This window comes from Schistocerca serialis, chromosome 3 (genome assembly GCF_023864345.2).
Source record: "Schistocerca serialis cubense isolate TAMUIC-IGC-003099 chromosome 3, iqSchSeri2.2, whole genome shotgun sequence".
NCBI lineage: Eukaryota > Metazoa > Arthropoda > Insecta > Orthoptera > Acrididae > Schistocerca > Schistocerca serialis.
Window position 1 is genome coordinate 147,363,413 of NC_064640.1, and position 288,358 is coordinate 147,651,770.

A 288,358-nucleotide genomic window follows, 5' to 3' on the forward strand; every position below is an offset into this window, starting at 1 on the left:
ATGAAGACGCCGTTATCAACACGTCATTCATTTTAAACGAGGTCATGTAATAGGTCTACGAGAAGCTGGATGTTCCTTCTACGATACTGCGTAAAGAGTTGGCAGGAATGTACGCACCGTACGTGATTGCTGGCACCGGGAATCTGTGGTAGCAGGAAGACCGGGCTTCAGACGGCCACGTGGTAATACCGAGAGGGAAGACCATGGTGTTCGGCGTGTGGCTCTGGCGCATCGTACTGCAACTCCAGCAGCAATCCGAGCAGCAGTCGGCACCACAGTGACACAATCAACTGTTACGAATCGGTTACTTCAAGTAAAACTCTGAGCCAGATGCCCTGTTGCTTGCATTCCACTAACCCCAAATGATCGCCATTTACTACTCCACTGGTGTGAAGCGAGAGGTCATTGGACGGCAAAGTGGAGGTCGGTTCCGGTACCTGTACAACACAATGCACGCACGCACGTTTGCATGCTTGCATTCAACATTGTGGCGGTTACACTGATTATTAATGTACCAGCATTTCACATTTGCAATAGCTTACCTCACGATAAAATAAGAGAAATTAGGGCTCGCACAGAAAAATTTAAATGCTCGTTTGTCCCGCGTGCCATTCGAGAGTGGAACGGTAGAGAGACAGCTTAAAGGTGGTTCATTGACCCTCTGCCAGGCACTTTATTGTGAATAGCAGAGAATCACGTAGATGTAGATGTACATTGACCTGTGATCTTGCAATGTTAATCACTTAAATAGCTTACCTAGATAAATGTATTTCCGAAATTTCATCAGTCTATACCAATTACTTTTTGACGTTTCTATTTTTTTCGTTAGTATATCTGTTTCACATAACATCATACAAATGGGCGAGATCAATAGGCTCAATATTTAGCAAGCAGCAGCAATCGAAACAGCACCTGTCAACCTACCTTGTCTGCTCCCTAAACCTGATATCGCCAAAGAAATTACACTTAATACTAATCTTTTGTGATTGCAGCTCAACATGTAGTTTCCAAAACTCCAGAATATATATGGACAGTGAGGTGAAATCACGACACACAAAAAGACGTCAGCCATGCAGTGTGGCACCATATTATGCAAATTATATGAATACGCGATGTCTGCTCTTTCGGAAATTTCCGAAAGAACAGACACCACACATTCATATAACTGATTCGCCTAGATGTTCAACGAACCCACCGTCTTCAGTGCAGATGCTCAGTTATTTCTGACCTCCTGCGGGAATCTTCAGAGAAGCTAGCGTGGAGGACACGGACAGGGACTACAGGTAGGTGTCGCGGGGTGGGAGAGGGGTGCCAAGGTAGTCCACGCACTCGCGATAAACTGTGTCCAGGTGGCGCAGTGGTTCACGCAACTACCTACACTACTGGCCATTGAAATTGCTACACCAATAAGAAATGCAGATGATAAACGGGTATTCATTGGACAAACATATTATACTAGAACTGACATGTGATTACAAAATGGCTCTGAGCACTATGGGACTTAACATCTGAGGTCATCAGTTCCCTAGAACATAGAACTACCTAAACCTAACGAACCAAAGGACATCACACATACCCATGCCCGAGGCAGATTTCGAACCTGTGACCGTAACGGTCGCGCGGTTCCAGACTGATGCGCCTAGAACCGCTCGGCCACACCAGCCGGCATTGTGATTACATTTGCACGCAATTTGGGTGCATAGATCCTGAGACATCAGTACCCAGGACAACAACCTCTGGCCGTAATAACGGCCTTGATACACTTGAGCATTGAGTCAAACAGATCTTGGATAGCGTGTACAGGTACAGCTGCCCATGCAGCTTCAACTCGATACCACAGTTCATCAAGAGTAGTCACTGGCGTATTGTGACGAGCCAGTTACTCGGCCACCATTGACCAGACGCGTTCAATTGGTGAGAGATCTGGAGAATGTGCTGGCAAGGCAGCAGTCGAACATTTTCTGTATCCAGAAAGGCCCGTACAAGACCTGCAACATTCGGGCATGCATTATCCTGCTGAAATGTAGGGTTTCGCAGGGATCGAATGGAGGGTAAAGCCACGAGTCGTAACACATCTGAAATGTAACGCACACTGTTCAAAGTGCCGTCAATGCGAACAAGAGGGGACCGAGACGTGTAACCAATGGCACCCATACCATCACGCCGGGTGATACGCCAGTATGGCGATGCCGAATACACGCTTCCAATGTGCGTTCACTGCGAAGTCGCCAAACACGGATGCGACCATCATTATGCTGTAAACAGAACCTGGATTCATCCGAAAAAATGACGTTTTGCCATTCGTGCACCCAGGTTCGTCGTTGAGTACACCATCGTGCTGCAAACGTCGTCGAACTGTTCGTGCTGATGGTTGTCTTACAAACGTCCCATCTGTTGACTCAGGGATCGAGACGTGGTTGCACGATCCGTTACAGCCATGCGGAAAAGATGTCTGTCATCTCGACTGCCACTGATACGAGGCCGTTGGGACCAAGCACGGCGTTCTGTACTACTCTCCTGAACCCACCGATTCCATATTCTGCTAACAGTCATTGGATCTCGACCAACGCGAGCAGCAATGTCGCGATACGACAAACCGCAATCGCGATAGACTACAATCCAACCTTTACCAAAGTCGGAAACGTGATGGTACGCATTTCTCCTCCTTACATGAGGCATCACAACAACGTTTCTCCAGGCAACGCCGGTCAACTGCTGTTTGTGTATGAGAAAGCAGTTGGAAACTTTCCTCATGTCCACACGTTGTAGGTGTCGCCACCGGCGCCAACCTTGTATGAATGCTCTGAAAAGCTAATCATTTGCTTATCACAGCATGTTCTTCCAGTCAGTTAAATTTCGCGTCTGTAGCACGTCATTTTCGTGGTGCAGCAATTTTAATGGCCAGTAGTGTAGTAAGCAGGAGGTCCTGGCTTCGAATCTCGGTCTAACATACATTTTCACTCGTCGCTGCTGATTCCGCTTTATGTCCCGATACAGCTGACTTTACTAGTCCCTTCCCTCCCCTTTCCTTTACTCCTCCTTCACTTTCAATTTACATTTATCATATTATTCATCACTAACAAGGGATGATGTGGTTTTGAGCGAAGTAATCCCGCAAGACATAGGTTGAAAATCACGTTTATTGTTAATAACACAAGTAAATGATTTACAAACCCACATGGGTCCTCAAAACAAAAGGTACAAAATTCAAATTCACGACTTTCCCAGTCCACAACTTTGAACAAGGAAACAACTATTTCATAGTTTAGGATATGGTGAGAAGTTTGAGTTTAGAGTACGATGAACTGGAACTATAATAAAGGCAATATACTGAGTTTCCATTCAATCAAGTTTGAGCAACCTACGAGTTGCAATTTTACCACGCTTACGCATACTGTTGACTCCCTCATCGCGAAGTAATCGTGACCAAACATTGCCGAAATAACTTAACCACATTGTGTAAGCGTCACCACGGCAAATAACTGAAATGGTGTCACCCAATTCTTTCATAATTGTAGAGTGTCCGCACCAGCACAGATCACAACAAGGCAAAGACAGTCTCCTTCTCAAGGCGGATCACAGAACAGCATCCTTCCAAACACGACACGAGGTACTAGAAGAACGGCTTCCAGCCCGCAGGGGCATCCATTGGTCAAAACAAACTGATTCACCAAAGATACGAAGCCACTTGCAGCAAACATGCAAAGTGATCGCTCACAGTGCTCATATCGATTAATCGAAACTGAGAATAGCACAAACGCGTCAACTATTGCAAAGGTAAATATCGCGGTCTACTAAAAGCCAAATACATAGGGAAAAATTAAAGTGCCGAATAAAAAGGCAACTCTCTATCATCTCATCAAATTTCCATCCCTCCTAACCCAGACTGAACACCTTTGCACATCCTAGAGAGTATACAAAGCCGGCCGGTGTGGCCGAGCGGTTCTAGGCGCTTCAGTCGGGAACCGCGCGACCGCTACGGTCGCAGGTTCGAATCCTGGCTCGGGCATGGATGTGTGTGATGTCCTTAGGTTAGTTAGGTTTAAGTACTTCTAAGTTCTAGGGGACTGATGACCTCAGATGTTAAGTCCCATAGTGCTCAGAGCCATTTTTGAAGTACACAAAGTAGACTCCATTAACCGTACTTTTTCCACTCTGATCACCAAACTCGGTATGCTGCCGTGCCTATAGCAACACATCTCACAGTCCCTACACCTACACGAGCTCCAAACCTATCTCAACGCAACTTCCATCGACCCCCTCTCCCAGACAATGAGATCCGCTCCGATATATACGAGGGTTGGAACTTTAATAGTGGCAACTATTTATTTACAGCTCGTACAAAATAGATACGTGTTTCAAAGTTTTACTGACGTTCAAAGTAGTCACCAGCATTGTGTATAACCCGTTGCCAGCGATGTGGAAGTCGTAGGATACTCTTAGCAGTGCCAGTTGTGCCGACAGTTCGAGCGGCGCGGCCTATTGCCAGACGAATTGATAGCAGTGCTGAAGTGAATGCCGTGAAGTGTTTCCTTCAGTTTAGAAATCGAGTTGAACTTACGAGGGCTTAAGTCACGGGAGTGCAGTAGGTGGTATAGCACTTTGCAGTCCCATCAGTCAAAGAAATCTGTAACAGTTTGCATTGTACGTGCTTGAGCATTGTCCTGCAAAATGATGGTCAAGTCCTGCAGAAAGTGTCATCAGTTCTGTCCCTATGCTGTTCATTTTGGAACACAGCCTACGACCAGCTTAGAGACAGAAGTGATGGGGCTACTAAGTGCTATACCACCTACTGCACTCCCCTGACTTAAGCCCTCGTAAGGTCAACTCTATTTCTAGCAACAGACCGCGCCGCTCGAATTGTCAACACAACTAGCACTGCTAAGAGTATCTTACGACTTCCACATCGCTGGCAACAGGTTATACACAATGCTGGTGACTACTTTGAAGGTCAAATTCAAATGGCTTTGAGCACTATGGGACTTAACTTCAGAGGTCATCAGTCCCCTAGAACTTAGAACTACTTAAACCTAACTAACCTAAGGACATCACACACATCCATGCCCGAGGCAGGATTCGAACCTGCGACGGTAGCGGTCGCGCGGCTCCGGACTGTAGCGCCTAGAACCGCTCGGCCACTCCGGCCGGCCCTTGAAGGTCAGTAAAACCTTGAAACACGTATTAATTTTGTACGATATGTAAATGAATAGTTGTCACTACTAAATTTTTTCCAGCCCTCGTGTAAGTACTCCCAACTATAACTTTTCCACCACCTATTCCACTCTATATTAGAGCTCCCTCCTCCCACATCCATCTTTCTCCTTCGTTTTTGCTATTGGTAATACGGTCCTGCCTACGCACAAAACTCCTCCTCACTTTCTGTCTTCCCACTACCCATCCCAACACCTATATTAATCTCCATCAATACTACCCAACAGACCTCTTGATTCATAATCACACCCTTCAGCCCTAGAGAACACATTTCTCCTCCCCAAATCCAAATCCCCCCCCCCCCCCCCCCCCTCGTGCAAGATCTTCAACATTTTAATTTTAGAGAAAGTGCAGTGTTCTTTTCCGAAACAATTCACTGTTTCAGCAACGTGCCTTAAACATATACAGCTTTTGTCTTTATCATTTAGTCCGTCGATTTTGATCTAAACAACAACGATAATAAACATATTTAATGTTATGTAAAAGCTAAGAATATTTATCGTTTTATACATTTTAAAAACACTTGTTAAATTTTTACGTCTTGTTCATATTTGTTTCTTTATTTATATTTTTAAAGCTTTGGTTGAAGAGTGGAATATAGTGCTGCTGCCAACTCACTCCTTGTCCTTGAGCATTTGGAGTGATATGGGATCCCTGATACGTCTAGATACGATTCTGACAGGTAACAAGCACGTAAGCACCCGGTCTGGTCACCTGTATCCATTCATGTCCACTGTACATTGCGACGGACTTGGAGAATTCCAGCAGGACAGTACAACACCCCACACGTCCAGAATTGCTACAGTTTGGTTCCAGGAACGCTCTTCTGAGTTAGAAACTTCCACTAGACACCAAACTCCCCAGACATTAACATTATTGAGCATATCTGGGATGCCTTGCAACGAGCTGTTCGAAACGATCTCCAACCCCTCGTAATCTTACGGATTTATGGACAGCCCTGCAGGATTCATGGTGTGAATTCTCTCCAGCACTACTTCATACATTAGTCGAGTCCATGCCACGTTGCGTTGCCGCACTTCTACGTGATCGCGGGTTCCTACACGATATTAGACAGGTGTTCCAGTTTCTTTGGCACTTCAGCGTAGGAGACCTGATGATCCAAAGATGCATACGTTTAAATTCCTAAAACCACGCTGCGTGTCCAGCAAATGTAAATTTCACTTAATTGTAAAACGCCACTTTCAGTGTCACTGGTATTTTGGCAATACACTGCAACGGTCGCATTATCATCTACACTCCTGGAAATGGAAAAAAGAACACATTGACACCGGTGTGTCAGACCCACCATACTTGCTCCGGACACTGCGAGAGGGCTGTACAAGCAATGATCACACGCACGGCACAGCGGACACACCAGGAACCGCGGTGTTGGCCGTCGAATGGCGCTAGCTGCGCAGCATTTGTTCACCGCCGCCGTCAGTGTCAGCCAGTTTGCCGTGGCATACGGAGCTCCATCGCAGTCTTTAACACTGGTAGCATGCCGCGACAGCGTGGACGTGAACCGTATGTGCAGTTGACGGACTTTGAGCGAGGGCGTATAGTGGGCATGCGGGAGACCAGGTGGACGTACCGCCGAATTGCTCAACACGTGGGGCGTGAGGTCTCCACAGTACATCGATGTTGTCGCCAGTGGTCGGCGGAAGGTGCACGTGCCCGTCGACCTGGGACCGGACCGCAGCGACGCACGGATGCACGCCAAGACCGTAGGATCCTACGCAGTGCCGTAGGGGACCGCACCGCCACTTCCCAGCAAATTAGGGACACTGTTGCTCCTGGGGTATCGGCGAGGACCATTCGCAACCGTCTCCATGAAGCTGGGCTACGGTCCCGCACACCGTTAGGCCGTCTTCCGCTCACGCCCCAACATCGTGCAGCCCGCCTCCAGTGGTGTCGCGACAGACGTGAATGGAGGGGCGAATGGAGACGTGTCGTCTTCAGCGATGAGAGTCGCTTCTGCCTTGGTGCCAATGATGGTCGTATGCGTGTTTGGCGCCGTGCAGGTGAGCGCCACAATCAGGACTGCATACGACCGAGGCACACAGGGCCAACACCCGGCATCATGGTGTGGGGAGCGATCTCCTACACTGGCCGTACACCACTGGTGATCGTCGAGGGGACACTGAATAGTGCACGGTACATCCAAACCGTCATCGAACCCATCGTTCTACCATTCCTAGACCGGCAAGGGAACTTGCTGTTCCAACAGGACAATGCACGTCCGCATGTATCCCGTGCCACCCAACGTGCTCTAGAAGGTGTAAGTCAACTACCCTGGCCAGCAAGATCTCCGGATCTGTCCCCCATTGAGCCTGTTTGGGACTGGATGAAGCGTCGTCTCACGTGGTCTGCACGTCCAGCACGAACGCTGGTCCAACTGAGGCGCCAGGTGGAAATGGCATGGCAAGCCGTTCCACAGGACTACATCCAGCATCTGTACGATCGTCTCCATGGGAGAATAGCAGCCTGCATTGCTGCGAAAGGTGGATATACACTGTACTAGTGCCGACATTGTGCATGCTCTGTTGCCTGTGTCTATGTGCCTGTGGTTCTGTCAGTGTGATCACGTGATGTATCTGACCCCAGGAATGTGTCAATAAAGTTTCCCCTTCCTGGGACAATGAATTCACGGTGTTCTTATTTCAATTTCCAGGAGTGTATTAACTGTAAGTACTACGAGTGCTGAATCATTGCTGTCTCCATCTTGCAGATGTGAGTGTCGAAATTCTGGCGTTGCATAGTATAGTAACTATTCTGTGGTTACCTTTCCGATTACTGGAAATGCTATCTGTAGTGGTAGAGATGAGACGTTAGACACTGTACGTCAAATTTTTGATGAAGTATCAGGTTCAGATAAGCTAGAACAACGAAATTTCAGTGCAGTTTGGAACTTTATCTCTGACTGACGAAGTGAACTTGATCCGAAACTGAGTCGATTCATTGTAAGTACACCAACAATGAATAATTTGGAGACAATTTTGTTCTTGTTACAATTATAATTTATTAGGTGGTCAAGTTCATATCTGTGCATTTGAATCAAAGAAGTTGGTGTTATACAAAGCAGCTACGTGATTTTTCATTATGAGACAGATAAAAATTGGTAGTTACATAGTTTTCCTGTGAAATTCCAAACGGTTTCCATAATTTCATTATTGCATAATGCAAGCTATTTTCTCTTATGGATCACAATGATGTCAGTAGTAGAACCTACCACCTAGGAGTATACGTCTACAGCGTAAACAAACTGATCTGAGTGGAGGTCCATCAGCTGGTGGGTGTATGTCAGGAGCGACGCCAGCCTGCAGATACACGAAGCTACTACTAAAACGGTAGCAACAGCGCTGCGGCGAGCGCGCCATACCGGTCACCACTCAAAAAAGTAATGAGACAAATTAGACTTCTGTTTCTTAAACAACCCCATTTTTGGAATCAGATGTTGCAAAGTTCACTGTAGAAATCTCAGTGCTGCTGAAGAAGTAATAGCAACATCGTCAACAGGTCTCCCCGTTTTACAACTGATACACATGGCTGATTTTTCAGCTGAAGTACGGCATGGGATGAGTCAGCCATGGTTTTTCCTGTTTTGAATGCAGCGACAGTTTTCCGATATTCTGTTTCAGATTAAGAATTTCTAATACCTGTTTCATTTCCTCTCTTCATATAGGCCTATATACAGGCTGTGTCTCCTAAGACATTTTAGGTGCATCTTCTGTAGTGCTGCGGTACATATCTACAAATTCGTTTTTGCTTTGCGCAGTCGGAATTGGCTCAAACGAATAGTACCCACCACCAAAATCATACGACTGTAGCAGTGACGGACAAGGGGACCGCGCCTACTCGTCATCATCTATTGCGTCCAAATTTATGGTATACACAGGGTTCGGCCAGGAATGAAAGTGACAGATGCGGGAGCCATTTACGTTAGCGTAGCTCCCAGGCAGCAGTTGGCGAAGTGGAAAGGGTACAGAACAGTAACCCGAAGGTCGAATGGAGTTCAAATGGCTCTGAGAACTATGGGACTTAACATCTATGGTCATCAGTCCCCTAGAACTTAGAGCTACTTAAACCTAACTAACCTAAGGACATCACACAAAACCTAGCCATCACGAGGCAGAGAAAATCCCTGACCCCGCGGGGAATCGAACCCGGGAACCCGGGGGCGGGAAGCGAGAACACTACCGCACGACCGCGAGCTGCGGACGATGAACTCGAAGGTCGTGGAATCGAGTCCTATGGCGGAAATTCTTTAATTTTCAATTTTTACGTAACTTACACTGCATGTAAACTTAGATGATGCTCAGTATATTGGTTTTGATGTGTGAAACCCTATGTGTCTCCTCCCATCACCCCTCCCCTCCAGATGCCCACCAGTAGCGCAGTCCTGCTACGTCAGATTTTATCGCCAGCTAAAGAATTTGATCAAAAAGCTTCAAAACTGCACTTATCTCGTCGACGGAGAAAAATAAATCAAATCTCGTGAAGACTTGAGCAAAATACATTCCAATGCCCATCAGCAGCTATTTTCGACAATATTTAGCGAAATGACGGGTTACGCTTGGTTTTCTGCCAAACTGTGGGATGAGAGGGAACCTTTTATAAATTTAAACCAAATATTTGTTTACAGAAATTTGAAAGCAACCATTTAATTTTAAAAATGCAGCATTTATGCCGGAAGCAAGATAACGAGAAAATTACTGTTTCCCCTATTTTTACCATGAACATTACTCCAGCATGTGCAAATAATGAACCGTAAATCAACAAAAGTATCTAATTTTGTATACGAAATTTCAAATAACTGTCGTAACACCAGAGAAAATATGCCTGACGACTCTTAGGAGAGACACTCAGTAAGTATATATTGCCCCTCAAAACAAGTGACACATCCACAAGGGAATGAGAAACAAATTGAAACTTAGCGGGCTGGGACGGCATGTAATGCTATTTCAGTCATTATAAAATCGAGTTGAATTTACAAAGAACTTGGCGGCATGAGTCCACTTATCGGTATGATGTTGCACACCGTCTGACTAGCAGCCATTCCTCGCCAGGTGGCCCTGCTATCGCCTGGAGGGGTTTATATCGATAGTCGGTCGGTGGTCATACCGTTCTGGCCGATCAGTGTCTATCCTGATTGTTACGTCTTTACTCGAATAACATGGGTTTCGTATCTTATAGTTACAACAGACAATAACATAGCATTCTTAGGTTTTCGTGTGACATATGTAGTATGAAACGTCCCCTTTTGATCATTTATACATGACTGTGCTTAACCTGACACACAATATTTTTAGCGCAACGCAATCTGACTTTCAAAATTCCCTACAAAAGAATGGCCCTGACTAACATTAAACTATACCTTTCACAAATCACTTACCTCACAAAAATCTTCGCTGCTCAAGCTACTGCAATACAGCGAGTGCCACTACTGCCAGCTAAATAAAAGATTCAAACTACGGAAGGCACTAACTACTGATAGGGATAGTTAGCAAATGATATTAATAGAGAACAAACAATGTATTTACCTTGATATCATCATATATAAATATAGCAGTTCAAGACAAATTTCAAAACTCCGCCATCTCTCTCCCCACATCCACCACTGCTGGCGGCTCACCTCCAACTGCGCAATGCTACGCGCTGTTCACAGCCAGCTGCCTAACACTACAATGGCGAGTATTACAACAATGCAAAGCAGCCACAGACTGCACACAGCACAGCCAGTGATTTTCATATTGAGCGCTACGTAACGTTGCCAATAAGAAAACATAAACAGCCTACTTACATAGAGAAAACATAAACAGCCTACTTACAGTAGTTCCACACAATAATGTATAGCAACTCAGTTGCGTATTGTAGAAGAGAGGCATTTTTATGTTTATTTTATAATTCTGAATGATTCTGCCAGAAATAGATGGAACGAAGGTTTCATCTAAATAAATAAAGATATGTTTACGAAACAGTATCGAAGATGATAAGTAGCGAGAACATATGCTTAGTAGCACACATCGAGTAGCGTTAAAAACGTATAAATGAAAGTTACGGGATCAAGTGCAACTATTTTTGCTATACGCTTGTACCTCAAGCTGCATTTGATCCGTGGGTAACGTTACAGAATTTAGTGAGGCACACATGAGAATGTACCTGTATATTTTGCTTTGTGGAATCCAAGCTGCCACATGCGCAGGCGGCGGCTGCCCCGGGGTCTGCACGGCCACACCACCTCACTTTCGTCGAGCCGCCTTCGCGCGGCACTGCCAGCCACGTCGTTGTTTCTGGGCCCAAAACTGGCTTTTGCACTTCCCCTGCGAGGGGCAGGCCCTCGTTTCTGGGGGCGAGGCGCCAGCAAAGAAGCACGCAGGCACATATACACAGCAGTCGTAACTCACTGGGTTGAGGCTAAGCCATTTTGGCGGAAGCGCTCTCTCTCTCTCTCTCTCTCTCTCACACACACACACACACACACACACACACACACACACACACACTCCCTCTCCCTATATCTCTCTCAAGATTAGTGCCCGTAAGCCTATCCACACGGAGAGAGCAGAGCAAACCACTGTCAGTCTTTATTTTTGCTGGTCTTACGCCGTATCTTCAGAGGATACAGAATTTAGACTAGATTTGACATTTAATACTATAGGGTGACCGGATGCCTTTCCTGTTGCCCCCGCCCTCTAGCGCAAGCGAGAGAATTTGAGTTCTGCCCTCTGTCTGTGCCTAGTGTTATCCCATGTGAAAGTGTGAAAACGTACTAGAAATGTTTGCGAATCGTGTAACTGAGGCGGTAAGTGGTACCAGACCGGTATTCACTTAGTCGTATGTGGGAATTGCCTAAGAATGACACCGAGCCTACCGACACGCAGGATATCGTCGTTAAAGCCTCTGGGCTGAATCGCTTAGGGGCCGATAAATCTCTCTGAATCTCGGAAGATGAGTGCTAATGTTCGTGGTTGTGCGGGCAGACAGTAAGTCTGTGTCAGCAGAATACGTAATTTGCCCGAGATTGCAATTCATTGTCGCTCACACTGATCTCTAGTGGACAAGCAGGTGTAACAAAACATATCTCTGTATTTGTGTAGGTATCTTTTGTCAAATGTCTTTCCTAAATGGCATCTGCAATTCCCGGTTTCCATTCCTTCCTAGATCTCCATGTCCAAACTGTCTGTGATATTCTGTTACCATCCATAGGTCTTATATGGGCGAACAATTCTAGTTATTTCATTTCTCTCCACTACAGAACGATTTGTTTGCAACAACTTTTCGATACAACATTTCCATACGTGGAGTTTTTCTTTCATTTCCTTGGTCAGTATCTACACTCCTCCCTAAAATGGCAGAGTGCTTTCCACAAAATTACTGTATAGCCTCTTCTTTGGCCCTTTGGAGGTACTGTAATTCCATAATGCTTTATTTTCTTGCTCATTTATTGGTTTTGTTTTCCTTATTTTATTCTATACGTCTTTATCATCCCTTCCATCTGCTGTCAGTATGCTGCTGAAGTACTTACATGTGAACATATTTCTAAAAATTCCATTCTCGGATTTTACGCCGTGCCCTTCCGCTTTTATGACGGTATCCTAGACTTCTGAAACAATTACGACTGTACCCCACTCTTCGTATTCCACCACTAACCTACTAAACATGTAACTTACGTCTTCTCCATGCCCACCTATAATCACTTGCTATTTCGCAATTAACAGACCATATCGACCCTCTTTTTGTAGTTCTAGACGCATTCGGGAGGAAGACGGTTAAAACCCGCGTCTGGCCATCCAGGTTTAGGCTTTCCGTGATTTCCCTAAACAGCTTCAGGCAGATGCCGGTATGGTTCCTTTGAAAGGGCACGCTCGATTTCCTTCCCCATTCTTCCCTAATCCTAGCTCGTGCGAGTCCGTCTCTAATGACCTCGTTGTCGACGGAACGTTAAACGCTAATCTCTTCCCCCTCCTCGTAGATGCAGACTTCTGCATATTCACCTCCAGTTCTCAGCGGTGTTGCAATATCTGTGTGTCATTCTCTTGTTAACTTTAAATTTTTCCTACAGTCGATTATCTATTCTGACTTTACTTTTATTACCTTATAAAGCTGTTTTTATTACATTAATATAAACTGTAGAAACTTCCTGTGTCTTCCATTGCTTCTCATAAATTTCTAATCGGCACACTGCCATAAGAATGGTTGTCTACTCTCTTTCAAGCTCGAACTGATAGCACCAGATTTTATCCCCTGTACTGACGCTTTTCGTTTGAGGCGTTTTCTTAAAAAAATGGCTCCGAGCACTACGGGACTTAACATCTGAGGTCATCAGTCCCCTAGAACTCAGAACTACTTAAACCTAACTAACCTAAGGACATCACACAACACCCAGTCATCACGTTACCAGATAGGACTGACTGAGTACATCGAAAAAGTTCAAAGAAAGGCAGCACGTTTTGTATAATCGCGAAATACGGAGAGAGTGTCACAGAAATGATACAGGATTTGGGATGGACATAATTAAAATAAAGGCGTTTTTCGTTGCGACGGAATCTTCTCACGAAATTCCAATCTGCAACTTTCTCCTCCGAATGCGAAAATATTTTGTTGACACCGACTTACATAGGGAGGAACGATCACCAAGATAAAATAAGGGAAATCAGAGCTCGTACGAAAAGATATGGGTGTTCATTCTTCCCGCTCGCTATACGAGATTGGAATAATAGAGAATTGTGAAGGTGGTTCGATGAACCCTCTGCCAGGCACTTAAATGTGATTTGCAGAATATCCATGTATATGTAGATGTAGATATTACTGCCACAAGGTAAATACTCCAGCTAGAATGGCTAAAACTGAATGAAAGTGCTATTAAAATAATGTGACTTGCCTGTTCTACTACCCATCAGGTTCATTTATCTGTCAATATCTGCATTTGTATACAATATATGTACGAAGGAAGCTAAAGAAACAATACTCTGTAACAGACAGCAGATTCACAACACTCATAAACCTAGTATTATTTGGCAAAAAATTAAATGTCTGCTTGATACAATATATGCAGCACTTGCAGTATATTTCCCAAAATATACACTTTAGTGACAAAAGTCGGGGGATAGCAATATGTACATATACAGATGGCGGTAGTACCGCATACACAATATATAAAAGGGCAGTACATTGGCGGAGCTGCCATTTGTACTCAGGTGATTCGTGCGAAAAGGTTTCTGACGTAATTAAGTCCACACAACGGCAATTAACAGACTTTGAATGCGGAATAGTAGGTGTAGCTACAGGGGACATTCCATTTCGGAAACCGTTAGGGAATTCAATATTTCGAGATCCACAGTGTAAAGAGTTTACCGTAAATACCAAATTTCAGGGATTACCTCTTACCACAGACAAACGCAGTGGCCGACGGCCTTCACTTAACGACCGACAGCAGCGGCGCTCGTGTAGAGTTGTCAGTGCTAACGGACAAGCAATACTGCGTGAAACAAGCACAGAAATCAATGTGCGACGTAAGACGAACGTATCCGTTAGGACAGTGTGGCGAAATTTGGCGTTAATGGACTACGGCAGCAGGCGACCGACGCGAGTGCCTTTTCTAACAGCACGACACGACTGCAGCGCCTCTCTTGGAATCGGCCATACCGGTTGAATCCTAGACGACTGTAAAACCTTGACCTAGTCAGATGCGTTCCGACTTCAGTTGGTAGGAGCCGATGGTATGGTTCGATTGTGGGGCAGACGTCACGCAACCATGGACCCAAGCTGTCAACAAAGCACTGTGAAAGCTGGGGTCTCCATAATGATGTGGACTGTTTATATGGAATGGACTGGGTCGTCTTGTTCAATGGAACCGATCGTTGACTGGAAATAGTTACGTTCGGTTGCTTGGAGTCTATTTGCAGCGATTCCCAAACATGTCATCGGGCCACAGTTGTTCGCGATTGGTTTGAAGAACATTCCGCACAATTCGAGCGAATAATTTAGCCACCAACATCGCCCGAGATGAATCCCATTGAACATGAATGGGAACTCGTGCACAAAATCCTGCACTGCCAGCACTTTCGCAATTGTGGACGGCTATAGAGGGAGCATGGCTCAATATTTCCACAGGGGACTTCCAAGGAATTGCTGAGTCCATGCCACGTCTAACTGCAGCATTATGCGGGACAAAAGGAGGTCCGATACGAAATCAGGAGAAATAGCATGAAATTACAACGAAATGAATACCCTAAGCTGCATACAGGCGTTGATATATGTCAACGGGGACAGTTGAATGTGTGCCCCGACCAGGACTCGAACCCGGGATCTCCTGCTTACATGGCAGACGCTCTATCCATTTTTTTTTTCGTTGTTGATCGTTGTGTTTGGTCGTTGCGAATGTCACATGACATCCGTTCAAGTTCGTTTGTTGATCCTTCCACTCAGTTTTTTTTTTATTACAGAGGCCAACCAGCTCTCTGAACGAACACGTTGAGCTACATCCATCTGAGCCAGCGAGGACATAGAGGGTAGTGCGACTGCAGGGCTTCTCTGGCACGCCTCCCGTGAGACCCACATTCGCAACTTATTGTCCGCACTATATTCATAGTGGCCCTGCCCATCATACTCACTACTCTGGGCTTTACCGCTGATTCCCGTAAGAGTTGGGGCACTGTTTGTACATCCGCACGGAAGAAGATGGTCAAATGGCCGGTGAGCCTTAACTATGTATGTATTAAGATGATATCTGTTCTTTCGGACATTATTCATATAAATATAGCATCACTTTTGTTCTAAGCTGCTGTTTTGCTGTATGTTCTGCTCTTATCCGTCACCGGAGAGCAAGTGCAGAGGATCAATAAATCAAAACACAGTGGAATGGTACAGTATATTCACTTGAAAAGGGCAACTTGTGGAAATTCTATATCATTTCCTGTGTATCCACTCTGCAATATCAAAGACGAGTTACTCACGTTACACAGATTTATATCGTGACCTGTTCCTTCCTTAAGTATTTCACTGAAATTTTACATTTGGACTGCGATGATGAATAAAGAAGAATGTACGACAGCACAGAAATTTCTGTTTTGGGAAGTACTGCATGTATTAACACGTATCGTTACAAGCAAATGTTTTGCTGTTTGACATATAACACATCATTTAAGATTATTGTGAATCTACTTATGGTAACTGTCTGTTATGCGGAGTCGTTTCTTATATTAGTTTGCAAGAACCCCCCACTCGTACTAAACCTCCAGAAATGTCTCAGTTTAGCCGGTGAGTCAGCAGATGGTGGTCTAAAGGGGGTGAAGTATAACTCTCCACGCTTTCCCACGAGAGTTTTGCGAAAATTAAGCCAGTGCGTCCTTGAACTGACTTAACCGCCGCATAGGTACTCTTGCTACCAGTTATGTGGATATACTCTCTTAGTTCTATGTCCCCTTGCAGAGCCGTAGCAGCGCCGTCGGATTCTGAAGCTGCAATGTTACTGTCTATGTTTTACGTAATGAAGCGGGAAGAAGATTTTTGTGCAAATAATTTTACACTGGATGCCATTATAGTGGTTTTATTTAAGAAACACCGTTTGTTCACATTGATTATAAGCTACTGTTAACGATACCAAGAGCATGGTCTATCTCATGACTAGATTGAAAATCATACTATCGACGATTACCGACTATGGCGCAGTGTCTGTAACTTGAGTGTCCAGTCAGTGTAGTTCGTATAGGATCGTTCATCTTCGGTTATGCCAAAGTTATTCATATTTTTATTAATATCAACGTTTCCTGGTATTGTAAAATTACTGAAACATTATGGCCCGTGGACTACTCCTAATGTCTGACTGGCAAAAGGCAGCTTTTGGTTGCAAATATTTATTAATAACAAATACTTTATTGGCACCAAAATAAATGTGCTAGCCAGAGTGGGAACCAACTGCGCACTCCTCACTCCTTACGTACTGCAGCGCTGATATTTTCACTTCACTTATGTGAAACAACAGAACAGGAAATAAAGCAAAATTCGCTTTTATCTGCAAATAAGGGGTACCTTACATATCCCCTTCGGTAATATCTTTTACAAACTGTGATTTTCTGGTTCACACTAATTCGGAATTTTGGAAACGCTAGAAATGCGGTATCTCAGTTCTTAGGAGCAGACTTTACACCATAGGTCATTTTATTTTATGCCAGTCGCTTTACATATTCTTTTCCTCTTCAAATACAATTTTATTAAACTTCCTCGCAGATTAAAACTTTGTCCCGGACCGAGACTCTCACTCGGGACCTTTGTCTTTCGCGGGCAAGTGCTCTACCATATGAGCTACCCAAACACGACTCACGACCCGTCCTCACAGCTTCAATTCGCCTCGCCTCTACCTTCCAAACTGCGAACCTTGCAGAACTAGTACTCCCGGAAGAAAGAGCTTCTGTGAAGTATGGATGGTAGGAAACAAGGTAGTGGGAGAATTGAAACTGTGACGAGGGATCGTGAGTCGTGCTTGGTAACTCAGATGGTAGAGCATCTGCCCGCGAAGGCAAAAGTCCCGAGTTCGAGTCTCGGTCCGGCACACAGTTTTAATGTGCCAGGAAGTTTCATGTCAGAGCACACTCCGCTGCAGAGTACAAATCTCATTCTGGAGACAATTTTATTAGTTTGACAGACATCTTAAAATGCAAAATCTACTGGTTTATGAAATCTTATTGCATTTTGCACCTACTGAAACAGTTTTCCTAGCTTCTGAGTACTAGTATTTGCATAATCTTTGAGTTTTGACCACCATGCTCTCCTGAATTTTAACTACCAGAATTCTTCCAAAATATCACATTAACATATATCAAAATAACATATTATAGAAAACATTTCAAGTGTATTCACGAAGACAAATATACATTAGGGTTTGGAACATTTATCAATCGTGTAAAATTTGTTTAGCAAATATCATAACAGAACAATTTGTTTAACTTTAACAGAAATCTAGAAAAATTATTTCAGACTTTTCGCTCACTTTTTCAAGCAGCTAGTTGTCTGTTCCACAGGAATCTATTGCAGCTTAATTTTCCAAAATTCTCCTAAATGCGCAAGATATACAAAATACACAACACATTTCATAAAAACACACAGGACACTTTTAGGCTTCTATGATGTTTCACTGATCACCACTGAAATTTACAGAGCACTTTCGACTCAAGGTCGTTCTTTGATCAATCATTGCAGTGACACACTTATTTGGCGAGAAGCACTAGTATTCTCCGACCGAAATTGTTGGTCCTAGGCGACGTGTCTCCATTGCTTGACGATTGCAGCATATGCCAACAGCGTCTCTGGTTGATGACTGGTCATCAAGCTTGGTTAATAGCGCACTTCATCTGGCTAGGTGTGCTCAGGGTTACCCGTATTCCCATCATCAAGACATCAAGTATGGATACATGAAACAAAGACACGTATTTTAGAACCAACGTAAGAATAATAAATTACATTTCGTAAACACTGGATTGTTTCTTCTAACTATTTCTACTGGTTCTGCCCAAGATGCCAAGATTCTAAACTTTTATCTACTACTTTCATGACAGTGTATGCCTTTCAAATCATTATTATGTACTAAACAATTCTCAAGTTACGTAACAGTCTATTAATTTCGTTATTTCTTGAAAAATTATCTTCTTTTAATTACTTTATTCCTTCCTTAATTCATTCTATAATAACAACTATCAACTCTTAGTATTAAATTAATTAGGTTTATAATGTTGGTTTCTCTACACTTCATAAAGGGTCACTATGTTTACTAATGTCGCAGTTGTGAAGTGTGTGTGCTTACGTCACGCCAGCCACGTCATACAACCACCTGGCTCGGCTATTTCAACCGCCAGCTGCGCTCTGCATATATCATTAGCCTCTCACTGCCTGTGCAGTCCCTTTAATGGCCTTGCTGACGTCACAATACAGCAGCACACCACGTCTTCTCGAGGTTCATTCAACCCATGCCTTTTGTTTACAAACACAGAAACTTGACATACGTTAGTTCAAAATACTTAGAACTACTTCCTCTCTCAGCCGGCCGCAGTGGCCAAGCGGTTCTAGGCGCTACAGTCTGGAACCGCGCGACCGCTACGGTCGCAGGTTCCAATCCTGCCTCGGACATGGATGTGTGTGATGTCCTTAGGTTAGTTAGGTTTAAGTAGTTCTAAGTTCTAGGGGACTGATGACCTCAGAAGTTAAGTCCCATAGTGTTCAGAGCCATTTGAACCATTTTTTATTTCATCTCTCAGCAATTTAATAGAACTATCTACAATGCATTTCATGGTCATGTCTGTGTCTTTCACAACGTACATTATCTATTATCTTACTAGAGAGATATTTTGTCTTGTAACAGATACTCAGGCACGTCAGAGACTGGAAGCTTCTCTTTAATTACCGCAGATCTCTTAACATTGATTACATTGTATATGCCCTTACCATGTGGCACTTGGATGTGCTACTGCCACTACATAGGGGTATGGCACTCTGATAACCAATTCAAATTTCGAAAAATATCTTTATGTCATTTAGTATCACTGAACCAACCTTACACTGATTCTGATTTCCTTTTCTTTGTGGAATACCTTCCTCTTGGCTACTTCCCACTGAGAACCATCTCTCATTATTATTTAGGTAGTACCTGTCCTGCACTTTCCTCTTGGGACTAACCATGTTACCAAATTTAATTTCTCTGTAAGTACCATTTACCAATAGGGTCATATTACTCTTTCCTAAATACATAATTGTTGTGTGGTCCACCAACAAATCTGTCCCTGTAATCAATCCAATATGAAGATTTGGGATCATCATAGCACTAACCTCCAATAAAATTCCGTGGACATTTACCTGTTTTCTGACTTTTTCCCCCTGTTGCGCCTGTTACTGTCACTCCTTGTAGTGGCAATAATGGTACCTCTCTTCTACCTCTAATTTGGTCATAGAGCCTCTCTGCTACAGCACATAACTCGCTACCTGTACGAATAACATCAGTTGCTTTAATTTCAATAATTTCCACATCTACAACTGGTTGGTATTTCTCTTTACTATCTATTTCATCTTCTTCAAAAAAAAAATTCTCTAATATCCGCAGGACTTTCCCTTATCAGCCTCTTCATAGTCAATGGTCCTTCACTTAGCTGAGTTTGTGTTCGGACCTCACACAAACTCGTTTCTAGTTTTCCCTTTCCTGGTCTCCCCTTTTCCTGGTTTTCTTTCCATCCTGTCATCATGACATCTCGTTTTATTCTTGATATCGCCTGTTAATGTGATTATTATTAACTCCTCAGTTCCAACTTCCTCTACCACATCTGTTGAACCCTTTGCCATGCCTCTTGTCATCTCTCCCATTTCAATTTCTGTTATGTTCCCTCTTCTCATTATAGTTTCTCTTTTGTTCCCTCCAATTACTCCCCTCCAGCCATTACTGGATGTTTCCTCCTTTGAAATAGCATCCAGCTGGTCTAAAGATTGTAAAACATATTCTGCTTTCTTATTAGATATCCCCATTAATTTGTCCCGAACACTCACAGGTAGTTTGACCAATACTACAGCCATAATGTCTTCCTCACTAAGTGGGTTATTTAAATATTAGTTCTTATAGCAGAAACTTTGAAAATAATCTTTATAGCTATCATACCCACTGCCTAAGAAATTTCTCCCCTGGAAGATAGTGTCTCTAACATTGCATTGAATACTGTTAGACCAGTACATGTCTAAGAATTTTTTAATAAATTCATCATACTTTTGACATGATTCGCTACCGTTCTTTCCCCATGAACGAGTATCTCCATTCTGCTTGTAACACATCCTATTTTCCTCCTCTCGTCCCACTTTTCTGGTAACAGACCTGGGAATTGTTTCACAAAAGATTTTGGATGTAGTTTCTCTTTTGCCGAAAAATTATCTTAAATAGGAACTTTCAAATAGTGGCTTCTATTTGTATAGTTTCAAGTATTGTTACAGCAATAATACCTTTTAATTTTGATTCTAATTTCTTTTCAACCCTTTCAGCAAAGACATCAGTGCCTCTGTTAGTAAAATCTGAATACTAGCTACATTTGTGAAAATCTTTTTAGTATTTTTTTCTATTAAAGGTGTTCTATTAGATACAGTCGTCTCTGTCCCAGTTGCTTTTTTTTATTTACATTGGAGCTCGACGAAATACATTTTTCAGTCTCCTTACCAAAACTGTGATCTAAAATTTTAACGTTCTGTTGTAATTCTTTAATAAATTTGCTGTGATTTACTATGGCTACTTTCCCAGTAGCGACTCTTTTCTAAATTTTGAACCACTGCCCGCTGTTCCTCAATTATATCCACAATTTTTTTCATCTACCACTTTGAAATTGTGGTTGGTATCCGTAAATTACATATCGAACCTATCAGCTGCTTTCTTGATAATTTCTTTCATAATTTTTATCAACTGTTATTTATTGTCTGTACCACTTTCCTCTATTCTCTTATTAGCTGCTCCAGGGTTTTAGTTATTTTCGTCTAGTTTCTTGTTAGTTTCCCTGGCAGTTTCTTCCGTTTTGTGGTTAGTCGTTTCCAGTTTTTGGTTTGATTGATTAGTTTCCCTAGCACTGTCCTCTAGATTGCTCATAATAGCTAAAACATGGCTTGCATATTAAATTCTGAACAATTTTGTTAGATTCAGTATCTGTAGTCATACTTTCGTTAACCACTGTCTGAGTGTCTGACTCAGCAGTATTTTCTGTGGCATCTAAAGCATTTAATGCGACTTCCTGTCCCCCGTTACCTACAACATCATTCATGCTGCCTACAGGACCTTCTTTTGGTTTTGCAAGCGGAAATACATTATGCGTCTGTGACAAGTCAGATGTCTCCTGAGCCATATTCTCGCTAATATTTGGTTCGCTCATTTTACTTTTAGTTGTCGTGACACTTCTAAGTACAATTAACTGGATAGAATACTACTCTATCACTTTAACTAACTCTGAAAATTTTCCCCTGCCTCGCCGAACGTCGAACTCCGGACCTCAGTTACAGCACCTCTCTGCTGCCGTGCTGCGCTGAGTTGCTTTCCACGCGATGCCGCCTCGCCGCGTTGTGCCCTCCGGTTACGCGACGTGCCTAGCCACGTTGGACGTCACTGCCTTCTTTCTCCTGCTACGATGTCTTCCCGGTTATCGTTCGCTTTTCTTCGCTCGCGAAATGTGCGCACTCCAGTGACGCGAACTGCATTTTTCGCTATGCGAAACTTATCACTTTACGTGATACACTTCTCGCATTAATTGACTCAGGCAGTTTTGATGTTACACATTGCAATAAATTTTTACAGTTATTACTCATTTCCCGCTTCTCTTCTCGTCGAGTTTTTCATCAAAATTGCCCTTCCTATTTCGCCAACAAATTGGCAGTAAACAGTTATTCCCGTCACAAGTTATTTCTCTGCAGTCTTAGTTCGCTCAGAAGGTACCAAGTACTAGATGCATCCACAGCAACCTATTCAACCTACGACGACATGCAAGAAGCATCCACTGTAACCTTATCCAAATTTGCGAGAAATCCATCTCCCCATAAGGGATGCCAAATGCAAGGACCACCCAATCGTACTAAACCTCCAAAAATGTCGCAGTCTAGCCGGTGAGTCCATTGATGGTGGTATGATGGGCATACCAGTATAACTGGCCACGCTTTCCCGACAAATAATTAAGCCAGAAGTCCTTGAACTAACTTAGTGAGTCCCTACTCCCTATCTTTTTCCGTAATGAAGCGGGAAGAAGTTTTTTGTGCAAATAATTTTTACACAAGATGTTATGTTGTGTTTATTTATTTAGCCATCGCGAGAGCGTTACAAATCTCATAGACAGTTTGAATTGGGATACACTTGCAGATAGACGCCGCGCTAAACGGAAGGGGCTGCTCACTAAATTCCGAAATCCGATCTTCACCGATGATGTAGAGCATATATTATTACCACCAACTTTCATATCGCGCAATGATCACCATTGAAAGATAAGGGAAATTAGAGCTGGTCGAGCGGTTCTAGGCGCTTCAGTCTGGAACCGCGCGACCGCTACGGTCGCAGATTCGAATCCTGCCTCGGGGATGGTTGTGTGTAATGTCCTTAGGTTAGGTAGGTTTAAGTAGTTCTAAGTTCTAGGGGACTGATGACCTCAGGTGTTAAGTCCCATAGTGCTCAGAGCCATTTGTTAGTGCTCACAGCTCCTTTTTTTTTTTTTTTTGGTTTTAGGGCGCAAAGCTGCTATGGTCATTAGCGCCCGGTCAGTGACTTAGGAAACAGTAAAAAACCGAAATTGAAAACCAGCAGCAATGGGAACGAAAGTCATAAAATTGGAGAAACTAACAGCAGAAGGAAGGCTTAAAAATCCACTACAGAAAGGGGTTGGTTGTCCCCAACAAAAGCTTCAAATGACTGACGTCATTTCACTGGCACTAATAAACTGGAGAACGCGGTCGGCTGAGCGCGTGTCATCTGCTAAAATCGACGATATATCAGGCGATAGCTGTAGACGGGAGCCTAACGGATTAAAATAGGGGCACTCAAAAGCTGAGAGCAGTGGGGACATAGTGGGGGAGGATCGCCGCTTAAAAGATGTCGATGGCTAAAAAGACAGTGCCCTATCCGGAGTCTAGTTAAAATTACCTCCTCCCGACGACGCGTTCGGGAGGAAGAGGTCCAAGCACAAAGAAGAGCTTTCACATCCCGCAATTTATTATGGGGAAGTGTCGACCAATGCGCGTGCCATAAATGAATAACACGACGACATAAAACGCTCCGTAGATCGGCGAAGGGAATCGATTGAATAGCTGGCCGAAGAAGAGAGACTGCAGCCTTGGCTGCAATATCGGCCGCCTCATTTCCACAGATACCAACGTGTCCCGGGAGCCAGAGGAACGCCACTGAGACGCCCCCCAGGTGGAGCAAGCGCAGACAGTCCAGAATCCGGTGGAGCAGAAGGTGCACAGGATAAAGAGCTTGGAGACTGAGGAGAGAGCTGAGAGAATCTGAGCAGATAACGTACTGTATCCGCTGATGGCGGCGGATGTAGTGGACAGCCTGGAGAACAGCGTAAAGCTCCGCAGTATAAACCGAACACTGGTCGGGAAGCCGAAAGTGATTTGGGGTGTCGCCAACAATATAGGCACTCCCTACACCTAACGATGTTGTCGAGCCGACGGTGTAAATAAATGTGGCGTCCGCCATTTGTGCACATAGAGCAGCAAATGCCCGACGATAAACAAGTGAAGGGGTACCATCCTTGGGAAATCGACAAAGGTCACGGAGCAGGCAGATCCGGGGACGGAGCCAAGGCGGTGCTGTACCCCAAGTTGTCAAGAAGGTTTTAGGAAAGCGGAAGGAAAGAGAATGGAGCAGTTGACGGAAGCGGACTCCCAGTGGTAGTAGGGAGGAGGGGCGGCCTGCATACCCTGCATCAAAGGAGGCGTCGGAAAAAAGGTCATGGGCTGGATTAGCAGGCATGGAAGACAGATGGCTAGCATAACGACTCAGAAGGACTGCTCGCCGGTTGGACAGCGGAGGTTCAGCAGTCTCAGCATAAAGGCTTTCCACAGGGCTAGTGTAAAAAGCTCCAGACACTAAACGTAATCCACGGTGGTGGATAGAGTCGAGACGCCGAAGAATAGACGGCCGAGCAGAGAAGTAGACTATGCTTCCACAGTCCAATTTCGAGCGCACTAAGGCGCGATGGAGGCGGAGAAGGACCACTCGGTCCGCTCCCCAGGAGGTACCATTCAGGACACGGAGGGTGTTAAGGGATCGCAGACAGCGAGCCGAAAGATAGGAAACGTGGGAGGACCAGCACAGTTTTCTGTCAAACATAAGACCCAAGAATTTAGCGATGTCTGAAAATGGAAGGTTGACAGGACCTAGATGTAAGGAGGGCGGAGGAAACTCCTTACGTCGCCAAAAATTAACACAAACGGTCTTACTGGGAGAGAAACGGAAGCCGGTTTCGATGCTCCAAGAGTGGAGGCGATCGAGACATCCTTGAAGACGTCGTTCAAGAAGGCTGGTCCATTGAAAGCTGTAGTAGATCGCAAAATCGTCCACAAAGAGGGAGCCCGAGACATCAGGAAGGTGACAATCCATAATTGGATTGATGGCAATGGCAAACAGTACAACACTCAGCACGGAGCCCTGGGGTACCCCGTTTTCTTGGGAGAAAGTACGGGAGAGAGTAGTGTTCACCCGCACCATAAATGTGCGCTCTGCCATAATTCGCGAAGAAAAAGGGGTAGCCGACCTCGAAAGCCCCACGAGAACAGTGTGCGGAGGATGCCTGTCCTCCAACAGGTATCGTATGCTCTCTCCAGATCAAAAAATATTGCTACTGTTTGGCGTTTCCGGAGAAAATTGTTCATGATATAAGTGGAGAGAGCAACAAGATGGTCAACTGCAGAACGATGCTTTCGGAATCCGCATTGGGCAGGTGTTAAAAGACTGCGGGATTCCAGCCACCACGCTAAACGGTAATTCACCATACGCTCCAAAACCTTACAGACACTACTCGTGAGAGAAATGGGGCGATAGCTAGAGGGGAGATGTTTGTCCTTTCCAGGTTTCGGAACAGGAACGACGATAGCTTCCCGCCATCGTCTGGGAAAAGTACTGTCGGTCCAAATTCGATTATAAAGGCGAAGGAGGTAACGCAGACTATGGGTTGTTAAATGCAGCAACATTTGGACGTGGATACCATCCGGTCCTGGGGCGGAGGAGCAAGAAGAAGAGAGTGCATGTTGGAGTTCCTGCATGGAGAAAACAGTATTGTAGCTTTCGCGATTTTGAGAGGAGAAAGCAAGAGGTCGCACTTCCGCTGCACGTTTCTTCGGGAGAAACGCTGGCAGGTAATTTGAAGAGCTCGAAATGTCAGCAAAGTGCTGACCCAACGAGTTAGAAATTGCGACGGGGTCCACTAATGTATCATACGCGACAGTGAGCCCAGAGACTGGGGAGAAACTAGGCGCGCCTGAGAACCGTCGAAGCCGACTACATAGGATGGTCAGGAGCAGCTCCTGCCATCAGCGATCGGTCGGTTGATTGGCCACCAGCAGTGCGCCTTGGCGACACAGAAGACGGCCGAGGGCGATTTCCGCCAGGTGGTGCTGTATATGGGACACGCCTTGGCGAAGAAGGAGAGGAACTGGGTTTCTTTGTAGCGTTCTTGGAAGTATGATGTTTAGATGAAGGAGGAACCGATGGTTGGGAAGTTGCAGTACGTAAAAACTCTTCACGAGTATGCTCTTTTTTCGAAGTCTTGGTGTCTGACTTTTGGGCTCGAGATTTAGCAGAACCCGACGAAGGGTGAGCCATAGAGTGGGCAGGCGAAAGTGGCGAGGTCGAACGGGCGATCTTTGCGCTGGCCGATCTGACGACCGTGGCACTAAAGGTGAGGTCGCAAGTGCGCGTGGCCGCCCCCTTTGTTGGCCGAGGAGAAACAAGGACAGTGCTGTATTTTCCTGTCTGAGGCACGGTGGCCTGTCGACTGGCGAATAATTTTCGAGCAGCAAAGGTCGACACCTTTTCCTTCACTCTTATTTCCTGGATGAGCTTTTCGTCCTTAAAAACGGGGCAATCTCGAGAGGAATCAGCGTGGTCACCCATACAGTTGATGCAGCGAGGGGATGGAGGTGGACAAGCACCCTCATGGGCATCCTTGCCACATGTAACACATTTGGCCGGATTGGAACAGGACTGGCTGGTGTGATTGAACCGCTGACACCGATAGCAACGCGTAGGGTTTGGGACGTAAGGGCAAACGGAAATTATCTCATAGCCGGCTTTGATTTTCGATAGGAGTTGAACTTTGTCAAATGTCAAGAAGACAGTGCGGGTTGGAATGATGTTCGTGTCAACCCTTTTCATAACTCTATGAACAGCCGTTACGCCCTAGTCAGACAGGTAGGGCTGAATTTCTTCGTCAGACAATCCATCGCGGGAGCGTGTATAAACGACTCAACCTGGACAGGGAAGGTGTGGAGCAGAGAAGTATGCAGCAATTTTTGTGCCTGGAGGGCACTGACTGTTTCTAACAATAGGGTGCCATTCCGTAATCTGGAACAAGACTTTACAGGACCTGCAATTGCATCGACATCTTTCTGAATAATGAAAGGGTTGACCGTGGAGAAGTCGTGACCTTCATCAGACCGAGAAACAACAAGGAACTGTGGCAACGATGGAAGAACTGTCTGTGGCTGAGACTCAGTGAACTTACGCTTGTAAGCAGACATAGTGGAAGGTGAGGACACCATTGCGGAAGAATCCCCCATGATTACCGGCGTCTCCGATGGCGCGCTCCTCCCTTGTGGGGGCCCTCTCTGAGGGCACTCCCGCCTTAGGTGATTCTTCACACCTCAGGTCACACCTCCCGACAAACGGACGGAGGGATCAATCGGCACTTTCGGAAGGTATCAGCTCGGGTAATCACCCCTCCCTGGGCCTGGCCGTTACCAGGGGGTACGTACGTGTCCTACCTGTCTACCCGGGACGGGGAATTACGCATTACCCCGTCACCGGCTACGCATGGAAATGCGTGGGTCGGCCTTCAGACACGAACAGGGAGGAAAAAAAAGAGAAAGGGAAAGGAAAGAAGAGGGGTCTCAAACGCCGCAGCGGAGAAAAGGGCAAAAAGAAGAGGGAAGGAAAAGAGAAGGACAGAGGAAGGACGAAGACTTGCAAGTGTAGAAAGCAAGGAATTTGTAACAGTTTCGAGCGTCCGTCTCCGGACGTAGGCACAAACCATACTCCCAGAGGGAGAGAAAGGGAAGGAAAGAGCCAGAGGTGAAAGGGGGGGGGGCGAAGATGGGGGACAGGGAAGGATGCGGAAAGGGAAGGTATGCAGCCCGGAAAGGAAGGAGGGCCACATTAGCTCGAGGTCCCGTGCTCGCTACGCACGTGTCCACAAAAGAGTTGTGGACCCCCTGGGTGGCACACAGCTCCTGTCCCGTGCTCTTAGGTCTGAAGCCGAGAACGCATGTAGTCTTGTCTGTGATGCGTGTGATAATGTATTGTATCATGACTGTGCGTGAGTGTTGCCTCCTGCAACACTGCTCGTGCCATCTCCCCACCTCTTCCACCAGAAGTCTGTATGATACGACGTTGCACCAGTTTTTCTACTCATGAGCATCGTCGTCATAGCCGACTGGGATACCACACTGATACTTATACATCCATACGAATAATTATTTAATACGTTATTATAAATGTGTAATAACTTTTAATGCAGATATAATGATAAACATGGTGTACGTAGATCATAGCTCATACAGGAAATCCAGTAGCAGGAGACAGTAGATCAGTCAAATAGCTTCTAGTAAAAACAATAGAAAGCTCCATCTGATTCATGCCACACTTGACGTAAATCCAAGACACTAAATCAGCGGATTCGCATACCTTTTAAAACAGGGTCTCAATATTTCCTGGGCATTATTTTATTAATTATTTTATCATTAAGTCGTAAGTAACTTTATCAGTAACAATTTTTCTTCTAGTTGCAGTAGGTTCAACACTTACTTACGATACTGTAAATTCTCTGCATTGAGTGCTGGTAATTGAGCATATGCTATTACGTTAATACTGTGTCCAAAAGCGAGTATGACCTACTATAGAAAAGTGGGATCAACACGGAAGCCGACCGTTGTGGCCGAGCGGTTCTAGACGCTTCAGTCCGGTACCGCGCTGCTGCTATGGTCGCAGGTTCGAATCCTGCCTCGGGAATGGATGTGTATGATGTTCTTAGGTTAGCTAGGCTCAATGGCTCTGAGCACTATGGGACTTAACATCTGTGGTCGTCAGTCCCCTAAAACTTAGAACTACTTAAACCGAACTAACCTAAGGACATCACACATATCCATGCCCGAGGCAGGATTCGAACCTGCGACCGTAGCAGTCGCGCGGTTCCGGACTGAGCGCCTAGAACCGCTAGACCACCGCGGCTGGCGGTTAGCTAGGTTTAGTAGTTCTAAGTCCAGGGGACTGGTGACCTCAGATGTTAATTCCCATAGTGCCCAGAGCCATATGAACCATTTGAACCATCAACGCGGAAAGTAGCAATCACATACAAATTATAAATACAAATATTTGCACTAACATCACATTCAGTAACGTTCACAGTCTGTAATAAAATTGTTCGTATGTGTCTGGCTGCATATACGAGTGTATTCGTGAGCACTGATAGTAAGAACCATGAGAAGTTTCATAATTTATCTGGCTTATAATTGAAATATAAAAGATACGCGATGCAGCCTACAGTCCAAACTTAAATCTACGTCACTGTGGGCACTACGGCCATACATTTGTTGAACGAAAACGACATTTTCCCCTCTTCTTAGTTGTTAGTTACACAACTAATTTAACTAATTTCGTTTTAATAGATGTTTTCGAGTGATTAGCCAGGGAAAGTTGCCGTAGACAGGGAAGTGTCAGTCAACTCTAACGTTATGCTACAGTTCGTGATGGCTTATAAACTGTGGTGAGCCGACTGTTTGTAAACAATATGAACAGTAGCATTTCTACTAAAACTTGCAAAACCATCATGAATGGTAGTAAACCGCGTGAGTCCGTTACCATTTCCTTTTGTAAAGTATCTTACTTTGAGTGAACATTCAAAATGACTTCCTAAGCCGAAACTGAACTAAGATAATGTCGTTGTACATATTACAGCATAAGTGGAAACAAGTCACCTTCATCCACTAAACTTAAATTTGGCGGCAAAGGTCAACGTTCAGTCACGGTGATTCGATACCATCAATCAAGCTCTCATGCGACGTATGCTCAAACCAACGCTGTCTCTGCTGTCAGAATGACGTGCTTTATCATGTGATTGTGATGTCACACCATGCAGTACGCACATAAAACATGCAGCTGTCAAACTCAGCTCTCAAAGTCTCTCCCGTGAGACATCTTCTACTGCACCAGCTAAACAATGATCCGCTTCAATCGTACAACTCCACGAATCATAGTACTGATATCAACGACATGACGAATGATAGCATTGATCTCAGCATCTATGTGCGCACACGGCCACAAAATTTCAGTTAAATACTATTTTATAGGCAATGACAAAAAAACTATTTCCACTGAACATCGAACCAGGGAATAGATGCACAAAAGCCTTATCTTTGTTTTATTTAAATTCTTGCTACTTCCAGGGTGATGAAAAGCGGTGGGAGCATCGACTGGTAATCACTTAACGAAGGAAAATAAATTTTTTATTCTCTTCTTTATTCTCGTTCTTTCCACATTCAACCGTCTTTATAGTCTTTAAATTAACATGAGATCAATTACAGAGGCAATGAATTCCACGTTCAGCCGCCACACAAAGATTCAGGAATCTATCTACCTTCGCAGTCTCTGCTGTCCTCTGATAGAGAGCGAGACAAAACTTTTTTCCTTGCATCGACAAGCCCGAATAAACTACAACTGATCAGCAGAGCCGATCTTGCACTTACACATTAAACTAGCGCTAAGTGTTTTGACCGAAGTGGAACAACATGCGTTAACTCATTTTCCCAGCGAATAAAATAAAAAACAAACACTTTTATTTAAGTCACTGTACATGCAGTTAATCACAATACTGTAGTTAGTGAATCATTTTTTGTTGTGTCCTCACAACGAATAGTTAATTAATCACTGATAGAATAAGTCAACTAGAAAGTTTATAACAGATTAAATCTAGAAAGTTCCTCGTGGAGAGACTAAGTTCAGTTATAAGTTTACTGTCCAATAGCAGCTGAGAGCAATTAAGCAATAATCGCTAGTGAAAGCGATGGCTTCACACTTTTAGATGGTTTGTTTGCTTTCGGAACATACTGGAGCTGAGAGTATCTGGGACTGCTCTGAAACTGGCACTGGCTGATTAGGTGCAGTGCGGCTGCTTAGACACTCGTTGAGTGGAAGGTTACTTGTACCGTTCCCAGGTGAGCTTGTGACAGACCTAGAGAAATAGCACCGTGACTGTAGCACCACGGGCAGCAACGCGAGCCGGCCGCTGTGGCCGAGCTGTTCGAGGCGCTTCAGGCCGGAACCGCGCTGCTGCTACGGTCGCAGGTTCGAATCCTGCCTCGGGCATGGATGTGTGTGATGTCCTTAGGTTTAAGTAGTTCTAAGTCTAGGGGACTGATGACCTCAGATATTAAGTCCCATAGTGCCGTCTATGTACGGAATTCGCTCCGCAAATATGCAGCTCCCACATGCAGCTTCGCATTGTGGAATACACCTCTGTGGCGGTGGAAATCGGACACGGCGTCGTGATATTTATGGCCGTCTACAGACAACTAAATGACCCTCTCCCAGAAGAAGACGCTGTCAGTCTCATCCGGCAAGGAGAAAAAAAAATGGCTCTGAGCACTATGGGACTTAACATCTGTGGTCATCAGTCCCCCGGCAAGGAGAGAAGCATATTATTGCTGGCGACTTCAATGCTAAACACGTGACGTGGAATTTCTTTAAGACACATTGCAGTGGTCATAACCCTCGACAGGTAGCTGACCGCTTCTGAGCCGCGGTCTGCAACCGCTTCCGAGCCCCGGTCTGCACGCCTAACGAACCCACGAGCTGTCCAAAGAATGGTAGCCAGCCAGACGTTCTGGACCTCTGAATAACCAAGGGCTTCCTGGGAGTCGTCACAGCTGAAGCCGTGCATGTACTCTCCTTGTAGTGACTTGGCAAGACAGCCAAGTCACTCGGAGGTAGCCGAAAGGCACGCGTTAAGCTCACGCAGACTGGCGTGAGGTCTGGAACATTACAAGGAAATGAGAACTTAGAAAAACGGACGCAGTTGCTGTAATATTTAACTTTAATCCACAATTGGTGTACATCTCTCTTGACTGTACATGCTTCACCATATAAATATCAAATGCTATGGCGCCTTGCTAGGTCGTAGCAAATGACGTAGCTGAAGGCTATGCTAACTATCGTCTCGGCAAATAAGAGCGAAGTTGTCAGTGTCGCATCGCTAGCAAAGTCTGCTGTACAACTGGGGCGAGTGCTAGGACGTCTCACTAGACCTGCCGTGTGGTGACGCTCGGTCTGCAATCACTGACAGCGGCGACACGCGGGTCCGACGTATACTAACGGACCGCGGCCGATTTAAAGGCTACCACCTAGCAAGTGTGGTGTCTGGCGGTGACACCACACTCCTCAGATCACATCCCGGCCGCTTTCTGTGCCGAGTGGCAGCTTATCCCCACCACCATCCCCTTTAGCACTGTCAAGACTCATTAATACGACAATCGTCACAGACTACATAGTACTCTTACAACACATCCGTTATCAGCCAACGCTGGTGTTGATGAGACCCCTACCTACATCACAAGATCCGTCTCAGGAATGATTAGTATATCCACGCCTCAGTCACCCACGATGGATGCAGTCCGCAATCCTGAAGAACTCACGCAAGGGATTCTTCTTCTTGTACTAGGAAAGAACAGTTTGATTGAAGAGTGGCGTCTCACGAAACAACGTGACGTTAAGATGCGGATCAATCTTCTCCAGCGGCGCATTAAGGTAGCCCTCATCGAATATCGTAATAAACGGTGGGCAGACAAGCTGGCATCGATTCCACCGATCACTGGCACCTGGGACCTAGTCTGAACTTTCACGAAGAGACGTTCCAAGATACCTCCATGAGTGACTCCAAACGGGCAAGCCTACACACCATATGACAAAGCTTACATGATCGCCGATACGTTCAAGCGCAACTTTACGCCTGTAGATACCATAAATAAGGTCAGTATCCAGATGGTTGAAAACAGGCTTCAGGTCTGTCTCGCAGCAGGTCCTGAGGGGACAGTAGTGACGCTACCAATGAAGAAGAACTCCGGCGAACACTTCGATGTATTCCCCGCTGGAAGGCGCCCGGAATCGACCTCTTCACTGCTCCAATGCTTCGAGAATTACCACCGACAGCCATTGTGCAAGCCGCCTGCTTGTTCAATGCTGTCATGACCCAGAAGAAGTATTCTGAGATTTGGAAGAAAGCAGTCGTCGTTGCGGTGCTAAAAGCGGGAAAGAATCATGCGGAACCAACCACCTAGCGGCCTATCAACTCTTAGCAAAGCATCTGAGAGAGTTCGACTGCCCCGACTAACTGCACACCTCACTATTGTAGCAGCATTGCCAAATGAACAATTTTGGTTTCGTGAAGGCTTGTCGAGCCACTTGGTCCATCCGTTTGCTCGTTATCTGGAGGATAGGACCTTCGTTGTGCGAGTTGGAGATGCTACTTCCGCGAGTCGCTGTGTCCTTGCAGAAGTCCCTTAAGACTTCATGTTGGGCCCTGCCCTGTACAGTGTTTATATTGCAGATTTACCTGACTCACCTCGAGCTAAAAGACATATCTACGCTGATAACACTGCCCTGATCTGTCGCCAGCAAAGTCCGGTAGTAGTTTATCGCCGTCTCCAAGTTGCCTGCCGTGATATCGAGGGATGAGTTTCTAACTGTAGAATTCAGTTTAATGCTGCTAAGAGCCAGGTACTACTACTTACGAAACGAAGGTGTGTGGTAGTGGACAACATAACGTTATGCGACGCCCTCATTCCTTCGACACCGAAAGCCAGATACCTGGAAGTCACCCCTGACCGGCAGTAGACCTGGGAGCATCATCTCGATAACAGCTGGAAGAAGGCGTCAACTGTGCTCGGAGCTCTTTATCCCCTGCTGAATCAACGATCCACATTGTCGGTGCAGTGCGGCCTTCGAATATACAGAGCGTCCATCCGGACTGTCATAGACTATGCCTGCTTAGTGTGGGGGACAGCTGCCAACACATATATAGCGGAATTGCAGTGCCTCCAGACTGAGGGACTTCGGCGCATGTTTCACGTACCACATAATTTCCAAGCTTCTTACCTTCAAGAAGTAGCGAAGGAACCAAATGTACTCGTACGATTTCAGCACACACGCAGCGAAGCTATATCAGAAGACACAATCATACGAAGATCAGGGCGGCATAATCACGCAGGTGACCGTTTTAAGCAGCTCGTGGCCCTCCTTGATAGGCAATAGGCCGAAGTGAGTTTATTATTACTATATTACAATTAATATCTCTTTAAGGCAGCCGTGAAGAAAACCAATATTCCTAGAAGTCCTTACTACTTTCCATCATAGATCAGACACGGGAGACATACCTTTGGGTAACATCCTGCACTCAAATAAAGCACCGTGTTCAGAAGAAGCTTTCGAGCCAGAGCTGTCATTTGTAACTCAGGTGATTCCTGTGAAAAGGTTACTGACACTATTATGGCCACACGACGAGAATTAATAGTCCGTGTACGCGGAATGAGTTGGAGTTAAACACTTGAGACATTCCATTGCGGAAATCGTTAGATAATTCAATACTCCGAGATCCACAGTGTCAAGAGTGTGCCGAGACTACCAAATTTCAGACATTACTTCTCACAAGGACAAATGCAGTGGCCGACGGCCTTCACCTAACGACCGACGGTAAAGGAATTGGCTGGAAATGGTTATATTTGGCTGCTTGGAGACCACCTACAGCCATTCATGGACTTCATGTTCCCAGACATGTCAGCGGGCCACAGTAGTTCGCGATTGGTTTGAAGAACATTCTGGACAGTTTGAGTGAATGATTTGACCACCCACATAGCTCGACATGAGTCTTATCGTACATGCATGGGAGTTCATGCTCGAACTCCTACACCGGCAACACTTTCGCAATTATGGACGGTTATAGAGGGAGCTTGCTTCAGTATTTCTACAATGACTTGTTGAATCCATGCCACTTCCAGCAGCAGCACAACGCCGGGCAAAAGGAGTCCGACACGATATTAATAGGTATGTCATCTCAGTGTACCTCAGACACGCCTGTTACGTCGGAAGACGGTGACTGACAAATTTGTCATCCGGAATGTAGTCGGGAGGATAATGTAATTCACATGCGGTAACTGGTTGTGTGTTCTCAAATCGCAGTGCTTGTCTGAAAACTTCCTCGGTGCTTCGCAGTGCAAAATTTTAGTATAAAGACTGCAAAAACTCTACCGCTGTAGGAGATGGATACAATTTCTCACCAAGCTAAAAACATAATACACAATACTGAATTTCCACCTTTTGGTGACGCTTTCTTTTTGTCTGTGTCTGCTTCCTGGTATAGAATTATGGGAATATGGTTCTCTCCTGAGAAAACACAATTTTCCCTGTTTAACTTCCAAACAGGTTTCAGTGAAGTCTCATCGTTTCAAGTGGGTTCATTCATTGTCTGTCAAATAAGATGTCGGAAAGTTTTGTATGACAATGCATATAGTTTTGAGATTATCATACCTACACTTATAAAATTATTAACGAAAAAATATATTATGAAGTATACGTAGCTGTCAGATATTTGCAGTAAATCTGATATCTCCCTCCAGTTTGTCATTTGGTATTGTTAGGTCTAAAATGAAACTATTCCTTTTTTGCATTACTAATCTTAGATTATTTAAGAAGATGGTACCTGTATAAGATGAAATAAACAGGTGGTCGAAAGTTTCAGAGGGAGCATTAGGCAACATTTGACAAGCACAAGGGAAAGGAATACAGTAGAAGAGATATGGGTAATTTTGTGAGAGGAGATAGTGATGGCAACAGAGAGTCAAATAGATAAGGAGACAAGACTTGGTAGACATCCCTGGATAACAGGGGAGATATTAAATATAACTGATGTTACGAGAAAATATAAAAATGCAGGAAAAATGAGTTTGACAGGAAGCACAAAATGACAGTAGGAACGACTGGAGAACAAATTTAAGGATTTAGAATCATATAACTAGGGAAAGATAGATGCCTACCACATACAGGAAAATTAAAGAGGCCTTTGTGGAAAAGAGGCAGTTGTATGAATATCAAGAGCTCAGATGGACAACCAATCCTAAGCAAAGAATGGAGAGCTGGAAGGTGGAAGGAGTATGTAGAGGGCTATAGAAGGGAGATGAACTTGAAGGCAGTATTGTAGAAATGAAATAGCCATAACAGTTTATAAATCGTAATTTTCGCGTGTAAATGTTTTGCCTACGTTAAATTGTATATAGTTGCAGGTGACAAACTGTAAAGAAAAGCAGTCACTGTAAAAACGTAATACAGCAGGAAAACCACATCATGTGGTAAGAGGGTATGAATACACAATTTTACGTGCTCTTCAGAAACCTGTAATTACGATTTAGAAACTAATATTTATATGCATTTAAACAGTAAAGAACGTTCCTTACGTTTAACAGCCATAATAATAAAAGACTCACTGATGATGCTGCAACTGCAGTGAAACATGTCTGGGACAAAAAAACAAAATTGTGTTTTGCGCTATAAACATTTGTTACTGCTAAAGCAAACACAGACAAAAGAGCTTCAACATCAAGATGGTTACTGGGAAACATGTTATATCATTAATGATTACAATGCCTGGCAAAACAACGCCTTCCAAGGGGTTTTTCTGATGCACTACTGTTTATCGAGGCAGTGTCCGTATTCTCCACGTATTCTGTGGCAAGATTCACCAGGCAAAATTTCTCCCTGCACTGCCTAATAGTTCATCGACTACTTAGAACAATATATTGCACTAACGTCAGTACGTAGTCGTAAAATACCCACGATTACTCATCGTATTCAGTCTAATGTATAACTACTTATTTATCACTTGTGTAACGTGTTTCGGACTTTCGTGGTGTTTTACGCAATAAAAGAGGTACGGGATCTGCTTAAAAGCCTGAGACACTTACCAGGTTGGGTCAATAGATGCTGACTATAGTTAGTGGGAGAACTATGTCGTCATTCTTCGGTAGAACCCTATATTGCTGTGAAGATGAGAAGCCAGGCCTGTGTTTACATATTTATATTTCCAAACTAATGTCGGACGAACACTCACACTTACATGTGCCTCCAATTCTTGTGTTATTTCATGTTGGTCCAGACTAGCTCGCATTATGTTTACGAGTTGATCACGTGATCATAATATCTCTTTTGATTACGACTCCTAAATGTTTAGAACACACATAATGCACGAACAACCGTATGGTGCCTGCTCGAGGATACTTTGTGCCACTCGCAAAAAATAGTTTGATAGAAACCACTCTTTGTACTTCCGACGTGCCGTAATTTTCTTATCATCGCGGTCATTGCGTCAATTTGTCGTTGGCAGTGGTAATGTTGTTGTGTTGTCAGCTAAAAATGCCTGTTTTCTCAATTTCCTAAGTAGCGCTTTCGCGAAATGAACGTCGCCTTCTCTCCACGGATCCTGGTTTGAGATCACATGCTGATCAAACCTACCGGTAGCAAACCTAGTATTGCGTGATTTATTTATAGAAAGGCTTCTACAATGTTGGCCATTAGTGCGTAAACTGTGTGTTACTGGATTTTCACAGTTCCGTGTCGTGTCAGAAGTAGGTGGCGGCGTCGGTTGAGCCTCCTGCAGCTCGTTGCACGTAATGGTTCGGTTCAGTGCGTCTTTGGGATATTATTGAGAATTGACAAAATTGTTCCGAGACTAAGATTATCGACAGATGGTGTGTGAAACTTGTTGCTCTCTACGGCCGCATTTAACGTATAGCGGCAAGACTGGAGAAGGCGTCTGCGGACTCGGTGACTTGGTAAGTAGAAATAGTTTATTTTGACTGCACTGTAGTCATTGCTCAGTCTCATTTGGATGGCGGGGACATGCATATACTTAGGATTTCTATGTATTTATTTACGAGTCTAAGAGTGATTCACACACTAATAACGCATGGTTTATTTTTTTTAAATATTGTGTTGTGGTAGATTATTGTCTTCTTACTCTCTTTCATTCCGTCTGGAAGCGTTGGCTGACCAAGAGTAATGTTACCCATGCAGTTTCTCTACTATCAAAAGCAGGAATATTGGGGGAGATTGTTTCTTTTACACCCAGAAAGAAAGGGGGAGGGGATGGGAGTGCTTGCAGATTATCTGCAGAGCTGTCCACATATTTTTGCTTGTGCACCAGGACCCCTTCGTCAGTATCTATGTCGGTAGGAGGGCCCTCCCTGAGTTCTGCTTTCTTAGTTATTTTTACCAGTGTCTTTTCCCCCAGTAACTTGGTCAGTTGCGTTAGCGACTACTAACATACATTGTTAAAAGATTACAAATTCCTGGGGGAGATGGGCTGGGGCAGTGTGTTCGCTGTCTGTTGTGGCCAAGACTCTAAACATCAGTGGTTGAAATGTTGCATATCTTACTGGCAGCTCACTTTTATCGTTTGATCCGCATTCATACAAGCAGTTCCTGCTAACCTATGTGTGTATTTGTAGCAGTGCAGTATTAGTTATACATACTGTATTTACATGCGTCTTGGGAATCGGTAAATATCGAAATTTTTATTATAATGTCATAAATTTAGTTTATATTTACTGAGATTTTGCCATAACGTCGTTACTTTCACCAACAGAAGCACGCATACACTATGACGTCACACACACACACACACACACACACACACACACACACACACACACACACACACACACACTAGTAATGTAGAGATGACAGAACGAGAGTTCATTTTGTTTATCTATCACACTGTGTTATTTGTTTGACATTCAAAGTCTTTGCAAGAGAGTATTTGTTGTTACATATTATGTAATTGGTTTATAAATCTTTGTAACAATGTATTTGTTGTTCAGAATTGTGCCAAATAAGAGCACATATTCTTTTACATTTACATACCTGTATAGACCATGGAAAATATAGAAAAATGAGGTCAATATGCAAAAATGTTTAAATTGTGGAAAATATGAAAAAAGGTGAAATGGTATAATAGAGAAAAACGTGTAAAATCTTAAAATTTTGGAAATTATGAAAATATGTAAAATGTGAAAAAAATAGAAAATGTCTGCCTGAGGATGGTGGTTGGTCTCTGCTGGCACGTCTAATGACGCAATTCCCGTGACTTTAATAATATTAAACTTAATTTGTTATTAACAAATGCCCACACACTGGTCCTTTTCCTAGACCTTGAAGGATGTAACTTCTTTAATTACAGCAATAACAAAGATAATTTATAACAAATACCCACAACCTTATCCTCTCCCTAGACTAAAAATCACAAAACTTATGCAATTATGATAATAATAAAGATAATTTATAACAAATACCAACACCCTTATCCCAAAGTGACTTGATGGTCCTCTTGCTATGGAGAACCCCAAAAAAGTGCTCTAGTAACAAAAGGGGTAGGGAGGTGGGAGCTTTAATCTCATTGGTTCAGTGGGAGGGTGTGGAGGAAGGATATGTGGGCAGGATGTGAAATGTGATGCTCAAGGTCAAGGATATTTAGAACCGGCAATGTATGAGGTGTGTGGGCTGGCCTGGGGCAGAGAGGGGTGACCTTGAATTTAAGTCATGCAGCTGCCACACATTCAACTTGATGGCCACTCTCAGTGTCAAGTGTAACCTGACACTGGAAATCCTTACCAAGTGGTTGGGCAGGTAGCAGTGGAGGGGGTGACCTTGATTATAACTTGTAAAATTGCTTAATGTGACCCTGGAAGCTACACAAACAGGTAAAAACTATTATAACTGGATTGTGGTTTGAACTCCCACTGAATAACTGTAAATATATGAACACCATTGCAGAGCCCTTCCATCCTTTGACGCTTGATACCTTCCCGGACCGAGATGACATCTTCTAGCAGGATAACTTTGTCTGCCAGAATACAGGAATCGTGCTAATCTGGTTTGAGCAGCATGACAGTGAACTCACGTTGATGTCTTGACCACTAAATACGTCTGTTCTGAGTGCAATGTAATACGTCTGTGAAGCTACCAGGCGCCAGTTCCATGACCAAAAACCACTCGCCTGTATCTAATGGCAATGTGTAATCTGGTGCCACATACTTCCAGAAACCTACCAAGCACTTGTCGAATCCATGTCACGTAGAATCGCTGCTGCATTGCGTTCCAGAGGTGGACCAATAAGCTACTAAGCAGGTGGTAATAAGGTTTGGCTCATGGGTATAAGTTACATTGACTTGGCACTGTGAAATGTTTATGTGATTATGTCGAAAGGAAATAAAGGAAGAACATTTTTAGCTCCTATTGATTTACGAACGCTCTTTCCCTAATTTTTCTTAGTTAAACAACTTCACACACACAAATTTAACAATTATATTTTAAAGTTGCAGGAAATTAATATTAGAATCATTAGTATTTGTAGCACAGAAGTAAAGAGAATTTTGTATTCCATATAAAACTGATTGTTTTGATCACAAATGTATCTATGATATTGCGTTGAGAAAATAAACATTTTTATTGACTCCTCATGGTTAGAGTTCAGTCACCTACAATTTTTAAAGGTCATCATTTTCACCGTCGACTGTAGAAATTATTTCTTTCGCTGTTGGAATTTCGGCGTTTAGGCCATTTTCAAGTGGTACTGCAAAAGATTTTGCTACAGCACAAGTCAGACTTTAAAATCCTCTGACATGTATATACATGTCATCGTCAAAAATAGATCCATTCACTATAGAAATACAGTAACACCACACGAATGTGAAGCTTTATACGTCGCAAAACGATGTAAGTTACATGAGATGATACAACTGATGACACCATGTACATAAACCGTTAAAAATCGATGGGTTCGCACACTATTTACATGTAAACCAACGCCGTTGGCGCGATGCGAACATACCATTATTCCCGAACCACAGTCGGATGTGATTTCGTAAACGGAAGCGCCATGCATCTCTGGAAACCTCTAGAGTGTATGTGTCACAAAGAATCGATGTTTTCTTTGGTGTACAAGGTAGTAGTTCTATAATCTTAAAGTTTCTCACCATAATGTGTGTGGTATTCTGTTTGAGAGAAACTTGCAGGGTGAATGTATGTCAGGATGTGGAAGTATATCTCCTACATTCGAATATTAACAGCGTTGCATTCCACACGACTAAGATGTCAGAAAGCACGCAGCTCTAACGTTATGGTGTGTTAGAGTGCAGAGCCGTGTAGCTATAGGGATGTGTTTATGTTCCAAAATTCTATTATAATTCCTCTCTTACATTTTCGTATGGGGTTGTTTTGGGCTGTTAAGATCCTAGCAGCATGTCTCTGAATTCAATGTCTGTTATCATACTTTATTGGTATGGACTTGAAACACTGGAACAAAACTCGAGCCGGACGGTATGGCCTGCGGTTCTAGGTGCTTCAGTCTGGAACCGGGTGACCGCTGCGGTCGCAGGTTCGAATCCTGCCTCGGTCATGGATGTATGTGATGTCCTTAGGTTAGTTAGGTTTAAGTAGTTCTAAGTTCTAGGGGACTGATGACCACAGATGTTAAGTCCCATAGTTCTCAGAGCCATTTGAACCATTTGAACAATACTCCAAAAATGGTAGCATAAGTATTCTGTATGTGATTTACATGAAAATGTTTCAGACTCCTTCCGTCTGGAGCTCCATCACGTATAAACAACATTTTTCTCCTTAACTGTCTGTTGTATTACCACAGCACTCTCAAGTGTTACAATCTCATAGCTACTACACACCTGTAAGGAGTGCACTTGTTCATAAGTAATAACAGCACAGTACTCAAGCATCTAGAGAGATCGTGTATGTTATCTCTTTGAGGTGTTTACTTGGATGGATACCACGAGTAAGACTGGTATGGAATACTCTTCACTGCAGAGCTTGAGAAATGCTTTCGCAATGTGTTGATGGGCTTTGACATAGTTGTTGTCCTGTTATAAAATTAGGATACGGAGGTCTGCCGCATTCTAACCTGATAACTTGGCACACGTCTGTTCCATATTCGTATCATGGAGTGTGCTTCTGATTAAGACGGCATAGGCGCTGGAGATAGCCGAACACCGTCTACTTCGATATCAAATTTCGATCATACTAAGGCAGACCTTCGGCGAAAATCAGTGTTAGTTAAATAATAAAATCTCCATCCATCAAAAAGTCTGTAGACGGTGAGATAGCGCTGGATGAGAATCTAAGGTTATGACCTGGGGACCATCGAAATCATCTGATCTGAATGCATCTGGAACGCTGTTGGATGTCGGGTCGAGCCCTGTAATTTACGGGAGCTGTGTCTAAGCTTACGACGTCAGATACCACAGACCTCTATAGAACTACCTCGTCTACATGCCCCCATCACATCCGATATACTCCGCAACCTTGACATTACTATAGATTAAGCTACCGTCTATCTTCGGTCGCAAACCTGCCACCCATGTCATCAAACTTGGCTATTAGAAACAGTGAGTAAAGGTAAATCAAGGACAGCACACCTGAATCTCAATGCATTCAGTGTATTAAGTAGGACAACAGCGAGACTTTCCAGTCCGTAGCACAGCACTTCCTGGGAAACTTTTTGTCTGTGATGCTATGGCTGGGAGCTAATTTTCGCAGAACGAAAGTTACGACACTGAAATGAGAATACAGTGCGCTTTACACCTGTGTTCATCTTCCTTATGATGACGACGAGCTCAATATAAAAGGTCTAAGCGTAACTTATTAAGCAGATCCTAGTTCTGATTCTAAATCGGTTACATGAGGGTGAGAGGACCTGCCGGATCAATGCATACGTTTACTTGACAGTTGCTGCGCGCGCGCGCGCGCGCGCGCGCGTGTGTGTGTGTGTGTGTGTGTGTGTGTGTGTGTGAGAGAGAGAGAGAGAGAGAGATTGTGGTGACCTAATGTCACCACAGTCATCATAGGATCATAACAGCTCCTCCACGATGCGATAGTCAAGACATCGCCGTATGTTCACCTTCCTTCCTTATGATGAGCATAAGCTCAATGTAATAAAAAAAGGAAGAGTCTACACGGAATGATAGACACGGCACTGGAACGTGAATTTGGTGTAATGTCGTTTGATTAACATTCGTGCTGATGTGTTAACCATCGATTTCGACTGATCTGAATGCATGTGGGAGTTGTCTTTGAACATGCAGTGGCAGATATCATCGTAAACCTATAAGAATCCATTGTGGGTTGTTTGGTTTGCCGGTAATCATAAGGTTGCATATCGTAATACACTACTTCTACATCCACATAGATACTCCGCAAGCCACCGTACGGTGCGTGGCGGAGGGTACCTGGACGACTACTACTACTACTACTACTACTATTAGTTATTTCCTTCCCTGTTCCATTCGCAAATAGAGCGAGGAAGAAAGACTAACTATATGCCTACGTATGAGCCCTAATTTCTCTTACCTTATCTTCGTGGTCCTCACGCGCTATGTACGGGGGTGAGTCAAATGAAAACATTAAATTTGTAATAACAAATCGTAATTTCACGCCGTTATCCTGTAAGTTGGTAAGCGTGCTACAAAAAGCGCGCAGAATGGCCTGTAGGTGGCAGCATAGTGCTGATGCACACATACCGTCGCAGTATCAGTATAAAGATGGCTGCCCCACTTCCGACTTGCACCAGGGAAGAACAGCGTTCAGAACGGTGATGCATGTTTGTCACAGCAGCAAGTCTACGAATGGAGTAGGAAGTTCGCAAACGGTGTGACTTCAGTGGAAGATGCTCCTCGTCCATGTCAGGCACAACGAGTTGTGACTCCACAGAACATTGCAGCAGTTGAAGCCATAGTGAAGGAAAACCGCCGACTGACACTGATTGTCATTGGAGCATGTTTGCAGATTAGTTATGGGTCAGCACACCACATTGTGCATGATGTGTTCCAGTTTCACAAAGTGTCTGCAAGATGGGTGCCAAGGCGGCTGACACCTGAAATGAGAGAACGACGTGTTGATGCTTGTGAAGAATTTCTTCGGCACTTTGAACGACAAGGTGATGGCTTCCTTGCAGGAATCATTACTGGGGACGAAACTTGGGTTCACTTCCACCAACCGGAAACGAAGAGAGCGAGCAAGGAATGGCGTCATTCCTCATCACCAAAACCAAAGAAATTTCGAACAGAACCATCAGCAGGGAAGGTTATACTGACTCTTTTGGGACGAGAAAGGCGTCATTTTGGAGCATTACATGCCTAGAGGGACCACTGTCACGAGTGCATCATACACAGATCTCCTAAAAAATCATCTGCCGCCTGCAATCAAATCAAAGCGACGTGGATTGCTGTCAGCAGGTATCCTTTTGCAACATGACAATGCAAGGCCCCACTCTGCCTGTATAACTGACCTACATTTTGAGTGTCTTCCTCATCCACCATACTCACCAGACCTTGCCCCAAGCGATTTCCATATGTTTGGACCACTCAAAGACGCAATGGGAGGAAAGAAGTTCCGTTCTGATGAAAAGGTACGCCACGTGGTGCACGAGTGGTTGCACGGGCTAACAAAAGAAATTTTTTCTAAAGGAATTTATGCACTTTGTAAGCGCTGGAGGACTTGCATTGAGCGTGGGGGAGATTATGTTGAAAAGTGATACAGCTTTGTACCACTTCTGCACAATAAATAATATTTTAAAAAATATTTAAGGTTTTCATTTGACTCACCATCGTATGTTGGCGGCAGTAGAATCATGTGGCAGCTTCAAATGCCGGTTTCCTAAATTTTCTCAGTAGTGTTTCTCGAAAATAACGTCGTCTTCCCTCAAGTGGCATTTGAGATCCCTAATCATCTCCGTAACATTTATGAGTTGTGCGAACTTACCGATAACGAATCTAGCAGCCCGCCTTTGAATTGTTTCGATGTCTTCCTTCAGTCCCACCTGGTACGGATCCCAAACACTCGAGCTCTAGAATAGGTCGCACCAGCGTCCTATATGCGGTCTCCTATACGGGTGAACCACTCCTTCCTTAAATTCTCCCAATAATCCCAAGTCGACCATTCGCCTTCCCTATCACAGTTCTCACATGCTAGTTCCATTTCATATCGCTTTGCAACGTTACGTCCAGACATTTAAACGACTTGACTGTGTAATACCTTATCCCAACATCACAGGTTTGTTCTTTCTACACATCTGCATTAACTTATATTTTTCCATATTTATAGCTAGCTTCCATTCATCACACCGTCTAGAAAATTTAATTTGTCTAAGTCGTCTTGCATTTTTCTACTGTCACTCAACTTCGACATCTTACCGTACACCACAGCATCATCAGTGACCAACAGCAGATTACTGCCCACCCTGTCCACCAAATCATTTATGTATACAGAGAACAACATCGGTCCTATCACACTTCCATGGGGCACTCTTGACGCTACCCTTGTCTCTGATGAATACTCGCCATCGAGGACAACATACTGGGTTCTGTTACTTAAGATGTCTTCGTTTCGAGCTTATTCCATATGCTTGTACCTTCGTTAATAGCCTGCAATGGGGCACCATGTCAAATGTCTTCCGAAAATCTAAAAATATGGAATCTGCCTTTTCCCCTTCGTCCACAGTTCGCAGTATACCACGAGAGAAAAGGGCAAGCTGAGTTTCGCAAGAGCGATGCTTTCTAAAACCATAGACCTCTGTGTCATGAACATCCACTACACTGACTAGCAAAAGTCTTCAAATACTAGTGTGCTGTTGACGGACTCGCACCCACGTTCATCAGAAATGATTTAGAATTCTTGTGGAAGCGTTTGATGTCTATTCCTGCCGTTTATGTAGATTGTAATGTGGTACATTTGCAGTCCAGTATACAGAATTGTGTTCTGTCTTCCATCAGGATGGATGCCTGTGGTACATATACTTACAGTCAGTTCGGAGATAAATCGAATCGTTAAGTTTCATAGCTACATCGATTATGAATCAGTATCAGGAACAGGGGAGATTCTACTGCGGAGATTGCACACATTTCTCTAACCATGTCCTTGACAGTTGTGTGTGAAAGGGAGGGAGAGAAAGATATTAGGGTTATTCTTTCATGTATACTGAGCGTAGGATATTTGCAGTCCAGATCAAAGAGACTACTCTGTCATGTCTAGAACTATTTACAGCACTTTTAAGCACAAGACTCTCAAGCCACTTCTACTAAGTTACAAGGCGACTGAAGACTGAAGTTTTGTGTGTGTGTGTGTGTGTGTGTGTGTGTGTGTGTGTGTGTGTGTGGGCGCGCGCTCAAGACCACTGCATTACTGCTCTATGGATTTTTACTTTTACATAAGAACCTTAGGACTGTTGGGTGGTGTTAAATCATCAGCAACCCATTTGCACAAGGAACGTAGTACCATAATAAATCCTCTAGATGTGTTGAGATTGTGTATCTACCATACTACGCACATGACGAAACATCTGAATGGAAGACTTAGATTTACAGCGAGGGGTGGTTTCTTGGAAAGTGACATGTTCTCTAAAGAGTTTCATTTTCCGACTTTATCCTCTGAATGTGAAAAAAGTTTTTTGATGGCCAGCTACATTTGGAGAAATGACCATCAAAAGAATATCAGGGCTTGTATGGAGAGATTTAAGTGTTCATTTCTTTCTTGCGCGCTGTTCGAGTGGGGAATGGTCGTGAACTAGTGTGAAAATAGTTCGATGATCCTTCTGCCTGACAATTGTGAATTGCGGAGTAGTCATGCAGATGTAAATTAATAGATCTTGGGAAATAGCATGTTTTCCTTAATTTTGGGTGCTAAATTCAGTAATTTCAGTGTTATATTCTCCGTTTATTAGATTAAATTCAGTTTTGTGGGAAGAATATTCGGTTTAAAAAAGCTTAAGGTCACATCTTGAGACTGAGTTTTCACATCTTTAGATATAAATTGCTCTGTCTTCGAGTATATTCTGGCAGTTTCATAGGGCTACCGACATGCCCCCTTCTACATTTTAAGTTCTCAGAGCATCCCTTAACTTTCATATGGACGTATTGGCCTGTTGTGATCACTTAAAATGCAATGCTAGCTTGGATATTAGATTGAGGTCATAAGAAATGGTAGATTACACATACAAAATCCTGTGACCGAGTGACCAATACTATAGCTTTCCGAGCTACAGTGTGTTGCTTTCTAGCAGAAATAATGTCTGATGGTACTGTCTGTGCATTTGAATCAAGTCTTTCTGGGCGGTTTGGTAGATGTGGTTAATTCAACCACACGCATGCCAATTGCAGAGGCGTGGCCGTATAGAAGGAGAGGCTGTGTATATGAGGACACGACAGCTCCTGCCAGCTTGCTACGGCACAGTGTGGTCCTGTCTACACGTGAATCGTAACTTTCTCTGTGAGAACCTCAGATGCTGTTAGATGTTTTCAGGCAGCTAACTAGTATGTTCTATCTCTCCTAAATGGCGTTGTATGTTAGCAGTTCTGCTACAATATATTTTTGATGGTCAGTAAAAGCCCGGACACTGAGGTATTGTAACTAGAGCAGAATGAGGACTGTGCGAGGGAATTGGGTGTTTTATATAGCCAGTTCTGGTGTTTGGTGCCATTTAAATGCTTGGCAGTTCGCAACTCCTTCCGAGAAGACAAGGTCAGCTTTTGCGACTCTGGACAAACTGAGGAATGCCTCTGAACCACCCTCAAAGCACTCTCGTGTGTGTGCAGACAGGAAGCGCTACAGCTACAAATCCACTGACAGAATGTTTCATTCTGGGGAATACGCTTAACGATTTGCAGGTGGTTTTTGTGTGAAGACAGGAAACACTTCGTTCTTTGTCAGTGTTTCAGGCAGTCAGTGGCACATGTCCTTCCAGGAATCACATCGTTTGTTGTCAGTGAAACTTAGAGTTTCATGCGGTTGGCGATTGATGTCGCAAGAGCATTATAAGCTACCTGTGCAAGGCCCTTGAGAGTTACAGGCTGCAGTTACAAAGATCAACAACGCAGGCTATTGGGGTGGCCCAGAGGACAGTGCAGCACAAATCAAGCTGCTGAAAGCATGCACCTCCAGAGGATTACAGCACTCAGCGTGGTCCACAGCGTGCTGTCGGAGTGGCACAGGGTGAGGTACAACCAGCTGCCACTAGATGGCTTGAGTGTGACATCCAACAATAGTTCACCTAACCACCACGTGGCACACACGCATCCGTTCCGAGGCAGCACCTGCACCATTAGGCTATTGGCACCAGCAGCAACTGGACCGGTGGGCTATATGCTCTGCTCCCTCGTCTCCCACACAAGTTACAAACGTTCTGCAATTTGTATATTTATTTCAGTAGTGTAATTATTTTTTTCGAAACTTTGTCTTGTTGTCGTGGGTCTATTAGTTTTTCGAAGTATAGAGAGTTTTACGAAATTTTGATACATTATGTGGTGTCACCGCCGGACACCACACTTGCTAGGTGGTAGCCTTTAAATCGGCCGCGGTCCGTTAGTATACGTCGGACCCGCGTGTCGCCACTATCAGTGATTGGAGACCGAGCGCAGGTCTAGTCTAGAGAGACTCCCTAGCACTCGCCCCAGTTGTACAGCCGACTTTGCTAGCGATGGTTCACTGTCTACGTACGCTCTCCTTTGCCGAGACGACAGTTTAGCATAGCCTTCAGCTACGTCCTTTGCTACGACCTATCAAGGCGCCATATTCTTCAAGAATGTATTCTGAACAGATGATATTGTTAATCATGTACCGTCAAGAGCGACGTTCATCATTAATGGATTAAAGTTAAGTATCAAACTAATTTCGTCCGCTTTCTGAATTCTAATTCTTTGTCATGTTCCAGACCTCACGTCAGTATAGTTCTTCCCTCCTCACGCCAGCCTGCGTGAGCTAAAACGTGTGCATTTCGGCCTCCTCTATTAACACGGTGTTGGCTCTTCTGCCAACACAACACGTTTACCGCAAAATTTTCCAACACCTGCATTATGGTGTTATTGGAGCTTTATATGATTTGTGGGTGAAGTTTGGAATTGTCTAGGTGAGATTTTTTACGATGGATAGCTGTATTGGGGAACCATTTTTTTGAAGTATTTCAAGATCTTTCCAATATGTTTAGCACTGGGTATTGGACCTTTATATGATATAGATGCTTATGATTGTTTTAGCTGATCTAGTTGGGTTACTACTGATCTACAGTAGGACTTAGCAGTGTAATTACATAATTAGGGCATGTAATTGTTGCCTGACAGGACGTCTTCTGACAGGGTAATATTTGCGCCTTCCAGAAATAAACCCTACATCCATCCACACCAACAGCTCAGCACAGACTGAGCTTTTCCTGCCAGTTCCCAGGCTGGAAAGGGGAGGGGAGAGGGAAGTGGTGGGGGAATGGGAGGGGAGGGGAGGGGAAATTTTCCAGAGGGGAGGGGATGATAAGTTAATTAATCAGTCTAATTAATTGGTCAGTCAGTTTGATATGAGAAGTGTCCTCATTCTCTCTCTGCCCCACAACTTGCAGTATGTGTTCCTAGCCACTGAGGCTCCTCACTACAGATAGTGCATAGTCCCGTGACACATGGTTCCCTCTTATGGTGAGCTGTTTCTGTAACATACGTTGCTCATAGTAAAGAGATATTTGTGTGCTACATTTTAATTGATTTCATTTTAGACCCAGATAAGAGAGCTATGTATAGTTTACCAAATTTTAAATTTTACACATGACTGACCTGCTCTCTAAATTGTTAGAGGTATCTGCATTGAAACTCACAGTCCTTACTGGGACTGTAACCACACATTTTATGTGGATGAAGTTATCAATTCGGGTTGGTTAATGCAAGACTGGAAGCTTTACTAAAGTTTAATCTTGTGGATTTCTTTTTGTTGTAGTCATGTTAACCAGATTTATGCTTAACATATTATGTAATAATGCCAGTAGGAGTCAGTCTTGGCAAACTATTGTTCTTCTTCTATGTCGATGACATTTCGTCGACATTGTCCTCTTGCAGATACCATTTCTATGCCGATGACCCCGAACTCTACTTACCTGACGATATCAATACTGCAGTAGTTGAAATTAATGACAACCAGTCCTAAGTGGGCCTGACCTTAAATGCAAACAAGTTCCAATTAATTCTATTAACCCTTCAGAAGTTACTATACTTTCCTATCTTTCAATTATGCTTTTTTTTTAATATCACTCACTAACGTCATCTCGTATTTCGTGTCTCTCGTGTTTTGTGTTTGTGTTATCCACTTCTTCATTACGTATATTCTGTCACTGCCTCACATTATTTTATCTCTCCCTCTTGCATCCTTTTCCTCATGTACATTGCTGCCACAGACCACAGTCCAAAATTACCTAGCTACGGCTGGGTGCTAAAAAGTAATACCTCCAATTTCATTTTATGTGAAAACTCTTGAAGCTTGTTAAATAAAACGAAACATATATTTTTATTTTTCATGTGTACATATTTATTTCTCAACATAGCAACCCTGGCGATGAACACATTTCTCCCAACGAGAGGCCAGTCTTTTGACATCATTACTGTAGAAAGTTTGACTTTGTCGACGCGACCACAACCTCGCCTCTGCCTACAGAGCTTCATCACTATGAAGGTGAAGAGTTGGCTGCGTAAATTTGCAGCCGCAGAACTGGTTAACACCGCCAAAGAAGTAACTTTAACAGCTATCCACTGCAGTGGACAAGTGAACCACAACGCTTTGTTTTGGAGACAGATGAAAATCGGATGGGGCTAAGTACGAACTGCATGGAGGATGACATTGAACCCACGGCGTCGGATTGTTGCATATTTCGCAGCGCTCGTGTGTGGTCTGGTGTTATCTTGTTGAAGAAGAGGGTGCTCCACATGTGGAAAAACTCTTCAGACTCGTGCTTACAGTTTTTTTTTTTTTATTTAGAGGGATTTCATCACCTTGTTTCTCATGCACCGACACATTCACATTACACTCCGCCGTGTTACATGCTACAATTCGGAGCCCTTTAGCGATACAGGGTTGCTTCTTGCGTCAGCTGAGTAGGAAAGTCGACCAAGTAATATGCGTGACATGTAATACCTCTATCTACACTCCTGGAAATTGAAATAAGAACACCGTGAATTCATTGTCCCAGGAAGGGGAAACTTTATTGACACATTCCTGGGGTCAGATACATCACATGATCACACTGACAGAACCACAGGCACATAGACACAGGCAACAGAGCATGCACAATGTCGGCACTAGTACAGTGTATATCCACCTTTCGCAGCAATGCAGGCTGCTATTCTCCCATGGAGACGATCGTAGAGATGCTGGATGTAGTCCTGTGGAACGGCTTGCCATGCCATTTCCACCTGGCGCCTCAGTTGGACCAGCGTTCGTGCTGGACGTGCAGACCGCGTCAGACGACGCTTCATCCAGTCCCAAACATGCTCAATGGGGGACAGATCCGGAGATCTTGCTGGCCAGGGTAGTTGACTTACACCTTCTAGAGCACGTTGGGTGGCACGGGATACATGCGGACGTGCATTGTCCTGTTGGAACAGCAAGTTCCCTTGCCGGTCTAGGAATGGTAGAACGATGGGTTCGATGACGGTTTGCATGTACCGTGCACTATTCAGTGTCCCCTCGACGATCACCAGTGGTGTACGGCCAGTGTAGGAGATCGCTCCCCACACCATGATGCCGGGTGTTGGCCCTGTGTGCCTCGGTCGTATGCAGTCCTGATTGTGGCGCTCACCTGCACGGCGCCAAACACGCATACGACCATCATTGGCACCAAGGCAGAAGTGACTCTCATCGCTGAAGACGACACGTCTCCATTCGTCCCTCCATTCACGCCTGTCGCGACACCACTGGAGGCGGGCTGCACGATGTTGGGGCGTGAGCGGAAGACGGCCTAACGTTGTGCGGGACCGTAGCCCAGCTTCATGCAGACGGTTGCGAATGGTCCTAGCCGATACCCCAGGAGCAACAGTGTCCCTAATTTGCTGGGAAGTGGCGGTGCGGTCCCCTACGGCACTGCGTAGGATCCTACGGTCTTGGCGTGCATCCGTGCGTCGCTGCGGTCCGGTCCCAGGTCGACGGGCACGTGCACCTTCCGCCGACCACTGGCGACAACATCGATGTACTGTGGAGACCTCACGCCCCACGTGTTGAGCAATTCGGCGGTACGTCCACCCGGCCTCCCGCATGCCCACTATACGCCCTCGCTCAAAGTCCGTTAACTGCACATACGGTTCACGTCCACGCTGTCGCGGCATGCTACCAGTGTTAAAGACTGCGATGGAGCTCCGTATGCCACGGCAAACTGGCTGAAACTGACGGCGGCGGTGCACAAATGCTGCGCAGCTAGCGCCATTCGACGGCCAACACCGCGGTTCCTGGTGTGTCCCCTGTGCCGTGCGTGTGATCATTGCTTGTACAGCCCTCTCGCAGTGTCCGGAGCAAGTATGGTGGGTCTGACACACCGGTGTCAATGTGTTCTTTTTTCCATTTCCAAGAGTGTATAATGAGAACAGAATTAAAAAAATCGTAGGCTTTGCATTTCAGCGCGCCCTAGTATGCATAAGTTATTCTTAAGTTATCTCCATTCTAGCTCTTCAGAACCAGATATAAAGTGGGGTGGTTGTATTCTATACCTATTGCTGTTTTTAATATTTATGTCATTACCAAGTGTAAATGTTGGATTCTGTTCTAAATGTAAGACCTGTTGTAACCAATGTGTCGCAATGAATGCAATGATCAAATATGGAAAACGCCTGGTTAGACGTACAGTAAGAAAGGGCATAAGGCCGTTAGATTACCAAGAACCAAACAGGAAGGACTTCGAAAGTTCCTACAGGACCAAACTGCTGAGGTTATCGGTTTCTAGGCTTACACACTACTTACGCTGAGGACAACACACATACTCATTCCCGAGAGAGCACTCGAACCTCAGACGGGGGAGAGCTGCACGCACCCTGGCAAGGCGCCCAAGACCGCGCGGCTACCACGCACGGCAAGGACTTTGAAACTTAAGCCCGTACTTAGTAATAGTTCAACGTAGTCTTTAGAGGACTGTTTTAATGCTCTTGATTCCTGTCAGTACATAGATAACAGTTCATTCTTTTAGAAACTACAGTGTATTGTGGGGGAGAGCTCGAAAGCTGGACTCAATAACTGCAGTTGTTGACATCAAAGTCACATCAAACGTCGCCTCTGTGATGTTATCGGTAAAGTCAAATTCACTTACCTGAGCTTCAGAGAATTGCGGTCGCCTTCGTTTTAGAGTTAAGTGGCTGGGTAGACTAGTTGGGTGGAATTTTCTGATTGTCTGTTGTTAACCAGGTAAACTTAGCTGCTGAGCTGGATCTGTCAGAAACAGTAAATTTCGAGATTTTTCGTGTTATTCATCACTGACTGTACTTAACTCATCTTTGGGACTTCCATTTGTTATTGAGAATCAAAGTTTTGTCATCAATTAAATGGGGTCATCACGTACGTGCTATGCTAACAGAGACGATACCTTAAGGAACTCTGAGCCACAAAAGAGAGATCAGATAGACAATTTGAAACATATAAGTTTTAGTTGCTTCATTTTTTCGAAATTATCCACATTTTTTATTGTTGACAAACTTGTATTAAAACTGGAATGTTTAGTACCACATACAATTTACTTAATTATGTATGACTAATTTGAATCAAGTACACTATATGGAGAGTTTTAGTCTGTTTTGTAGTCACCGTCGACGACTAGAAAATCCTGTTACGTCATACTAGTGCGCCGTACTTTATCTGGGTATACTACGGTTTATTTTTTATTAGTCTGGTTCCTTGGTACCGTGAAAGAACGAGTAAGTACACAGTCCACTCACATTAATGTGACCACCGCCTATGTTCGACGTCAGCGTGCAATAGCCACTCATAGTCGGGCGTGTAAGGGGGACGCGGAGAACAATGCAGTCGTTGTAATGGAGAAACTGAGCGATTTATCTGACGTCCAAAAGAGCGTGGACATTGCCTTTCGAGACAAGAGTGGAAGCAGTTCCGAAATCGCTAAGTTTGTAAAATGTTCGAGTGCCGCCGTGGTTAAAGTATACTGTTCATCGCAAAATGGGGCTATCCAAAATTCGCGCCGAGGCAACCGTGGTGCACCACGGGCCATAGGTGCCAGGGGGTGAACGACGGCTGCGGATATGTGAACGGGCGAACAGACGTGCAGCTGTTGAGCAGCTGACCTCCCACACGAACCAAGGGGCTACCAACCGTGTGTCGTCAACGACAGTTCAGCGAATGTTTCTGCTTATGGGTCTCCGCAGCAGGCGCCTGTTTCATGCACCCATGCTGACTGCTGTTCATCAGAAACTAAGGCTGAAATTTGCACGCCAATACAGAAACTGGAAGTTTCTTATAACTCACGTTTTACGCTCTATCGGACAGATGACCGTTGGCGTGTACGGTCCTACAATAATCGTCAGAAGGGTCCATGTTGGAGGAGGGAGCGGTATGGTCTGAGGAATGTTTTTATGGCACTGCCTGGGTGATCTCGTCGTTCTCGAAGGCCCAATGGGTCAACACAAGTACTCATCTATCCTTGGGGACGATGTCCATCCCTACATGCTGTCTGTTTTTCCTCAGCACGATGGTATCTACCAGCAAGGCAATGCAATGTGTTACGTAGCTCGCAGTGTACGTCCGTGCTTCTAAGAGTACCAGGGCGAGTTTACCGTACTCCCCCGGCAGCCAAATTCCCCGGATTCAAGCCCAATCGAGAATCTGTGGGACCACATCCATCGGGCTGCTCGCGCTAGGGATCCTCTATCGAGAGACCTAGCGCAGCTGGCCGTGACACTGGAATCTGTGTGACTCCACATCAGTGTCGATACCTTCCAGAAAATCAATGACTCTCTTTCTGCATGTAAGCTCTGCAGAAGGTGGTTATTCAAGCCGACAGGTGGTCACATTAATGTGATTTGGCCTTGTGCGTAGTTTACAGGACGCTGACTAGAAAATTTATAAATAAAGAATTAATAAACACGAAAAAACAGATTATATGAATAAATAACACCTCACAGAGAAAAGTTCTTATCTACCCTGAGGCTCTTCTGCCCAGAATAGAGGGAGTTTCCCACTAGGAGACCTTCCAACGTGGACTGAATACATAGGATTTATCAATCAGTTTTTATTTCAGTTGTGGCAGAAGCCTGTTGACAATGAATTTTATTGAATACAGTATCTCTTTCTATATAATTTTTAAGGAATCATTTTCTAAGCTTTGGTATAGAGATTTTCCTTCTAGTATTCACTGTATGGACTAAACATTCTCAGCAACAAACCCAATGATGAAATATCTGTACCTGCATGGCAGAGTTAGAATTTAGAAACACCTAAGCAATGGCCTACAAGAAGTTCACGAACTGGCAGCGCAAATCAGTCTGGCCCTCCGTTTATGGGCTAGGAGTATTCTTGGTGAGTGTGCAGAGTTACTCCAAGATACGAAACCATAAGAGACAACGGAGTGAAAATAAGCAAATTAGAGACGTCCTCGTGTTTGATTGTAAGTGACAGTGGAGGTTATTGTTATAGCAATGGCAGCAACATTCAGTTTATGTACAGTATCTCGAACGTGATACTTCCATGAAAGCCTTACATATACCCGCACTCGTAGGAACTTATAACGGTCAGCTTCACACACTGTTACACCACCTTCGGACGACAAAATTTCACTTGTACAAGAACTCTGTGTCTGAAACTATATGGATTCCGTTTTGTTTCAGTTAAGTGTTAATCTGTTCTCTGAAGCCACACGCCAATGGCACCGACTACCCTGTTAGCTACATCATTTTATGGCGTTGAAAATATACAGGACACACTTCCCAGATACGAAGGAAGATCATTTATATACATCAAGAAAAGCTGTGGACCCAGAACAGATCCCTATGGCACCCTCCCCCCCTCCCTCTCTCTCTCTCTCTCTCTCTCTCTCTCACACACACACACACACACACACACACACACACATTTTAAGTGATTCATACAGATTAAAACCGCTTCCCTGGTTGTCCACATCCTTCTGCTTTCTATTTACCAGATATGAAATGAACCATTGTTGCGCTTTTTCCCTAATTCCATAACGTTCCGGCATATGCAGAAGTATTGTATGATGCGCATAACCCACCCCACAGCAGTGGACAGGTGTTGAGTCGCTTCTTTGGCAGTTTTAATCAGTCCTCTGGTTGCAAATGCACGCAGGGCACAGCACCAATAGGAATTATCCAGTAGAGTGGACTGCGTGCATTTGCAACCTCAGGACTGATTAAAACAGCCAGAGAAGTGACATTTACCGCTGTTCACCGCAGTGGAAAATCGCACCACAAACAAAGAAAGTACTCACTATCCTCAAACTGTTGTTTAGCTCACACACAAAAGAATAAAGAGCATTTTCCGTGGATACTCCCTTCCTGAAGCAACAGGAAACTGCATTTTCTGAGGTGAACCATTATTCTCCTATATATTGCTTCCTCAAACACTTTTAGAAACATTGGTAACAAAGATACTGACCCATATATGTCTACGTTATCTCTTTGAGCTTATTTATAAAGTGCTGTCGGTAACGAGTATTTCAATCTGCCAGGAAACTGATCACGCCCGAAAGACACATTGCACAGGACACTGAGTAGAGAAAAAATGTATGGTGCACCGTATTTCATAACGCTACTTGAAATTTCATCATACACTTAAGAATACTTACTTTTAACGATGTAAAAGTTCATTCAATTTCATCTTAGGTTGTTTCTTGTAGCTACTTGTGATGTAGTTTTCTCTCAACACCAGCTTTTACGAGTTCTACCTGTTTACCTGTATCAATAAAATTTTGATTTAAATTGTCGACTATTGAAAAGAAGTACTTATTGAATATTTTGCATAAAATGGCTCAGAAACAGTTTCATTGTCACACAAGAGAGGTGTAAGATGTCGAACAGCCACATTCTGCCGGGATACCTCTTACAAATTGACCACATAGTTTTAATTTTGTTCCGAGAGGTTTCGGCTTTCTTGGTATAGTGCATTTTTTAGCCGGTCTGATCACATTCCTCAGTACTTTGCAACATTGTCTGCAGTAAAATCCTGTCACGGGTCTCTGATTGGCCTTCATATGATACAGTTCCCGTTTCCTCCTACGTGATATTCTAATGCCATTAGTAATCCAAATCTGTTGTTTACCAGTAATAGTAATGTAAATGTGCCTGCATTTTAATAGGAAAGAGCTACTATAGAAAGTTACAAAAACGTGAAGAAATTTGTTGTACTCGTCGTTCAAGTGCTCTGTATTGTAGCGCTCTAGGCAAGATAGTCCTTTGAGACTGACTGTAAATGAAAGCATTGCAAGTGGACTCGTATTTATAAATCTTTTTTTTTACTAGTTTGGGGTTGAGTGTGCCTTCCTTTCAATATTATCATCTGTGCGTCATGGTCTGACAGGCCGTGACTAATTTTTCCCACAATGTGTCCATCAAGTATAGATCAATCTGTGAAGATATTTTCTATGATATTGCTCCTGTTTCCCTGACTCTAGTTGGAAAGTATGCTATCTCTAGAAGATTATGAGATACAGTTATTCCATTAAGTTTATTTCATCTGGAGAATCAGTCAGAAAGTATATATTGAAATCGCCACACAAAATCAATCTCACGTCTTTCTTAAGAACAGAGTCTAGCACAGCGTCACGTCTGAGGAGAACATTTTAGTCTGAACTGAGGGATCTGAAGAGGCATGTAATAATTACATCTCCCTCAGATGTATGCCTGCAACAGCCAGTGGCAGCTTCGTATGTAGATATATTTTCCGGAGTAAGTTTCTTCCTGATAGATTCAAATTGTGTGCCAGACGAGGACTGTGACTTGCCTTTGGCAGGCAAGTTCTCTACCGGGTGAGCTATCAAAGCACGACTCACGACCCGCATTCAGTTTTATTTCCGCCAGTAATTCCGCAGAGGTTCTCCTGTACGCAGTAGTTTGGAATGTTGGACATGAGGTACCGGCAGAAGTAAAGCTGTAAGGACAGGTAGTGAGTCGTGCTTGGATAGTTCAGCCGGTAGGGCACTGGCTCGTGAAAAGAAAATGTCCCAATTGGAGTCCTGGTCGGCACACAGTTTTAATATGGCAGGACGTTTCGGATCAGTACACACTCCGCTGCAGAGAGAAAATTCATTCTGCCGGGGTAAGAATATATGAAAGCTGTTCTCTTGTATGTCTGCGATTATGTGTAACCGTGAAGACTTACACTATAATGTAAAATCATGTCAAAGTACTGTGTAAGCTATTTCAAGATATTTTCATAAACGTAATGCTAGGCTATCTGTAACAGCAAATGAAAAATCAAGGTAGTGCTGAGAATTTCTTCTTTCACTGCTTACATTAAGTCTGTTCTGAAACTTCTTTCGTAACAGAGTACTGTGTGAAGGTAGTGAAAACTTAATTTTTTAGTATGTGTCAGTGCATATCCAATTACGACTATCACTGCAAGTTCGAATAAATCATAAAATATGGCGTCAGCAGTACGTGACAACGTAATGATGTATGAAAATAAGACATTGCTTTCAGCACGTATATACCCAACACAAGAACTGGAATCAAGAGTTTCTCTAAATATCAAAGCAGCTAAAAATTGATTGGTTCAAATGGCTCTGAGCACTATGGGACTTAACATCTGAGGTCATCAGTCCCCTAGAACTTAGAACTACTTAAACCTAACTAACCTAAGGCCATCACAGACATCCATGCCCGAGGCACGATTCGAACCTGCGACCGTAGCAGTCGCACGGTTCCGGACTACAACGCCTAGAACCGCATGGCCACCGCGGCCGGCAAAGCAGCTAAAATTTATTTGTTTCGAATTCCAATCAAGGTGACACATACGCAGATACGCGCGAACGAAATAATAACCGACAAACCTGGAGACACGGTTCTCAAATAAGTAAACAAGTAGAAAATATTACTTCGTATTAAAACTGATAGGGGTGTGATACGGCACATTTACATAACTCAAATTCGCTCTAAAATAGTATGCCAATGCACTCCATGGCCGGCCGAAGTGCCCGATCGGTTCTAGGCGCTTCAGTCTGGAACCGCGCGACCGCTACGGTCTCAGGTTCGAATCCTGCCTCGGGCATGGATGTGTGTGATGTCCTTAGGTTAGTTAGGTTAAAGTAGTTCAAAGTTCTTGGGGACTGATGATCTCAGAAGTTAAGTCTCATAGTGCTCAGAGCCATTTGAACCATTTGCACTCCATGTAGAGAGACGGCTACTTAGGCCGAATGACGAAGGAAAACTCGAGCGCAGCCTGTGACCCCAGCCGGGCCCTGGTGGGGGCGACCCGACCCACGGCGGCAACTTCTGTATTACTATACAAGAAGGGAGAGTTCGTCACATCGAAACCTGGATACCTTCTGCTGCGGCGTGCGGAATCTCGCTCGTTAGTCCACCAGGGAGAGATATTACACTCCTTTCGAAAGACCTGGAGGACACGTCTTCCCACTGAGGAGGAGGTGGAACTAATGGCCAGAACACTTGCAACGTCATTAATGCTGAATGCGGGCCCGCCAGAAGCAGCGTTCACACTTGAATAGCACCAGGAGGTCACACTTGTTACAGACCAGCAAGCGCAAGATATTGTCAGAACAATAATGAAAGTGGCGACGCTTTTCATGAGCCAACAACACTATAGTTTCCCTCTTCACGTGGCAGTTAGGTTAAACTGAACCTATGACTCAACACCAGTATCAAATTGCCGCAGTTGTTGCACAAGTGTTGAGAGCGTCTAAAGTGAAGTTATTTCTGTCACACAAGGTAAAATCATGTACTGGAAAAGGTATGAGCAACGCGACGCTACTAGAGTTTGTGTGAACCTTGGCGAAAGCGCTACTGCAACTATTGAAAAGTTACACACAGGTCATAGAGAACAATCCCTTTCTAGCGCACAAGTATTTAGATGACACAGGACCTTCTTAGCAGGCCAAGAAGATGTGGAACACGAAGGTTTGGTGGGAAGACCATCAAACTCAAGAAGACACGAATAAGTTGTGGAAGACGAAGCATTGGTGAAAGGCCATTAAACTCAAGAACCGATGGCACTGTGGAAAGAGTGAGTATCTTTTATGGTCAGAGATAACAAGAATGACCACTAGTGAGTAAATTTTGTACAATGTTAAGATACGACTAGGCCAAACGTAAAGTGTGCACAAAGATAGTTGAAAATACTTCACACCTGAGCAGAAGAACAATCGGAAGGATGTTTATCTTGATCTTCTGGATCTGCGTCACATGGAGCCAGAATACTGCAGTGGCACTGTCACAGGTGACGAGTCACGGGCTTTCCAGTAGCATGTCGAGACAAAACGCCAAAGTCGGTAGTTGCACACTTCAAACTTTCCCCTTCGCAAGCAAGTAGGAACGAGCAATTTGATGCTCACTTTCTTTTCAGTTGGTGAATCCACCACAAACATCTTGTGTCTCCAGGACATTTGTCAATTAAACTTTTTATCGGGAATCCCTTTAAAGACTCAGGAAAAGGGTGGTAGGCATGTCAGTAGGAACTGAACATACATGGATCATGAATCTCGAGACAATGCTACCTGTCACCTGAGTCTCCATTAATGAATTTTTGGCAGTAACTAGCATTCCTGTGACTCTCCATCGCCCTATTCGACTGGTCTCAGTCCTTATGATATTTTCCACTTCCCTGGTTTCCCTGCTTCAAAAATCACTTCAAATATCGTCCATTCTACATCTACATCTACATGGATACTCTGCAAATCACATTTAAGTGCCTGGCAGAGGGTTCATCGAACCACCTTCACAATTCTCTATTATTCCAATCTCGTATAGCGCGCAAAAAGAATGAACACCTATATCTTTCCGTACGAATTCTGATTTCCCTTCTTTTATCTTGGTGATCGTTCCTCCCTTTGCAGGTCGGTGTCAACAAAATATTTTCGCCTTCTGAGGAGACAGTTGGTGATTGGAATTTCGTGAGAAGATTCCGTCGCAACGAAAAACGCCTTTCTTTTAATGGTGTCCAGCACAAATCCTGTATCATTTCTCTGACACTCTCTCCGAAATTTTGTGATAATATAAAATGTGCTGCCCTTCTTTGAACTTTTTCGATGTACTCCGTCAGTCCTATCTGGTAAGGATCCCACACCGCGCAGCAGTATTCTAAAAGAGGACGGACAAGCGTAGTTTAGGCAGTCTCCTTAGTAAATCTGTTACATTTTCTAAGTGTCCTTTGTTGCTTTGAATAATATTTTGAAGAGCATAACTAACGACCTTAAAAGTTATTCCACGAAAAAGCTTCCATATTTGCGAATTTGCGGCAGAGAATGGAAACAACGCTTCCGTCGTCGTGTGACTGCCTAAGCGAACTGCTCAAGGAAACAACTCTGATTTGTAAACGTATTGAAGTTTATGAAGATAAGAATAAATCTATCTTTGGTAAGTGAATTTCTATTTTGGTTTGAACCAGTCACGTTCCACCTATACATAGTTGGCATCATCAGTGGTTTTCATTTTTCTGTTCTTTGCTCGTGCACATTGGTATTTCTGTAGGCACTAAATGCACACAGTACACTTTTCCATCTTATAATACGTCACATTTATTCATATCACTACACACAAATTTTCCTGATGCATACTTGACATCGTCTTGCTTACTTGCTATCAAATGAGCAAAGCTGTGAGCTATGTGCAACAGGAAAGGTTATGTGTAGTGTAACGACGAATAGGTGGAACATGTTTGGCTAGAAGCAAAATAAACATTAAGTTCACAAAGGCGGATTTGTTCTTATCTACATGACAAACATAACTGAAGCAGCAGCTGAGGAATAATGGCTGCAAATATTAACAATAACAAAATTCATGTTTACGAAGAAGTCCGGTCTCATTGCTTTTCTGAAGCAGCAAATAGCACACACAAGATATACTTTCTATTAAGCATACCATGTCTTGTAAACCTCCTGACCAGAATAGGATTTCAAACCGTCTTCTCAAAAGTACACATAAAGGAATAAAATACGTAACACATCATTTATTCCACCCTCCTCTGCCATCACTACTCTATACGTGGTGTAACCGGTATAAGTGCAGATATTTCTATTGGCGATTGAGGACGGTGTATGGAACAACATTACATCAGTATTTACGTCATTTGCAGACTAATAATTATAGACATTACAAGTAGTATGTTTTTAGGGTGGTTAGTGCCTCCAAGAACACATGGCATCATAGCGACGATTGTTAATAAATCTGTCAAGAAGGCCAGGAGATTGTTTATGCTATAAAAGCAGATAATCAGTTGTTAGCGTCCTACTTACACAACGAATGGACATAATTTAGCTCCAGTTGTCTTGTGACAGCCAGAGCGACAGCACCAGCAGCAGCGAGTACTGTTTGTATAAAGCGTTTATTTTGCATTTTGTTTACGACCTTCCACTAAGGAAGGGGTTCTATTTGTGTTTATCTGCTCTGCATAGTAACTAACAGTTCTTGATAAAACTTTACGTAGTTTTCGTGTTAGATTTCTTAGTGTTTTCTTGATCGTTTAGAACAGAAAGCGCCCTAAAACCGTCTTTTGTTTGTTTCGCGGCCGTTAGCCACTAGTCACTTGAATCAGCAGTTGTCTTGTGACAGCCAGAGCGACAGCACCAGCAGCAGCGAGTACTGTTTGTATAAAGCGTTTATTTTGCATTTTGTTTACGACCTTCCACTAAGGAAGGGGTTCTATTTGTGTTTATCTGCTCTGCATAGTAACTAACAGTTCTTGATAAAACTTTACGTAGTTTTCGTGTTAGATTTCTTAGTGTTTTCTTGATCGTTTAGAACAGAAAGCGCCCTAAAACCGTCTTTTGTTTGTTTCGCGGCCGTTAGCCACTAGTCACTTGAATCAGCAGTTGTCTTGTGACAGCCAGAGCGACAGCACCAGCAGCAGCGAGTACTGTTTGTATAAAGCGTTTTTGTACTTATTTGCTGCGCTTAGCTTTTAAATAGTTTTTCTGGGAAAACCTAGCGTAGTTTTCGCGTCTCGTATTTCAGTGAGTGTTTCTTGATTATCAGAGTAGCTCATCAGAAGATTATCTTGGGAATTTGTCACCGTATAGAGTAGGGTAAACATAGTCATGTGTAGGGGCTGTGGTTGTTGTGAGCGGACGCAAGGAGAATTGGCCACTCTTCGGGGGCAGGTGGAGGCTTTGTCTGTTAGGCTCATCGAGCTCGAGGCGCAGGCGTCGGCTCGTAGTGGCGTTGGGGCAACTGTGGTGAGACCTATGCCTACTTCGGTGGCCTTGGAATCACATGGAACCCCTGATGTCGCTGCATCTTCCGGCAGTGAGCATCTTACCGGTCAGCCATCACTCCAGGGTGAATGGCGGACAGTGGTGGGCTCGCGCGTGCCTGGCCGAAAGGCGAAGGTGGGATCTGGCCGCGTGGCAGCTGCCTTACCCCTTTCCAACAGGTACGGGGTGCTTCCTAGTGGTGATGACATCGTTTCCGAGCCACCACAGGGTGCCTCGCCTGTTGGGCCAGTGGCCGATTCTCCGGCAAGGTCCCGACAGTCACAGAGGGCGGGCCTATTAGTTATAGGGAGCTCCAACGTTAGGCGGGTTATGGAGCCCCTCAGGAAAATAGCGGGTAGGTCGGGGAAGAATGCGAGTGTGCACTCGGTGTGCTTGCCGGGGGGTCTCGTCCGTAATGTGGAGGAGGCCCTTCCGGCAGCTATTGAACGCACTGGGTGTGACCGGCTGCAGATAGTAGCACATGTCGGAACGAATGACGCCTGCCGCTTGGGTTCTGAGGCCATCCTTGGTTCCTTCCGGCGGCTGGCTGATTTGGTGAAGACAACCAGCATCGCACGCGGAGTGCAAGCTGAGCTTAATATCTGCAGCATAGTGCCCAGAGTCGATCGCGGTCCTCTGGTTTGGAGCCGTGTGGAGGGTCTAAACCAGAGGCTCAGACGACTCTGCGACTATAATGGTTGCAAATTCATCGGCCTCCGTTATTCGGTGGAGAACTGTAGGGCCCCCCTAGACAGGTCAGGCGTGCACTACACACCGGAAGCAGCTACTAGGGTAGCAGAGTACGTGTGGCGTGCACACGGGGTTTTTTTAGGTTAGAGGGACCCCCCCTTGGGCGAAACGATAAAATACCTGACGGCTTACCAGAGAGGACATTATCATCGTTGATAAAGAATGTCCGTCCTCAGAGACCAAAAACAGGAAAAGTTAACGTAATATTGGTAAACTGCAGGAGTATCCAGGGCAAGGTTCCTGAATTAGTATCTCTTATTGAAGGAAATAGTGCGCATATAGTATTAGGAACGGAAAGTTGGTTAAAACCGGAAGTGAACAGTAACGAAATCCTAGACACAGAATGGAATATATACCGCAAGGATAGGATAAACGCCAATGGTGGAGGAGTATTTATAGCAGTAAAGAATTCAATAATATCCAGTGAAGTTATTAGCGAATGCGAATGTGAAATAATCTGGGTTAAGTATCAAAGGTGGGTCAGATATGATAGTCGGATGCTTCTATAGACCACCTGCATCAGCAACCGTAGTAGTTGAGCGCCTCAGAGAGAACCTGCAGAACGTCGTGAAGAAGTTTCGTGATCATACTATTGTAATAGGGGGAGACTTCAATCTACCAGGTATAGAATGGGATAGTCACACAATCAGAACTGGAGCCAGGGACAGAGACTCTTGTGACATTATCCTGACTGCCTTGTCCGAGAATTACTTCGAGCAGATAGTTAGAGAACCAACTCGTGAAGCTAACGTTTTAGACCTCATAGCAACAAATAGACCGGAACTTTTCGACTCCGTGAATGTAGAAGAGGGTATCAGTGATCATAAGTCAGTGGTTGCATCAATGACTACAAGTGTAATAAGAAATGCCAAGAAAGGAAGGAAAATATATTTGCTTAACAAGAGTGATAGGGCACAAATCGCAGAATATCTGAGTGACCACCATCAAACGTTCATTTCTGAGGAAGAGGATGTGGAACAAAAATGGAAAAAATTCAGAAACATCGTCCAGTACGCCTTAGATAAGTTCGTACCGACTAAGGTCCAAAGCGAGGGGAAAGATCCACCGTGGTATAACAATCATGTACGAAAGGTACTACGGAAACAAAGAAAGCTTCATCATAGGTTTAAGAGTAGTCGAATCATAGCTGATAAGGAAAAGCTGAACGAAGCGAAAAAGAGCGTAAAGAGAGCAATGAGAGAAGCATTCAACGAATTCGAACATAAAACATTGGCAAACAATCTAAACAAGAACCCTAAAAAGTTTTGGTCATATGTAAAATCGGTAAGCGGATCTAAATCCCCTATTCAGTCACTCGTTGACCACGATGGAACCGAAACAGAGGACGACCGAAGAAAGGCAGAAATACTGAATTCAGTGTTCCGAAACTGTTTCACTGCGGAAAATCGTAACACGGTCCCTGACTTCAGCCGTCGCACGGACGCCAAAATGGAAAATATTGAAATAAACGATATCGGAATTGAAAAACAACTGCTATCACTTAGTAGCGGAAAAGCATCCGGACCAGACGAGATACCCTTAAGATTCTACAGTGATTATGCTAAAGAACTTGCCCCCTTTCTATCAGCAATTTATCGTAGATCGCTGGAAGAACGTAAAGTACCTAGCGACTGGAAGAAAGCGCAGGTCGTTCCCATTTTCAAGAAGGGTCATAAATCAGATGCGAATAATTATAGACCTATTTCGCTTACGTCAATCTGTTGTAGAATAATGGAACATGTTTTGTGTTCTCGTATTATGACGTTCTTAGATAATACAAATCTCCTTCATCATAACCAACATGGATTCCGCAAACAGAGATCATGTGAAACTCAGCTCGCCCTATTTGCCCAAGAAATTCACAGTGCCGTAGACACTGGCGAGCAGATTGATGCCGTATTCCTGGACTTCAGGAAGGCATTTGATACGGTTCCGCACTTACGTTTAGTGAAAAAAATACGAGCTTACGGAATATCGGACCAGGTTTGTGATTGGATTCAGGATTTCCTAGAAGAAAGAACACAACATGTCATTCTTAACGGTTCAAAATCTGCAGATGTAGAGGTAATTTCGGGAGTACCGCAGGGAAGCGTGATAGGACCTTTATTGTTTACAATATACATAAATGACTTAGTTGACAACATCGGTAGCTCCGTGAGGCTATTTGCAGATGACACGGTTGTCTACAAGAAAGTAGCAACATCAGAAGACTCGTACGTACTCCAGGAGGACCTGCAGAGGATTAATGCATGGTGCGACAGCTGGCAGCTTTCCCTAAACGTAGATAAATGTAATATAATGCGCATACATAGGGGCAGAAATCCATTCCAGTACGATTATGCCATAGGTGGTAAATCATTGGAAGCGGTAACGACCGTAAAATACTTAGGAGTTACTATCCGGAGCGATCTGAAGTGGAATGATCACATAAAACAAATAGTGGGAAAAGCAGGCGCCAGGTTGAGATTCATAGGAAGAATTCTAAGAAAATGTGACTCATCGACGAAAGAAGTAGCTTACAAAACGCTTGTTCGTCCGATTCTTGAGTATTGCTCATCAGTATGGGACCCTTACCAGGTTGGATTAATAGAAGAGATAGACATGATCCAGCGAAAAGCAGCGCGATTCGTCATGGGGACATTTAGTCAGCGCGAGAGCGTTACGGAGATGCTGAACAAGCTCCAGTGGCGGACACTTCAAGAAAGGCGTTACGCAATACGGAGAGGTTTATTATCGAAATTACGAGAGAGCACATTCCGGGAAGAGATGGGCAACATATTACTACCGCCCACATATATCTCGCGTAATGATCACAACGAAAAGATCCGAGAAATTAGAGCAAATACGGAGACTTACAAGCAGTCGTTCTTTCCACGCACAATTCGTGAATGGAACAGGGAAGGGGGGATCAGATAGTGGTACAATAAGTACCCTCCGCCACACACCGTAAGGTGGCTCGCGGAGTATAGATGTAGATGTAGACATAGGGGCATTATGTACAAAGTTGAAATGAGTGCAAATCTCTGGAGACGTATGTGCCAACTAAGTGGATTAAGGATTGAAAGGACCCCGTGATTAAATAATCAAATTTGGGAGGTGCTGAGGGAACAGAGATTGTTGCACTCTCGGTTCCCCCACCCACCCACAAAAAAAAAGTGTGTGCAACTGTTGACAGGCAAAAGTTAGTAGTAATTCGTGCGTCCATAAGAGCATTGCGTGAAGCATAAAACAACTTCCGCCGTCATACTTTAGCGGGAGATCTTGCAGAGGAACCGAAAACATTCTGTCTATACGTAAAATTACCAAGAGGATCAAAGGCTGCTACCAGTCACTCGACGACCCGTCTAGGACGGCAGTAGAAGACAGCGAAATAAAAGCTGAAGTTTTAAATTTCATGTTTAAGAAATCATTCACACAAGAGGAGAGTACAAACATGCCGTCGTTTGATTGTCGTACAGAGACTCCCGCTTAGATAAATTAGAAAGTGGCATCCGTGGCCCAGAGAAGCAAATGAAAGAGTTGAAAACACTTCGGTTTTACAGAGAGTACTCTGCGCCTTTGGCCCCTTAGTTAGACGGAAAACTCCCAAGCGAATGGAAAAAACCGCATGCGTTCCTACATAAAAGAAAGATACAACTGGTCCGCAGAATTACAGACCAATGTCCTTAACACTGGCTTGCTGCAGAATTCTTGAACATTTCGAGTTAGAATACAATAAATTTCCTTGAGGCGAAAAAGATTCCCCCACAAATCAGCACGGATTTAGAAAGCATCGCTCGCGAGAAACTCAGCTTCCCTTTTCTCACACGATATCCTACACACCATGGATGGAGGGCAAAAGGCAGATTCGATATTCCTAGATTTCAAGAAAACGTTTGACACGATGTCGCACTGCAGATTGTTGGCGAAGGTCCGAACATACGGTTTAGGTTCCAGATACGTGAATCGCACGAAGATTTCCAGTGCGTGGTCGTCGACGGCGATTGTTCGTCAGAGACGAGAGTATCGTCAGGAGTGACCCAGGGAAGTCTGATAGGACCGCTTTCATTCTCTACAGGGTCTCTCCCCTAAGGGTAGTCAGGTGCAATTTCTCTGGTGCTTTGACATATATTTGCAATTTAGTTCTGCAACGTGCAGCTGGAGTCGGCCCAAACGAATCCAGATCATCATGTCTCACGAACGATGTCCAGTGTCGACGGAAAACGTCGGTTTCTTTCCCAGTGCAAACCAAATGATTTTCAAAGCGAAATTTTACGTGACCATCCGATAGAGTGGTCCCAAATTACTCTAATGCGTTACTCATTTTATCGATATGTATTAACAGGTACAATGAAACACGAAAAATAATCAGTACTGCAGTAGCGACTGAGCAGCGCTTCTGCATGGCGGCAGCTGCCAGGGCGATGCTGTCGGTGCTGGAGTACTGGATATTCTTCGTGTTTTACTGTCCCTATTAGCATACAACGATAAAAATAATATCGCACTACACTGTTTTGGGAACGCTCTGTGGAATAGGCATTTAAAATTTCACTTTAAAAATAATTTTGTTTGTAACGAAAAACAAAGCGGTGCTTTCCATCGATGCTGGCCGTCGCATGAGATACGTCACGAGCACTATTTGTGTAAGCTGTCTCTAGCTACAGGCTGCGAAAGCGAAATTGCAAATATCTGCCGAAAAAAACAGAAAATGCGGCTCTCTTAATAGAGACACCTGACGGACAAGGTGAGCAGCAATTTACGGCTGTTTGCCGATGATCCTCTGAAGTACGTGAACGTGCCGTCGTTGAGTGACTATAGGAATATATAAGATGACTTAGACAAAATTTCGGGATGAAGTGATGAATGGTAGCCTGCTTTAAGTATAGAAAAACGTAAGTTAATGAGGATGAATAGGAAAAGCAGTCCTATAAAGTTCGAATACAGTATTGGTAGGGTGCAGCTTGATACAGTCACTTCTGACATATCGTTGCAAGGTTGGTACTAGGTAAGGCGAATGCTCGACTTCGTTTTATTGGGAGAATTTTTGGAAAGTGTACGTCATCCATAAACGAGACGGTGTATAGAACACAAGTGCGACGACACATTCTTGAGTTCTGTTCGAGTGTTTGGGAAACCCCCCAGGTCGGATTAAAGCAAGACATTGAAACAATTTCAGGACGGGCTGCTAGATCTGTTACCAGTATTTACGACCACCACGCAAGTATTACAGAGATGATTCGTGAGAACAGGCATTTGAGACCGACCGCAGAAAGATTCTGTTGCTGCCAACGTACATTTCGCGTAAGTACCGTGAAGATAAGATGCGAAAAATCAGAAGACTTTTAGACAAACGTTTTTCCCTGTTCCATTTGCGAGTGAAATAGGAGAAGAAATGATAATTAGTGGTATAAGGTATCCTCCGCCAGGCACCGTACGGTGGTTTGCCGAGTACGTATGTAGATATAGAAGAGCAATCCATTAATACTTATTTTCCCGTGACCAGTAGGTAAGGTGTTAAAGTGTGAATTCTTGGATGCAAAACGATTAGTCTATACAGACAAGCATAGTCCACTTACCTCACTAGTGCAGTATTTCCGTGTAGAAAACTTCAGGTCGTAAACTTTGTGACGTGTTTGTGAGAATATTGTTCGACGTAGAGAAAAAACAACCACCACACCAATCAGTTTACATGTTAAGGTACCACGTACAAAAGTATCTCACACCCTGTGTATTATAGGAGGACGAAATCCTAATATGCAGCAAATCAGGAAAAAATCACACACTCCATAAAATTACCAGCCCATCAGCTCGCTGAGATCAGTGAACAGAATTACTGCGACAAAGATTCTAAAACATCTTATTACGCACTGCATCAACAATAACACAATGGGTACAAAGCAATTCGGCTTCACTCTTCGACACAGAAACTTCTCCGCGTAGTGTACCAAGTCACAGTCGGTTGCGAAACAGGCAAAGTAACATGGGCGTTGTTCAATGACGCTGAAACGAAGGAAGAAAGATTAGGGTCAGATTTCCTGTTGATAACGCGGTTATCAGAATCGGAACACAGGCTGGGGTTGGGAGAAAAATAGGCATGGAAATCTGGCGTGTGTTTCTTAAAAGGAGCACCCCCGTATTCCCCTCAAGCGATTTAGTGAGACCAAATAAAAATTTAATTCGAATGATCGAACGGGGATCTGAACCGTTGTCCTCACGAATACAAATCATGTGTATTACCACTGCGCGAGCTCCTGACATTGACAAATCTTTCTGCAATGTCTGGCAGAAAGCCCTCTTCTGCAAACTGGACGACGTTGGTTTCTCTGGAAGACGTGTACGTCGCAGCCACTCTTACCTCACCGACAGAACTTTTAAAAGGTAAATATAACTACCTATGGCAGCTAATTTGAACATTCCAGGCAACACGACGTCAATGAACATTAACAAATATGACTGGCTACGTCCAACATAAACTGCAACGGGGAAGCTGATAACTCTAAGACGTAAACATAGCTCTTTACCTACAAGTAAAATCTGATATGAGGCGAAATCTAAATAACAAATCAGCACAGCTAACTGCTCAAATTTTAACAATATATTCATTACGCATTTATTTAAAAAATCCATCTCCCGTCTTCAAAAATCTTTACCTATATCGAGAAACACCCCCAAAAAAGAGTTTCTTGCGTACGAAACTCCAGCCGCAGATTGGTTCAAATGGCTCTGAGCACTATGGGACTTAACATCTATGGTCATCAGTCCCCTAGAATTTAGAACTACTTAAACCTAACTAACCTAAGGACATCACACAACACCCAGTCATCACGAGGCAGAGAAAATCCCTGACCCCGCCGGGAATCGAACCCGGGAACCCGGGCGCGGGCAGCGAGGACGCTACCACACGACCACGAGCTGCGGACCCAGCCGCAGATTTCGAGACGGCTATGCACAGCAAATTTACGATGTATTCCCAAGATCTCGATACGGGACAAGCATGAAAGGTTTCTTCATATTTTTATCTGTTTCCGAGGTACAGAGGTTCCAAGTTACCCTACTTGTACACGCAAAAAACTCACGTGAAATCCGATGTGAGACAAAAATTTAGTTGATAAATTCATCTATCACCGAGAAACATGTCATAAAGTGACTCCGTTATCATCTAGGACCACCATGTTTTAGTACTGAAGCACATGCAAAAAGTTTTTGCACGTAACATCTGATCTGAGGTGTTAAATTAGTTTTGAGTTATTTCAAATTCACATAAATAATCTATCCAAATTTTAGTGACCAATACATTTCTTTTCATATGAGTTACATGTCCTGCCGCAGGAAGGAAAAAAAGGGAGCCAGCAGAAAAATGCTTATGGCGGAGCACAAAGATGCTAATATGTTCCTGTTTATTTAAAAGACTGACTGAAAAGCAGGATACCAGCTGCCTCATTCAATCTTCATCAGTACTTTTAAAAGTATTTCCAAACGTTTTGGCATACGAACATATTCATGCTTTTTTATGCTGGGAGAAAAGGTAGGGAAGAGAAGGGAAAGTAATAAATACTAGAAAATTCACTGATTCGCCGAAGAAACTGGTATAGCAATGTGTATTCAAATACAGAGATATGTAAACAGGCAGAATAGGGCGCTGCGGACCGTAAGGTCTATATAAAACGACAAGTGTCTGGCGCAGTTGTTAGATCGGTTACTGCTGCTACAATGGCAGGTTATTAAAATTTAAGTGAGTCTGAACGTGGTCTTATTGTCGGCGCACTAGCGATGGGACACAGCGTCTCCGAGTCAGCGATAAAGTGGGGATTTTTCCGTACGACCATTTTACGAGGTTACCGTGAATATCAGGAATCCGGTAAAACATCAAATCTCCAACACCGCTGCGGCCCAAAAAGATCCTGCAAGAAAGGGACCAACGACGACTGAAGAGAATAGTTCAACGTGACAGAAGTGCAACCCTTCCGCAAACTGCCGCAGATTTCAATGCTAGGCCATCAACAAGTGTCGGCGTGCGAACCATTCAACGAAACATCATCGTTATGGGCTGTCGGAGCCGAAGGCCCACTCGTGTACCCTTGATGACTGCATGACAGAAAGCTTTACGCCTGGCCTGTGCCCGTAAACACCTACATTGGACTGTTGATAACTGGAAACATGTTGCCTGGTAGGACGAGTCTCGTTTCAAATTGTATCGAGCGGATGGACGTGTACAGGTATGGAGACAACCTCATGAATCCATGGACCCTGCATGTCAGCAGGGGACTGTTCAAGCTGGTGGAGGCTCTGTAATGGTGCGGGGCGTGTGCATTTGGAGTAATATGGGGCCCCTGATAAGTCTAGGCATTCTGCCTGATTCCCTGCATCCATTCATGTCCACTGTGCATTCCGACGGACTTGGTCAATTCCAGTATGACAATGCGATACCCCACAAGTCCAGAATTGCTACACAGTGGCTCCAGAAACACTTTTCTGCGTTTAAACACTTCCGCTGGCCACAAAACTCCCCAGACATGAACATTATTGAGCATGAAACTTCCTGGCAGATTAAAACTGTGTGCCGCACCAAGACTCGAACTCGGGACCTTTACCTTTCGCGGGCAAGTGCTCTACCAACTGAGCTACCCAAGCACGATTCAAGACCCGCCCTCACAGCTTCAAATCTGCCATTACCTCGTCTCCTACCTTCCAAACTTCTGGATTATTGGGCATGTCTGGAATGCCTTGCTGTTCAGAAGAGATCCCCTCGTCCTCCTACGGATTTAAGGACAGCCCTGCAGGATGCATGGTGTCAATTCCCTCCAGCACTACTTCAGGCATGCCACGTTGTAGCGACACTTCTACGTGCTCGCGGGGGCCCTACACGATATTAGGCAGGTGCGCTAGTTTCTTTGGCTCTCCGGTGTAGTAGACAGTGGTTGTGGTATAGAAACAGCGAAGGAGACAACAGCATTGTGAGACAATGGAAGCAGAACACAGTTCAAAGTGACGCAGCTGCCGAGGAAGGTAGAATGAGGCAATTGGTATCCCACTTTTCAGTCAGAGTGTTTTGAATCAACAGGAACAGATTCGCATTTTTTGTGCTCCAAAGGGAACATTTTTCCGCTGATATATGTTCCACATCTTCTCCTAAACCACTGGACGGATTGCAACAAACCTTTTTAAACATATCACTTACTGTCTGTATAGAACCTCTGTGGTGGTAAGAAACACGTACCAATCAAAGGGGTGAGGGTGAGAGCGAAGAAGTAGCGTAGCTCAGGACGCACGAATTCGCAGATTTTATTTATCCAATAGTTGAGAATGACTGTACTTAATGACTCGCAACTAACCTTACACATAAATTCAAACCTTCAAGAAATTTTTTCTCGCTGACAACCAACAAAAAACGATGAAAGAAAAAAGTTTATAGCTTACTACATTTTCGTTGATCGTGTTGTAAAACTACCGCATCAGGCATGACGTGTTAATTTGTTACTTCTTTGCTACTGACTGTCTTCATGACACATTTGGCAGACCATGTTCACCTGTACCACTGAACGTACCCAGTATACGACACGTAGTTCAGGGGATATGATGTCAAACATTGAGATGCGTGAAAAACTGCTACATCCTGCATGATGTTTTAATATATTTCGTCGTTCTAATAATTACATTCTCAACACATTTCTCAGACAACCACTGAATGCATCTGCAAAATTACATCATTGTATGACACTTTTCTCAAGGATGACGTCATAAACATTGAGCTGAGTGAAAGCTGAACCGCAGAGTGAAATTCGCTGAAAATAGGTGTGAAATACAGTATGTTAAATATATATGTTTAATGTATGTGACATGTTCGTTTGCGAGCAAAGCCGCGGGTAAAAAGCTCCTTCTAAACCCATGAATCGATTTCATCCAAACTTGCTACACATACACTGAGGTAACTGAAGTCATTGGATAGCGATACGCCCATATACAGACTGTGGAAGTATCGCGTACAAAAGATATGATTGGCGGAACTGTCATTTGCACTCAGGTGGTTAATGTGAAAAGGTCTCCGACGTGATTACGGCCGCACAACGGGAATTAACAGATTTTGAGCGCTGAATGGTAGTTGGAGCTAGATGCATGGGACATTCTACTTCGGTAATCGTTAGGGAATTCAATAATCCGAGATCCGCAGTGTCAATCTATGCCGAGAATATCAGGTTTCAGGCATTACCTCTCACCACGGACAACACAGTGGCCGACGGCCTTCACTTAACGACCGGAAACAGCGGCGTTTTCGTAGAGTTGACAATGCTAAAAGACAAGCAGCACTGAGTGAAATAACCGCAGAAGTCAATGAGGAACGTACGACGAACGTATCCGTTAGAACAGTGCGGCGAAATTTGGCGTTAGCGGTCTATGGCCGCAGACGACCGACGCGACTGCCTTTGCTAACAGCACGACATCGCTAGCACCAGCTCTGCTGGGTTCGTGAGAGTATCGGTTGGACCTTAGACAACTGGAAAACCGTGGTCTGGTCATATGAGTCCCGATATCAGCTAATAAGAGCTAATGGAATTGTTCGACTGTGACGCAGACCCCACGAAGCCAGGGATCCAAATTGTCAACAAGGCACTGTGCAAGCTGGTGGTGACTCCATAATAGTGCATGCTGCGCTCACACGGAATATAACGGACTCGGCCCTGGTTATGTTCTGCTACTTGGAGAGCATTTGCAGCTTTTCATGTACTTTATATTCTAAACAACGACGGAATTTTTATGGATGACAATGCGTCAGATCGCAGGCCACTATAGGCAAGCTGTTCTAGGCGCTTCAGTCTGGAACCGACCGACCGTTACGGTCGCAGGTTCGAATCCTGCCTCGGGCATGGATGTGTGTTAGGTTTAAGTAGTCCTAAGTTCTAGGGGACTGATGACCTCAGATGTTAAGTCCCACAGTGCTCAGAGCCATTTTTTTAATGCGCCAGATCAAGGGGCCACACTTGTTCGCAATTGGTTTGAAGAACCTTCTGGACAATTCGAGGAAACGATTAGGCCAACCAGACCGCCCAACATGAATCTCTTCAAACATTTATGGGACATAATCGAGCAGTCAGTTCGTGCAGAAAATCATGCACCGGCGACATCTTCGCAATTATGGGCGGCTATGGAGGCAACATGGCTCGGTATTTCTGCAGGGAGCTTCCAACGACTTATTGACCTCATGCCACGTCGAGTTGGTGCATTATGCCACTCAAAAGAAGGTCCGACATGATATTAGGAGGTTCATCATGACTTGTTTCTCCTTAGTTATTACTTACTATCCGAAAAAAATTCTGTGGGGGTAAGCACCAGTCGGCTTCTATTGAGGTGGGTGGGATAACGTGGAAAGAGGACTCGGGGAGAAGAGATGGACAGACAGAGAGGGAAAGGAGGAGATAGATAGAGAGAGGGGCGGAGGAAATGGACAGAGAAAGGGAAGAGGAGGAGATGCACAGAGAGAAGTGGAGGAAATAGGCTGAGAGAGGAAAGAGGAAGAGATGAATAGGGTGACAGGTAAGAGGAAATGGACAGAGAATGGGCAGAGGAGGAGGAGGAGATGTGACTGTGAGAGGGGGAGGAGGAGATGAACAGAGCGACATGGAGGAGGAAATGGATAGTGAAATGGAGGAAAAGATGGACAGGGAGGTGGAGATGGAACTGGGAGAGGGGGAGGAAAAGATAAAAGATGGATAGAGAGATGAGGGAGTAGCAGTTGGACAGAGAGAGGTCAGGAGCAGACGGACAGAAGCTATGGGTTAGAGGAGGTGGACGCAGAGAGGGGGGAAAAGCATATAGACAGAAAGAGGTCAGGGGACACAGAAAGGGAGAAGGGGAAAGAGGAGATGGACTAATAGAACTGGAATAAATAATACCTGGGCAACACTAGGTACTCAGTATAAAAGTAACAACAAGATAGGAATCACTTATCTGATATTCTTCAATTATCAAGAAAGTGTTTCCAGATTTGTCACTACTTTTGTACCTGTTAAACTTGCGGGAAAGCCAACGTGATAATGTACACAGGGTATACAACGCATTTTTCTGTTTGATTGGCCCCGCTACTGTTTATTTATCTTGTTTTCGCTACTTTCGAGTACACAACAGACCACAGAGCCAAATACTGCAAATGAATAAGTGGAGTGATGGATGAGGAGTGAGTGAAAGAGTGGAAGTGCGATGGCATAAAAATAATGTACGTGTATCTGACAGTAAACTGTGAAAGTGTTGTTAGTAAAAATTCTCTATTTAAACTAGACTGAACTGCATGTGACTGCTTTAGTCTTTAATCAAACTTGCATCTGACTGTGTATTTAACTGAACTGAACTTTATCTGACTGCATGAAAATATTGTTGGAAAATTAATACTCAAAATACACATCTGACTGCATGAAAATTTAGTGCTAAAAATAAATGAAAGTCACCAGCCTACATCTGACTGCGTCTGTGGACTTAGCTCGTGCATTCCTTCCCGTTTAGCCGATAATAAAACATATATTCAACTCAGCCGTAGTGCAATGGCATAAAATTGTCATTCTAGATAACGTTACTCATTTTGGCCCTGTTTGTTACTTAATAAAAATTCTGTCCTGATCTGAATAATTTGACAACTGTGCAATGGCATATAGATTATTTTACTCTGATAAATGAAATTATTAGCTTTACTCATGGGAACTTTAATGTACCTTTTGGTTCAATGCAAGCACAGGATGCGTAGAATGACATAAGGTGTGAGATGAAACTAATTTTATCTAAAAAATATTTATTGTTCAAATTTTTAAGGCACATGTGAAAAACTAAAAAAAACTTGTATAGCACGGATTTACGAGAAAGTTCACAAAACGCTTATTGCATCAACAATGGGATTTCTATCTAGCTTTTGGACATTATTTAATCAAAGAAAACCTATTTTATTAATTATTCTTTCTAGTTTCCCCAGGTATGTACCGAGTTTCGCTCAATATATAGCTTATTATGTGCGTAGCGCCAATTCTTACTTTGATACTGTCACGACCCGGCTGCCTCCTGCAGGCATCTAGCTCCGACTCGAAACGCGTCTACTGTCTCTGCGCATCTCCTCACCGCTAATCAAACTTTTACCGCGTGCACCTAGCTCTGTTAGCTGTCAAAGATCTTACTACTCGAAGATGTACTACTCGTCCAACCTTGCGGTTGGGAACTATCGACATTTTTCACTGGCTCTATCCTGATCGAATCTCAGCACATACCTTTCAACTGCAATGATATTGTAATATAACTGTAGTAAACTATCGCTGTAGCATGCTTAAATATTTGTTTATAACTTGATATGTCTAATACCAATCTCTAAAATGATCCCAGAAATAAATTCTTTTACTACTCCTTCTACTACTATTATTTATTTTCCAAAAAATTCTTTCGATGGAGTATGCACATAATAGTAGGAAATTTTCCCTGATAAGAAACCCAAAAAGTTGATTTAGACAAATGCTACGCCACATAAATGATTATACAAAGAACTGGTGACTTCGAAGGGAATCTAAGGAAAAGGATGAAGTTATTAAAAGTATGTAAAAGATAAACCATCAATAAAAAACAAAATCGCATGTAATTATTGAAATTACACTTCATCTACATCCACAAAAACGACATGGAAACATTGTAACTTGTATGTGTTTTCAGGATGGTCTGAAACAAAGACTTTTCATTTTCAAAACACATTTAACAAACGCAACGTGTAACAAGTGATGCAACATAAACAACACATATCACGAGCACAGAAAAACATAGACTGTGAAACTCAGGTGAAGTACTTACATTAGTTTCAACAGTAATAGCACTGGATACAGGAATAGCATTGGATATAGGAAACATCATGCCAGTGCTGCTTTGAACGAGATCAGGAGTTAATTTAACAGTAATAAAATAATGAGATCACGAAAGATCATAATACGAGTGTAAGGCCGACAATGACATACTATGGCCAAAAAGTAACAAAATAGTATGGATGCACTGAAAGAAGCCAGAATGTAACTATTTTTTGCGAGTACTTGAAGAGCGGTACACAATAAAAAGAAATAATGAGTAACTGCGTTAAAGAATCACATAATATATTTTAATGAGATCACAATAAATGTGAGGTAAGAAAGAACTCAGATTTTTGAATCGTTAGTGGTATGTCTCTTACGTGAGTAGTCAATTTATTATAATGCAGCTTTCTTCTCTCTACGTTCACTATAGACATAATTTTAGGTCGTACCAGATTAGACTACAATAATGTGAAAGTACTCTGCCGGAAAAAATTAGTACACCTGGAAAGACGACGTCAGTTCTGGTCCGACGACGGCATATGCTAGATGGGGGATAGTTAATGTACTGATAATGGTTTCAACGTCGTCCGCCAGCAGATAGCGTAGTGGCATAGCTATCAGAGCGACATCTGTGTCTATCCTTTAACTGGGAATGCTCACAGCCAGAAGGCTCAGTATGACGCAAACGTGTGAAGCAAACAGTAACCATGCCATGAAGACTCACTCGTGCTTCTTACAGCCAATTGAGCGAATTTGAAAGGGGTCAAACTGTGGCCATCCGCGTGGCGGGATGGTCCTTTCGGAGAATCGCCGCCCAAGTTGGACGTGCTGTGCCATTGCGCAATGACGCTGGTATCGGTGGTCATGTGACCATTCTCACATCCGTAGAGGAGGTTCTGGACGTCGACGCAGCACAGGCGCCGGCCGCTGTGGCCTGGCGGTTCTAGGCTCTTCAGTCCGGAACCGCACTGCTGCTACGGTCGCAGGTTCGGATCCTGCCTCGGGCATGGATTTGTGTGATGTCCTTAGGTTACTTAGGTTTAAGTAGTTCTAAGTCTAGGAGACTCATGCCGTCAGATGTTAAGTCCCATAGTACTTAGAGCCATTTGAGCAGCCAGAATCGTCGTATTGTAAGGGCAGGGGTGGCAGATCATACAGCTACCACAGCACAGGTAAGAGGGCTTGTGAGTCCAGACGTGATGATGATGAGTTGGGTTGAGGGGTCGCTCGACATCACGGTCATCAGCGCCCTGATGAAAAATCAACAGGAAATCTCATGGGTGGGGACGAAGGCTGTCCCCACATGCAGAGCAGTTTATTACGTACTAAAGTCTGCCACCCTTCCCCATTAGTTTAGGGATGAGGCCTGATAGTTCACAAAATTTCACTACTCGAGTCCAGACGTGTCATCACGAACTGTTGCGAACGTGTTTTAGCAGTGAGACTACGGGCACACACATCAGTAGCCTGTCTTCCACTCACGCTACAGTATCGACGGGCACAGCTCGACTAATGCCGCCAGAGGATCTCTTGGAAGATGGAATGGGGCACCGTGATCTTCACTGACGAAAGCAGATTCCGCTAGCATGCTCGTTTGTGCGTACGACGTAGACTTGATGAGCGCTGTCTCGTAGAGTGCATTCGTCAAACACACTCTGGTCCCAGCCCAGACCTTATGGTGAGGGGTACATTAAGCTATAACCCTCGTTCATCTTTGGTCTTTCTGGAGCGCTAGGTAGACCTGTTCTTTTGGTGTTCTTGCAACAGGAAGGGGATGTGCTGTTCCAACAAGATAATGCTCGCGAACACACTGCCCATGAAATTCAACGTGCTCTGCAAGACGTGCAATAGCTTCCCTGGTCAGCTCGATCTCCGGACTTGTGTCAAGTGGAGTATGTGAGGGATATGGCGGGACGAGAAGTGACTCGTGCGACTCGTCAATCAACAACTCTAACAGAACTCCATGAACAGGTCGAGCAGGCGTGGCATTATCCCAGGACAGTATTCGCCATCTACACGATCGACTGGAATCCAGAGTAAGCGCTTGCTCTGCCGCATGTGGAGGCTACACCCCGTACTAATATGTGTGTTTCATCATGTGTCGATTCCAGGTACCTCAGAACCGCTTGTGCTATTGATATGTAAATGGAATAATTTCATGTACTCCGTGTACGCTGTTGCAACAATAAATCTTGAATGAATTGTTCACCTCTGAAAGAAAAAGATGTACTATTTTTCCCCGGCAGTGTATATTTTGTATAAATGCTTGTGTACAACCATTTTTCCTCGTCTATGGTACCGCACAGTACGGCATGTATGTTGAGGATGAGAAAAGATTTCGAGTTCAGTTCGATCTAATACTGGGCACAGAATATTAATATTCCACGGACTTAATTGCTTTCCAGCAGAGAGTTTACATATTTAAAAATCAGCACGATGAAATTCATATATGAAACGTATGGGCTCACCATAATGTCAAACAAAATATGCTAACAGTTCTTGTTAACTAATGTGAAGTTAACTTCGGAAATTTGGTCATTTCTTTCTACTGTAATAGCTTCACCGCCGCAGTAATTCCAACTGAAACAGAAACACCCAATTAGAAATTAACATCTCAAACGCCATCCATGCATGTCGTAATTGCTTTAAGTAAGTACAATCATTATGCATATAAGGATTACTCATGATTTGCAAAATGGCATTCAGATAATTGATGATTTAAATTTCTTCAGATAAAATTTCAGAAAACAACAGTCAGTTCCACAAGTTCAAAGTAGTAAAACTTCGAAGACGTTCAGTTGCTGACAAAAATGGCTCATGACGCTCTTTTACACATGCAGAACTAATTTTTTAAAAAACAATAGACCCAATATAGTAGGTAAAACAATACGCCATTGTTAAACAAATATGTATCGAAAACACGTTCGAAACGTTGTTTGTTCTGGTGTGTGAGCCACAGTACTGGTAGTAATCAGAAAGAAGAGTCTGTTAACTCATACAAAAACCACTGATAAACGAAAGAGACTGCGGGATTCAAGTTGATGGACTTACAGCATAGTTACTGGGAAATGCGTAAAAATATTTACCTGTTTCCGTGAAGGTCTGCAACTGATACTGACTGCACCGATATTACAGGTACTGAGTCAACTAATCTGGCTGTATTTGAGCAACTGAGAGTTGCCACAAGTTTAGGAGTAGTTACAGGATCAATACTGGAATATTCTGCTGCAGCAAGTCCCCATATTGTTCTCCCACCTTCCTCAATGTCTGCGAACCTGGAAAACATTTCAAATATTTCCATGGTTTTTGTAAAACAGTATATTGGACAGAATTTTTAAAAAGTATTATTGCTAGCTTCGGCTCTAATTCCAGCAAATTGCTTCGGGGGTTATAAATATCGCACTAATTGACAATCACAAATGATTGTAGCAGTTTCATCAATCTTTCTACTTAATATTGTAGAATTTAGCGGTCATACCGAGTAACCAAAGAAATTTTCAGATTTTTCCAGTAGCGTAGCGTTTCGCAGATTTTTATTAATGACAATAGATGCGAAGGAAGTTCACGCTGTGCTTTACTTCCATTCGCATCAGTCAGTTGACAACACGTAACAACACTTGAGAACATGATGTCACAGTGGTGTGGCAAGTCATAACTTCATCTACAATTACACTTCTGCGAGAAGAAATCAACATCTACATCTGCATCTATATTCTGCAAATCACTGTGAAGTGTATGACAGATGGCACGTCTGACTGTACCGGTTATTGGGGTTTTTTTCCCGTTCCAGTCACGTATGGAGCACGGGAAAAGTGACTGTTCAAATGCCTCTGTGAGTGTTGCAGTTAATCTAATATTATCCTCATGATCCCTATGGGAACGATATGTAGGGGTTATAGCATATTCCTAACGCCATCATTTAAAGCCAGTTCTTGAAACTTTGTTAGTAGACTCTCTCGGGATGGTTTTCGTCACCTTCAAGAGTCTGCCAATTGAGTTCTTTCAATATATCGGTGACACTCTCCCGCGGGTCAGACAAACCTGTGGCCATTCCTTCTTCCCTTTTCTGTATACGTTCAGTACCCTCCGTCAGTCCTATTTGGTATGGGTCCCACACATTGAGCAGTATTTCGGATGGGTCGCACGAGTGATCTGTAAGTAATCTCCTTTGTAGACTGATTCCATTTCCCTAGTATTCTACCAATAAATCAAAGTCTGCTACAGGCTTAACCCACTGCTGAGCCTATGAGATCATTCCACGTCATGTCCCTACAAAGTGTTGCACCCAAATATTTCTATGAGTTTACAGAGTCCATCTGTGACTCACTATTATATTCATAGGATGTTATGTTTTTTTGTGTTGTGAAATGCACAATTTTACATTTTCCAACATTAAAAGCAAGCTGCCAGTCACTGCACCACTTCGAAATCACATCAAGGTCTAACTGAATATCTGTATAGCTTTGTTCAGACTGTATTTCATTATAGCTGCATCATCTGCGAAAACTCTGAGATTACTATTAATGTTGTCGAGAAGTCTATTAATATACAACATATACAGCAAGGGACCCAACACGCTTCCCTGGGGAACACCGTAAGTTAATTATACACCTGTCGATGACTCTCCATCCAAGATGTTATGCTGCATCCTCCCTACCAAGAAATCCTCAGTCCAGTCACATCTTTCGTCTGATACCCCTATAATCGTACTTTTGATAATAAGCGTAGGTGTGATACTGAGTACAACGTTTTTCGTGAATAGAGAAATACTGCATCTACATGACAGCCTTGATCCATGGCATTCAGGATGTGAAAATTGGGTTTCACATGACCTACGTTTTTGAAATCCATGCTGTCTGGCATGGAGGAGATCGTTCTGTTCGAGATAACTCACTATGTTTGAGATCAGAATATGTCCTACGATGCCACAACGAATGGATGTCAAGGGTGTAGTTTTGTGAATTACTTCTGCTGTGTGACTTGTGCTTTCTTCCAACTACTGGGCACACTCTTTTGTTCGAGGGATCTACCACAGGTTATAGTTAAAAGAGAAGCTAACTTAGCTGCAAATTGAGTATAGAATCTGACCCTGGAGCTTTGTTCAATTTTAGCGATTTCAGCCGTTTCTCAGCACCACACTGACGCTAATATCTATTTCACTCATCTTTTCAGTGGTATAAGGATTAAGTTACGGTAATACTCCCCGGTTTCCCTTTGTAAAGGAATATAAGCAAGCACTCCGTCTTCAGGCCACAAGTGGCCCATCGGGACCATCCGACCGCCGTGTCATCCTCAGATGAGGAAGCGGGTAGGAGGGGCGTGTGGTCAGCACACCGCTCTCCCGGTCGTTTTGATGGTTTTCTTTGACCAGAGCCGCTACTATTCGGTCGAGTAGCTCCTCAATTGGCATCACGAGGCTGAGTGCACCCCGAAAAGTGGTAATAACGCATGGCGGTCCGGATGGTGACCCATCCAAGTGCCGGCCACGCCCGACAGCGCTTAACTTCGGTGATCTCACGGGAACCGGTTTATCCACTGCGGCAAGGCTGTTGCCTTGTAAAGGAATATATGAAAACATAATTCAACATTTCTGTTTTTACTTTGCTATTCTCAACTTTAGTTCCCCCACTGGCTGAACATTGCTGAAGAAATGTTTGAGTTCGTAGAGACGAGTTTCCTAGGTAATCCACAGTCGATGAGCGATCCAAAGCTGACCATTTCAAAGAACTTGTGAAACCGTTGAAGCAGAAATCGTATCGCTTGTAACTGGACTGAGGACTAAGTGAGTACAGGTATGAAACTCATTTCATTATTGATGAACTGTGGGACTGTGTGCTGCACCACCATTAATCTGAAGAAAGAAGTCAAGTAAGAAGCTCATTTCATTATTAGAGCCAATCAGTTGCATGAACATTCAACATTACCAACAGCTGTGGAGGTATGGGAGAAACTGGAGCAAACTTTCGATGACAGTGGTTTAAAAGGACTTTAGTACCACTGTCTAATAGTCGTCTCAAAGTGTCGAAGATTATGTGAATGGAATCATGTCAGCTGCTCATACATTAAGAAAAATTATATTTGGTGTAAGTGATCAGTAGCCACTCACGTGGCTGATTTGCCTGAATCATTCAAACTGATGGTAATGGGAATTGAATGCTCGGGCATAAGAATCAGTGCAGACTTTATGAGAAAGCTTTTGCAAGAAGTAAGAGATACTGAGAGATCAGCACTCTTCACCGAAAAAAGGCATGTTCAAAAAAATCTATGCAGAAACAAAACACAGCGAAGGTAATAAGGGGCCATGATGCTCAATTGCAGAAAATATGGCCACATTGCCAGACAGTAGACAACCCACCGATACCTGCCATGACTGTTTCCAGCGACACACCGCTTACTATAGAAAGTCTGGAGAATGTCAATTTGACACCGAATGGTGACGAAACAGAAGGCTTAAGAAAGAGATGTATTATAGGTACTAAAACTTGCTGCTGATCTCTTGTCAGTTAGTGCAATCGTCAGTAAGGGATGGCAAGTAAATTTTAGGCATGATACAACAGCGGGAGAATGCTTGTGTCTTCAGCAAATTTGATGAGTAACCTATATCTACTAAAAACACACACAGAGACATGATTGCTAAATTAATGTCTTTTCATGAACTAAATGCTGTTATCCTGTGGAATTTGTGCATGGGACATTTGAATTTGAAATATGTTAAATAAACTGTACCGCAGGTGTAAACTTGTCTCGTGTAAGTAGTAAAGAATCTTTTACAAACACAATATGCCTTGAAGCGAAGCAAACAAAACTGCCATTCAATAATGCTAGTTCAAGAGCTTCACTACATTTACAGCTGATTCTTGGTAACAAATGTGGTCCCACAAAAACTGTATCACTGGGAGGTAGGAATTATTTCATCACTTCCTTAGATGATTATTCTAGAAATGTGCATATGTATTTTCTAAAAGATGAACTCATTGTGTTGGGGGCTTTAAAGGCTTACAAAAATCTAGTTCAAAAGAAAAGAAAAATAATTCGCTCACACAGTGGTAAGGAGTACAATAACAAAGATTTTGAAAACTTCTTGGACAAAAATGGTACTGACCATTAGATGAATATTCCGTACGCTCCTTAGCAGAGCACATGGAGAGAAAGCTTGCAAAAAGAGCAAAGTGTATGCTGTTTGATGCTGGTTTACATAAACAGCTCTGGGTAGATGCGACAGCAACAATAACAGCTTTCAAAGTGGTTGATGGAAAAACGTCTCTGGATGTATGGCCATGCAGAAAACCTGATTTATCACATATGAACACCTTTGTAGTGATTATTTTTTACGGAAAAACGTCAAAAATGGTACTCCAACACCATTAAGAGTAGAAATGTAGTATTTGTAGAATATCTAGAAAACAATAATAGAATTTACTTATGTTTTACATATGAGAGAAGTGTCGTATGATCTGGAGAAATTAAACACGAGAAATCAGAAGACAATACAGAAAAACGCAGACACTGTGTAATTCTACATATAAATCTACATAGCTACTACAGTTCACACCCATTTGAACCTTCTTACTGTGTTCAAGCCTTGGTCTCCCTCTACAGTTTTTATCCGCTCCCTCCACCCTGCATTTTCATCCATTAATAAGTTAACAATTCCTTGTTATCTCATGATTTGAGCCAGTTTTTGTCAGTTTGTGCCATAAATTTCTTATTCCCCCAATTCGATTCACTATCTCCTCATTAGGTGCTCAACCGACCCATCTAACTTTCATCATTCTTCTATCGCACCACATTTCAAAAGCTTCTGTTCTCTTGGTATCTGGCCTGCTTATCCTCCACATTTCCCTCTTGTACATGACTACACTCCATACCAGGGTGCGATTTGTGCTTTTACCAGTGGGGGAGGGGGGGGGATGTCTTCGGGGTTATTAGAATTATATATGTTAGTAGCTTGGACCGTGGCGTTACGCATGGTTAAACAGCTATTTATAAATAGATGTTAATGCCGAAACTCACTATTCACGCGTATGCACTATCAGAAAAGCCATCCCTTGTTATATCTTTAAAATTACATTATAGGTAAAGCTTATTTACAAAATCCTCTACGTACAGGTATACGAGGGGAATTCAAAAAGTAGAGGCACATTTGTGAAAAGCTGTACTTATTCTGATGATAGAAAACTGACACATATTAATAGTATTAATAGTAAGACTTATTAAAAACTTTCAGTGTTCGGCTCCACAAATTTAATTTATATGTAAAGTTTTACTCCAGTGCGTGGCAAATAAACATCCCAGGTTGGGACGCATAAACTAACACCAGAGTAGGGGATGGTCTGATGCAGAGGGGGGGAAATCCCCCCATTCCCCTCTGCAAATCGCACACTGCTCCATACAAATACCTTAGAAAAGACCTTCTAACACTTAAATTTATATTTGATGTTAACAATTTCTTCTTTTTCAGAAAAGCTTTCTTGCTGTGGCCAGTCAGCTTCTCTACTTCGTCCATCGTCAGTTATTTTGATGCCCAAAAAGGAAAACTCATCGACTACTTTTAGTGTCTCATTTCCAATCTAGTCCCATCAATATCACCTAATTTAATGCGACAACACTGCAAAAGGGAAATTGGAAAAGTAAGATTAGGATATGAAGTCCTTCGACGTCTTGGTCACTAGCGACGAAGCACGAGCTCAGGTTAGAGAACCATAGGGCAGGAAATCGGTCATATCCACTTCAAAGGAACCTTCCTTCGATTTCCATTCCGTTGAGCAATTTAGGGAAACCATCAGAAACGGATGAGGCTTTGAACCACTGTCCTCCAAAATGCGAATCCAGTGTGTTACCACAGCGACACCTGTCCCGGTGAGCAATTAGAATGGGCTATACATGGATTAACCAGTAAATAAAAACATTCAAGCCATCTGTCTCCCTGTCATTACACTCTTTTAGTAATTTTTGGAGTCTAAGTTAGTGGATTCGTACAGACGAAGAATTTTTGCTGTCTTCTGGATATAAAGGAGCGAGATTAGTTATGTGGGATATCTGTCAACAGGTATTGTAAAAGTACGTGTGTCCGGAGAGACCATTAAGCGCGTTACTATAGATTTAAATACTTAAGACAAGGTTATCTGAAACTTTTCAATGGAAACTGATCCACTACTTGAGACATTTTGTACAGATTTTCAGAGATTTTGTAGGAAAATGGATCATCCTGTGTCTCGCAGTCTGAAATAAGCACGATATAGAGAAATCATTGAGAGACAGCATACAGAAAGCTAAGTGGAGAAAACCTACATAACTGTTGGTAATTATTTAAAATGGAGAGACAGCAAGAATGGATATAATGATAAAAGACAGCAAGAGGGAATAGACGAGGTCAGGTATATAGCAACAATCATAATAACTATGGAATCAGAGGTGAAGAAGTGTTAATGCAAATGCTAAGTGAATAATGAAACAAGTTCGTCATAGTTGCAAACGAAAGAAAAAAACGGCTCTAGGCACTATGGGACTTGACATCTGAAGTGATCAGTCCCATAGACTTAGAACTACGTAAACCTAACTAACCTAAGGACATCACACACATCCATGCCCGAGGCAGGATGCGAACCAGTGACCGTAGCCGGATTGAAGCGCCTAGAACCGCTCGACCACAGCGGAAAGCCTAAACGTAAGATGTGTCGCAACTAGAGTGCACCGAAGGACAGAAAAACATGCGCAAAGAATAGAATTAGAAATACACTCCTGGAAATTGAAATAAGAACACCGTGAATTCATTGTCCCAGGAAGGGGAAACTTTATTGACACATTCCTGGGGTCAGATACATCACATGATCACACTGACAGAACCACAGGCACATAGACACAGGCAACAGAGCATGCACAATGTCGGCACTAGTACAGTGTATATCCACCTTTCGCAGCAATGCAGGCTGCTATTCTCCCATGGAGACGATCGTAGAGATGCTGGATGTAGTCCTGTGGAACGGCTTGCCATGCCATTTCCACCTGGCGCCTCAGTTGGATCAGCATTCGTGCTGGACGTGCAGACCGCGTGAGACGACGCTTCATCCAGTCCCAAACATGCTCAATGGGGGACAGATCCGGAGATCTTGCTGGCCAGGGTAGTTGACTTACACCTTCTAGAGCACGTTGGGTGGCACGGGATACATGCGGACGTGCATTGTCCTGTTGGAACAGCAAGTTCCCTTGCCGGTCTAGGAATGGTAGAACGATGGGTTCGATGACGGTTTGGATGTACCGTGCACTATTCAGTGTCCCCTCGACGATCACCAATGGTGTACGGCCAGTGTAGGAGATCGCTCCCCACACCATGATGCCGGGTGTTGGCCCTGTGTGCCTCGGTCGTATGCAGTCCTGATTGTGGCGCTCACCTGCACGGCGCCAAACACGCATACGACCATCATTGGCACCAAGGCAGAAGCGACTCTCATCGCTGAAGACGACACGTCTCCATTCGTCCCTCCATTCACGTCTGTCGCGACACCACTGGAGGCGGGCTGCACGATGTTGGGGCGTGAGCGGAAGACGGCCTAACGGTGTGTGGGACCGTAGCCCAGCTTCATGGAGACGGTTGCGAATGGTCCTCGCCGATACCCCAGGAGCAACAGTGTCCCTAATTTGCTGGGAAGTGGCGGTGCGGTCCCCTACGGCACTGCGTAGGATCCTACGGTCTTGGCGTGCATCCGTGCGTCGCTGCGGTCCGGTCCCAGGTCGACGGGCACGTGCACCTTCCGCCGACCACTGGCGACAACATCGATGTACTGTGGAGACCTCACGCCCCACGTGTTGAGCAATTCGGCGGTACGTCCACCCGGCCTCCCGCATGCCCACTATACGCCCTCGCTCAAAGTCCGTCAACTGCACATACGGTTCACGTCCACGCTGTCGCGGCATGCTACCAGTGTTAAAGACTGCGGTGGAGCTCCGTATGCCGCGGCAAACTGGCTGACACTGACGGCGGCGGTGCACAAATGCTGCGCTGCTAGCGCCATTCGACGGCCAACACCGCGGTTCCTGGTTTGTCCGCTGTGCCGTGTGTGTGATCATTGCTTGTACAGCCCTCTCGCAGTGTCCAGAGCAAGTATGGTGGGTCTGACACACCGGTGTCAATGTGTTCTTTTTTCCATTTCCAGGAGTGTAGTTACTAACAATATTGTCATATAATAAATAGCAGGAAACTAAAAGAGCTAATGCAGACAACGTTCTAGACAGGGCGACCACAGCTATGCGTGATCATATTGGGTATTACAAAAACCGCTTCGGCTGTATTTAGTTCTTTATTTTTAGATCAATACCGGTTTCATGGCATTAAGAGCCACATTTTCAGATCATCATCTGCATAACAATAATTTTTTTAGAAGTTTTTAAAATGTTAACTATCTTAAAATAACTTTCGAAAATAATAATATTAGTTGATGTTCAGGGTAATTATTCGTTCTTGATTTATTGTTATGCGGACGTTCACAGGAAGATGTGGCTCTTAGTGCCATGAAACAGGTAGTGATTTAAAAATAAAGGTCTAAAATCAGCTGAAGCGGTTTATTAACATCCAAGATAAAAAAACCCTAAGTGTATTTAGAAAGGACATAATACTGGGTAGCACTGAGGTGTAGAGCAATAGGAGCCGGCATATCAGAAAGAATAAAAACGGTAAGCAGAGCGAGACACTCTGATGGCTACAGAAAAAGATCATTATTTGGTATTGGAAAAAGTAATGTGGAGACAGACATTAACAGTGTGTCCCTAACAGCCATACATTGGGCTTGCACATCTGGTACATGGTAAACTGAACAGTCAACGTGACAATCGGAAAAGTGAGGAACAAGAGAACGATGTACGGTAATTTTTTTGATGGTAATGAGTTAGAAAGGGAAATAACAGTGCTAGAACAGTCAATGTGACAATCGGAAAAGTGAGGAACAAGAGAAAGATGTACAGTAATTTTTTTTGATAGTAATGAGTTAGAAATGGAAATAACAGTGTTAGAATGTTGTTCTGTTTACGATATTGTGAGTCGCAAGATTATGGTAAGTAATACTGATGCTTAGTTGGTTTCAAGTTCCGTAGGTCATATGAACGAAATATTTCATCAAAATGTGGATCGAATCAGTTTACAGGATATGTGTGACTGGTGTCAACGTTAACGAACATGTTATTTTTAGTGTAAGTCATGCAACTATACTAAAAAATTGGTTTTTTATGGGCTACCAGTTCTTAAAGGAACATTCGTCCATGGAATAATCAGAGTTGCCGAGGAGAAATTATTTTAGTTTACATTTAGAGATTGCTTTTCTGCCTGTCAGCCGGCCGCTGTGGCAGAGCGGTTCTAGGCGCTTCTGTCCGGAACCGCGCTGCTGCCTAGGGCATGGATGTATGTGATGTCCTCAGGTTAGTTAGGTTTAAGTAATTCTAAGTCTAGGGGACTGATGACCTCAGATGTTAAGTCCCATGATGCTCAGAGCCATTTGAACCGTCTGCCTGTGAGACAGTTCGTGTTAGTAGTAAAACCATCAAAAATTTATCTTGTTTTATACTGAACTCCTCTCTGAGCCACTGACATCTTTAATAATGGGTAATAGATGCCTTTTCTGTCTCGTTTTGAAGGTGCGAACATCACTATTCTTCTCAAATTGTGATGGACTATTTATGACAAATTTCATTAGCAAATATATGTATTGCGATGGTGTTATTAAAACGCCTACCTCCTTGAAGAGGTACGTGACGACTACAGGTGAACATTATATATTTTTAGCTGGCTTTTGTGAATCACTATTTTCTTTCTAAATTATGAGTTACTCTAGAAAATTATTTCATAAGAAATTATCGAGAGGGAAATATGTAAAATACGTCAGGAAATTGATTCTTTTTTTTTTTATTTTCAAGCCTAACACTTACACGAAGAGCAAAAGTAGCTGAACTGAATTGTTTGAGAAGTTCAGTAATACTCTTCTCGCAATTCAAGTTTCATCAATATATATACCAAAAAATTGGGAGCATTGTACCTTGTTTACTGACCCCCATTCATGTGCTAAATCAATCGTTGAAATGACAAAATTTGTTGTATAGAAGTGAATATAGTGTCTTATTCTCCGTCTTCTTTTTGCATGTCTTAGTCATCTGCTTGTTACGCCAGTCGGTTGATATTATTGGTCTTTCCAAATTTTTCTCGCACCAGGGGACAGATTATGAGTTACTCTAGAAAATTATTTCATAAGAAATTATCGAGAGGGAAATATGTAAAATACGTCAGGAAATTGATTCGTTTTTTTTTTTTTTTTTCAAGCCTAGCACTTACACGAAGAGCAAAAGTAGCTGAACTGAATTGTTTGAGAAGTTCAGTAATACTCTTCTCGCAATTCAAGTTTCATCAATATATACACCAAAAAATTGGGAGCATTGTACCTTGTTTACTGACCCCATCAAGTGCTAAATCAATCGTTGAAATGACAAAATTTGTTGTATAGAAGAGAATATAGTGTCTTATTCTCCTTCTTCTTTTTGCATGTCTTAGTCATCAGCTTGTTACCCCAGTCGGTTGATATTATTGGTCTTTCCAAATTTTCCTCGCACCAGGGGACAGATTATTACTGGAAACCACAGAGAAAAGCCTGGATACAACGTATTTTCTCAAAATTTAGGGAAAGTTCATTTTCAGAGAACCACTTTATAATTCTTTGAGAAGCATCAGTAACAATACCTTGTGTTGCTTTCTCTTTGGTCGGTTTTGTTTAAACATTAGTTTTGTCTGCAAAAAATGCAATTCGGCTCGATAAATGTTATGTGGAAAGTCATTCACATGTATATGGAATAGGAGTGTATCCAAAATTGAACCTTCTGGGCCTTATTTCATGATTTCTCCCAAGTCACTAAAATTTTTTCTCTCCCTCCAGCGTGACTTAATTATTCACTCCAACATTTTTCATTCTGCTTCTTAAGTGTGATGCATACCGGTTGTACCAGGTGGCTGTAAAGTCACCCTTTCAATAAAACTTAAGTCTTTTTTTTTTTAAAAAAAAAAAAAGAGAGAGTAACATGAGCTGCACAGTCAAATACCTTGTAAAGACCACAAAAATGTCAACTGGCGACATTTTATTATTTCAGGTTTGTTAGATTTGGTGAATGAATGTGTAAATAGCATTCTCACCCAAGCAACCATTGCGAAATCCAAATGTGAGACTACTATGAGTACATTACTTTTGCGTATATATTGGCAAATGGTGTAAGGAAACTGGACAATAATTATTTAAGAATTTCTTGTAAACAGATTTAACAATTGCATATTCTATCTTGTTTGGAAAAATTCCCTGTACCAATGATGCATTGCATATATCACTGAGGAGATTAAGTTAGAACATTTATTGAGAGTGTTGTTTGAGCTTTTGTTTTTTAAAACTCTTATTACTCTGTTAACTTCAGTGGAGGATGTTAGTGCTACTTCTAGCTGATTCAAGATTAGTACAACGACTTTACTGATATATTCTATTGCTTCTTCAAGTGAGCCATTTAATTCTATTTTGCTGCTAAAGTTAGAAAGTGATTGTCAAAAATGCTTGCAACACGTGAATTATCAGTCATAACACTGTCATTTAGTTCAATTATTGTGGCATCTCGTACACTGCTAGTTTTCTTGTCTCTTGTTTCACTATATGAAATACAGTCTTTAATCTTACTACCTGCATTGATAGTTTCTGTCAGACTGTTCACATTTCTCGACATTTTAATAACTTTCCTTAAAATATTACAATATATTTTGCAGTATGCAAGTAATGTCGTATCATGACTTACTCTGGCCTTTATATAATTTCTCTTTTCCTCTTACATGAGATTTTAATCCCTCCTAAAGCTTTCTGGATAACGTTTTAGGAAAACTACTTTCAAATATCGACACAAATCTACTATGGAATATACAGGGCGTACGTTAAGTCCAGGAACACTTTCAATTATTTATTGCACAAGAACCAAACAATGTACAGATATCATACATATGTCATTTTGAAGAGAAACCCTGAAAGTTTTTTTTTCATGTATACCGCCACAACGTAGTTGGTAATTTGCCAACAGTCAGCGCTAGTCGCAAACATGGCGAGTTCAGGTGCGTAGGGATCTTTCTGTGTGTTGGAGTTCGACAAAAACAAGTGTGCTACAGCTGTTCAACGTATGTTTAGAATCAAGTACGGTAAGAAGCCACCAACAAGGAAGGTCATTTACCACTGGCACAACAAATTCGTTACGACGGGTTGCTTGTGCCTGGCAAAGAAAAGCGGACGTCCCAGTGTGAGTGAGGTGAATGTTGAGCGCGTACGAGAGACATTCATGAGTCCAAAGAAATCGGTGCGTCGTGCCCTCGAAATGACTCAGATGACAGTGTGGAAGGTCCTACAACATAAGCTGTCTATGAAACCATTCAAACTGGAGCTAATGCACAAGCTCAACAAAGACAACCGATTTGGGTTTTGTCCGCAGTTGCAACAATTGAATGAGGATGGGGATGACCTTGTTGATCGCTTAATTTTTAGCAACGAAGCCACTTTTCACACTAATGGGAATGTGAACAGGCATAATTGTTGAATCTGGCGTACAAAGCATCCACATGAATGCACTGAACTTTAGCGTGATTCCCCAAAGGTAATTGCTTTTCGTGCCTTGTCACGTCGAAAACTGTATGGGCCATTCTTCTTCGCCGAGAACACTGTCACTGGATATTCCTACTTGGACATGTTGCAGCAAAGGCTGATGCGTCAAATGCAGTCGGACTCTCCGTTCATCTTTCAGCAGGGTGGGACTCCACCCCATTTCCATCGTGAAGTTCGTGGATACCTGAACACGGAGCTGCCGCATCGATGGAACGGCCGTGCTACAGAAGAGAACAGCTGTTTCATGAAATTACCTCCACGATCACCAGATGACTTTTTCTGTGGGGACACATTAAAGATCTGGTGTATGTACCGCCTCTACCACGTGATGTAACAGAGCTCCAGAAGAGAATACGGGAAGCGACTGCCACAGTCGACGATGCCATGCTGGGACGGGTATGGCAAGAATTCGATTACCATATTGACGTTTGCCGGGTCACTCATGGTTCGCATATCGAATATTTGTAAAAAAAACTTTCAGAGTTTCTCTTCAAAATGTAGTATGTATGAATCTGTACAATGTTTAGTTCTTGTGCGATAAATAGTTGAAAGTGTTTGCGGACTTTATGTATACCCTGTGTTGAGTTTCACAGTAGCATCTCATTCTATATATACCTCATCACATACCACCTCTTTTAAGTTATTCTTAAAACATTTTACCTTGTTCCCATTAACAAGCCTCTGCTATGTGTGAACAATTCTTCAGAGTTGTAAGGCGCTACACCGTTTATTTCCATTAATTGTGCATCATGATCAAATTGTTCATTAACAAATTTGGTATATGTGAATTGTTTCATCCTGAGCATTGTCTATAAAGAATGTTATCAGTCAGGGTCTCACTGTCTTGCTACATGCGAGCTGGAAATTTTACCACTGAAATCAGACTGAAACTGCCAAGTAATAATTGCAATTCATTTTCCATGTCAGATTCTTTTAAGAAATCTACTCTTAAATCTCCACAACTACAAACTGTTTCTTCTTGTTTGACAGGTAGCTTAGTAACGCATCTATATTTCTTATACATAGCTGAAAGTTTCCTAGAGGCAATCTGTAGAAAGTTACAAATAAAAGAGAAGTATTCTGCAGTAACAGCTCACAAGCACGTTTCTAGACTCTGATCTAAAAAAACTGCTTGTTAAAATATTTTTGTCTTTGTGAACATTTATAAATGTTGCAACTTCTCCTTTTTACATTTTCACTTTACACATAATGGTTCTAGTCTGTAATTCTTTATACATGACGTCTAATGACCGTACATTATATGGTTTATATTTGAATATAGTTGTTAGATGTAACTTCTGTTACAGTAGGCTCATATGAGGTTGGACATCACTCTTGAGTCCATGTTTGTTTACAAATAAATTTGTTTTTGGATAGATTCAGCTTGCACAGGAGAGAGTAGCATGGAGAGCTGCATCAAACCAGTCTCTGGACTGAAGATCACAACAACAACAGAATCTGCTTTGAACAAACACTTCTTTTTTCTTTTTCTTTTTTTTTCTACATGTTTTGTTGACGCTATAGTGTGACCAGTAAGTACTTTTATTTTATTTTTATTAAATAACAGGAAATACTGCTTCTTACTGTATGTATGTACTTTCAGTTTTTAAATAAAATGTTCACAAATTTTAAAACAGACAAAATTATTTTCTAAACTGCCTTTCAAAAGAAGTAAATTACAGTGAACGGGAGGAAGAAAGGAAATTAACGTTTTTGGTTTGCTAGGGTATGTAATGCTATGTCCCTCGTGGTCGTGCGGTAGCGTTCTCGCTTCCCGCGCCCGGGTTCCCGGGTTCGATTCCCAGCGGGGTCAGGGTTTTTCTCTGCCTCGTAATGACTGGGTGTTGTGTGCTGTCCTTAGGTTAGTTAGGTTTAAGTAGTTCTAAGTTCTACGGGACTGATGACCATAGATGTTAAGCCCCATAGTGCTCAGAGCCATTTGAACCATTTTTTGATGCTATGTCAGTGCTTGGAAAATCGAGTCAGAATTGCAAATACTTGGACAGTATGAGCCCACTTATCATTATGACGTTGCATAGCATCTGGCCTGGATGCACTCACTATTCCAGTTTGTAAGGGTGCCATATAGCCTTTGTACCATCTCCTGAGACAAACTATCCCACAGTGGTTGTAAATGCTCCTTGATATCCTGTACACTGGCACTGGGACAGAGTTAACGTGCGAGCTGGCCCCACACATAATCTATCAGCGACAAATCGGGGAATCTTGTTAGCCACTGGGCTACCTCAACATCACCCACACATATCATAGAGAACTGTGCTATGTGTGATGGGTATTGTCCTGTTGAAAAATAGTAACATTATATTGTCGCATGACAAGTGACACAGACTAGGCAGGATGCCTGTGACGTTCCATTGTGGTCTCAGAGCTCCCTTAATCACTACCAGCTATGACCTGTAGTCGTACTGGATGGTTCCCCAAATCACAGTGCTAGGAGTAATGCCACTGTGCATCTCCAAACAATTGGAAGAAGTCTCCAACCAATGGTGCGGGATGATACAGAATGTTCCAGGGCATCCATTAGTTGTTCTCGGATGACAGGCACATATGTGAAGGGGTTACTTCAAAAATGGTTCAAATGGCTCTGAGCACTATGGGACTTAACATCTGTGGTCATCAGTCCCCTAGAACGTAGAACTACTTAAACCTAACTAACCTAAGGACATCACACACATCCATGCCCGAGGCAGGATTCGAACCTGCGACCGTAGCAGTCGCGCGGTTCCGGACTGAGCGCCTAGAGAAGGGGTTACTTGTTTGGTGCACAGACATGACAGATCAGAACCTTGACAATGAATATGTCTGCCCTCGGATTACCCTGCAGTCCAACATCAGGCCACTATCACATTCAAATGCTCCACAGATTTGTATATTTTTCGCTGCACCCAGATAGCCAAACGGAGACTCAGAATGAGACCATATTCAAACTCTGTAATGTGCTGATAACGCTGTTCCATACGAGTGTGTGGCAGATCCATGTCCCTTACAGTGATCACACAACATCTGACCATGTTTACGTCCTTTCTATACCCTACCACGGCTGGTAACAACGCCAAACACGAAAAACACTAAAGCATTTTGTGACTGATATACACGTCACATGGGAATTGAAACTCTTATCATTTATGTTTCCACTATTGGTGTGTACGTATGTGAAGTTACATAGACATCCGATCACGTCTTCTGGGTTCTTCACTTTTTTTTTCACACACCTTGTTTAAACATGTTGTGGTTTCTGTGGCTCTCTGCATTTTGTGCACTATAGCTGATTTCGTTCACAGTTCGTCATTGGTAAGCACAGAGAACTTAATGTAGGAAAATTATTTACACCAAAAATTTATGACCGGCTATGTTAAACTTATGGTTGACATTGTATTATTATTCTATGTGAAACACGTGTGTGTGTGTGTGTGTGTGTGTGTGTGTGTGCGTGTGTGTGTGTGTGTGTGTGTGTGCGCGCGCCCGCTCGTTTTGGGTTTAGCGTGTCTGACAGCTCTTTGAGGATAGAGAACAGTTACATTGCAGGGAGATGTGTATTCCTTTCCTTCTGCTATGGCATTCTGTGTATCATAATTTTCTTCATAAAAAAATTTTCAAATGTGTGTGACATCTTATGGGACTTAACTGCTAAGGTCATCAGTCCCTAAGCTTTCACACTATTTAACCTAAATTATCCTAAGGACAAACACACACAACCATGCCCGAGGGAGGACTCAAACCTCCGCTGGAACCACCCGCACAGTCCATGACTGCAGCGCCCGAGACCGCTCGGCTAATCCCGCGCGGCATAATTTTCTTCAATTATTAGGTTCTGTGTGGGGCTGTTCCTGCATTTGAGAGTTTTTGGGTCAGTGTTGATGTTATGTTTTACGAGTGCAGAATGACAGCTGCTACTTTTTAGTGCTCTCCTGCGTTCTGTGTATCTAATATTGAAATTTCTGCTTGTCCGTCAAATACAAATTGAACTGCAGTCTTGAGATGTCATCTGATAAATACCAGATCTATTGTGTTTGTCTCAGTTGGTACTGGCTGTCTTGAGTTTCCTTCGTAGTGAGTTATCTGTTCTGTAGGCTATTTTCAGTCTTTGGTTTATGAATATGATTCCTGTACTGTGAGTTCTTTGTTGTTATAAGTGAGAACGTTCCTCTTGTTTGTTGTTGGAGATACTTGTTATTGTGTGTTTATGTGTGTGTCCAGTGTGTTTGTGTTCTGCGTGTTTATCTTTTGTATGTCTGTGTTTGCACAGTGGTGACAATCCTTCTTTGTGGTAATTGCCCCTTTCATCTTTTTTTTAAATTTTGTGATTCAGTTTGTCTATAACGCTTGTATCGTATCTGTTCTCAAGAGCAATTTGTTTGATTATATGTAGTTTATTTTTGTAGTTACCTTTAATGAGTAAAGTCAAGGAAATTTCCTTTGACCTCACAATATACAGACAGAACAGTCAACATCAATTTTCCATGTACAGGAAACTCACCACCGCAAGCACAGCCACACACAAAAGCACATATCACCCAATAATACACAGACAAGCTGCTTTCCAATACATGCTCCACAGACTGAATGAAGCTACACTCAGTGAGTACAAATACAAAAATTAACTACAGATAATCAGACAAATAGCAATTGGAAATGGATACGACACAAACGTTACAGACAAAGTGAACGAAAAGAGCCAATGACCTTGCCTAATTGAATACATTGGTTCTCGTCAGATCACTGAATTTAAGCAACTTCGGTCGTGGCCAGTTCTTGGACGGGTAACTTCCTGGGTATACCACGTGCTGTTGGCTTCCTTTATGGCAAATGCGAGAAGCGAAGGTGGCATAAAATCTTTGCATCAACGTCCTGGATTAAATTCCAAACCTCTCTGCAGAGTATTATGAAGTGGGGGGCATGTCACACTGTTGATGGTGATCTGTCCATTTGATGGGGATGTTAAGCTCACTGGCCCCCTCCGTGCTATTCGAGAGGAGTATTCTATGTGCGGGTATCGGGTTTGACCTCAATTCTCTCATCATCATCATCATCCAGCACAAATGTGACACCACATTACATTCACAAACCCACTAAAGTCACCTACACCTCCCATATATACATACTTAAAGACACAAATCACACACTTTATGAGGATATATTCATAGAAATATGTAGCGGAAGGATACAATGAAAACTATCAAAATTCGAATTTTATTCAAGCCAGATTAATGTTACTGGGTCATGCGAGCGCTTCAGAAACGTCCGTAAACCACCTTCTATAGATGCTCACGACAGTAGCACGTGAACATCCTTGTTTCGGAGCTGCTCGTTCCCAGGCGCCGGGCTTTAACAATCTGCACTTTCTCAGAGTCCCTATGTCAGTGAATTTTTCAATTTTTGACCGGTATCGTCAATAGAATGATTCCTCATTCGTCTCTGCTCCACTGATATACTTTCTCTAAGGCGTCACGTCACCAGGGAGCATTCAGTCTCGCTATGGGCGGTGGTCATAGTAGTTTGGCTCATTAGTCTAAATGCGTACATCACGTCCCTAAAACTATTACAGATGACATAAAATATTATTCTTATACAACGTTAGCTGATTGCTGTCGACTACAAACAATATTTTACTTACCCACTGTTAAGCTCAAATGTAGTCGCCGAAGATCCATGATGAACTATTAGGCTCAGCCCTGCATGAGATCGTAGTCTCCCATCTGCTAGATTTACGGACGCTCGAAGTTGTTTACCTGGAAAATAATCATAATATTTAGACAACTAAGTTATTGTAGTTTAAATTTACATGAACGTCATATATTTTGTTACCCCAATAGCGCTGTACAAAAACGATCATACGCAAGTCAGAGGCTTTGCAAAGATAAATAAACCGAATAAATGAGTGGTATTTCTACTTTTTTTATTTGATTAGTTTATAGGTTTCACTCGGAGCGCTCACAGTCCCTGTATTCAAAGAGGAAACAAATGATACTTAACTTCTGCTCATTTTCGATACCTGGAGATGGTCCTCAAACATTCTCCTTAACGTTGCAGAAATTAAGTTTCAGATAATGTAGCAGATTAAATTTAAATATGTCATTTTTGTGATTTATTATATCACGTAAACACACTTCACAGCTGTCATTACAAAACCTCAGATTTATAATGTGTTCCATATGGTGTCCAGAAATGTGATGTCGGCAACTTGCATATAACAACATGGAAGCACAGACATGACTCGTACGTGCCGCATCACCTCTCAGTTCCTACCACTTATTCATCCTGATGTTTCTTGGAATGCTCTTATTTACCCGTAAGGCTGTAAACACCATGAATTTGAGTTATGACTCTTTTTTAAACAATATAAATTTTAATCGACGAAGAATTTCAGATACAAATAAAATATTTATTTTAATGACGGGGTCCCACTAGCACATTATGGTTCTTTAGAAGTAGAATCTCCATCTATAGTAATTTAATTGAACTAGGTCTATTTTCTGGGAGCTTCATGAAAATATTTAAAAGTAAATTAAGACCTTGGCTGTAAACAACGGAAGGGGATGGTCGATTAAAAATAGAGTTATTGTATACAGAACATTGTTAAGTGATGTGTTTCATTCACATAGTTGATAGTTCCACGATAAACTGACATATGGCAGCTCTATCTCCAGTTTCAGATTCTCGCTAATGGCAACTTCGTCAGGACGTGTAGATGTAAACAGTGGTAAGGACCAGAACTGCAGGAAGTAGTAATGTGTGCAGTGTTCGTGCTAGGAAAATACTTTTCAGCGACAATTCTTACGATATGAGGATGATGTGGCTAAGATCCGGAATATGTTCGGGACGAAAATATATTTCAGAAGTTATTTCCGATCAGTAAACGTGAATATTTATGTTAGCGAGTAACAATATTGTGTCCCTTACCGTAGTTTACATGAATTTACTTGACATAGAGATCATAGAAATGTTAAGGGTCGTGCTTAACATTTGAACAACGTTAATGGCAATCTTAACATAGAAAGCTGAAACAATTCGGACTTTTTAAATTTATATTTTGGAGGGGGCCTCGCAGCAATGTTTTGTTAATGCGCCCAGCAAGTAAACAGTGGTAAGCCAATGCCAACCCATGTTAACTGCACTCAGTTAGCAAGTAAACATTTTTAAATACCCATTGATGGATATTTCAGAATAAAATTTTAGGTAGAATTCACCCTTTTAAAAATATGTCTTTACTGTAAATATACATTGCATGTACTTGAAATAACGTATTTATGAGATTTTATTGAAAATTTACCGTGTAATTTCTCAAAACAACGGACTTGTCCCTTACCACTCTTACAGCCGAGTTCTTCAACTATAACTAAATTTTATCTGAAATACACTCGTGTTCAGAAGAAACAGAACATCTTGAACGACTAGAGATAGGACGTTCATATTCACAAGACACGTACATTAGTACGTTCTGCAGAAAGGATAACATTTAAATCACTTCAGTTCAGCATGTGTCCTGTTGCCTAGTAGGCACAGGGTCCACCATGGGCCCTCATAATTTGTTTCATGCGCGGCGTCATCGACGCGTCTAAGGCGTGAATGACGTCCTGTGGTATAGACATCCATGCTGCATTCACCTGGTTCCAAAGTTCATCTGTGGGTCACAGCACTGCACCCATCGTTTTGCCATATCCCATACATTTACGAATTGACCACAAGTCTGGTGATCTGGCAGCCCCGGGCAAAACGCTGACATCCTGTGACACCAATAAGGCACGTGTTCATGCAGCAACACTTAGTCGTGCATTGTCTTGCTGAAAAATGGCATCTGGCTTATAGCTACCGGTCGCGGGAAGTCATTCACGTAGGAACGCATCGATTTGTGGCAGCACCCCACACCATAAGGCTTTGAGTTGGCGCTGTATGTCTTGTGCAAATGCAGTCACTGTGATGCCGCTCCCCCTGTCTGCGGCGAACCAAAATGCGGCATCATTTCAAATAAACAGAACCTGGATCGTCCGAAAACACTATCTGATGCCACTCCTGTCCCCAGTGACGTCGTTCAGTACATCACTGCCCCCTTTCTGCACATTCGTAAAGGGCAGCCGGAGAAGTGGACGACGCGCACGTAACCCATGACGTAATAAACGGCGACGGACTGTCACCCCTGATAACGTACGATGTGTTCCATTGTTGCGCCACAGGCGAGGAGGACGCAGATCTGTCCTCCAATGCCTTTCGGATATGGTGTCGATCTTCTCGTGGGGTGGTCTGGGTGGTGCGACCTGACCCATCTCGTCGTGTTTTACGGCCTTCCGTGAACCAGTCGGCACCCACCCGTTGCCCCGCCGAAACACTTCGTCCCACACGACCAGCAGTTTCCCGAATGGATGCACCACGTTCTCACGTGCCAATAATGCTCCCTCTTTCAAACTCACTAATTTGACGATACGATTCGTGCATACGTCTGCGAGGCATCCTGCATGTCTTCTCAGATCAATCTGATCCATTACCTTCGGTTTATAGCAACAACGAGAGCCGCAGGCACACTTTACCGATAGATGGTTGACGCCGCGATATTGATGTTGACCTTGAGCATGCAGGCCCACATGTTTCAAATGCTAATCCTTTCTGCAGAACATACTAATGTAAATTTCCTGTGAATATGAACGTCCTACCTCTAGTCGTTCAAGGTGTTCTACTTTTTCTGCACATGAGTATATAAATATGACAGATGCCTACATGAAACAGTAATTTTCTGCATTTTCTTGAAAGATTATCTCCGGGGTTTCGACTGGATGTTTTAATTATCGCAACCTTAATTAACGTGTAAACATTTGATTACATCAGACAGCATAAACTAAGGCAGTTTCACACCCTGCATCATCCGAAGTCTAAAGTGTGGCATAATAAAAGTAATGTAAAGAGTATTATCAAAACCACCACTTTTCAGGTGCGACGAGGTACCTTTATGTGGCAATCCCCCCAAAAAGCCCACTATGTCACTGTCATTATTTCATCAGTCTGTCTTTCATTTGATAGTAGGAAAATTCAGTCTTAATGTAAAACAGATACAAACATCTTTAGAGTGTTTTGCAACAAACAGCGCAAAATTCTATCCATAATAAACTACTGGTGTGCTAAGAATACGTTCTCTGTCATGAAAACAACCTTTAAATGAGAAGTAAATATAAGTAAGAAACCAAAGAGATTCCAATCTGCAGGAACCGGCTACTTATTGTGGTTGTACAGACCTACGATCTTTGCGTATGCCTGTGCAGCAGCTTTGACATTATATCAGGCCATATGTACAAGTGAGATGGCACTTCTTACGTGTTGCTAAGAGACAGAGAGAGAGCATTGCTGGGTAAATGGGCTCGAGGGATCGTTTACTGAACGAAATGCAACGCAGGACTTTTAGCAGATTGGAGGTGGGTAATATCCAGAGGTTGACAGCTGATCAAATATTCGTACTTCCGTTGACCATAGAGTGCGGCAGCATCTTCTAACAAAGTATTTCTCACGTAAAATGTTCAGCTACAGACACCCAAGGTTTACGCCAGTGATTGAATATATGTTTTTACACGCATGACGGAATACGACACGTCTAAGATCTCCCTTTGATGGGTCCACTAAAATAGCAATATAAAGTATTCCACAATACAGGCTTGCCTGTGATACTTTGTTTTGAAAAATATAGATTGGGAAGGATTCTAACAGTTTAGATATTTTTCGCACTTGTGAACAAACAATGTTGCAGAGTGATGTTTCCTACACTCGACAACACATAAGATCACCTTGTTTAAAATCAATATTTATTGTTAAGTATGGTTCTGAGTACCGTACTAGAGCAGAGCTCATGAGTTTACATTTGCGAAAAAGGACAACATTTAATGTAGTGACCAACAGTACCGGCCGGTGCCTCGTAGAGATATTTTTCATATTGAAGGAACCGTTTTTTATTTCAGTTAAACTCAGGAATGGTCGTACCTATCATAAATAGCGCTTTCTTACTGTTGATACTGGTTCTTGTCACTGTTGAGATTCCTGAATATCATCAGTCATTTTAATCGTATTAATGGATAGAAATTACAAGTTCCTCACTCTTTTCCTCTGAAGAAAACTGTTGTAATTATATTTCACAGTTTTAGATCTTTCATTTTCAGTCATGAATGGTTTTTTTTTACTCAAAATCGCTTACGCACTAAACATTTCGTTCAATAATTATTTTGTACATCATTTTGTATTTTACAGACCAAACATATGCTGAAACGTTTGATAACGAGAAAAATTTTGTTGTTTGCATAATCAAGCGGAAGTATTTTACAGACCAAACATATGCTGAAACGTTTGATAACGAGAAAAATTTTGTTGTTTGCATAATCAAGCGGAACCTAACTCTCACATAATCTAAAATACTGAAGAATTGTAATTAGCATACACAAGGAAAAAGCGTTCTACGTCTACTTACAAAACATTAAGAATCGTCTTTCAGGGCAAAAACTACTAGTATTCTTATGCACCCTACATGTCTGTCCCATAGAGATCGTCCAGATAAAATTAGGCAAATAACAGCTCACACAGAAGCGTACAAGCAAGTCATTTGTCCTACACACCACGCGCAAATTGAACTGATTTGTGATTTTCTGTCGGAAAGGTCACAGTTCGTAATGAGAGAAGGAAAGTCGTCTAGAGAAAGGGAAGTGAATTTGTGGTTTTCTAAGGAAGTATTATGGACTCACCGCTGTTACTAAAGTATATAAACGATTTAGGAAACAATCTGAGCAGCCCTCTTAGACTGTTTACAGATGATGCTGTCATTTACTATCTACTTAAGTCATCATAAGATCAGAACGAAATGTATAATGAAATTACAATTAAATCAATACCATTCGCTGCTGATAGCCATTGATATACACCATCGGGGACAGTTGAAAATGTGTGCCCCGACCGGGACTCGAACCCGGGATCTCCTGCTTACAAAATGGCTCTCAGCACTATGCGACTTAACTTCTGAGGTCATCAGTCGCCTAGAACTTGGAACTAATTAAACCTAACTAACATAAGGACATCACACACATCCATGCCCGAGGCAGGATTCGAACCTGCGACCGCAGCGGTCGCTCGGCTCCAGATTGTAGCGCCTAGAACCGCACGGTCACCCCAGCCGGCTCCTGCTTACATGGCAGACGCTCTATCCACCTTTTTTTTTTTTTAATGTCATTTTGTTCGCTTTTGTTCGTTGCAACTGCTCGGGGCGTAAGAAATCCTTTTAAGTTCGTAGTTGATCGATTAACTCAGGTTTTTATTATTATTATTATTATTATTATTATTACAGAGGGCAGCTAACCCTCTGACCTAACACGCTGAGCCACCGTGCCGGCGACCATCTGAGCCACTGCTGGACTTATCGCCGGCACCCTACCCGTGAGACCCACATTCTCCACTTATAGTCCACACACTACATTCGTAGTGCCCCTGCCATTATACTAATTATTCACGACAGACAATCCACCGAGTCCCGTAAGAGTTCAGGCAATTTGTGTGCATCCGCACTGAAGAAGGTCATCAGCCGGTTAGCCTTAACGATATGAAGATGGCATTTGTTCTTTCGGTCATGTCTGAGCTTATCAAATATCATACTCTGTGTGTATGGATAAGATATAATCACGATATACAAAACACAGTGTTCGTATTTAATGATAATAGGAAAGAATTTCCTGAAGTTCTGCAGCTATAACCTGTAGGAAGAAAGCAACACCAGAACATTGTAGGGAAATGAAATTGACCATGAGCGTAAATAAACGCAACATATTGCTGATGTTATGCATAAGAAAAGAGAGTCACTGCTATTTTTTCGGATGTTGTGCTGCGTCTTATGGTATTACGGAGTCTCCACGTCAATAAATGCTGATGTGGCAACATTACATTGCGATTTATCACGCTTTGAAATATTTTCAGGGATGAAATCCTTTTTTGTTACTTTCTGATACAATATTTTTAAAATTCGTTCATACGCAAAATATAATTATTTGCACATAATCATTTTCCGTCCGTAACGGTGGACACCATTTAAACTGACCATCATTGTCCCACCCAGCGATATGCAAGATAGTAGTGGTCACCCTGTAAATCAGTAGTTGCCAACCTTTAGGAGACCATTATCTTTGATAACGTAGCTGAGAATAAAACATTGTGGCGTTGGTGATTTAAGGAGGTTTAGTGAGGATATGGAAGCATTCCGCCAGAACTGACCTTGGAGAGCGAGCTCGAAACTTTTCATACTGTATGAGAGACCACACCTCGTGACTTAATGATTAAAGTAGAAGGTGGAGATACTGGAGGAAAAGCAGAAGGAGATTATTATAGTGAGGAAGATGATGATGATGGTGATGATGATGAAGATGATGACCATGATGAAGAAGATGATGACTACGATGAGGCAGATAACGTTCACAATTGGAAGACATTATCCAACAAATCACCTGCAGATAGCATCAATATCCAACGGAATAACCAAAATGCATTGGCGTAGCGATTAGATTTCTTGTTAGATTTGAAAGCAGTGGCTAATAATTACCATGATAATGAAATCAATCACACTGAAGACGAAATTCGAGAACCATCGATTATTGCTTCAAGTTTACGACGACTGGCAAAAATAAAGAGAATGCTGTGATTAAAAGCCTAGCATAAAATAAGTATCCGATCCACAACAGTGATTGCTCACAGGTGATCTCGAGTGATATGGCTTTTTGGTACCTGAAGAGGCCGGCACAAGTGTCAGTGTAAACATGCGAGCTCGTGCACTTAGCTGTCATTAATTTCACTATCAAATAAAATTACGCTTCTCGTCAATGCATTTGATTTAGCAAAATATGACGTGCCGTGTAAGGCATCGGCGAGTATGAACTCATTGACAAAGCGTTATTGCTTGTTGAAACAAGCCCAATTTGCTGAATCGGTGAAATACTATGTGCTTGGAGATTGCGAAAGTATTGACTTGCTGATTTGGCAGAGAAAAATTGGAAATAAAAGCTATTTACAGCTTTCCACGGCAAATTATTAGTATATTACTATTATCAGTCAAACATTTTTCACCTAGGGATTGCATGTTGTAACTCAGGGATGTTTTTTTTTTTCATTCAGTGTCGCAGAATCTGCCAGAAGCCCCTCAAACAAACATCTGATAATGACGAAATTCAGAGCAGCGGTCGTCGCCTGTCTAAAGATCCGCAATAGACCAAAGACTGACTTGAGTTTTTGGGCAATTAATGGTATGCTGAACAACGAGGCAATGTTGACCATTTCATATATACTAATGTACAATGGCCGTCAAGAAAATAGACTGCTCAAGGTCACACCCACTGCATGCAGTCTCCAGGCGCGGAGGGCTATGATTCGCTCGTTTCACAGCTTTATTCCCATAAGTTGTAGCAGTGAAGTGGATCCCCGCGAGCTGAATGTTCGGTGTGCCTGTGTGATATCCTGTGTTCTCGTGTGGTTTCAGTTCCCTGTCGAAAGGCGCATTGACTTGTATTTTCGAGTGAACGAAACGGAGAGGCAAGGGCCTACGTGTGGTGCAACAATGGTCGGTGTGTGTAAAGGGACTGCAGGATATTCCAAAAAAAATCTAAAATTGCCGTATCGAACGTACTGAAGCTTATCTAACCTGGCCAACAGTGAAGAAGCCAGATACATCATAAATTCTGCGCGAATCCATAACTGAAAGCAAAAGCCTATGGTTGACTGTAGGCAGCAATAAAAGGGCTGTAATATGGGCAGACGTGAACACATATCTTGATTCGCAAAGAAATAGAGAAGAAAAATCCACAGAATTTGACGATTTTAACAATAAGCTCGTGCGTAGAACTGTACTTGTTTACTATGACAAAGGAGTGTGTGCGACGGCTAGAAAAATGCGAAGTGATTTCAATGAAAAAATTAATTATTGGGACTCAGAGATCTCCGCTCTTTGTCTGCTCCGTTCACTTGCTTTTCGATTCAGAGAGTGTAATGATGGACGGAAGTTTTTAATGAAACGCAGAGAAACTGCTGCAGCAAGAGCGAAGTTTTTGAGTACTTAGCATTTATGACGTGCTGAAGACAACAGGCCAGTAGTACAGTTTATGAAACTAGGGTTTCACGAAATCATATCGATAAGTAAATTTGGCACGACTTCATACGAAACGATGGTTTGAAAGTGCCTACTGGTAGAGATGGCCGACTAATCATCGCCCATGCTGGTTCATTGGACACAGGCTTCAGACCAGAGGCCAAACTTGTTTTTCGTGGTAGTAAAAAATCTTGCCAATCCGATTATCATTCAGACATGAATGGAGATGTTTTTAAGAATTCGTTTATTCGGCTCTTGTCTGTGCTGTACGAAGTTTTGTTATCGCAATGAATAATGCCAGCTGTCGTTCCATTTAAATAGAAAAGCTGCCTCGTTCAAACTGGCGCAAGGCAGACAAAATGGACTTGATGAACAGAAAGAATGTTTCATTTTCAGTCGATGAAACCAAGGCTGACCTTCTATCGAAGGAAGAAATACGTGGTACCAAAAACACATAACGAATTGGATCTACTGTTAATGAAATGGGACACCAAATGGTACACCTGCCACCTTTCTTTTCCAGTAACAGCCGGTGGCCGTGCGGTTATAGGCGCTACATTCTGGAACCGCGTGACCGCTACGGTCGCAGGTTCGAATCCTGCCTCGGGCATGGATGTGTGTGGTGTCCTTAGGTTAGTTAGGTTTAAGTAGTTCTAAGTTCTAGGGGACTGATGACCTTAGAAGTTAAGTCCCACAGCGCTCAGAGCCATTTGAACCATTTTTTTTTTCCAGTAACATGTTGCTGATCTGGGCTAAAGTTAAACGAGAAATGGCGAAAAAACACTACCTTCAAACTTGCAGATTCCAAGCAGGTAACACACGACGCACCAGACAAAGTAACTCAGCAACACTGTGTGAGGTGCGTAAAACACGCGGAAGCATTGCAAGAACCTGATTTCTGGAGCCAGGGCCTAAGAGACAGCATAGTTGAATCTATGACGGTACACACGGCCGAAACAAGCGACAGCGAACTTGACACGGAATCAGAAGATGCTCCAGTCCGGGTAAGTGAAGGTTATGTGAAGACCATACTCGATTTTTATCTCTGTTTATTTTAGTTATCCCTTGGATGTACGATACATCTGTCACAAGTGGTGGAAATTAGATTACTCGCTAGAAATTTCCTTTTAAAATGATAATGTCAGTTCTCCATTTATTAACATCGGCAGTTTTTTTCTAAAAAAACTGTATCAAGTTTGTTCAGATTCGTATTTCATCTTATCACATTGCCCTCCTTGCCTTGTGAGCGGAAACGCATAAAGTACGTTACTAGACCTAACACAGCATATATGCCTTCTTAAGTCAAGAGCACAATCGGGCAGAAACACTGGAAATAAAATATTAATAACGGCTTGTAGACTAAATTAAAGACGCTCTTTGAGTTTCAAAAATAATTTCAGTGCTTTTGGAAAAATTTTCTGGCTAGAAGTTTACAATTGGTTAACACAAACCTAAGTCAGTCAGCGACGACAATATAACCAACAAATTAGAAAACTGTAGCAATGAAACTCTTCATATTCTTTCATATTTTGTATGACACTTAATAGCTTACGATACCGCGAGGCACTATAATGTTTTATCCTTGATGAAGTAAAAAGTAACGTTTTCATCACAGTTGTAATCCAGAGTTCTTTTAGTTTTTCATTGTAGTAACAAAGTAAGTTTCGCAGTTTATAAGTACATTACCTTGTGCATTTTGTCAAGTAGTATTCTTTACTACTTTTTTTTAATTTTTAGACGTGAACTTGACATCTGTAGAAACCTGCAGCACTGTACAAAGATGGAATGATCTTCAGCCGTCTATGTTCATGCTGGCCACTATAACAATATTATTTATTAATGAGTTAAATTAAGTTATGGTCTAACAACCTGTTCAGTGTCACATGCAGATTTTTCTTATATATTTTCCATGTGAAGGCAACAGAAGAGATTACAAAAAGAAGACAATCAGAGGTTCAACGCTAAAAGAAACATATAGCGAAGTGCCAAAACAAGTAACAGCTGGTTTTTCACTGAGGGAGGCCGCTGATAAATATGGTATAAATTTCATGACGCTCCTGAGGCTCTGCAAGTAATATTATTTTTAGTTACACATAATTCTACGTTTATTTAGCTAAAAAACATTATTTTAGATAAAGTAATTGAGTGAACATTTTAAGATGAATTAATTTTCACATTTATTGCTATTGTCCACAACAAATGCAGTGGGTCACTATGTAAAAGAACGTTAAATACAAATGTATACAATCTCTTATCACTATTCAGTGATGAGACACCAACGCGATATTATACTATTCGTAATTTCAGACCTTAATCCTGCTGTGTCTAATGTTGGATACCAAAAAGCTCACTGGGTTTTGTCGGAAATAAACCAGCACAGTTTGTTCACAGCAAGAAAACATGCATTCTTCTGCTTCCATGTTGCATCTGGGGTTGGTGGAAGTGCAATACGCATCGAAAGACGTTTGTCGTTGAGATAGGAAAGTTAGCACCCAATCGTGAGAGCAAGAAGCATCAACAGCGAATTTTGAGTGACAGGTTGAGTTATCTGAAGCACTGCAACATATATCTGTCGACAACGTTCTCAGCTATCAGTTATGGTGAACTTGAGTTTCTCGCAGCAGCATTACGTGCAAGATTTATCGTGGCAGAGTGAAAAATGTGCACACAGTCGATTTCGAGAATAGTGATACTGGTTAACGTAATTTTCTCACTTTTAATGTGATTTTATGGTGTATGTGTGAAAAAATTGTATAATGTGATTTTGTAACTCGTTTCAATGTATGTGTGAAAATGTAAAAACATTGTGTAAATGTCCACAGTCAACGAAGTATGCATCTAACTTTCTTTGGAATGTAAACTTTATTATATCTAGAGTATTATTGTATTACTTACGTGTGAAAATATTTTAAAATATTAAACATGAAAAAATAGAAAAACATTGAATCTATAACCACTGTACAATTTAAACTCTAAATATCCCTTTTCATAGCTAGAGTGTATGTAATAGGGTATGGTGAACAATGTGTGTCAACGTGCTTGATCACGATTGGCTCATTACAAGGGTTACTCGGAAAGTAAGGAAGGATCGGTCGCGAAATAGAAACCACAGTGAAAATCCGATGAAGTTTTGCACAGGTGTGTTAGGTAGTGTCTTTAGTATGCCCATCGATCGCATTACGTCGTTCTTTTTAGTTCTGACCACACATGGAGCACATAAAGATACCTAGAACAATAGTGTATCGCGCCAAGTACGAGGCCCTGGTGAGAAATTTCGCCTGAAACTATGCAGCCAACATTAGATAACTGTCGTGCGCTTCCTTCTCCAAGACAACTCACAGCCGCATTCTGCAGGGGCAATGAAATACTCCTGCATCATTTTCAGTTGGAAATGTTTGATTACCCGCAATACAGCCCGTAATTGTCTCCCTCTGAGTTTCACCTCTGCTCACATGAACCGCTGGCTATGAAGACAACATTTTGGCACAGACAACGAGCTGTAGGCCAGCGTAGAGAATTGGCGGAAAGCACTGGCGGCTGCCTTCTATAACGCGGGTATTGGAAAGTTGGTACAACGCTACGACAAAGTCTAAGTCGGATCGGACACTATGGAGATAAGTAGCTGGAAGCTGTAGCTAACTGTTGCAAATAAAACAGTTTTGATTTTCACTGATGTTTCCATTTCGCAACCTATCGTTCCTTACTTTCCGAATAGCCCTTGTATACTGCATACAGTCAACCAAGTGTGCGGCTAGCTTTCTTTGAAATGCAAACTCTTGATATTCGTTCAACTGCTTCTCTTTACTTCAAAGGTTAGTTTAATTTTCCTCTAGACAGCTTCTATCTTTACCCTGCTTCTTCAGCTTTGTATTTGTCCTCTTGCCATTCTTGCTTAGCCACATTGCACTGTCTGTCAGTCTTATTTTTTAGACGTCTGTATTCACATTCGCCTGCTTCATTTGCCACATGTTTATAGTTTCTCCTTTCGTCAATTATCTTCGATACCTTCCATGTATCCAGAGCTGCTATTAGGCCTAGTATTTCTACCAACGTAATCCTCTGCTGTCTTCACTGTTTTACCCCTCGAAGCTATCCATTCGTCTTCTAATGTATTCCTTTCCCCCTTTTCAGTCAAACGTTACCTAGTGCAGTTTTGAAACTCTCAACAAACTCTGGTTTCTTCAATTTATCTATACCCTATCGCCTTAATATTTCACCTTTTTGCTGTTTCTTCAATTTTAATCTGCAATTCCTGATCAATAAATTATGGTTAGAGTCCACGTCTGGAGCAGGATACGTCTTACATTTTTTATAAATCTGGTTCCTAAATCTCTGTCTTACCATGCTGTAATTAATCTGAAATATTCCACCGCCCCTATGCCTCTTCCTTCTTTCGTGATTCTTAAACCAAATGATAGCCATGATTAAACTCGTATTACGCTATATCCAAAAGTCTACCAGACAGTTTCCTCTTTCATCCCTTTCTTCCCAATGTATGTTCTTCTACTATTTTTCATTCTCTGGCTTTACCTACTACTGAATTCCAGTCATCTATCTCTGTTAAGTTTTCTTCGGTCTGATCTATCTGAATAATTTCTTTTATCTCAGCATACATTTCTTCAGTCTCTTCAGCACTTGCACAATTAGTTGGCATATGAACTTACAGTACTGTGGTTGGTGTTCGCTCCCCGTCTGTCTTGGTTATGATAAGGCATTTACTGTGCTGTTCATAATGGCTTATCCGCATTCGTATTTTCTTATCCATCATTACTCCTATTCCTGAATTAACCTCGTTTGAATTTTTGTTGATAAACCTGCACTGACCTGACCTGTTCCTCCTGCCACCACACTTCTCTAATTCCCATTGTATCCAACTTAAACCTCTCCGTTTCCCTTTTTAAATTCTCTGACCCACCTACGTGATTAAGGGATCTAACATTCCACGCTTCGATCTTTGGAATACCAGTTTTGCTTTTCCTCGTGACAACAGCCTCTTGAGTTGTCCCTACCCAAAGATCCCAATGGGGGACTATTTTACCTCTAGCATATTTTACCCAAGAGGACACCATCTTCATTAAGCCACACAGTAGAGCTAGGTGTACGCAGGAAGAAAAATGACTGTAGTTTCCTATTTCTTTTTGCCGTCATATACTAATGGGTAATACAATGCATCGAAAGCTCTAGTCTGCTAAAAACTACTGTGCGGAATGAAATGTTTTGTAACAAGGAAACCTTTCGTCTTAAATTTGAAAATCTGCGGGATTTCATACTATTAATTTCTGTTGTAAAGCTGTTGAAAAAGGCACGTATAGGATAGTATGATCCTTCCAGTAGACTGCTGGAAGAGGGACAGGGCGGAAAAAATAAAACTGGCTTGGAAAATATGTCATGAATCTCAAGGCTTGCAACTCAATTTACATCACCCACATCTGGAGCGTATCATGTAAGTTTGCTTGCCTATCGCAAGGTGCACGAAATATCTCCAAGAAGCTTTATTTTGACAACTTTGTATAAGGGAAACGTAGATTTGGTGTACGCTGTACTTTCTTTTACATTGTTGTTATTAACTAGGCTGCTAAACCACGTCAAACTAATTCACAGAGAGACATCTTATACAAGTAGCAAGTCATTGCGAATAGTACCTGCCACATAATTTCCGAAAGACTTAAAAGGTTAGCCATAATAAGAAGAGTTCGTTGTAATAATTTCTAAAACAGGTACTTACCTTTATTACAGCATTCGAAACAAATGTTTTAAGTTAATCTTAATAAAAAAAAATTATCATTATTTACACAATACCTGCAACGTATCCCTTATTTGCCTGCTTCTTTTGTGTATACAGTGGTAACTCGATTATCCGGGCCTCAATTCGCAATTATCCGGGTTGTCAACCGCGAGCAAGTGTTTCTGTATTGTCTAGTCCGTGCAGTACCCGCCCGCACCCCGCGCGGCAAACGAATAGCAGGAAATGCAAGCAGGGTCGGATTTAGAAGTCTGTCAAGGGGGTGGCTAATGGCGGGGGGGGGGGGGGGTCGAATAAAATATCGCTTAACAAAAGGAGAGGGGAGTTGGGGTCCTCCACCGACAAACTGGTAAAATTCGGTGTTGCTTAAAGTAGTTTTTGGTTTTGGAGTTCAGGGTAAAAAGGTGTCTACAGAATGTGTGTTCCCGGGTAAATATTACGATTTGACCCAAATGTTCGGTGATTTCGAAGTTTTTGTCTGGGGGTCAGCAATTTAAGTGTTGATAGGCATACGCGGCATATTTAGCTTTGTTGATTATTGTAAGTGGTATTCGTACATTACTATACATCCAATGTATATTAATAAATAATAAGACACCCATTTTAAGTTAAATAATATTTATTTGTTTAGATAGGAAGCAATTTGTCGCTCTTATTGCTTTGTTAAAATGTGCTTGAGATACATTGCAATCTATATTGCTACATAATTATAAAAAAATTATTGAATCTGTTGAAGTAATATATTCGCTTCTGAAGTCATTTTATCCAGTGTAATATGATACTCCATTGGACGGGGGGGCTGCAGCTCCCATAGCCCCCCCCCCCCTTTCCACCGCCCCTGAATGCAAGAAGGTGAAACAGAAGGAAACGTAGATGCAGAAAGTTATGCAGGACCGTCTCATGCGGAAGCATTTCAAGCCATGCAAACAGCTTGCAAATGGTTCGAAAAACGGGGTGTGATACCGTGAGTTTACTACGATTAAAGCGAAATCGTGATGTAACAGCAATGAAGGGAAAAACTTGTTTACGTCAAACGACTAATACCAAATATTTAAACAAAATTAAACTATAGTGACTGTCCTATGTGATTATCTTATGACTAAGGCTGCAGTATTTTAGTGATTCTAAGAAAATATGTACGTATCTATGAAAACGTGTCTATAATCTCATAACAAAAATTGATTTTTGTTGACTTTAATAAATTTAATGTGTTTTTCTTGTTTTGAATAAACACTTAACCTTACGTATTAACCCTAGGAAACTAACCATATGACAACGTATCTATAAGGTAACCATACGTAGGGGACGTAGGTTATCTTTCTAGACCTAATAGCACAAAAATCTCTTTTCTTTATGTGGTGTCACCGCCAGACACCACACTTGCTAGGTGGTAGCCTTTAAATCGGCCGCGGTCCATTAGTATACGCCGGACCCGCGTGTCGCCACTGTCAGTGATAGCAGACCGAGTGCCACCATACGGCAGGTCTAGAGAGACGTACTAGCACTCACCCCAGTTGTACAGCCGACGTTCACAGCAATGGTTCACTGACAAATACGCTCTCATTTGCCGAGACGATAGTTAGCATAGCCTTCAGCTACAATTGCTACGACCTAGCAAGGCGCCATAATCCTTTACTATATATGTTGTGGTTATAACATGTACCGTCAAGAGAGATGTTCTACAATTGTGGATTAAAGTTAAGTATTATATCAACTACTTACTTTATTTGCAATTCTCAAGATATTGTCCTGTTCCAGACCTCACGCCAGTCAGCGTGTAATTAAACGCGTGCATTTCGGCCACCTCTAGAAAAACAGTGTTGGCTCTTCTGCCAACACAACAATTTGGCGACTCGGATACAAACGGTCTCCTTTCTATATAACTAATTTACTTGTGTCATGGCCAGACCACAAACCTTTGACGTCGCTTTTTCATCCGAACAAGCCTGTCTCTCCACGTACGGCGCAGAAATTTATTCGCTGGTCTATTTTCCTCTCGCAGTACCGCTACGATATCTTGTATCGGTCCACTGCTGAGCACGGAAACGCCGATGCGTTGTCCCGTTTGCCTGTTGCTGAGGATAGAGCATTCGATTCTTCCGAACTTGCTTGCATGTTCATTGACGCGGAAACCGATGACGTGGTCGAATCGTTTCCGATTGATTTTCGTCGTGTAGCTACAGCCACAGCTGCTGACCCTGTCCTTGCTACCGTTTTGCGTTTTGTTGCTACGCAATGGCCCTTGTCAAAGTCACGGATCGAGGATCCGTTGGTGCGCCGATTTTTTTGTTCACAAGGAGAGACTTTTTGTACGACGTGGTGTTTTGCTGTTGCGTTCTGATAATGATCAGTCTCGGGTCATGGTCCCACGTTCGTTACAGTCCTCTGTCTTACGGCTTCTCCACCAAGGACATGGGGTATAGTGCGGACGAAACAACTTGCTCGTCAGCACTGTACTTGGTTCGGAATCGATGCTGCGATTACGAATATGTGCTCTTCTTGCATGGCGTGTGCCGAACAACAATCCGCACCATCGCGGAAATTCTTTGCATGGCCGAAAGCCACTTCCCCTTGGCAACGCTTACACATCGATTTTGCTGGTCCATTCTGGAATGCTCGATGGTTGGTTGTTGTCGATTCCTTCAGTAATTTTCCTTTTGTTGTCAGGATGTCTTCCACGACGTCTTCAGCCACCACCCAAGCGTTATCCGCTATCTTTTGCATTGAAAGTCTTCCACAGAGTATTGTTTCCGACAATGGCCCACAATTCATGTCCGCAGAATCTCAGTCATTCTGCAAAGCCAATGGTATTCAACATCTGACATCCGCGCCGTTTTCGCCTCAGTCAAACGGTGCCGCTGAACGATTGGTCCGGACTTTCAAGTCACAGATGTTGAAGTTGAAAGAGTCGCATTCTCGGGAGGACGCGTTATTGCTCTTCTTGTCCTCGTATCGCTCTCAGCCCCGAGATGGTCGCTCGCCGGCTGAGTTGCTCCACGGTCGTCCTCATCGAACCTTGATGTCTTTGCTGCATCCGCCACATCAGGTTCCTGTGCAGCGGCAGCCACCTGCTTTTGCTCCAGGCGACGTTGTATACTATCGCAACTATCGCGGTTCACGGCGTTGGATCGCAGGGCGCATTCTTCGCTGCCTCGGCCGCGCTATGTATCTGGTTTTGGGGGCCTCTGGTGAGGTGCGTCGGCATCTCAATCAGCTGCGCCTCTGTCGTCGCACGGGTTCTGCCGCTCCCCGTCTGCTTTCAGCGACGGTGCCGTCCGATCAGCGCCCTGGGGACCCATCTACTGGCTCGCCTCATCCCCAGGTGTTACCGACGCTGCCTTCCATTTTGCCACATGGCGACGCGCCGCCGCCGCCGCCGCCGCCGCCGCCTATTCTCCCGCCGGCGACGCCCGCAGTGGACGCTTCGCTGCAACCGCCAGGCACCTCCCTGGGTCACGCGCCGCCGATCGCTTCCCGTGACCAGCTGGCCTCCGACTTGGAACTCTTGCCGGCTCCGCACCAGACGTCGTCTTCGCCCGTCGGGTACCCCGACGCGATGGAGGTCGACCCTTCGGCCCCTCCTGTCTCTCTACGGGCGCATACACCGCATGTTGACGTGCACCCTGGACTAGGTTTTCAGGCGTTTCCTAGTCCCCTCGGACCGAATGGCCGGGTGCGGGTGGCACAGCCTCGCCTGTTCTTAGGCTCCCCACCTCGTCGCATACGTCAACATGGGGTCCTCCCCACGGCGGGCGGAAGCCTTATAACACAACCGTTAGCCGATTTGCGGGGGAGGAATGTGGTGTCACCGCCAGACACCACACTTGCTAGGTGGTAGCCTTTAAATCGGCCGCGGTCCATTAGTATACGCCGGACCCGCGTGTCGCCACTGTCAGTGATAGCAGACCGAGTGCCACCATACGGCAGGTCTAGAGAGACGTACTAGCACTCGCCCCAGTTGTACAGCCGACGTTCATAGCAATGGTTCACTGACAAATACGCTCTCATTTGCCGAGACGATAGTTAGCATAGCCTTCAGCTACAATTGCTACGACCTAGCAAGGCGCCATAATCCTTTGCTATATATATTGTGGTTATAACATGTACCGTCAAGAGAGATGCTCTACAATTGTGGATTAAAGTTAAGTATTATATCAACTACTTACTTTATTTGCAATTCTCAAGATATTGTCCTGTTCCAGACCTCACACCAGTCAGCGTGTAATTAAACGCGTGCATTTCGGCCTCCTCTAGAAAAACAGTGTTGGCTCTTCTGCCAAAACAACACTTTATAAATTCAGTCATCAGGATTTTCAGTTATCCGAATGACTTACGACAACAATTAGTCCGGTTAGTTCAGTCTACACTGTATAGTATTTTGTCCTTTGTTATCATCAGAATACTTAAAAGTTTTCTATAACAGAATACTTAAAAGTTTTCTATAAATGAGACGAAAAGTCTTACTCACCACAGAATGGGTGGCGGTCTCTGGTAACCAAGTACAAAGCGCCTCTAGCTTGAGACTCCTGAGCTCTCCACCCCATGATGGCGCATGAGGAAGGATCCTTGCAGGCCTCTTTGGGTGGAAAACAAGGCAGTCCTTCTCCTTCTGAGCAGGGATAGGCAATGAACTGACATTCTGAATTGGGCTCGTTGAGCGTTTCCAAGAACAGCGACCATGCTCTCACATGACTGCATACTGTGCTTGAATTTACTGTCCCTTCTGAAACATTTCAATAAATGATAAACACACTTTTATTCTTATTTTAATTATCATAAAAACAAGAGTTTTGTATTCAAACAACTCAAACCTGCCTAAGATTCATCGAACAATCACCTGTCATTTATGTTTCATATTTCCTTGTGGCATAGCGCATACGTGTACACACAATAGCAATTTTGTAAGTGATGTCAACTATAAGAAACCTCACAATGCTTTCTTTAAAAACTATTGTTACAATATACGCAGTGACAGTATAGGCATCCGACCAGCCTCTACCACTAACATTGCCTAACCCAGATTAACACGCCGAGCCCTTGAAGGCACGGCATTTGACCAAGGAAAAGAAGATGTAGCTTTTTAAGCCTTTCGACATCTTAATTTGAACTTCGTGTCCTTCATTTAAAAGTTCCAATGGTGTCAATCATTTATTTTTCTGTGCTATGGGCAGTAATGAAGTTTTAATCATCACCTGGAGGTATATACTATTAGTTACGTAAGTCCTATTTTGTTTATTTGCAGCCACATGCGTGCAGTCCCGGAATACACTGAAATCCCCTTGCTGCGAACCTTAAGAAACCACTAGAGGAGCCATTCCAAAATGGCGCAGCTTATTGATAAAATGCCACCATATCGCAATTGCTAGAAGTACTGCTCACAGAAGTCAGGGTTCCAGTTTCAAATCCCAGTCCGGCAAACAGTTTTAATCTAGCAAGAAAAGCACAAAAGTTATTATTTTCACATGTGACTTAAATTAATTCATATTGTAAGTAGGCTGTTTAGGGTTTTATGTTGCTAACGCCATGTAGCGCTCTATATGAAAATCACTGACTGTGCTGTGTGCAGTCTGTGGCTGCTTTGCATTGTTGGAATTTTCTATTGTAGTGTTGGGCAGTTGGCTGTTAACAGTACGTAGCGTTGCGCAGTTGGAGGTGAGCCGCCAGCAGTGGTGGATGTGGGGAGAGGGATGGCAGAGTTTTGAGAGCGGATGATCTGGACTTTGAACACTATTAAGGTAGATACATTGTTTGTTCTCTATCAAAATCTTTCATTTGCTAACTATGCCTATCAGTAGTTAGTGCCTTCAGTAGTTAGAATCTTTTATTTAGCTGGCAGTATTGGCGCTCGCTGTATTGCAGTAGTTCGAGTAACGAAGATTTTTGTGAGGTAAGTGATTCATGAAAGGTATAGGTTATTGTCAGCCAGGGCCATTCTTTTGTAGAGATTATTGAAAGTCAGATTGCGTTGCGATAAAAATATTGTGTGTCAGTTTAGTGTTGATCAGAATAAGTAAAGAGAGAAATGTCTGAGTACGTTCAGTTCTGCTCAGCTGTTTGAAAATCAAATAATGTAAGAGGTTTATCAGCACAGTCATTCATTAATTTTTCAAAGGGAACGTTTCATAATATATAGAACATAACAAGTACAATCTCATCCCAAGGACTCTAAACTAATCAAGCAATGCTAGAAGTAAGCTGTGTCCAAAACATGAATAGTAAAGATTAATTGGTCATTAAACAAATCAAAAGAATACCAACGAACAGACATGAACCACTTTTCTCGTTACTTTTTCACACTTTCTGTAACTTCCAGAGATCTTCTTCTTAATTTAGCATTACGTAAGTAATATTATAAATTTAGGCCCTGCAATGCTCTCCACTCGAACCAACGAAATTTTAGGAAATGTTAGCAATGGACGTCAATCTGGTTGCCTGCTTGATGACATCTCAGACCAGCTGCTTCTTTACTTCAGTATAATGCAATTTCTAAATAACAACAGAATTAAACTGTCCCAATCAGTAAATTCTGAAACAGGCAATTATAGCCGATTTGTTTGTAAATCAAAAATCTGTGTTGTCATTTATCTTTAGTTTGTCTGGTCATCTTATTTCTTTGGTAACTGCAGAGTAAAATTATCAGTAAGAGTCTTCTGACAAATAATTGGAAACAATGAAGAAGTGATCGAGTGACAGAACTGTGCCTGGTAAGACACGCGAGTTTTGTGCGCTCATGAATATAAATTTTATGTTGTATTAATAGTTTTGTACAAGTTACTTAGTAAATAAGCGTCTTAGGGTGTTCTTTAAACTTGATATTAAAGGTTTCACTTTTCTTTACGTTTTATTCCAGAAAACGCGAAAAGACTATATAGTCGGGTTGTAGTCATATTTTTGTTTACATTTTGGCTCAGTAAACTTACAGAATCCACTTTAATTATTCTTTTTTTGCAACTGTTGAACTAAAATTTATCTCTTCATTATTTAGTGCATACGTCTGGTACGTGGCGTAAATTTCTATTTTTATGATTCAAAATCTTCGCACAACTCATTCGTGTTTAGGCCAAAGTTTTGTAAATATGTTTTCTTGTTTATCGATAATTTAATGTCACTAAATGATTATTTTTATCATGAGGGAAAAGTGATTAACTTGACATAAAATTGTTGGTTCGTAGGTATGATGTGATGAATGCTGTAGTTTATTCCACTGAGGTGACTGTAGTAGCGTGGAAATTCTGGAAGTAAATTGGGTTCTCCAGTGGTTTTCTAGAATTTGCAGGAGAGATAGGAAGATAGTGGAACAGGAGGGTAAAGTTACTGCCCTTCAGGCTGTATTAGACAAGGCTAGGAACAATCTGGATAGGTTAAGGAGGGAGAAGGGTAAAGAGAGGTGGAGAATGGCAACAAGTAACAAAAGAAAAAGGCTTAGAACTTCGTGTGAAAGCTTTGTGGTGAATGTGAAAAATAAGTTTCAGATGTTGCTTCAGTTATAAACCGATGAACTTCACGCAGATGTAGGTGTAGACAGGGCACATCAAACTTTCAGCAATAAATTGAAAAGTAAGAATGCAGGGAAGTGATTAAAAAGAAAGTTTTGTTGTTTGGTAGCTATATTGCTAGAGGTGTAGGACAACTTTTGCGGGATTAACTAGTATCACAAAACTAGATAACCAGTTTTTTTAAACCTGGTGCAGGTCTGGAGCAAGTGACAAAGGATTTAGGATCACTTCATAAAGGCTTCACCAGTGAAGTTGTAGAGGGTGGGCTGCGCATTATTGTTGACAGAGATCCTGGTTACAATAAAGAGGGTGACCCAATAAAGATTAAATCAGCATCGATACATACAACTTTATGTGTTCTGAGATGCCATGACTGACCTCATTTGAAGTATTCTTTCAGGATAGTTAATTTAGAGTTGGAACATCTGCTTATGTTGTGTGCAGGGTCACATATTGTAGTGGTTCGTGTTGATTCTGTCAATAGCTGGGATTATGCTAAGCATGGTTTTCACCTCAACAGGAAAGGGAAGGGTAAATTGGTTGGTATAATAGTAGAAAACTTAAGGGGAAAGTGAGGGGAGGCATTACCATATGAGTGGTAAAATATCAGTGGTAACAGGTGTCAAAGCAGTACCTTTTTAGTATAGGAAAGCAGGAAAGAAATGAAGTTTTAGGAGAAGTTGGAATTGAAACAAATTTTAAGTTTGGGAAAGAAACTAAAAAATATAATTTTGACATATTAAATCAGCTGTTGGTTAAAAATTTTCAGCAATCAACAGACATTCCATTTCCAGCTAATTTTATCTCAGCCATTGAGATCAATGTATTATATTTATTGCATGAAGATGTTGGAGGAATAAGAAGAAAATTAATGACTGATGAATTAGAGCCATCAAACACAGTTCACATAATTTGCCTCTTTGAACAACAAATAAACATAAAGGGAGTGAACAGGAAAAATGTAAACAGAAAACGGGAACAGCATGCCTACATAACAATTTATATAAATAAACAAAACCAATAAAATAAAATTAGTACTTGACAAGGATATTTCAGGAGGTATAAGACATGGAGAGTGATGCACAAAACGAATTAAAAGAGAGAATTATCAACATACATACAGGATATATTATGTGTTAAGTTTAGGTCAGAATCTCACTTTTATACATCAAAAATGGAGAAAGGAGGAGTTGTCCAATTCATCACGGGTTGCCCTAAACTTAAGAACATAGACATTTACAAATTTAGCCCAGAGCAGTATCTGGAAGCATGTGCGGCACACGTAGAATTTCATACTAAATTCTTCATAACAGCAAGTATATGCTGAGCAGCTGCAGGTAATTTTATCTGTTCGTAAATTACATTGAAGCTCCAGTGACCTATTTAACAGCAAAAACAAAGAAATAGTGGTTGCTGGTACTTTAACGTAGATTTTATTAAAAACATTTCCAGTAAGATTTTATTACGGTCAATGACAGTAACATTAAACTTACGAAATCATACTCCAAAGTTCTGAGCTAGTGTAACATTTGTTCAATACAGCCGTTGGTAGTATTTTTATAGAAAGGTCTAATCAACAAAATTGTATTGCGTAACCTACTGTCAATGGCTTCTCAAACCATGACATGTAGTTCGTTTTGTTAAATGTTAGTACTGACCAGCATATAAAAAAATCTACTAAATCCTCAAAGACACAAACTGAAGTGATGTATACAGTGCTCATGGCGGGCATAAAAAATATAACACTTTTATTAATAATGTTCTTACCTTATTTGAAAACTGCTCTTCCTCAAAACTAATCCAGACTAGACCAAAGTCTACAAAGAAGTCATGGATAACTCAAGGAATAAAGGTATTTTATAAGACAAAAAGGAAACTTTCTCCGTTGTTCAGAAACAGCTCTGATGTTGATGTTACAGGTCATCACAAGAGATGCTGGAAAGTATTAGAGATAGTAACGCGACATCAAAGCAAATGCATTACGAGAAAAAGATAATCAGATCAGATAACAGAATAAAGACAATATCGGTTATTGTGAAAGAGAACCAGAGGTGAAGTGGAGCCAATAGCAGTTAGAGTAAATGAAATATTGGTAAAAGACGTGTCTAGTGTTGCTGAACTCTTTAACAAGCATTTCGTAAAAGATACTTAAAAGATAAGGTTGCCAGTTCCAGTAGATGATGTCATGGAATACCTGAGACCTGTCATATGACTATTACCTCACTACAACAGTCCATCATAAAATCCTTAAAATAAAAAATTGTAATCGTTATGATAAAATATCAACAAAGTTAATTAAACGGTATGCTTCTGAGTTTAGTAGCATATAAAGTTATCTGCGTAACAAGTCATTTATCAGAGGAACATTTCCGGAATTATTGAAATTTGCTGAAGTTAAGCCTTTGTTTAAGAAAGTAGGTAAATAAATACCGTCTAATTTCCATTAAATTTCAGTTTTGTCAGTATTTTCAGAAATTTCAGAAAAGACTATGTACAACTGGCTGCTTAATCATCTGACAATAAATAATATATTGTGAAAGTCGGTGTTCCGATTTCTAAAGGGTTCTGATATTGAGAGGGTTATTTACACGTACTAAGAAACTACTTGATTCATTAGCGAATAAATTACAGGCTACTGGTACATTTTGCGATCTGTCGAACACATTTGTCTTTGTTAATTACAGTATCCTTTTAAATAAAATAAAATATTACGTAGTAACAAGAAATGCAGCAAAATGATTCAAATCATCTCTGGTAGGAAACAAAGTGGGTCAACAGGAAAGAGATGTGTATTCCGTCATCAGGCATCATCCAACAGGGAACTACTTACAAGTTGCGTGCCATATGGTTCCACCTTAAAACATTTACATTTTCTTGTTTATATCAATCATCTTTCAGCAGTAACGTTACCAGATGCCAAGTTCGTTTTATTTGCAGATGATACAAACATTACAATAAATGGCAAATAAAGTATAGTCTTACAAACATCAGTTAATTAAATTTTCAAGGGCATTAACAAATGGTTCCTAGTCAGTTCTTTGTTATTTAACTTTGAGAAAACACACTACATGCAGTTAAAAGCGTTTAAAAAGTTTCCCGCCGATATATACCTAAAATATGACGACGGGAGGAGCATACCACAAAACTGCCGAAGCGCCTAAACGAATCTCTGTTTGCAATGCGAATATTTTCGGACATAGATGATAGAAAAATAAAAAAAGTTTGCATACTTTTGCTTACTTCCATTCCATAATGTCATAAAGGATTATTTTTTGTGGTAACTCATCAAAAGCAATGTTTTCCGAGTCTAAAAACATGTACATTAAAAGTCCGTTTATCCGATATCCGACAGTCCGACACGTTCAAATTATTCTGCATCACTTCATACACACAGAAAATTTCGGACTCGTTCGGCGGAAAACCGTCAGGCTCGGCAGTGGTCAACAATTTCGAGTCGCGCAGTGCCAACAGCGTTTCAGTCACGTATCAGACAGCTACAGTCATGCATCAGTTGTCTATGAGGATTAAAAAGAGCTGTTTTAAAGTGTAATCACGATTAGTGTTGTTCTATATCGCAATTATTGGAGCGCTACGTATTATGGGAACGTTTTCTCATCCAACCACCTCTCACAAGAAATAGGAAGTGAAACGTAATCACGTTACACTTACGATGCAACAAAAGATTGACTACATTAATCGGACTGAGAAAGGTGAGAATAGAAATAAAATTGTGTAAAAATATGAAACTTGTTGTTGAAAAATCTATGACATGAAAAATTAAAGGTAAACATCAAATGTTTTCCTCACAGTTTGTTATGGTAAATGACAATGAATCACGAAAAACTTTTAGAAAGCCCAAACTAGGTCAGAAGGATGGAATTTTCTACAAGTGCTTCCGTACCAAGGAAAACCTGTAACGGGGCCTATGATTAACGGAAAAGGGTAAACTACTGCAGGATGATTAGGGGTTATCAAAAACTGAATGTGCATTTTCTTACAGTTGGCTATACCGATTCAAAACTCGTCATATCTAGGTGGGAAGTTTAGATCGGCAGCTCAAAATGCAGCTGAAGAACACAAAGAACCTTTTTGCAGATTGGCTAAACACAATAACTTGACTGTAGGTCAGATCTACAATGCAGACAAAATGGGCCTACTTTGGCGTTGCCTAGATCAGCTTCGGCAGGTAAAGATTAATGACAGCTGACAGCTTTATTGTGTTCAAATGACTACACGTTGACTAATGTTACTGGCAAGTACAAAAAGCCAAGGGTGTTTAAAGACGTTTTAAATTTCTTTTTTTTCCATCATTCTAATGCATGGATGACTTCAGAATTGATTAAGGACTTGTTTTCCATAATTGTGAATCCTCTTTGAGAGACAGTTAAAAAAAAAAAAAAACTTTGTTTGCCTGGACAGAGCAGTGTCGTACAGTTGCTAGATAACTGTACAACCCACCCTCCAGCATTTGAACTGATTTCAGGGAATATATTCGCCATTTATCTTCCAGTAAACAATACTTCCCTGATTCAAGCCTATGGATACCCAAGCCCACGCGTCAAAACAACAGTGCGTTGTACGTTCACTCTTAAACCGATAAACGCTCGGCTTCGTCTGATGTACCGACAACAGGCGGAAAGAGTTTGGTGCCGCACTCTTATTGTCGGTTTCGACAGGGCTATGTTGCGACGCATAGAGCAATAGCGTACGTACTATACTTCCAAGGAGTTTCACTAGATGGCAGTGTCATGAAACTACGCAATACGAACAAGAAACACGCAAAAACTTCAACCAACACACGCACGAATTGACGACACTCGAACATTTGACAGACGCCAATGCACTGATTAGCAGTAGACTGCCGAAAAACACCAGCGAGTGCATGGCTCCAGGCGCAGACAAGTTGAAACTTGTCAAGTATCAGTCTAGCTAGCCAAACGCGTAGCTGCGCAATGTGTAGGCTGTAGAGGGGCGTACTGTACTGCTGCCAGCCCGCCCTCCTCTGGGGGGAATCGAAACTCAATAAAGGAAAAAAACAGTCAGACAGCGCCAATGTGAGTCGCGGAAATCGGAAAAAATTGTTCGGATAAAGCGGATTTCGGATAAACGCGATTCGGATAAACGGGAATTTACTATAACAAATTTTGCCGCGAGATGAAATTTTGGACAGGATAGTCACTTACAATAAAGAATCTGTATCGGAGGAACTGATAGAAGAAAGTGTGATAAGACCACAAGAACTTCAACCATCAGATCTCGAATCCGATGAAGAAGAAGGAAATGACGCAACAAACTCAACACTTCCATGTACCTGGAATGAAGCAGCTGCCGCTACTGATACACTTATAAGATTTGCTGAAAGCAGCAAATCGTACACCATACCTCCAGGTCTACCCCACTCCCCCTCCGCCTCCTTTAGATACCGGTTGGGAGCCCTTTACACACAATACTGTACTACAACATAAAAGCCGGCCGAGGTGGCCGAGCGGTTCTAAGCGCTACAGACTGGAACCGCGCGACCGCTACGGTCGCAGGTTCGAATCCTGCCTCGGGCATGGGCGTGTGTGACGTCCTTAGGTTAGTTAGGATTAAGTAGTTCAAAGTTCTAGGGGACTGATGACCTCAGCAGTTAAGTCTCATAGTGCTCAGAGCCATTTGAACCATTACAAATAAAACTGTTCTGTCCTGAACTTAAAATTTTAAAGTATGCAATAAAGTTTTTTTCATGTTGTTTTACACAGTGTTATACATTTTTAATATTTTTAGAAGACGCTCGGTAATCTGGCAGTTTGGGTAGTCCGGCATCGTCAAGATCCCGAAGACAGAAGATAGGCGGGTTTCTACCGTAATAAGAATTATTTCCGTATTTTTGGAATGAGCTCGAGACCGTCTTACAGAGGCATCTTTAGAAAACTAGGGATACTAACTACTTCTTTGCAGTACATTTATTCCTTAATTAAATTTTCAATTAAATATATATATATATATATATATATATATATATATATATATATATATATATATATATATATATATATCCTTCTCAAACCAACAGCACACGCCATTGAATCAATACTGGAAATAAGAATAATATTCCAGAATGAGATTTTCACTCTGCAGCGGAGTGTGCGCTGATATGAAACTTCCTGGTCGATTAAAACTGTGTGCCCGACCGAGACTCGAACTCGGGACCTTTGCCTTTCGCGGGCAAGTGCTCTACCAACTTTTTTTTTTTTTTAATTAGAATAGAGACCCCACGAACACAAACTTGCTGTGGCAGGTATGAAATATAAACTCCGTTACTCGCTCGTTACACTTGAAGGACAGATGTTGAATGGGCCGAAACGAGCCGCCCCATAACAGCGTAGTTGCCTGCTAACTTCGAAAGAAGGTAGATGCGGTTACTAGCGCAACTTATAACATCGTCGAAAATCAGTGCGGACGGGACAGCCTTGGTACACCCTGTTTAACAAACGGAAAAATGGTGGCGGTACAATTGGAGAGCGATCCGCCTTTACCAACATGCATAAGCAATTCATTAATAGTTTATATATATATATATATACCTGAATTGCAAAAAACTAATAATAAAAAAATATTGCATGGCGCGAGATTCGATCCGGCGACCTTTTTTTTGGCAGACGCTCTATCCATCTTTTTTTATTTTTTATTTTTTTTTAAAGAAAAAGAATTTTTTTAGACGCTACCCCCTTTTTGGACCACTTTCTTCCCTTAAAAAGGCCCTTAGGAAAATGGAACTAAAAAAAACAAAATAAAAATAAAAAAACCTAAGTGCCACCGCCACTTGTCATATGATTACATTTAGGGAGCGTGTACAAATGAGAATTCTAGTAACTAAGTGTTACAAGTAGGTGTTACAACAACAAAGGTGGCATAAAAGAGTAATCAAAAAAATAAAAATATAAACCACTGATGTAATTCTAACTAAAAGGTTCTTCAATAATGTAACTGGTTCCACTTGACCAACTGAGCTACCGAAGCACGACTCACGCCCGGTACTCACAGCTTTACTTCTGCCAGTACCTCGTCTCCTACCTTCCAAACTTTACAGAAGCTCTCCTGCGAACCCTGCAGAACTAGCACTCCTGAAAGAAAGGATATTGCGGAGGTCCCGAGTTCGAGTCTCGGTCGGGCACACAGTTTTAATCTGCCAGGAAGTTTCAAGAATAATATTCACAAAGATTTAAAATCACTTACTTTAGTCAAGAAAGTTGTTCATTATCCAGGAAGACACGTTTTCAATAACTTGCCAATACCCGTAAAAAAGTTTAACTACTAATAAAAGTTCATTTTAAGAGGAGCTAAAGGACCTATTGGTGGTCAATGCCTTCTGCTCCATTGATGGATTTCTTAGCACAACTGACTGATGTGTATGCGGTACTAATACTATCAAGTAATACAAGTATTACGTACAATCTGACATGTGCAAATTCAGTGCAGTAATGTGATCATTGTAAATAAATATTGTAAAAAGATTTTTGTATTTGATGATGATGGCTACAATAGTCTAAGAATTATCATATGCACCTCAATTTATTTAACATCAGCATATTTTGTGACAAGTTTCTTATTCCCCAATGAATGAAAATATGTTAAACTTTTTTTTTACTTATTCCATATCCATGAGAACTGTCTCACTTGGTATCTATGGAAGGTACATTAGCATATCTGCTGCTCTTAATAAATATTTGTTGTGTCTTCTTGTTTTTGATATGTTCTACATCCTGTAGGATCTCGCTTTGGATCCATTGGCACGGAAAGTACATCTAATCTTGCCTCATCTAATCTACTCCTTTCAGCCTGTGTCTACATCTACATCTACATTTATACTCCGCAAACCACCCAACGGTGTGTGGCGGAGGGCACTTTACCTGCCACTGTCATTACCTCCCTTTCCTGTTCCAGTCGCGTATGGTTCGCGGGAAGAACGACTGTCTGAAAGCCTCCGTGCGCGCTCGAATCTCTCTAATTTTACATTCGTGATCTCCTCGGGAGGTATAAGTAGGGGGAAGCAATATATTCGATACCTCATCTAAGGACTCTCCCAATGAATCTCAACCTGGTACCCGCCTTACCAACAATTAATTTTATATGATCATTCCACTTCAAATCGTTCCGCACGTATACTCCCAGATATTTTACAGAAGTAACTGTGTTCCGCTATCATATAATCATACAATAAAGAATCCTTCTTTCTATGTATTCGCAATACATTACATTTGTCTATGTTAAGGGTCAGTTACCACTCCCTGCACCAAGTGCCTTTCCGCTGCAGATCTTCCTGCATTTCGCTACAATTTTCTAATGCTGCAACTTCTCTGTATACTACAGCATCATCCGCGAAAAGCCGCGAATGGAATGAATGGTCAACAGTGCCACACAGGAAAATTAGTGGTTGAGCAGACACTTAGCAACTAGTTTCGGTAGTACCATTTTCTCCCCTACGTATGCAAACTATGTCATGTAGCAGACTTCCTCGAATTAACTGCACTCCATTAAGTGCTCTGGAACTGGCACTCGTTGAAACATTCAAATTGTCTTCTATCTCTTTTGATACGTCGTCAGCATTAAAAAACTTTTACTGCTTTAATTAAAGGGACTCGTAACACTTTCTGTTGCTCAGTTCTCTTTATTACTGTAATTGCAAAGAAGGAAGTTCCTGAATGTTCTGTGGAACAAGCTTCGTTCTACCTCGCAGCTATGGTCCTTTCTCCCTTCCCTACTCCGTACCCAACTTTTTAAAATTAGAAATATGTGCAGTTTTCGACTCTATTCGTAAGTGAGAACAGTGGTGCCCTTTTTTCTCTCTGTGTATAATTTCCTGTTGATCAGCTCTTCCTATTTCATATCAAGTTATGGGTCTCATATAAATGTATTACTAAGCATTGATTTTGCTTATATTCGTCATGCAATTTTTTCTATAGTTCAATACTGGTAGTTCATAGAAAGTATTAATGGAAGAGACGATCGTGTTGTTACAGAACCATGCATAAGCTTACGGTATTACAGAGTCTCGGTGCCTGAATACATCTGAAAGTATAGGTCAGAAGTGTTTCTCTGATTTCTGTTTCATTTCACTCAGTTTGATGGCACATCAGCCAAACCGTGCAAGTGCAGCATAAATGTGCTACGCACAAGAAGAAAACTCATAAAATAAACATAATGCACAGCTTTAAAGTACTCGTCCTTCACAAGCCTGCTCTGTAATTATGTCTAGAGCTAGTGATACCTATTAACAGTCCACACATTTTCGTCTCCACATATTAATATTTGATGTTGACTGCTCAGGTAATCTGCAAACCATTTCGTGTAGCACATATTAAATATAAATATTTATCTATGATGTTAAAATTATTTTCAACAGGTGTTGTCAGTGATGCTGTAATAGCCTTAGGGTCACTGATTCCCTCCACTGTATCAACTGAACCGAAAAGTTCAGGACTGTCAGTTATTGGGAGATCTAAGACGTTGCTCTCAATAGCCGGTACATTAACTGCTCAAGGTAATTTTCAGAAAAACATTTTTGGGGAACCCTCAAACGAATTCGTGTCCCTGGCGCCTGTTTCAGTCACGTGATTCTCTCAGCCTATAGCTGGCAAGTTTAAACTTCCTCTTGTTACCATCGCATCAGCTGGGTATCCCTTGGCAATATTCCCCAAATTTTCTATGAAGCGTTCTGCCAGTACAGCTACTGAGATAGGAGCTCTATAAAATTCTGTTGCTATATTTGAAAGATGACTCCACAACCAAGGTGGCCTACGTGGCGGAACTTGACTTGGAAGTAGTAGGATCGAAATCTGGTAATGGAAGAAATTTCCACCGCCATCATCTGTGGAGCAAAGGGAGGGTAAGTGGTGGCATAACGTTCCTGATCACAAGACTGTGTGCCAATGCTCTGTATTAAATTCCAAACCTCGCCACAGCATCTCATGACTTAAGGCTATGTGACAATGTTGATGGTGATTCATCTAGTAAACGGGGACATCAAGCCTAGCTGTTCCCTTGCGCCTATCCGAGAAGAGTCGGCTATGTACCGGCACCGGATTCCAATTTCTTCCTTCTGGAATGTTATGACAGACACCTGACATACTTTCCTAGGCTAACATGGAGACAGAACAGCAATCACTGGTATGTATCTCACCACCTACTAAACAGGCATAAAACCCAGCAAACTCTGCAAGGTAGAAAAGTTAAGACTGTCATATTTTCGAGACATTACGGAAACAGCATTTCTTGATTTTATGGAACTTGGAACGGCAATCAGTGTGAGACGTTAAGAAAACTAAGATGAGACATCCGAAACAAACATTGCATCTCTTGATTATGGATGAAGTGTTTCTGCATGGTAATTCTGTACCTGCCGGCAGGTGTCCGCGCGGTTCTAGGCGCTTCAGTCCGGAACCGCGCTGCTGCTACGGTCGCAGGTTCGAATCCTGCATCGGGCATGGATGTGTGTGATGTGCTTAGGTTAGTTAGGTTTAAGTAGTTCTAAGTTCTAGGGGACTGATGACCTCAGATGTTAAGTCCCATAGTGCTCAGAGCCATCTGAACCATAGCCAATTCTGTACCGCACACTGACCCCAAAGCACAATAACTGTTGCGTCAGTTCAATCCCGACTTCTCTGAATAGTTACCCTACAATCTGGTCTTGACTCCAGATTGTTTCTTCATGGAACGAAGACATAGCTTGGCTACCAGCACTTTGACAAAGTGCATCTACATGCTGTCATAGCATGGCTGCGAACTCAGGTAGCAGATATTTATACCGAGGTAATTCATAAATTTTCTAACAGTTATGACAATACTTTGATCGGAATAGAGTTAATGTATAAACGCTGAAAAGAGTTGTAGATTTAAGACTTCAATGATATGTTTTCTTTACCTGTGCCTTTAGCCTAACAGTCTGAAACGGTTCAATACGTCCCGTTTCATAAAACAGTTGTCCGTAAGGTATTTCCGATTGTTCTGTGACACACAATTCACAACGTACATTTTTCCTTTGTGTTAATAAGAAGCCTCTAGAGGAAACATGCGTGAGAATCTCGCACACTCTGAGAAAAAAAAAAAGAAACGACGCACCACGAAGAAATTATTCGAATGTACATGTACATGTATAGACAAACAAATATATATATATATATATATATATATATATATATATATATATATATATATGAAGATGGTATCTGTTCTTTCGGGCATGTCAGTTATTGGAAGATCTAAGTCGTTGGTCTCACAAGCCGGTACATTAACTGCTAAAGGTAATTTTCAGAAAAAACATTTTTAGGGCACTCTCAAACGAATTCGTATCCCTGCAGCTTGTTAGAATGAAATTACAATGAAATGATAGAGGGTCTGCCATGTAAGCAGGAGATACCGGGTTCGAATCCCGGTCGGGGCACACATTTTTAACTGTCCCCGTTGACTTATATCAACGCCTGTATGCAGCTAGGGGTATTCATTTCATTGTAAAGACAAACAAATAATTAGAATTTCAGAAAAACTGAATGATTTGTTCAAGAGAAAGAGCTTCACAAATTGAGCAAGCAATATCACGTTGGTTCGATTCTGGCCCTTATGCAAGCAGTTATTCGGCTTGGCATTGATTGACACAGTTGTGGGATCTCCTCTTGAGGAATATTGCCCCAAATTCTGTCCAACTGGCGCGTTAGATCGCTAAACTCCCGAGCTGACTGGAGGATCAAACGTACTCAACTGGGGAAAGATTTGGTGACCTTGCTGGTCAAGGCAGGATTTCGCAAGCACGAAGACTAGCAGTAGAAACTCTAGTCGTGCTTAGGCGGGCATTATCTTGCTGAAATGTAAGCCCAGGATCGCTTTCTATGAAGGACAACAAAACGGAGCGTAGAATATTGACGACGTACAACTGTCCTATAAGGGTGCCACGGATGATAAACAAAGGGGGTCCTGCTATGAAAAGAAATGGCACCGCAGACCGTCACTCCTTGTTTTCTCCAGACACGACTTCGCTAGTCATCGCGGTTCAGTTCGAAGTGGGACTCATCACTGTTGACAATCCTACTCCAGTCAATGAGATTCCAGGTCGAAGACGTGTATGGAGAAACCTCTAACGGCAGTTTGATACCAACCCAACTGTCGCCCCCCATACAGCCCACCAACCAGGAGTAATGGTCTGGGTTACCATTTCCTTTCTTAGCACGCCCCCTTTGGTGATCCCCCGCGGCACCCTTGCAGCATAGTTTCACGTCGACAATATTCTACACCCATTTTTTTGCCCTTCATAGCAAGCCACCCTCTGCTTACATTTCACCAAGATAATGCCCGCCCACACACAGCGAGGGCTCCTACTGCTTGTCTTCGTGCTTGTCAAAGCCTACCTTGGACAGCAAGGTCATCGGATCTCTCCCCAGTCTAGACCGTCTGGAGCATTAAGAGCAGGGTCCTCCAACCAGTTTGGGATTTAGACACTCTAATGCGCCAATTGGACATAATTTGGCACGATAACCCTCAGAACGACATCCAACAACCCTGTCAACCAACGCCACATCGAATAACTACCTGCATAAGGGCCAGGGGTGGACCAACGTGTTATTGACTTGCGCAATTTGTGAAGCTCTTTCTCTTGAATGAATCATTCAATTTTTCTGAAATTGTACACATTTGTCTGCCTGTACATGTACAGCACATCAACCGATTTCCGTCCCGTTCGGATACTTTCTTCGTTGTGTGTCGTCATTTTTCCCTAGAGTCTATCTTGGGTTTATGTACCCCATATACTTCCATCTTCTGTAGGTCTGAAAGCGTGAGTGTGTTACTTTGAAAGTTCTGTGGGAAACCAAAGTTAACAGCATTTGGTGTGAATTATGCAACCTGCACTGCCAGAGATGTGCCACTCCCACTGAACGCTTCTGGGCAGGGGTTGACAAACACTGTAGTTAATGGGTCTTTCTTCACCATCAAATGGTTCAAATAGCTCTGAGCAATATGGGACTTAACATTTGAGGTCATCAGTCCCTAGAACTTAGAACTACTTAAACCTAACTATCCTAAGGACATCACACACATCCATTCCCGAGGCAGGTTTCGAACCTGCGACCGTAGCGCTCGCGCGGTTCCAGACTGAAGCGCCTAGAACCGCTCTGCTACACCGGCCGGCTCTTCACCATCTCTTCGCTTTTATGACGCTACGTGCAAAAACGGCCAGCGAGCGGGCACTTTGTCTCCGGGAGCATAAGTGTATAGGTCCCCTCTGTTGATCTCTCTTGTTAGATTTTAGAGTCAGGTATTTGAATGAGCAGTCTTAATCCATAATAACGCTTTCTTCAACTCTTTCGGCAGTGTTGTATTGTATAAAGTGATTCACTATCAGATTTTTAATTTCTCCACTTTATTTTCAATTAGAAAAAGTTACTTAGCATGTAGGCAGCAGCTCCCGTCTAGGCAGCAGCACTGCAGAGCACAGCCATTCGTTTGTGAGTTCCGCGTTTTAATCACAGTTTATTACACATTTCCTCCGACTTTGCTATGGACAGGGACTATGATTGCTTTGCTCAGATGCATCATGAGTTGGTGACCTTCACTCGCAGCTCCAAGTGGTGCTAGCTTCGATCACGGAACTTGAGGCTGTTGTGAATGGGCGACGCTGTGGGTACTGAATGTTGGTATACAGAGTATGTCCAGCACGTCCCTCGCGTCCCCCGATTGGTCCATTACTGTGACGACGCCAGGTACTCCCCGCACGGAGGATGACCCTTCACCCGTGGTGGTCGAGTGGAAGGTTATTCCAAGGTCTGACAGGCAGCGAAAGACTTTTCACGGAGCCGATCGAAGGGCCTCCTTGGTTCGTCTGATAAACAGGTTCCAGACGCTATCTCTGGCTGACAAAGATACTGAGCCAGATGCAGTAGCTCACCCAGAGGAAACCTCTCGGTCCACAAGATCTGGGCATTCACAGAGGGTAAGTTTACTGGTAGTTGGGTACTCTAATGTCAGGCACGTAGCAGGACCCCTTAGGGATATAGCTCCCAAAGAGGGGAAGAAATCCAGTGTTCACTCTGTGTGCATACCGGGAAAAGTCATTCCAGAAGTGGAACGAGTGCTTCTGCATAACGTGAAGAGCACAAGGTGCAGCTAACTGCAGATTCTGGCTCACATCGGTACTAATGACGTGTGTCGCTTTGGATCAGAAGAAATTCTCTCTGTTTTTGGGCCGTTAGCTTAAGTGGTAAAGACTGCCAGTTTTTCTTGTGAGATGAAGGCAGAGCTCACCGCCTGTAGTATCATCGACTGGACCGATTGCTGACCTTTGCTACGTAGCCGAAGGGGGGGTCTGAATCAGAGGCTCAGACGATTCTGCGACCTTGTAGGTTGCACATTTCTCGACTTGCATCATAGGGTGGTGTAGTTTCAGGTTTCGTTGAAAAGGTCAGGTATCCACTACACGGGTAGTGGGGGCTGTGTGGAGGGAACTTGGCGATAATTTATTATTTAGGTTAAACGGTCTCCGGAAAGTGCAGAAAGTGTTTCATTTCAAAGGGTGCAGGACAAACACAGGAATAGGACAGATATAGCAACAATCAATGTTGTGGATGTAAATTGTTGTATATGTGATGGAAAAGAACCAGAGCTCCAAACGCTAATAGAAGTTACTGAAGTTCAAATCGTTATAGCTACCGAAAGCTGACTAAAACTGGAGTTATATTAAGCCAACACTTTTACAAAGGACCTAACGGTGTTCAGACAGAGTAGATTTAGTACAGGTGGTGGCGACGTCTTCGTTGGTATTAGAAGCACTTTATCTTGCAGCGAAATTGAAGTACATAGACCCTATGAGTTAGTATGGGTAACTGTCATACTTGAGAATCAGAATAAAGTAATAATTAGTTCCTTTTACCCACGCTCCCTATCCCACCCCCGCCTGACTCAGATCATTCAATTGCTGAATAGTTTCAAGAAAACTTGAGCCTCTTCACAAACAGTTACTCCACAAATACAATTATAAGTGAAATGCAGTCTGATTTGCAAATATGGACAACTATCAGCTTTATAATGGAATGACGACAGTGAAAATTTATACCAGACTGCGACTCGAACCCGGATTTCCCCCTTATCGCGAGCGGTCGCCTTACATGTAGGCTATTCGAGCACTACTCACGGCCATACACATGTTGTCAACCATGTGTCTACAACATGCACTCGAACATTCATTACCTATATTCCCGTACAGGAGGACATTTTATTTGACAGTCATTTGCCCGGTGTCGACGGATAAATCCAATATTATACAGCTGATGGTTGTCCATATTCGCTAATGTGAGTGTATTTCATAACGGCTATAGTCTTTGCAGTGTCTGTTCCTTCGAACATCCATGTATGTCCGAAGGAACCCTGCATCGTACTTGTTAACAACACAGGCACAGCAATATCATATAATTATAGTTGATGGAGTCTTCAATCTTCTTTCCATATGATGGTGAAAATAAATGTTCAAAGCCGCTGGTAGATATAAAACGTCGTCAGAAAATGTACTACACTCCTGGAAATTGAAATAAGAACACCGTGAATTCATTGTCCCAGGAAGGAGAAACTTTATTGACACATTCCTGGGGTCAGATACATCACATGATCACACTGACAGAACCACAGGCACATAGACACAGGCAACAGAGCATGCACAATGTCGGCACTAGTACAGTGTATATCCACCTTTCGCAGCAATGCAAGCTGCTATTCTCCCATGGAGACGATCGTAGAGATGCTGGATGTAGTCCTGTGGAACGGCTTGCCATGCCATTTCCACCTGGCGCCTCAGTTGGACCAGCGTTCATGCTGGACGTGCACACCGCGTGAGACGACGCTTCATCCAGTCCCAAACATGCTCAATGGGGGACAGATCCGGAGATCTTGCTGGCCAGGGTAGTTGACTTACACCTTCTAGAGCACGTTGGGTGGCACGGGATACATGCGGACGTGCATTGTCCTGTTGGAACAGCAAGTTCCCTTGCCGGTCTAGGAATGGCAGAACGATGGGTTCGATGACGGTTTGGATGTACCGTGCACTATTCAGTGTCCCCTCGACGATCACCAGTGGTGTACAGCCAGTGTAGGAGATCGCTCCCCACACCATGATGCCGGGTGTTGGCCCTGTGTGCCTCGGTCGTATGCAGTCCTGATTGTGGCGCTCACCTGCACGGCGCCAAACACGCATACGACCATCATTGGCACCAAGACAGAAGCGTCTCTCATCACTGAAGACGACACGTCTCCATTCGTCTCTCCATTCACGCCTGTCGCGACACCACTGGAGGCGGGCTGCACGATGTTGGGGCGTGAGCGGAAGACGGCCTAACGGTGTGCGGGACCGTAGCCCAGCTTCATGGAGACGGTTGCGAATGGTCCTCGCCGATACCCCAGGGGCAACAGTGTCCCTAATTTGCTGGGAAGTGGCGGTGCGGTCCCCTACGGCACTGCGTAGGATCCTACGGTCTTGGCGTGCATCCGTGCGTCGCTGCGGTCCGGTCCCAGGTCGACGGGCACGTGCACCTTCCGCCGACCACTGGCGACAACATCGATGTACTGTGGAGACCTCACGCCCCACGTGTTGAGCAATTCGGCGGTACGTCCACCCGGCCTCCCGCATGCCCACTATACACCCTCGCTCAAAGTCCGTCAACTGCACATACGGTTCACGTCCACGCTGTCGCGGCATGCTACCAGTTTTAAAGACTGCGATGGAGCTCCGTATGCCACGGCAAACTGGCTGACACTGACGGCGGCGGTGCACAAATGCTGCGCAGCTAGCGCCATTCGACGGCCAACACCGCGGTTCCTGGTGTGTCCGCTGTGCCGTGCGTGTGATCATTGCTTGTACAGCCCTCTCGCAGTGTCCGGAGCAAGTATGGTGGGTCTGACACACCGGTGTCAATGTGTTCTTTTTTCCATTTCCAGGAGTGTATATGCTTTCTCCGAAAGTTATTTTGAGTAATTAGTTCAGGAGGCCACTCGACGTCTAAATAGTTGTGAAAAAATATTTGATCTCGTAGCAATAAATAATCCTTAGCAAGTAGGGAGCATCATGACGGATACCGGTATTAGTGACCACAAGGTCGTTGCAGCGAGGCACACCACCGAAAAATCCAACTCTAACAAAAGCAATCGCTAACTCTCGAAATGTGACAGAAAATCGAGAAAGATTCTGGTCGTATGTAAAGTACATCAGCAGCGAAACACAATCAATACTTTCACTGACACAATCAATACATTCACTGCGTGATACCAATGGGTTTATTACCGATGACAGAACCACTGCCGGCCGCTGTGGCCGAGCGATTCTAGGCGCTTCAGTCCGGAGCCGCGCTGCTGCTACGGTCGCAGGTTCGAATCCTGCCTCTGGCATCGATGTGTGTGATGTCCTTAGATTAGTTAGGTTTAAGTAGTTCTAAGTCTAGGGGACTGATGGCCTCAGATGTTAAGTCGCATAGTGGTCAGAGCCGTTTGAAGCATTTTTGACAGAACCACTAAAGCGGAGTTAGTGAACGCAGTTTTCCGAAATTCCTTCACCAAAGAAGAAGTAAATATTCCAGAATTCGAATCGAGAACGATTACCAACATAAATAACTTGAAAGTACTTATCCTCGGTGTAGCGAAGCAGATTAAGGCACTTGATAAAGGGAAATCTTCAACTCCAGATAACATGCAAATAAGGTTCCCTTCAGAGTATGCTGATACAATAGCTCCATGCTTAGCAATCATATACAATCGCTCGTTTGGTGAAAGATCCGTACCTAAAGATTGGGAAGTTGCACAAGTCACACCAGTGCCCATGGAAGGAAATAGGGGTAATGCACTGAATTACATACCCTTATCACTAACCTCGATTTTCAGTATGAGTTTGTAACACATACTGTGTTCGAACGTTATGAGTTACCTCGAAGAAAATGATTTATTCATAGATAGTCACCACGGATCAGAAAATGTTCTTCTGAAACACTACTACCATTTTATTCTCACGAAGTAATGAGTGCTACCGATATGGGATGCCAAACTGATTCTATATTTGCGCCGGCCGGGGTTGCCAAGCGGTTCTAGGCGCTACAGTCTGGAACCGCGCGACCGCTACCGTCGCAGGTTTGAATCCTGCCTCGGGCATGGATGTGTGTGATGTCCTTAGGTTAGTTAGGTTTAAGTAGTTCTAAGTTCTAGGGGACTGATGACCTCAGATGTTAAGTCCCATAGTGCTCAGAGCCATTTGAACCATTTGATTCTATATTTTTAGATTTCCAGAAGGTTTTTGACACCATTCCTCACAAACAACTCCTAATCAAATTGCGTGCATCTTAGGTAATTTATAATTTACACAAACGATTTAGGAGAGAATCTGAGCAACGCTCTTAGATTGTTGGAGGGATGAGAAGATTAGTGTTTATCGTCCCGTCGGCAACGAGGTCATTAGGGACGAAGCACGAGCTCAGATCATGGAAGGATGTGGAAGGAAAACGGCCGTGTCCTTTCAGAGGAACCATACTGGCACTTGTCTTAAGCTATTTATGTAAATCACAGAAAACCTAAATCAGGATGGCAGGGCGTGGGTTTGAACCGTCGTTCTCCCCAATATGAGACCAGTGCTTGCTGATGATGTTGCCATTTACCACCTACTAAAGTCGTCAGTAGATACAAACGAATTTCAAAATGACTTAGAAACGACATCTGTATGGTGCGAAAAGTGGCAGTTGTCTCCCAGTAAGGAAATTAGTGAGTTCATCCACATGAGTACTAATTAGTCTATTAAATTTCGGTTACACGATAAATCGCACAAACTTGACGGTTGTGAATTCGACTAAGTATAGGAATTACAGTTACGACCAACTTCAGTTTGAGCGCTCACATAGATAATACTGTGGGAAAGGCAAACCAAAGACTGTCTTATTGGCAGAACACTTAGAAGATGAAACAGGTCTACAAATGAGACTGGATGCACACAGGGGGCGTATTTAGGCCTAGTTAGACAAGGCGCCTGCCTAAAGGCCTGGCCAGACAGAATGCGGCTTGGCCGTTCGGCCTTGAACTGCAGCCGGCAGGCCGCACTGTTGAATCGCTCGTTATTGAATGGCGGCGGTCACACAGAGTGCGGCTTTGACGCCCCCGCAACCGACCTGCCGCACCGGCCACCGCCGGGTTGTCACAGATTACAGATTCGCCGCAAGCCGGAGCGCCTGCTTGCCTCTGTTGGCGCATTCAACTACTCTGTGGTCACACTGGAAGCAGCGGCGTGAGGCGGTTTTTGTCTTGCAGCTCGGAGTGAATGCATCATGGACGCAAAGACTTATAGAAGAGGTGAGAGAGTACAACTTTTTGTATGATACACGCGATCCTGATTTGGAGGTAGAATACTTTTGCCCTCGATATACTCTTGATAGAAAGCTGAATTCTCAAAAATAGTGTTGTCACCGTGACGTCCATAACTTCCAATATCAACTACTTTGAGCTTGGAATATGGATCAACGATCGCCAGGAGAACTAGCGAAAAGAATTGTTTATAACAGAAGAACTGGGATCCACTATCCTTCGGGTAGTTTAACCTGATATGCTTTCCGTCTATGCTTCCAAGGCAGTTCGGAAACCCCCAAAGTTCTATAAATCCTTCTTCAGATTTCTTCCACATCTCAGTTGTAGGAGCAGGTAAATACTTAGGCTGTAGGGCAGTCCATATTGCCTGGCACACTTCTTTCACAATTTCTGAGACTGTTGAACGTCCTAACCAAAAAGAAAAAGCTATGGTCTGGTGACTGTCGTCTGTAGCCAAGTATCTGGAAATGAGTAAAATAAATTATGCCGAAGAACGAATAAATAAGTTAACGACCAAAGATATGTTTGTTTAAATTCAATGACAATGTTATGAATGCAATGAAACAAAACAATCTATTTAGTAGAAAGTTCTCTCTAGCGGGACATACAGAAGCATACAGAAGTAGATGTTACTATCGTTTGCTGTATTCGTAAACGCTGTGCGGCTAGTCCCGGTGGAGGCTCGAGTCCTCCCTCGGGCATGGGTGTGTGTTTGTCCTTAGGATAATTTAGGTTAAGTAGCATGTAAGCTTAGGGACTGATGACCTTAGCAGTTAAGTCCCATAAGATTTCACACACATTTGAACATTATTCGTAAACACTGCAGATAAGTTTATCAAAAAATGTTCAAATGTGTGTGAAATCTTATGAGACTTAACTGCTAAGGTCATCAGTCCCTAAGCTTACACACTACTTAACCTAAATTATCCTAAAGACAAACACACACAACCATCCCCGAGGGAGTACTCGAACCTCCGCCGGGACCAGCCGCACAGTCCATGACTGAAGCGCCTTAGATCGCTTTTTTTTCTTTTTTTGCATTTTGTTCGTTGTTGATCGATGTGTTTGGTCGTTGCGGACGTCACATGACATCCGGTCAAGTTCGTTTTGTTGATCCTTCCACTCAGTTTTTTATTACAGAGGACCGCTCGGCTAATCCCGTGCGGCATAAGTTTATCAAATGGCTCTGAGCACTATGGGACTTAACATCTATGGTCATAAGTCCCCTAGAACTTAGAACTACTTAAACCTAACTAACCTAAGGACATCACACAACACCCAGCCACCACGAGGCAGAGAAAATCCCTGACCCCGCCGGGAATCGAACCCGGGAACCCGGGCGTGGGAAGCGAGAACGCTACCGCACGACCACGAGATGCGGGCATAAGTTTATCATTCCACTCGTAACTACATTGTGGGATAGCACTTTCTTCTGCCGAACCTTTCATATGATACGGCAAAACTGAAATGGAATAATTTATATGACTTCTGTGTGAAGCACAAACAGGCCACAAATGGTAAAACTTACCTTAAACAAATGGCTAGTCTGTGCCTTGTATCAATTGGCTTTTTCCAGTTCGTTGTGCACTTCTCGGTGCTACCATTTTATCAGGCGATGCAGTTCCTCGAAACATTCTCGCGACATACGAAAATATTTAAAGAACTTATCTTCGTCAGACTCTAGTTCAATACACATACCATGATATTCTCCTTAGGCCGGTATTACACTATCAAATTTTTTTGTCAAAGATTTGATCAAAGATGTGATCAAATATTCCATCAAATATATTTGACAAAGATCTTTGACGTAGCGCTAGAAGGGGTATTACACTGTCATATTTTTCGTCAAAGTTCAAGATGGCTGACAATGACAACTTGTTATTAACCGCAGCAGGTGCATGTACCACAATTGCACTGTGTGCACATGCGGGAGAGAAGCGGGGGAAAAAAAGGAATCATACCTAGGTGAAGCCGTGGATTTTACGACGACACGATAAAAGCATTCAACAAAACTTGTTACGTGATCCTATAGTGAAGGACGTCAAGTCGTACATCAATTACTAAAGAGTGGATGAGCATACATTTCTGTATGTCCTCAGTGAAGTGTATCCTCATATCACAAAGCACAATATTCACTTAAGAACTGCTACATCTGCAGAAGACAGGCTCACTGTAACACTCCGATTCCTTGCTACAGGAGAGGGTTGGGTTAGGTTAGGTTAGGTTAGCTCTCTAATCTTCTTAATCTATTTTTGTATTCAGCATGCCTCACGTTGTAAAGTGCCTCATCAGCTTCATGTATCTCTATTAATTTTGTAGTTGTCGGCACACACCAATTGTATTTACTGGCAATGTTTATTAAAAGTTTAAATCACTACAGACGACAGAATGCTGCAGCGATGCTAGCGCTCCATGTGGTAACAAGTCATATTGCAGTGAACAGAAGACAAGTGACTTCTTTGACCAAATCCACAGCGAGGCCCTAGATTTGGTCAAATATTGGACGACATTTGACAAAGTTCTCTATTACACCATCAAATATCTTTAACAAAGATTTTGGACAAAGGTAAAAAAATGGTTCAAATGGCTCTGAGCACTATGGGACTCAACCTCTGAGGTCATCAGTCCCCAAGAACTTAGAACTACTTAAACCTAACTAACCTAAGGACATCACACACATCCATGCCCGGGGGCAGGATTCGAACCTGCGACCGTAGCGGTCTCGCGGTTCCAGACTGTAGCGCCTAGAACCGCACGGCCACTCCGGCCGGCCGGACAAAGATATTTGACAAAGAAATTTGATAGCTTTCTGTCTTGCTATTAATGTCGTGCACCCAACATCTCTTCTTGGTGCCATTTCGTATCGCTAGTGCAAGGAGGATTTCTTCCTCGTCCGAGCTACTCATTTACTCATTTCTGCACTAAAAAAAAAAATTAAAAAATAAAAAACTCACACAAAAATAACGTGCCCCGCGTGAAGCTTCCAAATCGTCTAACGCCAAGACAATCGCGCTACGCATGCGAGCTTAATAATGGGGTTCGGCCTCTTCCACAGTGTAAGAGCTGACGCAGCAAGAGTCGCCGTAGCCTGTGTGGCGTCCCTGGCCGCTGGCGGGCCCAGCCACCCGCTGCGCCGTCCGTCGCAGCGGCAGGCCGGATTCTGTCTGGCCAGGCCTTAAGGGGGCAGCTCTTAAAGGGAGTCGTACCACCCTATCTCGACAATGTTAAATTGTCTATATAAATGCCCCGTTTTCTCAGGAACTGTTGAGTATATAAATGTGGTGTTTCTATCACATGTTCTCCCATGTTTTGTGACTGTATTGCTCTACAATCACTTTAAAATAACAACTGGAAAAAAGTTATGATTTTTCCCCCAAATATATAATTTTTTGGTGTAAATTTTCACAATTTTAATTTCTTGTATTAATACAGTAAATACTACTAAAGTAGAGCTACAACATCATTGTACTATCTATGCTATGTGGTAAATAATTCATTGATGTAGATTCAGAAGTTTCTGAGAAAAAGGGGCTTTTATACTGAAAAATGTCATGTTCAGAAAATTGCGTTTAAAGAAAAAATTGTAATATACAGCCAACTTATACATAAAAAATATGTTAGAATCCTCCCAGAGGGGTGCCCTCATCTCCTCCTTCATCTTCCTCACCCAGTGCTCCCCTCCTTCTCTTGGATCTGGCTTCTTTTGACATATTGTTTGTTGCGATCTCTGCCTTCTTGATACGCAGTTGGTTCAAGTCCATCAGACTTTTAGTGGTGTAGTAACATTTATAAATGCCAAGATATTCCAAAACCTGTAGCCTTCCAGAGTAGCCATCATTAAAAGTAAGAACAGCATCCAAAACACCACGTTCCAAGACTGACCTTCCAACAAACACATTTTTTGGTATCCTTGACCATACAACGTTGTTAAATGATTCATTTGCATTTTGTGTTTTGCCCTTGAGACATTTCTTCAACAGCTCTGGTTGGGCAAGATCCTGAAACACAGCTTTCATGGCAAGCAGTGGCCGAGCGGTTCTAGGCGCTTCAGTCCGGAACTGCGCGACTGCTACGGTCGCAGGTTCGAATCCTGCCTCGGGCATGGATGTTTGTGATGTCCTTAGGTTAGTTAGGTTTAAGTAGTTCTAAGTTATAGGGGACTGATGACCTAAGATGTTAAGTCCCATAGTGCTCAGAGCCATTTGAACCATTTGAACCATGGCAAGCATAACAGCATTTGGTATAGTAATTTTGTGCGAGAAAGTGTCAACTTTATCCTCCTCTTTTGCCTTCAAGTATTTACACCATTCAGTGGAACACAGGTTGTGTATTGGTTCAGCATATGTAGGCAGTTTGTGAAAATAAATTGCCCAAACAGCTCTCTTCATACCATCTAAATTATCTCTGTTACTTCTAATAGCCATACCATAATATTGTGTAATCTGATCAATTTGTTTATCAGTCAGTCGACGTCTTAGACCATCAGATAACTTGGTACTTCCCAACTGCTGTTTGAGTCTACGTAGTCTCGTGCCCATCCTCTTTTGCACATGATTAATGCACTCTAGTTTTGTAACTGACAAATCACCATAGGGTTTACTCTCCACGACTGCCTTATACGATCGTGACTCTCCATCCCCAAGAAAACTCATGTAGCGAACAGCACGGTCATGTTGAGAACGTTGGAACATTTTCACTGCAGAAGCAACCTCCATCCCTCCACTAGTTCCTTCATAGTTTCTCTGACAATTTATTTCATGCTTAGTTTGCTTTTCAGTACTCTTGCCTGCTTGCCTGCAACCCTGACAGTACATGGTCAACACATCAACATCCATCACTTGCCCATTGTCGATGTTGATAATAGATGCACATGAATTCTTTGACTGGAAACTTCTTTTTTTCCAGGGTCCGTCGAATGATACTGCTATATCAGAACTACCATTTTCTGCTACAGCCTGCTCTGCTGCTGCAGTCATTGACTCCATAGCACACGCCTTGACACTACTTCTTACTATGGAGTTGTATTTGATAGATGTTGTAGGGAGACTAGGGAAGTTCAGCAAGCCACAAAGAACCTTACCAGTGTAATGGCCTTTTCCTATGCATCTAAGTCCATAGAAGTATCATAGATTAGTGTCAAAAAGTCCATTCTTTACACTTACTTCTGAAGTCTTGAAAGTCTTCTCGCTTTTAAAGTTCAAACACATTATTTGTAAAGTGTACACCAGACCATTGCGTTGAGATAGCTTTTCAGAAATTTCAATTTCCCCTCCACATATACGACAACACACTGTTTCACACAAAGCTGAAATAAGTATATGGATATTAGTAATGATATTGCAGTTTGTTTCACTGTCTGAAGTTGCGTTGTATTTTACATCATTACCCAGCAGTTTTTTCTTGGAAGCACTCGGAGGAGTAGAATGTCTGTCACTGTTTGCAACCAAATTACCACGCCCTTCGGCGCTAACCACTCTTTTTACTGCTGCTATATTTGTTCTGTAGTATCTGTTTCATTTGTTTCGTATTTTTTAAACACTCCTTTTGGTTTAGTCATGACCAAAACTATCGCAGGAAAGAAAGAAACTAAAACGCGGCTAGTGGATAACTTTTGTTGTCAAACACAGACAAATGTACAGTTCAAAGAGTTTACTGCGAAGTACCGCCAGTGTAGGCAACTTATGAAACGGACAGTTCTCTACAAAACAAAAGAAACCACAGCCTTCTAGACTACATAGTTCCAGAGAAAAATGCCGATATGCGAAATGATGGAAAACAAAATTCTCGGAAATGTCATTGCATGATTATTTTCAAATATTTATTTAAAATAGTAAATAATCGAATATTTCAATAAAACCAACACCAAATTAACCATAAACATCCATATTTTCATAATTTGCATAAAAGTAAAAATGTCAAATTTTGTCATTTTGGGGGGTACGACTCCTCTTAAAGTGCGACGGATTTAAGAGGCGGCTTGTAAAGCCGCATCCACATCCGATATATCGATAGTTAAGAAAATTATCACTATCGTCCACCAATACATCGGGAGCAAGTACTGGTATAACGATATATCGACGGAAAAATTGTAGAGGCGCTGGCCCATAGAAATATTGGCTTCACATTCTAAACATACTGCCAGTTTAAGAGCTGTATATTTAAATATTGATTTATTATTAGAAATTCTGTACATCAACGAACTACCAGCCTGCCTATCCCCTTAGAGCGAGAATTGGAAAGAAAACGATGCACGTTCACGCTCGGCGATAACCACTTTCCTAAAAATCGTAACTGCTTGTAAGTAGCACAATAAAAGGAGTCGGATGGGTCTGACGTTCGGTTCCCACGTTATATACCGGATTTGTCCGAAACACTTCATGTCGGATTTCTTGTTTTTCCATTTCTACCAACGCCAACGACCTAGCAACTGTAGTATCAAAACTTCGTAATGAAGCTAAACGCTGCAGTGTCTGTTGGAAGCACCGAGCGCCGATTACGTCAGCATTTCCTCTCACACATCTCTGCCCACCGTAAAAATCAGTCTTGCTATTTATATTTTTGTTCGTGATTTTCATCAGTCATTTTTGAAGAACGCCGATGGGAAGAAATAGCACACTAGCCGCGTTAAAAATTATTTTTTAGTCGGACTTCTTCTTTTGTGCAACATAATACTTTCTTCACACACTCATGGAGAAGGATTGGACGTGATGAAAGCTCATAAAGTAGTAAGAATCCTTCACACAGTGAAAGTAAAATTATGTTCTACTATACTTTCAAAATAATATCTTCAAATACGTACCGAAAATTGTGAAAAAAATATAATATAAAATAAAAATATCGGCACTCGATACTGAAATTTTGATATCGCTATATCGTTATATCGGGGAAAATATTATATCGGTATTTTGCCAACGGCCCTACTCGCAACACAAAACCAAGAAAGGAGGCTCTGCCCAGCGCTGCGTCGCCGGCGATGACGTCAGACCGAGCCGCTCTGTGCAACAACGAACAGATTCCGCGTACTGTCGGTACATCAAAGGAAATCGTTCGTGCGCAGCCCTGTTTGGGCGGCGTTTCTCGTTTCCCATTTTTATTGACGGGCGCGCTCACACACTGAATCATTGTTGCGCACCTACGAACACTGTGCTCCACTCTGTTTAGTTCTGCACTCCTCTGCGTGGTTCTGCTCTGCTCTGCGCTGCGCGTTCAGTGGGGAGGCGAATTAAACTGTCACTGTTTTCTCAAACATTTTGTTCGCAACTCCTGAAAAGGGAATGCGAACATCACTCACAATGAAATGGATATGAATAACAGTGGTAACAATCAGCTCAAATCTTATGAAGAGTATGGTCAGTCAACGAGGAACCGGCAGGTTTTGTTTTGGTAACGATGTTACGTCGTGACATTGTTACCGTTATTGACTTTATTCAGTGTCGTGCCTTCTCATGTGGTATATGTAAGGAAGGAAATTCTAGCTGCTCCTAATTGAGCTTTGTGTTGAGAGATACCGCTAACACTGTCATAGGAGAAGCCAGTCGACACTCAACAATGCTCCTTCAAATTCAAAGGAAATACTGCCAATCATTCTAGCAGACAGCCGCGTGGCTGGCAGTTCAGTTTAATATGGAACTGTAAAGAGTGCAGTTGTTTAACAATTAGACTGTGATTTATATTTCAGTATCAATCAAATGAGTGACAGTCGAAGATGAAGTGGTTTTCAATACCGGAAACTCGCGAAAAGTAAGGCAATAAAGATAAAGGAAATTGTGAGGAAGAATGCAGAATTCAGCGTGCAATTTAAAAATCAAACACAGCCAGCTAATTCCAGCTCGAGATCGAGTCATGGAACATCAGAGCGTAACAATGTAGTGAACAATATCGAAAACAGTGCAGCGTGTGTTTTATCTGAGTCAAGCGTTCCTTAGATTAGAAAGAATACTAATCGGGCGGAAACAATCATTTCAGTGGACCCAAATGAGGCATATAAAGCGAATGATGATAGTGATTCAGTTTCTGACGACCTTGCGAACGCCATAATTAACGAATTCCTTCGCGATCATGTCGCTAAACAAGATTATATGGCACAGAATATGGATTATGATTTCAGTAATTCATGCAGGCAACATGCTGACTTTCCGAGGTCCTTTAATAAATTTTTTTTTCAGAGCCATGAGGAATGGCGAGAAACAACAAAGACTATTTTTAGTATACTTTCAGAGCAAGTGTAATGTATCTTGAGTCCCATGTTTGTTATTGGTGGAACATCACAGTCTGCAAATCGTAATGAGGCGTTTAATACCTGTAAAAACTGTTAGTGCAGACTAACTGCCCATGAAAATTCAGCTGAACATAGGAAATGTGTGTTAACTTTAAAAGCTGAAAGACAAAGAGTAGGTAAGGAACAAACATTTAAGCTTGAGACTGAAGTACAATATTGGAGTTACGTTTTAAAACGAGTTGTTTCTGTGGTCTAGAAGTTTTTAATACAAAGTCCATCTTTCAGTGGTTGCAACTATGGGTCTTGGTCAACACAATGCGGAAATTTCAAGATGCTACCAAACCTAACAGCAAAATTCGGTCCTTTTCTAGCTACACATACGTTAGCAAAGGCAAAGGGGCACATCATATCTTTCTTTTCAAATGTGTGAAGAGTTTATACCAATTATGGCAGAAAGGGTGGTGAAGTATATGCAGATGAAGTGAAAGAAACTAGACATTTTTCCACCACATTAGACTTGTAGGAGATAATGAAAGGAATTTCTGAGTTATCTTAACTATGAACGAACAACTCTGTCATAGAGCCCAGCAAATAATTCATTAAGCATTAAATCACTTGCGAGAAGCACAGATACATATACACTTAACACACGTTGAAAAAGCCATAAAATATATCACGAAGTAGTTCGTGCATAGTCAATCCACTGGAGTTAATCGATTAGTCGATATTGTGGTTACCACAAGAGCTCCCCTCCCTTGAAAAGCTGTAGAGGCTTCAGCTTGGATCGATGGCGCGTTGTGCCTCATCTTATTTCTTTCCTCCCCGAGAACTTTTTGGGAGGTGAAAAACTCATGCGTGTAGCAAGCCGCCTGGGCGGAGGCACGGCTGGGCCATTTCTCGACAGAGATGGAAACAGCAGAAGCTGCAGTGAACACCTGCCTGTAAGTTGCCACTGCCTCCCATTGTAAAAATTTCGGCTGTAGTTATTTCCAGGTTTAGCCAGCTTTCCATACTTACAACGACTTGAGCTTCAATGCTTTCGATTAGCGTTTGAAGCACTGGTTCTTTCCCAACACAGATACGACAATTTATAACTACAACACCAATTGTTGCGAGGTCTACCTTTCTGTGTTTGCCTTGCATCCTTTTAGAATGACGTCCTTTCAGTATTTTCCTGGATCAGTCTAACCTAAAAAACCGCCCAGTCCCCTGCAAATAGCCTCCATTATCCATGTAACCGCTTCCCACGTGTAGTGGACCTCTGACCTATTAAGCGATATCTGGAAACTCACCACCCGATGGCGCAAGTCGAGGAGTCTGCAGCCTGCACGGTCGCAGAACCGTCTGATGCTCTGATACAGACGCTCCACTCGGCTCTGTACCAAACGACCACAGTTGGTTCTATTGGCGATGCTAGAGATGGTGAGTTCTGCCTTCACACCGCAAGCAATACTGGCAATCTTTAGCATTTCAGCTATTCACCCGAAACCCGAGAGAATCTTTACTTATCGAAAGCGAAACACATCGTTCGTACTGACTTCAGTCACCACCTGCTGTTGGCTGCACCCTATGCATTTCAGATACTAATCTGGAAGCGCCCTTTCCACATATGGAATGACTCCTCCCAGTAGGCACAAAAAGTGAACATTGGATTCCTTCCCCTCCTTGGCAGACATATACCTAAGGGGCCCCATTATGCGCCTAAGGTTGGAGCTCCAAACTACCAGTAATGCCACCCTCTGTCAATGCCCAGACTTAGCAGGCGCCGCGCGGAGTGGCCGCGCGGTTAGAGGCGCCACGTCACTGACTGCACGGTCACTCCCGCCGGAGGTTGGAGTCCTCCCTCGGGCATGGGTGTGTGGATTTCCCTTGGATCTCCACGTCCTGCTGGGAGCAGTTCCTATCCATCCTAAAGATGTTGGTAATGTACTTTAGATAGTTAATAAACACGGAACTCTGCCTAATAAGTAAACAAACATGCACGAAATCAACAAGTTTGTCAATCTCAGTGCAGGCAATACCCAGAGCGAGCACAGTAGTGTACCACTCGGGGGACACATGGGATGTGCTGGGACGGCCCTCGGATCTCCACGTCCTGTCTCCAACAGTGACGTCCATTGGCAGCACCTTCTATCCGTGTGGCCGAAGCCAGCGTCATCATCTCAGCTCGCATCTCAACACAGCAATCCATACTAAAGACGGCGAAAATATACTCTCGACAATTAGTTAACGTGGAACTGTACTTGATAAATAAACAGACACGCACGAAATTAACGAGTTTAAACTAAAGAGAGCAGATGCGTGAAACTCACAGGCGAAAACGGTGTCCTCTGCTATACTGCTGCAGAAACTACCCACTTTCATCATTGAAGACGACAGAGTGCCAGTCCATTCTCCACTCAAATCTTTCATGGCACCACAGTAGCCGTGCTTGGCAGTATTGTGGTGTTAATAGTTGCCTGGCCAGAGGCACACGTGATCTTGATCCTGCTGCAAGCAGACGGTTCCAGATGGTCTTTTATGACACAGTGGATGCAACATGTGCCTGGATTTCGTCACTGTACGATGTCCAGTCGGCCACTACTGCTCGCACAATACCTCAATCTTGACTTTCGTCTGTATCACGTGGACCTCCAGAATCTGGTCGACAGATATGGGATTGTCCCACAGACAAAGTTTAAAATCTGTGACACAACACTTATTGTGCCCAACATGTGCAGCAATCCGTAGATACGTCCATCTAGCTTCCGAAAGTACAACAGTGCGACCCCATCAAAATGGCTGTAACTGTTGAACAGGAGTACGTACGCATCGGCAGGGAATAGTTGTAGCCTAGAATGAATGCAGCAAACACTCTTCAGCACTAAAATCGGCATAGTTACTGCCTGCAGAGTCAAAACAGAGGATGCACAGAAAGGCCTCCTGAGCGCTATCTGATGCCAATGACGATGACTAATGAATCACTAAAACTATAGCCCCCCAGTTTGCTCACATTATACCCTGGTGCCAATGCCACAATCCGTGAAGTTGTCCCATTTTCCGTCAGAGAATGTCGCTGTCAATCGCAGGTGATGCGACATATATCAAGCTGAACATGCATTCGTACAGCTAATATTTTATTTCTAACTGAATGCTACAGTTACTTTTTTTCGAATACGATACGGTAACAGAGTTCAAAGTCTGTTCCGAATTTGGAAATTTTGCATAATTTTGAAGTTAGACTTATGTAAATGCTTACCCAGGTGGCTGACAACGACGGCAGCGTACCCTTCCGTGCACCCAGGCTGAGTGCGACCTCCGTTGGGATAAAAGTCAGCGTGGCCCAGCGGTCGCAGCAAACCAAAACCTTCAGCCCAGGTACGACTACCATCGGTATGAATAATGTCAACATACGCTGCGTCATTGGTATCCAGCTTGCGGTAGGACTGTAGCAGCAGACTGCTTTTGTAAATCGGTGAAGCTGGATCGAGTCCTAAAAATACGAAAGAGGTGTACATTAAACAAATAACAATGTTTATGTTTCAGTTGCTACTTACTGATTCTGTAGAGGTGCAGTTCAAAGCAATGTATCAAGATCTGTGAGCAAATAGATGCTTTTAATGTTAATGTCAGATAGGTAAGTCGACAACATACAATTTTGTTCAAAGTGGAGGCCATGACAGAAAATGGAGCGAGGTAGAAGCTGTGTTCTCTAAAAACGCACACATTTGTCACCGAGGTTATAAGACTGCCTTCCTAACATCGTGCTGATTCACATGTAACGCACAAAGCGGCTTCAATTCGTCACGCCTCGTAGGCAGTGGTCGAAGGCCTAAGATGTCAACACACAATTCACGCAGCTCTTGTTGCTTACCTGAATTTGGAAGGTGGACCCTCGATATGGCGATATCCTGCTAATTTGGTGGCCAAGACACAGACTCTAATTCACAGGCACATTCTTCCTACCACTGTAGTCCGATTCTGACCTTGGTGAACGTTCCCCTGGAAAATACGATGACTAATGGTGAAGCTGACTACACGGAGGGACGCACGTGGTCATTAATAACGTCGACGTTGCACGTAGTTTTCGTTATACTCTCTGCAGTTCAACAACTTAAGGTGTCCGGCCGCGCGGGGTAGCCGCGCGGTCTTGGGCGCCTTGTCACAGTTCGCGTGGCTCCCCCAGTTGGAGGTTCGAGTGCTCCCTCGGGCGTGGATGTGTGTGTTGTCCTTAGCGTAAGTTAGTTTCAGTTAAATTACGTAGTGTGTAAGCCTAGGGACCAATGACCAGAGCAGCTTCGTCCCATAGGAACTTACTGCAAATTTCCAAAACAATTTTAAGGTTTTCGGTGTGCTCCGTATTGTACTTCCCATAGTTCTGCACTTTACTGCCGTTTATTCTGAAAAACAGAGCACACAAGCCTCTGTCACTCATGTTCATGAACGAAGCATAGACTTCTGAATTTTTCCGCGTACTAGCATCTTTTCTTTCCTACCCGGGAGTAGATAGAAACAAATTTCATGATCATTCGCCCAGGCAGTGACGCGGAGACTAGTGAAATACACAGGCAGTTCCAGATGGTGTTCCGTGACATGTTTCACATAGTGAACGGCGTTCCAGAAACGAATTCCAGAACACATCGATGGTTGTCGTAAAGCGCGAAAAATCCATGCAGAGAGTAATACAAAATCGAGAACAATAAACAACCACAATCAGACTCTGAATAGGTATGACGCGATAGTTTTATCTTCATAGGGCGCAATAGAGTGTCTGAGCCGCCTCCGACTGCGGTATTTAATAATAAGTAGCATCACCCCTTAGACCATGACCAACACACGAGTCCGTTACTCCCACCTCGGTCCCGCGACAGCCGCGCGTGATTAGCCGAGCGGTCTAGGGCGCTGCAGTCAGGGACTGTGCGGCTGGTCCTGGCGGAGGTTCGAGTCCTCCCTCGGGCATGGGTGTGTGTGTATGTCCTTAGGATAATTTAGGTCAAGTAGTGTGTAAGCTTAGGGACTGATAACCTTAGCAGTGAAGTCCTATAAGATTTCACACACATTTGAACATTTTTTTGGTCCCGCGACACGGCTTACTCGATTGGACACCTCGAGTACCTCTGACTGCTTCTCGATATCGATATTTGGGCGAACTAGGGAATTTGAATCGCTATCAGATACAAAATCAATCTTCTTTCTTTCACATTCTACAAGTACTAATGGCAGCGTCATGTGAACACCAGACGATTTCCGCAGTTTCCGTGACAACCTGCCCTTTGAGAAAGTCGATTCAGATAGAAGAGTCCCTCAATCTCTTCACACAGAGTCAGTCGAAACATTTTCCTGTATCCTTATTTCCTTCTCTTCTGTCCTTTTTTACCTTATCTCTCTCCGTTCTATCTTCCTCCTCATTCCTCTCTTCTTCTATTCCATTCACATTCGTATTTTGATAGGGACCTTAGAGTCATAGTCGATGTACACATGGCTTTGAATGATGTACTAGATGTTAAATTGCTGTTTATTATTATTATTATTATTTATTTTATGGCCTTCATTGGACCACTTTAGTCAAAAATACAAAGTTGTAAACAAGTTGTTACACAGGGATACAATTTGGCTCAACAATAACTTAATGAAATTTAGGTAATATAATTGTTAGAGTCTATTCTCATATGAAAAGTGTTTTGCTCTTCTGTCTGGCCAATATTTCTTCATTCTTTCAGATGTTTTCTTTCTTTCTTCATCTGAGACCACTCTTCCTGTACTCCTTTTACTGATTTTCATTCGTAGCCTGGTTTGCGGGTCTTGCAGTATTCTGGTTTTCTCTGTCTTGTTTTTTAGGTCATCTACTGTAATTTGGAGTTCTTTTATATCTTCCATAATTTCTGTGATCCATTTAATGTCACTCTTGCTATTACACAATTTTTGGATTATTTTTTTACTAATTCTGTTTTCTGGAGTTCTCATCAGATGTCCAAAGAATGAGATGCGTTTCTTCCTGATTGTGCTCATGACTGGTTCTATTTTCTTATATACTGTTTCATTTGATGCTATTCTCCAATGTCCATTTATTTTATACTGTTTGTTTATACATGTCCTAATTATTCTTCTTTCTATTTTTAGTATTCTGTCAATTTCTGCTGTATTAGTTGTTTTGAAAATAGTTTCAGCTGCATACGTTACGTTATTTCTGGTTGTGTAACTGTTTTATAGTGTTTTAATTTTGCATCTATAGATAGGCTTTTTTAGTTGTATGTAGTTTTGGAAATGTAATTTGTGTAGTTCAGTTTTTTTTATTCTATTCTGCCATGATGGCTTGTCATTTAGATTGTATGTTATTATTTCGCCTAAATATTTAAATTTATCAACAATTTTGATTTCCTGTTTTCCTATTGTAATTTTGTTTGCAAGTGGTGGATCAGTTAGCATAATCTCAATTTTTTTCAAATGATATTCTAAGGCCTACTTTCTCTGCTATTTCTTGTAGTGATTTCACTTGTTGCCTGGCTTCTTGAATGGTGTTGGCTAGAAGAGCAAGATCATCAGCGAATCCCAAGCAGTTTAAGCTAATATCATCTTTTGCACTTCCAATTCTTATCATCTTTTGATTGTCCTTGTACCATTCTCTCATTATGTATTCCAGTGCACAGTTGAACAGTAATGGTGATAGGCAGTCACCTTGTCTTAAGCCTGTTTTTATGAGGAATGGTTCCGAAATTTCTCCTCTAAACTTGACTTTTGATTTGGTGTTGGTTAGAGTGAGTTGTGTTATTTTAATTAGTTTTGGATAGAGTCCTAGATTTCTTAAAATTTTTAATACTGAAAGTCTGTGGAGACAGTCATATGCCTTCTTAAAATCTACAAATGTTATTGCCAGATGTTTGTTCCGTTTCTTGTAGTATGCCATAATCAATTTTAAACTAATTATCTGCTCTGCACAGCTTCTCCATGGTCTGAAACCTCCCTGATATTCCCCTAACTCCTGTTCTAATTGCTTCTTGATTCTTTCATATAGGATCTTCGATAGAATTTTGTATGTGCAATCTAGAAGAGAGATTCCTCTGTAGTTGTCTGGGTTGCACTTATCTCCCATTTTGTGTAGTGGGTGGATGATAGCTGTGGTCCAATGTTCGGAGAATCGTTCTGTTACTCAAATTTTTGTTAGAGCCATGTGTAAGGAGGTCTTGACTGTGTCACTTGTATATTTCCACATTTCAACAAAAACCTTATCTTCTCCATATGCCTTATAATTTTTTTGTTCTTTAAGAATTTTTTCTACTTCTTGGAAAGTTGGAGGGTCTAGTTTGTTAGGTTAGGTTTTTATTGGGGTATTTGTGTTGATTTGTAAGGGTTCTTTGGGTTCCTCGCAATTCCGAAGTTTGTTAAATGCTTTGCATGATTTCTGCATTTTCCTTGTTACTGTGTGTCATTCTTCCATCTTCATCTTTCAGTATTAGTGTAGGGGCCTCATATTGTTGTAGTTGCTTCCCAAAGGTTTTATACTAGTTCCTGGAGTTGGTTTTATGATAGTTATCTTCTATAGAGCTTATAATGTCTTTATGGAATCCTCTCTTGATTCTTCTAATATTTTGAGTGAATTTTTTTCTTTCGTTTATTAGGTTAATGGCATTATCTTCAGTTTTATGTGTTTGAAACTTTAACCATGCTTGGTGTCTATCTTCATGGAATTTGTCACATTCTGATGTCCACCATGCATGTTTCCTTCGGGGGTTCAAGGGAGTTAGATTCTCTGCTTCTTTTTTAAGATTAGGCACTAGTTGTTCTAGATCATCTGTTAATTTGATGGTTTGAGGTATTTGTTGGTATTTATTATTTTTAATTAGCTGATGTGGGTCAAACCTCCTTTTTATTTTATTAGTTTTTCCGGTCCTCTTCTTTAACGGAGTGAATTTGACTTTAATTTTAACTATATAATGGTCTGAGGCTGTGTCTTCTCCTCTCAGTACTTTAACATTGTAGATCTCCTTATGAAAATTTTTGTCCATACAGACATGGTCTAGCAGCCACTCCCCCTTCCTCCAGTCTGGATGTTTCCATGTTTTAAGTTTACTTGGCTTCCTCTTAAACTATTTTGATTTAGATATAAGGTTGTGTTCTCTGCAGAGTTCTACAAGTCTTTGACCGTTTTTGTTTGTAAATTTGCTGTACTAGCAATGACTTCTGAATGCAGTATTCTTTCCATGGGTTTTCAGTAAACGCGCTGAATGCTAAAACGACTATGTCCATTCACAGGTGTCTTTGTCACTGTTGTAGAACTTATTCATTGTAAAATATGTTGCGAAGGAAATTCTCTTTTAACTAAAAGCTCAGACTGCACTTTTCTGCGTTCACTCTTTAGTAAACAGATCAGGAGAAACTTAAAGCTATCGTTCGTGATCGATAAAAGCGCAGTAGCTTACGTTCCTTCATTGACTGTGCAAGATGTGTGTATCTCAACTCTTTTCCTAGATGAGTTGACGAGCTAAGTGATATACAATAAATGTATACTGTGAACTAGTAATGTGATCAAGAAGATAAAGTTGTGGAACGAGATACGGTCTGAGCTCACGATACCGCTCACTACTAGTGCAGAATATGTCCATTTTTATGCGGCATTCAGATGATATTTATTTTTAAATCTTCTCTTTTCTTGTTCACTGTAGACGTCTACCAGAACTGGATAACTCCCTCCGGAAGATAAGTTTAACAGCACAGTCATACACTATAGACTTCGTGAAGCATATTAAGCTTTCGGAACATAGCAGAATGCGTGAAACTTCAAGTGTATCTTCGCTAGATATTGGTGCTGTAAGCTTACGATTTATCGTTAAACACCTCGCTGGGGAAATGAATCAATTTTTATTACACGAAAGGTTGCAGGGGAGAAATAAGACTACTTGAAGACAATAATGCCATTGCAGCTAATCTTTATGTTAGGAAGCGATAGATGCCATATAGATGCACTTAACCTCAGCGCTACCTGCTTTTGTTTGTGTGATTATCTGGAATTCTACAACCTTTCGTAGAGAATACTAGGCAGTTGTTTGCACGGTTTTCCTCAGCTGCAGTACAGTTCCCCTTTAACACCTGATCTGTGTTTCAACAGCGTGAAATAAAATAATTTTTCCTCATCCTTTAAATGTGTGGCCATTTTCAGCCCAATCTGGATGTGGATATTAACTCGAATTCTCCCAAAGAACTGAATAATGGTCTTCAACTTAAATTAGATATATATAACCCACATATTTTCATACCTGTGATCCTCCCTAGAAGAATGTTGTGGCTCCTGAGAATGTTGCTGGCGCAAGCTGCAACATGTGCTCCCAGGCTGAATCCTATCACGTGTATCTGACTGGGCTGAATCCCAGACTGTATCATGTGTAGCAGCAGCAGAGCAAGTTGCCTGCCTACCAACTCAGTGTTGGCCACTGCCGTGGCGTACGATGGCCCTGCAGCGCCCCGCTGCCAGTCCACAACCAATATGTTCGCGTCCACCTGTATGCAATACCATTCACATCGGTTAATATCCTGCTATATCCAACATATTCATTAATGTTGCCTGAAGCGCTATATTAATGATCGCCTATAGGTGTCTTTGTGACTCATATTATACCATTCTCTATTGTAGCTCAGCGCCCCGTGGATGAAGAGTAACAAGCAGTGAAGTGCTTGCTCTCCAAACGAACAAGTATTTTCATGAAAAGTGAGATTCAAAAATATCTTGATGTTATGATGATGGAGACTTCTGTGTTGCTCCTAGTCTAAAATGGTTGATAGAAAATGGACCCTGAGAGAGAAAGTGGAAGTTGGGATGTGTGCAGGGTGCTGTTATTAAGGGTATCGATTGGAAGAAATGGAAAATGGATAGGGTTAAACTTACTGTCGACAACGGGCTCATCTACATCTACATCTACATCCACACTCCGCAAGCCACCTGACGGTGTGTGGCGGAGGGTACCTTGAGTACCCCTATCGGTTCTCCCTTCTATTCCAGTCTCGTATTGTTCGTGGAAAGAAGGATTGTCGGTATGCTTCTGCGTGGGCTCTAATCTCTCTGATTTTATCCTCATGGTCTCTTCGCGAGGTATACGTAGGAGGGAGCAATATACTGCTTGACTCTTCGATGAAGGTACGTTCTCGAAACTTTAACAAAAGCCCGTACCGAGCTACTGAGCGTCTCTCCTGCAGAGTCTTCCACTGGAGTTTATCTATCATCTCCGCAACGCTTTCGCGATTACTAAATGATCCTGTAACGAAGCGTGCTGCTCTACGTTGGATCTTCTCTATCTCTTCTATCAACCCTATCTGGTACGGATCCCGCACTGCCGAGCAGTATTCAAGCAGTGGGCGAACAAGCGTACTGTAACCTACTTCCTTTGTTTTCGGATTGCATTTCCTTAGGATTCTTCCAATGAATCTCAGTCTGGCATCTGCTCTACCAATGATCAGCTTTATATGATCATTCCATTTTAAATCACTCCTAATGCGTACTCCCAGATAATTTATGGAATTAACTGCTTCCAGTTGCTGACCTGCTATTTTGTAGCTAAATGATAAGGTGTCTATCTTTCTATGTATTCGCAGCACATTACACTTGTCTACATTGAGATTCAATTGCCATTCCCTGCACCATGCGTCAATTCGTTGCAGATCCTCCTGCATTTCAGTACAATTTTACATTGTTACAACCTCTCGATACACCACAGCATCATCTGCAAAAAGCCTCAGTGAACTTCCGATGTCATCCACAAGGTCATTTATGTATATTGTGAATAGCAACGGTCCTATGATACTCCCCTGCGGCACACCTGAAATCACTCTTACTTCGGAAGACTTCTCTCCATTGAGAATGACATGCTGCGTTCTGTAAACGGAACACCAACTCGGATCGAAGACGGATAGAGAAAAAAATCTGGAGGGCTCTTCTTCAAAGGAACCACTCGGGCATTTACCTCAAGCGATTTACAAAATAAAATGAAACAGAAAACACATAAAACATAAATCGGGGAAGCCGGACGGTGATTTGAAGCCCGCTGCTCTCTTTTGTGAGTGCATTTCGCCATTACGCTCGGTGGCGTGGAGTGCAGGGGGAAGGTGAACACGGAGAGGTCTGTTTGGGAATATACATCCACATCCATGTTCTGAAAATCACTGTGAAGTGCATGACGCCATTGGACCACGTATGGGGGTTTCTTCCCGTTCTATTTAAATATGGAGCGCGGTTAAATTGCGATGTAATTAGTCTAATCTTGTCGTCGCAGCGTTACGTATGGAGTGCAGTAGATTCTTCACTTAACACTAGTTCTGGATCTTTCCTAATCAGGCTTTCGCGGGAGAGTTGGCTTCTATCTTCAGAAGTGTGCCAGTTCAGATAGTTCAACATGCTCTCACGTCAGTCGAATGACCTGTAACAATTCGTGCTGCCCTTCTTTGCGAACGTCTGCTACTTGGTTTACCTACTACTGAGGTTATGGGACCACTTCACTTCATATATTCACAGATTGCTACAACCAGGCGTTTGCATGCTTTGAACGAATCAAGTTGTGACACAATGGCATTTTAGTAATTGGATACAACTTTTCTGAGTATTCTGAGGTGCACAATTTTACGTTTTTGAATATTTAAAGCAAGTTTTCAACATCTGAATCACTTTGAAACCTTATCAAGATCTGCCTGGATATTTCTGCAGTTTTTTTCACATTTTACTTCATTGTATACAACTGCAGCATCTGTCGATGCCTGTGTTTGCTATTATTGTTGTTGGCCAAGCCATTAATATACAACATTAACATCAAGGATCCTAATTCACTTTCCAGGAACACGCTTGACTTCACTTCTGCTTCTGTCGTTGACACCCTCTTCATGCTGCGTTGTTTCTACGGAGAAATCATCAGTCCAGTAACTACTTTCCCTTGGTATCCCGTATGATTGTATTTTCGTTAGTAATTGTTGATGTGGTACTGAGCAAAATGGCTTTTGGAAGATATGAAATACATCATCCACCTGATTGCCTTCATCCATGGCTTTCAGGCTGTCATGTGAGAAAAGGGCGAGTTGGTGAGCGATGTTTTCGTAATTCATAATGGTTGCCCTGGAGGAGGGGATTCTGTACTAGGTACTCCAATATTATTATTATTAATTTTGGCGTCTGAGCAGGACTCATACAGCCATCATCGCACATGTAAGTTTTAACACATCGAACAGCAACGTACACATTGGATTTGATACATTTCACATCATCATAAATATAAAATTTTTGTAGAATCATGTTAGAATTTGACCTTTTCTTCCAGCAAAAGGCGATATATTCACAACGCTGTCAAGCAGAGCAGAATGGTGATAGTAATAGATGTCGACAAATAGCAACCATTGGTGACAAGGCGTTTAGAAGATGGCTTGTAGCGTTGTATCTGTTCATGTAGCCAAAAAAGATATTATTGAAAAAATCCTCTTCTTCACCACATCGCGCCAGACATGGGGCTAAGACTGTATCATATATGGATTACGCTTGTCTTTGTTTTGGATCAGCGCAGGACACATGTCTAAGATGATTATACAAATTTCAGTACAAATCACTTGGAGTATGCGTGGGAGCAATGTAGCACACACCGACTAACGCTCTTTTAGTTTAAGCAAATGAGCGTCCACTACATCTACGTCGCGACTACCTGCGTGCCAAATTTTTACGCAAACGGTCGCAACTCTCACAAGACCTCGCCACACAGCGTTAAGTAGCAGCCATGATTGAATGTGAGACGCCTTGTAGCGTTCGTGAGTCTTTTGGAGCACAGACTTTTCTCGTATCCAAATTTAGGAATCACCTCCTGGTTCGCGTGGGATTAGCCAAGCAGTCTAGGGCGCTGCAATCATGGACTGTGCGGCTGGTCCCGGCGGAGGTTCGAGTCCTCCCTCGGGCATGGGCGTGTGTGTTTGTCCTTAGGATAATTTAGGTTAAGTAGTGTGTAAGCTTAGGGACTGATGACCTTAGCAATTAAGTCCCATAAGATTTCACACACATTTGAATATTTTTTTGAACTCCTGGTTCACTTTGGCAAGATCTTTGTCTTTGTATTTAGAGGACTCCTGTCATTCTTGGTTAAATTTCCCTCTGATTGTGGATTTAATAACGTTTAAAATATCTGTAACTAGAAGTTCCATGTGCCCCATCGCTCCGCCATGAACGGCTACTTTGGATAGCTTATTTACTGTTTCATTTTGATATATGCCACAGTTCGCTTTAACCCCGCACATGGTAAATTCCTGATTCCCATTTGACATTTGACTCATGTTGTCATATGCTATTGGATTTTTGGATTTTCCGCTGTGCAGATGTCTTAATAGTTCTAGCTCTGATTTGGAATCAGAAACGATAATGAACACAGAACCCAAGCACAAAGACATCCATTTTCATTCTTCGAAGCGTCGGTGTAGATGAATCTTGCGTTATTATGTTTGGAGATGTACTCTGTCAAAATGCAATTATTTGAATAATCACACTCAAAGTCTAGGTAAAATACAATTTGTAGTTTCGATACACTGGTACGGTAGTCTGCTTCACAGCAGATTAATCTTTGCGCAGGTGGGCCTCGTTTTAGAAATGGACTGGTATCTACGTATCTACATCTATCATACTCCGCAAGCCACTTAATGGTGCGTGGCGAAGGGTACTTTCGGTACCACGATCTGATCCCTCCAACCCTATTCCACTCGCGAATAGTGCGTGGGAAGAATGATTGACGGTAGAGCCTCAGTATTGGCTCTAATTTTTCGAATTTTCTCCTCGTGATCAATACGCGAGATGTATGTGGGAGGAAGTAATATGTTGCCTGACCCCTCCTGAAAAGTGCTGTCCCGAAATTTCAGTACTAAATCTCTCCTTGATGCGCAACGTCTCTCTTGTAACGTCTGCCAGTGGAGTTTGTTTAGCATCTCCGTAACGCTCTCTCGCCAGCTAAACGATCCCGTGACGAAACGCGCCGCTCTTCGTTGGATCTTCTGTATCACCTCTATCAGTCCTACCTGACAGGGATCCCAGACAGATGAGCAATACTCAAGAATCGGGCGAACAAGCGCGTTATAAGCCACTTCTTTCGTTGATGAGTTACATTTCCTTAAGATTCTTCTGATGAATCTGAGTCAGCTTTTCCCACAGCCTTTTATATGGTCATTCCACTTAAAGTCGCTCTGGGTAGTTACGCCTAGATATTTTACGGCAGACGCTGTCTCCAGCTGTTTGTCATCAATAGTGTAGCTATACAGTAGTGGATTTCTCTTCCTATGTATGAGCAATATGTTACATTTATTTACGTTCAGGGCCAACTGCCAGAGTCTGCACCATTCATCAGTTCTCTGCAGGTCGTTCTGCAAATTCTTACTATCTTCTGGCGTTGCTACTTTGGTATAAACAACTGCATCATCTGCAAATAGCTTTAAATAGCATCCGACGCTTTCTACTACATCATTTATATATATTGCGAACAGCAACGGTCCTATCACACTTCCCTGTGGTACTCCGGATATTATCTTTACCTCCGTCGATTTAGTCCCGTTAAGAGCGACGTGTTGAGTTCTATCTGCAAGAAAGTCTTGAATCCAATCGCAGGTCTGCTCCGATACTCTGTAAGCTCGTATTTTTTTCATTAAACGGTAGTGCTGGACGGTGTCAAATGCCTTACTGAAGTCAAGGGACACGGCATCAGCCTGAGCGCCGTCGTCCACTGCGCTGTGGATCTCCTGGAGGAACAGAGCGAGCTGAGTTTCGCAGGATCTCTGTTTGCGGAATCCATGTTTATTTTTATAGAGGAGCTGTTCATTTTACAAAAAACGTCATAATTCTTGAGCATAGAACATGTTCCATAATTCTACAACAGATTCGCGTCAACGATAGAGGTCTATCATTGTGTGGGTCTGTCTTACGGCCTTTCTTAAAAACGGGAAAGACCTGCGCTTTTTTTCTAGTTTTTAGGTGCCTTTCGTTGCTCAAGCGACCTGCGATACATCACTCCTAGAAAGGGAGCAAGTTCTTTCGCATAAGCTTTATAGAATCTTATAGGTATCTCATCTGGTCCTGAAGCCTTTCCACTACTAAGTAATTTTAGCTACTTTTCGATTCCGCGATCGGTTATCTCAATATTTGCCATTTCGACGTTCGTACGACGATTGAGAGGATGGACAGTGTTACCATCTTCCGCGGTGAAACAACTTCGGAAGACAGAATTCAGTATTTCGGCCTTCTCGCTGTTATCTTCCGTTTCGGTGCCGGTGTGGTCGCTGAGAGAATGAATAAATGATTTTGACACACTTACTGATTTTACATACGACCAAAATCTTTTAGGGTTTTTACTCAGATCAGTTGACCACGTCTTCCTTTCGAAACCGTTGAACGCTTCTGTCATTGCTCCCCTTACACTCATTTTCGCTTCTTTCAGCTTTTGTTTGTCAGCTAGGTTTTTACTTCTCTTGAATCTGAGATGAAGGTCTCTTTGTTTACATAGCGCTTTTCTAACACGACCGGCCGAAGTGGCCGAGCGGTTCTAGGCTCTACAGTCTGGAACCGCGCGACCGCTACGGTCGCAGGTTCGAATCCTGCCTCGGGCATTGATGTGGGTGATGTCCTTAGGTTAGTTACGTTTAAGTTCGTTGTCATTGCTTCAACCAGCTTTCTGTTCCCAATACTATCTGTGCATTATAGCCTTCAATAAGCGATACTAATTCTTGGAAATTTCCTCGGATGCTCCTGAAGTTTACTAAAATCATATTAATCTTTTCTAGGGGACTGATGACCTCAGAAGTTAAGTCCCATAGTGCTCAGAGCCATTTGAACCATTTTTTTCTAACACGGCTATTAAACCATGGTGGATTTTTCCCATCCCTTAAAACCTTACTCGGAACATACGTACTAGTATAGGGCATGCTGAACGATGCCTTTGAATTTTTCCCATTTGTTCTCCACAGCCTCGTCCTCATCACCGAATATTTGATGCTGACTGCTGAGATATTGTGAAATTTTTATCCTGTCACCCTTGCTGAGCAAATATATCTTCCTATCTTTCTTAACATTCCTTGTAGGACCCGTCGTCATAGATGCTGTCACATCCTTATGATCACTGATACCTTCCTCTACGTAAACTGATTCGGTAAGTTCAGGTCTGTTTGTTGCCAGGAGGTCTAGGACGTTACCCTCACGAGTTGATTCTCTAACTATCTGGTCAACGTAATTTTCGCACGAGTCATCCAGAACAATGCCACACGATTCCCTGTCTCTGGCACCAGTTTTAATGGCGTAACACTCCCAATCTATGGCTGGCAAGTTGAAGTCACCCCCTATTACAACGGCATGATCAGGAATATTATTAATGATATTCTGCAATCTCTGTCTGAAGCGCTCTACAACTACAGATCCTGACCCAGGTGGTCTATAAAAGCATCCGATCACCATTTTTGACCGTTCTTTGATACTCAATTTCACCCAGAGTAATTCACATTCGGAATCCGTGATAACCTCGCTATATTTTATCTAATTTTTTACTGCAATAAACACGCCGCCACCATTAACGACTAACCTATCCTTACGATAAACATTCCAGTCTGAACTCAGGAACCGGCCGAAGTGGCCGTGCGGTTCTAGACGCTGCAGTCTGGAACCGCGAGACCACTACGGTCACAGGTTCGAATCCTGCCTGGGGTATGGATGTGTGTGATGTCCTTAGGTTAGTTAGGTTTAACTAGTTCTAAGTTATAGGGGACTAATGACCTCAGAGGTTGAGTCCCATAGTGCTCAGAGCCATTTGAACCATTTTGTGAACGGGGGATTTCGTTGTCATTGCTTCAACCAGCTTTCTGTTCCCAATACTATCTGTGCATTATAGCCTTCAATAAGCGATACTAATTCTGGGAAATTGCCTCGGATGCTCCTGAAGTTTACTAAAATCATATTAATCTTTTCTATCTCTGATCTGCGAGGACCAAGATTCTCTGACGTCACTGTGGCTAATTTAACAGAGAAATTGTGTTCACTCCCAAGGGAGGGGTCCTCTAACCTAAAAAAGCCCCATGTGCACGCCACACGTACTCCGCTACCCTAATAGCTGCTTCCTGCGTGTAGTGCACGCTTGGCGTATTAAGGGGAACCCTACAATTCTGCACCCAATAGCGGAGGTCGTGAAATTCGCATACGATAACGTAGCAGAGCCGTCTGAGCCTCTGGTTTAGACCTTCCACTCTGCTCCAAAGCAGAGGACCGCGATCAACCTTGGGTACGATGCTACAAATGGACAGCTTAGCCTGCGCCCCGCGTTCGTTGCTAGTTGCCTTCACCAAGTCAGCCAGCTGCCGAAAGGAGCCGAGGATGACCTCAGAACCCAAGCGGCAGGCGTCATTCGTGCTGACATGTACCACTACATGCAGGCGGCTGCACACAGATAGCCGCCAGCATAGCCTCCTCCACATCACGGATGAGACCTCCCGGCAAACATACCGAGTGCACACTGGAATTCTTTCTCGCCTTGCGTGCTATCTGCCTGAGGGGCTCATCACCTGCCTAACATTGGAACTCCCAATGCCTAACATACCCACCCTCTGTACGAGGTAGCACCTCGTACCTGCTGCTAAAGACGTGGGAGCCAGCCGTACGGCCTGCTCCCTCTTTCGCCTTCTGTCCAGTGACATGTGAACCCACCATTGTCTGCCACCCACTCTGGAGTGAGGACGGACCGGTCAGATGTTGCGTATCGGAAGCCGCAGTGACGTCCGGGTTACCAGGGGATTCCAGTGACACCAAAGGTGTCGCAGGTCTTGTCACTGGCGCCCCGACGTCACCGCAACTTCGAGCATTACCTAGAAGCTTGTCGACGGTAGCCAACGCAGCTTCCAGCTGTTGACGGACGGCAGGCACTCTCCTTGTGTCCGTTCATAACAATCACAGTCCCTAGCTACATCGTACGGTGTATAAAATAGATATAAGGTCACAAGTGGCGCTACTGAATTTGAAAATATACAAAAGGAGAAGAAAGTAACACTAAAGGTTGGTGCGCAGATTTCTCACTGAACTCTGAGACCGCAAGCTATTAAACAGAAATAAATTTCTCTACACGAAAAATTTACACTAGGAAGTCGCCCTACACAAAAGATATTCTCAAGACTCACGCAAAAAACAAAAACCACGGTTGATTTTCTAACCACTAGCCTACACAGTAAAATACACACGTACAGTTCACTTCTTTGCAGAAGCACGTGAACAAAAAAACAAAGACTAAATTAATTTACGGTTTATCACACAAGCGCTGCTGTTGCTCTGCTGCACATCCTCTCGGCTCGGCGGCTGCCGCTGCAATAAGAGGAGGAAGACTTTTATTGAGCCAGTATCTGGACATATGGCACAACCTCATTGAGGTATAGACATTTTGTAATATCTGTCCTTCCACATCAGGCTCCGAAAGTCACTTAACAATATGTGCCGAGGTCTTGTGCGAACTGCAACCGTTTGAGTAAAAATTTAGCACGCAGATATTCGCGACGTAGATGTAGTGGAGACTGATTTGCTTCAACTAACAGAGCGTTGGTCGGTGCAGGCTAAATTGCCCCCAGGCATAATTTAAGTGCTATGTACTGATATTTGTCTAATCGTATTAGACATGTGCCCGGTGCTAATCCAAAACAAAGACAAGCGTAATCCATGTATGGGTGCACCAAAAAAACGATACAGTCTTAGCCCCGTGCCTGCATCCGCTCCACACCTCACATCCATGGTAGTTCGTACTACATTAATGGACTTTTCGCAATTTGCGACAAATTCTGTAATATATGTCTTCCACTGAAGATTGTGGTCGCTATGGAGTAAAAGATATTTGACTGCGGTCTTATGTTTGAGTTCAGAATATGTTCTAAGATTCTACAACAGGTAGATACCAGTGACACTGGGGGGTAATTCTGCGAATCACTTCTGATGCCATTTTTAGACGGTTGTGACCTGTGAATTCTTCCAACAACTGGGAACAATTTTTGTCCAAGGTATTAACAATATGTTATGGTTAAAATGGGGGCGAATTTAGTTGTAAATTTTGCGTAGAATACGACAGAAATTTCATGAAGCCCTGGATTGTTGTTCAGTTTTAGTGACTGCAGCTGTTTTTCAACGCCATTGACACTAATATCTATATCACCTAGCTTTGCAGTGGTACGATATTTATACTGGGACAGTACTACATTTTTATTTGCATAGCAACATTTTAAAACAGATTTCAGCGTCTCTTATTTTGTTTTGCTACCCCTTATTTCGATTCCTGCAGAGGGCCTTGCCGCAGTAGTAACACCAGTTCCTGTCAGATCATCGAAGTTAAGCGCTGTCGGACCTGGCTAGCACTTGGATGGATGACCGTCCAATCTGCTGAGCGCTGTTGCCAAGCATGATGCACTCAGCCCTTGTGAGACCAATGGAGGAGCTGCTTGATGAGGAAGTAACGGCTCCGATCACGAAAACTGACAACGGTCGGGAAAGGATGTGCCGACCACATGCCCCTCCATCTCCGCATCCAGTGACGCCTGTGGGGTGAGGACGACACGGTGGTCGGTCGGTGCCGTTGGGCTTTCAAGGCCTGCTCGAACGGAGTTAAGTTTAGTTTAGCTAATTTCGATTCCTGTGTCGTCTATGAGTATCTGGACACAAACTCTGGGACTACAATAAGACTACTTATCATCAAAATTTATTTGGGTTTTGTGAGAGATTTATGGATAATATTCTGCTATGGTACGGTTAGTCATTGAAGGCTTTATTCATTGCCCTTTTAATAGCCAAATACATTTCATTCAGTGTCTCTCTGTCTGTAGCCCAATGTAATGTTTTACAGTAGTTGTGCTGTGGCCTCTGTTTCTTTAGAAGTTTCATTACAGTAACTGCATGTATCCCACGGAATGTCCCTCTCATCATGAACTGTTCTAATAGGTATGTATCTAACCAGTGCTTGATCCACTGAGCTTCTAAACTTGAGCCACACCGCTGCCCGGAGCTAAAAGTTCCGAGTTCCTCCTTGAGATCTGACAATGCTGTCTCTTTATCTAGTTTACTTGAATATGTAAATCTTCCCACTGCATTCAGTTGCCCTATATACATTGGTAATCATTGTTTCTACGGCTGTTTCATGGTCACTGACACCAATGATTTAGCGGGATATCTTGTCATGCCCACCACTTATAAAACTGTAATTATGCTCCAATGATAGCAGTCTTACAGGGGAACGGACATATCGGTGTATATTAGGGAGCTGATATTTCCCCAAACGTTCACGATTACATCTGGGAATGAATTTGGTCCTAATTACACATTTATGCTCAGTCTTGATGCTGAGCCTTATCAAAACAATATCGGATGCAGCATCAATTTTTATCTCAGCTGATTTGAGTTCCTTGTCTGTTGCGAGGAATACACCACCTCCCCTATTCTTTCGATAAATTCTTACAATGAAGAGAAAAAAAACTGGTACACCTGCCTAATATCTTATAGAGCCAACACGAGACTCAGAAGTGCCGCAACAAGACGTGCAATGGACTCGACTAAAAACTAAAGTAGTGTTGGATGGAACTGACACCATGAATACTGCATGGCTGTCCATAAATGCATAAGAGTACGAGTGGTGGAGATCACTTCTGAACAGCATGTTGCAACGCATCCCAGATATGCACAATAATGTTATTGTCTGGGGAATCTGGGGGCCAGTGGAAGTGTTTAAACTCATAAGAATGTTCTTGGGGCCACTCTTTAGCCATCGGGACGCGTGGGGCGTCTCATCGTCCAGCTGGAATTGCCCAAGTCTGTCGGAATGCACAATGGACATGAGTGGATGCTGGTGATCGGACTCGATGTTTACATACATGCCACCTGTCAAAGTCGTATCTAGGCGTATCGCTCCAACTGCACATGCCCCACACCATTACAGAGCCTCCACCAACTTGAACATTCCCCTGCTGACATGCAGGGTCCATGGATTCATGAGGTTGTCTCCATACCCGTACATATCCATCCATTCGATACAATTTGAGACGAGACTCGTCCGACCAGGCATCATGTTTCCAGTCATCAACAGTCCATTGTCGATGTTGACGGGCCCAGGCGAGGCGTAAAGCTCTGTGTCGTGCACTCATCGAGGATACATGAGTGGGCCCTCGTCTCCGAAAGCCCATATCGATGATGTTTCGTTGAATGGTTCGCACGCTGACACTTCTAGATGGTCCAGCACTGAAATCTGCTGCAATTTGCAGATGGGTTGCCCTTCTGTCACGTTGAACGACTCTCTTCAGTCGTCGTTGGCCCCTTTCTTGCAGGATTTTTTCCCGGCCGCAGCGATGTTGGAGATATAGGAGTCGCCGACCGCAGCGCTTTATTCTTCCTGTTTCCATATCTCTGAATTTGAATACGCATACCTATACCAGTTTCTTTGGCGCTTCATTGTAGATCTCATTGCTGTCAGTTTCGGGTTTTAGCCAGTTTTCTGTACCTTGTGTTGCTTGACTTCCATTGCTTTTTAGGACTTCTAGAAACTTTCGGACATTGTTGCGAATGCTTTGAGAGCTGATCAATAGAATTTTAATACTTTCGTGTATGAAGTACATTTCTCTATTTGTGGGACAAACATGCTGTACTACGGGGGAATCAGCTGCAGTAGAACATAACTTAGCTAACTCAGGACTTCTCAAGAAGTACCAAAACATGATAAACAATTATAAATATTGATAGCCACTTGAAACTTGTGCGAGCTGTCCACTGTAGGCTGCCAAATTCTTTATACGAGATGACATTTGTTGTATAGTGTATTACATTAAATAGTCACGTAGAAGAAGGTGTAATTAGACGAATGACGAACACTAACTTCACTTAACGAAGGTTTATTTGGCACTTGCACATACAAGAGCTCGGAGCGAACTGCCTCCGGCCAGAATACATACGGTATGTATATACAGTTACAGAACATTGCAGTACAATGATTCTTGATATTTGTGGATACTTATAGAATGTCCTCGAATAGAATATAGAAATTAAAATTTCACAGCTCAGATGAGTTTTGAACTCACGACCGTCCATACCACAGTCTAGTAGCACAACCGCTACACCACTGTGACAATGCTATCAAGTGTCGTCTGCGACATTGCTCTGTCCTTAAGAGAACAGTGTCTCGGTGTTACGTCGTCCTAGTCCGGGAACGAGTCATCGGTCCTGCATACTCCGACTCGCGATGACTGATGTTCGCCCTGGCAGTGATCTTCTTACAACATCCTTTGCTCTTCGTCACCTTTCCGCCTGTTGCCTGTTGCTGGAGCTTCGAATTTACCCTGGTTCGCAGGATCCTTATAGGGCTTTATTCGAAGGACGTGGACCTTATCTCTGATCTTTCGTCGTCTTGCGTCGAGGTCGAAATCTTCAACTTCATAAGTAACATCAGACAACTGTCTTACAACCTCATGAGGTCCAAAGTAGCGCCTGAGGAGCTTCTCAGAGAGACCAACCTTCCGAACAGGAGTGAAGATCCAGACGAGGTCACCAGGCTGGTAGACAAAAGGGCAGTGGCTCCCGTCATACCTTCGGCGATCGTTTTCTTGAGCCTGCAGCGTGCGGAGTCGAGCTAACTGCCGAGCTTCCTCAGCTCTGCTTAACTCCTGGCCGATGTAGTCGTCGTCCACGTCATCAGCATGTAATGGAAACACAGTGTCCATCGTCGTAGTCGCTTCACGCCTATGCGCCAGAAAAAATGGAGCAAATCCTGTGTTGTCTTGTTTGGCGATGTTGTAGGTACACGTCACGAAACTCAACATTGACGAACATTGATAGTATGTCGGCCAAGGTCTTATTAAGGCATTCAATAAGCCCATTAGTTTGCGGATGGTAGGGCGTCGTCATGTGATGAGTAATGTTGCACCGATGGTTTATCTCTGTCACAAGATTCGATTGAAAAACTTTCCCTCAATCTGTAATTAACGACCTTGGGGCACCGTGTTTTAATACAATGTCTTTCACGATGAATTTGGCTATCTTGAAGGCTTCGGCTGTTCTCACGACTTTTGTAATGGCATAGCGTGTGAGATGATCAGTGCAAACAATAATCCATCTATTGCTACTAGCAGACGTTGGAAATCGTCCGAGGAGGCCAATCCCAACACGCTGGAAAGGCGTTTCTGCTTGTGGAATTGGCATGAGTCGGCCAGATGGTTTCTGAGCAACTGCCTTTCTCCTCTGGCACTCTCGGCATTGCGACACATAGTGACGGACACTCCTAAATAAACCTGGCCAGAAAAATCTCTTGCAGAGCCTATCGTATGTCTTAATAAATCCTAAATGTCCGGCCTCAGGTGTGTCCTGGAATTTCTGTAGAACAACTAAGTGCATGTGTTTAGGAATTACTGGTAGCCACCTCTTTCCAAACGGATCAAAGATTTTCTTGCAAACGTATCCATTAATTACCGTAACTTGTCCTCTGACCGATTTAAGGCAAGCATAATTTGAGATACCTTGGCGCTCTTCTTCTGCTCAGCGGAGAGATCCTGGAGTGCAGCGAGACAGTCACTATCTTTATCAAAGTCTTGACGGTCACACACAGGGTTTCTTGAGAGACAGTCGGCATCTTCGTGTTTTCTTCCACTTTTGTACACTATGGCAATGTCATACTCTTGATGACTTAGTGCCCACCTGGCGAGTCGTCCTCTTGGATCCTGAAGACCTTTCAACCAGCAAAGTGAATAATGGGCTGTAACAACAGTGAATGGCCTTCCATAGAGATACTGTCGAAATTTACACATGGCACAGATCACAGAACGACATTCTCTTTCTGTAGTTGAGTAGTTTCTCTCGGCTTTTGTAAGTTTCCTAGAAGCATAGGCTATAACTTTCCATTTTCCATCCGAAATTTGAACCATAACAGCACTGATCCTATACCCACTGGCATCTGTGTATAGTTCCGTAGGTGCTCTCTCATCATACAGACCAAGTACAGGGTCAGTCATTAGAGCTTTTCGCAGCACATCGAAAGAATCTTGTTGAGCACCACCCCAGATGCATTTAGCATCGGCTTTTAACAACTCTTGGAGTGGCCTGGCTTTGATACAAAAGTCTTTGATAAAACGACGGTAATAAGAACATAGTCCGAGGAAGCTTCTCACATCTCTAATACTTTTAGGAATAGGAAATTCCGTTATAGACCTCACCTTTCCTGGGTCTGGCCGCACACCTTCTTTTGACACAAAGTGTCCAAGTATTTTGATTTCTTTTGCTCCAAAGAGACACTTTCACGGATTAAGTTTCAGTCCGCCTTGTTGGAGACACTTAATAACAGCCCTCAGTCTTTTTATGTGTTCATCAAATGTCTCTGAGAACACTATGATGTCATCTAAATAACAAAGACACATCGTCCACTTCACGTGACTTAGGAGATTATCCATCATCCGTTCAAAAGTTGCTGATGCATTACACAAACCAAATGGCATTACCTTAAACTTATGCAGGCCCTCAGGGGTGATGAATGCAGTTTTCTCACGATCAGCCTCATCTACTTCGATTTGCCAGTAACCCGAGTACATGTCCATGGTTGAGAAAAACTTAGCCCCCTTCAAACAATCTAGTGTATCGTCAGTTCGTGGAAGAGCGTAAACGTCCTTTTTAGTTATCTTATTAAGCTTCCTGTAAGCAACACAAAAGCGCCAACTGCCATCCTTCTTCCTGACAAGAACCACTGGTGACGACCATGCGCTCTGCGAAGGCTGAATGATGTCATTCTTCATCATTTTCTCTACCTTGTCGCAAATTATTCGACGTTCCGCTGCTGACACACAGTATGCTCTCTGGCTTATTGGCTGATGGTCTCCATTGCTAATCTGGTGCTTCATCGTCGATTTGCCTAATTTGCTCTTCACCTGTGGATTGAAGCGTTCAGAGAACTCTTGAAGAATGGCAAGTAGCTTCTTCTGTTGTTCCTTAGTGAGAGCTGGTGATAGTCGAGCTAGAAGATCTTGTCTCGTAGTGGTAGCGCCAATTTCGCCCACAGACTCGGCATGGGAGGTTTCTATGATGCTCAGCTGTTCTGCAATTAACGGCTCAGCGTTTGCTATGCACAAGCATCTTGGGTGGATCTGCTGTTCTCGGCGACAGTTAACTATCCACAATTCACCGAATCCATTCTTCAACGAGACGACAGAGGCTGGGATGACCAAGTTATTCGTCAGTGGTATGCTTCTCTTACATTCCACTACTAGATCCATGGGTTGATGCATGGCATGACACATGACATTTACTTTTCTAGCACTGACTGCAGGAATGATCACTTCATCCAGCACACATAATCTTCACACACTCAGATGCGTATCTTCCTGTCCACAGTGTCTCATCTCGTCTAGCATGATCTTCGAGTGACCACAATCTATAGTTGCCTGAGAAGCTTTCTAAAAGTCCCATCCGAGAATGTCATGACTACACTGTTGTAAGTCGATGAATTCTAAGGGCTGTGTATGGCCACTTATACCCACATGAATGACACATCTTCCTGTAGGTTTTACTTTACATATTTCCCATTAGCCACCTTCAGCAGAGATGTTTTACTGTCGACGAATACGGTTTTCTGCAACTGGCGACGGTACTTCTCCAAAATGACTGAATATGATGCTCCAGTGTCCACAAGAACTCGGGCTGGTCGGCCATCCATGCGGATATCGACGTAGTTTCCTATCATTTTTTCAATGATCGACGGCAGAGGATTTTTCTCTTCTGCAGCCTCACCTCCAAGGGAGGTCGCACCCTTTAGTTTTCCAGGTTGCGGCAGCTAGGTGATCGGCTGGAGCTTTTAAACGGCGATGGAGACCGTGATCGGCGTGTTGGGGAGCGTCCTCTCCAGCGGCTAGCTTGCGGCGATCGTGACCTACGTCGTCCTGCACCCACATCTTCTTGTTCATCTTCGTTGTCCCGGAGTTGGCGTCGGCTATCTTCTGGCGCGGGCGTCATCAAATATCGGCCGTCTTTCTCGACAATTGCGCACCACATGTCCCGGTCGTCCGCAGTGGAAACATACTGGTTGGTTATCCTGAGTCCTCCAGACATCAGTCGTCCTTGGTGCCCAAACAGGTTCCTCATGCAGCATTGTAGGACCGTAACTTCACCTGAGACTCGACTTTTTCACCATTTTAAAGGGAAATGAAGGACGAGAGATTGGGTTCAATGTCTGTTCCACTTCCTCCCTGATGACCTCTTGAAGTGCCTCGAATTTTTGCTCGCCGTGCAATCCAAGTGCCTTCTGAACTTCCTCTCTCACTATCTGACGAAGAACACTTGTGAAATCAGTTGCTTCCTCCATCACAGACATCGATACGACTTTTTTCAGACTTCTTGCGTGTAATTCCTTTTTGATGCATTGTCTCAATATACCGGCACCATTTTATGAAGTCGTCTGCTGTCGAAACCTCCTTCAGGAGTAGGGCTTGATACATGTCCTCAGCAACACCCTTCATAAGATGTGCAACCTTATCTTCCTCCTTCATTCTAGGATCCACTATTTTATACAGCTCCAAGACGTCTTGAATGTAGGATGCTGTCGCTTCTCCTGGACGCTTTGCCCTGCACTTTAATTTATCTTCAGCCTTGCACTTCTGTCGTTGTGTGTCGCCGAAATACTTGCGCAGTTCCGCCTGAAATACTTCCCAGCTTGTGAACTTCTCCTCGTTGTTCTCATACCATTGTTCGGCAGTACTCTCCAAGTAGAAAAATACTTTAGCCAAACACACGGTGTCATCCCATTTGTTAAATTTGCCTATACGCTCACATACCTTCAGCCACTTGTTTGAATCTCGGCCATCGATACGAGATAACCCGGAAGGATGTCTCATGTGGTGGCACACAGTTGCTGTCATCGTAACATCCCCTTCTTATTCTGTCTCCGATAGATTGCGATCTGTTGAATATGGCTTGAACTCGGGTTTCTCGCCACGTAAACGGCGGCTCTGTCGTGGCCTGTTGGGAGCCACTGTGTCGTCGATAATGTGCGCTATCACAAGTTCCAATACCCAGATTCTCCACCAGAATAATGTCCCGTAGAAGAAGGTGTAATTAGACGAATAACGAACAATAACTTAACTTCATGAAGGTTTATTCAGCACTTGCACATACAAGAGCGCAGAGCGAACTGCCTCTGGCCAGAACACATACGGTATATATACAGTTACAGAACATTCCAGTACAATGATTCTTGATATTTGTGGATTCTTCTAGAATGTCCTCGAACCGAATAGAGAAATTAAAGTAAAGTTGAGGTGAGTTTTGAACTCACGACTCTCCATGCAACAGTCTAGTATCATAACCGGTACACCACAGCGACGGTGGTACTGAGTTTCTTCTGCGACAATATCACTGTCCAGTTTCGGCCAGTGGTCATTTCCAAATGTAGTCTCTGTCCCCACGTAGCACTAAATAGTTTTTGAATATCAACACATATCACCACGAAACTTCATTTGAAAAAGGCCTCAGACGAAACTGGACTGGAATACAATGTATTACATGACTCAATAAAGTTAATCTTCTATAAAGAATCTGACAGCCTACAGTGGATATTTATAATGGATTTATCATTGAAAACTTACGAAGAGGATGTGGACCCACACATGAAGAAAGAAATGTGTGTCCTGACCACAAACGTTATATGTTGAGCCTGTGAGAAGAAAACGAATCAGTGACTAATGGCGCAAAGCAAATCACGATATGAATAATACTTTGATGAGGACTGCAGAGCACATTAGAGGTGCGGCGGACTAAACTCAGTTTTTCCTGTAGCTCTGTGAGTGATTTCGGTGAAGATTTCTCGAACAGCACAACATCCTCTATGTAAGGCTGGCAGGATATTCGTATTCACAAGAAGCGGCGAAGTTAAACAAATATAGACAAAAATAAGCCGTAGATGTCTTTAGCATATAAAAATGCAGAAAGATGATATTATGTATTGAGGCCACCCAAGGTGTGTGGTACAAGTAGTATTTGTCCTTATTCGTTGATGACATGCCTTCCTCTGTTTCCTGATATTTTCACTGTATCTCCAAATGAAGAATCTCACATTTTTCCTATGCACTACCCATACGAGGGTGGTTTGAAAAGTTCCCGGAATGGAATAGGAAAAAAGTACTTACATCACTGAAACTTTATTTTTCAATGTAGTCTCCTTGTAGGTTAATGCACTTGGCCCAACGATGTTCCAATGTCTTAATCCCATCTTGGAAATGAGTCTCCTCCAGGCCTGCAAAATAGTTGTCAACTCTGTCTATCTGTTCTTCGTCTGAAGTGAATCTTCGTCCACCAGGAAAAATTTTCAGTTTTGGAAGATGGAAGCCTGGCGGAGCAATATCAGGTGAATAAATCGGGTGTGGCAACAATTCGTGGCCTAGTTCGTGTAATTTTGCCATGGCGACGCACATGTGTGCGGGCGCACGTCCAGAGTTGCGGCACCCATCTGGCAGATAATTTTTTCATTTCTAATTCTACAGTTAAAATGTGATATATACCCTTTCAGATCACATATGGCAAGCGTGAGGAGTTTCACGCACTTTCAATCGGTGATCCTCCATGATCATTTTGTGCACTTTTGCAATGATTTCTGGAGTAGTGACACATCTTGGGCGACCAGTGTATTCTGGAAATCAGCATGAATGTCCTTTGCTTTCATATCTTCCTTTACGGAGTACTTAATCACTGCTCGAATCTCGATTTTTTCCATCTTCGCAAACCACTACGCTGGAACAACAACAGAGCCATGTCACCGCCACAGCTCTCTTCCAAGAGCACTGACGTGGCACGTGTTTATAGGCAACAGTCCAATGAATATTACGTGAACAACTCGTTGCGCTAGCACTGACCTCTCATGATGATCCCGAGAACTTTTCAAACCACGCTCGTATAAAAAGTGTTAATAGTAACCAGTAGGCTAAACTCATACTACGAGGGAAGTTCACTAACTAATTCAACACATATTTTCTCGGCCAATTTCGGTTGAAAAAAAGGCGGAATTCGTTGTGGAACGTCGTGGAATATTCCCACTTCCGGCCCTACAGCTTCATGAAGTTCTGATAGGTGGCAATGCTGTACGTAGCCTTCGAAATGGCGCCTGTAACAGAGGTGTGTTCCAAACACAGAACAGTCATAGAGCTTCTTTTGGCGAAAACCAGATCATCGCAGATATTCATAGATATATGCTGAACGTCTACGGAGTCTTCAAGTAAACAAAAGCATTGTGAGTCGTTTGACGAGTCATCTGTAATCACCACAACAAGATCGTGCAAACCTGTTCGATCTCCTGCATGCTGGACGGCCGCACAAATGTGTGTCTCCTTCAATGTTAGAATGTGAGGACATCCTCATTCGAGGTGATCGAGCCGGCCGGTGTGGCCGTGCGGTTCAAGGCGCTTCAGTCTGGAACCGCGTGAGCGCTACGGTTGCAGGTTCGAATCCTGCCTCGGGCATGGATGTGTGTGATGTCCTTAGGTTAGTTAGGTTTAATTAGTTCTAAGTTCTAGGCGACTGATGACCTCAGCAGTTAAGTCGCATAGTGCTCAGAGCCATTTGAACCATTTGAAGGAAGGCTGGATTTAACGTCCCGTCGACATCAAGGTCATTAGAGGAGGAGGACAAGCTCGGATTTCAAAGGAACCATGCTGTCACTTGCCTGGAACGATTTAGGGAAATCACGAAAAACTTAAATCTGAATAGCTGGAAGTAGGTTTGAACCATAATCCTTCCGAATGCGAGCCTAGTGTGCTAATCACTGCACCACCTCACTCGGTGGCAGTCGATGGTGTGGAGTCACACCACCTCTCCTCCCAAGATTAAGTTTAGACCTGCATCCTCAGCTGGTCAAGTCATGGCGACAGTCTTCCGGGATTCTGAAGGGGTTATTATATTTGATGTCCTCCCTCACGGTGCAACGATCAACTCTGAAGTTTATTGTGCTACCCTCAGGAAATTGAAGAAACGACTTCAGCGCGTTACTCGCCACAAAAATGTAAACGAACCTCTCTTTCTCCATGACAACTCAAGGCTTCTCATAAGTTTGTGCACCCGACAGGAGCGCACAAAACTTCGGTGGACTGTTCTTACTTATCCACCCTACAGCTCGGATGTCGTATCTCCTGACATCCATCTGCTTGGCCCAATTAAGGACGTACTCCACAGGAAGCAGTATGAGGATGATGGGAAGATTATTGGCGCAGCAAGACGTTGGCTCCAGTGTCGACCAGTATAACGGTACCATGCAGGCGTACAGCCCCCCCCCCCCTTAGTAAGGTGACGTACGGCCGTCACATTGAAGGGAAATTATGTTGAAAGTAGTGTTTTGTAGCCAAAAGAGTGGGGGAACACTCTGGTGTATTGGAATCCTGGGTAAAACCAACCTGCTTTTAGAACAAAATTTACTGCATTTCTTACCGAGCGTGACTTATATACTGAGCTACCAAAGCCTTCATTGCAAAGTCGCAGAACCCCTTGCCTTAGAGAAAAACAATTGTCTACTCATAGCACCATGCAGCATGGGCTGTATTAACATTAATGAAGCGTGAAGGAAGTATCTAAAATATGATTAGAAACAATGCATTAATTGTTGCAAAAATTCTTAGACCTATACTGTTTTAACCACAGGAGTTTGAGGCTAACAACTCAGAAGCTCTGCTCCAGGTAGTGATCATGGTTCCCCACAGCAAATGAACACTAAACCGTGTCGCCAGTTCCCATTTCCACTAGTGAATTGCAGTAACATACCTCATGATTTAAATAACGAAATCCTGAATCAGCTGCTTATGTTTTTCATGCTTAGGGCAACGAGTATCGAGGATTTATTCTCATTTTCAAGCTCATTTCTGCTGTTTTTTTTTTTTTTTTGGTAAGTTTCATATGTGTTGTTTTCTACCTCTGTTGCATTGTGCAATAGAGGCAGAAAGATACACATGTAAACGTCACAAAAAGTTATCCACTACATGCAGTTCCCTTCATGATGTTCGTTTGGAAACTGCTTAAGATGGACCTGTATTCATTGGCAGCAACAATTCCTGTCATGTTTGGAACTGATCGTCATTAATAAGCTGTGATATGTACCTCTGTTCCCTGTCAGTTATGATCTTTTTGTAATCACTGTTCTTAAATCATGTTACATGGCTGTAAGCAGTACACTGTTTCTTTTCGACATGTTGGACAGACCATGTTGGTACAGTAACAAATTGGGAACTTCATCCATGGTGTGAACATGGTCACTTCCAAACATGACAGCTCCTTATGTGTAAATTGGAGGAGGAGTGGGAGAAAGGAAAGGAAAATGAAGGGATTAGTGACGTCAGCTGCATCAGAACCTTATGTGGAATCAGCAGCGATGAGTGAAATTATGTGCCAGGCTGGGATTCGAACCTGTGATCTCCTGCTTACTAGGCAGTTGCGTTGACCATTGTGGCACCCAAAACCCAGTGCATATCACAACTGCATAGGCTATCTTGACACACCTCTCAGCCAACCCACAATCCCATCTAGTACCACACCGCATATCTGTAGTCCCTGTCCATGTCTTACATGCTCACTACTCAAAGATTCCTGCAGGATGTTGGACATACTTCTAAATCTGTACCAAAGAAGGTGGATTTGTTACCCATCCAAACAAACCAATTACTCATATATGAATGTGTGGTGTCTGTTCTTTCGGACATGTCTGAAAGAAGAGACACCATGCATTCATATAAATGATAGCTGCTTTTTGCCATTTTGCCACATCTCCACAGTGGCCCATCTTACTGAGCTGCTTTGTATAAACAATTGGCACATACACACCACTTCACTGACATAGGTTACATCATTTGTGATGGGCCACATGATCATCTGGTGCCAGTTGTACTCAATCAGCAGTGCTCCTAAGCAACAAGTGTGCACGTTTAAGAGGATAAATAATGTGATGTCACTGCCAGACACCACACTTGCTAGGGGGTAGCCTTTAAATCGGCCGCGATCCGTTAGTATACATCGGACCCGCGTGTCGCCACTATCAGTGATTGCAGACCGAGCGCTGCCACATGGCAGGTCTAGTCTAGAGAGACTCGCTAGCACTCGCCCCAGTTATACAGCCAACTTTGCTAGCAATGGTTCACTGTCTACATACGCTCTCATTTGCCGAGACGACAGTTTAGCATAGCCTTCAGCTACGTCATCTGCTACGACGTAGCAAGGCACCATATTCAGTCACTATGTCTTCTGAACAGATCATATTGACTCATGTACCATCAAGAGCAACGTTCATCGTTAATGGATTAAAGTTAAGTATCAAACTAATATCGTCCATTTTCTTAATTCTAATTCCTTGTCATGTTCCAGATCTCACGTCAGTATCTTTGTTCCCTCCTCACGCCAGACTGCGTGAGCTAAAATGCGTGCATTTCAGCCTCCTCTAGTAACACGGTGTTGGCTCTTCAGCCAACACAACAAATAACATTTTATCTGTTGAGCTTATGTTCAGCCCTGCTGAGTCAGTTGCTGCCAATAACTGTGCAGCCAATACAACTATATGATTTATAAATTTATGGACCATTTGATTAGATTCCAAAGATGATCATTTAGGTGCATACTGAAGATATAAGTAATAAAGTCTATTGTTGAAACATTCAGAATGCTCCTAAAATGGTATGACTCATTGTGTTCAGGAGAACTTTGTATTACGTAGTATATGTGCCCATGAAGTGGTACACATGGGGATGTTCCAGCAGGAAATAGCATGTTCATATTTTATGATGCATTCAGCTTCATCATAACACCTGAACCATACCATAATAAAATACCACATAGCATACCAAAGACACCACTATTTTCTACATTAGGCCATGATTTTAGGAGGTCTGCAACATATCTCAGCTCTATCATCAGCTTGTACTGTCTGTAGTCTTGGTTCATTGTATGAAGCTATTTTTCCCAGTCATCAAGGGACCAATCATTAAAATCATCTCACCTGAGGAGTAACGACACAATGACAGCCAATGATTTCAAGGGGTCTGCAAAATGTCTAAAACCTACCATCAGGTTGTAGTATATGGACTCTTGTTTCATTGTATGAACTCATTTGTTTCCAGCCTTCAAGGAACCAGTGATTGGAGTCACTTCAATTAAAGAGTGCAGACACTATCCTTGGCCTTCTACTGCAATATTTTGTCAGTCTGACATAACTGCCCTGATTTCATAAGTCCCCCATTTAATGTGGATATTATTTTATGCAATATTGCTTGTCTGTTGGAATGGACAATTGTTCACAGATATTGCAGTCACATTCAGTAGATATGGTTGGATACACAATGTCTACAGTGGAAAGAGATGCACACTTAATACTGTGAGTCAAGGAATTCTGCATCTGCTTATAAACTTTAAATATGTACTGTCTCATCACTTCACTCCACATGATATTCCACATAAAAATTGATAATATACATTGTGCAGCGATATTCTCAATACAAGGCATTTTGTAACACATGCAGGAGTTCAGTTGAAGGATCCACTCTGCTTATTTGTAGCTGACATCTTTCATGTGATGATATTGCTACTACATTGCAAGTATTTTTATGCTTTTGTCCATTAGCATCTAGTATGTAAGTCTGATTCTGAATAATATAGGTCCATCATGAAATATCAATATGCATTTCTAAAAATCAGTGACATTTTCTCCATGGTGTTTTTTGAAACCCCTATCACCTATCGAGGACTCTGTAATTCATTAGGAAGAACTGACCAGTAGTATATAATTTTCCACTTACACAATTAAACAGATAAAACAATAAGTTACACTCTCCCACATTTGTTAACATATTGTGAGAAAGAATGATCATAATTTACTATGTATCTGGGAATTACTACATTTGTGACAAACTACCATAGCAGAATATTATTAAAGGATCTCTCCTAGAAATATAAGAAATTTTGGTTGTACAATAAGGCTGCCAGAGGCACGGTACACTTGTTGAGAAGAATTGGATGGATATGGATAATAGCAAAATAAAGACCCAAATATTAATTTCTTTCCTCAAATCCTTACATAAAGGAAAATCAAGGAATGACGTCATTTTTCTGAGAGATACAATGATTCATGACACTAATCACTAACAGTGATGCTAAAAAGTACCTGAAAGCATTAAAACTATAAGTGTCTTGACAACAAAAAATACCTGTCGCAAAAAATATGTACAAAATTTGCAAATTAATTAACTCATTTTCTAATCATAATACACAGAATGTGACTTTCATTGGTGAGTTGGTGTAGCATAAATGCTGAAAAATCTTAACTGGCAGGCAGTCTAAGGAGGATGAGCCTTGACAGTGTTGTGCTGTCTTTGAATCCTCTGATTGCCTCATGTCTTGGTAGGAGGCATGTGTGCTGAAATAATTCACTCAGTTTATCACTGTTTGCAAGTGAGGAAAAGGTGGTACGCTGCTCCGGTTGGCAAGTTGGTGTTGGTACAAGGCAGCAGCAGGTATGGAATGCGTGGCCAGTCTGTTCACATGGTGGCCATTGGAGCCTCTTGCTGTAATTGGAGTCATATCCATGATAGCAATGATTGTGTCCGGTTTCTGGGTTTTGGCGAGGGAGTGCATGAGCAATTTGCTTTCTGGAATGTTCTGCCACATGCAGTTTGGATGTTGGTGGCTGGAATATTGCTTTTAATGATGGCAGATGGAGTACTGAAGAAGTTAGGATGTGTATTGTGTTTATTCCCTCTGTGAACCTCACCAGTGGAGTTTGAAAGATGTGGTTAGTTCAAAAAGGGGTCCACTACTCAGGAACGCTCATCTTCAATAATTTGCCAGCAAACATATAAAATTTAGTTACAAATAAAGATCAGTTTAAAAGGAGCCTGAAAGACTTACTAGTGGCCAACTCCTTCTACTCCACTGACGAATTTTTTAATAGAAACAAATGATGTATTGTATATATTCATACTATTAGTATTGTTATTTCAGCTTAAAAAAATTGACATCTTCCACATCCACAAGGATCTCCTCAGCATGGATCTATGGAACAAAAAACTAATCTAATCTAATCTGCAGTTACTGTAACCTATTTGAAACTGTGAGTGGAAATTTGCCGATTTGCTTACTGATTTCCATTTATGCGTATATAAGAAGTTTTGTACTGGCAGCTGGTCTGTTAGAACCTCTGAGTTAATATTGGGTTACATGAAGGTTTCCTTAGATGGGCCACTGATTGAAGTGGCAAATTTGCCTTTGAACAGTTCTGCCCTGATTCTGCTGGTGGTGTTTAATGTGCATTGGTTTTTCCATTTGTTGTTCTTTAGCTTTAAGTCATTCCTACCTGTTGTATGTTCTGAACAGTGTTGAATCAGCTTTTGAAATTTTAGACTACTGTTCTTTTAAATTTATTTTAGATAGGTTAAATCTTGAGGGTCTCCAACCTCACTCTCAATTGTAAATGTTAAGCCTAAAGTCCATGCCAGGCAGGTAAGCTTCTGTTTATTATTTTGTAGTTTCAAAAGAACATTTTATGTCTGTTGGTAAATCTGCTATTGGTTATCACAAGTGTTTTATCCTTTTATGTTAGCAGTTTTAGTACAATAACTGAAATTTCTGCTTGCAGTTAAAAAGTTAAAGCCTTATTCGCTTAACTTAGAATTAAGTATTCCCTTAGCCAATGTTACATTACTTTAATGGCTTTATTAGGTTTTGAAAGACATGAACATCTTATTGCCAGAGCTCTTGACTTAAGTGCCATAATGTGTATGCTATTTGTTGACAGTCTCTGCTTCTGAACCATGACATTGTAACTGACATGACACTTGCCCACATTCAATGTCTATTGGTATTTCAGTCTGTGCCCGGTGGCCGTTAGCTCTCACTGAAGTTTTGATTCCAACTTCAGATTTTAAGTTTTCCATAGATTATATTTGACGGGTGGTTTTAAGTAACTGCTTTTTTGAGCTTGCCATGTCCTGAGATGTAATGTAACAAACCTAAGAATCTATTTTCTGTACTCAAGATTACAAATATTTACTGTATTTAAGTTTTTGAACATTTAAATTTCATCTGTCATTCACTGTTCTTGATAGTCAGCTTGGCCTAACTTGGTTCCACAGTTCTTACAACTCAATGCCAGAGTACCAGACTGATTGTTGTTCTTGTTTGTTGTGTAATTTAATGTAGGAACCTTTACTTAATTCCACCATAATACTTTTGTGGATTTTATTTAAGGGTCTTAAAACTCTAATGGGTTTTATGCCCCTTCAAAGTTTGCATGACATTAACTTGTTGTCTACTGTGTTTTAAGAGTTGCACCTGGGGTCGGGGAGAGGGGGGTGTTAGATGGCTTCGGCCTACTTATTGTGATAAACAGTAGTCATTTCAATGATTGTTTCTCTGTTTTAAATTTGTTTGTGCAAGTGAAGCTTGTTCTTTAAACTGATATTTCTCTTGTCTTAAAGACTGCTTGTGTAAGAGAGACTTGCTGTTAATTATTATATATCAAGTGCAAGAGAAGGTTGTGGTTTTAATTATCATCCTGTTTGCTGACATATTTTGAAATAAATTTGTAATTTATTAAGGAAAAATGATGCACTCAGCCTGGGTTCACCCTTCCAAGTCTCCTGTCCTTTGTCATTGTATGTTTGAACACTTCAGGAGACACTCTGTCTTGCAAAAACTGGCCTACACAATTTCAGAAACCATAGTCAGGTTGCAAAGTACAAATCTCCTTCAGTATTGTTGATATCCATCTTATAAAGACTATGAATATGAAAATAGGCAGATAACAGGCCCATACAAACTATTATCATGAAGGAAGTGAAATTTTAACATATAGGGTGCAATAAAATATAGCCTCTGTCTTACACTTTGTAAAAAATCAGGCAGCAAATTTACATAATACTAATTTATGTGATACCAATGTCCAATATTAACTGTTTTGCTGTGGATGAACAAGATTTTGACCATCAATGGAAGGAAGAGACTGTGAGTAACCAATATGTCACACAAATACTGTAACTTTTACTTGCACCATAGCACTAGAATAGATATTGTTATCATATTAGTTAATTAAAGACAAATGTTATAATTACTAGAGTCATAGTATATGAAGATGGATTTTCTCCAGAAAACATATGACAACTAAACACACTGTTTTACTTGTCTGTTCCTGCAACAAGACACCTCTGGACAAAAGTCCCTATTCATACCATTATCTATCCAGCAATTTCTCCATGTCTCAGGAGTCTCTATAGAAGATTTCGAAATATACTGTATGTTATGATCCAAAATATTTCTGCTTAAGTGAATGGCTTGTTGTAACTGCTTTTATAATTCACAATTTTATGCAGCCACGGATTTTCTGTTACTTAAAAGTTTATCTCTGGACAAGACAAATAGTACATTTTGAGACACATGATATTTTTCATACTGGTATTTCTCTTTCTTTCCAAATTCTTTAATTCTGTCATTTAAAAATAGTCACGTGTTTTGATGAAGAAAACAAAAGTATTTACCTTTTTAATAAGGGCTGCTACACCTGTCAGTGCACCCTTGTCTCTTCCACTTCCCTTGTAGCCATGAATAAGCACTTTAAGTGGTTTACTGTGATTAAAGTTAGTACTCTGCAGTGAACCATTCCCATAGTCAATAACCTCCTGAGCAGTTGTGTTGGCACGAGTGAATAGCCAGAATTTTGTATCTACACTTTCAGGTGATTCTGGCACTTTCATGAATGCTGAATGCTTTTTTGGCATTGCAAAACAACCCACATCATCTAAAATACACAAAATATGGATATTAGACAAGAAAATGTATTTGATAAGAGAAAAAGTAGATTGTTTAACAGTATGCACAATACATCAGAAACATAAAAGTATTGTTAAATTAAGAAACATCAGTGTATTCAATTATATAAGTGGTACAATGTTTCCTGTCTTTCAAGCTCTTTTCTTTCATTACTCTGTGTTAAGTGAGATTTAGTGAACACTATCTATGTTATCATACAATCAATATCGAAACTACTTCCCGTGGTAAAGTACCATACAGATTCACTGACAGGCACTGCTACTTAATATTTTTCATTCATTGCACTTATTCAGATGGAAGTGTAGTGTTTTCTTTCTGCTTCTAGTATTTTATTTGCAGGTGCAACTGGAAATAACTGTGTTTTTTGCAACAGTTTCATGTGTAAAGTTCATATGGAGCATCTAACATAAAGGTAATAAATAGTAATAAAATTGCTGCTCTTGTCATGATTCAGTGCATTGACAGACAACTTTCTGGAAAACCGCAAGCATGACATTTAACACTGACTGATAAGGTAACAAGTAATGCTAATGAAAAATAGCAATGTATCATTAAATCTACACAAAAAATGAATTAAAAAACAAGCAATTTTTCACGTGTCTCTCCAATGATCTAGAAAAGAAAAAAATGTATAGTGGTGCCATACTAACAAGGAGCACCTTTGACATCAAATGCTCAGAACCACACAAAACAGTGCTTACAGTAACACTCGCTCATAAAACAGTGGTCTGTCATTTCCATTCAAAATGTTGCATCCTACCACAAGCGACATTTTAATAGAGAGAAACAAAGTAACAGGATATTAACTACCATAAGAGGAAAACTATACATAATTCAGTGACATTATTGTATCATTACATCTTCAGCCAACAATGACAAGAACACAAAACACAAATATCCTAGACACCTGATAGTACTTATATCAGTGCTCATAGTGCAGCTGTGGGATTTCGATGACGTGGGTAAAATGAAGTGGCAGAGAACAACATGCACACATTACTAAAGACATGTTTTTACATTAAGAATCACTTTCACATTGAAGCAGTCCAGTAGCAAGTGCCAAATTAAATACATATTCGGATGATGATAGGGATTTTCTCCACCCAGGACTGGGTGTTTGTGTTGTCCTCATCATTTCATCGTTCATAAAGGTGATGAGATTGGACTGTGTAAAGATTGGGAATTTGTGCGGGTGCTGATAACAGCACTTTTGAGCACCCTGCAAACCAAATATCATCATCGTCATCATCAGATGATGATGATATGGGTATGTCAACATTGCAACCTTTCTTTCGTCAAGCATACTGCAACATAGGCTTATAATTTAGTGAAGAAAACTGATTGTAAATTGCAGAGTGAAGTATATTTCTGAATTATTAAATTATATAGTATACCCATGAAATCTCTGCCCTTGACCCCAATTTAATTTCCATATTCAGCATGTCACAAATTTGTCCCTAATATTTGGACCAAATTCACAGAACTAATTCTCTTAATGATATCACTATACACAGTTTTCACAGCAGCCTGCATGCAAACCCTCCAAGAGACACATTTGTACTGCAACTATACCATTCACATAACTTGAGCACTTGTTAGTGCAGCTACAAAATGCCACCATCTTATGGTGCTAGCAGACAAGTGTGGAGTTTCATGTGGAAATGGCACAGATCACTGTTGTTTTTATGATTGGTTGTTAGTCTTAGCATGATTTTTGTGGTTCTGAGTGTTTAAGGTCAAAGATGTCCCACATCAGAACAAAAAAATTATTTAAAATATTATATGTTTCAAGACCGTAGTGGCCAACACACACTCATATGGAACACACTTCCTCAACCATTCATATTGCTATATTTTCCATAGAGTATTCTAAAGTCACCTGATGTGAGGTCTGTGTATGACTTCCAGAGAGGATGCTGTGAGCCACAAGGAATAGGTTTTGAGGTCACAAACCCTGTGCACTGACCACCTGGGCCAACATAATGCTGGCTTCAATTTATTGTTTAAGTGGTACTGCACTTTACAGTAGTATCCTAGTGCCATTTATTGTCCACTGTGTGGTTTCCAGGATTATGAGTTTTACTCTCTGGACTTTGCCAATGCCTGATGCCACAAGACTCAAGTTTAGACTTGGTATGAGATAGGTTTTCCTCATAGATTGATTGCTTCAGCTTGTGAAGAACTTATGTGCATTAAGTTTTATGTAGTGTGCTGACTACAAAATGGATGTTGCTCAGAATTATTTTCTAAAATGTTAGTTCAAAAATAGTGAAGCAGTTGTGCTCATAAATAGCTTTGTCAATTGAATATTATATTCTGAATGTCACAAGGCTTCGCCATTTCAAAATTTTTATTGTAAAAAATTGTGTGTTGTGCATTTGTCTGAAACTGCATTAAAATGTGCACACTATTAAGTTTATCAAGATGCCATTTGTAACAAATTTTTGTGTGAAATTCTCATACTGGTAATCCGGAATTTAATGACAGCATTACCCAGTAGAAGCCATATACAAGTTCTTTGCATAAAATAATTTAAGCCGGAATTTTTGGAATTCTGATATTTGTCCTTTATACGAATGTGAAATATAAATAACTGTGCTTGATTTAATTCTAATTTTGGTATGCTGCAGCAGATTTTTAGGGTTGAGTAGTCTAGCATCTGTGTGACTTCATGAATGAAGATTTTCATAATCTACCAATGTCTTTCTATTTTGTGCATGTGGATAGCACTCTATTGTTCTCTATCTGGGGCTCTCCTAGGTGAGCAGTTACAAAGTTGAGCAATACTAAAATCACAGAAAATTATGAAAATAAAATAATAATATTGAATATCATTAAGCAGAGATATAAAACAATTTGCTAAAGCATATAATCATGTAAATAATGACTGAAAATGATTTAATCCATAATCTGTAGTACCTGCAAGCAATGTCACTGATTATTATAGTATTAGGCTGAAAGCCACTAAATTACAATAAAATACATCTTATAACAACACACAGTTGTGCATCCAACACAATGCTATTGCTTCCTACCATTTAGTATGAAGTGAGTAGTGCAGTATGCTAAAAATGATTTAATCCATAATCTGTAGTACCTGCAAGCAATGTCACTGATTATTATAGTATTAGGCTGAAAGCCACTAAATTACAATAAAATACATCTTATAACAACACACAGTTGTGCATCCAACACAATGCTATTGCTTCCTACCATTTAGTATGAAGTGAGTAGTGCAGTATGCTAATTAAGGACTAAAATTTCTTTTGGGTAAATGATATTAAAATGTGTTTGGCAAAGGGTTACTTAAACAGAATAAAAGTACATGTATCAAGCACTGGTTAAGACAAGCGCACCCCTCTTAATGTTCTGTATAAATTCATTTTGTGAACTACACACTTCAAAAGCCCCACAAACCATGAACATTGTTGAGGATGGGTGACTCATATGCCTCAGTGATACAGACAGCTGTACCATTGATGCAACCACAAGAAGGGGTATCTGTGGAGAGAATAGACTAATCCTGAATAGAAACAGAAGCCTAATCAGTAGCTGCAGGGGCAACAGTCTGTATGACTGGCTGATACGACCTAGAAGCATTAGCCAACATGGCCTTGCTATGATAGTACAGTGAACAGCTGAACGCAAGAGGAAAGTACAGCTGCTATTTTTCCTGAAGTCAGACAGCTCTATTTCTTCTTCATAATCTCCTCTTCTTCTCTGGCAAGTTCACCAGCCCTCATAATTAATCTGTGAGGTGAGATGATCCAGGGCTGGCTCGACTCCCCATCTCCTGGCTGTGGCACACTGATGCACTCAGCTATCTGGGTGGATCTTCAGTAAAGTATTCCAGGGGTAAAATAGTCTGTTATTCAGATCTCCAGGTAGGAACTTCACAGAAGGATGTCATCATCAGGAAAATCAAAACTTGCATTCTAAAGGTCACAGCATGGAATGCTACATCCCTTAATGAGGTAGGTAGGTAAGAGAATTTAAAAAAGTAAATGTATAGTTTGAAGTCAGATAGAGTGGGAATTACTGAAGTGTGGTGGCAGAAAGACCAAGGCTTCTGGTAAGGTAAGTGTTATAAATACAAACTTAAATTACGGTAATGCAGGAGTGGGTCCAATAACGGATAAAATTATAGGCATGCATGCAAGCTTCTATAAACACAATAGCAAACACATTATCATAGCTTACACATGAAGCCAACACAAACCACAATAGTACAAGTTTATATGACAACAAGCTCTGTAGATGATGAAGAGTTTGATAGAATATGTGATGACATGAAAGAAATTGTTCAGGCAGTTCAGAGAGGTGAAAATTTTATTGTGGTGGATATTTGGAATCAGTAGTAAGAGAAGGAAGAGAAACAAAAACCATAGAAGAATATAGACTGGAACTAAATGAATGAAAGAGCAAGCTGCCGAGAAGGACTTTGCACACAACATAATTTAACCATCACAAATACTTCATTCAAAACTCATGAAAGGAGGCTGTATACATAGTAGAGATATTGAGACATAGGAAGATTTCAGACAGATGATAAGACAAAGATTTCTAAGCCAGGTTATAAAGTTGCCAACCACTCCCAGAGGAAGATGTAGGCTATGACCATAATTTGGGCATGAACTGTAGATTAAAACCGAAGAAATTGCATTAATGTACGATATTAAGAGGTGAATTTGGATTAGTTGAAGAAACCAGAGGTTTTTCACAGTTTCAAAGGGATCATTAGTGAACAACTGACTGAGATAAGGGTAAGGAACATGACAAGAGATGAATGGGCAGGCATGAGCGATGGAATAATGAAGGAAAGGAGAAAATATAAAAACACAGGAAATGAAGTTGATAAAAGGGAACGTAGACATGAACAAAATGAGACTGACAGGAAGTGCAAAATGGCAAAGCAGTAATAACTAGACAAGAAATGCAGGGGTCTAGAAGCATGCACATCTAGGGGAAAGATACAGCCTTATTCCACAAATCAACTTGTGTGTGGTGGAGAGTACTTCGTGTACTACAATCACTTCCTGCTTTTCCTGTAACAGTCATGAAAGGTTCATGGCAAGAATGATGCTGGTAAGTTTCCATGAGGGCTCAGATCTCTCCAATTTTATCTTCATGGTATATACCTAGGAATAAGGAATTATTTGTTTACTCTTCTAGGAACTTACGCTTTCAGAACTTTTAACAATAAACCACACAGTTATGCTTCTCTTGCAGCATCTGCCACTGGAGTTGGTTGATCATCACCATGTCACTTTCGTGCTTACTAAATGAACTCATAATGAAAAATGCTGCTTTTCTTTGGGTCTTCTCTATTTCATCTGTTAATCCTATTTGGCAAGGACGCCACACTGATGAGCAATGTTCGTGCAGTGGTTGAGCAAGGGTTTTGTAAGCTGCCTCCTTTGTTCATGGACTACATTTCCTGAAGATTGTTGTAATGAATCTCAGGCTGGCATCTGCATTTCATGTAATATATGTTTTATGTGGTTGTTCACCTTTAATTCACTCTGTATGCTGACTCCTAAATATTTTTAGAAGTAACTGCATCCAGTGATTGCTCTGCAATCATGTAATCGTATGATAATTATTTATCTTTATGCTCAATTGCAGCTCCCTGCACCAAACGTCAATCCTTTGCATGTCTTCTCGCATTTCACTAAATTTTTTTAGATTTTTTACATATCTGTATACAACAGCATGATCTGAAAAAACCTCATGGAACTTCCAATGTTGTTTACTAAGACACTTATATATATTGTAAAAAGTAATGGACTTGTAACACCGCCTTGGGGTACACCTGATGTTACTTTTTTTGTCTGAAGACTTCTCTTCATTGAGAATGAAACCTAGTTGTGCACATGTACCATTTCTGGAACACAGGGGACATTGTTCTCCTTGAGTAAACAAACCATCCAGAAGCACTAGGCTGATTTAATGACCCTTGTGTAAACGAAGTGCTCATTTGGGTGCATTTATTGTTTATTTATGACATAATTAATGGACAATAACTGTTAAAATAAAATCAGTTAATGAACAATAACTGCCATGATAATTACCATAATTTTTGGACAAGATGGCAGCTGAAAGGGGGGGGGGGGAGGAGAGACTTGGGTGTATGTTTACCCAGATGTTCAGATTCTTTTTTCTTGAAGTGGCAACTGTTATTTTAATGATGGTAATTTATGACTCAAAAACAGTGAGGTCTCCCACACTGCCACCCCCACTGCCCCCAACATTGAGAATGAAACCTAGTTGTGCACATGTACCATTTCTGGAACACAGGGGACATTGTTCTCCTTGAGTAAACAAGGAGAATGAAACCTAGTTGTGCACATGTACCATTTCTGGAACACAGGGGACATTGTTCTCCTTGAGTAAACAAACCACCCAGAAGCACTAGGCTGATTTAATGACCCTTGTGTAAACGAAGTGCTCATTTGGGTGCATCCCCATCACTGTCCCTGCCCCTTCTTAGTGCCCTAGCATCCTGAGACTGTCATACTTAATGTGTACCTTGCTCAAGCTCCAACAGCAGCAGTAGCATCAGTTAATTCAGATGATATTGCAAATTTCTAGCATAGTATAGCACCCAGTGGCACTGGCATAGTTTTTGCAAATGTTTGGCATCCAGTGCTATTTTCTACAACAAACAGTGCTATTGATGGTTTCATGGTTAATTTTACTTATTCTTTTAGGACAATGCATATTTCATTGTTATTTTACTGATTTTCCAACACTTTTTAAGAAGATAGACATAAATATGGGTTTATTATCTCTTTTTCCCACTTTGTAAGATGATACACAGAAATATGGGCTTCATGACTATTTTTACCAAATTTTCTTAAGACAACACACATAATTATGGGTTTTGCTGCTACTTGTTTGATTTTCAGGAAACATATGTCCATATGACACTATTTACAGTTTTTCGGCAAGTTTTATCGATTTTTTCCTGAGTATTCTACAAATGTATACTCTTTCAACAAGACACACTTCAATAAATACAGAGCTTTAAACGTATAATAGCTAACACCACAGTGCATACCCTGAAAGCACACTAACATATGACACTGCTTACAGTACTTAAAAGTTCTGTTGATTCTCTCTGCAAATAGCCAGCTTTTTCAGGAAGATAAACCACAACAGGAAATACATATTTTGCTTAAAATGAACATATCCCATTGCACTTTTAGTTTGTGCCCCCTAACATTATATGATTATATCTGATGTGTAAAAAAAATATATCAGCATGAACATTTCTACAGAGAAAAGGTATATAATTCACTTCATTCACTAATATGCTCCAAACTTGTGCTGCTACCACTGGGGTAACAACAGGGGAGCTATGCAGTGTACTTAAAAACATAATTTTCCATATTCCTCAGTGTTTCCTACCACACAGTACAGCATCCTTCAATGTGATCAAAGTGATTTTCTTGATATCACAGATGACATGGAAAGGGGGCAACAATTACTTCTTGAATTAAAAAGAAAAAGAAAAAAAGAAGAGTGTGACAGGACCTTCCTAGTCCATACTCACTCTACCACTTTATAGCCACAACTGAACCTTCCACCACTGCTCCTTGAAGCTTGCCTGCCACACATATGTCAATAAAAAGGACAGTAAGAGTTTAGAGTCCAAATTGTCTTGACTGGCAGCTGGGCTCTCCACACCACTCCTCCCCCAGCACCCGGGGGTCGGAGAAGCAAGGAGCCTGCCATTATGAGCGATGAGCATATCTCAATTTAAAAACCAATAGTGCACCTCCTTTCCACTAGCCCTACATATTCAAGCAGATGGCATGTATACAAATGTGCACCCCTTATAGTCGCTTGAAGAGTGATAAAAAAAAATTCTGAACACTTCTGCCATGCAACTGCAGGTTCAGCACTTGCATGCGTATTGTCTCTGCTTCCACAAATCACTACTGCATGCATGGTATGTCAACAGGCAGTCTTAAATTCACTCACACATATTAAGAATTTTTTAATCTAACTCATCTATTAGTTTCTGTAGTTAAATGCTGTTAATATGCCATCACCCTGGTACATTTTGCACCATAGCAAAACACATACAGTAAGCTTTGTTACATCATTTGCAGTATGTTTTGTAGATGAGTGATGATGTCATTTCAGTAGTGTATGTTCCAGTTATGGCAGATGGCTCTCCCTTCATGTCAGTTCCACTATCATGTTACACACTACAATTTTTGCATCTTATACCTGATAGCTGATATGCTACTAGTTCATGTCACAAGCAGTATCTTAAAATCCAGCATCAGAAATAAACATTTTTCTATCAGAAAAGATTTTAATTATGGATTAAAATCAATCCCATTACATGTGCTTAGAGTTTTTGGTAGTTTGTTACACCATTAAACAAAATCAAACCATTGACATATAGACTCTGAGCTGTCATTTTTAATTTTGTTCTTTTCCCAGAGAAGCTATATTTCATTCTAGTGTTGTGATCATGTGCATCACTTCACTTAGTATCATTAGTTTGTAGACTCATAAAAAGGTAACTAAGCTAAATATTGGTTTTGTTGGTTGTGCTCGACAGCTTTGAGAAAGCATAGAAATGACACATTGGAACATATGTAACTGTTGAATATTTTTTTTTTTTTTTTTTACATCCAGCTTCTGTCTCAGACCATTTGTCATACCTCTTGCGCTACATTACAGATACAGGACAAGCTTAATGCAGAAAGGATATTTGAAAATTGTGGTAATATATACAAAATGCACCATGTTGTAATGTACAAAATACTTAGTTTCTCTTAATAACAGGTGCCACATATATCTCAAAAAACAGTTGTCAAATGTAACATTTGTAAGTAATATTTTGTTATTCAAAGGTAGATGCATCGAGTCCCCATCACACAACTATACAAACAATATATAAAATGAAATGGTAAATAATTGCTGTTACAACTAGTATTACCTTTGTTTTACAATACTCCATGCATCTACCTTTACAACAAAATTTTATTTACAAATGTTATATTTTGTCAACTGTTTTAGGAGCTACATGTAACACCTGTTATTGACAAAACTGTGAGTATTGTGCATCCCTTACTAAAATGTGTATTGTGTATATACTACTACAATTTTTAGATGTCGCCTTTGCATGAGACTCATTACTCCCCCGCATGGGGCCCCGTGGCCAATAATGCCATACGATCATTTTTGTATCCATAACATTTTACAACAGGTTCTGGAAAATGCTCTCTAACCTAAATTGGCCGTACGGTACAACAAGTGTTACAATATGTCATTTCTATCATTTAAATATGTCTAGAGAATACATTGTTTGCCGCACAAACACTTCACGCCATGAGTCTATAGGGCCTATCCTGTGTATAAGTTTTATTTCTTGTTTCTGTAACAGCAGTAGTCAATTTCAATGGACATCAGTTGTATAGCCCCATGATTCAGTCCCACAGATAACAAAGATGTAAATTGTTTCAAAGTACTGTAAGTACTTTTAATGTTTGCCTAGGAACAATCTTTGTGAGTTTTCTATTCAGAAATAAGCTACTGCTGACTTATCTGCATCAAAATTAATTAATTTTGACATCTGAAAATTTTCTATCAGAAAAGATTTTAATTATGGATTAAAATCAAACCATTGACATATGGATTTTGAGCTGTAATTTTTAATTTTGTTCTTTTCCAATGGAAGCTATATTTCATTCTAGTGTTGTGATCATGTGCATCACTTAACTTAATAGCTTTTGTTTGTAGACTCATAAATATGTAATTAAGTTAAATATTGGTTTTGTTGGTTGTGCTCCACAGCTTTGAGAAAGCATAGAAATGACACATTGTAAGATGTGAAACTGCTGAATTTTTTTTTACATCCAGTTTCAGTCTCAGACCATTTGTCGTACCTCTTGCATTATTAGGTCCAAGGTGTCGTTCTCCCTCTTGAAAACAAACTATATGATTACTAGTGCAAAGTGAAGTAATTGTTCATGGTAAATGTCAGGAATGCTCCTTCATAAAGGACACGGCCAGTTGCCATACCCATCCTTCTCCAACCTCAGCTTGTGATCAGTCTCTAATGACCTCATGATCAACAGGTGGTTCAACACTAATCTTGCTATATATGAATCGCTATCCCCCATCATACAGTGTAGACATTATCTTATGAATAAAACCTGTAATTAAATACTTCAGCCTGTGAAATTTTGATCATTTTCAAAGCACACTGACACATACATTTAGATTGTGTGCATGCTGTACGATTATTTGATTTGTGCTATTTGATTCAGTTTCAGATCTGTAGGTTGTGATACATTTTTACTGATATATCATTTGATACATTTAGACCATTGCAGAAAAAACAAACATTGCCTTTAACCCAAGAATAATCTTTTCAATAATGATTTCTTCAAAAGGCATAGACATAATATTTCACAAATAAAGTCTGTTGCCCTGTTCTTTCACTTTTGGAATATATAACAAACACAAGGAAGTAGGCCATGGCTGTGTTAATTAGCATTTTTTTTTCTTATACTTCCTATTAAGTACAGACTAAACTCTCCAACCTCCCTGTCCCCATATTCCCATCTCCCATCCTGTTTATTTGCCACCCTCTGCTAATGCACTCGCCCATCTTTCCCCACTCCTCTCCTTCTTTACTCCTTTTTTTCCCATCTCCCTGGCCCACAACGTCCTGACACTGTGCTTGTTGGCATTCTAGTCCCTGCACACTCCACTAGACAGCGTTTGCCTCTCTCCCGACCCATACACTACTAACCTGTCCCCTTCCCCGCGACCTCCAGATTGCTGCCCACATCCCACATGATAGCTGCATTCCGGCCTGAGATGCTGCAGTTGGTGGTCATGTGTGCATGTGTTGTGCTTGCTTGTGTGTATGACTTATGTGTGTTTAGCTTCTGCTGATGAATGCTGTGACCAAATGCTTTATGTAGGTGTCTTTGAGTGTTCCTGTCTGCAACTTAATGTGTCTTCTATACGGTAAGTACCAATCTGTCTTTTCCTACATTGTCAAGGATTAAATATGATATACAGAGCCAGTATAATGCTATAGGAGCAAGGAACACTAATACAGAGATCCAAATGAAGTTCATTCTTTTTATTAACCACAAATGCCACTAGGGAGTTAATGAGTTGGCATATAAGTGTTAGAATCCCTAGGCCCCTGAAAAGACTTATCAAGACATTTGGTAACAGCTTTACACAAGATTTTTTACTATACATTTCTGTAGAATAAATGCTCATTTTGAAATTAGCTGCATTGCCCCAGCAGATTGTATCACATGACAGTATCGAGTAAAAGTATGTGAAGTATTCTAGGAGTCTGGCTACAGGCCGACACAGTGATAGGGATTTCTAGGTACAAAGCTGGCAAACTTCATTTTATTATCCAGTTGGATGTCTAGGAGCTTCACACATGGAGTCAGATCTAGTGTGTATTGCTCTCTACTACTCGTGACTATACATCTTTCACATTTGTTTGGAATTGCACAGTATGAGTCTTTGTATGAATAATGATGGTTAATCTGTTTGCTGTGGCACATCTGTAGTCTGTTCTGTTATTCTTCTGGCTGTGTGTGGCATGAATGATACATTTGGGCCCTTTATTAGTATATAAGTATTGTCAGTAATCATCACAGTTTTAAAGCAGGCTTTATGACTGAATTCCTTGAATGCAGTTACCCATTTCTTTTAAAATTAAAAAAAACTACTACTTCAAATGAAAATGTAGAATTGAGTTAACCATTAACCAATTTTGGATGAATTTGCTATGGATGTAAGCTATTCAAAACAAAGAATTTTATGAAGCATGCTGTTCTCAATTACCCATTTGAATGAAACACACAAAATAGCACTTTATGAAATTGTGTGGATGAAACTATTCTGTTTGTTAAGTTGATGACTTTGCATATCAGTACCATAGTAGGTACATTGTATGGCAAGAAAAGTGAAGCACCCAGGAGACATGGTTGGATGTCAATGTAACTTTGTACACATACACTACATTGGTTAGCATGCAAATAATGAGAATTGCAATTTTCTGTAACAGACAGAATGTCCAATAGGGTGCATTAGTGTTGATTGTATTTAGCATTGTTACCAGACCTGGTAGAATAAATAAGGGAGGTGGACAGTACGAAATGTTGAATGCTCACTGTAAAGGATATGGAGATGCCACTTACTTCTGCAAGGCAGTCTTATCAGCACATGACAGAGATTGGAAAGGACTTTGTTGTGGTTCTCCATTTGTCCAGCTGGTTGAACATTTTTATGGGGCATTTGGATGTGACAGTGGCCTGATGTGGGACTGCAAAAAAATGTGAGAGCAAGCACACTAATTGTCAAAGTTCTGGTCAACCACATCCGACCTTTACAAGGGAGGATTGCTGTATTATTCTCATAACACTGTCACCCTTTACATCTGCACCTGCCATCTGAAAACAAGTAATGGACTCCTTGCAATGTTCTGTGTCATCCTGTACAATTGGTCAGATACTATCAGCAGCCAATATAGGAAATAACTGTCCTATGAGTGGGTTGCCATTAACACCACAACATGAACGGCTGTGCTAGTAGTAGTTCCATGACTGGGGAACATGGACTGCTGATGAGTGGTGTTGCATTGTGTTCAACAATGAATAACAGTTCTTCACTGCCCCAGATGACCATTATTGGTGAGAATGGTGGTAACCTTGGGAAAGGTCTCTTTCTTCCAATGTTTTGGAGAGGCGCAGCGGTGTTACTGTTGATGTAATGCAATTGCACAGCTGATAGTGACTGAGAAACTCTGATGGCACAATGATACGTCATGGGCACCTTGCGTTCTTGTGTGTTACCTCTCATGTGACAGTATTGGGGTGCCATTTTTCAACAGGACAATGTTCATTTGCAGAGGACACATGTTTCTATCAATTGTCTACAGGATGATGATGTGCTCCTGAGGCCACAAAGATCCCCAGATCTGTCCACAATAGAACATGTGTGGGGCCAGGTCAGATGTCAACTCTGTCCCAGTGCCAGTATCAAGTATAAAGGAGCAGCTATAACAGTTGTGTGCTAACTTGCCTCAGGAAAGGATAAGCCAGCTTTATGGCCCTTCACAACTGAATCAGTGCATGCAACAGGGGCAGAGGGGTTACAATGTCATACTGACAAGTGGAATCATGATGCAAAGTTCTTTGTAAATGTGGCTCAGCTTTGTAGTCACTGAAATACCATCACACACACCTTCAATCAGTGAAGTCTTATTTTGTTTCCTCCTGTCCTTCACAGTGCTTAATTTTTTTTTCAAGCAGTGCATAAGAAGAATAGTGTAGAAGATAATACACTCATGTTCAGAAAAAAAACAGAACACCTTGAATGACTAGAGATAAGACATTCACATTCAAAGGACATGTACATCAGTATGTTCTGCAGAAATAATTAGCATTTCAGTCCCCTTGGTTCAGCATGTGTCCTGGTGATGGCATTGATGCACATAAGGCACAAATGGCATCCTGTGGTCTGGCCATTCATGCTGCATTCACCTGGTTCAAAAGTTCATTTGTGGGGGTTGGCACCGGGTCACAGCACTGCACCTGTCATTTCACCATATCCCACACATTTTTGATTGGCAACAAGTCTGGTGATCTAGTGGGCCAGGGCAAAAGGGTGACATCCTGTAACACCAAGAAGACGTGTTCATGTAGCAACATGTGGTCATGCACTTTCTTGCTGAAAAATGGCATCTGTGGTGTTGCACAGAAAGGGTATTGCTACAGGTCTCAGGATGTCATTCACATAGTTCACAGTACTCTGGACACACACAAACTGTGATTTGTGGTTGTGCTCAATATCATGCGACACTATAAGGGAATGACACACACATAACCTATGCCACAATAAACAGTGACAGACTGTCACCCCTGATAGTTTATGGTGTGTTACCTTGTTCCACTGTTGCACCAGAGCCACGGAGGATGGATGCATCTCTGCCCTTCAGTGCTGTTCAGATGAGGTGTCTTATCTTCTTCGGGGAGGGGGGGGGGGGGGGGGTCTGGGTGGTGTGACCTGCCAATCTCATCATGTTCTACAGCCTTTTGTAAATTATTCTTCACACAGCTGTTGCACTGCCAAAACACTTTGTTCCACACAAGCAGTAGTTTCACAGATGGACACAACACATTCTCTCAAGTCAATAATGTGCTCTCTTTCAAACTCACTGATTTGATGGTACAGTTCATGCATGTGTCTGTGAGGCATTCTGCATGTCTGCTCAAGTCACACTGATCCATTACCTTCAGTTTATAGTGACAACGAGAGCCACAAACACATTTTACTAATTCGTGGTGTTGCACCGTGATATCGATGTTGAGCTACAATCCCTGGGTTGACAAGGTTCAAATGGTTATGATGTCTGCAGCACATACTAATACACATGTCCTGTGAATATGAACATCCTATCTTTAGTCATTCAAGGTATTCTGTTTTTTCTGAACATGAGTGTATCAATGTGTACATGGATAAGCTTTTTTTTTTTAAATTGTTTCCTGTTTCAATTAAGATGACCTGTCTGATACCATTTTGTAAATGATATATGGATCAATAAACAACTAACTAACTAAAATTTCCCTCAGATAAGTGCAAATCTGGACCAAGCCAAGAACTTTCTATATTTCCTTCATACTGTATGATGTTTCCTCCATTAGTAGCTATGCACTAATTATAACCATCAAAAAACATGTCTACTAAAGCTAGTAACTCAGTTATCATTACTCTGCAACTACTACTCATTATCCAGAAAGCTTTAAAGCCTGTCTCTTCATTGCAGTCATTTTCCTTCAGTATGACTAGAGACCGATCTTCTGAGCATTTATTTCAAAAGTATTTATTGACAACAAAACCTTACAGGAATAAAACATGTGCTGTGTAGATATCAGTGTCGAAGAGAATAAGTTGTAAGTGAAATATTACACCATGACTCTTAAATACCTATATATTTAAAGATATTTTAAAAGAATATATGAATGTAATCAAACAATGATGAATGGGAAACAGTTTGTGCTCCTTTGCAACATTCAGTTATTCTGTCTGCAGGAGTCATACATCAGATAATTTCATTGGGTACATAATATAAATACAAGATATTCTGTGAACTCTAGAGTTACTGTGAGGTAAATTGTTCATATACTCCACTTATTTCTCATTCCTGCAACCAACATACAAAATGTACCCAGCAGATGGCAGCATGATAAGTAATGTTCACAAGAGTCTTCATCATTTTCAGAACTGAAAGAAGGAAATTTCATTTTGTTTGGTACTAAATCATGTCCTTATGGATACAAGTGTTCTAAGAAACAAGTGCAAAGTTCAACTTTAATTTTATTATTTCACTCTCCAGAATGAAGCTCATATTTTAGTGGGAAAATCATATACAGAGAACAAAAAACTAAAGCTGATACAGTCAGTCACCTAAACATGACAAATCTCTTTACATTCTTTTTTCCACCAACTTTTGTTTCATTTGTGCAATTTTATTTCCTTTGTCCATATGTTCTATTCATAATACTAATGTCCTATCATCTTCCTGAACCCAACTTATTACTCATCATAGAGGAGTGCAGACCCTGTTTTTCAAATAGACAGAAGGGAAAACATGGAAATGTAACACAGGTGTGGCAATATGGTCATGGTCCTAAAGTCACCTGCATTTGTATGGTGTGTGCAGTGGTATGTGTTGAGAGACATTATGAACAGTGTATAATTATATTAGCTGTAACCAAACAATGGAAATTCCACATTGTAATATCAGCAGTGTAAGGAAAAGATAGATTGCTACCCACTATATAGATGACATGTTGAGTTGCAGAGAGGCATATTTACGTATTAGCTTTCGACCAAAGCCTTCGTCAGTAAAGGAAAAGCACACACACACAATTATTCACATAAGCAAGCATGTACACATGACCACCATGTCCTATAGCTCAGATCAGAATCCTTATATTGTCGATATATCAGCTATAATTTGGGAGAAATAATTGTTAAGAAAAAATTTGATACATTACAGCATTTCCAAATTAATGAACATTGAAGTCAGCCGATCAGGCCACTGCACATGCAAATTCAAGTGGTCTAACAGATACAACTAGTGTCAGTTGTTCTCATAGCATAGATGACAGACTGGCCAGCTTTTGGCTTGGATTCAATCCTTACTATCACCCTATGTCCAATTTCTTTTCAGTTTTAGGAAATCAAAGGAAGGACACACATTTGGCTGTAATATATGTGGTGGTCTGCTTGAATCTGCATGTACAATGGCCAGATTGGCTAACTTCAATACAAATTAACTCAGAAACAGTGAAACACATTGAACTTTTTTTCTTAAAAATAACTTCTCAGCACAATGAACCCTGTAACACTCTTACAAGCTTTTCAGACTGGTTATGACCACCTTGCATATAAACAAAGGATGAAGTAGTGCATTTGTTAAGGCACTCTTCTCAGATTCAGGGGAATGGGATTTCATGTTCTGTCTGATCATTATGATTTAGGTTTTCCTTTTTTTTTTTTAAATCATTTCAGGGAAATACCAGGGTGCTTCCTTCAATAAGAACATGTTTGACTACCTATTCTATTCCTCTCTTAATACACATGCAAAGATTTATGTCTGTGCTGTTATCTGACTTTATCAAATTGGAAGACAGATGATCTGTTATGTTGAAATATTTGGACAAAAATCTTAGGTCGAGATTGCTAAAACTGCTTTATTGATTACTGTTTTCAGCTTATAGATGAATCATCTTAAGATCTAAAATACAGAAAATTGCATAAGAGAGGCAAACAATAGCATAATACATTTCGTATTTAAACTTCCAGTCTATGAAATGCAACAATAAAAATTATTTCTTTATTCTGTGAGTATCAGCCACCAGGTATTACCAATTGTCATAATCTTCTGAGCTGAATCACTCTTGTTGTCATGTATGCACTGAGTTTTTTAAAAGTTTTTAAATGTATTTATTTATTTATTTATTATAGATTATGACAAAAATAAAGATGTAAAAAGTGTGTTTGGTAAGTGGTATAAAGCTATAACCTTACCAAAAGTAGGTTGTCACAATTACATAATGTGCAACATTGGTCGTATATGTCTCCAGCACTCATATGGCCACTCTTGGTTTAAATGAGAGATGACTGACAGTGGTAACTATCTTATAGTCCATGTGTAAAAAAAAGCAGTGTGTACTTGTATTTATTTTGCTATTGTTAACCTCTTTCATGTAGTTTTCTGTATTCTGAAGGTGGCTCATCAATGAGCTGAAACTGGTACTGTACAAAGAATTTTTAGTGATCTTGACCTACGATTTTTATCCGCACAATTTATGTGTAGGAATACAAGTTATGTTTTTGCCTTGTATTAAGCTGAAATATCTCATATCATTATAAAAATGAACCATATATGAATAAATTACTATAATATACTAAATCCCAAAGTTTGTTGTTCAATCCTCAATCAGTTTTGGAATTATTTCTGTCAGTTACAACTTCTTCCATCTTTGGAAATTAGTTGTAAATGGAGAAATGCCAAGTGCAGTGCATGTTAAAGTTTGTTTTCCACAGTTAATGGCTAAGAAGTCAGGTCACTTGTTGTAGGAAGGCTAGGGCATACCAGTTCCAATAGGATGATGACAAGGAAAGAACTGTGGTGTTGAAACCAGATTGAAGGCAGCTATATTACAATTTCTTCACATACACTTTTACCATCACTGTAAGCTATAACTGATGCCAACATATTACACTAGTTCATGTATTGCCACATTGAATATATACACATTTATAATGTTTACAGTCATGTTTACAACTGTTCTTAGGCAAATGCTGGGGTGGTTCCTTTGAAGTGACATAGCCAGATTTCTTCTCCATCCTTGACACAATCCAAGCATATACTCCATCTCTAATGACCTTGATATTGACAGGATATTAAACAAAATCTTCCTTCTTCTTTGCCTCCATACTCTTTGTTCAGTTCGATTGAAAACTGTTGCAAATGACAATGGAATGATGTTTGCCACTACAGAAATTTTACTATTCCTACCACCAATTTCTTCAGATGTTTCAGGCCTGAAAATTTAGCACAAAGGGCTGTCTGATGTACAGAATAATGAATCCCATTTATATTTGCTCTTTCATTGGCAACTAAATCTTTAAATTCTTTCTGCTTGGTATCATAATGTCATTCCTTAGCAAATATACAGTACCTGTCTCTTATGCGAATTAAGAATTCTCATCCCTCTCCTCTGTCATACGCATTCATTTTAAAGGATTGTGGCAATAGATTGTAGACTGCCTCTTTTTGTGCAAACAGCCACTAGACCTGTGAACGTCCTTCATACCATGAATAAATAGCAAAGGTTAACAGTGCTGAGAGCATGATTTTGCTGAACTTGGAGCATTATGCCAACAGAGAAAGGGCATCTGCAATACTAAATAAAATGTAGCACTGTACTGACTACTTCCAGGAAGGACTGAGCAAGGCCTAGTGACAGGCTGGGTCTTGTCATGCCTGTGGCCTGCACATGCTGCATCTTTGAAGTTTGGTACACCACGCCTGGCCTGGATTTAGCTCCTATTTATTTTTTACTGGTTACATATCCATAGTTTCAGATGTCTCAGGATACACCATAAAAATTAGTTTCCCTATAAATGTCACTAAAAACTTATAACAGACCACCTCATTTTTCTTTCTATTTTGTAAAATCATTTTAACATCATTCATGAGAAATGTCAACAATTTTTTACTAACTTACCAATCAATATTATGTTACATTAATTTCATATAATAACAACAGTAATTTTGAAAAACGTGTAATATATTTTGCTGCTTTGATAAACACGTTTTATTTTGATAATAACTGCAAAGGCTTTCTGTTTCTAATAAACACTGACTATTTTAGAATTATGTCCAATTTTAAAAACTGAAGTTCATAAACTTTTATTGTGATACATAGAGTGCTCTGAATGCTTGCCACATTGTAATTTCAGCACCAAAGGCATCACTAGTATTCTGACCATGCCCATTAACTGTATGAGACTTTTGCTATGTATAGTACTTTGAACAAAGAGATACTACAGAGGAAGTTTTTTACTGTGTAAATTACAATTTTAATTATTATAGAAAGTGGTGTGAGGTGCCCACTGAATTAGAAGAACTGCCACTAAAAGTGGATGTGTGAAAATCAACCTTGTAAAAAGACATGGGACGTATTCCTCTGTCAATAAGCTTATGCAGACATCAGAACCCCTGGATACTGACGCCAAATACAAGTAAAGTTAAAAACTTTCAATTCATGATGAAGTGTCGCCTTAACTGCTTACAACTAATATAAATACATAAAACAGCAACCAGTAACTTTATTGAATAGTTATTTATTATTCTGTGAACTGCTTTTTGAATATTTTCAGGTTCATCTTCAGATAGTTTCCTGGAAGTTACATTACTATTTCTAGTATAATGCTGGGTGCTGGCTTGCAAAAGTATGGGTTTTTTTTTTTTTTTTTGTTAGTGTCCATCTGTCTGCTTCCATTTTGATGGCCAGTTGGTACATCACTTCACTCACTTTTACATAATCTGTATACATTTACACTGTAATAGCTATCACAGTGTAAATATATACAGATTGTGTAAAACTGTGTGAAGTGATGTACCAACTGGCCATCACAGCTATCAAGGCATAAATGTATACAGGCTGTGTAAAAGTGTGTGAAGTGATGTAGCAACTGGCCATCAAAATAGAAGCAGACAGATGGACACAAACAAAAAAAGCCACCCTTACTGTCACAATCCAGCACCTAGCATTTTGCTAGAAATAGTGATGTAACTTCCAGAAGACCATCTGAAGATGAACCTGAAAAGGTTCAAAACCCAGTTAATGGAATAATAGATAACTATTCAAAAAAGTGAAGTGTTGCAGTTTTATGTATTTGCCATCAGTTAACAGTCATGGGTTCTAAAATATCCATAATGGACAAGCATAATCACTTTCTACTAGTAGTGCTGTAGTGGTGGTAGACACTAATTGGCAATAATCATAGGCTAATATACTTTGTCACCATGTTAAAAGGTACTTTATACCAGCCACACATGCAAATGGCAGGTACAAACATACTGACATGTGTTATATCACGAATATCTGGAAAGGGCACCTACAGCAGAAATGTACTATTACAGATCGGTCACTTGAACTTTCGTAGCAAGCAAATATAAGGCCAGGTGGTGGTGATGTCTTCCTCACTTGCCATTATTTGACTTTTCCTCTGACAGTGAACTATGACTTTCACTCCTATTTACGTGGACCTACCTAGACCTGCATTGTACGGTACACCAACTGATGAGCACATGCTTTCTATTACCATTCGGCTCAATATTATAAAACTTAACATTATGTGAGTGACATTAAATAAAACTTCCGGGCTGAATTGCCGTGGTCCATATATAAAACTTCCTCTCCTTCCTGACGTTTTGTTGCCTACTGCAGGCAACATCTTCTGAGGTGAGTCCGCGACTCACCTCAGAAGATGTTGCCTGCAGTAGGCAACGAAACGTCAGGAAGGAGAGGAAATTTATATATGGACCATGGCAATTCAGCCCAGAAGTTTTAATTAATGAAGACGCCGGCCATGAAAGCTTAGTGCCTAGTGAACAGTAGTACTCTCAGTCAGTGATTTTTCCTAATAATTTCTATCTATAACTATAACTTAGTTTTATATTAGTTTCCATTGAGAGCCATTATTGTTTGGTTTTGGGGACTTGCAGACAATTTTAATCTGTAGTTTTTGTTGTTGCGAGTTCCAGTTCGAAGACTAGTTTGATGCAGCTCTCCATATCACTCTATCCTGTGCAAGCCTCTTCATCTCTGAATGACTACTGAAACCTACATCCTTCTGAATCTACTTACTGTAATTATAAATTTGGTGCAATAATATTGCGGCAGACTAATACTGAGTGTGGAAAATTACTGTTTTCACTACTAATTATGATGCACCCTGTGCACAAACTACGGACAGTGGATCCTCTGGTGCCCCTCTCAGATTGGTGCCCCAAGCAGTCTGTTGTTTCACTTGGGCCTTAAATCAGTCCTGCGTAATATAGTTGACAACTGGATTCCATTTCAGACCATCCTACTCTGTTAATATCGGAAGAATTCAGCTGAAATCAAACCTGGACCTCCAAATCAATTTTCAGCAGTGCCAAAACAAAACCAGTGTGGTGGGTCACAACATATACTTAATAGCAATGATAGTATGAGCCCCACTAATGAACATCGTCTCCTCTAAAGGTAAATTTGTTAGTAAATGCACTGTGGATACTGAACGGTAACTAAGGATACTTGATTTTCCAATTGACCTCTTTCGTTCAAGACTAACTTACTGGGTGATAAGATCTGAGCAGATGCTATTCCTTGGCAAAAACAGACTGTCACATTTATATTTTTCGAATGAAAACAAATCTTTTTACACTGTAATAATCATTATTCGTTATAAAAATATTTTACTGAACTGTAAAAAAAACTGTAATACTTTTTTAGTTCCGAAAAAGTCAGTTTAAATTGCCGAAATTAGTTACAGCAGCTGGAGATAGCGATTATGTGTGGGTGAGAGTTGTCTGTTTGTGTGAATGTGTGTGTATTTTCCTTTCTTTTCTGATGAATACTTTGGCCATAACCTAAGTGTGTAACAGTCGTTTTTTTGTGCCTGTCTGCAACTCAGCGTGTCATCTTTATGGTGAGTAGCTATCCATCCTTTCCATAATTGTTGATATTCTAACCTGAACTTTCCATTGTTAAGTATTTTTTATAGATATAGTAATCTGGGAAAATAAAGTTCTCTGGTAGGAGGATTAACTTATTCAAATTCAGAGATCACTCTATTGCTGACAATATCAGGTAACCAGGATACTTGGAAGTTTTTCATAAGCTTACAAAAGTTTGAGTACAAATTGAGAAACAATCACATGCCACCAGTCCGACAAATTATCAATTATGAGAGATGCACTTGTATTCATAAGGTTAAATGCAAGACCACAAACAAAAAAGGCAAATATAAATCTGCAGAAATATTAATTATAATCATATATGTACTGCAGTGCACATAATGCATAGGCAACAAATAAAACAGTCATCAACCTGACGAATGGTCTGAACACCTCAGTAGTTTATGAAGTATGACCTAACGGATTCAAGGATACCCTTAAATTGGCATTTTTCACATAAACATCATGAGGCTGCAAGCATTTTTACACTGCTTACAGAGAGAAATGTTATAGCCTACATGAAATAATAGGATGGGAGTTCAAGTGGTAAATTTAAAAAAGTTTCAAAGTATTTCTTTCAGAGAAATAGCAGATATTTTAGTGCAGTACTGAATATATAGGGAACAGAAATATGGACAAGAAAATTCTATACAGTAAAATGCTCATCACATAAATAGCAACTTGCTAGTATTTCTCAGGTGCTCCAGAAAATATTTTACATCTGCTTTATGGTGTAATACTATGAGGTGTTTGTGTATATTAGACTGATATAATGGCTGATCCATTCAAATCTGCACTTCCAATATCACTATGGTTGCTGAAGCATAATTTAAATCAAATTGCTAATAGTGGGTGGCATGTCATTTTACTATGAGGAGGCAAATTCTAGGTGATTACAAATGATCGTATGAGCAAATTTTAGGGTTCACTGTCTTGATGTGAACTATGTATTTCAGATAAATACACAATGATGACAAATTAAGCAACTACCAGCTCAACCACTGATTTGAATACAGTTGTGCTTTCTTAGCCATCTCTTGTTGAAAGTGATTAACACCATCCTGCTTCAACCTGAGAACCAGCTCATCAGTAAAGCTGAAGGGGGAGCTACACTTAAACAGAAGTCCAAACTTTGGGACTGTTCTTGTCCAAAAAGCATTCCAGAAAACCAGGCATTCAATGCATAAAATTTGGACTGTACATTATGACAATATCTATACAGTAAACTAGGTCTAGGCCAGAAAGAACATCCCAAGGTTTAGTAACTTACAGACATGTGGTGGCAGCTGCTCTCTTATCTTCTGAATAACCCCATAATTATTAAGACTATTTTTTATACAAAAAGTGAACCAAGTTACACTGTATGAATTCTGCAGGAAATGTATGCAAAGATACAGAGGCAAGTTTTGCACATAGGTATGAGGCTAAATCTTATAGAAAAGTGTGAGGCTACATCTTATACAACAGTGTGAAAGAATTATCTGATGAGAGCTGTAACAGTTTAACAAATGAAACCATAATTTCGTTAGAGCTCAGTCTTTCTAAGAGGTTCACACACTTTCAAGCAACCACTGTAAAATATATATAATTATGACCTAAATACAACAGGAATTTTACATTTATTTTCGAATTCCGCAAAACTTAAATAAACAATGAACATCCATGTTTATTCTACAGTAATGATCGTGAGGGAACAATTCGTACCATAGCATACTTCCTTCCGCATAAGCCTTGCTCTGCTCCTTCCTTGACGCCTGTCCGCAATTCTGCTACGAACCATCCTATAGCTCTCTGAAATAGTAAAGGAAAAATATAGAAATGGACCGTAAGGAGCAAAATCAGATCCGTGACCAGCAACAAAAAATGTTGATATATAATACACGGCCGATTTTAGCAAGTAAAACAAAGTTAGTCTTAAACATAAGAAGTGGAGAATAGAGTAGTGCACCTGTGCTTAATAAAAACGTCACCGGTACCATACTTGAAATCAGACGATCACCACACTAAAGACATATACAGGAGTTACAGGTCAAGTGAAAGGTGTAGTTTTGTAAGCAACCACTAACTTATTAAACCGACTGATTTTCGGTTTCTAGACAAAATAGGGCCTACTGAGTAGACCTATTCCTGATCGACGAAACCTCTATTGCACCTCATTTACTACATTTCTTTTGCCACAGACATATCGTCTTTTTAAAAACGCAGCCCTATAATAGTGGTATTATACTGCGTAAAGTAAATAAACGCTCGTGCAATGATTTGACTGTTTTCTATACAATGATGGGACTCAGACACGACATAGATACAATTACTGACTATCTAAGCAACAAAAGTAGCGTTGTTATCTTTATAGCTGAATCACTTCTTATAATAGCGACGAATAAGTTTGTGAAAGAAAGTGTAACGCATCGACAGTGGTTGCGAAGCGCGCGTGTACATTACCACCAAGTTGACTCAGATTAGCACGCGACAGTCCATCTTCGCACGACAGGAGAAAAAGAAGAAGCGAAATACGTCTGAATAGCTTCATGCTGTCCTCTTCGTAACTGAGGTACAGCAGCCGTCTTGCACGACACAATCCAACACTGTGTGTCCATTACGTCCCTTGAAAGCAAGTGGGTCACTTTCACTCAACTTTCAATTTCACCGCCGCATCCTCCGCTTATCCAATAGAAACTCGACACTGGTTATGTCATAGAGCCTGACTTAACGAACAGGCAGTAACTTTGACGAGTACGTCATAACATGTAATCTTTCGCATAGATGTGTAATGCGAACTTGGTTACATGGAAGACGATCAGCCTGTCTCTGGCTCCTTGTTATGGATGCTAACATTTTCAACGCTATATGCACTAAAGGTGGCAGTCATTTCGTTACGAAGCATCTGAAATCATACTTCACTGATATCGAAGTAAGGTTAAAAAATATTATTGATCATTCATACAAGAAGCAGTAGAGTTCATATGAAACAGTAAAGTCGTAATGAGGTTATCTGCTAACAAATATAGCTTACTGTTCGTTTGTGATAAGGTGAAGCGCGATTCACTCGAACGTCACTATATTTTAATAGATTCAGAAGCAGTGTGTTCTTCCGTCACGTTAAAACGACTTCTGTTTCCGCCTGTGCTTTGAGAACAAATTTGTCTGCTTCCATTGACCGGCACAAAATCTGTATTGTAAACATCAAGTCTAGTTCCCAAATTTCAAAGTAGCACATAGTCTGCAGCAGTCCCTTAGAATTAGCCATTGTACACTAGTTATGAACCGAGTGGAACGTTTGAACTATTAACCTGCGATTCAGTAACACCTCTAAAAGAACCGAAGTTTTTCCCGTTTGCTCTATATGTTTATTATAGAGAGCTCTTCTTCTAAGCTTTACATTGCATTTAGGTGATGGTTCAAATGGCTCTGAGCACTATGCGATTTAACGTCTGAGGTCATGAGTCGCCTAGAACTTAGAACTAATTAAACCTAACTAACCTAAGGACATCACACACATCCATGCCCGAGGCAGGATTCGAACCTGCGACCGTAGCGATCACGCGGTTCCAGACTGAAGCGCCTTTAACCGCACGGCCACACCGGCCGGCCATTTAGGTGATGATGGTGCGATATCAAAGATGATGTTCAGTTTAATAGTATTCGTTGTCAGTTACAAAACTGCATAAATCTTACGTGCAGAGCTCTCCAAGATGTGTAGATATCTCCATATTTTCTTGAGTGATAATTAACAATTATAAACCGACCTATTCGACAAATAGAATGCAGTTTACTGTAAGAGTTTGTTTTCCTGCCACGAGAAAAGCTGAATCAACCTGAGGAAAGCTGAACTGACCTAAACGTGTCAAGAGTAATTTTCACGATGCATACACAGGCACACATTTTGGTCTTTGGTTACTTTGAACAAGATTCAGGAGCCTTGAGTCTATAAACCACACTGTCGGTACTTCCTATCTTGACATCAGGATTTTTCATTCTAAAAATTTGGTGCACCTGTTTCACATTTAGGTTGAGAAATTATCTTTGCCGGCTGGTGTGGCCGTGCGGTTCTAGGCGTTTCAGTCTGGAACCGCGTGACCGCTACGATCGCAGGTTCGAATCCTGCCTCGGGCATGGATGTGTGTGATGTCTTTAGGTTAGTTAGATTTAAGTAGTTCTAAATTCTAGGGGACTGATGACCTCAGATGTTAAGTCCCATAGTGCTCAGAGCCATTTGAACCAAATTATCTTTGTTTATGCATTCGCCTCTCGAATGTCTTCACAAACTTGCATTTTTATTCGAGAGCATACTCATTCATCTCGTAAAATTTCTAGACTGATATTCGTATTTCAGTGCCGAAAACATCGACGCATTTTCGCGTTCAACGTTGACAAAACCTACTCGGTTTTCTTTCGTAGAAGAGAGACAACCTGTAGTAGGCTTCAGGACTTCTTTTTGCTTTCTTGGTGGTATTGGCATGTTCCTTTTCACCCTTGCCACTGCCTTACCCAGAAATGAAACTCTGTGTTGTGTTTCCCGTATCATTACAGACATTTTCTGCCACACCCTTCGTTTTTTTCTTTTCTCTTCCATTTTGCAGATTTCTTCTCAATTCTTGGGTCTTGTGTATCTTTAGTTACAGTTATAGACGGCCCTTCTTCCTTCTTTGAATTTTCTCTTTATTCAAAAGTGCTGCTTATAAAACTGGATTCTCTTCAGTCTTAATTCTTCATTTTTGTCATATTTCTTTTCCTGATCTTGGAGGTGTTATGTAGTTATATCTTATTTCCAAAAAATTAAGCTTATGTGGCATCTTATAGACATTTGTTTACTTTTTATACCCAGTACAAAGTACTGTTGTCGGTTCCATATCATAAATATCACGTCCCTCATTAACTTTTCATTATTTATGCTGAAGCTTCAGATCAACTCAGTCTGGAATATTTATTATATTCGTACTTACCATCCACTGAAGTTCAAAATTGTTCAAATGGCTCTGAGCACTATGGGTCTTAACTTCTGAGGTCATCAGTCCCCTAGCACTTAGAACTACTTAAACCTAACTAACCTAAGGACATCACACACATCCATGCCCGAGGCAGGGTTCGAGCTTGCGACCGTAGCGGTCGCGCGGTTCCAGACTGTAGCGCCTAGAACCGCTCGGCCACTCAGGCCGGCTCCACTGAAGTCATAAGTAAAAACAGTCAACACACCATCTGGACAAATACAGTAAATAACTTAAATGAAACCTTCCAAACTTTTTGGAATGTGAAAATGACCAGTCAACAATGTCGCAGGAAGTAGACATTGGAAGGCACATGGCCCCTGTTACCAACTAGAAATGAAAACTTACTCAGGGCAAGTGTCTTATAGCTTATGCTTCTAATTTTTTTAGCAGTGTTATTTTTCCCGTTGTCTGCGTACATAGCCAAGTGGTCAGCGCTGCTAATTGCCAAGCGGAGGACCTGGGTTCAATTCCCTGTACAGCCAGGGATTTTTCGCTTGGTGGGCGAAATGGAACGAAGTCCGTTCAGCCTTGGGATGATAATGAATCTGAAAAGCAGATAACGGCCGGGGGAGCCGTGTCCTGAGCCCACGTCCCTCCGCACTGCATTCAAATGGCGCCATTGTTGAGGATGACACGGCGGACGGTCGGTCCAGAATGGCCCGTATGTGCCAGAACGACGGAACTATTTTCTCTGTGACGTCACTAATGCATTTTATGAAGAAAAATTTTCAGGTGAATGAAAATTGCCTTAACAATCGATGTTAGGCCATAAAAGGTATAAATTCATATGTGTTCATTTATTCCTACACAAAAAAGACAACCCAGGGAGAATATTCTTTATTGAGGTCGTAGGTTCACTTTTCGACGGAACCACCCAATTACGCCCTGTACAAGTCCGAGTATCTTTCCGTTATATATCTCTGGTGTGTCTTGAACTGTGTAGAAACATGGGTGTTCTGTATGCTGAGAGTAAGGCTCTCTGCAATGCATAATCTCAAATAAGAAACCAAGTATTTATACTGGGCCTTGTCTTTTTGCCTAGTTGTCCCTCTGTTGCCTTCATTATTTCATACCTCAATGCTTCCCATCCATCTTTTATTGTGTGTCCTTTGCCTATAACAACTATCCGTAGCCTAATGCTTTGTTCGAAACTCTCAAAAGCCTCTGGTTTTTTCAACTTATTCAGGTCCCAATCCTCAATTTCTTACCTCGCTGCAGTTTCTGCAACTTTATTCTGCACTCCATGACAGAAACATTATGGTCAGAGTCCTCATCTTCTCTTGGAAATGTTTTACAGTTAAAAATTACGATTTATCAAAATGTATCTTGCCATTATATAAGTTACCTGAAGCTTTACGATGTCTCCGGATCTTTTCTACGTCAACCAACTTCTTTCATGATCCTTAAACCTAATGTGAGCTGTAATGCAGTTGTGCTCTGCGCAAAAATCTACCAGGCGATTTCTCCTTCCATTTCACTTCCTTACCCCATGTTCTATCACTTTTCGCTCTCTTTCTTTCCCTACTACCGAATTCCAGCCTCCTCTCTATCTCAATTCAAATTTCATCATCCTTAAAGAACTGAATAATTTTATTTCTATCCCAACATTTCTTTTTCACCCTGACACATACACTTGTACTGCTGTGCTGGGTCGTGGCTTTGTGTCTATTTTAGCTACGAAAATCCGTTGACACCACTGCTCTTATTAGTTCACCTGGACTTTATTTTTAGGCCGGTACCTTCATAACCTGTTATTGGTTTAAGTTGATATCCCTGTATTCTCCTCACCACAAATCCTACTTTTCCTGGGATCTCATTCTACTAATTCCCACTATATCTAGCTTCAACCTATCCATTTCTCTCTCTTTTGAAGTTCTGTAAGCTACCAATGAGATTAAGGGAGCTGACATTCTTCACTCAGATTAGATTAGATTAGATTAGATTAATACTAGTTCCATGGATCATGAATACGATATTTCGTAATGATGTGGAACGAGTCAAATTTTCCAATACATGACATAATTAAGTTAATTTAACAACATACTTAAGTTAATATAACAACTTTTTTATTTATTTTTTAATATTTTTTTGTTTTTTTTCTTTATTTTCTTAATTTATATCTAAAAATTCCTCTATGGAGTAGAAGGAGTTGTCATTCAGAAATTCTTTTAATTTCTTCTTAAATACTTGTTGGTTATCTGTCAGACTTTTGATACTATTTGGTAAGTGACCAAAGACTTTAGTGCCAGTATAATTCACCCCTTTCTGTGCCAAAGTTAGATTTAATCTTGAATACTGAAGATCATCCTTTCTCCTAGTATTGTAGTTATGCACACTGCTATTACTTTTGAATTGGGTTTGGTTGTTAATAACAAATTTCATAAGAGAGTATATATACTGAGAAGCTACTAAGAATATCCCTAAATCCTTAAGTAAATGTCTGCAGGATGATCTTGGGTGGACTCCAGCTATTATTCTGATTACACGCTTTTGTGCAATAAATACTTTATTCCTCAGTGATGAATTACCCCAAAATATGATGCCATATGAAAGCAATGAGTGAAAACAGGAGTAGTAAGCTAATTTACTAAGATGTTTATCACCAAAATTTGCAATGACCCTTATTGCATAAGTAGCTGAACTCAAACGTTTCAGCAGATCATCAATGTGTTTCTTCCAATTTAATCGCTCATCAATGGACACACCTAAAAATTTGGAATATTCTACCTTAGCTATATGCTTCTGATTAAGGTCTATATTTATTAATGGTGTCATACTATTCACTGTATGGAACTGTATGTACTGTGTCTTATCAAAATTCAGTGAGAGTCCGTTTACAAGGAACCACTTAGTAATTTTCTGAAAGACAGTATTGATAATTTCATCAGTTAATTCTTGTTTGTCAGGTGTGATTACTATACTTGTATCATCAACAAAGAGAACTAACTTTGCCTCTTCATGAATATAGAATGGCAAGTCATTAATATATATTAAGAACAACAAAGGACCCAAGACTGACCCTTGTGGAACCCCATTCTTGATAGTTCTCCAGTTTGAGGAATGTGCTGATCTTTGCATATTATGAGAACTATTTATTTCAACTTTCTGCACTCTTCCAGTTAGGTACGAATTAAACCATTTGTGCACTGTCCCACTCATGCCACAAAACTTGAGCTTGTCTAGCAGAATTTCATGATTTACACAGTCAAAAGCCTTTGAGAGATCACAAAAAATCCCAATGGGTGGTGTTCGGTTATTCAGATCATTCAAAATTTGATTGGTGAAAGCATATATGGCATTTTCTGTTGAAAAGCCTTTCTGAAAACCAAACTGACATTTTGTTAGTACTTCATTTTTACAGATATGTGAAGCTACTCTTGAATACATTACTTTCTCAAAAATTTTGGATAAATCTGTTAGAAGGGAGATTGGACGGTAATTGTTGACATCAGATCTATCCCCCTTTTTATGCAAAGGTATAACAATAGCATATTTCAGTCTATCAGGGAAAATGCCCTGTTCCAGAGAGCTATTACACAGGTGGCTGAGAATCTTACTTATCTGCTGAGAACAAGCTTTTAGTATTTTGTTGGAAATGCCATCAATTCCATGTGAGTTTTTGCTTTAAACCAATTTTATTATTTTCCTAATTTCAGAGGGAGAAGTGGGTGAGATTTCAATTGTATCAAATTGCGTAGGTATGGCCTCTTCCATTAACAGCCTAGCATCTTCTAATGAACACCTGGATTCTACTATATCCACAACATTTAGAAAATGATTATTAAAAATATTTTCAACTTCTGACTTCTTGTTCGTAAAGTTTTCATTCAATTTTATGGTAATACTGTCTTCCTGTGCTCTTGGTTGACCTGTTTCTCTTTTAATAATTTTCCAAATTGTTTTAATTTTATTATCAGAGTTGCTGGTTTCAGACATGATACACATACTTCTGGATTTTTAATAACTTTTCTTAATATAACACAGTAGTTTTTATAATGTTTGATAGTTTCTGGGTCACTACTCTTTCTTGCTGACAGATACATTTCCCTTTTCCGGTTACAAGATTTTTTATACCCTTAGTAAGCCATGGTTTGTTACAAGGTTTCTTACTAGTATATTTAACTATTTTCTTGGGGAAGCAGTTTTCAAATGCATTTACAAAAATGTCATGAAATAAATTATATTTTAAATTGGCATCAGGTTCACGGTACACCTCATCCCAGTCTAACTGCTGTAGGCTTTCCCTGAAATTTGCAATTGTTAAATCGTTGACTGAATGTACTACTTTGGAGGACTGTTTAGTATTGCTGAATGGAGCTATGTCATGTATTGTAACTAGCTGTGCACCATGATCAGAAAGACCATTCTCAACAGGCTGAGCGTTTATCTGGTTAAACTTATCTTGGTCTATAAAAAAGTTATCTATTAGTGAGCTGCTATCCTTTACCACCCGAGTAGGGAAATCAATAACGGGTGTCAAATTGAAAGAACCGATTAATACTTCAAGGTCATTTTTCCTATTACCCTCTTTCAGAGAATCTACATTGAAGTCCCCACAAATAATAATTTGCTTCCCCCTGTCTGACAGATAGCACAACAAGGAGTCCAAATTTTTCAGAAATAGACGAAAATTTCTTGATGGGGACCTATATAAAGTTACAATTATAAATGTGCCTTTATTTAATTTAAGCTCACAGGCACATGCTTCTATATGTTTCTCTACACAAAACTTTTTTGTTCCTATACTTTTTGCACAATGATCACTTTTGACATATATGACAACCCCTCCTTTCTCCATATTTTCTCTCATTACATGTGCAGAGAGCTTATATCCACTTACATTTACCTTATCCATATCAGTAACAATGTGATGCTCAGACAGGCATAGTATATCTATTTTATCCTCAGCTTCTAAATCTTCTAAACAAACCAGAAGCTCATCTATTTTATTCTTTAAACTTTCAATATTTTGATGAAATTACCTACATTATTTTTAATTATACTTTTATGAGAACCTTTCCTTATTCTAACATTTGCAGTACTCTCCTGTCTGAGTTTCTCATTGTGCTTAGGCCTAGTTCCTATACCAGTGGTCACATGGTGTTCAGAGAGGTAGATTATGTCAACTGGGTTGGGTGACTTTAATTCATCAATGCAATTACCTAGGACTGAGATACAACTTGGTGGAGATAAAATTTCTGGTGATTGGTGAAAATTTATAATTGACAGCTGTGATTGGTGATCCAATGTGCTAGAATTGTGCTGTTTAATTCCTTTCCTAAACTGAAGATTTGTTTCAATCCTGACCTCTCGTAGAACTTGACATCTTTCTGTCTTACCTATCCTAAAAAAGGTGCTGCTCCAACACCTGTAACCACTGGTATTTTACCATTCATGGCAGTGCCTCCCCCCTTAAATTTCCTGCTATTACCCCAGCCAGTTTCCCCTTCCCTTTCCTGTTGAGATGTAGGCTGTGCCTGGTATAGTCCCACCTACTGAGAGAATCAACAGGAACCACACCAATATGAGCCCCCGCACCCGACCCAAGCAGCCGTTCCAACTCCAAATTAACTCTCCCAACAGAAGAGTTCAAATGAGGCCGGTCATGGCGTCTCAGGACAGATACAAACTCAACATTGGTGTGTCTCGATGCCGACGCAATCTTTGCCAGGTCACACTCTATACTGTACCCAGGATCTCTGTCGATGCTGTTCCCTGGCCCTCCCACAATAACCACGGTGTCTTCCCTGGTGAATCCTTTACAGAGTGAACCTAAATGCTCTGTTACCTGATCCAGACTAGCACTTGGTTTGAAAAAATTTGTGACCTGGTATTCTAGTCCTAATTCCTCCTGCAGAAGTTGGCCTACACCTCTGGCATGAGAACTGCCTAACAACAAAACTTTCTTCCTTTTCGATGACTTTCCTACATTCTTTTTCAATTTACTATTGAAAGTTTGTTGTGTCCTGTCTACACCTACCTCTGCTTGAGGCTCATCAGTTTCTAACTAAAGCAACAGGTCAAACTTATTTTTGACATTCACCACAAAACTGTCAGACTTAGTTCTAGGCCTGTTCCTTCTGCTACCTGTTGCCACTTCCCACCTCTCTTTGCCCTTCTCCCTCCTTAACCTGTCCAGATCTTCCCTAGCCTGATCTAGCTCAGCCTGAAGGGCAGCAATTTTCCCCTCCTGTTCCACTATCTTCCTATCTCTGCTGCAAATCCTACATAACCACTGATGAGCCTGATCCACTTTCCCGACACCCACGCCACTGCAGTCCCCCCAGTGAAAAAAACTACTGCATCCATCACACCAAACCCCGGAACTATCAATTCTACGGCAAGTCAGGCTCTTCTCACTCATGGCAAAAATAATACTTTAGCTAGAATAAATCAATTAAATTACCGAAAATCAAAAAAGACGTTACAAGAATTAAGCCTATTCACAAATGTATATAAGCAAGTTTCTGATTTAAAATTCCGCTGTTTTTCTGAGATCTGTATTAAAACAATGAAGGTATACGCTATTTATTATATTTTCACTCGATGGAATGAAAAAAAGGACAATTAAACGAGATACTTTAACTTTGATTCTCCAAAAACGTTACGAGAATTAGGCCTATAAACAATTGTATATAAGCAAGTTTCTGATATAAAGCTACGCTGTTTTTCTGAAATCTGTATTAAAACAATGAAGTTATACGCTATTTACGGTAGTTTACTTTTTTGTTACCGAGAAACTAGTTAAATTACCGTGAAACAAGAGACAAACACGTTTACAAAATTTAAGCCTAAGCGCGACTTCGCGAAGTTACGATCTTTTCGTGTTTTCTGAAAAAATACGCAAAGAAAAGTCAAACCTTTAACGGAAAGACTAAACGATACACTAGTGCACGTATTTAATTTGATGACGGCGTTAAACTAAATTATATTCCTGTCTAAATCACTTAACTTTCTGGAAATGGTTTCTGGCGTCACTTCAGACATATAGAACGCCAGTTCCTCTTTATTTTTATTTTTAACGACACACTATAACCAACTCGGAGATCCAAATGATGGGCTATTTTACCTGTGGAATATTTTACCCAGGGGGATGTCGTCCCTACTGAACCATAGGGTAGAGCTGCATGCCCGCAGGAAATAAATAACTTGCTTTCAGTAGCACCGTAGTACCTACGTGGCAAGACCACATCGGCTAACATTGTGAGGGCAGATCACTCAATCATTCAGTCTGTTACCCCTGCAACTAGAGAAAACGTTGCTGCTCCCTCTTCAGGAAATTTATATTTGTCTGACCTATTAACAGATATCCCTACGGTATGGATATGGGTTCACAACGGGGAGTGGTGGACAAGAGAGGGCACTTGCCTCCCCCCCCACCCCTCCCACTTTCATGCGATCTGAAGTACAGAGCTTTTATTCATTGCAAAATTCTCATTAACTTCTAGAAGTGAGTGGATAACCACCAGTTCTCTGAGACATAATAAGTTTTTTGTGTTACCTACAAAATTAAATGCTTGTGGCAGACACCTCTCGAAACTGACAAACTCATTGTATAAAAAAAATGGTAATTTTAGAAATTTGTCTCCCACCTCCACCCCAGCCCACCCATCTGGATACATTTCTGTGGACGCCCATGGTCGCATCTACTGTACCGTTATCTGTACCTCTATGGCATGCAAGCCACTCCATTGCGTCATGGTTCATGGTTTTCATGTGGTGGTGGTGATTGGGGGGGGGGGATAATTATTCAGGATATTTAGCTTAATTTGGCACTAGACAGATAATTTATTGACAAAAAGAAAGCAGCAAATTACTGCGAACAAAAAGTCAGCAGCAGATACAGGCTTCAGATGTGCACCAGGGAGTGTTACAACTGTTATTCTTCTTTTTTATTTTGTGATCATCAGTTTATTAAGCCTGGGCACATCATAGATATAAACGACAGTGCATATAATTAGATGGTGGGTTTAGTAAGCGAGTGTTGAACACAACAAGAGAGAGAGAGAGAAAGAGAGAGTTGCAAGTTATTCTCTGTAGAGGTAACATTCACAACTTGGAGACTAACTAACGTCAGTAGTTTATTATTTAACGAGGGCCATCCCCCATAACTTGCTTCATCTGCCTAGCCCTGTCCTGGGATCTAGTCCCCAGAGTTAGCGCCAGCTGGTAACTTTGTATCTGATTATTATGGCGTCGTCTGAAGGGGGCAAGTTTCAATACTTTCTGACAGGTTATCCGTATCACTGCCGAATCACGACACGTGATTCCTCACTATATGACCAGCATACACGAATGGAATCGGCCGTGCTTGTTCTGTGACTATGGAAGCTGAGGAGAGCAAGCTGCGATGTCCCAGATATGAGGGACAATCCCAATGGACCAACGACAAAGATATAGGTGTTCGTTTTTTCCGTGCGCTGTTCGAGATTGGAGTAAGAGACAATTATTGTGAAGATGGTTCGACGAACCCTTTGCGAAGCACTTAAGTGTGATTTGCAGATTATCCATATAGAAGTAGATGTCGTTTTCACAGACGAGGAACATCTCCACTTCTAAGAACATGGGTGATGGAAGTGGTGATGGCAGTATCAGAGGAGTCCAGGATTACATGAAGCTAGTAGTGTTGCCCTGTGTGTGTCTACTAGCGATAGTGCACGAATTGATAGCTCTTCAGGAGCCAGTTGACACGTGGGAACGATGACTCACAGTCACCAGTCCTAAGAAGCCTACAAATGAGGCGTCAGAAGGAGTGCCACAGAATGAATTTCTTAGGCTGAGTGAGACATATTTGATTAAAGGTGGCATCGCCCATTGTAGCAAAAAATGATAGTCCCGTCTTTCAAGAGCTAAGTTGGTTTTGATGCTTCATGTGTTGTCCTCCTTCTGTGATTGTGGTGAAGAGATCATGGATGATTGAAACGACCATCATGGTAGGAGTTCCTTCAAGGCAGTATCGGTGAAGCAAGTCTAAATCGAGGCACCCTGACGTTAGTGAATCTGGTTTTGTATGGGGGCGACCTACAGTGATGGCTGAAGCAGATGAAACAGAATCCAGTTCTACTGCCTATGGAATGTTTTCTCCAGATTATCCCCTTTGACATTTTGGATCAACAGACGCTGAGAATGACTGTCCATGGTGTTTTGATAGGAGTGTAGGAAACTTTCCTTACTTGGTTGGAAGTGTGGGTCATTCCGGCAGCCTCCCCACAGTAGGCGCGATAAATGCCACGTTTGATTCCTAGCCCAAAAAGTGAAAGATTGTGTAGATATAAATTTGGTGCTCTTTATTAGTAACTATGTACTGATACTGTAAAAGACATACAATTGCTAATATTATATTGAGAACAATGACTGTTGTTTCTGCCATTGTTGTCGAAATGTTAACAACATTGGGTAATTCGACAGATCATGTACGGCAATGTACGATCTTCTGACCAGGAATGAGTCAATAGAACTTCATTCCAACAGATGCTTAGGTGCAGACACAAACTCAAAGACTGGGATGGGGCTGCCTAATTTTAAGCACAGTGTGCACATCCTACACAAGATGCTCAATTTTACGCCCAATACTGATCAAATAGATAGACCTACTCATATTGTGTAATATACATTGCACTAGCTGGTTCACCAGTCTGTGTGATTGTGATTTTCAGTTGGTTTTCCAGGCTGTTTAGACAAATGCTGGGCTATTCGTCAAATTCAACTTCAAGGAACACGTAACACAAACAGTTAAAATACGAGAATGTACAGAACAAAGTTCGGACAGTTCACAGACACATGGCAGATGGCGCACGCAAATTCCCACCCTCACGTTACTTTGGCTAGCCACAAATTTAAACCATAAAATATAATGTATCAAATCCTGGGAGAACGGACCACATACTCGACGTAATAAACGCTAGGGAAGAGAAAGAAAGATTCTACCAGTGGATAGTGACCTCATTTGGGTCATCAACTATTGGCACCAGTGCAGAAGTACAATAACTTGGATCTGTGGGGTGAAGGGGACAACCATACAATGCTTATTGCTTTCCCTATCCGAAAATATGACTGTTCAACATGGAAAGGTGGCGGCATGTTTTGAAAAATGAATTGAAAAATGTGTTCGACTGCACATTGTGCTCATTGTTGCATGCAACTGTCGGAACGAAGGCGATAGTGACCTGGGTGACACGTTGAGAAGTTCTGCGCTGTTTTCTTCATCTAGTTTGAATCTGCATAGATCTTACATGTAGAATACAGGGTTGGATTCCATTGGAACCGAGAGCAAATAAAACGCAGAGTGGCTTAAAGTGTGTGATAACAGAAATTTATCCTCGAACTGATAAACATGGAACCTGTGACAGTTCTAGCTCTTGAAAGGATTTCTTTCTCCAGCTGGGAATCAAGGACTTGATAGCATATTTGGGGGATCTGGTGTCTGAGTGAAAGGCTTTTCAGGATATGGTGTCCAGCAAGCGGGAGACTGAAGTTAATATTTCAGTTTGAGAAATATGTAGTCCCATTTCTGCTACCAAATGGACTTCGATCACTTTTTCCTAAATCCTTTCAAGAGGCGAATAATATCCCCTCAAGTGGAGTGGATTTCATCTAATAGTTTATGTTTATTAGTATCCTTTGGTTAGGTTTAGGCAGTCATACAATTGGTTCATAGTATAATGTGGGTATAAATCCATCTTAAAGATGCGGACGAGTAGTTGGTCTTATCAGCCACTGAATACTGTGTCACTTCTAGCCATTCTTCTTCCCAGCAACGCATCACCCTGTACCTAACAGTGAGGATATATCACACAGAGGGACGTCGTATTAAGCCACCATGCTTTCTTGGATGATTTATCTCCTATTTTATTCACGGTAAATGATAACAGCCAAACAGTTGCAGGATAAAGATTTATTGAAATTCTTGACCACGGTTTCGGCATATCTAAATATACCTTCATCAGAAGCAAAAATAGACTAAAATCACATCCTGCAGTGGAGATGCATAAAACAATCATGCCAGAGGCGGGACCAGTAGTTAAAATTTAAGTATGACCTCCATCTGTACAGCATAATTATGAAGAGATGGTCGATGCAAACGCAGCGTACTATCAGTACTTAGCCTTACTCTTCATAATTATGCTGTATAGATGGAGGTGATATTTTAATTTTAATTACTGGTGCCGCCTTTGGCACTATTGTTTTATGCATCTCCGCTGCAGGATGTGATTTTAGTGTATTTTTGCTTCTGATGAAGGTTTATTTAGATGTACCGAAACCGTGGTTAAGGATTTCAATAAATCTGTATCCTGCTACCGTTTGGCTGTTATCATTTACCGCGAAGATTTTTAACAGTTGCTGCTTCAGCCATGTTTAAAAATTTTGTCCTATTTTATTTCCCTGAATTCCCTAATGCCCCAATACATAGCTGAATGACACTTCCTCCACCAGAATCGTAAGCATACAAGGGCATTACGGATATTCAGGATATATTTGTCTGCTGGATACATTCAGTGATTAGATTTAAGGCTACATAAGGAGCCTGAGCAGACGAAGAATTTCTCAGCACGGAATCGTCACTTCTACTCACATTCCCACAAGATTGCATGCAACTCCGAATAACATATAGTAATTTCGTTTGCGAAACGAATCTTGATGACACGCTAAAGGGAAACCAGTGACCAGTCAAAAGGCTTAGACTCGTTTCTAAACATAGCTGTATAGCTGTAGTGTTAATTGAAGCCGGCCGTTGTGGCCGAGTGGTTCTAGGCGCTTCTGTCTGGAACCGCGCGACCGCTACGGTCGCAGGTTCGAATCCTGCCTCGGGCATGGATGTGTGTGATGTCCTTAGGTTAGTTAGGTTTAAGTAGTTCTAATTTCTAGGGGACTGATGACCTCAGATGTTAAGTCCTATAGCACTCAGAGTAATTTGAACCATTTTTTGCTAATTTAAAATTTCCTTAAAAACGAATTGAATAATGCGGAGGAGTGCAGTCACTCTTGTAACTTACTAACTCTAAAATTAGTCTATCCCTTTTTTGTAACCAAGGTGACAGCCTGTTCCAATCTGGGTGAGTGATATCTGACCGTCATCAAGCGCCACTAGGTCATGTTTTGCACGGATCCCAAAAGGTATCGTTGGTCGCGGACGATTTATAAAAATTGCTTCCAACTTCTAATCAAATATGAGGCCCAGAAACCTCATAGAATATTTGAAATTTAAAACTGTGTCCCACATCTACAGGTCTGGTACATTAAAAAAGCGACGAGACCCTTAGAATCAACAGTCTCACACTTATCTGTAGAAAATCTAAAATCTGTATGAGCTGCCTAATGTTACAACATTCTAATTGTAAGTTGCAGCTGGCGAGTTACTGTCACAATGGTTCTAACAGGAACAAAAGAGAGAAAAATCACCCAAATATGGGGGACACTGTGCTGTGCTTCTTTTTGTGGACTTCATACCACTAACATCAATTTAAAACAAAATTAACATTTAAAATACTGCCTTAAGGGCACCATTCTGCAGCTCAGATCTGCCAGACAGAACTTCATCAGCTCGGTATCTAAAAACATATTGGAATAGGAAGGATAGTAAGCATACAGGCACCTTTCCACATAAGCATAATTGATGGAGCAGTCTGAGAATATTGTTCCTTCAGGTAATATCGTATGCCATGTCTGTCTCAAAAATAAGACTATTAGATGCTGTCTCCTTAGGAAAGCCTGTTGTACAACCATCTCCAGCAGGGTTTTATTGTCCGTCATGGATCGATACCTCCCACACCCAAAATGAGAACGGCTAAGAAGCTTCTTGGTCTCAAGGATCCAGACCAAAGGTCAGTGCACCATACACTTTAGGGTTTTTGCTAGTTAAGACGACGCTTCAGTAACTACTGGGGTTTGTAAGGTACTTCCCTGTTTTGAAGAGGGGACTAAAATTGCCCACCGGCCGATGTGGCCGTGCGGTTCTAGGCGCTTTAGTCTGGAACCACGTGACCGCTACGGCCGCAGGTTCGAATCCTGCCTTGGGCATGGATGTGTGTGATGTCCATAGATTAGTTAGGTTTAAGTAGTTCTAAGTTCTAGGGGACCGATGACCACAGATGTTAAGTCCCATGGTGCTCAGAGCCATTTGAACCATTTTTGAACTAAAATGGCCTCCCTCCTCGAGTTGGGAAATTTTCCTGTCTCTAATATTATATTAAAAAGAACTAGAAGGATTTATTTTGGTTTTTCCCGGAAGTTGGAGCAGCATTCTGTACTTAATTTGTCCGTGATCGTGTGAAGTATCACGACACTCAGACAGTGCTGACTCCTGCTCTCACAAAGATCCAGGTCAGTTATAGGACTCAGTGGTATAAGACCACATATCCAACCCTGCCCTGCTCATTTTCATATGGTGATCTTTTGTTACTTTACCTAATAATACGGCGGCATCTGGCCGTTGCCACCCGAAAATCTGCGATATTCTTTACAATTGGTCTACCTTTCAAACTGCTCAGTGCCGTCTGCCTCACGCTTGATGCAAAGCGTCACTCATCATTCGAGAAGGGCACACACGACTTTGTAGATGGCCTGAAGACTTTGGGATCACTGCAACAGTGGCTTGCTAGATCAACATCGTAATGTGATCCTCCCATTCCTGGACACTGTTTTGATAGTCAGACACAGTCAGTTGATTGTACAGCATCCAGTTGGCCATTGTGAATGTGGTGTCACCGCCAGACACCACACTTGCTAGGTGGTAGCCTTTAAATCGGCCGCGGTCCGGTAGTATACGTTGGACCCGCGTGTCGCAACTATCAGTGATTGCAGACCGAGCGCCGCCACACGGCAGGTCTAGAAAGACTTCCTAGCACTCGCCCCAGTTGTACAGCCGACTTTGCTAGCGATGGTTCACTGACAAATTACGCTCTCATTAGCCGAGACGATAGTTAGCATAGCCTTCAGCTACGTCATTTGCTACGACCTAGCAAGGTGCCATTATCAATTGCTATTTATCTTGTGATGCATGTACCGTCAGACCGATGTTCACCAATTATGGATTAAAGTTAAGTATTCCAGAAGCTACGTACTTTTTTTACTAGACTCAACTCCTTTAACTGTTCCAGACCTCACGGCAGCCTGCGTGAGCTTCAACGCGTGCCCTTCGGCTTCCTCTCATAGTGGCTTGGCTGTCTTGCCAAGTCACAACAGTGAACAACCACTTTGGCGAGTTAAATTCTGGCACTCTTTGCACTACTAGATTTATCCAGTTGGAAAGTAGTCACTGGAGTGCAAATCACTGACCACCTCCCACTGAGCTGTACTGGGGAGTGTAGACGGCATATCGTGAAATCTATGGCAAGGAACAAATCTGTAGCAATGGCGAAGTGTGTGCTCTGCCCTGTATTCAGAAAGCATAATGCTTCTGAATTAATGACATTCTCAACATTTAGACTTGTGGAAGATTGTCATAGATTTCCACGGCGCATTAAATGGCTCTGAGCACTATGGGACCCAACTACTGTGGTCATAAGTCCCCTAGAACTTAGAACTACTTAAACCTAACTAACCTAAGGACATCACACACATCCATGCCCGAGGCAGGATTCGAACCTGCGACCGTAGTGGTCGTGCGGTTCCAGACTGTAGCGCCTGTAACCGCTCGGCCACTCCGGCCGGCCCACAGCGCATTACATGCAGTAAAGTCCCCAGAGAGGAGGAACGGACGAAGGAGTTATGCAGTAAGATGACTGAGGACCTCAGGAAATTTGTCGTCATTTGGTGCAGGTATGGGGAGATGGGGAGCGCAGTCTCATCGTACATGACACATGCATTATTGCAGCAACTGCTTACAAGCTGGCGCAGTGGAAGAGAGGTGAGGACTGTTATTCGTCTTCGACGAATATGGTAACACAACCTTTTCTCTCCACCGAGGTTGTCCTTTCTGTGGAGGCTGTAACCCCGTAATAAAGGATTGTCCATCTCTTTAAAAAGCGTCTCTTAAAGACACGGGCATAGAGATGTGCCCTGTGTCAATTCTCTTAGTTCTTCTAGATAAATCCTGAACCCTTTCTGGTTCCAATGTAATGTAGGAGACATTTTATCGATGTGCCTTGCTGCGTCTACCTTTTTTCTATTTGTCGAGACTGCGGAGATACAGCAGTTAATAGTACTGAGGAAGAACTCGTTGACACCCTCCATTACATCTCGTACTACATTACCTGCATGGATCTACACCTACATGATTACTCTGCCAGTCACACTTAAGTATATGGCAGAGGGTTCTTTGAACCACCTTCAAACTACACTGAAGCTCCAAAGAAACTAGTATAGGCATGCGTATTCAAATGAGAGATATGTAAGCAGGCAGAATACGGCGCTGCGATCGGCCACACCTATATAAGACAACAAGTGGCTGGCGCAGTTGTTAGATCGGTTACTGCTACTACAATGGCAGGTTATCAAGACTTAAGTGAGTTTGAACGTGGTGTTATTGTCGGCGCATGAGCGATGGGACAGAGCATCTACGACGTAGCGATGAAGTGGGGATTTTCCCGTACGACCTTTTTACGAGTGTACCGTGAATATTAGGAATCCGGTAAAGCATCAAATCTCCGACACCGCTGCTGCTGGAAAAAGATCCTGCAGGAAAGGGGCCAACGACTAAAGAGAACCATTCAACGTTGCAGATGTGCAACACTTCCGCAAGTTGCTGCGGATTTCAATGCTGGGCCATCAACAAGTTTCGGCGTGCGAACCATTCAACGAAACATTATCGATAAGGGCATTCGGAGCCGAAGGCCCAAACTTGTACCCTTGATGACTGCACGACACAAAGCCTTACGCCTAGCCTTGGCCTGTGAACACTGACATTGGACCACTGATGACTGGAAACATGTTGCCTGGTCGCATGAGTCTGGTTTCAAATTGTATCGAGCGGATGGATCTGTACGGGTATTGAGCCACTCTCATGAATCCACAGACCCCGCATGTCAGCAGGGGACTGTTTGCAGTGATGGAGGCTCTGCAATGGTGTGAGGCGTGTGCAGTTGGAGTAATATGGGACCCATGATACGTCTAGATACAACTGTGACAGGTGACGCGTACTTTAGCATCCTGTCTGATCACCTGCATCCATTCATGTCAATTGTGCATTCCGACGGACATGGCCAACTCCAGACGAATTTATGGACAGTCCCGCAGGATTCATGGTGTCAGTTCCTTCCAGCACTACTTCAGACATTTTTCGAGTCCATGTCCGTAGGGTTGCGGCATTTCTTCGTACTCGTGGGGGCCCTTCACGATATTAGGCAGGTGTACCAGTTTCTTTGTTCTTCAGTGTATTTCTCTAGCGTTCCATTCTCTAACAGTGCTTGGAAAAAATGAACACTTAAAGCTCTCTGTACGAGCTCTGATTTCTCTTATTTTACTACGTTAATCATTTCTACCTATATAGGCTGGCAATATTAGAATATTTTCACATTCATAGTAGAAACTTGGTAATTGAAATTTCGTGAAAAGATTTCACCACAACGAAAAATAGCCTTTGTTTCAGTGATTGACACCCCCACTCGCTTATCATATCCGTGATACTCCCTCCCCTATTTCGCAATAATATAAAACGAACTGGCCTTCTTTGAACTTTTTTTATATGCTCTGTCAATCCTATCAATCCTAGCATACCACACAGCAGTATTCTAGCAGAGGACGAACAAGTGTAGTGTAGGCAGTCTCTTTTGTAGACCTGTTGCATCTTCTTTGTGATCTGCCTTTCCCACAACATTATTTATGTTATCGCTCCAGTTTAAGTCGGACGTAATTATAATTCCTAGATATTTAATCGAACTGGCAGCCTTTAAATTTGTGTGATTCATTGTGCAACCGAAATTTAACGGATTCCTTTTCGTATTAATGTGGATGACTTTACAGTTTTCCTTATTCAGAGACAATTACCGACACAATTATCATTTTTCACATCATTCAGATATAGAGTCTAAGTCATTCTGTACTTCGTTCTGATCTTCTGATGACTTTGCTAGATGTTAAATGACAGCATCATCTATAAACACTCTGAGTGGGCTGCTCAGATTGTCTCCTGTATCGTTTATGCACATTAGGAACGGTAGGGCCTATAACACTTCCTTGGGGAACGCCGGATGTCACTTCCGTTTTACTCCATGAGTTCCCATTGATTACTACGTACTGCGAACTTTCTGACAGGAGATGACGAATCCAGTCGTACAGCTGAAGCAATACTCAATAGGCACGTAATTTGATTAGAACTCTGTTGTGAGGAACGGTGATAAAGTCTTCTGGAAATCTAGAAGTTTCGAATCAGTTTGAAATTCCATGTCGATAGCACTCATTACTTCGTGCGAATAAAGAGCTAGTTGTGTTTCGCATCAACGATATTTTCTGAATCGTTGCTGACTATGTGTCAATAGACCGTTAACTTCGAGGTAATTCATAATGTTCGAATACAGTATATGCTCCAAAATCCCACTGCAAATCGATTACAGTGATATGGGTCTCTAATTCTGCGGATTACTCCTATTTCTTTTCGTAAGTATTGGTGCGACCTATACAACTTTCTGAGCGAGCGTTTCTTTCAGTGTGGGACTATCGTAACTGCAGCCTCTGGAAGGAACGTAATTGGTATGCTATCTGGACCGTAAGACTTGCATTTATGAAGTCCTTTAAACTGCTTCGCTACACCGAGGATATCTACTTCTAATTTGCTTATTTTGAAGTTGTTCTTGATTAGAATTCTGGAATATTTACTTTGTTTTCTTTGGTGAAGTAATTTCGGACAATTATGCTTAATAACACCGCTTTAGTGGCGTTGTCATCGGTAATATTACCATTGGTGCTGATTGTGTCTTGCTACTGGTGTACTTTACATAATACCGGAATATCTTTCCATTTTATGTCAGATTTCGAGTCAGTGTTTCATTGCGGAAGCTGTTAAAAGCTTCTCGTATTGACGCCCACACTAGATTTCCAGCTTCAGTAAAAAATCTCCAATGTAGGAGCTTTTGGGTTCTTTTAAATTTGGCACGCTATTTTCCTTTATTTTTGTATGTCCATCCTTTTGGCAGGAGGTCTTTGGGACGACAGCCGTTTACTATTGTGAGAAAATAAAACGCCTACAGCCATCCTCATGGTACCAAATAAATTAATAAAATATTGTACTGATCCCTCACGGTACACAAAACAGGTCACAACACTCTTGCAGAAACAAAGAAAAATTGTGAGAAAATAAAACGCCTACACCCGTCCTTATGATTTTATTTATTTTTTTACAACCAGTTTCGGCACTTTTGCATACAGGCCTGAAGATGCTGCATTGAAGCGCCGAAACTGGTTGCAACAAAATAAATAAAATCATAAGGACGGGTGTAGGCGTTTTATTTTCTCACAATTTTTCTTTGTTTCTGCAACAGTGTTGTGACCAGTTTTGTGTACCGTGGGGGATCAGTACAATATTTTATTAATTTATTTGGTATAAATCTCTCAATCGCCATATATACAGGGTTTTTCTAGATGATGGAGCCATTTTCAAAATTTTGTATTTATTCCAGTACAAATCCAAAATGGACAAGCTTTATACCAATGAAAAGAAGAAGATTCAAAGTTTTTTATAATGTTTGATATCAATTTAATAAATTATTAATAATTCGTAATTAATTAGTTTTTAATAATTATGTAATAATTAGAAATTTGATAAATGTTATAAATGTTCAACGTGGCCACCGTTGGCTGCACAACAAACTTCAACGCGGTAGCCAAACTCGTCCCGCACACGTAAGAGTGTATCTGCTGTTACTGACAAGGGAACCTCCCCATCGCACCCCCCTCAGATTTAGTTATAAGTTGGCACAGTGGATAGGCCTTGATAAACTGAACAGAGATCAATTGAGAAAACAGGAAGAAGTTGTGTGGAACTGTGAAAAAATAAGCAAAATATACAAAATGAGTAGTCCATGGGCGACATAGGCTCCATCATGGAGAACGTCAGCTCAGGAGCGCCGTGATGCCGTGGTAGCGTGAGCGGCTGCAGAACTTAGGGTCTTTGGTTCAAGTCTCCCCTCGAGTGAAAATTTTACTTTCTTTATTTTTGCATAGTTATTATCTGTCCGTTCGTTCATCGACGTCTCTGTTCACTGTAATAATTTTAGTGTCTGTGTTTTACGACCGCATCGCAAAACCGTGCGATTAGTAGACGAAAGGACGTGCCTCTCCAATGGGAACCGAAAACATTTGATAGCAAGGTCATAGGGCAACCGATTCCTCCACAGGAAAACACATCTGATATATTCTATACGACACTGGTGACGGCATGTGCGTCACATGACAGGAATATGTTGTCGACCCACCTAACTTGTACACTTGGTGAATGGGTAAAAAGATTCTTCTACCTTGCCCGATTTAGGTTTTCTTGTGGATGTCATAATCACTCCCAAAAAAGTGATGAAAACATAAGAGTTTGTCACATAAACTGGAAATAAAAAATTAAACTTTTCACTCGATGGAAGATTTGAACAAAGGACCTTTGGGTCCGCAGTTGCTCACGTTACCACGAGACCACGGCGCTCCTGAGCTCCCGGCGTCCTTTATGTTGCCTATCTTCCGCATGGACTACTCAGTTTGTATATTTTGCTTATTTTTTCACAGTTCCACACAACTTCTTCCTGTTTTCTCAATTGATCAGTGTGCAGTTTCTCAAGGCCTATCCACTGTGCCAACTTATAACTAAATCTGAGGGGGGTGCGATGGGGAGGTTCCCTTGTGAGTGCACGGCAGCAGTGATCCAGTGCCGCAGATCGTTCAGAGTGGCTGGTAGAGGCGAGACGTAAACAGCTTCCTTCACATAACCCCATCAGAAATTGTCGCAGGGTGTGAGATCAGGAGATCTCGGCGGCCAGAAGTGCAGAGCCAGGTCCTCAAGTCCCCTGCGACCCATCCAGTGCTGAGGAAGGGACTCAGTCAAAAAGCCTTATACATCATGGTGCCAATGTGGCGGAGCTCCGTCCTGTTGGAAAATGAAGTCCTGGGAATCTTCCATGACTTGAGGGAACACACAGTTGGTTGAGGTATTCCAAGTTCTAAACTGGCTCTATTGGTGGACTTATTGGGACAACGCACAAAAGTTTCTTGAATCCGTCGGACATCATCCTCTGACACACGCGGTCGACCTGTGTTTTTTCCTTTGCAGACATTCCCATTCTGTTTAAACTGCTTAAACCAACGGCTAATGCTTTTGTGACTTGCTGGTTGAATACCGAATTTGGTACGAAATGCCATCTGCACTGCAATTTACGACTCACTTTTCGCGAACTCAAGAACGAAGAAAACCTTGTGCTCCACAGTCGCCATCTCACTCACATCTGACAGTGAAACGGTATGACGGCCCTATTGCTGCGCGATCGCTACCTGCCGCTTCTGAAACCATCGCCGCTCGCCCGCCACCGCCCTCCAAAAACTTTGAAAGTTGCTCTTTTCATTGGTATGAAGCTTGGTCATTTTGGATTTGTCCCTGAATACATACGAATTTTAGAAAATGGGTCCATCATTTAGAATTACACTGCATTATTTCTTTGAATATAAGTCACCTCTGGTATTAGCAAGGCGCCAAGCGAATTTTCATCTGCTTGATATGAATATCTCACGTTTACTTTTGGTGGATTTGGATGTTGCTCTTATCAGTCCGCTTTGAACTAATCAGTTAACAAAATGTTAGATGGTGTGATGGTTCTGACCTTGACCTTTTATAATTTTGTTTTTTCATGTGACACTTTCTTTAAACGGCAGTGCTGGCTGAGATGAACGTTTTGGTATGCTGCTTGTTGTACTTTGTGACAATCTTGGTTGTGATATGGCTGTCATTTTGGTGCGCTTGGTTCCTGCGTAACTGGTCTGCTTTATCTTACGAGAAGAAGACCTCACCGGTGGCCAACCATTTCGGCGCACATTTGACATGTCGCTTGTGTACAACCTAGAATGAAAGACTCTAAGATTTTTTTTTTTTAAGAAAACAGCCACTGAAGTTCATGACAGGCAGTAGACTCAAAATTGACGCGATCGATAGATAACTGAAAACTGAGCATTTCTTATCATCATGTATGGCTGCCACAAACGCATATTTTTCTAGAAACCGAGGAAAGAAGCGTTCGCCCATAAGTTACACGATGAAAACGCCGCTGGCGTAATGACTAGGGCATCTGGCTGCGTAGCAGAGAACCTGTGTTCGATTCCTAAAGGTTTAAATGGCTCTAACAAGGGAACCTCCCCATCGCACCCCCCTCAGATTTAGTTATAAGTTGGCACAGCGGATAGACCTTGAAAAACTGAAAACAGATCAATCGAGAAAACAAGAAGAAGTTGTGTGGAACTGTGAAAAAATAAGCAAAATATACAAACTGAATAGTTCATGGGAAGATAGGCAACGTCAAGGACACTGGGAACGCAGGAGCGCCGTGGTTTCGTGTTAACGTGAGCAGCTGCGAAAGGAAAGGTCCTTGGTTCAAATCTTCCATCGAGTGAAAAGTTTAATTTATTATTTTCAGTTTATGTGAAAAACTCTTATATTTTCATCACTTTTTTGGGAGTGATTATCATATCCACAAGAAAACCTAAGTCGGGCAAGGTAGAAGAATCTTTTTACCCCTTCGCCATGTGTACAAGTTAGGTGGGTCGACAACATATTCCTGTCATGTGACGCACATGCCGTCACCAGTGTCGTATAGAATATATCAGATACGTTTTCCTGTGGAGGAATCGGTTGACCTATGACCTTGCCATCAAATGTTTTCGGTTCCTATTGGAGAGGCACGTCCTTTCGTCTACTAATCGCACGGTTTTGCGATGCGGTCGCAAAACACAGACACTAAATTTATTACAGTGAACAAAGACGTCAATGAATGAACGGACAGATAATAACTATGCAAAAATAAAGAAAATAAAATTTTCACTCGAGGGAAGACTTGAACCAAGGATCTCTCGTTCGGCAGCTGCTCACGCTACCACGGGACCACGACGCTTGTGAGCTCACGGTGACCATGATGTTGCCTATTCGACCCGTGGACTACTCAGTTTGTATATTTTGCTTATTTTTTCACAGTTCCACACAACTTCTTCCTGTTTTCTCAATTGATCTGTGTTCAGTTTATCAAGGCCTATCCACTGTGCCAACGTATAACTAAATCTGAGGGGGGTGCGATGGGGAGGTTCCCTTGCAAGCACTATGGGACTTAACATTTGAGGTCATCAGTCCCCTAGAACTTAGAACTACTTAAATCTAACTAACCTAAGGACATCACACACATCCATGCCCGAGACAGGATTCGAACCTGCGCACACGATCCCATATGTGATGGAAAATCCTGAGTTTTCAGTTATCTATCTATACCGTCAGTTTGGATTCGATTGCACATCATGAATTTTTAGTGTGGTTTTCTTAAATCTGGTGGTTGTTGAGCCAAAATAACTTGAACACAAGCGAGCTGGAAAATATGGTTCGAATCTGTTGACCGTGTCTGAGACCTTCCCCTTGAAAGTGAAAGAAGTGATTGTTTTGAAACTACACTTGCAGAAGTATATATTAGTTATCACACTACTTATATGCGTGTGTGTAGACCTTGGTTGGATGTTTCTGAACCGCTGAGGCACACGTGTATAGCTTTTTTGCGTCGGCATAGGGCGCTCGCTTGGATGTTTCAGTCTCTTGAATCTTCTATTCCTCCTCAAATGTTTTGCAGCTTCGATTCCATGCTATATAATCACCACCGCAATTGACGCAAAATTCTGGAAGGAAACAAGTTACACCTGTTTCGTAGGCTCCTTTACCACGTCTGCCAGAGGTTGCTAATCCTCTGCATGCAAGACTGGTGCGGTTATATCGTTGACACTCAAATATCGCAGGGTGTGTGGAAAATATATCGCTCTTTCAGTCGGAGAAATTCTGCCTTAATTTACTCCAGAAGGTTGTAGAAGGGAGATACCTTCTAGAATGCCCCTTCTTCTCTTTTAATAACTATAAAAAATTTGATACAATTATACCCTGTTTCTGTTCACTATTGTTATAGACATAGCTGATTCCTCTGGAAGACTAATCTGTTGTCTTCAGTGAGTCAGTTGTAGGTACGACCAATGGCGCACGCGATCGACTGGAGGATTTTGTGGTTTGTGAATCATGAACCTTTTCGATCACGCTAACAGCTAGGGAAGTAAGTGTCTATCCAAACAGAGCTTCACTTGCCTGGGTAAGCCTTCTATAACTGAGATGCAACAGGTTCCCAAGAAGTTGCCCGCAAATGACTGTTTTGCCTCAACAGCCATCCACCTCACCGGCACGAAGCACACTACGAGGTTGAGTTTTCGTAATCGTGTTTTGCACCATCCCTCCGGGCAGTTAAGCCAAGATCCCCGTTCCCTGTGTCCGCACGATCGTCGCCGCAACACGCCTAGAGCTTAGCTCTGGAACCCCAGTTTCGCCAGATCCGTACTCGGCCGATGAGGAGTCTGCTTCCTGAGGTGCTCACCGTTTGGGACGACCAAGGGGGCGTGTTTAGCTTATCACATGCCACTAACTCAGCAAACATTAACCCGGTACATTATACAATGAGAACTTCAAAGTTTACGGTGAGTTTGATGACGTACTACGTCCCACAGCTAGATTAGCTGCTTCAGCTGCTGTTAGTGTCTCTTTTCGCGCTGTTATCGATACTTTGTGTCGTTTCTTGTGCGAGATGTTGTTATCGCCATTGTTTTCCGTCCATGAAACAGCTTCAAACTTATCGCGCCATATTTCGAAAACTCTGGAACTCATCGACATACTTTTTCTGTTAATTACGAATATACCGCACTCTGCATCAGACCTTCCCAAGGCTCTGTGTCACACTCTATGAGCTTCGCAAGATGGCGTTTTTTTCATGTTTAACTCGTAACAAGTATGAAGTTTAAGTCTCTACTTGCTAAAAAAGTCGCGTAATAGTAGTGAAGTTCTCGTATGGTTTAGATCTGTCTCGTACGCCACTCTTTCTATTTCGTTCAACGTGAATACGAAACTCATCATTATACGAATTTCCTACCGAAACTACTCACTGAGAACTGGCCGACATTCTGATTTTTGTAGCAGTAGTGCCAGGCTCCCACTGGTTATTTGCGACGGGGCCAGTCACGCTGGCTCTCTGTCAAATGGACACTAGTTTAAATTTGACTGCAGTGCTACGCAATGCGTATTTTTCAAGAAGGGACGTCGAACAGATGTGCAGAACTATAGACCTATATCTCTAACGTCGATCAATTGTAGAATTTTGGAACACGTATTATGTTCGAGTATAATGACTTTTCCGGAGACTAGAAATCTACTCTGTAGGAATCAGCATGGGTTTCGAAAAAGACGGTCGTGTGAAACCCAGCTCGCGCTATTCGTCCACGAGACTCAGAGGGCCATAGACACGGTTTCACAGGTAGATGCCGTGTTTCTTGACTTCCGCAAGGCGTTCGATACAGTTCCCCACAGTCGTTTAATGAACAAAGTAAGAGCATATGGACTATCAGTCCAATTGTGTGATTGGATTGAAGAGTTTCTAACTAACAGAACGCAGCATGTCATTCTCAATGTAGGGAAGTCTTCCGAAGTAAGGGTGATTTCAGGTGTGCCGCAGGGGAGTGTCGTAGGACCGTTGCTATTCACAGTATACATAAATGACCTTGTGGATGACATCGGAAGTTCACTGAGGCTTTTTGCGGATGATGCTGTGGTATATCGAGAGGTTGTAACAATGGAAAATTTTACTGAAATGCAGGAGGATCTGCAGCGAATTGACGCATGGTGCAGGGAATGGCAATTGAATCTCAATGTAGACAAGTGTAATGTGCTGCGAATACATAGAAAGAAAGATCCCTTATCATTTAGCTACAATATAGCAGGTCAGCAACTGGAAGCAGTTAATTCCATAAATTATCTGGGAGCACGCATTAGGAGTGATTTAAAATGGAATGATCATATAAAGTTGATAGTCGGTAAAGCAGATGCCAGACTGAGATTCATTGGAAGAATCCTAAGGAAATGCAGTCCGAAAACAAAGGAAGTAGGTTACAGTACGCTTGTTCGCCTACTGCTTGAATACTGCTCAGCAGTGTGGGATCCGTACCAGATAGGGTTGATAGAAGAGATCGAGAAGATCCAACGGAGAGCAGCGCGCTTCGTTACAGGATCATTTAGTAATCGCGAAAGCGTTACGGAGATGACAGATAAACTCCAGTGGAAGAATCTGCAGGAGAGACGCTCAGTAGCTCGGTACGGGCATTTGTTGAAGTTTCGAGAACATACCTTCACCGAAGAGTCAAGCAGTATATTGCTCCCTCCTACGTATATCTCGCGAAGAGACCATGAGGATAAAATCAGAGAGATTAGAGCCCACACAGAGGCATATCGACAATCCTTCTTTCCACGAACAGTACGAGACTGGAATAGAAGGGAGAACCGATAGAGGTACTCAAGGTACCCTCCGTCACACAGCGTCAGGTGGCTTGCGGAGTATGGATGTAGATGCAGATGTAGAAGAAATTTACACGAGAATTTTAACGATGGAGAATCTTTTCTTATGAAAAGGAATAGCTTCCTTCTAATAGTAGTTTATAGTTTGTCACTGACTGTACAAATAGTATGAAGTTATTGTTGGAACATGTTTTACACTTACCGATTATGACCTGTTTGGAGAACGAAAATCTCCTCTAGGTAAATGAACATGGATTCCGCAGAGTCTATACTAGTAGCAGCCGCACTAGGGAATTATCGTCCCATGCATAGGCTGCCGTTAACACCTTAACACGAACGGCTGTGACCGCAATGGTGCCGTAACTGGGAAGCATGGAGTACTGATGAATGGCGTTGCCTTGTATTGTGTGATGAATCACTGTGCTGCCCTACTCCAGATGACCACCGTTGGCGACTATGTCGGTGACCTGGGGAGAAGTTCCATTCCTCCATCGTTTTGGAGAGGCACAGCGGTCCTACTCCTAGTAGCATGGTTTGGGGAACCATCGAATACAACTTCAGGTCGTGACTGGTACTGATTGAGCACAATGGTACGTCAGAGACATCCTATGTCCTCATGTTTCCTCATGTGTTACCTCACATGCGACAGTACTGCGGTGCTATTTTTCAACAGGACATGCTCGTCCACACATAGTATTATGTCCAACAGAACTGATACACAGACTCTAAACTGGAAAAATGTTCATTGACACAATTATGTTGCATGTGCAGAGTTCTGAAGGTTTAGCTAAATATTATCAACATACAAAAAATGCTTCTCGGACTGTCTTCCAAAACTAATTAACACGATACTTCTTCAGAAAACTGACTGTGGCAAGAAGAGCTATGCATGAACACTAGTAAATTACACAGTCTTGCAAAATGTCAACAACTGAAAAACGAATAATGAGGTCCCTTTCTGCACTATGTGACTGGTAGAATTAAAGTTAAAGTTCCTACAAGCCATGATGGAGAACACTCATTATGAATGCTGTCTCCATGCGAAGCACAGTTAACGGAAAAGTCATTGTTTTAGTAACAATCACCAAAACGATGACAAAGTTCAGAAGCGCTGAGCTGGTAGAGTCCAGTCCCTGGGGGCCCAGTGTCTTGGTCGAACAGTGGTTGTGGAGGACAGCGACAGTGACGGCAGCTCATTAGTTCCATGCTGACGATGTCACTGCTTTCTCCTGCCCTCTATGGGCAGAGTGCTATGTCTTCCTGATTGGCTGCTTGGCTGCGTCGCAGAAGCAGGACATGGTCTTGATCAGCACACGCTAATGCTAGCTGCATGTCATGATTGAGATTTTGGCATGCCAACAGGCGTCGTCCTCTGATGGTCTACTTGCTGACTTCTTGGCCCTGCTGCAGTTTGAGTGGAGCCATGGGCATTTGAATTGTGTGGCCGGAATCGTCTCGGTGGAGCCTCCCATCACAGGGATGAAGGTCATTGTGGTAGATCATTGGGATGTCCCACTGGGATTGCTGTTGAGGTGCTGGTGGTTGGGTGGAGTCCCCCCATGCTAGCACCTGGTCATTGTCAGCTGTTGGCGCAGGGTTTTCTGTAACAAACAGTGGTAACAGATTTCCAGCTGGTTGTGACGTTTCCCATTGTGGTCAAAGTTGGTTGAGATGGCACCAGTGTCTGGACCCATGAGTACACGAGATTTCTACCATGTCTGTTCCTAGGAGGCTCTGAATGGTGGCTGGGACCCATCGTGACAACCCCTGGTCACACTTGTACAGATTGGGCCGTGCAGCGCATACCTGTGAAGTTGTTGGTGGGAGGACTGATTTGATGGAAGTATCGGGTGGATGATGGATAGCTGGGAATATAACGGGCGTTCGTGAAGATTCTTGATGGCTGCCACTCCTTCGTGAGGGTGTCTCCGATAAGAGAATAGAAAAAGGGAGAGTGCATCAGTGACTAAGTAATACTGCCAGAGTTTAGACATTTGAGTTTTGAAAGTTTTTAGAAAATTTTCTGCCAGATCGTTTCATGCTGGGTGGAATAGGGCTGTATGTAATAATGTGATTCCATTAACTTCACAAAATTTCTGGAGCTCTGTAGATGTAAACTGGGGACCATTATCTGTTATACAATGGAGGCTTTCACGACCGGATGGTACTGTTGTTGATAATTCTTCCGGGTTATATGGCCGTGGTCCATGGAATACTACTATTCCTAACGTTTCGTGCAATACTACGTTGGACATCCTCAGAGGTATGGCTGGTCATTTTGAGTCCTGCTGACTGGCGAGTCGGGCGTCGGAGAGCGGCCTAAATACTGAGGAAAGTGGGCGTGGTCTAGCTTGCACATAGTAGCAGAGAGAAAACTAGTCAAGGAAAATGTAACTATCGATAATAGTCCGTCATAGATAAAAATCACTTGTCGATTCTGTAACGCCACTGTCCATATCTCGCTTAACTTCATGGCCTCTTCTTTTCTATTAAAATTAAAATACTGGTTTCACTTTATGTTTCACCAAAATTTTGCCAATTCGATCTGTAACCTTACTAATGAAAGGTAAAGACACCGTGTTCTTCCATTGTTGTGTACCATCCTTGTCCTTTGGCCTGCTGTAATTAGGTCTTAAAACACTATTAATTTCTTTGTTTGAGTACCCATTCTTTTCGAAGGCCTGTTTCAGATGATTCAGTTCCGTATCCAGATGTTCCGGCGCACAAATCCGTTTTGCCCTGTCCACTAAACTTTTGATTTCACCTCTTTTTTGTTGTGGGTGATGATTGGAGTTCTTATGTAAGTATCTATCAGTATATGTGCTCTTCCGAAACACTTTATGTTTTGGACTGCCATCGGTCTGTCTCATGACTAACACATCGAGAAACGAAATAGCCTGGTCTTTTTCCACTTCAATGGTAAACTGAATTTTAGGGTTTATGCTATTAAGATAATCAATACGACGAACTGGAGAAATGTTTATTGACACAACTATGTTGAAAACACACAGTTTTGAGCCGATAGCTAAATATTAACAACAACACACAAAAAATACTTCTTGAAGTATCTTTCAAAACTAATCAATTGACATCAAATAAATTAAATAATTCTACAGAAATCTTTTCTGTGGCAAGAAGAGCCATTCTACAACACTGTAGTAAATAACACAATCTTGCAAATCGTAAGGAATTGGAAAACAAATAATCAAGTCCCTTGCTGGATGATATGATGGGTACAACAAAAGTTAGAGTTCCAACAAGCCACTACGGAGCACACTTGTCTTATAAGTAAAAAACTTTATGTACTTAGCTGCAATCACCAAAATGATGACAGAGTCCAGACACATCAAACTGGTAGAGTCAAATACCCAATGGTGCGATGTCTTGGCTGAACAATGGTGGTGGATTGCAGACTGGATGGGGATAGTGATGATGAAGTTCATTGGTTCCAGACTGACGATATCATTGTCTTCTGCTGCCCCAACGTGAGCTTAAATCTTCGATGTGTAGAGTACTACATCTTTCTGACTTGCCATTTGGCTAGATCGTAGAAGCAGAACACAGTCTTGATTGGCGCATGCTGATGCTAGCTGCATGCGATTACTGAGATTTTGGTGCAGCCCCCAGCTTCCCCTCTGATGGTCTACTAGCTGACTACTTGGCCATGCCGTGGTTCTAGTGAAGCCACAGGCATTTGAATTGTGCAGACCGTAGGCATTCAGCTACCGGCGCTGTCTGTGTGCTGCTGAAGTCCTCCCATGGCTAGTAAGATCCCCAAATCTGCCAATATAGAACGTACAGTATCTGATCAAAAGTATCCACACACACCCAAAACATACGTTTTTTTCGTATTAGGTGCATTGTGCTGCCACCTACTTGCAGGTACTCCATATCAGCGACCTCAGTAGCCATTAGACATCGTGAGAGAGCAGAATGGGGCACTCCGCGAAACTCACGGACTTCGAACGTGGTCAGGTGATTGGGTGTCACCTGTGTCATACGTCTGTACGCGAGATTTACACACTGCTAAACATCCCTAGGTCCACTGTTTCCCATGTGATAGTGAAATGGAAACGCGTACAGCACAAAAGCGTACAGGCTGAAATCGAATAGTCGATAGTTGCAGGGGGTCGTAATGTGTAATAGGCAGACATCTATCCAGAACCTCACAGAGGAGTTCCAGACCGCATCAGGATCCACTGCAAGTACTATGACAGTTAGGCGGGAGGTGAGAAAACTTGGATTTCATCGTTGAGCGGCTGCTCATAAGCTACACATCAAGCTGGTAAATGGCAAACGACGCCTCGCTTGGTGTAAGGAGCGTAAATATGGGACGATTGAACATTGAAAAAACGTTGTGTAGATTGACGAATCACGGTACACAATGTGGCGATCCGATGGCAGGGCGTGGGTATGCCGAATGCCCGGTGAACGTCATCTGGCAGCGTGTGTAGTGCCAACAGTAAAATTCGGCAGCGGTGGTGTTATGATGTGGTCGTGTTTCCCATGGAGAGAGCTTGCACCCCTTGTTCTTTTGCGTGGCACTATCACAGCACCAGACCTACATTAATGTTTTAAGCACCTTCTTGCTTCCCACTGTTGAAGACCAATTCAGGGATGGCGATTGCATCTTTCAACACGATCGAGCACCTTTTCATTTGCACGGCCTGTGGCGGAGTGGTTACACGACAATAACATCCCTGTAATGGGCTGGCCTACATAGAGTCCTCACCTGAACCTATAGAACACCTTTGGGGTGTTTTGGAGCGCCGATTTCGTGCCAGGCCTCACCGACCGACATCGATTTCTCTTCTCAGTGCAGCACTCCGTGAAGAATGAGCTGCCATTCCCCAAGCAACCTTCTAGCACCTGATTGAACGTATGCCTGCGAGAGTGGAAGCTGTCATTAAGGCTAAGGGTGGGTCAACACCATACTGAATTTCAGCATTGTCGATGGAGGGCGCGACGAACTTGTAAGTCATTTTCAGCCAGGTGTCCGGATACTTTTGATCACATAATGTAGCTGGAACCATCTCACATATTACGACCATCCCAATACCAGTATCGAGGATATCAAGGACGAATTACAACGATTGTGGGCCACCTAAACTGAAGAGAGGATGCAACGGCTTTATAGCAGTCTTCCCAACTGAATCAGTGCATACATTTATGACAGATGGAGTGCAATGTGAAACTGATAAGTAGGCTCATACTGCCAAGCTCGTAATAAATTTTATTCGGGTTTGAAACCACTGAAATAACACCACATACCCTCTCATCTTGCGAAGTTTCATTTCACGTCCTGATTCCATTATGGGTGCCTAATTATTTTTGGCAACGGCAAGAAAAGAGTTCCTGAAGAAAAGATACTTTTTAACATCGAATATAGACGTAAGTGATAGGAACTGTTTTCTGAAGGTATCTGTCTGGAGTGTAAACTTGTGTACAAGAAAACATGGACGATAACAGTTCATACAAGAAGAGAATAGAAGCTTTTGAAATGTGTATCTTTAGAGTAAATACGACACTTTGACAGCCATAGTTGGACAGTATTCTACGTTATTAACATATGAGAAAGTATAAATAGATATCAGTATTGTTAGGTTGTCATGGAGATATATTTTTTAAGAATCATTAGGCATAAAGTAGTATTTAAGATATCTAAAGTCAACACACCACCTTCTTCGCAGCAACCCGCGCGTGTTTCTAGCATGTATATAAGGGTTCACTTTGGCTCACCTTGGGGTAGATTGTTAACGAAGACGGGATGTGTATTATATACAAGATATATTTTAACTGGGTGTGTATATGCTGTAGAAGACTTTGGTGTATTAATGGAACACCTGCAAACTATCTCTAGGTGAAATTCTGCTTTATGCGTCCAATTCAATTGCTATGCTAGAGTACTGGCTATCTTTCACAAGCAAGATGCATTTCAAAACCAGTATGGGGTCTATATGCTGTAGACGACTATAGTTTTAATAAAATATTTGGTAATGGTGGGTCCTAGTACCAAAGAGTGATACTCTAAAAAAATAAAAAGAACTGATGAGCATATTGATCTCTCGATGCAGTTCTACGTTATACGTCCAGTTTCATCGCTCAGCTGGAGCATTGGCTATTCATCATAAGAAAATTGCATTTCAGTGCCTGTATGTAGTGTATATGATGTAGTTGATGGAACATTTGGTAATGGTGGGATGCAGAACCATACATCAATACACCACCACAAAAGGGAACTGACACTATACTGTAGATGATTTTTGGTAATACAGATTCCAGCACAGAGGACATAAGTATTATATTAAGAGTCAAGAAATATTTTTGTTGCCAATTCAAGACATTGTTAAAGTGATACACTACAAATCGAAATTCTGTTCTGAGGCGAATAATGTCTAAATGTTGTTGTTGTTGTTGTGGTCTTCAGTCCTGAGACTGGTTTGATGCAGCTCTCCATGCTACTCTATCCTGTGCAAGCTTTTTCATCTCCCAGTACCTACTGCAACCTACATCCTTCTGAATCTGCTTAGTGTATTCATCTCTTGGTCTCCCTCTACGATTTTTACCCTCCACGCTGCCCTCCAATACTAAATTGGTGATCCCTTGATGCCTCAGAACATGTCCTACCAACCAATCCCTTCTTCTGGTCAAGTTGTGCCACAAACTTCTCTTCTCCCCAATCCTATTCAATACTTCCTCATTAGTTACGTGATCTACCCATCTAATCTTCAGCATTCTTCTGTAGCACCACATTTCGAAAGCTTCTATTCTCTTCTTGTCCAAACTATTTATCGTCCATGTTTCACTTCCATACATGGCTACACTCCATACAAATACTTTCAGAAATGACTTCCTGACACTTAAATCAATACTTGATGTTAACAAATTTCTCTTCTTCAGAAACGCTTTCCTTGCCATTGCCAGCCTACATTTTATATCCTCTCTACTTCGACCATCATCAGTTATTTTGCTCCCCAAATAGCAAAACTCCTTTACTACTTTAAGTGCCTCATTTCCTAATCTAATTCCCTCAGCATCACCCGACTTAATTAGACTACATTCCATTATCCTTGTTTTGCTTTTGTTGATGTTCATCTTATATCCTCCTTTCAAGACACTGTCCATTCCATTCAACTGCTCTTCCAAGTCCTTTGCTGTCTCTGACAGAATTACAATGTCATCGGCGAACCTCAAAGTTTTTATTTCTTCTCCATGAATTTTAATACCTACTCCGAATTTTTCTTTTGTTTCCTTTACTGCTTGCTCAACATACAGATTGAACAACATCTGTCTAAATGTACAATATCTAAATAAACAAATGAGTCAAGCAGACTTAAACCATTACCAAATATTTTATTAAAACTGTAGTCGTCTACAGCATATAGACCCATGGCAGCGCCATCTAGCGGGCCAACCATAGCGCCATCTGGTTTCCCCCTTCAAGCTAGACGAGTTTCGTTCTTTGTAGCTTTTTCGTTTGACGCTTATTTCGTGAGATATTTGGCCCGGTTACTATCACTGGACCACCCTGTATACCTATAAACTAGGAGGAGGAAACTGTTAACAAAGATGACAAAGATATTACGTGCAAATATTATATTAAAGCTGTCAGCTTTGGATATATCCAAGGTTTGTTTGCTATGGAAGACGATCTAATTAAACCACAGACAAAATCACTAAAGCTCGATTCAAATGATAAAGTACCGCAATCCAACGAGAATTTACTGTAGGTGAGTGTGAGGATGCAGCTACCAGCTGAGTGGTTGTGTTGCATAACCGTAGGAGAATCACTATGTATCGGATGCATCATGATGTTTTGTCCATAGAACTACTGTACACATACAGGATATAAACGGTGAAAGAGTGGTTCCCGTTAGTGTTGATACTTCCATTGCTGTTGCAGTACATTTGATTAGAGGGATGTTAGTTGCTAATTTACCCATGCTAGGCCGGTTAAGTATGGACTGTGGTCAGAAGCAAATCGTCTGTACAGCTTACTTCCTCCCACATACAAGTGCTGAGATGACCACAATGGAAAATTAGAACTTACAAGCAGGTTTAGCAACAATCACTCTTTAGATTCGTTGCTGAGTTTCTTGAAACATGTGCAGTGATTATATTCAACAAGTATTTGTTTTGGTAGAGTGGTAAACCATGCAGAAATCGATTACACGGGCTTCAACACTGTTTAAAGTTCAGCACGCAACTTACTAAATTTATATAAAGTGCTCTGACTAAAGAAGAATGTAGTAGTAACCATCTATTTATAACTACTGCCTTTGACCCGACACACAAAGTAACATTAACCGAGTTGAAGGAATTGACAGACACAAATCCTATGACAGACTGATGTGGGATCTAAACCAACGTCATCTGCTCTATCTCGCACAGTTGTCTGCACTGTTGTTGATGGGGAATTGTCATGTATCAATATGGTCAGTATCCAATGTGAGTCATATGCACTTGGAGTTTTAAAATATTTGGATGCAATGTAAAGTTGAATGATTTCATAACACAAAGAGCGATACACACGGATCACATATTGACACTCCTATTCATAAAATGAAGGTAAGTCCGTCGATATAGGGGTATGAGAAGAACAAAGTGCTCTGTACACAACACGAATAGCAAATATCCAGTGATTTACCATCAGTAGTGTACTGCAGCACTTGCATTGGGCCTCTTTTCCTATTTATTTATATACAATACACTACATTTACCTGTAGCAGTCGTATATCCTCTGCAATTCGCTATTAGATACAAAAGCGTCTGGAAAATCTGTTTCAGCGAAAACTGGAAAAATCTAGATGCTTTATCTTTTGATGTCAGGGTGTGTCAAAAGAGGATGAGTATGTAGTAAAGGATTTCCCATTATGATAGGTCGCTCGAGTGCCATGCAATATTGCAGTTACTTTATTATAATTTATAATTATGATGAAACACTTAAGAATGTAATTCTGATCCTAAAACTAGGTAGATTTATGCTTACAGCTTGGTCATCTGATCATGAAGCCACTTACGTTTATGACTACTACACTTTTTAGAATACACCTACTTCTTCATCAACATCTACCTACAGACCCCGCAAGCTGCCATATGATGCAAGGCAGAGTATACTTTGCACCACTACTATACATTTACTTTCCTGTTCCACTTGCAAACAAAATGAGGGAATAAAACAGCTTTCTGTATACTTATGTAGAGCCATAACTTCCCTTATCTTTGTGGTCCTTAGGCGAAATGTACGTTGTCTACAATAGAACCGATCTGCAGACAGTTACAAATGCTGTTTCTCTAAATTTTCTCAGTAGCGTTTTGCAAAAAGAATGTCGGCTTCCCTCTAGGAATCCCTATCAGAGTTCACAAAGCATCGCCGTAATACTGGCATGATGACCGAAACTACCAGTAATAAATCTGACTGACACAACTAAAAAGTCGCGTTATGTGATTGGTTAACTTATAATGTTGACTTCATCCATATGTTGCAGCCCTTACTGCTCTAAAAGTACAAACACAGAACACTACGTGTTGCAGTCCACTACACTACGCCATTGGCAATAACGTGGCATAAAATGACCTAAAATGGCCTGTATGGACCGATTTAAAACTAGAACTACTTGTCACACGCATGACACGTTTTACGAAATGATTCAGATTTTCAACTGTTTCATTCATGGCATCTTATGCACAATATACAACATGTTGTGAGAGAGAAAGTGCTCTCAAAGAATGATTGGTGAATAATCCACACAGTTGGATTTGTTGGCCTACGACATGGGCAGTACGTTTCTTTATGCTTGGTACTGGATCATCATTGTCATATGGAAAGCAGATGAACCTACAAATTTCATAGTTCTGTAACGAAAATAAAGATGGAATAGTATACTTATGGACGATTATCCACTTGCGATGTGGTGAGTGTACTAACAACACATTACTGGACATATTCTCATGTGCTATAAAATGTTAGATCTTTTTCTTATTTTAAGACTGTTTGCATGCTGTGAGTTGCTGAGGAGCGAAGGGGCACTGGATCACTGTGTGGCTGTTATCTGGAAGAGGTGCACATGACATCTGAAGTCTTATCTGGAGTGCGTAGAATGCTTGGCCATTTGTGGTGCTACAAAGAGGCTACATTCGATGTCTCTCTGTCTGTCTGCCTGCCTCTCTCTCTCTCTCTCTATATATATATATATACATATATATACATATATATATATATATATATATATATATATATATATATATATATCGCTCCGTTGTCCATAATTTGTAGATGTTCCTTGCGAGTAGTTTGCGAGTGACCATGTTGTGTTGAGTCTGGTCTCCTGTATATACCGGCAACTGGGGCAGTACCTCCCCAGCCTTCAAACTGTGGTGAAGCGATTGGCTGCATCTCGTGGAGGTATCAAGCAACACTTCATTTGTCTTTGCTTGGTGATCTTGAAAAGTGGGTTACAATCAGTCAAATTTTTTTTAATCACATATTGTTTTAACAGATTTCGACACCACATACACTAATAATGTAGAGACAACGTAGACTGAGTGCTTTGCAGGAGTGTATTTATTATTAAATAATGCACTGCATAAATTGTTGAACAAGTGTCTCGTATATAGATATGCAGTTTTTTTAGCACATAGCAAGAGATTATTTGTTTAAATGTCGCACTGTTCTAGTTGTTTCACATTTAAAGCTTCAGGAACACTGTATTTGTTCTTAATAAATACATTGGAGAAATTATTTACCCCAGAGCAGCGCAATTTCTTAGAATAATAACGCACTTCCATAATTTTTACATATATAAAATTACATGTAAACATATGTCTTGGAATGGGAACGTGGGTGTTTGGAGCATATTGGCAAAACTTGTAAACAGTAATGGAAAGGGGTAAACGATGGAGTGCTCACATAAAATGGCGTTATTTCATTAATTTATAGTAGTTGAGCGTCACCCCAGCCACACACTGTAATGTCAGAGTCTCTTCAATTGTAAACTATGGTAACATTTACCGCAAATTTTAAGTAGGATAACTCTGCTGCTAATGATCCTTCCACTACAGCATAATGAACAAGAATGATGAGAATCATGGAATTGCTCTAGAGAGAAGACGGGAAAGTGGAGCAGAGAAACACGCCATTTTAAGCCAACCTATTAACCTGGAGAGAAAAGCACTGAAGTATCTTCCCGCCTTCTTACTGACCTAGATCAACAGAGGAGAGTGATCTCAACTTAGAGTATTATCTTAGCCAGAACTGTTACAGTGGGTGGGTGACCTTCAATTTCCCGCTATTTTCGTATCAGGCAATTGCCCAAGATGTGTGGGTGATTGTAAGATGGGGGGGGGGGGGTTATCTTTATCGTGATTCGTATCATGTTGCATCCTGGCCTTGAATACACCTCTCCCAGTTGCCCCAGACGCTTAGGTAGTGGAAGGTGGGTGGTAGGGGATACCAACTGACACTGATATAAGCCACAGGCATATGACGGATATGTGTGGGTGGAGCAGCAGATTACATTGTGACCTTGAATTTGGCTTCACTATACCCATAGCTCCACTACTTACCATTACGTACAATACTCTGAAGTGGGAGATTTGAAAGCTAGTCACTCTTCAACCTTATTTTACATCGAAACAGTAGTTTTCGAGAGTTAGATCCCTTATCAAAACTTTGTATCTACGAAGTCCCCTCGTCAGCCCTTAGAAGCATGTAACAGTAATTGTAAAACACTCTGTGCAGAAGGACATAAAAAGGAAATGAATTTGATGGCAATATTATAAAAAGGGAAGAGGAAGTAAATGAAGAGCTGGGAGGTATAGTACTGGGTGAAGAATCTGACATAGCTCTGAAAGACCTTAATCGAACAAGGCCACTGGAATACATGACATTGCCGCAGAAATATTGCAATCCCTGGGACAGCCAGCAATGACAAAACGATGTGCAATACATCTGACACAGCCGAAATATCTTCAGATCTCGAGACGAATGTAGTAGCTCCAATTCCAAACTAGTTGGGTGCACACAGGTGTGAACACTTTCGAACCATCAGGTTAATACATCATGTTTGCAAAATACGCCCACAGGCGTGGACAGTTTCGAACCATCAGCTTAATAAGTCATGTTTGCAAAATAACGACACAAACTGTATTCGGAAAAAGGAAAAAGGATGCTGACCTTGCGGAAGATCAGTAAATTTAGAGGAATACACTATTTGAAATTACGATCTTCTTTTTGGAAATGGGGAGGGTCATCACTATTGTGAGTGATCTGATGCGACCCGTCACGAGTTCCTCTACTGTAGCAATCTGTTCATCTCAGAGTAGTACTTGCGATCAACGTCCTCAATTATGTGTTGGTCGTATTCCAATCTCCAGCCTCCATCATCCCTTACAATTCTTAACATCTCTAGTTCGCTCTAGTATCATGGTAGCGATTCCCTGATGTCTTAATACATGTTCTATCATGCTGTCCTTCCTCATGTCAGTGTTCACCATATGTTTCTTTACTCGCCGATTTTGCGGGAAACCTCCTCACTTCTTATCTTGTCAATTCACTTTTCAGCGTCATTTTATAGCATCATATCTCAAACGCACATTCTCAAAAATTTCTTCTTCAAATTAAGGATGATATTTCATAGTATTGCCAAAGGGCTTTCTGCAGTGGTAACACCGGTTCCCGTCAGATGTAGTAGTAGTAGTAGTAGCTTTGTTCATCTGTTGATCTCTTTTTAGAAAGATATAGGACATATTAAAGTATTTACAAGTTCAGACCAATTTAAAATAAGATAATTCGTATACACATGTATTTTCAGACTTCTTGTTGGAGACAATCATTAGATTTACTCCTGGTATACAACACTTTTCTCACTGATAACTTATTAAATAATGTAATGCCACACTGTTCACTCATATCTCACTATCAGTCACTGCACACACTATACACTATACATACATTGTTTCATGACACTTTACTCACTACACACACAAACACACACACACTGGTGATTTCTGGGCCATTTTCTGTACTGCAACTTCCCATTTGCTATCCTGAAAAACTGAGTCAGCATCCCTCCATAATGAGTGAGATCTTGAGTTCAGAAACTGGAAGAGATACTAGTATTGTGCAATGCATAGCTTGGGGGTAAGTATTTATAGAAAGGAAAAAACATAAAGTGAACGTGTTATGTGGAATGTTGGATGTTTTACAATGATTATTATTATTTTTTTTTCTTACAATCGTATTGACCAACTAGGATCCCGTTAACAACTTCAGTTCCTCTTCTTCCTTTGTTGTTGTTTCCTATTTTTCCAGTATTCCCCCATTTTCTCCCCATGAAGTCTCTTCCTTTCTTTTGTCCATGTTGTTCCCGATTTTTTATTTCTTCTGCTTTGAAAGCCTTCCAAATTTAGTATTTTGTTTATAAAACGGTTTCTTTCTGCTATTTCTGATTCTTTGATGTTTTTTCTTTCAAGATCTTTTCTTACTTCTGTCATCCATGCTATTGTCGATTTCTTCTTCCACAAATGTAGGAGTATTTGTTTTGTTAGTCTATTCCCATCCATTCGGTAGAGATGTCCAAGAAAGGTTAATCTTCGTCTGGCCATTACTTCAGATATTTTCTCTATATTTTTGTAGATCTCCTCATTACTTCTTTTTTCCAACCATCTGCAGTTTTCATTGCACCCATTATTTTTCTAATAATCCTTTCCAGTACCTCTAGTTTGTCCATCTTATAGTTCATCGTTAGGCATTCAGATCCATATAAACATTCTGGTCGTACCACTGTGGTGTAGTGTTTTAGTTTTTTTTCTAGATATACATTTCTTATTGTAAATATTTTTGGTCAAACCATATGCTCTTTCCATTTTGTTAATTCTTGCATCTATTGCAGATTTTTCTAGTCCATTCTGTTGTATAGTTTCTCCAAGATATTTAAATTTATTTACTCGCTCTATTTTACCTATTTGTCTTTCTATGTGTTTTGGTGCAATTTTTATATTTGTCATGAATTTTGTTTTTTCAGCTGAAATTTTGAGACCAGTTTTGTTTGCTAATTTTTCCAGAATGTTTATTTGAGTAACTGCTTCTGTCAGGTTTTCTGAAAGTATTGCAAAATCATCCGCAGAAGCCATTATTATTATTTATTTGTATAAGATTTTTTTTTATCCAACCACTACTCTGTTTTATCTAAGTAATCGTTCAATGTACAAAATGTATTGCATAACAGGTACATTTTAGCTGCCTTTTTAAATAAGTGTATTTTTGCAATTTCTTTAATCTCTTTTGGTAATTTATTGTAAAGTTTTATTCCCTGGTAGAAGATGCTGTTTTGAGTTTTATGTTTATTTTTTCTTGGTAAATGTAAGTTGAGTCTATCTCTTGTTGCATGGTCATGGACAGAGGTGTTTGTACAGTAATTACCAAAGTCATTTTTGATGTGTACAACTGATTGGTAAATGTATTCACTTGAAGTCAAGCGCTGTTGGACTTGGCTAGAACTGGATGGGTCATCGCCCAGGTTTGCCGAGCGCTTTTGGCATGGGGGATGCATGCAGCCCTTGTGTGGCCGATTGAAGAGCTACTTGACTGAGCAGTAGTGACTCTGCTGACGAAAAGTGACAGCGGCTGGAAGAACGATGTGCTGTCCACATGCCCCTGCAAATGGTTCAAATGGCTCTGAGCACTATGGGACTTAACTTCTGAGGTCATCGGTCCCCTATAACTTAGAACTACTTAAACCTAACTAACCTAAGGAGATCACACACATCCATGCCCGAGGCAGGATTCGAACCTGCGACCGTAGCGGTCGCGCGGTTACAGACTGTAGCGTCTAGAACCGCTCGGCCACTCTGGCCGGCCATGCCCCTGCAAATCCTCATCTAGTGACGCCTGTCAGCTGAAAATGTCACGGCGGTCTGTCGGTTCCTTTGGGCCTTCCAAAGCCTGTTTGGACGGAGTTAAGTTTATCTGATACTGTCAGTGGCATTTAGCCAGGACTGCCCTCTTTGCCTGTGTCAGTTTACTTTTTATGTCCTCCTTGCTTCGTTAGTAATTTGTTATTTTACTTCCTAGCTAGTATAATTCCTTCACCTCATCTACTTCGTGGACCCAATTATGATGTTAAAGTTGTCGCTAATCTCATTTTTTCTATTCCTCATTATTTTCATCTTTCTTCAATTTACCCTCAAGCCTTATTCTGTACTCATCAGACAGTTCGTGCTGTTCAACGTATCCTTTAATTTTTCTTCCCTTTCATTTTTTCTATTCCTCATTATTTTCATCTTTCTTAAATTTACCCTCAAGCCTTATTCTGTACTCATCAGACAGTTCGTGCTGTTCAACGGATCCTTTAATTTTTCTTCCCTTCCACTGAGGATGGCAAAGCCCTTAGTGAATATAATCATAGATACCCTTTCATCAGAATTTTAGTGCCAGTCCTAAACCTTTTCTCTTACGTCGTTGCTTTGTCGATTTGTAAATTGAATAGCAAGGTCAAAAGACTGAATACCTGTACTTCATCCTTTTTAATCCGAACACTTCATTCTTAGTGTTCCATGATTATTGTTCCCCCTTTATTTTTGTACATATTGTGTATTACTCGTCTTTTCCATAGCTTACACCTATTTTTCTGAAAATTTTTAACATCATGAACGATTTCATGTTACCGAACGCTTTTTGTATGTCGAGAAATCCCATGTACATGTCTTTGTGTTTCTTAAGTCTTGATTCCATTATCAAATGCAACGTCAGGACCGCCTCTCTGGTACTTTTACCTTTCCTAAGGCTCAGCTGAGCATCATATTGTGACAGTTCCTCAATTTCCTCTTCAATTTCCCTGTATATTATTTTTGTCAGCAACTTTGACACTTGAGCTGTTAAGCTGATTGTACAATGGTTTTCTCACTTACCTGTTCTTGCTATCTTCTGGATTGTGTGGATAATATTTTTCCGAAAGTCTAATGATATGTATCCTGTCACATAGATTCTGTACATCAACTGGAATAGTCAGTCTGTTTCCACTTCTCCCGATGATTTCAAATATTCAGAAGGAACGTTACTCTGAAGAAAGGATGGATAAAACGCAGGAAGTGAAAGGTTATCTATAAGTTGCACAGAAATCATAGTTGTAAGAATTGATGGTAATCAGTTGCTGAGAAGGAAGTGAGATAAGTCTGTAACCTACCCCAGTGTTATTCAGTTTGTACACTGAGCAAGCAGTAAAGGAAACCAAGGAGAAATTTGTAAACGGAATTACTACTCAGGGAAAGAAATAAAAAATAAATGAGATACTGGGAGTAGTAGATGAGTGCCACTATTTGGATAGCAAGAAACTGATGATAACACCTAAGAGTAAGGCAGAGACATGATACACACTGGCAACTGCAGTGACAGCGTTTCTGAAAAGAAATGTTAACATAGAGTGTAAATTTAAGTATAACCTTCAGATATTTGTATGAAGTGTTTTTTTCAGAAGTGAAACGTTAACAATAAACAGTTCAATCAGAGAATAGAAACTTTTGAAATGTGTCACTAAATAACAGTGGTGAATAATAATTGGGCAAATGAAATGACCAATGAGCAGATATTGAACTGAAATGGGGAGGAAAGAAATTTTTGGCACAAAATGACTGAAAGAATGTATCGGTTAATAGATCATATCTTCCTGCATTAATGAATGCGTAGATGAGCACATTAGAGAGGGACCAAGGACTGACTACAGTAATAAGGTTGGAATGGATGTGGGATGAAGTACCTGTACACGGATGGGGAGCTAAAGGACAACTAACATAGACAGCTACATTAAACCAATCTTCGGATTGAAGACAACAACAACAAAGACTATCATAAAATTTTGCTTTTGGACATCCACAACTGCTACAATTAAAACATCCGCTCCAGTTGTACAGTTATTTATTGACTGAAGTCTTTACACGGCCACATTTCAGGGACTCAGCCCATCTTCAGGTGTATCTGTAAGGCAGAATAAAAAAATATGTGTAAACTGCCTATGAAGTACAAGACCATAAACAGCCTAACAGTACCAGAGGAAATGGGTGATTAGGACCACAAAAAGTACACATTTATCATACTTATAAGTAGTAAGTTGAAGCATCCACGACAAAGGCAACAAAACTGCCGTGCATGGCTCGTGAGATTGAATACCCAAATGTGCCCGTGCAACGAGCACCTTTCACCTGTAGCTGATGTAAGCCACCTTTGTCCTGAAAGAACTGGCGAGGCGGCACTGGGTCCGAATAAACAAAATAAAGCAAGATTAGACACTGTGGAGGTCTGCTCGGGGAAGTGCCAGTATAGAGCAACGGATAGCACATGTACCTAATAAACAGGAGACATAGATTCGAATCCCGATGCTAGTGAAAATTTTAATTCATTCTTTTAGTCTACATCATTATTGTGGACAAATAGTACGTAACATACAGCTCCACACTACAAAATGGCCAGCGGATCAAATGTTTGCGTAGTAGTGTGACGCCTTTCACATGAGTGCTAAAAGGAATCCGTTTAACTCTAGTTACACGATAAATAAATCAAATCTAAAGGCCGTAAACTCAACCAAATACCTAGGAATTAAAGTTACGAATAACTTAAATTGGAAAGAACACATAGAAAATATTGTGAGGAAGGCAAACTAAAGAGTGCGATTTATTGGCATAACACTAGAAGATGCAACAGATCTACCAAACAGACTGCCTACGCTACACAAGTCCGCCCTCTTTTGGAGTGCTGCTGAACAGTGTGGGATGCTTACCAGATAGGATTAATGGACTACATCGAGAAAGTTCAAAGAAGAGTATCGCGATTTGTATTATCTAGAAATAAGGGAGAGAGTGTCACGGGCATTATTCAAGATTTCGGGTGGATATCATTAAAACAAAGGCTTTTCTCGTTGCGGCAGAATCTTCTCACGAAATTTCAGTCACCAACTTTCTCCACCGAATGCGCAAATATTTTACTGACTTCGACCTACATAAGTAACTGTCCAACTGTAGCGGATGTTTTAATCCTGGACAGAACATAAACAACTACATTCTTTCTGTGTAGTTATGCTTCAAACTTGACAATAAAAAAAAGGAAGGAAATTTAGGATTTAACGTCTCGTTGACAACGAGGTTATTAGAGACGGAACACGAGCTCGTGTTAGTTAAAGATGAGGACGGAAATCGGCAGTGACCTAATGATAGGAAACATCCCGTCATTTGTCTTAAGCGATTTAAGTAACTCATGGAAAACAAAAATCTGGCTGGTTGGACTCGCATTTGAACTGTAGTTTTCCAGAATACGATTCGAGTCTGCTAACTACTGCACTGCCTTGCTCGGTTTATTGGAAAGACCCAACTCGATTGAGTGTTGTTGAGAAAAAATATTTTGTTTTATCTGTTAAGTACAAAATTTCTGCATTGCAGAGGCATGCAATACTCATAGATTTTTACTTGGTGTGTAATGAAGCATGGCCTTTTCCATCATTCACTATCACTAGAGAGGTAGCAAAGAAATTTAATAGTCCACATGTCACCAGTTCAATTTCATAACGTTCACTGAAACATCCGCTACTAAGTTTTTGTCACGGGTTAATTCATGTTTGTGCACTTACTGTTATTCCCTACTTCCAGTCTTCAATGGTTAGTGCATTTGAGGTACATTCTTCACCGCCGTATATCAAATTTGACAGTGCTTACAGAACTCTCTTTCCGATAAGTTGAGAATTTCTAATACAGCTTTCAGTGTGCCAAACCGAACGTCAAGGAAACATGTGTATTCCTTACCAGTGGCGGCTCGTAGGTATACATTCTGAATGTTCACAAATTTTTAAATTCAGAATACTAAATTGATAGCATCTGCTCTATAAAAGTTATATTTATCAACGTAGTAATATTTATACAACTTCAGCCGCTGTCAGTAATAATGATAATAACGATAATGACAGTAATAATAATAATATAATAATAATATGAATAACTTTTCTGAAAAAAAGAAGAACTGTTTTTGTGGAATTTTGTTGTTTCATACATAATTAGGTACAGTTTATGGCAAGAACGAAATAATGTTTACGCTTTAGTTAATCTCTGTTTCGAAATTTTAGTAACAGGGAGTTTTCGTGCTTCTTTATTTTTTCGAACAAATGTACAAGATCCCTAATTCATGCATTACTTAAAGAATTAATTTCTGGGTTGAAAATCAGGCATCCTTGCGTTGTACCCACATAACAACTTACGTTAACTTACACGTTTTTATTAAATGTTCGCTTGCAGTCACGCTTATTTGATTTCATCACCTTCTCATACAACAGATGAGTTCTGGGAGGTTTTATTTTATCTGCGGCTAATTTTTCCTGTAATTTTCTTTAGCGCTTAATACAGGTTCAACAGAGTTCGTGATGACAATGTACAGGAAATCCGATTCCTGCACAGTAAACAACCAGCTCCAAACTTAAACTGAAATTATTAAATTCGAGTAGTACTATCTACCAACAAGTTCACTTGACTAGAATACAAATGAGGCGCTGAGAGCCATAAGGAGCGTAAGCACACCGTCTTCGATCTCCCCATATTTAAGTGCAGAGAAACCAGGGAGACAGCATTTCGTGAATGTTCAGATATACGTACAGTGTCGGCCAAAGTACAGGTAAACCTGATCCACCGTAAGATTAACAGATGTCAGAAGCATGAATATGCCACAGTCTAACAATCGGCAGTGATGTGCTTTATGGTTCTCAGCACCTCAAATGGATTACTTTATGCTGCAATCCAAAACTTAATGTACTATATCTCATTCAGAATCCAACAAAATTCGTTTTTCTATCAGTATGACTATAACATATACTGATGACCCATCTAATTTTACTATATAGTGAGTGAACTGGCATACCTATGAAGTTTGCTAGCGCCTAGCGGAATTTATGCCAAGCGAACGTGGACAAAAGACTGCTGCTGTGCTCTACCACCTGGTGGTATCGACATAAACTTGCAGTTGAGTGGTAAGGGATAGCAGCGCACACCACGAACTTTGCACATTATTTATCAAATCCGTATGTATTTGGCCCGTAAGGCAATTGCGTCATGCAAGTTGCGCATGTGCAAGGTTTGCTCGCGACCCTGATGCCAGGTTTCACAAAGTCTATAGTAGCAATGTAGCACAGCACAGTAAATTTAGTGCTGTGTATTTCAGATTATCGCATCTACATTACGTTTAACAACGTACAAAGAAAAATAAGCAATAAATCCGCAAGGAGTCAAACGTTAGGATGTTCATGTGCTCATTAGCCCACTCCCCTCGTGTGCAATCTGCTGGTCTTTTTGCAATTTTGTCATATGATGATGAGATGGAGACCGTGGCTGTTGTTTGAAGACAAATGTTGATAGTGTTAGGACAGCAACCAGCCACAAATTTACTTTCAGCTCCTTTATTCCAAGGAAGCCGTTACCGGTTTCGAATCGTTGTGATTCATCATCAGACGGTTTACACGCTTTCTTTATGACATTTGGTGTGTTTTTACATATTAACTGTCGTATGTTAGAAGGTGTTGGTACTGCCCGCATTGTGACGTAATACTTTCCCCTGTGTTTATGCTGGTATATAAAACACTCCACTGAAAGCGAGACCAGCGGAAACGATTTTACGTGATTTTCAACAAATTCTACCGAAAGTGAGAAACAACAGTATATTGGTGAAACTGACGTGAGGGCGACAAAAGGCTTAGAAATTCTATCACAATTCATTAAAGCGTATATGGAAACAAACCGACAAACGTAACTCATGATGCCTAATGTGACGTCATCTTGCAAATCAGAACCCACTCAGTTTCACATTTGTAAAATATTGCTCTAGTATTCGTTAACAGTAGAATTCCTAACCCAAGAACACTAAAGAGGGGGGTAGGGTGGATGTTCCATTGCCTCAAACACATCGTCAAGTTTACTCTTCCACATTTTATTCAAAAGAAGTCATAGGTTATGCATTAGTTAATTACAATTATTAGATCTCAAAATCTATGTTACCTGCCAGATTAAGTACAAAATGTCCTGTTTTATACCTTAATGCAACCGTAAATTTTACGAGGATGTTGCAATCTAGGATTAAATCGCGTCTAGCGAACACCGAAATGCTTTATTCTAGCAGTCAGTTCTTCTGCTCTTTGTCCAAGAGAGAGTTTCGTTTCTACTGCTCTCACTATCAGTAATGTTGGGGAAGCAAAGGAATGTAACAGTGAACGGCGCCTTGCATTACCGAGTGTGGGAACCCAGTCAAGCCCGTCTAACGACAAGATAGAATTATTCTATCCACGAACAAGAAAAGCACGACGGTAACTTTCTCCGTCGACTTACGCAATGGAGCCAGAACTCGACTGGGGAACTTCGTACATGATTATTAGCAAAAAATTTCACATCACACGTTCGCCAAGAGCAAGTGAAGTAAATCCTACTGGCGATCTTCGCGCGCTAGACTTGCAAGTACACGTATAGTCGACTCTGAGCCACGGCTTTTCCTTTCATGATTCAGATACAAAAACGAAGATTTGGTGACTTCAAAATTAATATTAGGGATGTTCAATCATGTTACTGAAGGTCGTAGTTCCCACATCAGTCACATAACAAATACATGACCCTCTGCCTGTGAATGTGAAGAAACCCGGTTCTAAAAAGTGGGCATTGGGGTAGTCCTTATTTTTTCGTGTTTCTTCACGCATAGACTCTAGTTTTTTCCCCTTTTTTTTAAGAAGAATTTTAAGACCCATTTTTTTCAAAGTGAAGACAGTAATTGATGACGCAATAGCAGAGAAGTTGCATCATGTCACTACGTGTTGTTTATTACTGCTTATGAGTGTGCTTGACTGCTATCATAGTCTAGAATGAAAGTTTCACTCTGCAGCGGAGTGTGTGCTGATATGATTCCTGCCGGATTGAAACTGTATACCGGACAGAGACTCCAAGTGGGAACTTTTGCCTTTCGCAGGCAAGTTCTCTATCGAGTGAGCTTCCCAGTCACGACTCAGACCCGTCCTCACAGCTTTACACTAGTGCCGACCGCGGTGACCGAGCCGTTCTAGGCGCTTCAGTCCGGAACCGCGCGACTGCTACGGTCGCAGGTTCGGATCCTGCCTCGGGCATGGACGTGTGTGATGTCCTTAGGTTAGTTAGGTTTAAGTAGTTCTAAGTTCTAGGGGACTGATGACCTCAGATGTTAAGTCCCATAGTGCTCAGAGCCATTTGAACCATTCACGCTAGTACCTCATATCTAACCTTCCAAACTTCACAGAAGCTCTCCTGCGACACTTGCAGTGCTGTTACTACTGAAAGTAAGGATACTGCGGAGACATGCCTTAGCCACAGCCTGGGGAAGTTTCCAGAATGAAATGTTCGCTCTGCAGCAGAGTTCAGATGGTTCAAATGGCTCTGAGCGCCATGGGACATAACTTCTGAGGTCATCAGTCCCCTATAACTTAGTACTACTTGAACCTAACTAACCTAAGGACACACATCCATGTCCGAAGCAGGATTCGAACCTGCGACCGTAGCGGTCGCGCGGTTCCAGACTGTAGCGCCTAGAACCGCTCGGCCACTCCGGCCGGCTGCAGCGGAGTGATGAGTTCACTTCAGTCAAGAGTTTGGACATCTTGAAGAAATTAAGCATAGATTTAGGTTCATTAAATACGACTCCTTTTTCTTGGAATTCAAACACTTCCTAACTTAGTGCCAAAGACGTTATAAAAAATCTTAAAGTGACATACGATACGGCGGAAAGTGAAGTTAATGTAAATTTTCAATGGAAAATTAGCATCCGATGGTAAACAAACAAGGACGTATGCAGTAATAAACAACACATAGTGACATGACGCAACTTCTTGGTCACTGTGGCACGTGTTCCTTGTCTTAAATTTCGACAAAATAGGTCTTAAAATTCTCCTTAAAGCAAAAGGAAAGAACTAGGTGCTGTGCCTGAAGAAGCACAAAATCCGAAAAAATAAGGACCATTCTAATGGGCATACTGGGACCGTTAACGATCTTATCTCTAGTTCACTGATAAGGCCTCCTGGTGTCAGGGCACTTGGGCGAATTGTAATCACAGTCACCCCCCCCCCCCCACCCCCATCATTCACACTTCCCTCCCCCCCCCCCTCCTCCCGCCCAAGAGGATTACTTATATTCGTCATGACGTAACTCGATACTAGACACGTGATATAAAATTGGTGGGAAAGTCCTGGATCAATTGGAGCACATTAAAACAAGGGAAAACCCCCTCTCCCCATCATCCTTTATAAATAGCTCAACTGTGTAGGCATCCTTATTCGAAGTCTGAGTATCACAGGGGAGTGACTCAGGTTTACTATGAACAAATTATTATTAACGGTTCTTCTACATTGGCAGTGTTTGGGAATAATAACAGTGATATAACAAATGAACAAATAGACTATTATGAATAATTCTTTATTGCAATACAAATTACAATTCTTTGCTTAAAAACAATTTCTTTTTTTTTCTCCAAATCTGTTATACACGTAATGTATTTTTTTTTCAAATTTTGTTTATTTACGATCATTCCTTATTTACACAGTGCCTTTTTTACAAATTTTTTTTCTTATTTGCAATAATTTACATTTTTGCTTGTGTATTTACATACATGTATACTGTAACGTATATGCAACAAATTCCGCAGCAGCAGCAGCGGCTAATGTAACGAATATGCAACTAATATATGCATAGCTACAACAAATATACCTATGATCGTCAGTGAAACTGGACTCGATAAGCAACCTGAGCTATCAGTAAACGAAATCTAACCTGTATGACACTGTGTGCGTGTTGTAAGAGTGTCAGTTTCTCTGTCATTTAAGCCCTATACAGATCGTTACATAAAAACTTAAAAGTAACATTTGGATAATCTATGTGACTGCGTATTTAATATGAATTTGCAACTGATACAGAATTTGACCTGTGCAATGGAATTTATTGGATTAGAGTACATGACATATTGTGGTGTGTCAGTGTCTCTGTTTTGGCCCTAAGTTTTGCACTCACCTCTTTAGATGACTGCCTTTTTCCAAGTGGTTTACAGCAATTCTTAGCAGCATGCAGCAGCAGCGGTTAAAGCTTATTGTACTAAGAATGAATTCAATAAAAAGGAGTTTGCTTAGGTCCTGTTAGCTACTAAATAACTTTTGTGAGGGGATTTTTTAAATTAAGTCTATTTAAAACTTCAGAATCATCATAACCCATAACCAATAACAGACAATGACAGTTACAATGACATAAGTGTCAATAATGGCTGAGTGCCAGATTAACAAATTATTTCAATTTCAAAGTTACATTAACATTTAGTAACCACAGCATACTATTTAGATTTGGAGAATAATAATTATTATTTGGAGGATAAGGAGGCTTCTTTCACTGACAAGCAAAACATGGGCTTATTGTAAACTCAGACTAACAATCTTGAGCCTGGCCCTGCAGTGCTTTTGCGCTATGCTTTTTTACCTTCAATTCTTCAATCGTAGTTAAGCCATCTAAATCTCTCCTGGCCATATAAATGAAATCAGGCCTTGAGTGTGGTAAGATCTGCCATCACCAATGCGAGGGCAGCATGACACTTCTTCTGACCCCGAGCTCTCGACCGGCAGTATTACTTCCACTCTCGCAGACAGACTTCGTCTCACAAGAACGAATCGCGCTGACATGTTTCCCACTTAGATTGTTACTATCGATATCTGAGTGCTTACACAATGCAAAGATTAGCGTTAAGCTGACTATATTGTTTTCAATGTAATAGATAGTTCTGACACACTCCTTACAATACATAGGGCTTATTTACATGTGGTGTGCGTACTGTAAGACCTTCGGTACACACACCATCAGATTATTTGACTTGTCACTCTAACGAAGTAGGCGAGGGTCAGCAATATGTCTCATGGTCTTATGGTGGCGTGTTTATCTTCTGCCGTTAGGTAAGACGATAGAAATGCCACTTGCACGCTTAGGGTAGCAGATTGACGGTGACCAACTTTAAACAGAACTTGATTAATTTTCACACACATTTATTAAAATAATAAAAAGCATAGACATTACGTAACTTGATTCTGGATGCTGTTTACAATTGACAATCTGAAGTTCCTTTGGTCTTGGTACGTTAATCTTATTCTCACATATCTCTGATACTTGACAAAGTGTCTATACATTTCTCTTCATGGCTATGTACAGGAATATGATAATCTTATTAGGCGCAGACTGAAACTTGACTATAGACTGGTACAGACTAATGCAGACTGGTGCAGACAAATGCAGACTGGTACAGACAGGTGCAGATAAATGCAGACTGACTAATCGGAGGTCTGTACACTCGCTATAATACCTCGCGCGTTCAGGTATCACTGCGCGAGTCTGATCCGCGAGGAGAAAAGGTTGTACATTAGCAGCAATCTCATTGGCTGCGTTACATATTAATACGCGGATCGGCGGAAGCAGAATTTGGTCCGTCTCTAAGGCAGCGCCATCTTGTCATAAAAGTCAGTTATCAAATTTCAAACAACAGACCTGTATTATTTAACGATCAAACCAGTAGTAATTGGGCCCATTCAGCACACTAGGAGATAATGTACTGAGCAAGCAGAAGTAAGTGGGTACCTTGAGCGCAGTAAGAGATTATTTAGTGAGCAAATCCAAACCACCCAAAATAATGCTATATAAAAAATTAAATCAATCAAAATTTATTCAAACAATGAACTCTAAGTCCTTAGACGTCGTTCGAAGTGATGTCCAACCCACCCACAAAAATATGATATAAAAAATTAAATTAATAAAAATTTATTCAAGCAATAAACTCCAGATCATGAAATTCGTTATCATTAGTTTAGTTCTCTTGATTCCTTTATACTTCAGTGTAATATTGCGATCTTCAAAAATTGAAAGCCCCAGTTACTTATTATTTTATTAAACCTGTCTGGAAAAATAATTTTAAATTTATTTTATTCTAGCTCCATACAAATTTTCTCAGCATATCTAGTTTTTAAACGTTCACAGTCTGTAATGTAATACAATTCAATTACTTCTCGCTCACTAATCTTTTAAACAAATTAGAATTGCTTGCATTATTTCGCTTCTTCGGTGGAGTATCCACTGATATACACTACTGGCCATTAAAATTGCTACACCATAAAGATGACGTGCTGAGGACGCCAAACTTAACCGACAGGAAGAAGATACTGTGATATGCACATGATTAGCTTTCCATAGCATTCACACAATGTTGGCGCCGGTGGCGACATCTACAACGTGCTGACATGAGGAAAGTTTCCAATCGATTTCTCATACACAAACAGCAGTTGAACGGCGCTGCCTGGTGAAACGTTGTTGTGATGCCTCGTTTAAGGAGGAAAAACGCGTGCCATCACGTTTCCGACTTTGCTAAAGGTCGGATTGTAGCCTATCGTTATTGCGGTTTATCGTATCGCGACATTGCTGCTCTCGTTGGTCGAGATCCAATGACTGTTAGCAGAATATGTAATCGGTGGGTTCAGGAGGGTAATACGGAACGCCGTGCTGGATCCCAACGGCCTCGTATTGCTAGCAGTCGAGATGACAGGCATCTTATCCGCATGGCTGTAACGGATCGTGCAGCCGTGTCTCGATCCCTGAGTCAACAATGGGGACGTTTGCAAGACAACAACCATCTGCACGAACAGCTCGACGACTTTCGCAGCAGCATGGACTATCAGCTGCGGTTACCCTTGACGCTGCATCACAGACAGGAGCACCTGCGATGGTGTACTCAACGACGAACCTGGGTTCACGAATGGCAAAACGTCATTTTTTCGGATGAATCCAAGTTCTGTTTACAGCATCATGATTGTCACATCTCTGTTTGGTGACATCGCGGTGAACGCAAATTGGAAGCGTGTATTCGTCATCGCCATACTGGTGTGTCACCCGGCGTGATGGTGTGAGGTGCCATTGGTTACACGTCTCGGTCACCTCTTGTTCGCATTGACGGCACTTTGAACATTTCAGATGTGTTACGACCCGTGGCTCTACCCCTCATTCGATCCCTGCGAAACCCTACATTTCAGCAGGATAATGGACGACCACATGTTGCAGGTCCTGTAGGGGCCTTTTTGGATACAGAAAATGTTTGACTGCTACCCTGGCCAGCACATTCTCCAGATCTCTCACCAATTGAAAACGTCTGGTCAATAGTGACCGAGCAACTGGCTCGTCACAATACGCCAGTCACTACTCTTGATGAACTGTGGTATCGTGTTGAAGCTGCATGGGCAGCTGTACCTGTACACGCCATCCAAGCTCTGTTTGACTCAATGCCTAGGCGTATCAAGGCCGTTATTACGGCCAGAGGCAGTTGTTCTGGGTACTGACTTCTCAGGATCTATGCACCCAAATTGCGTGAAAATGTAATCACATGTCAGTTCTAGTGTAATATATTTGTCTAATGAATACCTGTTTATCATCTGCATTTCTTCTTGGTGTAGCAGTTTTAATGGCCAGTAGTGTAGAATAAAACATAATAATATTAAAAATTTTTAATCTATATAAATACAACTACTGCCTGTGATGAATTTAAATTTGATATTTTTGTTGAGAGAAATAATAAACTAAAAGAGAAACAAGTTGAATGTAATATTTGCAAAGAATATTTTAAACCATCTTTAATTATAGAACATTTGAGAAGGCAGAACAACGATGCAATAATAAGTTATGAGGAAAGTGTAATAGAAATATAGGACGAAACAGAAAACTCAGATTCTCGCTTTTTTATGACTGTAAAAAAGTAGCAAAATACAATTTGCCAATAAATAATTTACCAAAAATATTGAAAAACTACATTAAGGCATATTCATTATTTTTAAATGTTTCTCACACTATAACCAAGAAGTTAGATAACAGAGAATACAATAGAAATCAGCTAACTAATTTATTTTATTTGTGTAAGAAATGTAGTATGAATTTTTTCTTTGCATTAGAAGAGATTCAATACCCATAAGGCACTGTATCATAATTTTCTAGAACTACTCTTTTATCATACAGAAATGAGAATTCTTTTCTTAACCTGTTTGTTGACTAGATTTTTAGAGTCAACATCTCTAGTTATCTGGTTATACTCTAACTGTATCTTTTCTTTCGCTTCACTCTCTACTAATCTGATCATAGATTCATCATTCAGCCTTTGAATATTTTTATAATTTAAAGTGAAGCCCTTTACTTTCATCAGAGTGATTTTATCATTTTTCTCATAATAGTAACTTTTTGGACCAGTTGTAGCCCAATCTGTAATCCAGTTATTTCCTAATTCATCAGTCCATTCGCCTAACATACAACCTGTTTCCACAGTATTTCCACCATCACCAATATGTACTACAAAATCTGTATCAAAATATGTTACAGATTCTCCTACTTTATCTAACATATCATACAATCTAAGTCTTGCATTTGATGTAGTAAATGCAGCTATAAAAATATTTCTAGCTGTATTATACTCAAGCAAAAGAATGAATCCTTGAAACTGAACTTCATCTGAACCATATTGTCATAAAGAAAATTTATGTCTATATTATTTAATCGATCATCCAACAGTATCTCATAAAATCGCTGTAAATTTGTTGCATATTCTGTTTGACTCATATTTTGCCTTTGTCTAAATTTCCCCATAATGAATTAAGGCATATCTTAGCAACAGCTCGTTTTCCTGGATTTTCCTTTATGCTATCAGGATATAAGTCAATATCTAATTTCTCTTTAACTATATTGACATACTCTTTGCCTGTTTCAAAGTCATGTGGACTGGTCTCTAATTTTATTTTTTTTCACATAATTTTTAATGTCGTCAGTATACAGCATTTCTTTGTTTTGGAAATTGGTATAATTTTTGTGAGCTTTCTTTTGGTATAAATGTGTCTTCCACTACGTTTATTCTATATTTGAATAGTATTTTACCTCCTGATGTCAGGAAGAAAGTTTGCTTTATTTGTTTTGTCTTATTTTAAACATCTAGTTACATAGTACCAAATTAAAGATAAATCTCCCTGGTTATGAAACGAGTCAATACATGACATTAAGATCAGAAGAGTTAATAATAAATACAAAAATTACACAAAACTTATACAGACCACATGCTGTTGAGTATATATTAACATAATCAACAACATAGCAATAGGAATTTGCTTAATTTTTTCCAGGAACTCCCCGACTACAGAAAGAGGGAACCATGAATAATTTATTCAGTTTAGACTTGTAAGTGTGAGACTTACTGCTAAGGATTTCTCATTCTGTCGGTACCTTATTAAAAATGGATGCAGCAGAATACTGTACACTTTTCTGATCAGAAGTCAAGGAGATGCGATCCAGTTGCAGACTGGATTTCTGAGTAGTATTAACTCAATGAAAGCCGCTAATTCTGGGGAATAAGCTCATGTTGTTAACAACAAACAACATTAAACATAATAATCATTGAGAGAGAACAATTTCAGGATTGCCAGATTCTTGGAGGGGGTTTGACAAGTGGTTTGTGAAGCTACCACACATACTGCTTGTACTGTCTGCTTCCGAGCCAAAAATACCCACTGGTATGAAAATGTTATCCCAGAACATAATGCCCTATGATACAAGCAACTGAAAATAAACAAAGTAGGCAAATTGTCGGTTTTGGCTATCGCTTACTGCGAATATTTTTCTAATGGTAAGTGTAGCAGCATTCAGTTTTTGAACAATATCCTGAACATGGGCTTTCCATGACAGCTTAGTATCTATAAGACATCTAGCAATGTTGATTGTTCAGACTCACATATGCCTATTTACCATAATCAGAACGCCAGTTTTAGTTGAATTGTGTGTTAGAAACTGTATAAAAACTGCGTCTTACTGTTATGTAGAATCAGTTTATTTTCTACAGGCCCTGAAGTTAAGTCCGTAACTGCACTGGATGGTACATTGACTATGTTGGACTCAACACTCCTCAGTAACAAGCTTGTGTCATCAGCAACCAGAAATATTATAGAATCACCAATCATATTGGAAGGAATATCATATATACATTAAAGATAATAAACATTGAGACCCCGGTGTCGGAATTCCCAGATGGATCGACATGCCGGGACCGTTACTGTTTCTTATATAGAATACAGTAACGTTTCCAGCACTGACCGCCCTCCCCCCTTCCCCCCCCCCCCCTCCTGAGGCATAACCCTACTTAACAGTGCCCCAAACAGACGCCACCTCATAGCCATTCTCATTATTGCGGAGAATGTCCTTTCGCTTCTGTCCGTAAACTATGAGATGAACTAACTGTGAAATATTTTTTGTGTTCCATAGTGGTCCAACTTCTGCAGTAAAATTTGTATCTGCAAAATGAAATGCTTTGGTTAAAATAAAGAATACTCCTAGGGTTCGCTACTATTTGTTTAATTCGTCCAGTACATCGCAGACAAAAGAGAACATAGCAGTTTTAGTTGTACTCATCTAGGCCCGCTGCATCATGTATGTCATATAAGAACATTCCATATTACGCTATGAGACTAAGTCGCTGCTGTGTTCGATTATTTTTTATTACAGTGGGCATATTTCGGGGTTATTGCCATCGTCTGGCTATCTGTGGAAATACATAGTTAGGTATAATATTTCATGTAATGAAGTAGATAATTTAACATTTTATAGAATTATGCTTTGCTACACACATCATGTGGTCTTGATGTCCATATGATATTGCTGTCTTAGTTGCTGTCACTACTGTATAAGTTTGTTCCTTCGATGTTGATGCAGACATCGTAGGTGTTAAAGCGTGGCAGGAACAGTTATTTTTGAAGTTTTCCAATTATCAAAATTTAATCCATAATGGCGTTACTTGTCCGCTGTACTGACAGTTTCAATAATAGATACCGAGTCCATATTTCCTCGTAGAATCTATTCACAAATGGCTGCTAGCTTAGTTGCTTGTCTAAATCATGCTGGATCACGTAACTGGCATCAGTTAAATTTTTAAATGTATGTTCCTGCAGATGAGTGCACTCTTTCTCATTAAAAAGTTTAACTGTCTGAATGAAGTCCCCTATAGGGACTGTGTGATTATCTAATATCACTCTGGGAGTTTGAGCACCTCCACTGCATGTGGTAGTAATTTGCACTGAAGTCTCATATAGATTAATCCACTCATTCAGGGATAGTATGACTTTCATATCACTATATCGAAGATTTTTGAAAGCCACTTCTGTATAGAACTCGTGATCCAACATCATTCGATTCTGACTCAAACACATTTACTATCACTGCTTCGAGATTTTTTTCCATCCATCTCGTGTTTGGTATGATAATTTCAATGAAATTTTCTATGTAACGTTTGTGTTTGAAATCAATCAGTTCATTTAGAATTTCTTGAGGGTAATTTCGTGTGTGTCAAAGTATTTAGATCTCTTCAAGAATATTCATTAGTGGGTACTTTTCGTGAAATGTATAAAACCTCGACAGCCTATTCTGTATTGCACGCTGTGTGAAGTTCTGTCTTTAAGTAGTGGAAAAAGTTGATGGGTTACTGTCGCTAATTCAAAGTGTACTCGGTATCTATTATTGAAACTGTCAATACAGCGGACAAGTAACGCCATTATGAAATAAATTTTGATAATTGGAAAACTTCAGAAATAAACAGAATTATTTTCACAGTCATATTTTTGTATTACCTTTGCCTTCCATACATGGAAATGAGTTACACATATATTTATGGCTACATTCTACTACTGTCACTAATACTTACTTGATGAAAGCACTGAGGTGGGGAGCTGCATTGCATGTTTCGTCATGATCACATTTGAGAGTTCTTACACGATTGGGAAAATTCTTTTTCAGCTATTGTTAATATATGACATTTGCAGCAGTGTATGCAACTTAAAAACACAAAAAGATGTGTAACTACATTATATCTGTTTTTGAGTATAATATAAAATACAACCATAAAAAAATGCAGTCATTATAGCGTAGCCAGTTAGAGGTATGATAGTAGTGGGACTACTCCGCTTTAGTGTAGTTACCTTACTGCCTGAGCCGCACTGACTGCGCATCTTTATAAACTGTGAATTCATATTAAATGACAGTGTGGAGTGGGGTGAAATAAAACAATTTTATAACAAATATTGCTATTTTATTATATATTTTTTAAAATCATCTGCATATTGTCTACAGCCATAGAAGTACGTTGTGCATAATTGCTTCTTATATGGCTTAAATTCAGATTATGGTTTCAGATTGACTGGAGCAACTATCTACTTAGGTAGTCTATCTGTAAATTCAGCTTACATGGACTTAATACCTATGGGGTAGTAATAGCAGTCTTTGGTTGTGTACGAATACATCAATACATACATTAATCTAATTCCTCCTGACACACTACGCTCATGCACATAGTTCACCAACTCATAAAACAGAGCTTTGACATACACTTGACATAGATTCAGCCTGCCTGTCACAATCAACGCACTATACAGAGCACCCAATTTCAAAAACTAGAATGAAGTAGATAAATGTGCTGTGAAGAGTGCACAGTTGTTAACTTCAGTGTTGGAACTCTGTACGTATTGGTGATGGAGACCTTCCTGGTAAAGATGAAGATGTCTGGAGAGTGATGAGATGGGTCCTACTCCGTCATCATGTTACATGTTACATGTTACATAGATGGTCTGACTCCATCCAAGTATATTGCACTTAAGTAACAAACTGAACACTCTCGATTTCAACTGTTACAGTCCCTATTCAGTGCTATGCCTACACGCCACGTTTAGATCCTCTCGCAGATAGGTGAAAAGTAGTGCAAAGAGCAGTGTACTGCAACTACTCTTCTGCAGCTTCATGAGTGGTGGTGGTGGTGGTGCAGCCCGTGGAAGCTCAAATAGTTGTGTTTCCTGCTCCTATATATCGAGTAGTCCGTCTGTGTGCTGTGGCTTGATGAGCAGTGGTGTAGACAATGAAACTCGAACAGTTCTGTGTCCTGCTCAGATATATCAGGTGGTCCATCTGTGTGCTGCAGCTTGATGATTGGCAGTGTAGACAATGGAAACTCGATGCCTGGGAACAGCTGTATGTCCTGTAGTGTATAGCAGGGAGTTATCATGCTGAGGGAGAGATAATAATAAATGAAAATACATATACACATAGAATAATAATAATGAGCAGGGAGAGAGAGAGAAAAAAGTTAACAGCGCTTACATACGAATGTTTGAGTCACCTTTTTAATTCTGACTGGAGGGGGGTGGGGAGGGGGGGGGGGTTGGCTGATTCGGCTGACACTCCATGATGAAGACCGGCCTGTAACAATGACGTACAGAGAATGAGTGGCAAATCTACCTGATTGTTAGCTTGCTCGGATGAGTGGTACGGGTAGGCTACTGCCATGTTACGGAAATTACAACTACTGTTTTCTTGAAAGGGGGGGGGGGGGGTTAGTGGTCGTGGGGGAAATCCTTAGGTGGTAATATAGGGTCAGAATTTATACTAATTAAGATAACTCAGCCATATTGGGTCATAAATTATAGCACTAAATATAAGACTGACATAAATATAAAGGTAATCGAGTTTTGAATTTGGTTGTCATATTGCACCATAAATTATACTAATTAAGACAAGGCGGCGATATGGGGTAATAAAGTGTAGGCCTTATGATAAGTGGGACATAAATATAGCCATAAATTATAGTGCTGAGGTAAGTGGGTAATAAATTAGATCCTAGGAAATCTGGCTACTATGCAAGATGTCCTAGTACCCCCAGCCAATATCAACGTCCAATCTCTCAATTTTTAATTTACCGCCATTTATACCTCATCATATTGGTTTACAGGAGAGGAGGAAGGTGGAGGGGGATGGTTGAGGAGATCTTGAAACAATGCAGGCTGCACCAAAACCAACTTTGTTCCCTTGCTAATATTACAAGCCATCGATAGCAATGAAAGTGAGGAAGGGATATTACGCTGGTTGCACATTCTTCGCAAAATGGTCAAGCGCGTTAATTGTCACATGTGCCGATGTTGTCCAGTATCCACTGGAAACAGATTGATTTCATCTACATCCACGTGACTGCTCTGCAGTTCACACTTGACGGCCGGGCAAAGGGTTCATCGAACCACCTTTAAACTATTTCCCTACCGTTCCACTCTTTAACAGCGCGTAGGAAAAATAAAAACTTGTATCTTTCCGCACCAGCTCTGATTTCTCTTATTTTATTATGATGATCATTTCTTCCTATGTATGTTGGTGGCAGTAAAATATTTTCACATTCAGAGGAGAAAGTAGGCAGTTGAAACTTCGAGAGATCTGGCGGCAACGAAAAAGTTTTCGTTTTAATGATTGCCAGCCCAACTCGTTTATCATGCCTGCGACATTCACTCCCCTATTTCACGATGATAAAAACGAGTTGCCCTTCTTTGGACTTCTTCAATGTCCTCCATCAACGTTATCTCGTAAAGATCCCACACAGCACACCAATACTCTAGTAGAAGAAGGGCAAGCGTAGTGTAGACAGTCTCCCATATAGATCTTTCTACACTGTGTGATCAAAAGTATCCGGACACCTGGCACAAATTCTGCGTTCCAGAACATGCCAGAGGTGTTCTATAGGATTCAGATCAGGACTCTGTGCAGGTCAGTCCATTATAGGGATGTTATGGTCGTGTAACCACTTCACCACAGGCCGTGCATTATGAACAGGTGCTCTATCGTGTTGAAAGATGTATTCACCATCCCCGAATTGCTCTTCAACAGTGGGAAGCAAGAAGGTGCTCAAAACATCAATGTAGGCCTGTGCTGTGATAGTGACACGCAAAACAACAAGGCGTGCCACACCATAACACCACCGCCTCCGAATTTTACTGTTGGCGCTACACACGCTGGCAGATGACGTTCACCGGGCATTCGCCATATCAACACCCTGCCATCGGATCGCCGCATTTTGTACCGTGATTCATCACTTAACAGAACGTTTTTCCACTGTTCAGTCGTCCAATATTTACGCTTCTTACACCAAGCGAGGCGTCGTTTGGCATTTACCGGTGTGATTTGTGGCTTATGAGCAGCCGCTGGACCACGAAATCCAAGTTTTCTCACTTCCCGCCTAACTGTCTTAGTACTTGCAGTGGGTCCTGATGCAGTTTCGAATTCCTGTGTGATGGTCTGGATAGATGTCTGCCTATTACACCTTATGACCCTCTTCAACTGTCGACGGTCTCTGTCAGTCAACAGACGAGGTCGGCCTGTACGCTTTTGTGCTGTACGTGTCCCTTCACGTTTCCACTCCACTATCACGTCGGAAACAGTGGAGCTAGGGATGTTTAGGAGTGTGGAAATCTCGCGTACAGACGTATGACGCAAGTCACACCCATCACCTGACCACGATAGAAGTCCGTGAGTTCTGCGGAGCGCCCCAGTCTGCTGTCTCACGATTTCTAATGACTACTGAGAATGCTGATATGGAGTACCTGTCAGTAGGTCGCAGCACAATGCACTTATTATGAAAAACGTATGTTTTGGGGTGTCCGGATATTTTCGATCACATAGTGTATCTCGTGAGAGGCCGTAGGTAGTCCTGCGCTAGATAGTGCGCGGTTTTTCCGGAAGCCGCTCTTTCAAGGGACAAAAGAGCTCTTGTGTACGACTACTCTCGCTCTACTTGTAGCTCTGTTACATATGGTATGGCCAGTAAGATAGACAATAAGTAAACTGTTAGCACTGAGTTTCCTAAGGGTGGCGAGAAGGATCATCCCTGCCCATTTGAATAGCTGACTCAATTAACAATCTGTGTGATGACATAGAAAAGCGGAGATGTTTTATATGTGAGAATTTTAAAATTAAAAACTGTGAAGCTGAGATACTTGTGTATACCTGTTATCGTGGACTGCACAATTTTGTCGGTTTATGCTGTGAACGATAGTTTTAACTGTATAACATTTGTTTTAATTGTACGTTTGTTATACGAATATCAAACAAAAAGCGCTTGTAGTTGTTGTGGAGCACCCAGCTACTGGATGACCGCAGCTCGTGGTCGTGCGGTAGCGTTCTCGCTTCCCGCGCCCGGGTTCCCGGGTTCGATTCCCGGCGGGGTCAGGGATTTTCTCTGCCTCGTGATGACTGGGTGTTGTGTGATTTCCTTAGATTAGTTAGGTTTAAGTAGTTATAAGTTCTAGGGGACTGATGACCATAGATGTTAAGTCCCATAGTGCTCAGAGCCATTTTTGAACCAGCTACTGGGTGTTAACTTAATGACGAAATGAAAAGCCACAAGGTGTGTAAACAGCTCGTCCACTTGTTTCAAGAGTGCGAACTAAAGAACAATGTTCGCCGTTGTTCACTTTAGAAAAGACATTGTTCTGCCTGCTGGAAATGTTGTTTTCTTCTTTTCAAAAGCAATTAGCCGTTAAGACTCAGAAATCATGTTTCTATGTCCTAAGTACCCATCACTCGGAGCTGTAATGACTGTGTTTAGCGGGGACTGGCCGCCTATTACACAAGAGATAGGCAGGCACAGCGGTATTCTGCTACTTGCGGGTTACCACGTCAGGTTAATGATTTATACACTCCTGGAAATGGAAAAAAGAACACATTGACACCGGTGTGTCAGACCCACCATACTTGCTCCGGACACTGCGAGAGGGCTGTACAAGCAATGATCACACGCACGGCACAGCGGACACACCAGGAACCGCGGTGTTGGCCGTCGAATGGCGCTAGCTGCGCAGCATTTGTGCACCGCCGCCGTTAGTGTCAGCCAGTTTGCCGTGGCATACGGAGCTCCATCGCAGTCTTTAACACTGGTAGCATGCCGCGACAGCGTGGACGTGAACCGTATGTGCAGTTGACGGACTTTGAGCGAGGGCGTATAGTGGGCATGCGGGAGGCCGGGTGGACGTACCGCCGAATTGCTCAACACGTGGGGCGTGAGGTCTCCACAGTACATCGATGTTGTCGCCAGTGGTCGGCGGAAGGTGCACGTGCCCGTCGACCTGGGACCGGACCGCAGCGACGCACGGATGCACGCCAAGACCGTAGGATCCTACGCAGTGCCGTAGGGGACCGCACCGCCAATTCCCAGCAAATTAGGGACACTGTTGCTCGTGGGGTATCGGCGAGGACCATTCGCAACCGTCTCCATGAAGCTGGGCTACGGTCCCGCACACCGTTAGGCCGTCTTCCGCTCACGCCCCAACATCGTGCAGCCCGCCTCCAGTGGTGTCGCGACAGGCGTGAATGGAGGGACGAATGGAGACGTGTCGTCTTCAGCGATGAGAGTCGCTTCTGCCTTGGTGCCAATGATGGTCGTATGCGTGTTTTGCGCCGTGCAGGTGAGCCCCACAATCAGGACTGCATACAACCGAGGCACACAGGGCCAAGACCCGGCATCATGGTGTGGGGAGCGATCTCCTACACTGGCCGTACACCACTGGTGATCGTCGAGGGGACACTGAATAGTGCACGGTACATCCAAACCGTCATCGAACCCATCGTTCTACCATTCCTAGACCGGCAAGGGAACTTGCTGTTCCAACAGGACAATGCACGTCCGCATGTATCCCGTGCCACCCAACGTGCTCTAGAAGGTGTAAGTCAACTACCCTGGCCAGCAAGATCTCCGGATTTGTCCCCCATTGAGCATGTTTGGGACTGGATGAAGCGTCGTCTCACGCGGTCTGCATGTCCAGCACGAACGCTGGTCCAACTGAGGCGCCAGGTGGAAATGGCATGGCAAGCCATTCCACAGGACTACATCCAGCATCTCTACGATCGTCTCCATGGGAGAATAGCAGCCTGCATTGCTGCGAAAGGTGGATATACACTGTACTAGTGCCGACATTGTGCATGCTCTGTTGCCTGTGTCTATGTGCCTGTAGTTCTGTCAGTGTGATCATGTGATGTATCTGACCCCAGGAATGTGTCAATAAAGTTTCCCCTTCCTGGGACAATGAATTCACGGTGTTCTTATTTCAATTTCCAGGAGTGTACTTGAAAGAGCTGTAGCCCACGTGTACTGATGGGAAAATGGCGTTCACCTAACTGTCTGATTACATTGTCGTCACATTATGTTACCTGTGCACAGTCAAAGTGTGCAGAAATGAGAATTCAGGGATTCAGCCTCGTAACTAGAGCAACGGAGAATAAAATGAAGTACCACAGCTCTTCATGTTCTAAAAGACTCTGTTATAATTTACATTCCCATAGTTGTTACTTGTGGTTTTCTAAATAACTCAAGGGAATTTTTTTGTATTATTCTTAGGTGAGATTATGATTTACAATGTTTCATCTGTTCACGCAGATAGGATTCTGATATATCTCTTTCCCATGAATCACAAAGCATAGCCTATATAGAGTGAACCCAAACTCTGAAAAAAAAATGTCGGGGTTGTATGGGGGTATTATCTGACTATTTTAGTCTAAGGGACCAATGGTCTCCAATGGCTCGTTACAGAGTAATAATGTAATTATGATTTATTCGGTTCATTATCCAATTACCTTTGTTCCTGTGAAAATACCTTCAGAATAGTAAAAAAGCCTGTAACATGCAATCAGCAAAACATACAACAAACAGTAGAGAGTATCACAACAACGCCAGATGCAAAAGTGCTGTGAATCAGTTGCCGTCGATGTGGTAACAGCTCAGCATAGCGTCGTTGCGCCACTCTTCCATTGCATTTACTGGAGGTGAGCATGACGTGAATATCGACAATATCTTCATAAATACTGCTGTATATCGCTGTTAACCTACAATTAATACTGTCGGAAAAACAAACCGGAGACAGAACCGAGCAGGACCGACTGCAAGCTTGAGGCCGAAGAGTAAAGTGCACGTTATTGCTGTCAGCAGCATGTACCGCGGGTGAATTAAACAAGTTTTATTTTTAAACATGCAACTCAGCGCATAATGTCGACATTTATCCCGCCGTGCAGGTATTTTCAGCACAGTAGTCATAGAAAGATAACTCGGGGTTTTAAAGCACAGGAGATGGCTTCGCCCTTTAACGAACCATCAGAGAATAAGTTACCCGTTTTCAAAACTCATCAGAAAATATCCTTAAGCAGCTTCCGAAATTTTGTTGGTGGAGTTCTTCTTGTATGCTGAGACTGAAATTACATAGTTCAGTCTCCGTTCAGTACCGAGATATGTTCTGTCACCATTCAATCCTTTCATATTTGCCAAAGATATTTTAATGTGATTCCAAGTTGCACCGTGGTTCACAGTGGATGTGAAGCAGAATGTGCTCATATACAGTTCTGGTCATTAAAACTACAACAACATGAAGGAAAACAAAATAACGAAATTTTACTTGTTTTCTATGTATACTATAATAGGAAGAATATATTATTGAATTTGTAAGTGATTTGACAAAATAAGGGGTGCAACAGTGGCTTCATTTCATACTGTTTCAGCTCTACACCAGAGATCATCAACAGTGACTGACAAGTGGCAGCGTGCTAGTCTCTCGAGAGCCTCGACCTGATGTCTTCAGTGGATGAGACACCTGAATATCGTGCTCGCCAGGACAGCAGCTAACACCCTCCGTATCGAGATAAGTCAGTACAGTACAGGCGACTTGTCATTTTGGGTTACCTTGCTGATTAGATTAGATTAGATTAGATTAGTACTTGTTCCATATATCATGAATATGACACTTCGTAACGATGTGGAACGTGTCAGTTTAATAAAAGGTGTCTATATAAGATATTACATTACACAAAATATTACATGACACTTAATATTTTTAACTTTTTTTTGTGGGAGTTGGGGAAATTACCCACTTACTATATCCAAACATTCATCTAATGAGTAGAAGGAGTTGCCACTAAGAAATTCTTTTAATTTCCTTTTAAATGCTATATGGCTATCTGTCAGACTTTTGATGCTATTAGGTAAGAGACCAAAGACTTTTGTGGCAGCATAATTTACCCCTTCTGAGCCAAATTTAGATTTAACCTTGAGTAGTCAAGATCATACTTTCTCCTAGTGTTGTAGCCATGTACACTGCTATTACTTTTGAATTCGTTCGGACTGTTGATAACAAATTTCATAAGTGAATATATATGTTGTGAGGCTACAGTGAAGATCTCTAGCTCTTTAAATAAGTGTCTGCAGGATGATTTTGGATGAGCTCCGGCAATTATTCTGATTACACGCTTTTGTGCAATGAACACTCTTTTACTCAATGAAAGATAAAGTCATGGAGACTTCGAGGATAGAGCACAGCCATACGCCACAACAAGTCAGGATGTAAAGGCTGCTGGTCAAATTACCGTTTAGGCTACCAAGTGAGGATGGTGTTGTATACCCAACTAAACCCCTACCATCACTGCCTTCTGGCAAAGTTGATTCTCCTCGAAGCCTTCAAATGAAGATATGTCTATCGTGATGGTAACCGAAGCACCAGGATGATCTGAAAAAAACGTGGCGCCACTGTCGTGTTCAGTGTTGTTGCTCTGGTGCCACGACAGTGGAGCCGCAGTGAAAGGCATCCAGATTTAGATTTTCGGTGATTTCTCTAAATCGCTCCAGACACATTTCGGAATCGTTCCTTTGAAATGTCATGGTCGAGTTCCTTCCCCATACTTGAAACAGTCCGAGATTGCGTTCAGACTACAATGACCTCGATGCTGACGGGATGTTAAACTCTTCTCTTCCTTCCTTACTTCATCACACAGTAGGCAGGCAAGAGTACTTTCACCGTTGTCACTGATTTATTCACTGTCCTCAAGATGCTGTATCAGAAGGTGGGCCCTTTGAGCTCCATTGGTGCCCACCTAAAATCACCAGTTTACTAACTTTTTGAAGTCTTAGTGCCTTTTGGGTTCACCCACCGATACTACTCCAAGCGGCACAATGAGGTACTTCTACAAACGTAGATCAATGCAGAAGTCACTTAAGCATTCAAAGCAACAGTCGGTGCAGAGGTTTTGTTACTTGTTTTTAGGACATTTGTACATGAAAGTTTTTATTACAAAATTTACTTGACATGATGATTACATGGAGGTGCTCATTGACAGTGAAAATAGGTACATCTAAAGTTACTGTAACGGAAATTTGACTTTGTACAACACATTTTATGAGTAGTTTCGACGGGAAACTCTATGTACTTTTATAATTAATTTTGTAATTGGACGTAAATTTATTAAATTTTAGGCGTGTTTTTGCTTGTTATTTAGGACTATAATTTGTTTTAGGCATTATGTGTTCATAGAAGATTCGAGACGTCACCCATTATCTAAATGTTCATCTTTTAGAAGATCCGAGTGATTTGGATTCAGAGGCATCTGAAGCAGAAAGTGACTCTCATGATGCTTCTGTGAGTTCTCCTTCAGGCAGCTACGTCAGGAATTTCAGCTCCTTTGCTAGGTCCTGAACCACTCACTCAAAATGCCGTTTATGACGCTGTTGATGACGGCTATGACGACAAGCCTGCCGTGATAAACTCACAAATAATATGGCTTAATCGTACAAATTAGCATCTGTGTATAACATCTCTGAAGATCTCGAACCAAACGTTTATGTAAGCTGTGAATCGCCCGTGGATGTGTTTCTGATCCTGTTTGCGCAGGAAATGACTGGAGGTTGACAACTGTATGTCCCAGTGGTTTCAAAGTGAAGCCACCACCATAAAAAGTTGGTTGTTTCCTTTTTGGCCGTTTATTGTTGTATTCGTTGCTTATGAGAACCAGAAGGATTAATTTCGTGAAAAACTGCAAAATTATGTTTTTGTTAGATTGTTGGGACTCAAAAGGTGGAATACAGTGCGCGCTTTCGGTGCTGCTGATACAGTGCCTGCGGCATACCCTAGTGAAGGATTACCTTTATTGAGCGATAATAATGTGGAACCGCTCAGTTGGGCATTTCTGATGCAAATAAAGCCACATCGCGGCCTGAAAACAATAGGTCTTCCACTAATCTTGAGCTATAGTATGTACTCGGAGGAAGAAGGAAAAATACCTCTAACATTGGATGGTGAACTAATGAGTTATACGTTGAGTGTACTCAAGGAAAGTAGAGTAAAAAGACCTGGAACGAAAATAATTGTTAGAAATGTAAATCGGGAAAATCAGACAGGAAGGATAGAGTTTAGTGGCGGAGCGGCTCTAGGCGCTACAGTCTAGAGCCGAGCGACCGCTACGGTCGCAGGTTCGAATCCTGCCTCGGGCATGGATGTGTGTGATGTCCTTAGGTTAGTTAGGTTTAAGTAGTTCTAAGTTCTAGGGGACTGATGACCTCAGATGTTAAATCCCATAGTGCTCAGAGCCATTTGAACCATTTCGTTGCATCGAGGTCATCAGAGCCAGGCCACAAGTTGAAATAAAGGAGCATGGAGTAAAGGAATGTAATACAGGAGCCCTCTGGCATTTAAGAAGAGCGATTTAAGTAAACACCGGAAAAATGTTATTTGGATGACCGGGCTGAGGTTTTAAGACACAGAAACACAAGGTCAAGTTACAGCCACTTGCACCATGCGGCTTTTAATGACATATTTGAAAATGTCCCAGGCAGAAAAATGTGTTTCGTAGTATAAATAAACTACAGAGGGAGAAAAAGACGAAGAGTGAGAAGTAAAACTGTGTATTCATTAATGAATTCTTATCGGGTTATTAGCCGAGTAAATTGGTCGATATGAGGCAACCTTTCAGCAAGTTACCAGAAAATGGTAAGTAAAAGACTTGTCGGAACGACGCTACATATCGACCAGTGTACTCAGTTGATGCCATAAGAAAAATTCACTAGTGGAAGTCACCGACAGAGCTAAATTTCACTATTATTCAAAAAATGTTCAAATGTGTGTGAAATCTTATGGGACTTAACTGCGAAGGTCATCATTCCCTAAGCTTACACACTACTTAACCTAAATTATCCTAAGGTCTAACACACACACCCATGCCCGAGGGAGGATTCGAACGTCCGCCGGGACCAGCCGCACAGTCCGTGACTGCAGCACCTGAGACCGCTCGGCTAATCCCGCGCGGCTCACTATTATTCATTATTTCATAATCATATTGTCTTCCAGCACAACCGCTATTTTTTGAAGTGGATACTGCAGATTCTGTCCAATGAACGTAGGAGATGTGTGGGTTCAAATGGTTCAAATGGCTCTGAGCACTATGGGACTTAACTACTGCGGTCATCAGTCCCCTAGAACTTAGAACTACTTAAACCTAACTAACCTAAGGACATCACACACATCCATGCCCGAGGCAGGATTCGAACCTGCGACCGTAGCAGTCGCGCGGTTCCGGACTGCGCGCCTAGAACCGCTAGACCACCGCGGCCGGCAGATGTGTGGGACAGCTTACAAAATGATAAGCACACTGGACCAAAAATGTCATCTCCAGGAGACAAATGTTAATGGCGTATAACACAGTCTGCAGCTTTATAATGTTGTCAATTCGGGGAGGAAGAGTCCACAAGCTTCTTCAGGTAAACCCTATCCAGCTGAATGCCCTCACTGAAGTTTCACGCACTGTTACAAATAGTCCCAGATACTTCCTGTGGAATTAAGATCGGGTGGTTTAGCAGGTAAGTTAAGGTGCGATTGGATGCCCGATTCTTCGTCAAACCAATAACGTGTGTATGGGGCCAAGTAGACACTGTTCGGATGACGGGACTGACCACGGAAAACTCATGATGGAAATATACGACGGTTGGAACTTTAATAGTGGCAACTATTCATTTACAGCTCGTACAAAATAGATATTCGTTTCAAAGTTTTATTGACTTTCAAAGTAGTCACCAGCATTGTGTGTAACCCGCTGCCAGCGATGTGGAAGTCGTAGGATACTCTTGGCAGTGCCAGTTGTATTGACATTTCGAGCAACGCGGTGTATTGTCCGACGAATTTGTAGCAGTTGTGAAGCGAATGCTGTGAAGTGTAACCTTCAGTTTAGAAATAGAGTTGAACTTACGAAGACTTAAGTCAGGGAAGTGCAGTAGGTAGTATAGTACTTAGCAGCCCCATCAGTCAAACCAAGCAGTAGCAGCTTGCTCTGTACGTGCTTGAGCATTCTCCTGCAAAATGATGGTCAGGTCCTGCAGAAAGTGTCATCACTTTTGTCTCCATGCTGTTCATTTTTGGAACACAACCTACGACCAGCTTAGAGACAGAAGTGATGATACTTTCTGCAGGACCTGACCATAATTTTGCAGGAGAATGCTCAAGCACGTACAGAGCAATCTGTTACTGATTTGTTTGACTGATGGGGCTTCCAAGTGCTATACCGCCTACTGCACTCCCCTGACTTAAGCCCTCGTGCGTTCAACTCAATTTCTAAACGGAAGGAAACAGTTCACGGCATTCGCTTCACAACTGCTACAAATTCGCCGGGGAATAGACCGCGCCGCTCGAACTGTCAACACAACTGGCACAACTGGCACTTCCACATCGCTGGCAACGGGTTATACACAATGCTGGTGACTACTTTGAAGGTCAGTAAAACTTTGGAACATGTATCTATGTTGTACGAGCTGTAAATAAATAGTTGCCACTTTTAAAGTTCCAACCTTCGTATTTTCTAACAATCCGTTTATACTTCTCCTGAAAAATTTAACAAAATGGAATTATTAGGTTTTCATTGCCTACCATTGTTACGTTGTTTCCCAACAGAATGTGCTCACATCAGGAAGTTTAAAGGAACGCCTCTTGAGCTAGTGATGCATAACACGGTCCAATTGTTCACATTTGCTATTTGGCGAATTGCAAGTCATTCAATATCCACAAAAATTATCCGTTACTTTTGCGGTATCAAGAAGTGTTAACAATGGAGATAAATCTGAATTAATGTTCTCGATGTTTTCTCCGACTATGATTGCTAATAGCATCCGTCTTTGTGCAAGTTCCAGAGTTTCACAGTAATGTGGACTCCAAAATATTTTCAACCTTGAAAAAATGAAATTTGAAGACAGTGATATGCAATCGAAATCACCGACTTCTCTTGAAGACCTGCCTGTGTATTATTTAGCAGTTAATTGTTCTGGACATTCGTTCGAATGATGTTGACATTTCGTTAGAAATTGCCGAAACATTATAAGAAACTGAGGATTCCGTGAATTGTCGCTCGAACGATGCTTGTTGTTCTACTTAAAGTTCAGGACAAAAATACAGCACCATCCTAGCCCAAAGGAAACATGTTCATTAATAGCTTTCAGCAGAAAAATATGGCTGTAAATTTTTTGGTTAAACGAAAGAGGGATAAAACGCTTAAAGTTAAGCAGTGTGCATAGCCGCTTTTGTTTTGTGCAATCTCAACGTGAATCCCATAAATGGAAGAAAGATTTACACAAAATACTAAATATCCACCAAAATTAAACTTGCGGAAGAGTGAAAGAAAAACCATTAGAAGAATTTAGAACTTGATATGATACTTAGAAATTGATAAGAGGTAGAACTGCTCGTGAGAGTCAACGCACCGTTGCCGAGAGAACTCTACAAGACAGCCCTCTGATGAACACTACTGATTTCCATGCTTCTTCGACCTGTTTAGAAGGATTCAGGTAATTGTACGGCAAAAGAGGTCGCAAAATTGAACAAGTTTACTTCAAGTAAACGTGTACAGGACATGTGATTAATAGAAAATACTGTAGAGAAATTTGTACCTGACGTGAAGACGAAGCTTCTTGGTATTTCCTAAAATGCCATCTTTAAAACCAGCCAGGTTTCGCACAAGAACTGTGTGCAAGTCCCACGATCCTATTTCGAATGAGAGTCGCTCGTGCAGTTGATAAGACATTGAGTTACCACGTTAAACTGTAGGTCCCTTTTTCCCAGTTGGATAACTGGGGTCGATTACGGATACGCAACTCGCCCAACTGTCGTCCAATTGAAAGACTGGCACACGTCTATTGAGCAACACGAAATTGTAGCAATTATTATTTGATTTTTCGAAATCGGAGCTTAAATTTGATTCGAAACTACCGTGGTACAGTGGAAAAACTAATTTTTCAGCGCAATTCAGTCCAAAAATTAATGCAAAAAAATCAAGAATGTTACAATCTCAAATCTTTTATTTACTTACTTATGCATGTTTGAAGTTGAAACTTAGGCTTAATGGTAATATTTTGCCGAATTAGTCAACAAGGAACTAAATTTCCACTGTAGGTTTAAAGGTAATAATTTATCAAATTCATCAATGAAGATTTAAATTTTCTACAATAATGATGGAAGCAGAAGAAATGAATTAAACTTTATGCTCTCGCTGGGACTTGAACGTCCGTCCCCTTACTTATTAGCAGATATGCCAGCCCTTACACCACCACAGCATTACAGCTAATATAACTACACGGACTACTCTAGTCCAATGCCCTCCCTAACACAAACTTCAATTCGCATCTTCAGTTTATTTTCCTCTTCTTAGATTGTCACTTTTCGTGAAATACTCAACTGCAAAATTTCATGGAAGCAAGATGGGTAAGCCGCAAACTCGATCATTTAAAAAATGAAAATACGTATTTATATCAAAGGTAATAATATTGCTATCCAATAGCCACCAAATACCCAGCCGTGTTTTGTTACAAGTTACTGAGAAAAGTTCTTCAGTAGCGTAGAGTACAGCTTTGTTCGAGATAGCCACTGTACCTCCCTACTCAGGAAAAGTAACGTCGTTTCGTTTCACTGCTTTACCTGTGTCATATCAAAAGAAAAGAAAAAAAATGCTTTGTGTAAATGGCTTTATTCACATCTCTCTCCCTTCAATAGCTACAGAACATGCCTCTGGTAAAACTGAAATAATTTGATCTTTCTACGCCACGTCATTTGAATTATTGAGATTTCTTCTATTTATTATTAAGCAGACCTCTATCCTTATACCTGGTAAAATACTGTGTGTAGTCAAGTTTGATACGTAAGTAAACCCACAATAAACCGTAGAAGAGAAGTCCAGGCTTGTCCTTTAATGAGTGTCTGAAAAATTATTGTCCTGCAGCAATAGTTGCTTTTGGAGCTTGTAATAATGAAGATACGTACTTGCAGAAGATGATGAGTCTGCAACACGCACTGCGCCTCCGTCAAGTATGGAAGCACCAATACTGCAGACTAAACATCTGCCAATGAATTTGTTCGATATTACAGCCATCTGAAATAACTATTCCGTCCTGAAATGATTTTTTTAAACGCTCAATAAAGATAGGATCAGAATAGTACCTGATAATCTCTAGTCACTGACTGAAGTCAGTCGTGCTAATAAGTCAGAAATCCAGTATAGGCAGAAATTTAACAGGTAGATTACTCCCGGCTAATACGTTGCCATTGGCCAGCGCCCAATTATGTCACCAGAGACACACCAGTGTCCATTTCTTCGTTACGCTAAGCAGTGACCGTGATGGTGTTTCTCGTATAGTTCACAAACAATGATACTTTTTAGCTCCGGTATATTTTGAAGCAACTACTATTATAACTAGTCAAGCTCGAAGCGCTGTATAATAACAAGGTGAAAAATAGAATGTGACTGCTCAAATTAGCAGAACGTTAAACATCCAGCTTTACCGCAACTCGTAGTAACGTATATTAATCGTTATTATATTACCGTGAATACTATTTGAACCACAGCAATATTTCATGTCTGGTTTGTTACACAAGTTCATAAATAATCACGATTTTGCTTTAAACGGTGTTTGTGACATTATGCACGGACTCTCCTAGTGTACTAGGCCATTCAGGAAATGGAGATGTGAGACCACCTTTGGAAAACACAGTGTCAGTCACGGTTGGTGATCTCTTTTGCAGCAAGCTGACAGTTTCTTGTTTGACCTCCAAATGAACTATCAATGTTATAATTATAAAACTGCAGTAGGCCATCGTAGACTTTCATAAGTAAGCGTAGACTACGATTGTTTTCCTAGTAGCTTTGAGCAGTTAAGGTCATATCCGCGTTACCTGTACATCATGTGTGTTGCATACCTAACGGACGTTACCTTATAATGAGCACTTTCTTTGCGTATGCGCTTACTAGAATCTCCTAGAAACCGGAAGCTGTGAATCATCTAGAAACTGAGTGAAGATATATAAAGGACGTCTAACCTATGGAACATTTTTGTTCTATGTAGTTATCTTCCTGTCTGTTACTTAAAAATAAACAGTGTTCATAGCGAAATTGGAATTTTCAGTGTTTAATTGAGTGTTTGTTCGAATATTGTTGATTTGTAACGTGTATCAGATGGATGTTGTAGTAAAGATAAAGAAACAATATAGATTTATCATACAACGTTAGAAAACCCAATTTCATAAAAAAATATAAAAAACTTAAATAAAAATATCAAACATCACACCGATACTTCTTCTAACTTATGGCATATAAAACATATCTCTGTTATTCAGAAATAACTTTCGCATTTATCAATCGAAACTCTTGCTTTGATCATGATGAGGAACGTTCTATTGAGAACAAAATAACATCAATAATTATATATAATTATGTTTATGATTATAAACTGTATTTGCATCAAAAGTAATTGTTTTTTTTAATTGAGAAATGCAATTTATATTCTATAAGGGTATAAGATACACTATGAACTAACACTGAATGATGTGCAGTTCTAACCAAAAAAAACACAGAGAAGTCGTCGGCTCCCTCTCTCTTACAGATTCATTTGTTTGTTTGCCTACCAGTGGTACCAATGCTACCGGTAATCCTACCATTTACTACGTCATTTGTGTGCCGGTACTGCATCAAAGCTACCGAACAGCAGTTCCGGGAGAGAGCAACTCTAGTTAAGGCTCTTGCATTTGAAGACATCCTGTCGGGTACATCTATATACTGCGTGCCACATCTTAACTGATACATGCTGAACAGTTGAACGCAATATTTAGAAGCAAGTTGTCTTTGCATTTAACTTTGGCGTTATTAGAAAATAGATCACTAGTGAAACTGGTCATAACTGATGGTCATAACTGACTGAAGCGAGAGTTTTCGTAAAACTGCGATTATCCCCCCCCCCCTTCCCCCCCCCCCCCAGGTATACAGTTCTTTAAGGATGCACAAGTGTCCTTAGCACTGCCGTTCAACGCTCCGATCAGCTTAATTAAAGTTGGAGGAGAACTGTTTAAAGTCTTCCAAAACGGTGGTGTCCTTTTGTTAGATAAAATTATCGCTAGTGCAGTGAGTTGCACTTGCTGATGTGATACTTCCGTTGGTGATGGCCCGTAGCGTGTTTGCGGCTTGGAAGCAGTCAGGAAGGAAATTACTACGTTGACGTCAGAAAAAATAGTGAGCATTTAGAAAGAATAATAAAAGAATCGCTAGTACCTGAATTACGCATTATGCGAAGGGACTTCATAAAGTAGGTTACACTATCATGGCCAGCCAAGTAACTTTTGTTAAATGCTACGATACACTTCACAATGACACGAATACGACATTTTTCAATATATTCACCAAGTCTCTGTAAACAACGACCGGAAAGTGTTATCTGTCGTTCAGTTCCTCGACAACAGAACTCCGCTCCTTGGTAACGGAGCCAATCGATAACCGCTGTAAGGACGTCCTCATCGTTGGAAAATCTTTCCCCCCAGATGTTCTTTCAGCTTGCCCAAAAGATGGAAATCAGATGGTGCAAGACCTAAACTGTATCTTGAATCATTATTACCGATATCTGTGCTGCGTTAATCAAATTGTTAGCACCATTGCACTACGGCTGGTCGCGACATTGCACTTGGTCCACATACCGCAAATCTGTGTAGAGTTTAGACATTTTGCGCGCAAGAATCGTACTGCCAAAGGTACTTCAACTCTGGAGTACGTTTCCAGTTGCCGCACCATATAAATCGTACACAGTGATGCACCTGCTAACCATACCGCAGCAGAATTGTGCTTTCAGCACACCCGCAATATGTACTCCTCCTGAAAATGCACCACTCTTGTTGTGTAATGGTCTTAACTTGGGACTACCTGTGTAATTTACTTTCTGAAGTCCATATATAGCTGTTGCTTGCGATGCAGAGCTAAAAATTTTGAAGTAGGGAAGCAGCTGCAAGCAGCTTAGGCAATCCACAAATAAAATGTGTTTTTCAAACCATAGGGATCTTAAGAGGATAG

At 41.7% G+C, this 288,358-nt stretch overlaps 1 protein-coding gene across 1 annotated transcript; it reads right to left on the reverse strand.

Moving 5' to 3' along the window:
• Positions 1-77,501: 77,501 nt before the first annotated feature.
• On the reverse strand, positions 77,502-210,527 carry LOC126471552 (pancreatic lipase-related protein 2-like). The gene is made up of 9 exons (XM_050099779.1): positions 210,305-210,527; positions 209,567-209,653; positions 185,763-186,022; positions 157,514-157,754; positions 151,522-151,755; positions 117,691-117,945; positions 99,011-99,125; positions 80,809-80,997; positions 77,502-80,302 (listed from the first exon to the last, which is right to left on the reverse strand). Exons 1-9 carry the CDS (start codon positions 210,390-210,392, stop codon positions 80,212-80,214), a joined length of 1,560 nt encoding a protein of 519 aa, XP_049955736.1. The 5' UTR covers positions 210,393-210,527; the 3' UTR covers positions 77,502-80,211.
• Positions 210,528-288,358: the final 77,831 nt, after the last annotated feature.

Excerpts from the sequence above, each read along its gene's own strand:
- LOC126471552 (XM_050099779.1), bottom strand. The coding sequence starts at position 210,392 with ATGAAGCTATTCAGACGTATTTCGCTTCTTCTTTTTCTCCTGTCGTGC. Across the intron at positions 209,654-210,304 it reads TAATCTGAGTCAACTTGGTG|AGAGCTATAGGATGGTTCGT; the intron begins GTAATGTACACG and ends TTACTATTTCAG. Across the intron at positions 186,023-209,566 it reads GCGGAAGGAAGTATGCTATG|ATGATGTGGGTTGTTTTGCA; the intron begins GTACGAATTGTT and ends TGTGTATTTTAG.